This window comes from Manis javanica, chromosome 4, assembly GCF_040802235.1.
Source record: "Manis javanica isolate MJ-LG chromosome 4, MJ_LKY, whole genome shotgun sequence".
Taxonomy (NCBI): domain Eukaryota; kingdom Metazoa; phylum Chordata; class Mammalia; order Pholidota; family Manidae; genus Manis; species Manis javanica.
This window is the reverse complement of record NC_133159.1, coordinates 173,229,023-173,517,380: the sequence shown is the minus strand read 5'-3', so window position 1 is coordinate 173,517,380 and position 288,358 is coordinate 173,229,023. Positions and strand designations below refer to the sequence as shown.

The 288,358-nt window shown below is 40.8% G+C and overlaps 1 protein-coding gene and 1 long non-coding RNA gene across 17 annotated transcripts; one reads left to right on the top strand and one right to left on the bottom strand.

Moving 5' to 3' along the window:
- Positions 1 to 42,745: 42,745 nt before the first annotated feature.
- LOC140848776 (uncharacterized) lies at positions 42,746 to 45,368 on the top strand. The gene is made up of 3 exons (XR_012129893.1): positions 42,746 to 42,879; positions 44,746 to 44,863; positions 45,120 to 45,368. It is a non-coding gene; the product is annotated as an uncharacterized lncRNA (long non-coding RNA).
- Positions 45,369 to 135,043: 89,675 nt separating this feature from the next.
- On the bottom strand, positions 135,044 to 279,869 carry MAP2K6 (mitogen-activated protein kinase kinase 6). Of its 16 annotated transcripts, none has more exons than XM_073235843.1 (16): positions 211,594 to 211,727; positions 211,439 to 211,505; positions 202,591 to 202,639; positions 201,898 to 202,011; positions 200,422 to 200,541; positions 199,472 to 199,588; positions 198,755 to 198,806; positions 196,712 to 196,839; positions 195,759 to 195,836; positions 194,443 to 194,582; positions 186,989 to 187,034; positions 170,617 to 170,935; positions 166,163 to 166,297; positions 165,463 to 165,787; positions 156,621 to 156,757; positions 154,247 to 155,532 (listed from the first exon to the last, which is right to left on the bottom strand). In XM_073235843.1, the coding sequence occupies exons 1-12, from the start codon at positions 211,610 to 211,612 to the stop codon at positions 170,858 to 170,860; spliced, it is 1,008 nt and encodes a 335-aa protein (XP_073091944.1). In that variant the 5' UTR covers positions 211,613 to 211,727; the 3' UTR covers positions 154,247 to 155,532; positions 156,621 to 156,757; positions 165,463 to 165,787; positions 166,163 to 166,297; positions 170,617 to 170,857. The 16 variants fall into 16 exon arrangements, with proteins under 16 accessions (XP_073091951.1, XP_073091944.1, XP_073091946.1 ...); XM_073235845.1 differs by having other exon boundaries at positions 156,621 to 156,718; XM_073235851.1 differs by lacking the exons at positions 154,247 to 155,532; positions 156,621 to 156,757 and adding exons at positions 159,374 to 159,702; positions 171,110 to 171,167 and having other exon boundaries at positions 211,594 to 211,742.
- Positions 279,870 to 288,358: the final 8,489 nt, after the last annotated feature.

Here is a 288,358-nt window from a genome sequence, read left to right as displayed (position 1 = left end):
TCACCCTTCCACCCTTCATTCCATCCATACCAGCGCGTGCTTTTCTCTCTGCTTAACATCTTTTGGACTTAACACTTGGACTAAAAGGACCAAAGACATAGCGGAGTTTTCAGAAAGAGGGGTTTTGAGTCCTGAATATTATGTGCAGGTAACAGGCTAAGAATGCCACTCAGTTGCAAACACAGGACAATTTTTCTTGAAAAAGAAAGGTTACTACTCAGACGCAGAGCCAAGAGCCACAAAGAACCATTTCTAGGGTGGAAGACTAAACCTCAGTGAAGGAAACTGTAAATGGGCCCAAATGGATTTCACAACTGATATGGACCAGGGATTGAAGAGTGACTTCCTTTTTCTCCTGTTTTCAATGGGAGTATCTATAGCACTTTTCCTATGCTTAGCCTCCCATTGTAGGCTAGAGGTGTGGGGAGCCGATCACTTGAACCCTTTATTCACAGGTCTTCAAATTAAGGAAAACTGTATGAGAGGATTGCAGTCAAGGGACCACAACTGAAGAGCCTCATGCACTTGGGCCTGATTAGACTATAAGATCCTGGACCGTGACCCCGAGCCTAATGCCCTAATGGGATGAGATGTGAGGAGCCCTGTGGGGCTTACTTTGCAATGTGAGAGGGGTATAAACTGAGTGGAGAGAGAACAGCCTTTATTTTTTTTTACATGTCCACACCAATACAGCCAGTCCAGAACCTTGTCATTCCACCAGCAAGAAGTGGAGTATATTTCCCCTCCCCTTTAAATCAAAGGGTCTTTGGACAGCCTCAAAGAATAGAATTTAACGAGAGGAATGCTGCATGGGGCCCAAAGCTAGGTCACAAAAGGTGAACAATTTCTGCCTGATTCTCCCTTTGTCAGGACATTTGCCTTCAACCCAGCCACCATGTGGTGAGGAAGCCCAGACCACATGGAGAGATGTTCCACTCAAGAGCTCCACCTAAGTTCTCAGGTGATAACCAGCCTCAACTTCCAGATATATGAATAAGCAAGCCTCCATCCAGCAACTTCTAATTGCCTTTAAAGACTCATCATTACAACGTTTGGAAAGCTCTCTGATCACCAGGATCAAAGATGGCTTCCCCTCCGCTGGGCCCCTAGCATCCTGGGCCATTCTAATTGTATGAATCACGTTGTACCTTGACTGCTAGTTTATCATCCATCTCCTCCATCAGAAGTAAAGATCTTGATAACATTATCTGCCTTACTTATCTTCTTGCCTAAGAACTTAGCATTATGTGAAATGTGCAGTTGAATGAAAGTAAGGAAATGTGTTGAATAAATGAGATAATCAATAAAAAAACAAAAATAAAAAATAAGAAAGTATAACTGATTAAGTATGATAGTTGAGGCGATTGAGAGACTGAAAGCTCTCTGCAAATAGACATCTCATGCCCAAGTCTGAGATATGGACAAAGAAGGGATGCCAAAATGACTAACTCAGTTCAGAGGCAGGATGACAAATAATCAGGACCCATCAAAGAACCAAAGAACCAAGACTGAAGCCACAGAAGAGACATTAAACTATATCAGGGATTCTTAAACTTTTGGCCTCAAGGTATTTGAAACTCCTTACGGGTTCCAGGAAGGTTTTGTTTAGGTGGGTTAAATTAATCAAGATTTACCACATTGCTGACACGCTTTCTTTAAAATTTCTGATTCGGTAGGTTGGAGGTGGAACTCAGCAATTCATCTGTTTGATAAAAAGCCCTAGGGGACTCTTCTCACCGGCAAATGTAGAAAAGCACATGCTCAGAACAAGTGGGGACAGTGGAGGCTGAGAAGATAGCAGATTCTGGGAAGGTACTTTGAAGGTCAAATGGACAGGAATAGCTGGATGTGTGACAAGGAGAAAAGCCAAAGTTGATCCCAAGAACTGGGCATATCACATCTCAGAGCAGGATGCCAAGGTGGGTCTTCCCCTGGTGGAGAAACAATTTGGGAAACCCGCAGCAAGGACAGGCTGGCTAAATATCTCACATAGGATTGGCCTAGGCGCCCTTCCAATCCACTGGACCCAGTAATTCACATAGACTCCTTTCCCACCACACCTCATGCCTACCCAGCGGATGGGTCCTGCTAGGAGCGGTGGGGATTGGGAAAGGCTGAGGACCTTACAGCAGGGAATAGAAATCAGAAGTTCAGTCATTGACAAGGATCAGAATACATTCTTCAGACAAAGCAAAAATGATCCATTTAAGAAATGTGATCAGAAAAAGTGAGGTTCATAAAGGTTGAAGCTCCTCTTTGATTGTGAATCAGTACGTGTTTAAGCAACACTTGGTACCACTCGCTTCCCTGTTTACCTTTGAGTAACCTCCTTTATATAACAAAAGCCTGACCGGACAAACTAACAGAGTGGTTAAACTAATAATTCTTTTTCTCATAGGAAATGTCTAAAATTCTTCTTCTAGCCCAAAAGAAAGAAATCTAAAATTTGATATGATTTAAATAGCAGATTTTGTGAAGTGATTCATGTTTTTCTAGTGAAGAAAAGTAAACTTCTCCACTGTAACTTTGGTGTGTCTTCTTTACAGAGAGGCATTTCTCATCTTGTTCCTCTGTATCTTTTGGTACAAAAGCCAAGGCATTTTTTTTTACCATGAAGAGCTGACTCTGAATATAAGTCACATTAATGGTATCACTCATACCTAGAACACTTTCTATTCTCTTTGACTTACAGAAAATAAGAAAGGAAAACACCCACTTCATTTCCCAGAAGTCATGATGAAATTTCAGATGACTTTTTGCACTCTGTAATAAGGAAATGCCAAATTTACACCACAGAACCTCCTGAAATGCTCAGTGATATTAGGTTGTAAGGGATCATAGTTTTGTATTGCTACATGCAGACATCCAAGCTTACACTGATCACAAGAGTAGCTAAGGACGGCTATACAACACTGAACTCACCAGAAGCAATTGTTTTTCCACTGTGTTAGCAATCTCCTCAGGATTTTTTAACAAATGCTATAAATTGTGATTGGTATCACAGTTAGCATTTGAGCCTACCATTGATGGGTAGAATCCAGGAATCCAGAATTTACTAGACCATTCCCATCCTTTATCACCGGTTGCTAAATGGTTGGGGGAAATAAAAGCATTCAATATCACGGAGAAGCAAGCAACTTCTAACAAAGGCAGAAAAATTATCCTGGCTAGCATGACTCCCTTTGCAAATCCACGGGCAAAATGTATGAAGCCACAAAACTACATACAGGCCATATCAGCTCTGCCTTCCAGAATCATTTAAGCATTTCTTTGTTCAACAAATATTTGGCACCTTCCACACGCTAGGCAATGTCCTAAACATTGAGGACCTAGTGACAAACAAGATACAAATCCATTACCCTAACAGAGCATACATCCTGGTGGGAAGATGGAAAACAAACAAATCAAAATGACCAAATAATGTAATTTCAGATGGCCCTAAGAGCCATGACCCCAAAAAAGCAGGATCCTGGAACAACAAAGGGACTTGAGTGAAAAACTGATGAAATTAGCATAAGAGCTGCAGTTAAGTTAATAATATTGTCACAATGTTAATTTGTCCACTCATGATCATTGTACTAGGACTATGTAAAATGTCAACCTTAGGGAAATTGGGATAAGGGATTTGGGGAGCTCTGCATGGTTTTTGCAACTTTTCTCTCAGTCTAAAAAAATTAGTTCAAAATGAAAAGTTTAGGTGACAATAAGTAAAGCAGGGTAAAAGGGAAGTGTGTAGCTGTTGGGGCTGGAAGGGACAATTTTATATAGGATGGCCAGAGGTCACTGCTTTGAGGAGATGCCATTGGAATAGGCTCTTACACAAAAGATTGAGGAGAAAAGTCTTCCAGACTGAGGGAACAGCAAACGAAACGCCAGAAGGTAGGTTTGAGCTTCATGAATCTAAGAAAGAGAAAGAAGGCCAGTGTGGAGGGAGTAAAGGGAACAAGCAGGGAATTGGGGACAAACTAGCAGAGAATCAGGTCTGGCCAGATTACACTAGACGGCATAGGCCTCTGGGACTGAGAAGCTATTGGAAGTTCTCAGGAGAGAGAAAAATGTGATCTGATTTAAGTATTTCAAATATTTTAACTTAACTGGAGACAGAACGGAGGGAGACAAGAACACAAGCCCAGAGATTAGCTGGGAGATAATCGTAAAACTCTACAAATCACTAAAATTTTACAAGGGGCCAGGGCAGCAGATTGAGGGAATTCTCAAGGTCAGTTTTCAAAGTAGAGCCAACAGGATTTACAGACTAATTGGATCCTGGGTCTGAGAAAAAGGAAGGAGGTATGACCCCTAATGTTCAGCCTGACTTACATGGTATGGCGACATGGCACCCAGGTGGTGCTTTCAGAGCACAGCCTAAAGTGTGAATGAGATTATGTTGAATATTTTAGAATGTCTTAGAGAGGAGAAAGACCATGATACATTGATTTAGCTGTAAATATGTTTCTCTTTTCTTCCTGTGGTGTTTATATACTCAAATTTCATTACATTAGAAAAGTTACGTAGTTCACATATTGGCTTTCCCAATGGACAATCTGATTTCAGCTCACTCCTACCTTGAAGCAGGATGTGGTACTCCTTCATATTCACCATAAAAATTAATTCATGCTAAACATTACCAAGTAATACAGAGTTGAATTACTGTTTTAAAGGGAAAGTGGAGAGGACGGTTCATGCCATACGTTGTACCTTAGCAAAAATCCCCTATATTGTTGTGAAACAGGTTCTCTCCTCCAGGTCTCCTGTAGTCCAGTATCTATTATTCCTCCCTTTTCCCCTACAAAGTATTGTGTCTCCCCAGTTTTGAAAAAAAGTCAGTTCTATCCCTAAATGTGCCTACTGCATTCAGAGAAGCATGCATCCTGCAGTTAACCAGACCAGCCTTCTTAGAGGACAAGTGGGGCCGCTACTGTTACTTGAGCTTGTTTGTGAAGCATCTCACTCCCTCCCCAAGCCATTTATCAAAATATCCCTTCCTACTACATAGAATATTCTTCCCTAGGGAAGTTCTGATAGACACAGTTTTTTTTTCCAGGTAATTATAGTCACAGAATGGTGACCAGAAAATCTGTTGGGACATGAAGGAGGGTAGAATATCATGGCCTGAACTAAGGAGAGCCCTGCTTTCTATAAGGAGACTGGAGACACATTTCCATCTGTGACTTTCAGGAATAACGGTATCCTAGGAGAGATTTCCTCTATTAGTTCATCTTTGTTTTCTATCATTGCAGGCCTCGCACTGGGTATTGTGGTGTATTCTGCATTTCTTACATGTGTACAAAGTGGGACAGCAGGAATCACAAAGCGAGCCCTGGCAACTTGGAAATGCATGAGCTACCGTGAACGATAAAGGAGGCGGCACCCTAAAGTAAAAACAGTGCTAGACACAGAATTTTCTCCTCAATTTCTGCATCTACCCAATGGAGATAAAATCAACAGGACCACTAAGAGCTATTGCCCTTACTATATGTCAGATACTGTAGCACACGTCACACACACTGGCTTGTTTAACTCTCCCATAATTCTATGAGGCAGAGGTTATTTGTAGGAATTCTATTACAATCCTTGGAGGGGATGAGGGAAGGCAGGTTAAGACTGTTTATGTGTGTCATTGGGTAGGGGTGGGAGAAGGGCAGAGAAGATATTATTGAAAGAAACAAAGAACAAATACAAACAAGCTTCCATGACCTATGGGACTATGGTAGTGCTGGTAGCTGAAGAAGTAAGATATAGAGTTATAGTTGCATGGTATTAGATGTAGATAGATAAATAGCTATAGCTATAATCTGTCCCATAAAAGGTGACACTATTGAGCCTGCATGGCATTTTCACTGGTATACATTCAATTGTAAGGTGCTTATCAAATCTGGGACAGAGAACAAAGCTGGTGCCTTTAGGTTTCTTCCAATTAAAAAAGCAAAAGTGAAAAGAATGCCACTAAGGAATCCATTACAAGACCGGACGAGGCTCTATGTGCTGCCAAAAAAAGCTAGCTGGAAATGCTATAGATGCTGCAAAGAGAAGACACTAAGGCAGCCTGAGTGATTATGAATATGAAATTCATCCGTCTTGGTACTTGACATAGACAAGCTTCACATACAGGGAAGTATAATATCATCATAATTGCTGATTATTCTGGGGAGGGGTTATCACATTTTTTTTTCTTGTTTAACTCAACATCTGGAAAAAGCAAGCCACTGATAGTGTTTGAAAAAGAAAAATATTTTTAAATGCTTAAAAAATAAAAAATATTACAAAATAATCATTTAATGTTATATACTAACAATTTATTATTAATTATATATTAATGTTAATCATTATAAAATAATTATGATTTTAAAATACTATAAAATAAGTAAGATGGGTATATAACATACAGCATAGGGAATATAGTCAGTAATATTAGAAAACTTTGTATGGTAACAAATACTAACTAGATATATCATGGTGATTGTTTCATATGCATAGAAATATTGAATCACTGAAGATGTTGTACACCTGAACCTAACATAATATTGTATGTCAATTATATTTCAATTAAAAAGTTCTTGTAAATAAAAGAGAAACAGATGTCAAGATTTAGAAGCACAATGTAGGCCATGCAACCAGAAAGGTGAGTGTAAAGGACACGAGTTCTAGACTCAGTGGCCTCACTTCTAATCACAACTCTGTTATTGACTTGCCCTGGACAAGGTTTTTTAAATGATCTGAGCCATGGCTCCCAACTGTGAAATGATCATAATAATTATATCTATTTCCTAGGACAGTTGTGATGAACACACGAAAAGATTTAGGGATTGCACCTACATAGTACCTAGACTATTCCAGACCATCAGTAAATGAATGTATCCGTCTGCCTCATATCCCTCTCTTTACCAACCACACCTGTATGACTTCCCGCCCAACCCCACAATTTACCCCAAATGTTCAGAGCGCAACGCATGCCATAGAGTAAAAATGTCATCATTGCAGGGACTCTGCATAGTAGACCAAGAAAAGCAACAGCACACACCTCACAGATTCTCATAGAAACATTCCTCCCTTCCAGCTGCCAAAATTGCCCCAGACTTAGGGTCGCGTCTTAGGAGGCACTGCAAAGCGTTTGTCTCTTACAACATCTCTGTTGCAACGTATAGTGTTTGTGGGCTTTTGCTTTCCTTAGTGAAGTCTCCTTTCTCCTATACCAAATTAAGAATGCAAGAAAATTATAATTACTAGTGTGTCCAGGAATATACTACCTGGGAAATGCTGGTTTTCCAGATGTTGAGTCAAACAAGCAAAGAAAAATGTGATAATTAGCAGTTATGATGATATTATACTTCCATGTACAGAAAGATGGTTTATGTTAAGTATCAAAGGATGAATATCACACTAGAAAGATGGAATTTTATAGGCAGATTCTCACTTATTCGTCTTCTTTCTAATTCAGAGTACAAATTTCAAATATCAGCTGATACGATAATAAATTACTTTAACAATGCTCATAAAGGGAGCACATCACCTCATCCCTTTCCTCCAAAAATGTATTTACCTTAGTCCCCTCCAAAAAAATATTATTTGTTGCTTATAAAAATAATGAATGAAGTAGGGAGTTGGTCCAGTTAACCTGATTAATTTGGACTTTAGGCTGATAGAACAGACATACCCATGTATGATTCCCATGCAAGGGGCCAAGAAAACCAGGGCTGTTGAAAGTGATGGCTTTCCTTTCCCTGCAACAGGCACCATGTTTGCTATCCTCTTCCTCCCCAGATTTCCTCCCCTAATTCTACTTTTTGGGGCAAGGAGTATAAATGAAAATGAGTGTTTAAGAATGGGAATAACCCCAGGAGTCTATTTGTGTCATTGAACATATTAGAGCTTTCATTCTCCGGCTATGCTAAGAAGAAGTTCAGATGGCACAGAAGGAAAGGGGGCTAGTTTGGAAAGAGTACGTTTGGAGCTGCCGGCTAACGAAGTATTCCATGAGACCCTCGGGAGACTGTGGGAGATGAAGATGTGGGAGAAAGAATCACCAATCACTGTGGTTTTCTTTTTCTTGACAACTCACCCAAACGGAGGTGCTGAGGGAAGGCACAGGAGCAGGGTTGGTGTCCTGGAGAGGAAATTTACAACAGAGCAAGTAAAGATGTGACCATGTTTATTTTGTGAGAGTTGTGCTGCTTCCCGCCATCTATACCCCCTCTGGCGGCAGGAGCACCCCGTGTATGCTTCGAGGGGAATATGCTCCCCTACTTTCAGCCCTTGTGCTTGTGGGGGAGCTAATACCAGACCTCAGCTCTGAAAAGGAAACATGCACCAGGCTCAGGTAGTCAGCACCCTCCACGTCACAGGCCACAGTTCAGATGTGAGCACCTGCCACAAATGTGACCCACCTATACGCCATCAGGGCTCCATTTGGGGGATTCTGTTTGAACTATGGGGAGGAAACACTCTCCTTTCACTATTTCTCTGAGTATCGTGTTGTAAAAGTGGCAACCACAAAGGCTTGGCAAAGGAAACATCTAGAGAAACCAGAGGCAAGAAATGGGTCCTGACATCCTTTGAGCCTAATTCAAGTGATGCAAAAAGCGAGTCCTAGCCCTGTACAAATACTCCCTTTTGGTTTAAGCTAATTTGTGTTTTCTATTATGTGTTAAGGAAAGAAAAACACATTCCCAGAATTCCCAGCATGATACCAATTTCAACCATTCACTTTTACTGACCTAATGAATGGCCATGTTTCTCTATGGTTATCGTGAGAACAGGCACCTCCTACGGAGGCCTGAGCTGGTTGGAGGGGCAGCCGCTGTTAGGGACTCAGGAAAGCCGAAAGGTAGTATGTCTTGCGAAATGAAAAATCCTTAAAGGGAAATAGAAAAGCTCCAAAGACCAATTCTGACTGATTCAAAAGCTTCCCTGCAGCCAAACTCAGTGTGATAATTTAATTCAAATTGCCAAGGGAAGTGATCATGAATGACAGGCACATCCTTAATATCAAGCTGGGGCTACGTGACATTATAAGATCTGTTCGTGTCTGTTCTATGAGTTTAAAGTCCAAACGAGTCAGATAATTGGATCAGCTCCCTACTTTAGCTGAACACCACTGAATTGAAATACCCTAGCATAAACACTATTAATTGCTGAAGGGGATCATTAAGAACAAAGGCATAACTGAAGAAGTTCAGAGATTAAGAATACTTGAGAGAATCAATCAAGAGTATTGCTTTCTACTTATGGATTTGAACCTGAGGTAAGTAACTGAAAGTAGCACACCTTGGTATCAAAATGGAAAACTAAAATTGACAATAAAATATTGATCCCATGATGTTTGATACTTTGAAAATATAGCACATATAGGAATGCTGGAACTTCGAACACAGAGTGTTTTAAAAATAACATCTCAGAATGAGCACAAGTGTCTGTTATAGAAATTCAGTTCATAAAATAAAGGGAGAGTAGTAGATTCTCTTCAAGATAGCTGCCATCAACTCTTTCCCTTCCTGTATACATGCCAAACAACATCAAGTCTACTCCACTCCTTCCAACCCCTTGAACCTGTTCTGGCCTCAGCAACTTGAATGACCAATAGGACAAGGTAGAAGTGACATCCCAGGACTTCTGGGGCTAGGTCATAAGAAGTCTCTTCATTTCCACTTGGGTCTTTGGTACTTTCTCCATTGCAAAGTTCCTTCTTGGGGAAGGCAGGTACTTCCATGTGTCAGATCTGACTATCCTGATGTCACCATGCTCTGAGGGAACCGGAACCCAGGGAGTCATGTGAAAAAGTCACATTAAAGGCAGGGGTGAAGGGAGTGGCAGAGAGAAAGAGAAGAAAGAAGGGAAATAATGCTTGTCTGGCCCTACCTCATTCCAGCCTTCGCAGTCCAAGTTCCATACAGGTGAGTGAAGAAGGCACCTTAAGCATCCAGCCCAATGGGTGTGTTACAGGGACAAACTAAGGAAGTGAACCCAGTCAGGAGCCCACATAAGGCCCCAGTCTAACTGTCCTGGCTGACTGCACCCATTTAGAGCCACCCCCACCTAAGGGCCCAGTCATCACGGAGCCTAGATCAGCAACCCTAGCCCTGCCCTGTTCGAACTCCTGACCTGCAAAATCATGAGCAGGATAAAGTGAATGCTGTTTTCTGTTACTAAGTGTTAGTTTGTCACACAGTACCAGGTAAAATGGCAACTATCATTTAAAGTTAAGTTTTTTGGTCTGGATTAGGACTTTCAAAACAAATAGCTCACTATGATCTAAAATCTGCATGAAGACGCAAGATATTCACATGCTCCACAGAAGCAATTCCACAGCAAAGCTGAGATACCAAGTTTTTTTTAATTGCCAGACTGTGTTATAACAGGAGGGCAAGGAATTCATATTTCACAGGACATTTTAAGGAACAAAGAAATGAAAGCGATGCTTCTGAACCTGAGCTCTGAGACCTACTCTTGAAGCAGTAAAGACCATTAAAAGCATGAAATCAGCAATTGATCATTTAAGGAACAAAAGCCTCTCTCATCATCTGTTTTAGTTAATTTGGCCAACTTTACACACATGAGATGAAATGGTGTGCCAACACAGTCTGCATTTCTGATTTTCTAAACTTACACTACCTCTGACCTTTATGATTAAAATCTAATTAAAAATGTGGTTATTTTTAAAAGGTAGAGATGGCGTAATTGTCTCATCTATTAAAGTTATGACTAATTGTTAACCTTCTTAACTTGCTGATTCATTGCCATGCATTTCATTTCAACCATTTTTAAAGAAGGTCCAAAAAAATTCAGATTGCAAAACAAATTTTGCTGGGAAAAAAAAATATGCAATTCACTTTCATTGCACGATCAAAACATTTTGAAAGACTTTTTGCAAGTGTACAAGTCTAACCTTCTGGAATTGGGAATTAGCTGAGTCTTTGATTCTGTCACTCAACTTTCCAATTTAAATCAGTTAACCAAAATATTTATTTAACAACTATTATGTGCCTACCCCTACTCTAGGTGCTATGAAGGAATATTAATGACTCACATGGCTTTACTTATGCTCCAGGAGTTTGAAATCTAGTTGAGAAAATAAAACTTTTGAACACAAACAAATTCCGTAATAATAGAAAAGAGATCTACTTTCTTCCAGGAATATAACTCACCTATAAATAGAAGAAGAAACTCATATATGCAAATAATAATCCTCTAATCTACTGAATGCAAAAAGAATTTTCCTAGTGTTCTCCTTGAATGGTATCTGACCTTCCCTGCAAGGCTTAGAAGAGTCCTTACCTATTGTTAAGTAAGTGCCTCTCCGCTGTTAGCCTCTATCACAGAGTTGCACATATGACAAACAGCCATCACACACATTCCAACATTTAGACATGATTCTTTTTTTTTTTTTTACTCATTTTTCTTATTTTTAGCCTTCATTCTTGAGACTTGATTTGGGGCTTCTGTGGGCACCCGCTGTGTTCTCTGTCCATGGTCCTCAGCATAAACTTCACGTCTGTTCTGAGCAGTCATTAGGGCCTCATGTCTATCTGGTTTCATCTTTTAAAGAGGATGACTCAGTATCTCTGACATGTTTCCCAGGGAGTCCCCGAAGTTAATCATCTGTATGCCACACAACTGTTTCAGAAGTTAGACTATCACAAATATGCTATGCAAGTCTGGTAAAATACTTCACAGCCATCTTCGTACAAAACATCAATAAGCACAATTTTACCTCTTAATTTTACTTATTAAGATATAGGAAGCATTGAGGAAGGGCTGAGCCTAATTTGAATAGTGCTGGCTTCCCAAAAGAATTAGGAAAATCTGTGTGTTATCTCCTGCAATAATGTTTCCTTTTTTTTAAGCGCCACTGCTTCTAGAAAAATATCTTAGGCAGGTCAAAATAAAACAGACAAAGTAGCATAGCTTTGGTGCTCTTCAAACTATTATCTGCCTGGTTTCCAGCTCTGGGCTTGGAAGCCACACACACAGCCCCCGTAGTTCCAGTGCACTTCCTACAACTGCCTGGAGTTTGGTGAACTCTCTCCCTATGGCCACCCCGCCCCCCAACCCTCAGACACACACACACACACACACACACACCTTCCAGTACTGAATTAATTTTTTTCATTTCAAAGAACCACCATTATGTCAGATTCTTTTATCCAGAGACAGATGATAGACAAATGAGAAATGTCAACATACTTCGCCGATTTTTTTCTTCATTTTTAATGCAACTCCTTATAAAAGATACCAGAATTAAATGTTTCAAGGCCAAAATCACTTAACAACAGCAGAAAGAATGAAAAGCGGAATAAAGAAGGTCACCAACCCTTTGAGAGCATCTGTAAACTGACAGAGGATCAGAGAATTTGTTTTTCTCATCTGTCAAATCCAAAATTTTCAATGCGGATTTTACGTTTGTGAAAGAAAGCTCATCTTTGAGGCGGGACGCCCAAACGGACACACAGGTAACCCTCCCAAGCAGATACTTTGCACGATGAAAACATTTTACTTGAAGCACAGAAATTGGTTCCAGGACTGGCTCTGAGGGTACCAGCAGCTTTTCCTGTCCATGTTTTGGCCACCGTCTAGCTAAGACTGAACTGTCCGACCTTTATTCCTGTGTAACACTCTCAGGTTGTGCCCACCCATCAACCCACCCCTTTTCCAAATGCAACTGTCTCTGCATCCTTTCGGGTAAGATTTGAATGAAGGCAGGGGTTTTAGCTCGTCAAGCATCCTCTGCTGCTTCTTTAAGGGCTATTTTTGGATGTCCTGTGCACCTCGCCCTAGTTAGGCTACGATATCTGAGACTTTTTCCCTTTCAAACCCAAACTAATAGAGAGTCCTTTTTAAAGGAATGGGTCAACATTCCAGAGAGGTTTTTTGGTTTTCCCCAAACAGGTCTGCCCATCCCTACAAATTGCATTCTTATAAGCATAGTCCCAAAGTGAGTCACAACAACAAAGGAAATAGAGTTTCTCAATGTGACACGGGAAGAATTTTTTTTTACTTGAATTTGCACGTTGTTTACATTTTCAAACAGGAACTGGGAGAAAGGGGTTTCACTCTCACTGAGTGCATCCAGTCACGGGCTCTTTTTAAGCGGTGCCGTCTGTTCAGTTCCCGGCGCATGAATATTTGGAAAGGGGGACCTATGACTCAATCGGTCTTCCTTTCATCTCGCTCGGTCTTTCATCCATCTTGCCCAACATGCCATGAGTAGATCCTTTGCCAGTGTTGATTCCAAACTTCAGTTCTGACCGCGTTTCCCCTCCAGTCCCTCCCTATCTTGCAAAGTCCAAGTTTCCACCCTTTCAAGGTTCTTCATGCCCCTGCCTTGTTCTCTCCTCGTATCATATCCTCTCACTCCCCTTGCATGTTACTGTCTTAGCTAACCTTCTCTGTGTGCCCTTTCTTCTTTCCTAGAAAAACATTTTTCTGAAATGCCTCATTCCCCTCGCCTGCAGTATTGGGTCTCAGAGTCCCTAAATAGTTACTCTGAACTTCACCTAGACTCATTCTTAGAGGAATGCCTTTGCCTTCAGTTATTATATTTTTTGCACATTATTCATCATTTTTTGCCCAGTGCTTAAAACGCTGCCTGCTATGTATAGTCTTGCCATAGTTCTTGATTTAATATATGAATAAATCGTGTTTGTCCTCATTGCAACCAAGTTTATTCACAATTATCTTTCCTTGGATTAAGGGTAATAAGAACTTTGACGGTGTCTTCTGGTTTGGTCTTTCTGCCCAGATCAATGCACGATGAACACACTCGATATATTCGAGTGAGGCCTGGCTGCGCAGCAACCCAGAAGGGGATAAGAAAGGAGTCTTAGAGCTGGACAGGTGTCGGTGGATGGGAAGGAAAGGGAGGTGGTGGATTGAGAAGCAGGGGGACAGGAGGACAGCAACTTGGTGGGGAAGCGACTAAATCCAAAACTATCACAGTTTTTCAGTCTCATTTTAGGCAAGGGGCCTGTACCAGTGTCCCAAGATGACGGAGGAGGATATTCTAACATGTAAGAGATCCTGGGCTGGTATCAGGACAGACAGCTTGCTAATGGAACGGAAGAACAGCGGTCAGGAGAAGACTAATTTGGGGGAAATTCCAGGTCACCCAAAATGGAAAATGGGATAAGGAAGCCTCGTAGGTTATGTTGGAGTGGGCGGAATTGGAACTGACATTTATTTAAATACTTTTTGGGTCAGGATTAGTCAGGGAAATAGACTGAGGTTGGCTTTGCTTATAAGGAAATAAGTAAGTCCAGCTTTGGAACTCAGGCGCCCAGAGAAAGGAGAGTGAGACTTGGAGTCACTCGAATGAATGGGCTGCTTCGTTTCCTTGTGCTTCTGTTTCTTGATCTGTAAAATGGAGACAGAAGTGGTGGCCCCTTGGCCCAGCTGGACTGTTCTGAAGCTCAAAGGAGGAGGATGGGACGAGCCACTAAACACAGAAGACAAATTATCTCTGCTATTATTTTCTCTGTTTGCAATTGAAAGTTTCCATTAGCTCAGTTTAACACACTACTAAACACAAACTTTTAAAACTGAAACAGACTATCAAGTTGATGGGGGTGGTTTGTAAAGCTACTGTTTGGAGACTAATATGCTTATCATTTCTGTGATATTCAGGGAAGAATTACAGCTACCATTGTAAAAATAATAATCATAATATCTCCCATGTGCCTGGCATAGTGCTAAGCGACTTACCTCTCAAATTTTTTCAGTCCTCACAAAAGCCCCACTATGTAGCTATTAGTATACACACTTTCCAAAGGTAGAGAGGTTATTCAGCTTGGCCAAGGTCACACTGATTATTTGAATGCAGGAGTGACAGATTTCAAAGATAAATGCTGTTCTTACCTATTCAGTTCATTTCAGAACTTTATTACTTTAACTGAAAACTTTGTTTTTCAAGAAATGCTACTCGGATATCCAGTACAAAACAGTGGCGCTGTTCTTTAGAAGTAAGGATGAGAAGAAGGGAGAGAGCCCACCTACCTGGCCTCTCCCACGCACTCACCACCCCCCAAAATAGCATCCCCATAGACCTTTCCAATATTCGCTTGGAGCTCCTGGAATACACTCTGGAAGCCTCTATTTCACTATGCCTCCCTGCCCACTTTGCAGTGTAGTCCACTGAACTAAGAGTGAATCTATAAGGGTCATCTATTTGGGAGGAGGAGAGAAACATGCCTTCAAGAGCAAGGCTCTTCAGCCAGCGCTGACGCAGTTTGTTTAAAGAAATGTGATTCTTTGCACAACAGCTCGGATAGCATTCCTTGTAGGTCATTTAAGAGACACTCACTCCGTACCTGTCATGGGCAAGATGTAATGAGGCTGATCACTGCTGTTAGGCATTTCACAGGAAATGGGTGAAACACAAGAAAAATTGCTGTGTGGTACAGCGAGAGTCCTGGGCTGGTCCTGCAAGCCCTCACTCGCTGTGTCATCTTGGGGAAATCAGCACCACATGGAGCCTCCACTCTCTCACTGGCAAAAATGAGAAATGAGGTGGTTGGCTCAGGTATTGTCTGAAGATTCTCTCATTTCTAGAGCCTTCTACATCTGTGTCAAACCTCTCCCACCCTGTTTGTCTCTACTCCCCAGTCAGAGTCTCTGCCCAGTCCAAGAACCTAAGGCTGGACACATTTCTCTCTTCCTTTTGGCTGTTCTTTGGTTCACACGGGCCTGCTTTAAGCTGGTTTTGTCACCATCATCTCCATTATTATTTAATACAAGTCTATTGAGTAACTACACACACACACAGTCCTCCTGGGCCTATGTGGGCATCATGGGAGAAGCGAGGTAGAATGCCAAGAGCCGCCCTCCTTCTTTGCCTGGATTATTCATGTCTCCACTCAGCCCGTGCCCCCTCTGGAAAATCTTTCCACATCATAACTTCTGAGGTGGGTTCCCAAGGTTCTCAACCATTACTGAGCACTGGAATCACCTGGGGAGCTTTCTATTACTATTTTAAGAACATGTAACATGAGATCTAACCTCTTAACAGATTTTTAAGCGCACAACACCATGTCATTAACTACGGGCACCATGTTGTACAACAGATGCTAGACCTTATTCATCTTGTACAACTGAAACTTGATACCGGCTGAGCAGCAACTGACCGTGTCTCCCTCTCCACCCCCGGCTTCTAGCAACCCCTGTTCTACTCTCTCTTTCTATGAGTTTGATTATTTTAGAGATCTCATATACATGGAGTCATGCAGTATTTGTCCTATGACTGGCTAATTTTCTTAGCATATGTCCTCCAGGTTCAACCAGGTTTTCAGGTATGGCAGCATCTCCTCCTTTTCAGGCTGAAGAATCTTCCATTGTAGGTATATACTGAGTTTTAAATCATGTCCCAATCTCCAGAGTGTAAACAGTCCCCCCATGGCCAATGTCTACCCAGCAACGTGATGTCACCAAATGCCAACTTCAGAAGAGAAGCTGGTAGCGCACAACTCCCCCTCTACAGTGCATCCAACACACAAACACAACAGACCAGCCTCAAGGGCACAGAGCACAGTAAAATGCAATAAAACCACTAGGAAGTGACAAGTTTTGAGTGCCTCTTACCATTGCTTGTACTATAATCCATTTAATGTAATTATATGTAGTTTAAATTTTAATAATGACTCATTCACAGCATTTTCTCTCTCTCTCTCTCTCTCTCTCCTCTCTCTCTCTCTCTCTCTCTCTCTCTCTCTCTCTCTCTCTGTCTCTCTCTCTCTCTCTCTCTCTCTCTTTCTCTCCTGAGCTTAGTTGGATAATTTACTACAACAAGTCTGAATGGATGTCTAGGTCTCCTCCATAAAACAATAATATAAAATCAGGAATATTAGAAAAGTCACCCATTGTAGTAGAAAGAAATCAGTCCATTAATTCAAAGAGACTGAAGACTTGCAGTTCCATCCATTTGGTTTTAAAGCTTCACAATGCCCAGTTTGAAGAGAAAATTAATACCTCTATAGGTTCTATTCCATTAAAATGAAATTAAGACCACAAAGAAGGGTATTAGGGGCATTCTGCACTTCTGGACATTTCCTAATGATTTCTGCAGCTGCTCAGCTTGAATAAGACAAATACATTTGAGAAAGTAAATGTTACAATTTAAGGAAAAAAGAAATCTGGAGGGGGTGATAGGAGCAGTAGTTTTGAGATCCTGTTCACTTTTTTAACTCTCTGCTGTTACTGGACTCAGTTTTGGTACCAGCTTACTCAGTTCAGTAAATGCATAGCAAGTGAACCTACAGGATGAAAATCAAAATTCATATGGATGAATTTGACATTCGAAGTGATATCTTTATTTTTGTTAAAGTAAAATACATGCAGAATACAAATCATCCTAAGAAAGAAATAGCCATTACCTCGCACTTAGCCACTCTACTTGATTGAAGGTCACAGTGAAATTTCACTGGGGAAAACTTATAATTGTCTACTATATCTGTGTCTGTTATTACCTACATGGGCAGTAGGTTATCAATGAATTGCAGTACACTTTGAACAAAAGCAAAGCCTTTTTATAGCCCCTCCTTGGCCACATTTGCAACAGAATAGGTCCCAGCAGATGAACAACCCGCTCACGACCAAACCAAATGCTACAATGTGTATGTGATAAAGAACCATCAATCTAGAGATACATGGTAAATAGGTAACATTCTATGAAGGCCTCAAATAGTAAAAGAGCTCCATAGGAAACACTCCGGCTATATTAACACACATCCTCTATTTGAGCTAAGGGGTCAAAACCTTTCTGCTGGATCTTGGAAAAAGCATACTTGTTTATTTTCATGAACATCCTAAGATTTCTGCAACCACCGTGTTTTCAGTAATATTTTGGTTGCCCTGATTCTAAGGACACGGGCTACAGTGCATGGCTACCACACCTTCCTCGTGTGCGCACTTCCCCAGGGGCAGGATGGAGGCACACAGGGTGGACACACAGCCCCGGGGCTTGCTTCTCTTAAGTAAGATGGAAACCTGACCATAGGAAGAATGCCAATGAAAACACTAAAATTGTATTTAGACTGTTAAATAGAAACTGGTATAGGCAGGATGACTTTGCTTAGGAGTTCCACAGTTTTATCAGCCTAGAAGCTCAATGAGGAGTTTTTGAGTTTTTGAGTTTTATTAGCACACAGAAGTTCAATGAGGAGTCAGGTCATTCTCGGGCCACCGGAGCAGATGGGGTCCTTCTTAGGCACATCCTTTGGGAACACTGAGTGTGAGGTTTCTGCTGCCACACTTGGAAGGTTAGTCCCTGACTCCCCTCATTTCTGCTGATAGGCTTCCTGGGCCAGGTCCTATGTAGGTCTCACCTTCCGAATTTCAATTTGTTACGCCTGTCACCGCAGTAGGTATAACGAAGTGAAGTTCCTCTCCAGGACCAAAAATAAAGAGTAATGTGAGGCAGGTGAACAACAGGCAAAGATGGGTTTTGGAGTTGGTCAGACTTGGATTCAAGTCACTAACACCATCGATCATTCATTGGATGACCTGGGCTGTCTTGCCCTCCACTACCCCAACGACCATGTGGGAGTTCTATGGCACCTACACCACAAGACTGTTAGAAGAAATCAGCGCAATAATGACTGTGAGTTCCCTCGAACTGGGTCCCTAGGAGGATAAAAAGAAGTTCCGTAACAGCCTCCTACTTGCCATTCTTGTCGCATCCATGGGTGTGATGCAGCCACCCTGGAATTAGATCGAAAAAGTACTTGAGCTAGATTGTAGACGGTACTGTGTCAGTCTGTAAAGAATGGGAGAGTTGAAAGTGGTTCAAAGCAACAGTCTGGAACTAAAAATGGAAAGATTGGGCAAGATATTAAAAACAAACCAGCCATAACAACCTCCCAAGTTGTAATAAGAATTGGGCAATAGAGGGGTGGGCTGAGTCCCCGTCAGGGAGAGGACTCAGCCATAGGTTAGAAAGTGAGTGAAATGGAGCTGGAATGACTACAGATGAAGACTGCTTGAGGTTGATGATAGGAAATGGTTTTTCCAATCCCAATCTAGTTTATTTTTATCTTCCTCATGAAATGTACAATAATTCACATGACAATTTGATTGAGACCTTATGGCTACCATTTCCATTGTGCAAGACAAGAACATTTAGGGCAGAAAACTTTTGCCAAATGGTAACAGAAGATGGCCAGTGTGAGCTAGAGTACAATTGAGGGTTGAGCAACAACTTAGTGAATCTGGGTAGAGGAGGCCACCAGTGTGGATAACCCAAATCAGTGTTTACTGTCATCATTAGTCTCCTTTGGTTTGTGCCATTCATGGACTTAACGAGAAAGGAAATCACAAAAGCCCAAAAGTCAGGACAGGACCTTTAGTTCACGCTTTCTGGTCTGTACTGTGGGGTTGCCGTACAGGGGGTGTTTGTACGTGGCTAAAGAAAACCCTAGGCAGCTCTCAGACATTTTAAAAAGCTTAACTATTTCTAGAGCAGTGCCTGAAATCTATGCGAACTCACAGAGTTTACACATTTGGCTCATAAGTAACTAGCTGTGTGTGTCCTTCAGGATTACTATTTGGTATCTGCAGCAATCTAAATGAGAGCTTAAAAACCTCTAAAAACTCTCAAGGCCAGCACAGACCCCGTTTTAGACAATCTGTTCTGAATTTTACTTTGTCCTTGGAAGGCTATTAAGGGTTTTTGTCAAAGGATTGCCATTTTAATGCTAGCCAACTCAAGCAGTTTAAGTTCTCAGATATATGGTGGAGAGTGAGAATAATCAGAGTTATGAAAAATCTGTCCCTTCCATCAATTCCCAGGTACAGGCTGTCCTGTTGTCAGGCAATTTCATAATCTCATTTGTGCATCTGTGTTTGCTTAATGTTTGAGTGCACTTGGATGTGTGCTTACAAATGGTTATCTATAAATCCCCAGCCATTAGGTAGACTGGGACTTTCATAAAGAGATCCAAGGAACTAATGAAAAGAACATTTTGGTAACAATTCTGTGTTTATAGAGAAAATCCATTTTTTTTTCCCAGAGAGCTCAAAGGTCTTTTCATTAAAACATTACAGCATGTCTATGAGGTAGGTAGTAGGTTGGAATCAGTAGCTCTATATTTTATAGATGAGCAGTGAAGCCTCCAGCCAGCATGCCAGAGGGCTTTGGGGACGGAACCAAAAACTCCAAGCCAGCTAAACTGTATGCTCTCCACAGAGTTCCTTGGTAGTGCATAAGCCAAAGGCAATTTGAGTTTAGATCAACTGCAGGGAAATTAGTACTTAATCAATCAACCTGTGAACTGTATTTCCAATATATTTCTTGTAAATGCTCTTCCCAGATATATAGATTTCCAATGATATTCTAAAAACAACATCAAGGAGTCCATATTTGCCTGTCAAAGACAGAAAAATACCTTTGCAGGTGGTAGAGAGGTAAGACCTGGGAAACTAATTACACAAATGTGAGAACATCAGCATTATTCTCAAATTTGCCTTTTTAAGAAGGATTGTAAGATTCATTTTATAAAATATATCTAGTAATGCTCACCATATGTATGTAAATGAGTGTGTCTGTATGTGTGTGTGTGTGTGTGTATTCTTCAGTAGAAGAAGAAATATCTTAAGATAAAATAGGAAAGATTTGTTTGACATACATTTTTTTGGATAACATAATGAAAAACCTCTAGAGTAAGTTACCAAGAAAGATTATTTTAATATCTTATCCTACAACTTTGAAAAATAAACCTTCCCAGTGACAAAATAAGAAATGTAAAAAGTTGTGTTTATCATAAGATTGTGGATTGACCAAATATCTAAGAGGACTGAGCTTCCTATCATGTCTAAGTGTTCTGTTGATAAGTTGGCAATATTTGGATGAGTACAAAATATTGTTATGAGGTTATCCTGTAACTCATAACTTGCAATACAATTACCCTATAAAATTTATTTTTCTTACTTTTATTTTCAGCAAATTCATTTGTTATGTTGTGATAATAATGATTTTCATATAATTTATGACAAACACTGAGAGTAGTAACTAAAGGGTTAAAACAAAATGTAATTGTATTCAAAATGTACGGATTTGGGTGTATTTTTATTTTAAAAGAAAATGAAATGCAAAATATAAAAATGTTTCATAAAAAGTTATTTTTCTTCTAAGGATTCAAAATTATTTATTAAAATGTGAAAACAAATTTAAAATTTTTAAGTATTTTTGTAAAAATAAAATCATTTGAAGTTCTACCATTTGGGATCTATCCAGCTGGTGTTGTGAAAAAAATAACTTTCACACATCGTGCATGTTACTCACCTACATGTAAATGTAGGAGTGACGTGGATTATTTAATATTGCAAAATATTCCTCAGCTTGTGAATCCTACACTGATGCATGAGTTCCTCTGGAATCACAAATTAAATCATCAAGAGAAGAAAGAACGTGCGTGTTTGGCACTATTGGGAAATAACTTTGTTATGCAAGAATCTATTGCATTCACACTATGCAATTGTATGTCATATTATTTGACAAGTTAATATGTCTTCCTTCTAATTAAGCCCTTCATGTGCCCCAAGTTTCCTGCACTCTGAAACAGTGTCCATCTCTGTTGTCAGCAGGGGTACAAACCACAAACCCTCATGGCATCTAGTTATAGTTTCTTTAGTTTTGAGGACATATGGTAAGAAATATGGAGTAGCTTTGCTCTGGGGTTTAAACAATATTGGCCACAAGAACAAATGTTTAGGGTGATTGATAACACTGTGCCAACACCAAGTGCTAGACCCCATGTGACAAAGAAGCCTGTGTGTGCTCTAATAACTTCGGGGGGTCGGGGGGTGTGTGTGTGTCTCTGTGTTATGTATAGCCCTCTACAGTACAGAGCCCACAGGAGAGCTTTTGCCAACGTCTAAGGACATTATTGGTTATAAGATCTTGGAACTCTACCTTTCAAAATGTTCTTTAGAGAACGACAAGTGATTCAACTGAGGGTCTTTTGGGGGGCTGAGAGAAAGAAAAATGTCCACATCTTAAGGATCAATTTGTTTTTCTACTTTTAATTGAATGTATGGACAAACCATCTCAGATCTCTATCAACCAGAACTAAAATCTTTGAATACAGTTCAGATAAGGATCCTTTGTAAGATTTATAAAAGGGCAGAGTGAAGTGTTCTAGTTTAACAGTAGCCAAAGAGAGACTCTGTTTTATTTTCATCAATAAAACATCACTCCAGGGTAACAGTGGACACTTTGATCCAAATCTGTCCACACATCCACCAAACACCATGCAGATCAAGTGAAACAGGCCATAGCCCATATGCCTCTTCCAAAACTGGCAAACAGAAATACTACGGACTCTGATTTTCACAGAAGGAGGTCAACACCCACTGAAACCAGCAGGGCAAGACCCAAAGTCCACAACAGAGCAAAGAATCAGGAGAAGACCCGTGACAAAGAGAGTATGATGGGATCCAGGTAGTGGGAGAAACCAGGTGACATCACCCACTGAAAGAGAGGGGACCCATCCTGAGCAGGCAAATACAGAGACAAGGCCTGACCCCTGAGGGACCAGAATTCTGGCCCTGAAGCTTGAAAAGGGAGAGAGTGTGAAAGTGTTCAGGGTCAGAGAAGGTCCTGCTGAGAAGGCAGCCCTTCTGGGAGAGAGGAAGGTGATGCAGGAGCATTTCTTGGAGGCTTGGTATTTTTGCCAGGGGGCAGGAGAAGGGAGAAAGCAGTGGGCAGTCAAGGTGCTGGGCAAATGGAAGTCGTTCAGATGGAATGATATACAACTTTGGTAGGATGGATTACCAAGTACATTCTAAGCAAATGAAAAGAAGATGTTCTAGATGAAATGAGATCAGATAAATGCCCAGAGTTACACCCACGGCTTATACATACAACATACCCAGCATTGTGATATTGAAGAGCAATCCTATTTAATTTCCTCTCTTTTACCCACACCCTTTGGGATATTAGACATTCAACAGATGTTCTTAAATATTGATATGAAGCTGAAGTATTCATGAAATAACTGTTGTCATTTCAAATCAAAGGGAAAGCAGGTATAAGGGGATCCATTTATAATTCTCCTGGGTTGTTTATTTGATTCTTTGTTTATGAGAAGATGTGATACTTTGAAGAAAGGATAAGCAACATCCCTAAGATCATAGGGCTAATGAGACTAAAAGTTAGATCTTGGAACAAAATGATCTACCGCATTATGAACTGAGTCACCGTTTTCTGCCATGATAACTTCAGAATTCTGCTGATGAAAAGAGTAAAATACTTTGGACTGGGGTTCTTTCCCCCTTAGAAAAAAACCCTGCTTCTTAATCCTGCCAAAGATGTTGATCCAGAATCAAAGAGAAGAAGAAAACCCAATGTACTTGGAGTGTTTTATAAAGGCATTTCTGCTTATTTCTACCCACCCAACTACCTCCAAAAGCAAATCCACTTGAAAAATCGTAAGAACAAAAAACATTGGCAGGTTATACAAATTGCTCCTGGATATACACTGCCTAGAATTCTGCATGCTTTCAACAGATGTTTGACTTCTACAAAGTTTTATTTTGCAAAAACTTGGATTAGAGCTCGCTTTTATACACGTATCACCTTTGAGCCAGTGGTTAGATAAGCATGGAACTTATTAGTGGTTTCATCACCTGCCATTCCTCAGGTCAAGGTGGAGATGATTGCCTGCAGACTCAGCTGCGAGAAAGATGGAGAAATTTTCTTTTAACCTTCTCCCCCATCCACCACTTCAAGAGGAAAATAGCAAGGTGCCCACCAGCAACCAGGCTTCCTCCCTGCTGGCTGTAATGAGAAACCGTTAAATTCCCCAGAGGTCAGAAGAAAATGATTGTAGCGACTTGCTGTTCTGCAATGTCTGAGGCATGAGAAAATGGCAGTGATTGGTGGTGGGAACAAGTTGATAGAGACCGAAAAATGCCAAGTTATTAACTACATGAAATTTAGAGGCATCGAATGGATTAAAGGTAAAATGCAAAATCTACTACCTCACTACCTTTCTGTTTAGGAAAAGAAAAAACCGTACAAGAGGAGATAATGACAATGATATGAATATCTAATATGTATCACTTATTTGTGAGATATGAGACATGATAGTTCTTTACACGCATTACCTCATTTAATGATCTTTGTGAAATAGATATTATTATCATTTTCCAAATTTACAGACAGGAAAGTTAAGGCTTAGGAAGGTAAGACAGCTTGACCAAAATCAGTGCTAAAACTCAAGTCTAGAACTTTCTGGCACTACAGTCTAGGATCTTCACCACTGTATGCTAGGGAAAAAAAAAAAACTAACTAAAAGCAAAATTGTAACACAAATACTTGAAGAAAATATTGACAATACATGTAATTGAAGAACAGTTAATATCCTTAATATAAAAAGTCTTTAAAAACTAGCAAATATAAATAAAATCATTAAATGAAAAATAAGCTAAAGGCCAAGGGAAAATAAAACACAAAAATCATAAAAAAAACATGAAAAAAAGTAGTCATTGTATGAGTCTCTTATTGCTGCTATAACAAGTTACCACAGACTCAGAGGCTTAAAACAGCATGAATTTATTGTCTTATGCCTAAGTTCCAGAAATCAGAAACCAAAAGGGTCCACAGGAATATGTTCCTTCTGGTACTATCTTTTAGGGTGTCCTTTAGTTCCTTCTGGAGGCTCTGTGGGATCCTGCTCCCCGCCCCCTTTACCAGCTCAGAGAATCTACCCACTTTCCTGAGCTCATGGCCTCTTCCTCCCTCTTCAAAGCCAGGAGCAGAGCTTCTTCTCTCCTTTTGAATCTCTGTTCCTATCATCCATTTTCTTCCATAAAATTAGAGTTTAGACTCCCACCTCTCTCTTATAGGGACTTTTGAATTATACTAGGCCCACCCAGAAAATCCATGATAATCCCATTTTAGAATCCTTCATTGACTGACATCTGCAAAGTCTCTTTTATGACATATTCACAGGTTTTGGGGTGATTAGGACACAGACACCAGATACATGGACAACTGGGAGAGAGGGCGTCAATCAGCCTACCACAGTCATCACCAAAAATTTCATGTAAAACAGCAAAGAGATGGCATTTTTCATCCATTAAATTGGCAAGAGTACAGAAAATGGATACAACTTACACTGTTGGTAGGAGCACCAAATGGCATAGGTTTCCTGAAAGGATGTGTATATGTATTACTATATGTCAGTATATATTACTATATATCAAAAAACATAAAAGGTTATTAGCCTTGCCTAGAAATTCAGTTTGTTGGGTTTGGTCATAAGGAAATCATCACAGACATAACCAAGGACATTAACATTAACCACAGACATCAATGACAACAACCTAAATTGTTTCAATAAATCACGGTATTGTCCTCTATTAGTTCTCAATGGTATGAGTGCACTACCCAAAATGTGGGAAAAAAACATTTAAAGATATGGGAAATGTCATCTTATATGAGAAAGGCTACAAATAAATAGGCATCTATTTCCTTTTAATAAAGACCATTTGGGATATTTTTCATTTTTTCTCTGTTTTCCAGCTTTTCTTCAATAAACAGGTAATACTGTGATGAGGCTACCGATGGTTTTTCTAAAAACACCTTCTCCTTCAGCTTGAGACCAAAAAGGAGGAGCTCCATTCTTGCCAGGCACCAGGGAGAGGAATGAGATCATCTCCTGGGTCCTGGCCGGTCCTGGAGTTCTCTGATTTTCCTCTCTATCAGTAAAATGTGTGACAGTTCACAAAGCCAGAAACCAGGAAAACACATCGGAAAGAGAAAGGGCCTTGAATCAATGACCTAAATTGAAAAGCCAACTCAACTATTAATGGGCTGTGTGATCTCGGACAATTTATTTAACTTAGAGCCTTGCCTCACGATCTGCAAAGTGGTGCTGATGAAACTTACCTTCCAGGATACTGTGAAGAATAATGAGATCATTTAGAACATAGAGGTCACACTCCCAGGTGCTTTGAGGTCAGGCAGCTGGGATCCAGAGTCTAGATTTTCCCTTTATTGAATATCTGAGTAAGATCGGGATGTTTTCACCCTTTATGCCTCTGCTTCCTCCATATGTGATGGAGTCAGGAGTAACTAAAAATTAAGTGCTATACAGCACTTCAGATGTTAGCACAGTGCCTGACCTCCTATACATGATGAACAAAATGACAGCTAATAGGAGAGGTACTCAGCAAATTGTAATGTTTTTGTTATTTCTAGTGATTATAATATTACACAAGCATGTTCTGACAGGCCTTGATAATCTCTTGAGAACAAAATCAGGTTACTTACCTCTTTACCACTACGATTCAGAATAGCCAAATGGCCAAAACTTCTTATTGGCCTGACACAAGGTCTGAGAACAGAGATCTTCAAACTACCTACAACTCCTTTTTCTGTGTCACTGAGGACTGGGTGTTGGGCATCAATGTTCCTAAATTGATCACCCATGGTAAGAGACCCCAGAAAATGGTGTGTGGAGATCTTTGAAGGAATTTCTTAGATATTTTTAAAACAACAGTCTTAAATCTTCTTATCTAGAGCTAATATGTGAAATCTTTTTACTCAATGTTGGAATCGCTTTTTAAAATATATGTATATAAAATGCATAGCTGCAGCCCTTAAGAAACATCAAGTGTATTGAAGGAGAACGAATCCACACAAATGCAAAATACTTAGGGACATATATATTCCAAAAACTGAAGATTTAGAGTATGGACACAGTATATTAATGCTTGAGGAATAAGAAAATTGATGTTTTATTTACATTGGATTTAAGGACACTTTCACTATCCCAGGTTAAAGGTGCAACCTAAAGTTCTGGGCATTTGACCTCAGTCTCTGAAACCTTGGAGTTCGGTCAGTGAAATCCTCCTCACTAAATTTCTCTGTGGCATCTTCCATGGCTAGCCACTCCCTTCCTCTACAAATTCCCTAATTCTATGAATTCTTTAACACCACTGACACACGTATAAGTGTCACTTTGCTGGCATGTCTTCTCAATATCTCCTTCACCATTCTCTCCTTAACTCCTAAATGTCGGTGTTCCTCAAGGTCCCATACTTGACAATTATCCCTTCTCAAGCAACACGCTTTCTCAGGGAGCGCATCTTTCAACCAATACCAATGCTTAGGACTCCAAGCTTACATTACGGAGCTGATTCGACCACCAAAGCTCTAGATGCGGTATTTCTGTCTACTGGACATGTCCCCTGGGAAGTCCCCACATCTAAGTCGGACCTGCCCAAGACAGAACGCATCACTCATTGCTTGTTCCCAAGCCTATCATCCTGTTTTAGGATCTCGGCTATTGACTTCATCCTCTACCTGTCGTAGATTTCTCCCTCCTCCTCATTGTCCATAAACTAATAGCCAGCACTTCCTAAACATCATTGCTATGGCCTCTCTCCTCTCCAAAGTCGTTGCCAATGCTTTAGTTCAGGAACTTAACTGTTCTTCCTAAAATGCAGTGACTTAAGAAATATGCCTTCTTCTCTGTTCTCTCTCATACTATCCTCTTTCCTCTTCTCTTTCACACATTAGCAAGAATAATCTTTCCACATCCAAATTTGATCAGGCCATCCCCAATTTGTCCCTACAGAGAATTCTTTAATGGTTCCCCTTCATGACCAAGATAAAAATCCAAGCTCCTTGTAATAATAGGCAAGGCCCTTCATCCTCTCTGCAGCTCGTCTGTTCCGTCAGACCCCCAACATGCTCCCTCCCACAACCTGCCCTCAGAACTACAGAGCTTTTGCTCACATTTCACAAAGCCCATTTTGATTTCTCAGTCTGGACTGTCTCTCCCAGCGTCTTCCTGCTGCCCAATTCACCCCTGACATCTACTTGGCTGATTTTGAATGGTTTTCTTAAGAGTCATTTCAACTGTCATTTCCTCTATGAAGTTTTTCCTAATGGTTCCAGGTTGAATTAAAGGTTTCTTCTTTGAATAAAGAACAAAGGTCCACCTCTAAACCATGAACATTTGCAATTCTAGAGCAGCAGTGTCCAATAGAATTCTGCAAAGACAAAGATGTTCTACAGCTGCTCTATCTAAAACAACAGCCACTAACCACATGTGGTCATTCAGCACTTGAAATATGACTGGTGCAACTAAATCAGAATTTTAATTTAATTGACATTTACCATTACATTTAAAATAACACCTTGTCTTAGTACTGGTCTAGAAGTTAATTAGATACTTGTAGTATATACATAGCCCCAGATACTTTCATAAAAGCTGCAGCCACATATCTTGGATCAACTTTTCTTATTGTTTGGGTGTCTGGGTGAAAAGACTTTGCAGAGGAACAGATAAAACCTTTATCCTCTGAGGAGAACTTCTATCATGCAGAGTCTCATTGTTCTGATCACAACTGTAGGCTCTTCCTGACAAGTGTGCTCACTTAGCCAGATTTGCAGACTCATAGACGTTCAGTCAGGAAAGGACTTCAGTTTAATATTTAGTTCAACACTCTTACCTTACTGCCAAGAAGTCATGCCTTGAATTCCTGTCTTTTAAGTGCAATGAGATTTTCTGAAATTCCGTGCAAAACTGGGGAGTCCTTAGTTGTGCCACTGAGCAGCGGGGGCAGGCTACGTGGGGATCGTAAGTTGCTGGAGGAGATTATGTCTAGGCCAGTTGCAGACTGGCAGACAAGAGTCATTCTTTCCCAATTCCTGGAGGCAGTAGACCACATATGCAAGTCCCTGTCTCTGGGCCTCAGTTTCATCACTTAAAAAACAAGGCCATAATGGGAACCCTCCTACACTTTTGGTGGGAAGGTAAATTGGTGCAACTGCTGTGGAAAGCAGTATGGAGGTTCCTCAAAAAACTAAAAATAGAAATCCCATTTGACCCAGTAACTCCACTCCTAAGAATTTACCTGAAGAAAACAAAATCCCTGATTTGAAAAGACTTATGCACCCCCATGTTTATTACTGCACAATTTGCCATAGCCAAGTGTCCTAAGTGTCCATCAATAGATGAATGGATAAAAAAGATGTGGTACATATGTGGATAATATTACACAGTGGAATATTATTCAGCCATAAAAAGAAAAGAAACCCTCCCATTTGCAACAACATGGATGGATCTAGAGGGTATTATGATCAGTGAAATAACTCAGTCTGAGAAAGCCAAATACCACATCACTTCACTTATTTGTGGAGTACAAAAACAAAGCCAGACAGAAGGAACAAAATAACAGTAGACTCATAGACACCGAGAAGGGACTAGTGGTTACCAAGGGAGAGGGGTTGGTGTGGGTGTAGGGTTGGGAGGGGAAAAGGGGGGAAAGGAGCACAATAATTCATAACCACAACATAAGTTGGTCACAGGGATGGCAGTATAGCATGGAGAATATAGTCAATGATTCTGTAACATCTTACTACATTGATAGATAGTAACTGTACTAGAAGGGGTGAAGATTTAATGATATGGGTTAACTGTTGAACCACTATGTTGTATATTTGAAACCAACATAAGATTATACATTGATGATACTTAGATAAAGAAAAATGAGGCCATAGAATCGTATCATTTTTGAAGTGCCTTCTAGCTCTAAAGTTTCACCAATAGCCAGTCTCCATCAGCATTTTCATTTTGAGTCTCATTTCCTACAAAGTGAACCTCTTTTCCAGACGTGTTATGAATTAGAAAGAACAGATCTGGAAACAGGAAGATCTAAGTTGGACTCCTGCTGTCCAGTGTATGGTATTTGCAAAACCCCTAGTTTCGTTTGCTTTGTTTACAAAATGAGACAATAATTTTATTGTAGGAGACAAATGACGTATCGCCCATAATATCGTTAGTGCCGTTTGAGACACATCATAAACACTAACTAAATATAGTTCGTTATAATTAATGTTGTACACAAACCATCTATGCTTCCTCTCCTGCTATGCTAAGTCCTATTTTTTTTCTGGGATACTTTTAATATCCAAAAAAATAATCTGACAACTCATTCTAAGTTATCACTTTATCTCCAAGTTTAAGAGATCCTACTTTTACCCAAAGGAGAAATGAACTGACCTTTGCCTATTAATTGCAATCCACCAGGCACCTGAAGTATGCAACTGACACCCTAGTCTTTATCTTTAGTTACCCACTCATCATCAGGTCACGTCATTCAGAACAGCCCCTTCTAGGGTGATCTTCAATTCCATGCATCCTGCTGCCAGCATTTGTCATTCTAGGGCCTACCTGTGCAGTCCAGACCAACTTGCAAATTGTCCTTCAAGGGAATAAGGGTATTTACAAAACAAAGACAGACCTTGCAGAAAGGATGGAAACTGACTGTGTACCTTACTCTTCTAAGAAGAGTAGTCCTTTGCTTCCTGTATCCTAAAATTATAAATCATGATGAGCATCAACATTTAATTCTTATTCTGAACTAGATGTGGTATTACACTGATGCATGAGACCTGGATCATATCAGCAAAGCACAAGAGTGTGATGTCTGTCTCACTCCAGAGGCCAGAGTATGGCAGAAATAGTTACGATTCCCTACACGGCACAGGGTACATTCATTCACAGGAGTTCTCTCACTGCCACTCCATCAAGGTGAAGAGCAGGATACTATCAAAATCCAAGGTGGAGATCTCTCTATTTACCTGTCACAACTCTTCCAGACTTTTGTGGTGCCCCAGAGAAGGAAGATTCCAATAAACAGAAGCCTGAGCTCTGAGCCTCACTTATGGAACAGGCCACATGAGAGCCCAGGGTAACTAACTCCACCCGGAGAACAAGCAGTCAGGGCCCCTGGATGGAATGATCGCAAGACTGAGAGTGAAACAGGCGATCCTTGCACCCAGAACAGAATTAGCCATGGAAATCTGGGCTATGTCTGGATTAAAGATGCTAACTTGTCCCTACCCAACATCTGAGCAACACATTCCCTGTGTTGCAAATTTCTGCCAAAGGCTTTCAGGCAGGAAAACCATCCTACCTTCATCCACAGCCTCCCTGGGCCAACAGTAGAATACCTGGTTCCCTCCTGTCCCAGTTGTCACCCAGACCTGTACTGACTGCATTACCCACCCAACTCCTGCTAGTAAACCTAACTCACTTTGATTCCTACCTTCCCTACCAGTCCAGCAGTAGGCTCATGCCTCCAAAATCCCAGTTGGCTGTTCTGGTAGCACCGCACAGCCCACGAGATAACATTTCAAAGCCAGGATTTCTTCTGCCATTGAATTCAGATAAACCACAATGCATTAATTAGCTCATATTCCAAACACCAGTCTTAATACTTCATGATAGATTTAGTACTCCTGGAAATGAGAAGCTAACAACAACAGCGGGTCAGGCCAAGGAGGACCATCCCTGAGAGTGGACTCCTGCCCACGGGTGCTGCCAAGAGTGCTAGCACACAACACCCCTGACCCCTCAACCTCGGCTCCCAAGATATCCATCTCAGTCTTGACCCTCAACACATCTGGCTGGGATCTCATCGCCCTGGGCTTTCTGAGAATAGTGATCAGGAAAAGGGAACAACTTGTCCAATAGTTCCATGGCAGACAAGGGGTTTTTTGTCTTTGGCAACTTTCTTAGAGGGTTGAAAGATTAAAATATTTTTTCTTTACCCAAGTACACTGCTCTGACTTTCCCGTTTTCCCGGAACCCCCTTCTGAAATGCCTGGCCTCTGGCTTCCATCCCCCAGCTCTCCAACAGCCCTGCTCTGTCCAAGGTTATCAACAACCTCATTCTGAATAAATCTCAGAGCAACCGCTCTGTTCTCATTCTCCTTCACCACACCCTTGTTCTGACGTCTCTCCTGACCTCCCTTGAGAATTGGGAGCACCAATTCCTCGATTTGCCATCCTTCTGGAACACTTCTCACCCCTTCCTTTTTCTCTGAGATTTTTGTGCTGTGGTTGACCCACTAAGTATTGACCACCTTCTTCTTCTTTTTCTGTCTATTCACAACCTCACCCATCATTTCTGCTGCAAGGCCACTTAAAGCTCCCAGAAGGACGTTTCTGGCCAAACATCCAAAGTTCTGGGCACTGGTGGAGCCCTGTCTGCTTTGACCTCAGGGCTACCAATCCTGGTCTGCCCACACTTAGGACAGAGCAAACCCTGACAAAGAGAAAAGGCCTTTAGTTTGGACATCAGTGGTTGTAACTTTATAATGCTGGCTCTTGCAACCCAAAAGTCAATGCACTGGCTTCAACATGAAGTTCAGAGCCTGGTTCACTTGAAATTCACTTCCTGTGTTTCACCCCCTGCAGACTAAAATTGGTGCTGACCTTGACTTGTTTCCTTCAAAATCCCTTCCAAATTGTTTACCTCAGTCCCTTTTCCTTCTCCCTCTTTTCTATTTTAAATTGGGCCCCTCCCTCTTGACTTGCCGTCACTTTAGGCCCTCCTCCCACAGTTAACCACTTCGTGCACTCATCCACCAGGGGCAAAAAGGTTCCTGAAACAGTCCTTGATCTCCTTCAGGTGGCAAGGTGGACACCAGTCAATGGGCCACAAATTGTGTACATTACAGATTTTGATCAGAGTTATGAAGGAGGTTTGTGGATGCTATGTGAGGGAATAACAGGGCAACTGGACAATGTCTGGAGATTCAGGGAAGAGGGTATTCAGGGAAGCTGAAATCTGAAAGAGGAGAAGCAGCTAACTATTAAGCATCCAGTGGGGAGGGCATTCCAGGAAGTGAACATGGAATGCGTCCTGGTCCTACACCGATAGGACTCACGATGCATTTAAGGATCTGGATGGCAAGGAATGGGTTTGTCAGGGCCTGAGAGATGACGCTGAACCCGAATCAAGTAGGCCTTATAGACCATGCCAAAAATATTGATCTTTATCCCCAAAAGAATAGGATGTTATGAAATTACTTTAATCTTGACAGGACGAACTGCCATGTATGCGGAACAGATTGAGGGTGGAGGGAGACACAGGTAAATCAGTCAGAAGATCAGAGATGCCAGAAAGCACAACGGCCACTTCTGAGGAGGTCAGAGTTAGTGGGAGAAATTATTACCAATCAAGCAAGACCCTGCACAGGGAGAGATCAAATGACCTCTAACACTAGAACTCAAAGATTAAACGACCTCTAACACTAAGACTCAAGATCTCCAGCTTTAGCTCTTGTGTGTAATTCCCCAGTACTTTTTCCCATCTATACTGCAGAAAGAGCTCCTTCACTAACATGCATACATAACTATTAAAACTTAATTACACAACAATCATAAAAGGAAAGACTGCAGCAATATGTGATATAGCGGCAGCCTGAGCTGACATTTCAAATTGTAAGCTGCACTGGAGAGAGTCCCATATTTAGGGAAACTGTTTTAAAAACACAGGCTGGAAACTTCTGTGCCTGTAATCTCATAAAATGCAAACACAACAACAGTAATAGTCTCAGCAGTGACACACCTGAAAAAGAAATGTGGAGAAATAGCCAAACTGGCTGTGAAACAGAATGCACAGGGTGGTACAGTCAGTTCACCCAAGGCCACGGGAGATGGGCTTCTGGCTGCTGGCAGTCTGAGCCCCAGGCTGCTTCAAGCTCCCACAGGCTGAGTACAGTCACAGGGAGCAAAGAGCGAAGTAAGAGGGACTAAGTGACTCTACTGCCTGCATGTGTGTTGGCCCTATAGCAGGGTCTAGAAGATGCCAACTGGCACTCACACTGAAACTCCCATCTTACAGAGAAACAAGCTCTCCCTTTACAGACACCAGAATTTCTCCTTCCGTTAAACCCCTCCAGGGAAACCACCCTTGGTTGTGCACCTACATGTAAAAACACAGCCCCCCAACTTTGCGGCCCTCTCCAAAGTGCAGCTGCAAATCCCTACTAGGCACAAATGCAAAACAGTTGCCAATCGCCCTTTTGGGGATTTGTAGGGCAACCAGCCAATTGGCTGCCCACAGGTTATTCACACTGCCATAGGAAACAAATTTCTTGCTGCAATTATCCTTAAATTTCTACTGTGTACCCCAGGAATAAACTAATTGATGCTGTAAAACACCCTTTCCCACACTGTCCAGCACACATCTGTAAATTCCAAGAGGGATGGGGATAAGCTGCTTGCCAGTTGGCTTCTGGAAAGGAATGGCAACTGGCCAACTGGAAGCCAGTTTATTATTCATGGTGAAATAGAACTTGAGCTTCTTATTGCAAATACCCTTGCATGCTTCAGTGCTCACCTTTTAAGTACTCAACTTGGACCTTGATCTGTAATAAACCCATGCTTAGTACTGGCTACGGACTGGTGGGAGAGGGAATTGGAAAGGGAAGACAGTATCACACCTCGGATATTTACTGAAGACCTCTTAAACACCAGGGGTTGTACTGGATGTTAATAATGATAAACGGGAGTTTTATACTATCAGAGGAATTCACAGAAGTAGGATAAAATACACTTTTTCCCATCCTCACCAACTATTTCACCCATAAGTGGAGATCTAGGCCCAAACAGCCTCTCAACTTCTCTTCATTGTGCTTCCATTATCAAGAGTGGAGGTCTTCCAAGGTTTCCTACAGTGTTGGTCAAGGGCACACCCTCAGAATCTTTCTGTTTTTGTGCCTTTGAGCAAACTACTGCTTCTGAGTGAAGCCTCTTCATCCTGCTTCTCTGACTGGGAAAAGCATACACATTTTTGAACACCCAACCCAAGTGAAGGCAAAGTATCCCCTAAGGATACAGCAGACAACCTCACACGCAAGGGACGTCAACAAGACTGGAGCTGTTCAACATGTCTTTCAAATACTCTAAGCTATTTCTCATCCTTCTTTTAGATGACCAGCTTCTCTTAATTGCAGTCTAACACAAACAGGTGTCTGATGACGATATCACTGTCAAGGCTCACTATCAGTGATATTATGCTCTCTGTGTGGTTTACATATGGGAGGATCTAATATACTTCTGGTCTATAGTGGACTAGCTCTCCTCAAGTCAGGTGTCCACCTGCATGAATCAGCGATGGCCAGCAACTGGGTTCCATGGTATCAACCACCTTGGCCTATGATTTCAGTAAGGCCATAGATAGGTACATGAAGGTTTTGTAAGTCATTAGCTCGCAGTTGTCTATTATGTAACTTATCATACTGTATGATTAATTATCATCCATTAATGGATGTGTCTGCCTCCCCCAATGCACACTCCAATTCATTATGCTATTTATGCCCTTCCAGGTCAATATGTTTATTTTTTGCCTGGTTAATACTTGACATAGTCCCTGGCAAAGAAACAGACTTTCAATCAATGTTTGTTGAGTAAGCCTTTTAAAAATATAAATCGGATGATGTCACTCCCTTGCTTAAATACTTCAGTGGCTTCTCATCATATCTAGAATAAAATCCAAATTTCTTTTCATGACCTAAAAGGCCCAGAGGGAACTGGCCACTCCTGCCTCTCCAAGTTTATCAGATGCTTCTCAGCCTCTCCTTCTCAGTGCCCAGCCACACAGATTTTTTTCTCTTATTTTCTCCAACACATCAAAATGTTTCCAGGCTCAGGACCTTGACAAACACTGTTCCCTCTCTCTGGATTGTTCTCTTCCTCGCACAGCTGGCTCCTCCTCATTCCTGCTTCAGGATACAGTTTGAATTTCAGCCTCATCAGAGAAACCATTCCTGACACAACCTCTTTCCAGAAATATTCTCAATCTCTCTACTCTGTTGGGCTTGTTCATAGTGTGATCACAATTTTGGATTCTTAGTTGGCTTATTTATTTATTTGCTGGCTTTATCCCAGGTTAGATGGCAAATGCCACAACATCAAGGACATCTCTCTCAATCTCTTTCACATATTTGGAGCCTAATAGGGTGCTTGGCACTCAAATATTTGCTAATGGAATGATTCAAATTCTGGTTTGGTCAAAAACAGTGATTCTGGGCAGATTGCTTCTCCTTTCTAAGATTCAGTTTCCTCTTCTGCAAAATCAAGAGATTCCAGGGTTGATATAATTCTTCCTGTTCATCTAACAACTACTCAAGGATACCTTTCCCTGACTAACCTATCTCACACTGGGTCCATTATTTTTTTGCAGTAGTTTTCTTATTGCAAGGTCTCTGGAGACAGGAAGTGGTGGCTCTTGCAGAAGAAGAAAAGTGGGGGGTCACATGGCATTTTTAAGAATCCTGAAATATTTTTTAAGAATAAATCCTAAATACAAAAAGTATGATACAATATTAATGCTTATAGTAAATACATTCACATGTTTTAAACACAGAAACATACAATGCAATATAGCTATGCTATATGTAGAAAACTGTCAACACTTCCCTCACAAAAATTTCATTCAGGTTTCTTTACTAACTGTCAGTTGTATGCATTAAAGACCATTATCCATCTCCTATCTCATTTAATGTTATAAAATGTTCACAATAGACTGCTATTTCAGGGGTCACAGTGACCCACGCCTCCCAGTACTCACCCCTTACGAGTCTCCACCCATACTGAGGCTGAGGTTGTCCACCTGAATGGCTTTGACCAACAGGACATTAGGAAGACCAAGCAGTGAAGGCTTAATGTGTGCTTAGACACACTAAGGCTTGTGCTCTTAAACTGCTCCTGCATGACTCCAGCCACCATCCTTCAAGAAAACGTGAGCCGCCACATAGAAAGGCCCACATGGAGAAGAGCCTCGGGCTGTAGTCCCAGCAAAGCCCCAGGCAACAGCCAGCACCAATTGCCATTGATGTGAGTGAAGATATTTTGGACCTTCCATGCATCCCACAGTGACACCCAGGGAAGCAGAACTGCCCAGTCAACTGACAGATCATGAAAAAAATAATTAATTGTCATTTTAAGCCACTAAATTTTGGGATGGTTTGTTACTCAGTAACAAGTAACAAAAACGCCCAGAAGAGTAGCTATCATCTAATCTACACAAAGGATAAATTTAAAGGCTTAGAAATGGAAAATGATCAGATTCATATTATTATGGTAATTCTGACTTGCGCTTACTCCCCTTCCTAGGAGAACAGCGCAGTAAACCTCCAAAGAGCCAATATGGCTACAGCTCCAACTGCAGAGGGGGCTGTGTGCATAACACGACCCTGTTCCCTCCACCCCAAAGCCGTAGATGATTGGAAAGCAGTTGGCAGTTGACTCAAAAACAGCCAAGCCATCCAATGATCTGCAGCCTACAGCACGGTTTGTAATAAGATTCAAATGTCATAGTATACCCATCAGATTCCCTTTCTCAACAATTTTAACTAAAAACATTGAATGACTATGGCAGCTAAGCGGTAGAAACGGAAGCCAAAATAATGGCATAAGAAACCAGAGGTTGAGACAGATCACAACAGACAAAAGCCATGAGAAAGCATAAAATAATATGAACAAGCCGAAGCTATAAGGCAGAAAAGATAATATAAAGAGTTCATCTAAACAAGGTATGGGTTGATACCAGAAGCAAAAGGGGCCAGAGGGAACAGTACACAAAAGCAGAAAGGGGGACAGGTGCCATGTACTGGAGGTTCCACATGGCGCCCCTAGCTGTCTGGTTTCTCAAATGCTTTTCCAGTTGTGAATTTAAGAGGTTATGATCTTTTAATAAACTGATCTTTTCTTAAAGTAATTTGTGTACTGTTTTATTCCTTGCAGCCTTGACAGGCACACTAAAACAGATTTCAAACAGGGAATAATTCCCACTATGGAAAATTCACCTAGGAATGATCCTGACTATTCTAGTTCCTTTCAATGAGTGTTAAATTTCCAATAAGCAGGTTCCCAGGATTATTAAGTGGAAACAATAAAGGGGGAAAAGCCTGCAAAAATTTTGTTTCCCATGACAGCTTTCTATCCAGTATGACTGTCCTGGATCAGATAATTTGAGTTTATCCTCATTATCAGATTGTCAAAATGCTGGGTTTAGAGTTTAAGGGTCCAGTGCCCTCTTCAGACACTTGTTTCCAATAACCTCCCATTTGGCCCAATTTTCCTTATGCATGAGTGTGCATGCATGCGTGGAAACTCACCACCAAAAACCTGCACGACCCGTGAGTAGCTATAGCAAACCTTACAAGACTAGAAGGAAATTTAAAAAGTAGTCCAGGGGTGGGGGAGGGGAGAGATCAATTTTGCAGGAGAGGTTAATCCTACAAATAAATTTCTATTTTAAACCTGACTTTGATTAGAAGACTTGAACCCTTATGATAATTTACTTTGGTTTTTCTCTGTCAGATTTATGAAGTTCTCCCCTTAAAAGAAAAGTGTATATTGCTGAAAGATTGTAAAATTTAATAGCAAACAGATTACACACTTAGGAATAGACTAAGCACAATTAGCCGTTCACATTCCTCCCGCTCCTATAAATAACTCGGTTTCCTTTCCATGTCTGCAAATTTCATTAGAGTGGTGGAAAAAAAAGGGGGAGAAGAGGAAGGAAAAAAGAAAAGCCTTCTGACTCTCTTTCATTTCAAAGTATGGATCCAATCACTCAACCAGGGGCTTTGTGCTGCCCAGGAAGGGGCGTGGGGGTATAATGGGAGGCAGAGTTAAAATAACACTCCCCATATCCCTCATCATATACCCCTAGCTTTGGAAAGAAACTTTTCTGCGTGTGCATTTGTTATTCACCTGCTAAAAATATGCTATTCTAGCAAGCAACCTGTGTCCCGGACTCTTCCTCCGTGAGCGTCGGTGATCTGAGAACAAAGGTTTTGTCCCTTCCATAATTTTAAGCTTATATACTTTAGAGATGCTACCTAATTTAGCAATTCTTGTTAATCGTGTCTATGAAAAGAAAAGCGACTCTATCTTCTCATTTATTAGGAGCCAAAACCAATGTCAGTAAGAGGAGGATTCTTAGAAAGAGTCAGAGTCCCAAGTATGGGACACACACATCCTTTCAGTCTCTTGAGTCCTCCCCCCCTCCCCCCAATCCTCTCTAGGGAACGGTCTATGCCTAAACATATTTGGTAGCCCTTGGGTTTATGATCAGTTCCTGGATGGGGTCTGTTTGAATAAAGGGAGGTGGAGAATTTGGTTCATTTTTTTGTACCGTGTGAGGGCAAAAAACATTCTTTTATCATTATCTAGATATTTCAAAACACATATAGGTAAAAGCTTTTGATGCAAAATTGTGCGTGAGCCTGGCCTGAACCTTAAAATTCTAAGCTAGTTAATAAGGGCATGCAAAGAACCAACCTGCTCCCTTATATAATCCTCAGAGGTCAATGTCATGGACTGAGCATTCCCCCTCTTCTTTCAGCAAATGAGATACAATACACTAAGAAAAGTTGAGATAAAAAGCAAGAATTACCTGATGCTTTCATGTCTTAAATCAGGGATATTTTGGTTACAAAGAAGATAAATCTGCTTAAATAAGCTCAAGTAAAAAAGTCATGGCAAACGTATATCTGGTAAGTGGTTAATACAGAGAATATATAGAGAACTCCTATGACTCAAAAACAATAAAACAACAAGATTAATAAAAATGGGCAAAGGACTCAAATACATGTTTCTCCAAAGAAAATATACAGATGGCCAACCAGCACATGAAAGGATGTTCAATATCACTGATCATCAGAGAGATGCAAACCAAAACTACAGCAAGATACTACTTCACACCCATTACTATGACTTGTATAAAAAATGTTAATTAAAAAAAAAAATGACAAGTGTTGCCAAGGATGCAGAGAAGCCAGAACTCTGGTGCATTGTGGGTGAGAATGTAAAATTGTGCAGCATTGTAGAAAACTGAATGGTAGTTCCTCAAAAAACTAAAATCATAATTACCATATGAGTCAATAATTCCACTTCTGGATATATTCCCCCCAAAAATTGAAAGTAAGATCTCGAAGAGCTTTAGCACACCCAGATTCAGAGGAGCATTATTCCAAAAAGTGGAATGGCCAAAAGGTGGAAGCAATCCTGTGCCATCGATGGATGAATGGATCGAGAAAATGTAGTATGCAGTATGTACATGCAGTGGAATATTATTCAGCCTTAAAAAAGAAATCTTATCACATGGGACAACTTAGATGAATCTTGAGGACATTATACTAAGTGAAATAAGTTAGTTACAAAGAGACAAATAGTATGTGATTCTGCTTCTATGAGGTACCTTGAGTAATCAAATTCACAAATACAAAAAGTAGAAGGGTAGCTGCAAGGGCTGAGGGAAGGAGAGAAGCCAGCTGTCGTTTAGTGTGTGTGGAGCTTCAGTTTTACAAGATAAAGAGTTCTGGAGATGGATGGTGGTGATGGTGCAATGTGAGCTCACTTACCACTGAACAATACACTTAAAAATGATCAGAATGGCAGATGCATATGACCATAATGGAAATTTTAATTTTTTAAAAGAGGTCATGATTTTAATGCTAATGGAAGAATTTCACACGACCCAGTTTCTGACAAGTAGAACCAGACTCCTCATGGGCATAGGAAAATCCCTAGGTAGCTCCTCCTTCTTCTCTTCTTCCCTCCTTTTTTTTTCTCTCTCTCAGTCTCTTGCACTGTTCTCTTGGATTTTCCATTTCTGTTCAGCGTGGACAGACCCCAAGAGGACCCCAGCAATCCCTGTGTTCCGGTACACACACTCTTGTGTAAGCGCCTTCCCTTGAGTGTGGGCAGAACCCACAACTGACTTCTAACCAGCAGAATACTACAAAGCTGCATGCATGTCCCTTCCATGATTACATTCTATTGCAACGTCTGTCTTGCCAGCCGGCTCTCTCCCTTGCTGGCTCGGATGAAGCAAGCTGCTGTGTTGTAAGCTGCCCTAGGGAGAGACCCACGTGGCAAGGAGGTGAGGCCCAGAGGCCACAGCAAGCTCGGGAATGAATGATGCCAACCATTGTGTAAGTAAGCTTGGGAGTGGATCTTTCCCAGAGGGGTCTTCAGATAAGGCGTCAGTGCCAACTGACTCAAAAACGGCCTTGTGAAAGACCCTGAAGCAAAGCAACCAGCTGAACCATGCCCAGATTCCTGACCCATAGGACATATAAAGTAATACATGTGCATTATTTTAAGCCACTAAGTGTACAGTAATTTGTTAGAATTCAGTATTTAACTCATACATACTCTGTTCTCCTCTACAGAGCAGCCTCCTCTGTGAGGATTCCAGCTCTCAGGTATACCTGGAATGGGATTTGCACCTGGCCATGGCATTGACTCTGACCCCAGTATTGCTCCTCACAGGCAACCTAGCTGGTTCCCAAGACCATCCAACTGGCCCAGTGAGGCTCAATTCCATTCACTGGGGCAGATGGGCACCTACCACCAATAGGCCTTCCCACCAGGTACCAGAACTGCAGCTGAAGGCAGACTTGTTTCAAAAGGGAGTGTGGCCAGGAAGCCATGGCCAGTGTCTTGAGCACATTACACCTGTCTTCTGCCTGTTTTCACTTTTCTTTCTTTCATAATGAAGTTGAGGGTTGGATTATTATTAGAGACTTCAGAATTTTTCTACATGTTGGAGGAAATAAGATAAATCATAACAATAATATTCACATTATCTAAGCTTTGCAACTAAGTAAAACTAAATACACTGTATAAATATTATCTACATTGGCTAATCTTGCAATTAAAGTCCCACATTGCTGACCCTTCCAAAGTGTAGTGGGCTGTACAGTTGCTCTAAATTAAATAAGCTCCCAGAGTTTTCTTATTTTAAAAAATTATCAAATGGTGAAGTAGTTCCAATATGGTCAACTCACCTTCGTGTAGAATGATTGTTTGTAACATTGACCCAAACCCTTCTTTTCCTAGGCATAAATACTAAAAAAATCATCCAATAACCCCCCATGTCACTAACTGTTTTCTTTTTTGCATATGTTTTGGCTAGTTGCCTAAAATACTTTTTGGAAACAAGGTTAGATTTATAAGTAAAGGGAGAAAAGTTCTCTGTCTTTAAAGGCCGGTTTCTTTTGCAATGAACAGAAGATGAGGGAGACATTTTGGAAACACCACCAGTGGAAAGGCAAAATTGAAATGCTTATTACGGTTGGCTTGCCTAAATGCTCTTAAACTACTCCTGAATAGAACTAGGGGACATACATTAGCATCTGGCTGTCTTGCTTAAACCAGAAGGTAAATTGTTAAAATCTTCCGTGCTTCCAAACACAGAGCAGACTTCTACCTCGTCTCCAAAAAAGTTGCATAATTAGAAAAATTCATATCACTGAACCAATTCTTTGCTCTTTTTGCTTGCAAAAGTCAAAGTTTATTTTCCTATTCTCCCTTTGAAGAAAGACACTTGTGATAGATGGTGGATGACAGTCCAGGAATTTGACCAAAATGACAGAACACGCCCTATAAGCAGCTGTGGGTTGGCTACGGTTCTGTCTTTCGTGCACATCTAGTGCAATGCAGCCAATGGAAAGAAACAGTCATGTCGGAGAGTGCCATTAATCCAAAGGGCATTTGCATTGGGTGTCAAATACACACAAATCCAGTTGCTACAGGTCACTCCAACTTCAAGAAACCAGTAAACAGGTGGGACACCTTCAATAAACTACAGTTTAAAACTTTTCTGCAAATGCACTATGTCTGATTTCAGCTCTTCAGATGCCGTACATCAAGACTGGCCCTGGAGAGGAGTCATAGAAGGGTGGGGCCAGAGAGTGCATGGGATTCAGGTCAAAACCCATATAAGAAGGTATTCGACAGTCACCGCTCTCCCCACCTCCTGCATTCCAGTGTCTTGGCCGGCCTAATGGCCCCAGTTAGCCCAGCATTCTCATTTGTCTACATGTGGCACCACAAGGGGCGGTCACTTACAAGTGACAGCAGAGTTGGAAACAAAGACACTGTGCTTTTTCCTCCCCACAATGAGGAGTTTCTTACAGTCTGAGAAGAGAGGGAATCTCAGATCTGAAGGTCGCCACCTCTGATCCCATTATCAGTAATTTAGATAGAGTACAGCGATGTGATGCACCCATGCCCACGATCTCAAGCGTCTTCTGGCGATAGGCTATAGCTCCATGGCTGCAATGATCAGGTAAGTCCCAAGATTTTGTGGCTTTCCCCTGCAGAACTGATAGACTTTAAAAACCAATGCAACATAAAAACAGGGGCTCTGTTAGAGAAGAGATGAAAGACCACCTTGTTATATTCCTAAAACAGTTACTTTAGCACCATATCAGTATCATTTTGGGATGCTTCCTTTAAAATGCAGACTCCCTGGCCCCATCTCAGGATTCTGATCCAGTTGATCTGGAGCCAGTGCCCTGAAATCTGTATGTAATAGAAAACTCTCCTGTGATCAAATACAGCCAATCCATGGCCTCGTGTGATGGAATCAGCTTTTAGAACCACTCCCAACCCATTGCATTATTACAGAAATATAATATTCTGGACACCTCAAAGTCTGTGGTTTGGGGAGAGGCCCCCTATTAATTATGTCCTGATTCTACTTCAGCGATCTGTTGCCCCTGGAAAAGTCATTGACGTGTATCTCTCCTTCCCCTCTCTTTGCTTTCCCTGTGGCCTTTCCATTTCCTCTCCTTTCTGCTTGTGTTCCTCTTCTCCTGCTCCTCCTTTGCTCATACTTTTAAAAACTTATTTCTGATCTGCCTCCCAGGCTTCAGCTGGGAATCATTAAGTATGATTCTCCCAGGGTCACATGTTCACCTGGGGTTTTCTGATATTGTCACCCAGTCAAGAGTCAGCTGACTGCTGAGAAAGTACATTCTCAGGGCGCAGAGATCCCTGGACCCAGAAAGCTATTGTGAGGCATTGAAATGGACTGCGGTGGTTGCTGTTGTGTTTTCCAAAGGGTCACTCCTTCAGCTGAATTCAGCTGTAAGTTAGGAAGTGATTCCAACTGCTGACCCACAGGATTGTGCTGCCAGTGGTCCCAGCAGAATTTCCCAGCAGCAAAGATACCCAGGACAAGAATTCAATCTAAAAAAAAAAGCCCAGCTTTCATCAAAAGCAGAATTCCAAAGCAGGCAATCATTGGGTGGCAGCAGGACACCTACTGGGGATTGTAGGCAGTTGGACTGTAAGGGGCAACTTTGACTAAGATCGTAATAGTAAACTCAGCCAGCCATGGTCAGGAGGAGAAGAGGGGTAGAGGAGGGGAGACAGTCCATGGACCCCCTGCAGTGTGTCAGGCACTGGGCCATGGTTTTACATGCCAATCATTGCATGTGATCTTCATGAGGGACCTGTGAGGGTGAATGGTTTTGCCCTGTTTTCCAGATGAGGAAACTGAGATGCCAATAAATTAAGTATGATTCTCCCAAGTGGAGCCAACTGACTTGAATTGCAGAGTTCTTTTTGTTTCATGGCATTCTCACTTACATGTCTCAAAGAATCTGGCTCTGTGCCCATCAGGTAGTATAAGAGAGGTCTGAGAGTTGTCTTGTTCAAATCCACTCCTCTGAGAAGTTATTTTGGAGTCTTGTCACATCACAAACCTATGGAGCTGGAAGGGATGTCAGAGGTCATCAAGTTAATATCCTCAGGTTTCAGGTGAAGACGCAGAGCCCCAGAGAGGCAAAGGGCCTCTCATCACACGATTAGGGATGCAGCCAGGACTAGAACCTGGTGCTTCTAATGGGCACTAATTTCTTACTTCTAACACTAAAAATACTTCTAATTATTAGGATACTTTTGCTGTAGGGTTTTCCAAAAAACTGTCATATTTATTTATTTTAAAAATATACCAAAACTTAGTATGTGGCCATGTAAACTCTTACCCCAAGCTGGGATCCTAGGGGCCCAGCATGAAACCAGCTTGGGAGCTCCTGAAACACGTAGTCCTGAAGTCTTTGACGTGAAGCTGTGTGGCTCTGTCTCTATGGATCTGTTCTGGGTGGAATCACCTAGAATGGCTACAAATTCTGTTACTCCCTTCAAGGTTCTTGCCACACAGCTGCTCCCACCAAAGCTTGGCCTGCAGAATCATCAAGAAAGGACTCCTGGGAACCTCTGACATTAGGGAAACCCTATGCCCACTGCCTGGGACCATTGCTGAGGTCAGTAAAATGGGGATCCTACAGAATGATACCTGCACCTTACAGCTATCAAACTCCAAGGCAAAAGGTGAGCGAGAGAGGGAGTGTGTGAGAGGAAGAGAGGCGATAAGTGATTCTCAGCATTTACCTTGCTCCACTCAGTCCATGACCCTGGCAGGGTGTCTGCCTTTATAGATGCACGTGCACATAAATTAATGCCTCCTCTTTCTATATCAGGCAACTCCTAAAGTGAAGCTTTTCTTGCCCTTTTTCCTAGATCATCGCAGCAGGAGGATGGTCTCTAAGTTCACAGAGCTGTGATCCCGGAGAGCATAGAAGTTTGTGTAGATGTCCAGATCCTTGGAATGTAGGCATAAGCTCCTGCACAACAATGATGGCATTTACAGCTGGCTTATAGCCCAGTAGGCGCATTTCCCCTTCCTACCTGTCCTCCCAGGTAATGATTTCCTTGATGCACATATTCCTTAAGAGTTTGATGGACCCCATGAAGACAGAAACCAACTTGTCTGACCTTTGGATAACCATGTCCCCATTACCTAGAACAGTGTCTGGACACAGGAGGGACTGAACAAACACTTCTTGAATGAATGAATAAATGACATGGCATGACATGATACGACAGTGCAGGGCAAGAATCATTTAATTATTTGCATACATAACTGGGGTCTCAAAACACGAGATTCAGTTTTCCCAATTCAGTCCAAAATCAATGACTAAAAATAAGTAAAATTAGTAAAAAATTAGTAAAATTAGTGAGTAAAAGTAGGTTGACACCACTGTTCATTGCTAACTAGTTCAAAATTTAAGAGAACTTCATAAAAACCTTGTAGAAAATCAGTTAACCCTCTCTAAGGTTAGAGATCAGGCACTTTATAAACAAATTAGAAACAAGGAGGAAATTTCCAACAAATAGTTGAAGTTCAGTAAGCTGGCTGTAGGAAAGAAAAAGGACTATTGTTTTAAACAAGTTGGAAACAATGTCTGTGTATGCCATACGATTATAATGACATTCGTTTTTTTCTTCTCTCTCAATTTTGTATTGCATATTTTCTATATTGACCATTTGTTACCTGTGATGGAAGGAGAAAGAGTGTTTCAAAAATATAAGAGGAAGGGAAAGGAGAGAGGGAGGGAGAGAGGAGAGGTGGGGGGCAAGAGAAAAGAGATGGAGGGGAGGAAAGACACCTCAGAGAGCAAAAAAAAGCAGGCTATTTCTCCATGACTCTCAAACCACTGATTAAACATGGATAAAAGCCAAATCAACCAGTTGTTTTGTCTCCATGACACTAAACACTACTGGTTTTACTTTTTCAAAGAATATCTTGAACCGATTAGTTACTTTGGCATCATGGAGGCACACTATCATGTGAACAAGGACAACAGCATATGAGCAATGGGGAGGGCCACGGGCCACGCGGGATGATGCTGAATGAGTTAAGAAAACCAAGACATAGAGTTCTTGGTATAGCAGCTTGAGAAATCAGCATCTTTTAAAGATTTCTCCAGAGAATCAATATGCTGCAGTCAATGGAAAATATCTGAGACTTAGGAATCTGAATCCCTGGTTTCTATTACCTACCCTTTCAACAAATAGATCTGTGAACTAAAGCAGGTCTTTCAAAAACTCATTCTTCTGTAAAAGTTGGCATAGTACTTTGTGCCCTATTCATTCGTAGTATTATTGAAGGTAGGGAAGTGTTCAGAAAATTGCATTTTCTACATCAGTAAAAAGTGGTATTATTCATATCTCCAGTTAAAATTTCCCATCAAGAGAAGGCAGAGTGGTCAAGTGTGAAGACAGTACCTCAAGAATTTGAAAAGCCTGAGTTTTAGGGGTGCTATGGTCTAGTGCATGTCAGAGCTTAAACCAATACCCGAGGACTGTGCTCATCTGAAACCTCTAAACTGGATCTCCTGACTACCCTGAGCAGATTCTCTGCCAACAACACAGATATTCAATTATTAATTGCATGTCCGATGACCAGCCTCTATACTGTCAATTACTGTCCCTTACCGTTTCAGGAGTTTACATCATGTGTGAATAGGGCAACATAAAAGAATTACCAAATTACGACATAATCATGTGCAATCAATTGAACACTTGAACATGCTGTTTTAAGCTTCATAAGATGATAGTGCAAGAGCCTTTATAATTACATGTTAAGATTTGTTTCACAGGAAATGGCAACATGGTTGAGTACGGTAGCTTTATGGTGTGCCTTACACACTAAATGTAGCATACTGCAGGCAAACACGAGTGAAGCCATAACCCTCCATGATCGACCACAGATTGTTTTGTGTATGCTGCATGCTTACACTTGCTTGTATACCTTACACACAGTAGGTCTTCAGTATAGTAGTTACTGAATTGTTTTTGCCACTTTAGTGACATTTAAAAATCTCTCAATAAAGTATGGGAGTTAAAATAACCAGTCTCTACTCTACATGAGAACTTTCATCTGAGGACTACAGTAATAAAACAGATAGCAAGCCAGGGAGCTATGTCCAATGTTAAGTAAGGACAGGCTTACTCTACCACACCTACTCCAACAGTACCTCTTTAAAGCCAGTCCTAAAACCCCATGATTACTCATGGCCCCAGCAGTTCTTGACATTGTCTCAGGACAGTCTTCACAAACGTGTTTGTTCTCCAGGCATTTCCATTATCCGAAAGAAACTGATGCCTTGAATAACCAGATGCAGCAGCAAGCACCCCTACTTTCCACAGGATTCTGTAAAACGCTGATGGAGCAGGAAATAGCTATAAAAATTCCCCTGAAATCCTCTGGAGATGTCCTGTAACATTTTCCATGGAAATGTCATAAAATATTCCATGCAATTAGCTTCATTTAAAGAAACATTTGTCAACTTGCTTTACCTTCTTAAAGGTGACATTTTTTTCGTTAGAGATATGTCATTTATAAGAATATTTTTGTTGTTTCAACTAAATATGTAGACATTATTATCTCCGTGGGATTCTGATTGACAGAAAGCTCACAGTGGTAAGATTAAATTCAACTAAAGCCCGCAGTCATATATGTAAATGAGGAGCAGAGTCAGGGGTGGTGAAGCATAGAAGGTGGATGAAAAATTTTTGTAGGATTTTTAAAATTTTTTTAGAAAATCAAGACCCCCTACATTTTCATAGGTCCACTTTCCAACTTCAGAAAATATGACATTTCCTAAGACTAGAAAGACTCCCTGTTATCCCATGTAACCCCAGAGTGTTCACATGAATTGAAATTAACTCCCAGGCTCCTAAACTGACGCCAAGAAAATAGGCTGCAAATCAACGTATGTTTCCCAAAGCAGGGAAAAATGTTACCACAGTCACCACATGCTGAGGATGGAAAACAGGTGTGTGGGTGAGGCTTCCTGACGGCAGCAACCCCTGTTCAATCCCCAGGGGGCTTATCTACACCCTGCTCCAGACATAGGTCACTCCCAAGTTGCTCTGCGGTGATTTTCCACTGGGAACCCAAGGGCTTGCATGGTGACTGTTGAAATGCAGGATTATCACCTAACACTTTCCCTCCCTGAAGTCCTGACACCTTTGCGTTCCTTCCATTTTTTTTTCCAAAAGTGTCTGCCATCTGCAGAGCCTCACAACCTTGCCTGGTCCTGCCCAACAGTCACCTGGAACTGAAAATTGCCTCGTCTGGGTTTATTGGGCTGTTCATATCAGGTTTCTGCTGAAATCCCTTCATTTCATGGGTTTCTCAAAATCCTATGCGCTTTTCTTTGTTTGGACTCCACAGGACAAGGGGGTGAGATGACTGAGAAGATTTATCCAGCTCTGAAAGGCATATTTTAAAATGTGGGGAGACTGGAGCTCTAGGAGCAGGGGGCAGGAGGGGTAGACTAGGGAAGGAGCACCAAGGGTGGGGATCTTAGACTCAGTGCACAAGGTCACCAGAGGGAGTCACTGTTGAGACAGGTGCAGAAAAGCTGAAAATACAGAATGGAACCGAGATCAGCAGTCAGAAGACATAGGCAAAGGATACACATCAAAACCTAGTTTGTGAAGTCAAAGCAGCCTTGAGAACGTGACCAACTTGCAGATACGCGAGACACACAAAGACAGCATCAATGAGGTAAAGAGAAAGGCAAAATGTACTAAAAGAACAAGCTCAAAAGTCATGATAGGTACATGGCGCTTCGTAGACATATTATATGAATGTGAGTTAACTGCCTGCAACATGAAACACCTGGGGCCTGTGTCACTCTTCCCACTGTAGCCCTTGGAGTACTGTTTTAGGACAAGATGTAAATTAGGGAGAAGGAATGAAAAAATACATATACAGATAGATAGACAGATACAAGGACTGAAAGGTGGAAGAGAACAAACAAAACACCCGAAGTTCCCCAGAATGCTCAGGTCCCAAGATTGGTTAAGAAGACATGCAGAGTGACATGTCATCTGTGATGGCACCTGGGCCTGAAATCAGCCCCCTGGTGCAGATCTTTCTCTGAGGGCTGACACTTCATCCAACCACCCATCTTTTGGGTAAGATCAGAATTTCAGTTTGTTAATTTACATTGAAAAAAGACACAGCCTCAGACTAAATTATGTGCTTGTGAATGAAAAGTATGAACTATCCTTATTCAAAGCTGATCAACAAAGTCAGCCAACAATATTCATGAGGCTGATGGACTACCATAGACTATTAACAAGGGTACTTAATAAATGGTCTGGATGTCTAAGAAAAGACAACATAGCCATCTCCACCCCAGGGATGGACTTGTCAGTAAGTCAAGAGTGCTTGAAGTCCATCTGCTAAAGCTTCATCTCCCCAGGATAGCATTGTAAAGGAGACTGCCAACATTTATTTCTGTGAATTTTCTGTTTGCATTGCTCATTTATCCAACTGACATATGAGTTTCTAACACATTTCACCAGGCCACAGTCCCATTTTCTAAGCTAGAGAGTCCTTCCTGCTCGTTAGCTTGTCTTTATACAACTCTGTCATGATCTGTGTAATAATGTACTGATGTAAAAAGCTCAGCTCCCGGAAATCATTCTCACATCTCTGTTTTCCTGCTCTTAGGGGAAAGGAGGATGGGAAGGTACTTCGCTGTAGTCCTCAGGTACTGGAACAGAAGTGAATGGTCTTCCCTCTCATTTTAAAAATGTAATGGGATTTTTTTTTTTAAAGACCTATTATTTCACTTTCTCATTTATATGTTCCTATCAACAGGCCCTGAACCATTTTAGTCCTCCCAGAATGCAGGACACAGAAAGTTCATTTTATCAAGGTCATTAATGAATTCACACTAACAAAGGAGCTTTATCTATGCTACATTCAATATTTGCAGAGGAAAAATTGGGAGCTTCACTAGAGAAAACCTGGCGAGTGCTAATCAAAAGTATCGAGGAAACAAATGAGAAAAGAAGATAAGTTGTGCAAATCACACGCATATTTTAGAAAGCCGAAGTTAAAAGCTTAAGATAGATTTAAGGCGAACTCAGAATTATACAATGGAAAAATACTGCACTGAAGATTAAAGTCCCGCCTGCTAAACAGATAATGCCAAATTTGATGAGAAAATACATTACATTTCCTTTCCTTTGAAACTTTAGTTGATATTTTCCACTTTTACTGGAAAGAAATAAGCTCTAAGATATCACTCAACACTTGAAGAGAGGGGCCTCCTTTTCCAGATGCAGAAACACGGGAGGAAGTGCCTCAACGTTTTTTCTGTGAAGCACAGAGGTCCCTGGAAAGTTCAAGATCAGCTCACGGACTGTGAAAAATCTGCTTCGGGTCTTTTGTTGTTTGGCTGTGAACAGTTTTCCCTCTAAGGGAAACCTGTCAAGGGGCTGGAAGCGGGAGAGAGATGTGGGTAAAAAGAATGGGCTTCCCCATCCCTTCCAGACAGGTCTCTTTCCTCAGGGCCTTTGCACCACGCTGTTCGTCCCCAGCTCCCTCGTATTTTTCTCCAACTTAGAAACACCACAGAGATAAACCTGTCCGTTTCTGACTGGATGCTCTGCAGTCCGGATCCAGGTCAGCTTCACATGCAGGCTACCTTATACAGCCTGTCTCATTTGCGACCTACCTTTCCCCTCCTGAACGCTAAAAGCACAATTGCCTTCCTGTCCTGACCGGACAAACCTCTGTCTATGGGGCAAAACTCACACTGTTGGTGGAGAAAACACTCAGGCTAAAAAGCTAAGCACAGCCAGCTGCAGCCCCGGCTGCACACGCTTGCCACATTTGTCAAATATTCAAGAGCATGCATTCACTTGCTTGGTCTCTGGTCTAAGCAAAATAAAGGCCTCCAGCCATATCACATGCTAACACCGAGGCGAAACCAGAGACCGTGATTTGCATTAATTGAAAAGTCATGTCCAGACCTCCGCCCTTGCTCCCAGAAAGTTCAGGGCAAAACTCATGAATTCCAGGAATGCACGGAAAGAGAACCAAAGAGCAAGTTCTACCTAAGTTTAGAAATCAAAGGCTACTGATCTAATGCTTTAGCTGAAATCCTTTATTAGAAATGGCAATAAAACTTGGTTAATCGACTAGAGCACAGAACATGTTTTATTCCTTTACATAATCATGTCTTAGCTTCATGTTGACAAGAACAAAGTGATCATGAATAGTATTGTTTCCTGGCTTGGAATAAAAATGTCTACTTTATTTCTGCTGGGGGAAGATCTGCACCCCCCCCTTCTCTGCTTTCCTCTCCATCTTACTGCCTTCCCCTTTCTCCCTTTACCCATTTATATCCTTTACCTTTTCTATCTATAAAGCATGTTAAATGTAGACTAGATCTATAGTAGTTGCTTACTTGTGCGGGATCCCAGAGAGCTGTAGCTTATACTTAAGTATATTTCTTTTTTAAAGAATTTAAGGACAGAAGGATCTTGTAGGACATACTTTTCAGAGTGGACCACCTCTACCCACCAACCTTACCGCCACACCTGCACCTCACACTTTCAGTATACTTCCATGTTAAAATTCTAGCCCCATAGTCAGGAAAACCCAGATACCGACTAAACATTCAGTGGTATTAGCTTGTTATTATTTTAATTTAGGAATAATGTGATTCCTAATAAATAAAAGATAGATATTTATTAAAAATAGTAGGAGGTGGATGTCTTCAAGTTACAATCCTTTCTACCTACTTCCTTGAAAGAACGTAGTATTTATTTACACTGGTTTATGTTTCTTAAGGAAATTCAGCATAATAGAAGGCCCACTAGATAAATACTTTTAGGGCATTATTCCCTTTTGTTTATGTCATGAACATTCAGGTGCTTCTGCCCCACCTGCAAAAGATAGATAAATATCTATCTTTTGGAGATACATACTGAAATCTAATATTTAGGATTTGCTCCAAAGAGAAAAAACCTATTGGGGAGGGGACTCAAGTAGGGATGGTAGAAATGAATAGGATTGGCTCTGAAATGGTATTTGTTGAAACTTGGGGATGGGTTCAGGACATCCCTTTTTTTTTTTATGCTCTCAGCTCTTCTACATAAATGACATTTTCCATAATGAAGGCTTTTTAAAATGTGTTTTTAAATACTATGCATTTACTTTGGTCCCGACCCTACCATTTCTTACTGTGTAATGTTAGGCAAATTGCTCTCTGAGCCTATTTACTTGTGTAGTTTTTCTAGTATTAGCTCTCTCTTGGGGTGGTGAGAAATGAATGAGGTGGTTCATTGGAAGTTACCAGTAAACAGAAGAAGACAGGAAAGTGAGTGACCCTCCACCATGGCTCAATTAGTTCCTCCATCTCAGGGCATCCTTCAGGGAGACTCGACTACGGGCCCTCAGCTGAATGGAGTCCTTTCTTTTATCTTCATGTCAGCTAGAGTCTAGACTGAGCTCAAACTTCTGCTTACTTTATGAAATTAGATAGGGCTTTCAGAATTCAGCTTGCTGAGTGGAAAGCTAGCATCCTAATCTGCTGGGTGACCTCCCATCCAACTCCCACCCCTTCCAAAAGAACAAAAATATACATTTGGATTTTCCATAAACAAGAATGCATGCCAAGCAGGTTTGTGCAGAATGTAGAAAAATGTGCCTCTGATTCAGACCCTGAAAATGCATCACTGAATAACTGTACTTAAGAAACAGCATCAAGGGCTCTCTTACCAAGCCAGTTCGAAGTTGTGGCAGCCTACAAAGAACTAAAGAAAGTTATAGAGGGAATCAACGAAGAGTTTAATAGTACTGACCTTCTGAACATTTTTAAATGAATATGCTTTTTCACCCAACGTGGGGCAGAAGCACCTGAATGTTCATGACATAAACAAAAGGGAATAATGCCCTAAAAGTATTTATCTAGTGGGCCTTCTATTATGCTGAATTTCCTTAAGAAACATAAACCAGTGTAAATAAATACTACGTTCTTTCAAGGAAGTAGGTAGAAAGGATTGTAACTTGAAGACATCCACCTCCTACTATTTTTGTGGACCTGTATTCTTCCCAGAAGTTGGTATCTGGGAGGAATGCAGCCTCCTGTTGGGAATTCTTATCAGCACAAAGAGGCATTCCTTAAAAATAGCCTTTACAAATTAGAAATGTTTTCCTTTGTGCCAGAAAGAGTAGGTTGACGAATTGCAGCCCTGTCTACAGTAGCCAATAATTGAAAACACAGGGAATGTTCGTCAACAATGGCTGAATAATTCACGTTGCAGAATATTGGGGCAGTCATAGAGAATGACTTGGAGAATTTTCCTGAGGTATCACTGAGTAAAAAAAGCAATACAGGAAAAGAGTTATCTTATGAACCCATTTTGTAAAACGTCTAGTGACAAAAAAAAATAGCCTAGACTGGTGGTGGAAGGAGTGTCTAAGGTCACCTGAGTACATAAAAAAAGATTGAACAAAACAGAGTGGGTGTCACCGTGGCTTCCCAGCTAGGGTGTGTTGGCAGAATAGTGATGCAGGGCACGGATGTCAGGAAGGCCGAAGAAGTGTCTGTGATAAAAAAGCAAACTGCCATGTAGGGTGTAGTGCCACATAGGTAAAACTGTGTGTGTGTGTGTGTGTGTGTGTGTGTGTGTGTGTGTGTGTGTGTGTGTGCACGTGTGCATGCACATATATATGTGCACATATAAAGAAATTCATGAACAGATGAACACCCAGATGCCCACAGTGGCTGTCATAGGGTAGCAGGATTCTACATGACCTTTACTTTCTTTATTAAGTTTTAACATATTGTTAGATTTCTTTACACTACCCAAGTGTATAGCATTTATAGAATGAGGGAAAGATAAAGCCTAATTGATCATGGGGATAAAAAGTTACCCATTCAGGCTCAGTTCAACAAATATGTATTGAGCATGCTATCAAGTTTCCATCGCTGTCCACACTGCTTGCCTCGTCATCCCCTGGCTCCATCTTCAAGGTCGGCAAGGTAGCATCTCTCTGACCCTACTTGCATTGTCACATCTCTGACTCTCTTCTGCCTCCCTCTTCAACGTTAAAGGATCCTTTTAATTATATTGGATCCAATCTTCCTCTTCTAAGGTTAAGTGATCACTACTCTCATTCGAGACCTTAATTCCCCTTTGCCATGTTACCTAACCTATTCACAGGTTCAGGGATTGGGACATGGACATCTTTGGGGAAGGGGATCATTATTCGCCCGCTAGAAGCATCTTCTTTCAATGTGCGAGTATTGTACTGGTCATCAAAATATGAAAGCAAACAAGCAAAGTTCTCATTTTAAAGAAAAATTACACCAACAACCAATATTTACTAAGGATCTCCTGTGTTCCAGGTATTGTTCGAAACACTACATTTATCTATTCATTCAGCAAACACCAAGTATTTCCTATGTGTTAGACATGCCACAGTAAATAAAACACACAGAAATCCCAGCTCTCATGGAACAGAGAGTAAACCAAATAAAATTACTTTACTCATCAAAAGAATTATAGGAGGTGGATCCTTTATAATTCCCATTTACAGGTGAGGAAACTGAGACACAGAAAGGCTAAATCCTTTCCTTAGTACTCTCACCAACAGTTAAGCTGGGCTTTGAATCTAGGCAGTCTCTCCCCAAAGCCCAATACCTTAACCATTCTATTGCAATGCCTCCTCTAGTTCTATTTTGCTACCCAAAAGTGGACCCAATTAGAGACACACTGCAACCAGAGAACTCTGCTGCACAGAGACACATTTGGACAAACTGCTAAACTGATGAACTGGAAAGGAGATTTAGAAGGTAAGATATGGTCTATTCAGTGACTGCATTGGGGTATGGGTGGGGACTTGATAATATGAGTAAATGTAGTAACCACATTGTTTGTTTTTCATGTGAAACCTTCATAAGAGTGTATATTAATCATACCTTAATAAAAAATTTTTTTAAAAAAAGATATGGTCTGTTAAAACCCACGCTGGCCACCCCACTCATCAACCAAGCCAACCTCACAAACTTGACCTTCCTTCCACCACTGCTCTTTGACTTTCACTAGTCATTATTACAGAACAGTAAACCCTTAGAGCTGGAAGGAACTTGAGATAATTTTCAATCCCCTTTAAACTAAGAATAAGCCGGAGCCTGTGGCTGGCATCTCTTCTCCCAGATCTAAACTTAAATCTGTAAAATCACATATCCCATGTCTAATTCTCTTTCTCCCCCAACCTTTAGGTCACTCTAATTTCTTAACTCAAAATCACAATTGGCACAAGAGATCTGGGCTTAGAAATTTCAATCAAATCCCCACAGGATGTAGGCTTTTGCAAAACCAAGGTTTCAAGGACAATTAACTTTGGCAAAATAAGGGTCATTCCTAATTTCCTGAGAAACCCATAAACTTCATGTAATCCAAAATAATTGGACATCTATCAAAGGGGTTCATATTGTCATTCCCTGGAGAGATCATTATAATCCACCAGTTTGATTAATTCCCCAGAAATATAAAGCTCAAGTTGATCAGGTCAGTCTTCACCCTGCTGCGTAAACAGCTTGAGCTGCTGGCAGCCTTTCAAGACACTCTTCAGGCCCTACTTCCCATGGGAAATGGTTTTCACACCTTTATGGTCTTTTCCATTGACTTTTGCCCAGGAAGCATCTGAGTCCGTGTAGACCCAGAAGCTCTATCTTTACCTCCCTCTTTGAGGGACCTCAGCCCCCACCTTCAGTTCATACCTACCTATTTGGTAGCTCCAATGCTGTGAAAGAATGGGTGTTCCTATAAGTGTTTTTCCTCATGTGTCTTATTAAAGTCATGGAAAATCATCCATATTGTGGAAAAAGACCATTCATGCCAGTTGAGAGCTCTGCTGTCAGAAAGAGGAATGAAGACACAGGTCCAAGATCAACAAAAATACACAGATACATACGGATGCTTTAGCTTGATGCTTGGATGTCCTAGATGACCCCCTCTTTGCCCAGCCTTCAAGGTGGCTTGGAAACCAAGGCTTCTGTGACAACTGTAGACAGTTCGAATATTTTGCCATGTTCTCCATTAGCCTCCGACCTTCCTGGCAGATTAAGGACAAGAACTGACCATATTCCAGGTCTTCACCAAATAGTCTCAGCATAGGTTCAAGCAATTAGAAATGTCCCTCCTGTTTTACAATGTGTTTTTGTTTGATTATTTTGGTGGTTTGGGGAGGTGCTGTATTATATCAATTCCTTTCAGCTCTTAGATCAACCCCACTACAATATATTTCTTCATCAAAGAATTTGAACCAAATATTAGGAAACTCCATGGAATATTTCTGGCATCAACTCTTTCTATCAGGACGGATCCGTAAAGTCAAAAGCAAAAGCTGTCTTATTGCTTTGTCTTGCTTGTTTCCCAGTCTGTCCAATTACCTGTTTGCTGTTATCAGACTCTTAAGGATTCTCTTCAGTTTGCACACACAGAACCTTCTCAAAAAGCAATGATGCTAGTCTCCTGGATACCAGATCTGACATTTGCAAAAGGACATGGGTTTTCCACACTATATTTTAAAGAAATCATTCTATCATTGCCCAAAATTTATTCCACTCAGAGGGGCCTCCCAGGCATTGTTAAGTGAAACTTGCCTGAGCCAACTTCTCAAAGTCATAACACCCGTCTCGTATTTACTCAGGGACATTTTATCTATTCTTTCCCTGAAAAGAGATCACATTGCTTTCCTTTCATGCTTTATAGCCCAACACAAATCACTAATGAGTGCTAAGGCTAACAAATCCAGCAAAGGTCACCCACTCCCCAGCCAGGCTCAGCAAAGGTGCCTCTGCCATGGCAAACAAAGAGCCTAAATTGAAAACATCTGCTGGCTGCTCTGGTCCCAACCTGTTCACATCTTGAAATGAATGATTCAAACCACTTCATTAACTCTAGGTACCAGGGATGCTATTTATAGCTGTAGTATTATTTATAGGGTTTCATTTAGCTTCTCGATTCCCCTGGGAAAATGCCTAAATCCATAGAGTACCAACAATTTATCACTCTCACTAGGTATTTTTAGCATTGCTGACATGCAAACCAAAGTTAAACCATCCTTTTTGCATGATGCTTAAAAGGACATGGCATGTAGCTGGTTAGTGGAGAAGAAAAGAGAAAGTAGGATAGAAAATGACTCGGTATTGATGTTTGGCTTACAAACATGTAAGGGCTTTTCTCATTCTTTGTAAAGTTTCGCAATGTGCAGATCTGCTGCTTTGGGCAGAACTTAGGATACTTTGAACAAGTTAATATCCTGCCTTTGCTTTGATTCACCTTTCAATTGATTTCTGGATCCAAGTGCAGGAAACAACAAGCTAGGAGAACACCAAGGCTGGCAGCACTTAGATAAATTAACTGAAGACTCTCGATTGCTGCCCCCAGGACTTTGAGCAAAACTGCAAAGCAGAGGAAGTTTTTGTTTCTCAGTTCAGTTCGTGTCTTTTGCCAGTTTCTCCCCAACAACACCTTCACATTTGGAGCAACACAGTTCTTTGTACAGTCCTGTCCACTGCAACTGTACGAGGCTTAGCATCATCCACTGCTCCCGGCACCAGAGGACGGGACTACCCCGCCCTCCGCACATGTGCACAGATGCACTCAGTCACACCACACACTTCCCAGCTCATAAATACCTTCATCTTTCTGCTGTCTGGTAGCTGTCCAAGGGACGCACCCCAAGCACTCCATTCTCCTAGATTTTTCCTCCCTTGTCCTTGCCCCTTCCCCACAAAAAAATGCCTAAGTCCTGGCAAAAGTGCCTCAGGCCAAATAGTTCAATACAATCTTCATGGAATTAAGGATTAATAAGTATTCTGATCCCTGCCATTTGGTAAGATAAAAGCGACTTAATGATCCAATTAAAGTAATTAATAATAAAGTGCCAATGACTAACAGGCTTATTAATCTTTTAAGGGGTGATTGCACATGAAGGAGAAATATCCCCACCCATTTCTGCCCACCCCCTCCCTCACACAGGATAGACAGTCATGCACTCACAACTGCATTTATCAGAGGCTGGGGACTCCCCATACACTAGGAAATGGAAGGAATTCTCTATGGAAATCAAATAACCATAACAATCCTGTCCCTTCCATGTCGCTACAAAAACCAGAATCAGAATGGTGACATTATTTTCCCATTCTCAAAGAGCAAGACAAGGTCAAAACCAAGGGAGAAAAAGAAAAAGCCCTGATTTCCAGGTTGTACTTAAAATGTCTGGGTCTTTCTCACTTTCTTTGTGACAACTTCACCAGAAATCCAGGACCTAGCTTTTCTGCAAATGTCCTGAGGTTGAATTTTACTTGGAAGCTAAAGAAAACTACCATTTTATTCAAGTCTTATTAAATGCAATGCCTCCTCCCATAAAAATTATGATAAAATTCAAAGTCCAAGGAAATAGCGAATAATACTGCCCTTGGGACCTACTGCACACAATTTTGGAATTAAAAAAAAAGACTTTTATTTTATAAAAAGCGACGGCCAGGGCTTTGTCTTTGTGAAATTGCCTCGCTGTCTCCAGAATTACTTCACAAATACTCCGAGAAAATATCGGTGCTCCAGAAATGATTTGAGTATTTCTTTTCTTGGAAGGTCTCGGTACTACCATTAAGTTGAATGTTTTAGCTTCAAGTGAAGAAACCCAGAATGTTTGAGTTCTTTTCCATTTGTCCCTCAACATGGGCGTTTTGCTTTGATGTTACTAACAGTCAGTGAGAGCAAAGAGACATTAGTGTCAAATGAATCCACAGCTAGCGGAAAATGCACCGATACTGTTTCCCTTGTCGATGCCACTCACTGGTGGGGTCACCATGCACTCTTGTGTAAGTAGCCGCCTACAGACAAAAGTCCTACTATGAGAACAAAAGGTAGATTCCACTAGTATTCCTGGAAAACCTGTATCCAGAAGTATCACAGCAACCCCTTGGAGCTGTGAAAATCCATTCACAATATCTAATCACAACTCTATGACTTGCTTCTTTGAGGAAAGCCCTTCTTAAAGCATCGTGTTATTCTTGAAAACACTTCTATAAAAATTGCCTCATCAGTTATCCTTCAAAACTCAGTAATTTGTCTTATAATCGGGAGATTTCTATAAATGATCCTTTGCAAATGGACATTACAGTTCACCAGCGAACTGAAATGCTACTTTTCAGGGCTACAGTATAGACAGCGAGTAATGTAATGCATTTTGTAGACATTAGAATTGTTTACATCATGTAATACAAAATGTAAGACATTAGAATTATTTTCTCATTACTGTTTTAATGTGAATGTGAGTATATATGTACATGTGTGAGTGTGTGTGAAAAGAATTTCCTCTTTTTATCATACCATGAAAAGTCATAGAAAGAAGGCATGAAATCCACATAGCTTATTCTCATTCTCCTGTTTCTATCCTAAGCCATCAAACCCTATGCTTTAAAATATATGGTGCAACAATTTAGAAATACCAAAAAGTATGTTAATAGTTACATAGTGAGCACCAATATAGCCACCACCCAGTTTAAGAAATAAATACCAGCACAGCTGACGCGTGAAGGAACCTCTTCCCAATTGTATTTCCTCTCCATCCACAAGTTAACCATGGTCCTGAATTTGGTGTTTATTGTTCCAATGCATTTCTTTGATCTTTCACTACTTATGTCACTCAGATACATGTCGCTAAAGTACGCGCAAGTGGCGTGTTTCCATCTTTCTGCGGCATTGTGTGTTTCTCTTTCTACTTGATTCTCATCGGATGCTCTGTGCTGTATTTCTGAGCTGCATCCCGGCATAGTCCCACCACGGAGTAACACATAATAGTGAAAGAGAAAAGGAGAACCCGCCTTCGGTTGCCTTTATTCTTCCTGTGCACGCTCATTACCACGATGGGGCCTTACTTTAGCCTCTACACGTCACACTTGGATCGTGATCAGTTTTCTCACTGGCCTCCCTGCCTCTAGCCTCTTCCTACACTAATACAGTTTTCATGACACCACCAGACATCTGCCTAAGAATCCCAAGCTAAAATGTGCAAAAATATGCAGTGAATCCCTGTCCTTTCCCTCATCCAAGCTCCCTTGTCTATCTTTCAAAATGGCAGGGTCACGCCCACGTCCTTCAGCCACCAGGGAGGTCACAGCAGCTTCAAGGAGCAGTTCTCACACACATTAATGCTTTGGTTTCCTGCCTCAACCGTCTGCAACTCTGCCCTGAAGGCTCTGGTCTCAGATGCACGCTCAGCCCTTGGTGCGTCAGGCCAGGAGTGCTGAGCAGTTGTCGCTTCAGGCAGTAAGGATGGACAGAAGAGGGTGGATAAACATCCAACTTTTTCACCTACAGGGGGATAACTCTGAGATACGGTCTACACAGTCAAAGAGCCTACACAGGGCCTTTAGCAGGATCAAGCGCACTGGTGCACAGTAATCCACTCATTACCCTACCCTTTATTGGCTTGACCCTTCCTGTCTCACCTGTCCGCTCTCTACGTGTGCCTGCTGGGGTTACCCCAGCATAAGCTATTTGTACTTGAGCCCTTGTCTCAGAATCTGCTCTATAGGCAACTGCATTGAGAATTGGCCCTAGATAGTGACCCTCAGGATGACAGTCTGGAACTAGATCACTCACCAGTCAAATGACAAGAGGCATCCTATTGCCGATGATAAGAGGGGTAGTGATAATCCTGGCCAGCTCCAGCCTCGTAATTACTGAAATGCTCACCTCTGGTGGACTGGGTCCAGGCAGAGGGGAAAGCACTGGCTTGTGCATTTTCTCTAGTGCTGGAAAGATAAAAGAGCAATAATAATTATAAAGAGTGTAGAGTTGGGTCATTTCTGTTCAGTGTCCTGGCAGCCTTCAAGGAAGAGAATGACGTGCTGGGACAGCCAACCATCAACCCATGGCAAGCTACAGAAGCCAGAAAGCCTTAAGGCAGCTTTAGAAAATCCTGCACATTCAGCAGCCAGCAGGCTAACTGTGCTTTGATCTTAAGAGTGGTGGAGTTACAAAGGACCTGCATTCACACTTCAAAATGTTTCATGTGCAAAACGCCCAGCCCTGAAAAGTTACCAGTACGACCCAGAGACCTTTGATGGGGATCATTTTTAGTGGTGAATGCCCTTAGAAACTGGGAACTTCCAGGGTCTCGTGCACCATCCAGGTGTTCAGAAGCAGCCTCTTGTCCTTGCAGCCTGCAGCCTGGAGACTATCACCGAAGAAAGGTGCCAGACAAGATGATGTTTGGCCCCTCAAGATGTTCCCTAAGCCCCTCTCATTGTTTCTAAACCAAAAACTAGGGTCAGGTCTCAGCACAGCCTAAGTGGGGAAGTACATTTGCTATTATGGGAGAAAATGGATTGTCACCAAAATAATTGAAGGATAAGGCTTCTCTGTGCCTGTAGTAACCAGGAGGAAATGTCAGAAATAGATATTGAGATACAGGATGGGGGCAGGAGTACATAGCCAGAATGTAAGCCTGGATAGGGGAGAATTTACCACTTGAGTGGAACTCTCCCAAGGCTCAAGATTTAACCTCCCGGCAGATACCTGGAACCTGTCTGAATACATTTCTGGAATGGTGCTCTGAAGCTTGCAGAGGACGAATGTCTAGAGGAAATAACATTGGGGAGGCCAGGCTTGGCAAAGTATTTAAGAAAGGGATCAAAAAGCTTTTGATCAGTTTCACATCAGCTTGAAGTTGATACCTGAGTGTTGGGGCATTAGCCTTCAAAATATGGCACAAATACTGATCAAACAGCCCACTATAATATGGTGCTATGTCCCCAATAGCTGGAATTCAGAGTATGGTCTTGGAACCAAAGCTTTTGCTTACCTATATCAGAAATGAAAACTGAGAAATTTATAAAATATTTCTTGATTTGTTAAAATAGAAACCTATTCTGTATTAACATAAACAACATATTTTATTAATAACTTTTATTAATATTTTAAAAGAACTTTTAATGTTTTTAATAGAACTTTAATATTAAAGTTTTTTAAAGACTTTTATTAATATTTTCCAAAAAAAAAATTAGTGAGTGGAATGTTTTACATTCTGTAAATCTCTTTCTTATATTACCTAATAGAAGACATTAAGATTCTCACATCTACTTCTGCTTTTATATCTCTGCTTTGATATGTTTGCACTGAAATACTTTAAAAAATGGAGCCTCACACATACATGTAGTTGGAAAAGGTAGGAGTGTTTCAATGGCCTTTGTATATAATTGTGGAAATTCATCAACGCTACACCAAAAAATGACAAGAGGTAATTTCTTAATGTTAGTCAAAATGTGATACCTGAAACCATACTGATGAACTTTATGTATTTTGCTTCATTAAAATTCTTTGGTCTACCTTTCAATTTGAATGGATCCTTTACCCACATATAATTTTGTGCCATCAAGCAGCTGTCATTTGGAAAATTCTATTTTGCTAAGTTTTGCAGGTTTTCCAAATGTTGACCCTTGCGCATTAGGCAACATCAAACATGACATTTGTTAATATCATCTCCAATCTCATCAAAAGTCCTGGGAAAATTAATTGGGTTTGTGAAAGCACATCCTTGTTTTCTGAAAGTTTCAAATTTTTGCTGGAGGCTCCAATTTTATCACTGGCAAAAAAAAAAAAGTGCTGACAGTTGTTTTCCTTAACATTTACAGGTTCACTTCATTTATTTTCCAAAAAGTACCTGTCAAAAACCCAAATACAAATACCCATAGTTTGTCTGCTAGTTGTTTTTTTAAATCTGAAAACACCCCAGGAAAAAAGCAACTAGTTCAATTTGCAACTCGGTCGCTCCTCACGACCATCCCAGGCTTTGGCTGACAGCAGCGTGCTTCGGCTGCTCATTTTGTCACACAGTATCTTCAACAGACTTTTCTCACGGCCTTGACATGTGCTAAGTCCCTAGCAGTTTTCCACCACTGCTTCTGTGCCATCAGTGTAAATGTCAACCCAGCGAAAAAGACAGACAATGCTTTAGTATTATCATGTAAATAGCTTTGACCTCTTTGACCTAAGATCCTGAAAAGGTCTTAGGGGCCTCAAGAGTTCACAGACCACATTTTGAAAACTGCTTCCCTATTAAAAGGAAACAAATAACAAGAAGGAGGGAAGATTCTGTGGAGAAAAGACATAGGGGAAGGCTTTTCAGAACTCTGGTCACTAAACACTGGCCTGGGCTCATCTGGGGTCCAGTGCTGCCCACAATTACTAGCTGAAGAACCTTGGGACTTAACATCTCTACTCTTCGGTGGAGACCACCATGCCTCTGCTATGAATGGCAAAACTATGCCATAGTACAGCCCTGGTCATAGCAGGAAAAAGAGAATTACAGCAGACCCCAGAATGTCGAAGGATACCAGGCTGCAGAACTGAGATTCCAGTACAGCTCAGGCCACTGCTGTCTTCCTCCATCCAAGCAAAGGAGAATGATTCAGATTCTCACACAGACTCCACTTAGAAGAGCCATAAGGTTGTCTGAAGTTGGCCATTACCATGAGAGGGGACAGGCTCGGAGAAGTGCCACAGAATGAAAAAAACAAAAACTCAATTCTTTTGGCCACACCATACACAGTAACCACATCGTTAGTGCCACTGTCAACCACAGCACACCGCTCTCTGCCCCACAACACGGTCCCTTATTTTAACTAACTTTTCACAGATGCAGACCAGTGTATTAGCAATTATTGGTAATATAATTGCCTTACTTTATAAGTTTCTGATGATTGAGTAAAGGATCCCTAAAAGTGTTTCTTGGATTTCTGAGGCCAAATAAAAACACTGCAATTTAAATACATGTTATACAAAAATACTGGAAACAAGAGTATTCATTTTCCTATCATTTCTAGTGAAATAATGTAAGAAGTAAAAATATTCTCCCTTTCTATACTAGCCCAGCAAAAAATAAAAACACCTGTTAGTAGTTTGAGATGACCTCCTCACTATTATTCAATATTATAATACCTATGTGGATAGATCTATCCATGCACATAGGCCACTTTTAAAAAAGAAAGAACACAAGGGCTATTTTATACCTCGAGTTACATTCCATCCCACCCCTCCTTTTTCCATTTCATGGATATATATCCAGATTTGTATCCATAAACCTCTTCACACTAAGACTCAACCATTTCCCTATTGAAAATAATTTCTTTGATATAAAAAAAGAAAAGAGAAGGAAGAAAGATTTAAAATTAATAATGCTTAACTAACATTTATTATGTACCATATATTATCTTATTCATAGGTAAATATACCCATTAGCGTCTCAATTTTACCAGTGAGGAAACTGAGGCATCAAAGAACTAGATATTAAATGGTAGCATGGGGATTCATCTTAAGCAGTCTGTTACTAGAATTCTGATGCTGGTGATTTTCGTTCCTCTCTTTTACTGGTCAGGAAGGCCTGATTTGTTCAGGTACTTAGCTGTTCCCACCCCCATCTCATTCCGTATATATGATTATATATATGAGGTCTGCCATGGAGCTTCTGCAAAAGGCGCCTACTTTTAAGGAAACACAGAATGAGATGGCCCCTTTTCTGCCTCTGGCTGTTGTCACATCTGGAGCTGATGGTTGGGGCCGCTGCTGCCATTCTCCGACCACAAAAAACACAAGCTTTAGAACGCAGCCTCCACTGACAGAGGCAGGGAGAGATGGAAGGACACTGGGTTCTAAAATTAGTCATCTTTTCCTTTGGCAATAAACAACTCCAATGTGTTGGTGGCTGAAGGCAACACACATTTATTTCCCTTTGTCCTATGAGGACTGTGGGACTTCTGGCCATCCCCAAGTGTCTTGTGATTCCGGACCAGGCTAAGGGTCAGCAGCTACTGAGACCCCGCTATTCTCCTGGCAAGAAGGCAGCAACCTGCAAAGAAAACAGGAGTCAAGCCACTCCTTTCGAGTTTCCCCATGGACGTGCCATGCTTGCTGTCTCTCACTGGTCACGCTGTGGGTCAAGCCCAGAGTCAAAAGGGAGGGGTGGGGCTGGGGGTCGGTGGGCAGGGAGGGGGGATGTAGCGTTCTCCTTCCATAGGGGAAGGGCGAGTCCTGTGCCCAGAGCAGGGACATTTAATCCTGTCACAGGTGAGGAAGGGCTACCTAGGAATAAAAATCCCAGTCAGCTGAAGTCCTTGACATTATTGAACCACTAATGCAAAGCGCTTCCCGGAAGCTCTTTCTGGATGTGCATTTCTCTGATCTGTGAGAGAACATGCCTCTCCACTGCCTGAGTCTCAGTCTTCTCTGCCTTCTCCATTTTAGGGAAGAGCATCTCTTAACCAGTAGAGGGAAATCTCCCAATGACTTGCTCCTATTCAAAAGCAGAGGAAGAAAACTGAAATGCAGCAGGCCAGATAAAAACAACCCCCATCCCTCCAGACAGTGAATCTCCTTCCCAAACAAACTAAAGCATTTCTCTCCGTCTGTGAAAAGTAGGACACAGCTTCCTATAAATTTGGGGTAGCGCTGAGCCTAGATGGTGAAGGACTAAGTACCAGGATCCTAGGACACTACCAGGATTCAAGCTGCGTGATGAATGTATGCATGGGTTTCTACAGGTTTTGTTCTCATTTCCTGAAATACATGTATGTGCATCACTGAGTTTGAGAAAGAAAGGAACTCAACCAATACTATCTTTCTTTACCAGCTCCATCAGGTGAATCTTACAAGAAGAAAAATAAAATCTACCTATTTATGTCTTCCACGTAGTGATTCTTTCATTCCAATTCCAGTATGATCCAATATGATCTGTCTGCTCGGTTGGAAAAATTAAAAATTAAAAAAAAAAATACATATAGTACTAAGTATATAGTTGTATATATATACATATAGATGTGCGATTTACATCAAAGATGATAGACTTTAGAGTCTGTGGAGCTAATAAAATACAATTTCCTAATAGAAAATTTGGGAAGAGAAATAGACCAAGGAGATTTGCATAAGCCACTGCTACAACCCAGGATGACCTGGTAAGAATGTTTACTGAACCCAGTAAGAGAAAAAAATTAATGAAAACCTTCAAACGGTACAGGAGGACAGCGTGGAGGGAGCCACAGCAACCATCTTTTGTTTTATTAGTTTCTCTTTTTCTTCCCTCTTTGAAGAACGTTGGCTCTGGAAGCACAAGGTGCTGGAGAATGACAGCCCTCCTGAACTGATCACCTAACAGAGAATTTTCCAATACACACCCTAAAATCACTGAGCATGTAATTCCACATCAACCCCAGGAAGGCAGCATCTCTGCATAGGGTATGGAAATTTGGAAGCTCATTGCTATAATCTGTGGTTATGATTTCAAGCTCCCCCAGTGATGCCGGGAATCAAACCACAGACTCCTCGCACTAGGAGCCTTTATTGTAATCCAATAAAACCTTAACAACCAGTCTTCTTTTTTATGATAAATTAAGGGCCTCATTTGCTTTGAAGCAGCCCCTCTGCCCTAGAGTTTACCTCGCCGTGGAAACAGTCCTAAAGAAGAAACCCTGAATTTGGATGAGATGAAGATGGCAGGGAGGGGCAAGAAGCCGTGTTCCCCACCTTGGTTTCATGGATTCAGAAACTTCAAAACAAATTAAAAGGTCCATCTCTCAGAAGAACTTTCAGAATGAGCTTCCACTTGGGATTTTTGACAATATTTAACCATGACCTCTGAACCTTGAATCTCAGTCACCTCGAAGTCATAAATGTGACATCTGGGACTTGGGTTATGTGTCCTGTTCACCCACATATAATTTAACTTAATTTTATATTTGCTAATTTGGAATTTTATTCAGAAGCTCAAATTCTGTGCAAGTTGCCAGGATTTACTTCGCGGCTGTGTCATCTCCGTGAACTCATTTGTTATGGAATGACCTCCAAATTCAAAACAAACTTAAAACGAAGGTCGTATTTATTTCAGGGCCATAATTCCTTGTTAAGTTCCTATGCACTGAGATAGCAAACCACCACAAATACCTCCAAGTGTGTTTTTAAAAGATGCCTCAGGCTCAATGAGATATCACCTCACACCAGTTAGGATGGCCAACATCCAAAAGACAAACAACAACAAATGCTGGCAAGGATGTGGAGAAAGGGGAACCCTCCTACACTGCTGGTGGGAATGTACACTAGTTCAACCGTTGTGGAAAGCAGTATGGAGGTTCCTCAAAAAACTCAAAATAGAAATACCATTTGACCCAGGAATTCCACTTCTAGGAATTTACCCTAAAAATGCAGGAGCCCAGTTTGAAAAAGACAGATGCACCCCTATGTTTATCGCAGCACTATTTACAATAGCCAAGAAATGGAAGCAACCTAAGTGTCCATCAGTAGATGAATGGATAAAGAAGATGTGGTACATATACACAATGGAATATTATTCAGCCATAAGAAGTAAACAAATCCTACCATTTGCAACAACATGGATGGAGCTAGAGGGTATTATGCTCAGTGAAATAAGCCAGGTGGAGAAAGACAAGTATCAAATGATTTCACTCATCTGTGGAGTATAAGAACGAAGAAAAAAACTGAAGGAACAAAACAGCAGCAGAATTACAGAACCCAAGATTGGACTAACAGTTACCAAAGGGAAAGGGACTGGAGAGGGTGGGTGGGAAGGGAGGGATAAGGGGGGAAAAGGGGCATCACGTTTAGCATGTATAATGTAGGAGGAGGGACACGGGGAAGGCAGTATAACACAGAGAAGACAAGTAGTGATTCTATAGCATCTTACTATACTGATGGACAGTGACTGTAATGGGGTATGTGGGGGGGACTTGATAACATGGGGAGTCTAGTAACCATAATGTTGTTCATGTAATGTACATTAATGATAGCAAAATAAAAATTAAAAAAAAATAAGATGCCAGAGGCCAGTCCAGAAAGTAAAGGGTCAAACCTAGCCATGACCCTAAAAATAAACATGCATTCAGAGCATTCATTTTAATATCCCAATGATATGGAGAGTGAAACCCAAAGGCTACAGGAGAAAGAGCCAAGGAGTTTGAAAGAGGGAAGGGATACAAAAAGGACACTCTGTTGTCCTCAGAACTCAATGTTCAGCTCTACCTTCTGTGGTCAAATATCAGGAAAGGTCAGTGATAGCTTTAGCTCTTAGGAACTGTTAGAAAAAGAAAAAGAAAAAGACAATAGGCCCAAAATGAAGTTGCTTATGCTGAGGCCCACGTCACTAACCTGAGACTTAACTTTGTTGCGGCTCCCCCAGAAATGGAATCTTAGACCAATCAATCAGGCATCACCGGGTCAGCGCTGCTTAGGTGATCTGTCTGAGGGACCATTGCCACCCCCTAAACTTTGTAAGGAACAACCTACTTTTTTGCCTGTAACAACTACATAGTTCCTGCCCCCTCTTACTCATACAAGCCTTCCATTTTGTACAGCTAGATGTTCTATCTAGATTGGACATTGCCTGACTCAAATCAAATATTGCTTAAATAAACTCTTAAATTTTTTCTTATGCCTCAGTTTATCTTTTAACAGATCTCATCCCAGTCCCTATGCACGTTAGTAGGTAGAAACTTGACATACACACTTAAAAACCCAGAAACTTCTTTATGCATGTACATCCATTCCATGACAAGTTTATTCTCAGTTTTTATCATAATTTTCAATAAATGAGAAAAGGAGAATTTATCCAAGCTGTCAAATTTTAGATATAAAATGCTTAAAAACTAGTAGTTTGAATGAGGTTTATATTGGTTTATACTTTTTTCCTCCCCACTATCCCCACCACCACCTCTGCCACAATATCCCAAAGATAATAACAACATTGTATATTCCAAGGAGGATAGCATTTGAAGGTAATTGATGACTTCAGCCAATGTGTTCCCCTCTCTCCAAAAGAAACAATGGGTTTTGTAATTCCAGATGCTCTCTTTACACACTTCAGCAGTCATATGATTTCTCAGTGAGTAATAAATTGGCCATTATAACTGATTCTTTGGCAAATTGAAGGTGTTAATGTATTAACCCAGAGCATTATTTTCACTTTTAAGATATATTTACAATTGAGAGCATTTCGTGCTCTCCTTGGGGTTCTAATATAATTAGCAGTTGACACATCAAGGTCATTTCATTTTAATAGGAATGCATTTGGAAATAGCATATAGTTTCTGAGTTTTATCAATCCACGAGTATTTGCTCAACTGAGACACCATTTGACTTCCAGTAAAATCTATGATTATCATGCTAACCATTCTACTCCAAACCTTTTTTTTTTAATGCTTCTTAATGGAGTTGACATTGATAATGAATTATGGTGCTGGAAATGGCCATCTCATCGCGTTGCCCCTCCCACATCTGCTAACCGTCCTGCCTTCTCTTTCAGAACCATAACTTACCAGTGCCATACAATTTATGGAGTTTAAGAAGTCAAGTGGTTCTACGGAACTGATTTTAAAACTTAGCAGTCCTTTTCCTCTTCCATACGCCCTACTTCAATTCCCCCATAGGCAACTCCTTTCTGCACTCTTTCCTGTTTACTATTTCCTTTCTACCTTGTTGTTTAGACGACAAATACTACTATATCCTAATTCTTCAATTTCAGAATTCTGCCTATTGACCTCCCGCTGTAGAACCTGGGCATTTAACCACCCCTCCCCCTGCAACCATTTTCGAAACATTCTTGCCCTCTTTGCAGCTTCTCAAAACATTTATATCAAAATGTATTACATTAGTACTTCATAATACTATTGTCACTACACAAATATTATTCAGAACTGAGTCATGCCTTATAGTTGAGACCCATCTTCTTGTACAACTTCGCTTATCTTGCTTGCTTCTGTTTGTTTTGTTCTGAGTGTCGGTGCTTATTTTTCTATCTGTCCATCACCATTTCATACCCAAATCCTCCATCAGAAGTGGTTCTTCCCTCAAAAACATTTCAGGTACTCTACCATTTTCAACTTCTTAGAGACTTTCCCCCTGGAATTCTTTTCAGGTGCCATTTAGACAAGTTCCTGTCTAGGCTAAATGCTTTGCTCTTATCCATGGCTCTTCCTTCGTCATCTTTCTGGAGAGGAGCCCTTTCACCTCCCTTGTGTCGCATGCCCTGTATTCTCCTCTGCCTTCTTTTACCCCTTTATTTTCTTGGGGCACATTCATCAGTAGCTCCAAGGGATAAATACTATCCATTGCACTAAACTTAGGCTTCACTTTACCTACTTTACCTTAGACTTTAAGAGCAGGAATTTTAAACATGTTTTTATTGAACTATAGTTAACATACAATATCATAGTATATCAGTGTCAGATGTGCAACATTGTGATTCAACACTTAAAATGTTTTTGTTTTTGTTTTTTAATCTACACACAGTGACAGAGAGGAAAAAGAAATGTGGTGGATGGACCAAGGAGAGAAGTTCGCCTCACTTGAATTGACCTCATTCTGACTATTTACCTTTCAAACTATATAAATGTCTTAGTACCAGTAATTTTAATACAAATACAGAAATAAAAAATATAGTTGTTACTTTTAAAATGCAGAGCCAAAATTTAAAGTAAATTATCCTAAATGTATACCTTAATTGGTGTCAAGGTCACTCACAGAGGAACTAAACTATTCTGAGACTTTAAGACAATAATTAGTCTACACATTTCTGAAGGGTCCCAAAAAATACTCTAAACGCTCTAATATGCTAAGGATAAAGAAAACTACCCCCAAAGAAGTCATGGACTGTTTCTGTAATCATATAGTTGCCAGTAAAATTGGCGTTGTTATTCCCAGACTCTTGGGGGTACATTAAAGGATAAGAGAGTTGAGTATTGATGTGATACTCAAATTCTACAATTCCTACCATTACTGAGAATTCCAATTCCTGGAGTACAAGAAAGACAGAAATGTCATATCAAAGATGGTTAAGTAAAAACCTTAAATAGTCTGGAATTTGAATTAAACATCAAAAAATCTCATAAATCTTTATCTTTAAAATACATCTATATCTTTCCTAGTATTGTCCACTGGAGAAGGCCATCTCGGTAGCAATTATGACTCCACAGAGTAGACCATGGTATCCAAATATTTTTCCCCACTAAAAAGGGTTTCTTGTAAAAATGCCTGTTTACACATAGGGAATAGGAAAAGTACAGGTAAGGCTGGAATCCTATCCTAGGACAAAGACCCTACAAAGAGCACAGATATCTTAAAAAAAGAACTCAGGAGCCAACCTGAACGAGCTCCTACTGGTCAGAGTGAGATCATTTGGAAATTAATAAGGAGCATAACTGAAACATACTAAGGGAATATGATTCATGTATGTATGTATATGTATGTGTAATCTTAGATCACAGCAACCTCTCCAAAATAAATAATCACACTAATTAATCACTGTTGGAGGATACTTATAGCCCTTTATTTTAAAAACTAGTAAATACGGCAGGGGAAGGGGGCGGAAATCAAGCATTTATCCTGATTTTCTCATACCACTTGGGAGAAAAGTGATAAATGAGGAGGCATTTCTTTTTCTAGAAGTTACTAACTAATTCAAGAAAAAAGTTACTAGAATTAGACCCTAGCACTTTGAGAAACCCTAGTTAATGGATCTAGGTTGCTCATGACAGCAACTGCCAACATCACAAAGAGAACAAGCTTCGCCATGGAAGAACCTCAAGCATCCACAAGGCTCTTTGACCTTCCCATAATTAATTATCAGATTTATCTTGTCAAGCCTCCAGATAGAGCTACTGCTGTATAGGTAACTCAAAGGACGGAGCTGCCAGGGATACAGTGAGCAAAATCCGGACTCCGGACAAATGACCCAAGGTATTCAATGAATAAATTGCAGAGAAAGAGAGCAAAAAAGAGAGTGCTAATCTATAAATTAAAAATTATTTGTAATATGTGACAGCTATTTCGATCCCAGTTCAAATAAATAATTTGTAAAAAAAAATTAGAAGTACACAAAAACACACATTGCTAACTTTCATGAGATAAGAACGTTGAACACTGAATGGATATTTTATGATACTAACAAATTTTTGTATTTATTTTTAAGTGTAATAATGGCATTGTGCCTTTATTTTCTTAAGAGCCCTTATCTTTTACAGATGCATACAGAAACATTATGGCTAAAATAATAGGATGTCTAGAATTTCTTTCATAATAAGCTAACAAGGACAGAGGAGATACAGATAAAACAAGTTTGGCCATGAACTGTTAATTGTTGAAGCTGGGAAATGGGTACTGGGCAGGTCATTCTACCGGTCTGTTTCCTTTTACATACGTTTGGAATGTTCTGTGATCAAAACTGGGAGGGGGGGATTGAATATAAAACATCTGGACAGCACCCAACACATAGGAAGCATTCAATTAGTTATTAGTAATTAAATATTAATATTATTTTGTTACTTTATAGATTAGACTTCACAAGCTGTGTTTTCTCAAAGACATTTATTTTCTTTTTAAATAATGTGAATATATATATATATATATCACAAACTATCATTAGTATCATTATTATCTCATGTTCCATGCAACTGGGTGTTCCAGGGGTATGACTTATTGAATTCAAGACTAGCAAACTACTTTATACCATTGCCTTTGTGAAAATATATTTTAGAATTTATGTATTAAAACATCATAAATTTTTGGAAACACTATAATGAAAAGTAACTAACCAACTTCATCATCTCTTTGTAGCAGCAAATCATCTCTATGGTTTCAAAAATCATAAATCATAAGGAAACAGACATGCTTTCATTTGTTATTCAGTTACATAACCACTTCTCTACTTAGCTTTCATTTGTCCCCATCCAGCTGAAGATAAACAAGGTCAGCTCCACACAAAAGCCGTAATGTATCATTTCCCTTTTATGGGACCAAAGTCCCCTTTCTGTGCATATTTTCCCATTGTCATAGGTGATCATCCTTTCCTCAAATTCAGCCATCCAGGAACTCCTCCAATCTTCAGCCCTGACACTATCAAAACAGATAAGATCTAAGTGTTTTTTATTTCTTGGTTAGATTTACCTTGATTCACACTACATCATACCAAAAATCGTGCTTCCATATGGCATTTACCTTTTAACTTTCTAGTTTTGTAACAGAATAAATTGAAGCACTTTTCTCCTTTCATAAGGAGGGGATTGAATGAGCAGGAAAGAACATTAACTGGACCCTTAATTTCAACATGTTGTCATCACTGAGTGTTTTCTTCTTGTTTCCACTTTGCCACTTTAATGGGTTCAAAAATAATACTGTTATATTATTTTGATTTAAAATTCTTTGCTTGTCAGAGTGAACATGTTTCTCATGTTATCTAATAGCAAGTTGACATTCATTTCTGAACATCTGTATTCTTTACCTATTTCTTCCATTGAGCTTTTAAATTGATGCTTTAGAACTCTTCATATATTACATTTAACCTTTAGCAACAGGATGGGTATGTTTTAAATAAGGTCTGTGTAAGAAAGGTCAGCCAAGGTCTTCTGGAAGGGAGAGCCTTGATAGGACGTTATAGTGAATTTGAGGTCTGCTTGTGAGAGACCCATTCAGTGAGTTCATATCTGTGAATGACACTGATACAAAATGACCATCTGTAAAGTTAGAATACTGTTATCAATGCATGCATTCGTCTCTTTGACTCATTTTCTTTTGAGCTGGCACACTAAGGAACTATTCTGTTCCTGTTTCTCATTCTACTGTTTGTTCATTTGCCTGTTTGTTTGTTTTCCCTTTGGACACAAACTTTGTTTCAAAAAATCCCAGGCCAGTAGCATCGCCACCTTCTGCCCATATCTTGTCTACCATTAACCATCGGTCTGGGCCAATTTGGATGCTGTGAACAAGCTCAATGCCTTAGTCATCAGGAGCACGTTATCCTGTTCTGGCATTGATAAGTCATTAGTATTGCCATTTACTGGAGACCTCTGCAGGTTACTTCTGTAGAGATTTCCCCATGTTCAATATCTGAAGAAAGCCACTTTACTCAAAGACAGTGAGATTGGTGCATGGCCGCAGAAGCACTTGGCTAAAACAAAATGTAAATCTACAAAACCATCCAGTCACAGTTAAAGATTTTGTTCTGTATTACTCCAAACCTGCAATTTCTATTTTTAGACTTCTTGGTTTTCTTTTTTCTGCCAAAGGACTTAAAAAAAAATGAAGAATAGAATGGTGGGGAGGTGGAAGGATGTGGAAGGCTTTTCTTTGAACAATTCTCCAATGAAAACTGTGAATAAATTTATGAAAGCTTTTATATCTACTAAAGAGACTGCAGTGTGACATCCCATTTCAGACTGCTTCTAATCTTCAATCCCTTTTATCCCCAACATTCAGTTTGCATTAGAGAAGAACAATTCCAAAATCCAAAATTCTTTAAAATGAATGTGCACTTTTAAATTACTAGGTAATAGGAAACTTGAATATCGATTCTTTTCTCATTAAATTCTCTCAGCTTTTATACTCCTTTTCATGGTGCATACTTTGAATTTATAATTTCTATGGAAAAGCTAATATTCTACTGAGATAAAAACTCACCTAATTTTTGCAGCCAAGGACATGAAGGCAAGTGCTCACACTCAGTAAAAGAGAAATACAACTTTTACAATAGTCACTAGAGGGAGCACAGAACAAAACCAGCTGCAGGAAACTAATCCCACTGACTCTAGAAAGATCAAGGACAACTAGAGTTTGGAAATAGTCATGAGGAAGCAAGGTCAAGTCAAATTTACTGCAGCAACAATTTTTAAGGGAATTCTCAAAATCTGCTGGGTGTATTAGAAGAGTATTGCTTACATGGTCTTCTCTGTCCAGGAGGGAAATTCAAACCCAGATTACCAACAGTCTCTACACTGACACAACACTCTGTCCTGTGCCCATCCCCACCCCAACATCCATACATACAGTGTTTCTAGGCTTCCAACCAATCAGACTCCTTGGTGGGATGTGTCATTCCAGCCCCTCAGTTATTCAGCAAAAGTGGGAAATCTCTCTCAATGCTTGTTCTCTCATTGCCCTAGACTAAAGCTTTGCTTCCTTTTCTCTTCCATAACATCATAATGCTTGAGCAGTTGGAAGACAGAGACCTGCCTCTGATGTCCCTTCAGTGCCCTGGCGGCCACAGGTCAGTCCGCAGTGGTTGTGAATCAGTACTACTTTCTCATGGTTTCTGGAGGCAGCGCCTGCTCGTTCCCTGCCGAGATCTCTACTGGCAGGGCCCTACCCCACATGCTTATTCAAAGTCTGGTAAATTGCATGATCTTGTACTAGACGTCCAACTGCACTTTCTGTCCCCATCCACTGTTCCTTGACATAAGGAACATTTTCATTAATGTTCTGTTGAGCTCTCACACTTCCTGGTGGGGCTTCCCCCAGAGCTGCAATATAAACTTCATCACTAGGCGTGACATCATCAAGATACTGACATAGGTTGTTCCAAAATCAGTCCCACTCACAAGATAACAAACTACCAGGCAGCCAGAGATAAGACACCACTGAAAATTCCAGAACCTGGGGGATGAGGCAGAAGCACCCCCCTGGACCATAGAGACCGAGGACCACATTTGAAGAGTAAAAGGCACAGCTACACTTTCACCGCATGACTCCCTCTTCCAAGCTGGCAGAGCACAGCCCCAAGAGGGTCTCCCCCACCATGTCCAGCCTGAAGTTTCTCCAGTGGGAAAAAGAGGACCCAAGGTAGACTTCCAGCTCCCCTAGCATTGTAGTCTTCCCAGGAGGCCCATTCAGGTCTTATCTCACCTGGAGATCTGCCCAGTTTAACCAGCGGAGGTCAGCAAAATGGAGAAATAGGGCACGGCTTATAGCAACCAGTGCTCAGATCCTGGCAGACTGCACTGCTGCTTGCTGCAGCACAGGAGCAGCCCTTTAATTACTATTAATTTGATAGTAAATGTTCGAATTACTCAAAGCCATCTGTAGATTAAACAATCTCTATCAAAATTCCAAAGGCATTTTTCACATAAACAGAAAACACACTCCTAAAATTCATAGGGATCCACCAAAGACCCCAAATAGCCAAAGCCATCCTAAGAAAGAACAAAGCCAGAGGTGTCCCACTTCCTGGTTTCAAACTATACTACAAGGCTATAGTGATCAAAATGGTATGGTACTGGCTTAAAGCCAGACACATGAACCAATGGAACAGAAGAGAGAGCCCAGAAATAAATCCATGGACATATCATCAATTAATTTATAACTAAGGAGTCAAGACTATATGATGGAGAAAGGGTAGTTTCTTCAATAAATGGTGTTAGGATAACTGGGTAGCCACATGTAAAAGTATGATGTACTCTCTTACACCATGTACAGAAGTCAACTCAAAATAGATTAAAGATTCAAGCATAAGACCTGAACCATAAAACTCCTAGAAGAAAATATGGTGGGTAAGCTCCTTGACATTGGTCCTGGCAATGATTTTTTTTGGATTTGACAAGAAAAGCAAAGACAACAAAACCAAAAATCAACACTAAAAAGCTTCTCTATAAAGAAGAAATGATGATCACCAAAATGGAAAATAGAATGCTGAAAATATTTGCAAAGCAAATATCTGATAAGCGATTAATATCCAAAACATGTAAGGAACTCATGCAATTCAATAGCAAAAAGAAAAAAACAAAAATAAAAAATGAGCAAAGGATCTAAATACACATCTTTACAAAAGAGATGCACAAATGGCCAACAAGCACAAGAAAAAGTTCTCATCACCACTAGTTATCAGGAAAATATAAACTGAAACCACAATTAGATATCACCTCACACCTATTAAGATTTCTATTATAAAAAATAAAAGAGATAAAAAGTTCTGGTTAGGATGTAGAGAAAAAGGAACCCTTGTACACTGTTGGTATGGAGAACAGTATGGAGGTTACTTTAAAAATTAGAAATAGAACTACCTTATGATCCAGTAATTCCACTTCTGGATATATATCCAAAGGAAATGAAATTATTGTCTTGGAAGAGCTATCTGCACCCCCATGTTCCTTGCAGCATTATTTAAAATAGCCATGATATGAAAACAACCTAAGTGTCTATTTGTGGGTAAAACTGCAGTACTTCCAGAATCTCTTGCCTGGCCTTAGTGCATCTCCATATCAGCAGGGGTTTCCAAGGGGTGGAGAGAAGTAGTCCCTCTCCAGTTCAATAGGTGATTACAAGGGGCGTGGGGAGAGAGCTTGCACCTGCACTGGAGAGGTTTGGGGGGTCTTTTTGCAGCTGGGTCATGAGAGACACAGGCGAGCAGCAGTAGTTGACTGCTTATAAGCAATAAACAGGTTTCTCCCACTTTATTTCTCCGTTTGACCAATTTTGACTTCAAAAGTTTATTTGCTCCAGGCTGGGAACATATCTTTTCCTCAGAGTTACACCATTAATAGATGGACGGATAAAGAAAATGTGTGAGATCTATCTATCTATCTATCTATCTATCTATCTATCTATCTATTTATCTATCGATATATATATATATATATATATATATATCTCAAAAAAGGAAATCCTGCCATTTGCAGCATCAAGGATGAATGGATGAAGCTTCAGGCATTATGCTAAGTGAAATAAATCAGGCAAAGAAAGTCAAATACTTGTATGATCTCACTTATATATGGAATCTAAAAAACTGAACTCATAGAAATTGCATGTAGATTGCTGTTTGCTGGGGTGGAGGAAATGGGTGATGGTGGTCAAAGGGTGCAACCTTCCAAGTATGAGATGAGTAAGTTCTGAGGATGTAACATACAGCATAGTAACTACAGTGAACAGTACTGTATTGTATACCTGGAAGTTGCTAAGAGAGCAGGTATTAAAAGTTCTAACTGCAAAAATAAAAAAGGTAACTATGTGAGGTGATGAGTGTGTTAACTAACCTTACTATGGTAATCATTTCAAAATATATACTTATAGCAGATTATCACTTTGTACACCTAAAGTTATACAACACTGTAAGTCAGTTCTATGTCAGTAATGCTGGAGAAATAAAAGGTCATGGCTCCCGCCTCCAAGCATCGTGCCGTATTCTAGCCTCTTGCTATCTACACTGTGGTCAGAAGACCAGATGCACTGACATCACCTGGGGGCTGATTAGAAATTCAAATCTCACTCTTAACTCCAGACCTTCCAGATCAGAATCTGCACTTATTCAGATCCCCAGATTATTCAAATGCACATTAAAGTTTGCTAAGCACTGGTAGAGGTGCTTCAGCAAATGAACTGTGTTTCTATGTGTCTCATGCACTCAACTCTGAGACAAAGGAGCATGTATCCAAATCTCCTTTTGGGAATAGCTGTGCTTTTTTCCAGGAAGTTTCCAATCAGTAAAAAAAAAAATGTTAATATCTATGAGTTACACTTAAATGAAGCATCCCTTTAGGTTAATAAACAGTTATCTGGGCAAATGGGGAAAAGCAATGACATCAATGTCAGCTGATTTATTTTGAAAATCATGTTATATTTATGCAAGTAATGACAAATTGGGCTTTTTGTCTTCTCCATCAAAATCAACATTTCATGTCATACATGATTTCTGTCCCAATCTCATACAATTCTTCATAATGAAACTGTTCCTCATGAGAGACAGAAAATCCAAAAAGGACTTCTTAAATATTCTTTGGGAGTTTCCTGTAACATTATAATAGTTCTTCAATAATGGCCAGATTTTATGAATACTTGACTCTTATCTCAATATCTTCCACAACTATTATCTATGATTAGAAGAACCCAGCATATAAATACACCAGCTTCCTCTCAACCAGGCATTTTTAGGGAACGGGCCTGAAAAGCTGAATGTTTAACAAGCACCATGAGTGATTTTTTTGCAACAAGGAATTTTGAGAGACTTGGCAAGTTATTCTGAAACTTTAGAGGGTAGCAGATTTGCTAGGATGCACTTTTGTTAAAAAGTACAGGTTTCTGGATTCTAGCCTGAGATCCTGATTCAGAAAACTGGTGCAGGAACACAGGACCCACATTTCAAACAAACTGTCTAGGTGACACAGTGAAATGATCCAAGACATTACATGGGGACATTACCCCACTGCGGAGCTGGCCCCATCCCAGACCCTGGGACCAAAGCTATTCCCAGGCCATAGTTTACTGGATCATATTTCTGATGGTTAATGTTCTAACCTTTACAGCCCAATTTAACACAAGATGTGTTCTTGCCTCAGTGACGTCGCTGACTGATTCCCTGTAATTTTCCTATCAACAGCTGAACTCCTTACCAGGCCTTCAGTTTCTCGGTAGTTAAGGTTCCTGTCCTCAAAGCCCACACTATCCTTGAAAGGTAATGGAAAAACTCTTCATTTTCTATCCAATGCCAGCTTCTGGAGCAGCCCCATGCGATCTGCTGCCTGTCTTGGGGATCTCTTTCAATCTCATTGTTTTTTTCTGTATCTAATTGATCAGTGGTTTTCCTAATTATTTTGAGCCATGAAGCTCTTTTTTACAAACACACTCTTATATGGAGCTCCAATAAAATACAAATAAAAAAAAAACTGGTGGGACTAGAGGGAACAGGGGAGGCAAGGGCAAGCAGAACCTAATTAGACAGCCTTCTCACTCTCCAACACACACACACACACACACACACACACGCGCGCGCGCGCGCTCGCGCACGCACACACGAGCATACCGTCGACTGCAAGGCAGTTCTACAAAACCGAGTGGCTCCATGGAAAACACTCTGAAAATCTGTACCCTAGCTCATGGATTTGACTTTTTGTCTGTAGTATTGGCCTTCCTTCCTAGGCTTAAATGGCTGACTAAATCTGCCTTCCAAAGAACAGAATTACTTTTTTTGTAAAAAAAAAAAAAAAAAAGCAAATAATGAAATGCATGTGAACTCCCATGTTCATGTCTCCAGTTCTGACTTAACCTATGGTTTTGGTTAAAATTCCTACCCAAACATTCTTTAGTCATGGCCATTCAACTATTTATCAAGCTTGAGTTGTTACATGCTCATATATATTCTCATAAAAAAATTAACAAATTCGAGTTAGAAATTTTTATGTGCAACTGAAATGCCTAAGGATGTCATGTCTTAGTACTATTGTAAATGATACTGTTTTGAAGTTACAATTTTCCATTGCTAATATATTGAAATACCAACCAGTTTTTGCATACTGGCTTCATATTCTGCAAACTTGCTAAGTTCATTCACTACTTTCAGTGACTTTTTGGAGATTCTTTTGAGTTTTCTACATGGGCAATCATGGTATCTTCCAATATTCAGGCTTTTATTTCTTTCTTTGCAATGTACATGCCTTTTATCTCTTGTGCGTGCATAACTGCACTGGCTAAGACCTCCAGTTTGACCTGGAATGGGAGTGGTGAGGATAGATATCCTTGCCTGGTTCCCAGTCTTAGAGAGAAAGCATTCTTCATCATTAAGTATGATGTAAGCTATAGGCCTCTTTGCAGATGCTTATTATCCACTCTATCCCTAATTTGTGAGTTTTTATCATGAGATGTTGATTATCAAAAAGTTCATTTTTTTTCCTTCCATCTATTGGTATGGTGAATTTCATTGATTGATTTTTGAATATAGTTTAAACTTTAGTTCGGTTCTCAAAGCTTTGTTATGTTTCCTTGGGTATGTCTCATAAATGTGCTGCTCAGAGTTGAGCCTCGGACTCCTGCGGGTTCAGACCCAGAACTGGGACTCTCTTCTCCTGCCGTCTTCTCTCTGGGATGCCTGCACACTCTCACACATTGACAGGTCTCCTTTTGCGGTTGCTCTGGCCAGAAACACAGCTCCTCTCCGAGTTCTAGCTGCCTGCACGGAAGGCGTCATTCTTCTCTGTGGCTGGGGCCTGCTCTTAGAACAGGTCAAGAGAGAAAAAGAAAGACCAGGACGATTCCCTTTTGCAGTCCCCCTGGGAGACAGATGGGGTCGCTATGGAGTTCTCACCGCCCGTGCCACTGCTGGGCAGTTCAGGGCCATGAGAGAAATAATACAAACCAAGAAAACACATCCCCTGTGGGCAGCTCCTGCAGGTTTCACTGTAGTCCACACCCCGGCTCTTATGCTGTGAGCAGTGGGAAAGGTAGATTTGCATTATTCCATCTTAGAACCAGAAACCAGAAGAAATATGTATATAAAACTTAACATACCTGGTAATATATGAAGTACCAGATAATTACCTGCCTTTATCAGCTTATTGCTAAAGCTAAAGAATGATGACCCTGGACCACAATTTTATTGAATACTTTTAACACTATGGGTATTAATATAAGTTTCAGAGGACAATATAAGGATTTATCTAGTAAATCCTTATATTGATGCTCTCAGTGAGTATTTCATAACAAAAATAACACTTGTTGATTCATTAATTGAGCATTATTATATGCCAGAAATATGGCAGGACATTGCCCCACATGATTTTAATAATGCTCAAATATCTCAAACTGTTTTTCAAAAGTTTCAAGAGGAGACCGGGAACAACTTAAAGTGGGTTCCAGGCTTGCATCCTCTCTTATGACTTAAACTCACAACTGGTGTACATTTGGGAGGAAATCAAATCCATCATATCTAATCCCTTAAACTTCTATCAACCAAATCTTGCTTTTAGAACCATTTGATAGTTCATACCTTAAGAGAGATTTTTTTTTCCTCCCATAAAAGCAGGAAGTGGTCATCTGCCAAATGTAAACTAAATTGAACATCTTAAAAGGGTCATGTTGAGTTCACAACATCAATGCGGAAGTTCACGGCGCATTCTAAACTTGGCAACACTTGTTATTTGCTTTCCTCAGTCCTAAAAATCATCTGGCATTAAGTGTGTTTACAAAAATTAGAATTCTTCAAATGTAAAGGAATTTCTACATAACAATTTTCATAAAAGAAAGAGACAGTGGGTGGGCACTGGGTAAAAAGCATAGGAAATCTCCTTAAATACAAAAACTGGAATCATTTGAGCAAACTAACTTAGTATTGGATTATAACCCAACATGTAAAATAAATAACCGTGAGTCCATACAGACATAAATACATTGATGACTAAATAGATAATAAAAATAAATAAATAGGAATAATGGGCAAAGTCTCCTATGTAGAAAAATTACAGATATTTTATGTCGATACTTGCCCCTCAAGAAGATGGAACATGACTTTCCACCCTACAAGTGTGAGCTGCACCTAGTGACTTCTTTGCAAAGAGTATAGGACGGAACCTGGAGAAAAAAGAAATAGTAACTTTATAGCAGAGGACCTGACAAACAGCACCTCAGCCCAGGATCAAGGTCAGCAAAAACAGGGACAAGTCATGTTGACAGCATGTACCCTCACTATATGATGAGAATGGTCTTCCTCTCCAGAACCTATAATCCCAGTATGACTTTGAGAAAAATATCAGAAAATAATGCAAAAGAGTGGATGCTGTACTACAGCTGACCAGATCTTCTCAAAACTGTTCAAAGATCATCAAAAACAAGAAAAGCCTGAACATAGTCACTGCCAAGAGGAACCCAAGTTGACAGGATGATGGGATCCTAACAAAGACATTAGCTTAAAACAAGAGAAATCTGAATTAATAGACTTTAATGAATAATAACAGATTTTTATTGATTGATTATCTGTGCAAATATACTATACTAATATAAGCTATCAATGGGAAGGGAAATTAGGCACGGGGTGCACCCTCCGATCTACACGATTTTTCTGAAAATCCAAACCCATTCAAAAATAAAACATTTACTTCACAAAACTAAATTCCAGGCTGAGTTCTCTTCTCCAACCACCCACTCCTCATCCCCAAGTCAGGAATATCTCTACCCATTATTTATTTGTAAAAAGCAAATTGTAAACAACACTTCCAGAAATGTCCCATTTAACCATCATCAAAACTGGCATATGGCAAGGTAGTTTGTTATGATAAACACAGTCTTTGTTTATTCTGTATTCCTCCCTACAAGAAAAGGGAGAGACCTTCAGGTTCCTCTATCTGATAGTGTTTGTGCTGCACAGCCCAGTCTGAAGATGACTTCACTTCCTGGCTTATGTTTTCAAAATTCTGAATTCTTTGAGTGGACTGCAGGAGGTAATCCTCCTGTGGGGTGAGAGAACCGAGGGGGATACTGGAGAAGATGGAATTTAGAACAGAGAGAATAAAGGTAAGGTGTGGCTCCCCAAATTCAGATATGATTCAGAGATCTTAGAACCCTGTAAAGAGCAGGCACCCCGAATCTGTTTCCTTGAAGCCTCCTGGAAAATGGCCAGACCTCAGCAGACAAAATGGATCAACTACGGGTCCTGCACTCAAAAGGTGAGAGGTCCAGGTCCTGCCAAAGCAGATGCACAAGTAGACAGGAAGCTTTAGAATGCCCAGTGCCAGTATATATCATTCAAGCCTCCAAGGAACCCCAATTTTGATTAAGAATCCATTTTCTGCTGAGCCAGGGAGTTAGAAAATGAGGGTCAAATTTCACTACACTTTGTACAAATAGTTTTCTGCTGAGCTTGTAGAGTAAAAATTGCATCCACTTCAAGAACAAAGCATAATTGAGCTGCTACTTAAGAGCATCTATCTGCCTTCTGCGTTGGTAAAGGAAAAATTGCTTGTAAACATCACACCAGGCAGAAGAAAGAGGAAGGGTCCTTGAAAGATGCTCTCAGCGAGTATTTCATAACAAAAATAACACTTGTTGATTCATTAATTGAGCATTATTATATGCCAGAAATATGGCAGGACGTTGCATGCATGATCTTAATTAGTCCTACTGTATGAAGAAAGCAGGTATGGTTAGTCTCACTCTAAGGCGGGGGAAATGAGTCCCCCAAAGGGTAAGTAAAGTGCCTGTAATGACACATAATAACTGGCAGAACTAGAAGTCACCCATGGCTACAGAGATGGGGCGCACTCCCCGCCCGTCCTCTCTGGAAATTTAAGCTTCATCACTGTTTCTGACTTTCCCTGCATCTGCCATTTCATCACAGACTTGTCTTTCCTCGTAAGATATGCCAAACTAGGCAAGGGTATCTTCATTTTTATCAGCTGTGCCTCCCTTGAATGAAGACAAGATGTGCGCCAAGAGAAATCCCCTTTCATTGCGGAGCCAGAGTCATTTTACGAAAAACAACGTCACTACGCAACTACTCAACACACCCCCACGTGTTCACTCGTAAGTGATCACCGAGGCCCCCAGAACACCCTTGCGTGTCTTTAGGCTGCACCCCTTTCATTGGCTGCAGAGCATTTGGCCTGGAGATGACATTACAGAAGTGGGGCATTCTGATTCAGACAAAATAGCACAGACACTGTCGTGTGCCATAGACGCCTCATCCTTACAACCCAGAGGAAGGCGACCACTAGCACCTGCACCGAGCTCCAAACCAAGCCCCCGGCGAGACACACAGAAACGTCACCACTGTCCTTGCCTGGCCTACACTCTCCCAAATCCACACCAACACGCTCTCCACTGAAACGTTTTTGAATATATTATGGAAGCTTCTTAGAGAGTATGACTTTATAGAAGTGGCATTATTAGAGTTACTGCAGCTGTTTAGCAAAAGTGGTTTTTTTCCCCCTATTTCTTTCTGTTGAATTTTTTTTACCCTTTTTTTGCCAAGAACATGGACTACATTTTTTTTTTTTCATCATTTCCCTTCTGTCAAGTGGAACTTTTTCATGCACATTTCACTGCTCAGGCCCGCTTTCTCTTTTCGTGTGTGTGTTTTTTTTTTTAAGATACCACATAACAAAAATGTTTCTCTTATATTAATTTTGTTATTCAGGCAAAGTAAACCATCACTCCTCGGTATGTCATATAAAAGCCAGAAGAGTAGTGACTCACTCATGCAGAGATTTTATTTAAAACATTTGCTCTGTGGTCAGAGTAGATTAAAGACAGATCAGATCGCCCTCCGAGTGGTGCTGGGACAGTGAGAGTGAGAGATGCTGAGATGCTGCCGCTTGGTAGATAAACCACATGCAGCTTGTTAAGGCGGGACCTCGCCCAGGTCCCCTGCCTCCTTGGAGACTGGAGCACCTGCATTCAGCAGACCCAGCTTTACTGACCTACTAAATGCAAAGGATTCTTGGGAGGACCTGATGTTTTCGTTTGGTGACCAAAGATAAGACGGTGAAAGAAGATTCGAGTTTCCCTAAGGGACCCGTGGGGCATGTGCAGAAGAGGAGGACACTGGTGAGGATGAAGAGGGAAAAGAAAAAGAATAGCAAAAGGAAAGAAACAAGATAAACAGAGAACACTATGATGAGTTTCCATTGTTCTTTTTCTGTGCCAGAGTGAGTCTGGAATTTTAAATGATTGCAAATTGAGCGGCTCATGGGTAATCGATTTGGGTCTCCCCCAGTAGGGGTCAGAAACCCATGACATGCAGATAATATTTGTACAGTTGAAACAAGGAACAGATGAGGTCTATGGAAGAGAGCGACTCTCTGCTTTTTGATTTTTATAGAAAAGCACAGATGCCCACATCTGAGACAGACAACACAGTGAAAAAATTGTACATGTTAGAAGCTTTACGTGTGGATGGATATCCATAACTCTCAGTGCTTATACGTCTATATGATATTTATCTCGGGCCTATCAACTAATTAAATTCATGAAAATCAACTCATTAACTGATGTTGTGTGTGTCAGTGCATCCATTTTCAAACTTATATTTGTCTAGAGACACTTTTGTCTTCTCTCTTTCCATTCTTCCTCCCCCTTTAATTCCTTTATGTAAAAATATGCCAAGCACATCCCTGATTTCTTCACACGTAGAACAACTTTAAAGCTGCTGGCAATGGACATTGTCAGTAAGATCATAGAATCTGCATAGCAGAATAAATCCCAGTGGTCAAGCTGGGCCTCTGACTCACAGCAGGAATCTTTTCCTTAATATCTGTTGATACATAGTCACCAAAGAAAGCATGCTTATATATTTTCATTGATAAGGGACTCACTGTTTCATGAAGCATTTAGCTCCATTGTCCACGATTCTTGTATTAAATACATACTTTTAAGTACTTCCACAGGTGTTGGGAATAAAGTAATGAACAGGAAAATCGTAAGATTCAAAGCATTAAGACAGAACCACATGAGAGTCTCCCAAAGATCGGGTGGTCAAGGATGGCCTCTTGTGGAAGTTAACATCCAATTTCGGAGAGGCAAGGAACAGCTGGGATGAAGGGCCTAAGATGGGAATCAGCTTGGCTTAGCAGAAGAACTGGGGAAATAAGCAAACAGGACATTGGTGGGCTAGAACGAGGGTACTAGAAAACATTGCTGGAATGGCGGGCAGAAGCCATTTAATATTGGCTAAGACCTTATATATCCTAATTATAGGATTGGGCTTTGCAGGCTATGATAAGGCTTGTGAGATCTTTTCCTAGTGCCATGGGAAGCTGGTGCTTAAAATTGTAAATTGAACCATTTTAAACAGGGGACTTTAAAATCATGTTCATGCGTAGGGAATGGAACCCAAAGCAGCAAGAGTAGAAGCAAGAATCCAGTTACAAGGCTATTGTGGTAAATGAGATGAAAATATTTGAATAGCTTGGATTGCAGTAGTGATGCCCGAGACAGACAGAAGTGGATGGATTTGGAGTATAATTTGGGATTAGGGTTAACAACTCCAGCTGGACTGACTGTGTGGCTTGGGGTGATGGGGAGGGGAAGTCAGAGAATGAAGACTCACATACGATTCCAAGATAGTTGATTTGAACAGCTGAGTAGGCAGTGGTACTGTTTGCTGTAAGTGTGAAACACGGAGGGTTGGCCAGGTTCTCAGGCAATGCAGGTAACCCAAGAATTCTGTCTGCACCACATTAGGTTTGAAATGCTTGCCATATAAAACACTGGTATCTGGAGTTCCAGGCAGAGGTCAAATTTTTGAGGCATCTGCATTTTGTAAGACAACTGAATTATCAGTAGGCTGCTCCTAATAATGAAGGGAAATTTTCTTCCCTGGAGCTCTACCAACTGGGAGGTTGTGGGGAGGGGAGCTGATGACTTGCATGACAATCTTCCAAATATGCGAAAGAACGAAACCCAGTCTTCACTCTCCGTCTGGTATATGCCAAGTATTTTGTTTATAATTTCTTATTTGGGCATTATAGGATATATAAGGGCATGTATTACTGCCCTAACTTTAAAGAAAAGGGAAATGGGGGTGCAGAGAGCATCTTGTTCAATGTCACAAAGCTACAACCCAGAGGAGATGACTTCCAGTTCAGGTCAGTCTGATTCCAAAGCTCATGATTATACTATACCTCCTGATAAATAAAGACTAGTGCCCTCAAGTGTTCCTCACATAGCAGGCCTTCCAGAACATCTTACCATTCTGAACACCCTCTGGAGGCTTCCTACTTCAGCAAGGTCTCATTAAATTTTGGTCCTTCCAATGAACACATTTGATCTGACCAAGGAGGAGTACACCCATATTCTGGTCAGATGCCTTCTTAGAATGATGCTGGACATCGCTTTCATGAAACCACATCACACTGCTGGCTCATATAAAATTTGTGGTCAACTACTGTCTAGCCAGGGCTCCCACATCCTATACTTGCGCTGTAATTTTTTTTGCGTAAGTTAAAAATGCCGAGGATTTGAAACCTGAGTCCTTTAACTCGCCTATTAGTTATTCCTTCCACTTTTGTTGCAAATGCAAATCTAAGAAGTGAGCTTTTGTCTATGTCCCACTCATTGCTTGAAAAACTTACGGAATCAACATTTTTAATGTAACAAACAGAAGAGCTACAATTTATTGTTTCAAATATTAGTCCCAGTCTCAGTTTTCTCATCTGTAAGGTGGAAATCATAACAGCAACCAGGAATAAATGACAAACTGCCTGTGAAATTCCTAGCCATGAGGTCATAGTTTTCTATTGCTCAAAATTCTGGAAGAGTATCTCATTTTAAGATGATGTCCACCCTTTGATATCAAGCCACTCTCTGATCTAACCATGGGACATTGTATTTTAAAAGTGTACAGAAACCAAAATTAATATGCCAAAAGAAGTTTTTCCACAGAAAAAAAAGCAAAGGACTTGAATATCTCATGGAGGGTTGCAACTGCTGCTTAATGGTCTACTGACAGTCGGAACTAAATCGCTGCTAATGTGCACCCAGGCTACCACACCAAGGAGAGAAGCTGTCTTAGGAGCCTCCAGGGAGAAGATCCTGGGGAAGGACAGTAACTTAAGGAAGGCTCTAAAACTCCCCACTCCATTCAATCCCATACCAGCTCTCTGGTGCCCTGTGCTTCCGTGTTAGCTAGGATTCCCCCAGATGATGAGGCAAGGATTCAAGTACAAGCTGTTTGTTTGGGAGGAGATGATAGGCAACATCAGGAAAACAGGGAGGTGAGCCAGAAAAAGAAAAGAAAAGAAAACAGGGTTATTAAATTAGTTACCACTGAGAGTAAATGCCTAGTTCCTGCTGGGAACACTGGGATCCAGGGTGAAATTTGTGCTTCCATATTCACCCCAGTTAGTTAGTTACACACTAATTCCCATCAGTCATTGGATGAAAATTGCTATTTGGGTGGAGGCACAGGGGAGGGGTGAAGTTCTAGAGTGCCTTGTACACCAGACAAAGCTGTCAGATAGTTGGGAGGCAACTGTGTTCCAGTACATGGTCAGGCCTGGTGGGGATGCTGAGAAGCACACCCGGGTATGCACAGCCAGAAGATGCCTCAAGGACCCCATGCTCTCTAATAATCTAGATAATCAGCTGCACACTTTCCTGATGGGATGTATGGCCAACTAGAAGTAGGTAACGTGAAAAACATTAACTCTGGACAACTCAACAGCAAGAAGAAAAACAGTTTGAACAGGGCTTGAACAGACATTTCTCCAAAGTTATACAAATGGCCAGTAAGCACATGAAAATATGTTCATCATCATTAGTCATTTGGGAAATGCAAATCAAAGGTGATATACCACTTCACCCCCATTAGGACACCTATTATAAAGAAACGGGGCTGTGGCAGGGACATAACAAGTATTTGTAAGGATGTAGAGAAATTCTGGAGCCCTCATGCATTGCTGGTTGGAATGTAAAAAGGCAACCACTGTGGTAAGCAGGAGGTATCTCAAAAGGTTAAACTTAGAATTGCCATATGGTCCAGCAATTCCACTCCTACGTACAGACCCAAAAGAACCGAAACCATGTATGCCAATGATGGAAACAACCCAAGTTCAACAGATGAATACATTCTTTAAATATGCTTTATACATACAATGGAGTACTACTCAACTACAAAATGGAATGAAATTCCGACACATACTACAACATGGATGCATCTTGAAAACATTATGCTAAATGAAATAAACCAGACACAAGAGAACAGTATGGTTAGGATTTTACTCACTTGAGGCCCTAGAATGGGCAAATTCATAGAGGCAAAAAAGTAGAAAAGAAATTACCAGAGTTTAGGGAAGGAGGGAATGGAGAGTTATTGTTTAGTGGGCACAGAGTTTCTATTTGGGATGATGAAAATATCCTGGAAATGGATAGTGGTAATGTGGACCCAATATTGTAAATGTACTTAATGCCACTGAATTAGTTATATGCTTAAAAATGATTAACAGGGTAACTTCTGTTATGTATGTTTTACCACAATAAAAAAAGATCAAAACAAGATTATATTTTATGAAAATTAAAAGTTGAAGAATAATTTTTAAAAAGAGAACTCTGGGACGAATAAATGCAGCACATTACAACTAGGACCTATATGCCCTCCACAGGCCATGCCATCCAAACACCAGACGCTCAAATGAACAAAGGCCTGAGTTTGCAAAGTATAACATGTCAAATGTGTGAACACATAAATTTTAAAAAACCAACGACTGTAACTATAGCCAGATTTTGCTTTCCTTATTGCTATGAATTTTATAATAATATGACCATTTACCCCACCATTCTATTGCTATTACTTCACTAGAGCCTTCAAAATTAACATAGAATCAAGTCCAGAGTAACCTTCGATTTTCATTTCTTGCTACACCATTTTTCATGTGAGCCTACGTCCAATATTTCATAGGGCAATCATTTACCTGCAGCTCAACTTTCTATTTTGCCTCCTTTCTCTCTCTTACCCCCTTTTAAAATTGGCAAACATGTCACGTCCCTTTTTTCCTTAGTTGAATGTATCTTACAATGAGTGTAGGCTTCTCCCAAAAAAGAGGCCCCAATGGCAGACCCTCTTCCCCTCTTTCTTCTCGATGGCATGGTTTCCCACTTGCCAACCCCCTGGCATGAGCCTTGGTATTCCCCTCAGGCAGTGTAGACATTTTCATTGATAACAAATATAAGTAAACCTATATTTGAAAGCCATCTTATATTTGAAAAACATCACTAAGAGGGTAGACACTCACCCTACCAAATGCTTTCAGACTTAAAAAAGGAAGTTATGTAGGAAATTAAGTAAATCTATTTATGCTGATTTGAAAAGATACAGCTAGTGACAGATAAGAAAGGAACCCAGTTTGATTTGCTTGCCTATTTATAAATACATTGTTTTTGTTATAAAGACAATACACATTTATGCCAGAGGTTCAAACAGTTTATACAGAGGTATATGGGGAAAGGTAATTTTCCCCTCCATCTCGGACTCACATTTTCACTCCCCAGGGCCAACTGCATATAATATTTATTATGCATCCTTTCAGACATTTTATATATAAACATTAAAATTTGCATAAATCCTATCTATCATGCATAAATGCTGATGTGAAAGACTTTAAGTGAAAAAAAAACAACAAATAATATGAGTATGTATGCCACAATCTCATTTGGATAAAACATGGTGTACATATGCACATGAAAACTTTTATATTTATGTATAAAATGCCTGACAGGATACACAGTAAATATAATTTGTGATTAGCTCTGGGAAGTATAAACATGTAGTCTTTATAACAGAAATAATGTACTTATAAAAAGGAATGTAAATCAAATGAGGGTCACTTTCTTATCTCTGTCACTAGCTCTTTACAAAGTCACTTACCTTTTCTAAACTCATGTTTTCTTCCACAAATTGAAATTATTAATCTATATCAGTGGGTCTTTAACTGGAAATCCTGGGGAGTTCTGCAAATACAGATTCCTGGGGCCCACTCCTGTTACCCAAGTCTTGTTAAATTGGCACCCCCAGGTAAGAAGTCCCAGAAGGGGAATCTCTAGAAGCTCCCCAGGTGGTTGTTGGCAAATGAGAGTCACATTTCTAAATTATTTTTTATACCTGTATTTGTTTTTCTCCTGCATTCAATCTTTCAATGGTATCTTTGATATTGAAATATGATGATGTTTATAAAGTGCAATGGTCTGAATGTTTGTATCTTCCCAAATTCACATGTTGGAATCCTAACACCCAAGGTGATGATGGCATTAGGGGGTGGGGCCTTCAGGAGGAGATCAGGTCAGGAGCATGGAGCCCTCTTAAACCCTTTAGCACTCTTATAAAAGAGACCCCAGAGAGATCCTGAACCCCTTTCTTCATGTGAAAACACAAGATGTCTGAGGTCCGGAAGAGGGTCTTGCACCTAACCATGCTGGTACCCTGACCTCAGAGTTCCAGCCTCCAGAACAGTGAGAAATAAAATTTTGGTTGTTTATAAGCTACTTGGTCTGTGGTATATTTTGTTATAGCAGCTTGAAAGACTAACATACAGCGAGGTGAGAAACACAGACCTGAAGGAGTTTTCCATCTAGCAGGGGAAACAAACTAGAAATAACCATGCACCCCTATGTTTATCGCAGCACTATTTACAATAGCCAAGACATGGAAGCAACCTAAGTGTCCATCAGTAGATGAATGGATAAAGAAGATGTGGTACGTATACACAATGGAGTATTATTCAACCATAAGAAGAAAACAAATCCTACCATTTGCAACAACATGGATGGAGCTAGAGGGTGTTATGCTCAGTGAAATAAGCCAGGCAGAGAAAGACAAGTACTCAATGATTTCACTCATATGTGGAGTATAAGAACAAAGCAAAAAACTGAAGGAACAAAACAGCAGCAGACTTGCAGAACCCAAGAATGAACTAACAGTTACCAAAGGGAAAGGGACTGAGGAGGGTGGGTGGGAAGGGAGGGACAAGGGGGAAAAAGGGGCATTACGGTTAGCACACATAATGTAGTGGGGGACACAGGAAGGGCTGTACAACACAGATAAGACAAGGAGTGATTCTATAGCATCTTACTATGCTGATGGACAGTGACTGTAATGGGATATGTGGGGGGGACTTGATAACAGAGGGAGTCTAGTAACCATAATGTTGCTCATGTAATTGTAGATTAATGATACCAAAATAAAGAAATTAAAAAAAGAAATAACCAGAAAGCACCAGAGTGTGTATCTTGTACCAGAAGACATACTGCTTTCATATTAGCCCTCTCTGTACTTAATTCTTCATGCTGGCAGGGTGGCTTGGCCCATTTGGGCCAAGCAGATATTTCCTGCCTGGTTCTTCCTTTTCTAGAGACTGAAATCCTTGGTGAGATTATGTTAGAGGTTCTTCATCTGGTAGAAATAAAGAGAGAAGTCTGTGTGATTTAGCAGAGAAAAAGGAATTTTGCTTAACTGAGCAAAGGTTTTACTCTTGTCAGTCCCATGAGTGGCTGGGCTTGGCCACTGCCGGTCAGATGTCAGGATACTGAGGGTGACTGAGTACAAGTGTCTTAGGAACATTAGACCCGAGGCAGAGAGTCTCTCAGTCTTGGCAAAGAGGCGAGTGCCCCAAAGTGACAGAGAAATAGCAGAGGATGAGCTCTGAAGGGACTAAAGAGGCTGAGACAAGGGTATCTTGGGATTAACTAGCACTGACTGGTGGTGGGAAGAAACTGTCCACTTCATTTCTCCACCTGGGTGCTGTAACCGTAGAATCTCTACACACCAGGGAATATGGGCAATGGAGGTAGGAAAGGAAGGAAATAACAGGAAGCACAAGGAAGGAATCCCGGTAATTACTGAGATGGAATTGGCCTTGGGCAAGGGGTAAGATGAGGTTCAGTCATAGTTAAGTTGGTTTAAGGAAAATACACAAACATGAAATACACATAGATTTTTTACTAGATTCATGCAAAGTGGTTAAGTATTAAAGAGCCTGAAGATAAGAGAATATACAAATATATTAAAAGCTTGGAAAAGGGAGAAGTCTTAAATATATGAAACACTTCTGTTCGTATTATCTGTGTACAGTGATGGTATCAGTCCTCAGAGGACCAGTCCTATTTTAATATGCATATTACTAGAGTAAAACTGTTGTCTATCTTATATTTGAATTAAGATATTCCCTTCCTTAAGTTACAATTTAATAAACAAATCTTCATTTTACCTAAGTTTATAAATAATTTTACATAGACAACTTTAACTAATTATTTTAATTGTACCATCTGACTTAAATGGAAATTTCTTCTTCTCAAATCTCATTCAGTACAAGTGTCCCCTCCTCTGATCCCCTTAAACAAATGGCCAACTTTTCAGAACATGAATTGTGCAAACCAAGACATATCTTTAATGGATGTGGTAACTTAATTTTCACTAACAAGTACCCTCTTCATTTCATGGACTGTATGAAAAGGTAAATGATAGACCCTGTATAGGAAATTATGAATTAAATTAGGAAAACATGACTATTGGAAATGACTTAAGATTATCAGAATGGATGAAGAAGGAAAGAGAATGGAAGTAGATAATAGAGCTGGTAAAGGTATTCTTAAAAATGCACTTTTGGAGGAGGTAAAGAATAAGGCAAATGGCTATCTTGAATCTTTCAGGGCTAAGAAGGATTTTTGTAAGAAAGCATTTGGAGCTGAGATAAGATCTATTACACGTTAGTGCAAGGTGATCCTAGCTAAACTTACACTCTCCTTCCCTGGAAGTGGCTTCAGCCAGTGCTGGGTACCTAATTCCCAACTTTCTGCCTAAGTGTCAGGAATCTTGGATTAAAGCTGTATGTCTGTTAATGTTATGTGTCAACTTGTCTAGGCTTCGGTACCCAGTTCCATACCAAACACAAGCCTGGGTGTGGCTATGAAGACACTTTTTAGGTGGGATTGACATTTAAATCAGTCGATTTTGAGAAAGGAGTTAACCCTCCATAATGTGGATGGGCTGCATCCAATCAGAAGCCCCAAGGGGAAAGACTGAGGTTCTGGAAAGGGAGGCTCTTCTGCCTCCAGACAGCCTTCAGACTCAAGACTGCTACACCAAGGGCTCCCTGTGTCTCCAGCCAGCTGACCTACAGGTTTTGAACCTGCCAGCTCCCACAGTTGTGTGAGCCAATTCCTTAAGATGCATATTTCTATCTATCATCAATCAATCAATTGATTGTATTGGCTCTGTTCCTTTGGGGGACCCCAATACAAACTGCTTCCGGGTTAAGCAATACTGCAAATGTTTATGGGCATTTTCTTCCTTATCAAAGACAGCCACCCCAGGATTACTTTAATTCCCTCTGTGTTAAACTGATCCTCTTACCAATGGTGGCTATGTCCAATCTATGTGATTTTAAGTATCTGAACACTGACCAACTGATGCCAGACTTAGAGGCAATTTCCTCAAACTAAAATAAAAAGCTGGATGTTATTATACACTGAAAGCTCACAGGAGAATGTGGAAAGGCCCCTCCCAAGTACACATTTCCAAGTTAAGAATGAGGGTAGCAGAAATGGCCTACATCTTTCAAAAACCCTCTTCTTTTGTGCTGAGTGTTGGAAGCAGCTACAGTATAAAACATTGTAGTAGGAAAAGGCTTTTCTCTTTCTTTCATGGGCTTTTTTCATCTATTTCATTTTGAGAGAAACTTCCGTGCTCAGCCAAATAGCATGCAATCAATTAAATCTCCAAAGATTATATGAGCAGAATCACACTTTGACTGCTCTATTTCAATTACCCAGGACTCTAAATGCCCGTGACTAATGAAAAAGGGGATCCTGTTACCAAAGTTCCTATCTTAAGGAAATGAAAATGATTACTGGCTTGCATGCCTGTGGGTACTGCCCTCTAGTAAGGCCAAGAATTTCAATTCCAAGTGGTCAAGTTTTTCTGTATGCTTCAAAGTTATGGTTTCTACATGGGATAAAAAAGGGGCAATCCATCCAAGATTGCAATTGCTAATCCCTAAATAAACATTATGAGGAGACGCTATGGTGCAGACCCAAAGACTGAATGCATGGAAGGGTATCTTAGGCTTTAGGTTGGGTTTTGGAAGAAGGGTCTGACTTATCTCAGTGGGTGAATTTAATCAACAAAACACAGGGATATGATCACAACTAGATCTTGAATGATCAGAGATAAGAATACATCAGTTCATTTCAATAAGGAAGCCTGGAAGAAAAGAATAGAAAAGAAGGAAAAAGTAAGAATGTAGAGTCGCAAATGCCCAATTTAGGACCCTAGGTTTTTAATCTGTAGAAGAGGTAGAGCTACGGCAGGTTGTGATCTCGCTTTCTCTTCGTAATGAAATAGTGTGTCTCCATCTCCTTGCACATGACCTTGCTGGGCCTCCACGTAGAGAAGGCAGCATACTCTTGCTTACCACTTTTACTTTGGGTTTGGTCACGTGACTTGGTTGGCCAATGAAATTTTAACTAACATGACACCTATAGAGATAGTAAATGTACCTGCATGAATCAATTTGCTTGCATATCTTTCCTTAGCCAAGAAAACAATATATGCCAGGTAGCGGCTGATCCCAAAATAAAGAGCAACATGGAACATGGACATACGTGTGTGAAGTCACGTGGAGGCGATCCTAATAAAGCCCAGCAAAACTACCACTTGCCCACAGATCTATAAACAAGAAACACTTGTTGGTTATTATAAACCACTAAGGTTTGGGGCTCTTTGTTACATAGCAATACTGCAGCAGGAGCTGTCTAATAAAGGTAAAAAGGGCAAATTTGGAGAAGTCAGCCTATCAGTGAAGATGAGGAATAAACTGGGAACAAGAAGACAATTTAGAGAATGATTACAGACCCTCTGGAGATATTCTTGCTCCTCTGATACAATCATCTATAATGCTTAGAATGCAATTGTTCCACATGCCTGGCCTCCAGAGTAAAGACTTGGAGCAAATCCCCACCTAGTCCACACTGCACACACAGTGTGAGCAAAAAATAAATCTAGTGTGATAAGCCACTAAGGTGTAGGGCTTGCTTTTTTCCTCAGCATAACTCAGACAATCCTAATATAGGAAGGAAGCTCCAAGAGGAATTCAGCGACTCTCCAAAGTCTCCAAAGTCACGGACATTTGTGTTTTTCCTCTTCCCACTTTTCCTTCTGCAGGTCCAGGCCAGGACTGGGTCACATGCCCATGTCCAGGCTCTAAGAGAAGCTAGGAAAACAAGAACATTTATCTTTTCAGTAGCTACAGTAGAAGACAAGTTCTGCCAGCCAGGAAGAAGGTGGGAAGAAAGGCTATTGAGTAGGCAGCCAATAATATCTTCTGGATTTGGACAAAAACCACCTACATTTCAGACCTCATCCTATTATTTATTGAGCACTTATTCTATAATGGAGGTTTTTTCCATAGCAGTTGACATTATCCTCCCTTGTCATCCCATTACTCCCATCTTACAGATGAGAAACTAGGATTCAGGGAAGCTAATTGAGGATCAAGAAAGAAAAACCATTTCTAACATCACCCAAATAGCAGTTTGAACCCAGTCCACCTATCTAAATATGAGCCCTTCCTTTTCTCCAAATGCCCTTTGTGTTAATATTTCTGCTCCACCCACCCCATCCCACCTCCATTCTTCAGTACTTCCAGACAGCCACTGATTCAGCTGCGTGATTCCTCTGTGATACAAAAGATGGGCAGAATGCAGACACAACAACAAAGTTCCCCTGGGGGTCTGAGCTGGCCAAAAAAAAGGCAGATGATGATTTTATTTAATGCCAAAGCCAGTTCCAGGGAAGTGAGTGCCTGTTGTCACATGCGATGCTCATATTCTGCTGGGCTCCTGAGTAAGCTTGCCAGGTCTGTTTGTAATTTTGCAGCTCATAGCATGCTTGTCAGAGGCCTTCCATTCATTTTTACTGACGCGTCTCTGGCCTTCTGAAGGCTTTGCAACTCTGCCAGCCAAGAGTCCAAGCCCCAGATTCTCAGAGGCTGGCAGACCTTAGAATTGCATTTCCCATATCCCTGTCTCTCCCTCTGCTTTCTGCAAAGAAAGGGCATTTTGCTACAACTCTAAAAGCAGCAGGCTGAATCTTGATGGGAGGCTGGGCAGTAAATCCTGGTATTGCTCATCCCCAGAGCATTATTTCCCCCTTAATCATCAGCATGCTGGACTCTCTCGCTCATGGGACAGAGGTCTGCCTTGATCTCTCTGGGAGAAGCCAACGCAGCTGTGGTAGAATCTGATGCTGTGCTCATGGCCTTGACTACTTCTTCAGATTCCCATATGGATGTTCTCTCTCCTGGGTGGCCTTCCATGCAGACCAGAGTAGTCTCTCTTCCCAGAAAGGCAGCTGAGCTTCCCATCTGTGGTGAAGTGAAACACATCCCTTTTGCTGCAGAATCATCTTATATTTTTCCACTTTGGAAGCTGATTCTCAGAGAAAAAGACCAGGCTTTTTTCGGGCAATGCTGATGCGATTACAATCAAGTAATGGCCTGGTCACCCATATGCATTCATCTCTCTGAGACAGTGAAATTTTTTAGAAGTAAGTACCAAGGGCTTATGCCTGTATGGAGGCAGGATGCTAAGTTACACCCTCAGTAATCCTCACGCTTGTGAAATCCCCTCCTGTCTGGGTGTGGATGAGCCTGTGAATATGATGAGCTCTTATGATTTTGTTAGGTTATATGACCAGAGGGAGATTGAGGTGGGCCTAAACCGATCATCCCATGAGCCCATGTTAAAGAGCAGAGCGGTTTCTCTTGCTGACAGCAGAAGAGAAGCCAGAGAGATGCAAAGCTTGAGGGGAATTCTGCACGAGGGATCCCACCACCAGCCTTGAAGGAGTAAGCTGTGATGCTGTGAAAACATCTGTTCAAAAGCCCATGGCAAAGATGTGCAAATGACCGCCAGGAGCTGAGAACGCTGTGGCTGACAGCCAGCAAGGACACAGAGACCTCAGTCCTACCACGATAAAGTGGATTCTGCCCACAACCTGAATGAGGCTGGAAATGGATTCTCCCCCAGTCTCCAGATAAGAGCACAGGCCTGCCTTGAACTTGGCCTTGTGTGACTCTGAGCCCAGTACCCAATCAGGCCCACCCAACCTCCTGACCTATGGAACTATAAGATGAGAAATGGGTATTTCATGCCATGAGGTTGTAGTAATTTGCTATGCAGCCACAGAAAGCTAATACAGCCTGGTTTACCCATTCCCTACAAATTGCACCTTTCAATTTCACCAAATTGCAGTTCCATGAGTATGAGCTCTAAAACACGCAAATTTTGTCCATTGCATTGTCTCTGGCATTCATTATGCATAGTAGGTACAAAATAAATATTTGTACGCTAAATGAATAGGCAAGAGACTTCAGAATCAGAGAGACATGAGCCCAAACTCCAGCTTCATTGCCTAATAGTGTCATGATCTTGGATGAGTCATTTAAGCTCTCGGATCCTTAATAGGTATGTCATTTGCAAAAAAGGGGTTAAGAAGGACACCTGCCCTATCTTACTATCATCACCACATGACATAGTTGACCACCTGATCCTCTTTGAAACCCTCCAGTGCATTTGACAATGCTACATTCTTCTGATTTCCCCTCCTATATCTCAAGCCATTTTCTTCTGAGTCTCTTGTTGGAGATCTTCCCCATCCATTCTTTAAATGTTGGGAGTTTGGTTCAAATGCCTTTTATCAACTCCCTCTTTGCCTTCTTAAAAAGTTACTGCATAAATTCCCATGGCTTCAAAGACCATCCACTTGCCACCTTTGTCAAGATTGTATCCCTAGATCAGCTCACTCTTCAGTGCCCCAAACTCATAGGTCTACCTACTCAAGAGTTCCATCTGTGTCTTTTTTGGTTTCTCAAATGAAAACAAACCCATATTGAACTCACAACATTTCCTCCCCAAAATTACTCCTCTTCTAATGTCTTCAATCTCCATGAATGGCTCTACCACTCACTCCCACTGGAACCCTGGGAGGCATCCTTGACATTTTCCCCTCTCTAACCATTCACATCCAAGCCAATGTAATTGACGAGGGCTTCTCAATTGTACCCCTTCAAAATCTTCCGCACCCGTTCTCTTCTCTCCACCTCCACTGCTGTTGAGTTCCAGTCCAGCTCACCATATTCTGCTTAGACTATAATAATAGCAAATAAATTGTATCCCACATTCACTCGAATTTCTCTAAAACTGACTCTCCCTGTCACATCAATGTGATCTTTTTAAAAGGCAAATCTAAGCATATCATTGATCAAATCAAAAATTAAGTGCTGTGTTACCCTTAAGATAAATTACTACTAAAATAGATTAAATATATTGAGCTATATAAAGTATATAAAGAGCAATGGCCAGTGATTCCTCTTCAATTTCGACATGAAAATAAGTATTTGGGGAGCCAGCACAGCCCATTCCCTTTTATTGGAAAGTGCCTCTATAACTTTTGCTTTACTTTTCTGGAATTTCTGTCACTCTGGCCAAAGCTGAATAGATGAGACAAGGAAAGGGAGGAGAAAAGGGAGGCGAGAGCGAGAAAAAGACAAGAGGGGGAGATGTGTAACATCCTAACAGTGCCCATGAGGCCAGTAGTGCTTCCCACAGTTGGCTTTCCTGAATTTCTCTTGGTTCCTTATAATAAACATCCTTTTGGTTAACGTGGATTTGTTTTTCTTGTAACCAAATAGCCCCTAAACAGAAATAAAGTCAGCCCTTTGCCTTTCCTTCTCGACACGATCCCAAACTTGCATCCAAGTTTTAATTTGCAAAGTCATCGTATTTGAAACGCCCTCAGAGCTTTCCCAAGTCAAGGGATCCGTTTCTGGGTTCTTCACAAGCAAGCAATCTCTTGCCAAGAGAAACAAAAAGTCCCCAGATCAGGGATATATTTTTAACTTTTTATTTGGAAATAATTTCAAATTTACAGATCAATCGTGGAAACAAAAATAATATGGAAAACATCCATATACCCTTTACTCTTATTCATCTATTTTTAATGTTTTACCCCATCTGCTCTGTCTTTGGTACTCTTTCTCTACGTATGTAGCTGTATCTAATTTTTTTTTTTAATGATTTGATGGTAAATTAAATATATCATGGCCTTGACCCATAAATAATTCAATGTGTATTTCCCAAGAAGGAGAATATTGTTCCATAAGTACAGTTGTCAACGCCAGCAAATTGAACATCAGCAAATGTTTTTATCTAATCTACAACTTGAATTCCAATTTTGTCACTTGACCTAAGTGTTATGCATAGCATTGCTCCCCCGCCACCCCCCGCCACCACCACCACCACCACCACCACCTCTCCCATACAGGATCCAGTCCAGCATCAACCACCACCACCACCTCTCCCATACAGGATCCAGTCCAGCATCAACTATTGCATTTACTGGGCATGTCTCTGACCTCTTTTAATCTGAAACATTTCCATAGCCTTTATCCTTCATGCTGTTGACTCTTTGGAAAAATACAGTCCCTCTCTTGTTTAACAGAAAGTTCCTCCATTGAATGTGTCTGATGGTTCCTCATGATTACATTAAGCTTATGCATTCTCAGCCAGAATACTGCATAGGTGATGTGCCCTTCTGGGAACGTCACGCCTGCAGCTACACCACAGTCATCTGTTCTTCCAGAGTGATGGTTCCGTTGATCACCGGTCAAGGTGGAAAGCGAGATCTGCCTCTTCATTGCATATCCTGAAACTTTCTGTCTCCCTTACAACAGATAAGTAGTCTGCAGAGAAATACTTGGAATGCACACAAATATTGTGTTCCTCATCAAAATTTCTTCCTGTATTTAGAATCCATTGATTATTCTTGTCTGAACCAACGTGTCCCACTGTGGTTGCAAAGTAATCCATTTCCGAGACCAGGGCTCCCACACATTTATCCATTGGCCCTTGTTATTCAACTGTTAGCAATACCTCTCCCTTCTCGCCTAATTATTGATCTACTTTTAATATGAACTCATAATTTCTCCAACAGTTTATAGTTCATTTTTATACACAGTTATTTTGAAGTTCTAATTGTCCTAGAGTTGGCACTAATAGTAGCCCCTACAAGCTAAATCTTGCTCCTTGTGACGAGTCACTATATACCTAATGCTACCTTATTTTATGATTCAAGCTCATCTGGTACCTGTCCTGCCCCAGGCCTGGGATTAGCCATTTCTCTCACTTATATTTTAAAATTGAAGTATTGAATATTGGAGTTTCTTTAAATGAGGCACATTTATGTTCATCCCACCATTCGTTACCAGAAAATTTTAAGCATACATAAGAGCAAAACAAAGAAGTTTCCGTGGAAAATTCTTCTAATGGCTTATTTCCCCTCCGTTCCTTGGATATGCAGATAGACGACAATATGAGTTGAATTCTACTCATTGAAAATCAATGTATTATTATCCTAACCTCTGAGAGCCAATGCTTGGCAGACTTCCTGACATGTTATTGTGAGTTACAATGCTGGTAATCAACTAATCCAATAAATTGCTCAGTTCTTGCAATTCACTAAGACCAAATATGACTGCTCTTTCAAAATGCAAACTTGCTGGAATCCATTTCTTCATCTACAAGTATAATGATTTTGACTAATTTTACACAAAAATATTGCCGTATGTGGGCTCCATAACTCTGTCTTATTTTGTTACTGGCTACTCTCTCCAGCTGCTCTGAATTTGGCAGAAAATTACCAAATCAAAAAATAAGCTGTCATGTGTGGTAATATCCTCTTTGCGGGCATTTTTTGTTTTTGTCATTATCTATCTTGTGCTTAGAAATACACTGTTTTAAAATAAATACGTCTGATTTTGTGCTCAAGCAACAATCATTTCTACTTTTAAACACAAAATTGAGAATTCAGGGGATGAGATGTTGGAACTTGAACTTTTCCTTAGGAGATTTGACGTGACAAGTGTTAGCATCTTGTCTAATTACATTTGTTAAACTACTCATCTTTAGGAAGAAACTGCTAATAAAAACTCAAAACACTGAAATGACAAAGAATGAATTTTTTTTTCCTGGCCTTGATATTCATGCTGACAGGAACTCTACAATTCCTTGAGCGATATTCAGTGAGGTGGTTGTGACAGGTTTTTGTGGCAGAATCAGCTTCATTCTACAGGATGCAACATACTTTACCTAAGAAACTTGTTAATGGAATGCCAGTGGCTGAAGTTCACATGGTCACAGCTGGCTCTCAGGCACCTGCAATATAGTCCAGATAGTTGTTCACTAAATTTCAAGACTTACAAAAGGTGAAATGAGAAGGTTTTTTCCTAATAACAGCTTTTTTGAAATATAATTCACATACCATAAGGTTCACCCTTTTAGTGTATATAATTCTGTGGGGTTTTTTCAGATATTCACAAAGTTGTACATTGTTCACCACCATCTAATTGCAGAAAATTTTCTTCATGCCTCCCCCCTCAAAAAAAATGCCCATAAGCATTAACAGTCACTCCCCAGTCCTCCCTCCCATCAGCCTCCACCACCACTTATCTCCTTTCTTTCTGTGTGGATTTGCCCATTCTAGACAATCTGTGTAAGTGGAATTATGCAATCTGTGTTGTTTGGTTTCTGGATCCCTTCACTTAGTATAATGTTTTCAAGGTTCATTGATGTGGTAGCATGCATTGATGCTTCATGTCTTCTTATGGCCAGATAATATTCCAATACTTACCAACATTATAAACATTTTGTTTATCCATTCATCAGAGAGATGGTGTGTCTTCACATTTTGGCTACTTTTGTATGAATAATGTTGCTATGAATATTTGTGTGCAGGATTTTCGACCCTCTTGGCTAAAAACCTAGGAGTGGAATTGCCCAGTCATATGCTAACTCTATGCTTAATTTTTTGAAGAACTGCCATATTGCCAAAGCAGCCGTACCATTTTATATTGCCACCATCAAGGTATAAGCATCCAATTTCTCCACATACTCACCAACACTTTTTATTGTCTTTTTCATTGTAACAAGCCCAGTGGGTGTGAAGCGGTGTGCCTGTTGTGGTTCTGATTAGCATTTCCCCAATGACTAAACACCAAGGATCTTTTCATGCATGTATTGACCTCTCCTATATCTTCTTTATTACCTAGTCAAATCATTTACCCACTTTTTAAATGGGTTTATCTGTCTGTCTTGTTATTGAGTTGTTTTAAGAGCTCTTTATGTATTTTTATGCAAGGCCCTTCATTGGTGGTGCCCTTTAAAGCATAAAAGTTTGCAGTTTTGATGAAGCAAAATTCATCCTGTTACTTGTACTTTTGATGCCATAGTTAAGAAATCATGATCTAATCCAAGGTCACAAAGTTTTACTCCTCTGTTTTCGCCTAGGAGTTGTGTAGTTACAGCTCTTATATTCAGGTTTTGATCCATTTTTGAGTTAAGTTTTGTAAATGGTATAAACTAGGGATCCAACTTCATTCATTTGCAAGTAACTCTCCAATTGTCTGAGTACAATTTGCTGAAAAGACTGCTCTTTTGTCATTAAGTTGCCTTGGCACCTGTGTGAGAAGATAATCTTGACCAAGTGTGCTTCCCACAAATGCAGAAGACCCTCAAAAATTCCCTTTAGGTCCACAGCAATAAGGTCCTAGGTTTCAGAGGATAAAAACAGTGTCTTTCTCAATTAACAAGAATGGATCCTCCTTTACTGAATATCCGCAACAGTCATCAATGCATACAGCCCCTTATCTCAGCCACTGCTCTTTTTTGACCACTGAAGACCATGAAAAAAATTCATAGAATGTATGAATCATACAGTCAGAGAATATATGTTTCAAAACTCAACTGCGGTTCATGTAATATGCCTTTATTACTGAAGCCTTTGAAACAGTTTCGGAAAAATGGAGCTGTCATTCAAAAACTGTAACACTTCAAATCCGTGACCCAATGTTCAAATGAGGATGATACACCGAAAGGTTTCTACCTTAACTAACAACTCCAGTTGAGAGTCAGGGGAGTTTGCAGGTAACTTCTTTCCAGAAAGCCCGTTGCAGAAGGTGGGTCAGGAAGGTACATCTGAGTCTGAGTAGATCACTGGATTTCCCTATAGATCCAAGCGATTCATAACCCGTACCTCTTTTATCTCATGTTAAGCTCCACACCAGCAACTTCACCTCTAATTTATTTATTAGGAAGAGAGCTTCTTATCCCTAGCAAATCATTTTGTAGGAGGCTGTTTGTAAAATAGCCACCTGTGATTCTCACTTTCTGGTATTCATTCTACGGTATAATTCCACCCCCACATTTTGACTTGATTCCACCTAACAGAAGTGATGGGCTATTACTTTTGAAATTAGGTTATAAAGACCATGACTTCATTTTGCTCACATTCTCCTACTCTTTTCTCACTTGTTCATTGTGATAAAGCTAGCTACTATGCTGTGAGTTTTTATGGAGAGGCTAAGAGGTCAGGAATGAGACCCTAAGTCCTGCAGCCTGCTGGGAACTGAATTCCACCAACAGCATGAGCAGTGAACTTGGAAGCAGCCTATAGCCTGAGCTGATACCTTGATTGAAGGCTTGTGAGAACCCAGGAGCTGAAGGAGCCAGCTTAGTCATTCCCAGCTTCGATAGAAACCATGAGATAATGCATGTTCTTGTTTAAGCCACTAAGTTTTGAACCGATCTGTTATGCAGCAATATGTAACTAATACATAGCATAACTTAGTTTTCTATTGTTTTATAGGCTGTGCTATGTTTCCTCAACATACTGAAAGTAATACCGAAGAAATGGTCCCTAAATCCTGGGTTTCAGATCCATTCACCCGGCTGCATCTTTCCATTCTCTCATCTCCATTTGAGAACTGACCTTCCCGCCCTCCTCACTACTCCACAGTCTCATTTTCACTGCATCATCTGGAAGGTCATTGTCTTCCCACTAAACTGTACCTTTTTATTCACAAATTCCTTCCACTTCCTAGTGTTAATCAAAAGCAGACCTTCTCAAAACCACATCAAAGCCTTCTCCAAAGGAGGAAACTCCCGCTTACATCCCACAACCCACTCCAGCATCCTGCTCTGTTTCTGCCATTTACTAGCGATGGGAAACTGGGCAGGTTATATAACCCCTCAAAGCCTCCATCTACTCATTTCTTAAATGGGAATAGTACCTATACTTAATAGAATTGTTGGAAAAATTAGTGAAATGACATGGGCAAAATACTTGACAGTGCTTATCACGCAGAGTGTAACCCACAGATAACGGTTTTCATGACCTGATTTCCATTCCTCATTCATTTATTTGATAGTTCCTTATTGAATATTTATATGGTCCTGTTTTTGAACCATGTCCTGGCAATGCAAAGATGAATGAGTCATCAAAGCACTCCCCATCTTCTAGGAGAGATAGTGTTTACCACACACTGAACTGTAATTGTTGTTGGACCACGATAAACGCTCATACCCTGGGAACACACAGGGGGGTACTTCATTATACTGACATCTTACCTTGGTAATTCACACCACTGAGTCTACAGAATTCTAGGCAACTTCTGAGCAGAGCTTTTCTTTCCACTCTTCCCTGACCATCACTCCCTAATACAATCAGCAACTGTACTAATGGCAATTTTAATACCTTGGTCTCATAATTCCTGCATGCTTTTCAAATCATCTTGATTTTACAACCTTTGACTTTCAGAACTGTAAGATACTAAATATGTATTGCTTTATGTCACTAAGTTGGTGGCAATTTGTTACAGCAAGAAACAATACTATAGGAAACCAAAACAGTGCCACCCTCCAGACCTGTCCGCCCATACAACCCTAGTTTCTAGGCTCATAACTAGGGCTGAATCCCAGTGCAACCTGCTGGGGACATTCTGGGTCTGATAAGAGTGGATAGAGGCTGGGTTCTCCTGGGGTATAATTTTAAGGGTAGTCAATCAAAGCGGGCTGGGATATAAGCAAGATTTCATTGAATTAAGGGAGTTTTATTTAATGGTATTTAACATTCTAGCAAAGAATCCAGGGAATTCAACAAACCTGTTGCTAGCATGGCCCTTAGGAGTCTGGGGAAAAAAAGAACAAAAAACCAATGGTCAACTCTCAGCAATGTAGAAATGTCTTATTGCCCTGGCAGGTGGCAGAGGGATAAACAAAAAAGCTGAATGGCATGAACACACTGGAAGGCATAAATTATGTAAGCCTAGAAGACCCACCAGAGACGCATGTTCTGTGGGAGGCCAGAGAGCAAAGACAGCTTCCACCAAGGCCATCAGGGATGCACTGGTAAGAAAGGACCACACCCTGAAACATTCAGAGGGGTTCCCTCTGCAGGCCAGGGGTGACGGGAGGAGAGGTTGTCACAGAGAGAGGACCCGTAGCATCCAGAGGTGGACAGCACTAGGTAGATAACTACCTAAGCACACCCCATAGCAAGGGTGAGGGCCCGATCCGTGCTTTCAAGGAGGGGGCTTTAATGAAGGTAACTTTATCTACACATAAGAAACATAATGAGAAAAACTCTATATTACCAGTTCTTAAGTAGCACATCCCTTCAGTTCACTTCAGTAAAGTCTCCATTAAGTATTCCAGAGCCACAATGAGGTTCAGAAATGTTTGTGAAACAAAAGTCTGGAACCACAAATAAAATTTTAAATGGTCTCTTTAAAAAGAAATTAATGTGTCTGGAAAGATCTTGTGTAACTATATACTTTAATCAGCCTTTCTTCACTAGGCATTACGTGTTTAAGTAGCAAACAGCAGACACATACTTTAATTAATCTTTGGCAGTCAAATATTATGCTCTGCAGCCAGACTGTAATCAATACATACAAATTTCTTGGCAGTGACACAGCAAGCAATCATAATCATAACGCAGTGGCTTGACATTTCATACCTCATCAAAGAGGACGCCTGCCTACAATGTTCTCCTCCAGAAGAGGCTGACATCACAGACACTTCATCTTGTCTGGGGGCATCAGAGGAAAAAGAATGGGCTTGAAAGTTCTACCACAGAAGCCTGTGACTTCCTAGTAGTCTCACCCTGGATAGGTTTTACTTCCCTCACTCAATTCACTCATCCATAAATAGGAAATCAACACAGGTTTCTTGTGACCAATGGATGAGGTATTATCCACTGACAACTGGTCAAAAAATGCTGACTCTTTTCCATCCCCCATTCTTCCTCCTTGAGTTTTCTTGCCTTATCTTCATGTCCCTTGGTCTTCCAGGCTGACAAGGATGGACTAGCGGGGACTAGACAGACCAGCACAGGCTAAAAGAAACCCCTCCATCCTCTCCCCCCGAGCAATCTTTCAAAGTTGTTTCCATTTACTTGGATCAGAGAAGCTTGCAAAAAAATACAACAAACAAAAAACTGACATCTCTCCCATCTTACCTACAGTTTCATTTCACGAGAGGGACACACTATACCTCTGAAAAGGGTCCAAGATCATCTTTTGAGAAAACAGAGAAAAATGCTTGGAAATTGCATATGAAAATCACAAACATTTATTTCAGAGGACTTCAAATAAGTCAAAAAGCAGTTGATAGAGCTTTATTCCTGCTTTGCCAACTGCACTTGATGATCTAGCCATGTGCACCTGCCTCAGCCTTCCTCTTTGCAACCTGTAATGTCATTTCCTTACCATCTATACCTCTCCTTACACACAGCAGTAGATAGTAGTGAAGAAAAAAATCCATTTATAGTAGTTTCTTGCTGCTTATCAGGCAATAGCTAAGCAACCTCAGGGGCAAGCAGAGGAAGCAGAATCAAATTCTAGTCAGGAAGATGCCGCTAAAATTTCAGTCACTCACACAAATCTATGGCAAGCTCAGTAAGAGAGCTCTGCCCAGAGAATTCTCTGACAGCTCTGGAGCTAATCTCTGTCGACAAATGAGCCTTAGATTGCTAAACACAACCATGCATGAGCACCGGACAGAGTGAATGGTGGTGGTAGTAAATAGCCACAAGGCATTTTCTTGCTCAAGGATTAGCTTGTAAGGATCTACAGTTGTTTTCTTTTCTTTTCTTTTGCTTCCTCACTAACATTTTTCTCACATGGATTTTTGGTTAAATACAGCACAAAAAAAAATCACCTAGCCAACTTGTGGCTATTAAGAACCATAATATTGGTATTATGGTTCTAGGCAGAAAAATAATGTTGGTGAAACCAGTGGATCTCAACAGGCACACCCCACTGGACACCTGAAGATACATGACAATATCTGGAGACATTTTTCACAGGAAGGGGGGTATTCCAGTGGCATTTAGTGGCACAGGCCAGAGGTGCTACTCAGTATCTTACAATGGCTGGAAAAATATAAAAGCAGTTAGATGAGGTAAAGGAGATGATAAAGGACATAGAAATTAGAGAACAGGAATACAAAGAAGCTGAGGCACAGAGAGAAAAAATAATCTCTAGGAATAAAAGAATAATAACAGAACTGTGTGAATAATCCAAACAAAACAATATTCACATTATAGGGTTACCAGAAGAAGAACAGAAAAAGTGATAGACGGTCTCTTTGAGGAAATAATTGCTGAAAATTTCCCCAGTCTGGGGAAGGAAATAGTCTCTCAGGCCATGGAAGTGCACAGATTACCCAACACAAGGGACCCAAGGAGGACAATACCAAGACATACAATAATTGAAATGGCAAAAATCAAGGACAAGGACAGAGTATTAAAAGCAGCCAGAGAGAGAAAAAATATCACCTACAAAGGAAAATCCAACAGGCTATCATCAGACTTCTCAGCAGAAAACTTAAAGGCCAGAAGGGAATGGCATGATATATTTAATGCAATGAAACAGAAGGGCCTTGAACCAAGGATACTCTATCCAGCACGATTATTATTTGAATTTGAAGGAGGGATTAAACAATTTTCAGATAAGCAAAAGTTGAGAGAATTTACCTCCCACAAACTGTCTCTACAGTGTATTTTGGAGGGACAGCTACAGATGGAAATGCTTCTAAGGCTAAATAGCTATCATCAGAGAAAATAAAACCACAATAAAGGAAGTAGATCAATTAATTACCAAGCAAATGCAAAATTTAATCAGCTACCAACAAAGTCAGTCAAGGGATACACAAAGAGTACAGAACATGACACCTAATACATAAAAAGCAGAGGAGGAAGAAAAAGAAGGGAGAAAAAACAAGAACCTTTAGATTGTATATGAAATAGCATAAAAAGTGCGTTAAGTTAGACTATTAGATAGTAAAGAAGCTGCCCATGAACCTTTGGTAATCACAAATCTACAGCCTGCAATGTCAGTAAGTGTATATCTATTGATAATCACCCTAAATGTAAATGGACTGAATGCACCAATCAAAGACATAGAGTCACTGAATGAATAAAAAAACAAGACCCATTTATATGGTGCCTACAAGAGACTCACTTTAAACCCAAAGACATGCATAGACTAAAGTAAACGGATAGAAAAAGATATTTCATGCAAGTAACAGAGAGAAAAACACAGGAGTTGCAGCACTTGTATCAGACAAAATAGACTTCAAAAAAAGAAATTAGCAAGAGACAAAGAAGAACATTACATAATGATAAAAGGTAAGACCAACAAGGGGATATAATCATTATAAATATCTATGCACCCAACAAAGGATCACCTACATAGGTGAAACAAATACTAACAGAATTAAAGGGGAAATAGAATGCAATGCATTAATTTTAGGAGACTTCAACACACCACTAACTCCAAAGGACATATCAACCAAATATAAAGTAAGTAAGGAGACAGAGGCACTGAACAACACATTGGAGAAGATGAACCTAACAGACATCTACAGAACACTCCACTCAAAAGCAGCAGAATACACAATCTTCTCAAGTGCACACAGAACATTTTCCAGAACAGATCACATACTAGGCCACAAAAAGCCTCAGTAAATTCAGGATTGAAATTGTACCAACCAGCTTCTCAGACCACAAAGGTATGAAACTATAAATAAATTATGCAAAGAAAACAAAAAAGCTCACAAACACATGGAGGCTTAACAACACACTCCTAAATAGTCAATGGATCAATGATCAAATAAAAACAGAGATAAAGCAATATATGGAGACAAATGAAAACAACTCAACACCCCAAAGTCTGTGAGAGGCAGCAAAGGCCATTTGAAGAGGGAAGTATGTAGCAATACAGGCCTACCTCAAGAAAGAATAATAATCCCAAATGAACAGTCTAAACTCACAATTAATGAATTGGAAAAAGAAGAACAAATGAGGCCCAAAGTCAGTAGAAGGAGGGACATAATAAAGATCAGAGCAGAAATAAATAAAACTGAGAAGAATAAAACAACAGAAAGAATCAATGAAACCAGGAGCTGGTTCTTTGAGAAAATAAACAAAATAGATAAACCCCTAACCAGACTTACCAAGAAAAAAAGAGAGTGTACACACATAAGCAGAATCAGAAATGAGAAAGGAAAATTCATGAGAGACTCCACAGAAATACAAAGAATTATTACAGAATACTATGAAACATTATATGCTAACAAACCAGATAACCTAGAAGAAATGGACAACTTTCTAGAAAAATACTACCTTCCAAGACTGGCCCAGGAAGAAACAGAAAATCTGAAAAAACCAATCACCAGCAATGAAACTGAACTGGTAATCAAAAAACTACCTAAAAACAAAATACCTGGTCCAGATGGCTTCAGTGCTAAATTTTATCAAACATTTAGAGAAAACCTAGTACCCATTCTCCTTAAAAACTAGAAGAGGAGGGAGTACTTTCAAACTCATTCTATGAGGCCAGCATCATTCTAATACCAAAACCAGGCAAAGACACCGCAAAAAAAGAAAATTACAGACCAATATCCCTGATGAACATAGATACAAAAATACTCAACAAAATATTAGCAAACTGAATTCAAAAATGCATCAAAAAGTTCATACATAATGATTGGATTTATTCTAGGGATGCAAGGATGGTACAACATTTGAAAATCCATCAAGATCATACAGCACATAAACAAAAAGGACAAAAATCACATGATCATCTCCATAGATGCTGAAAAAGCATTTGACAAAATGCAACATTCATTCATGATAAAAACTGTCAACATAATGGGTATAGAAGGCAAGTACTTCAACATAATAAAGGCCTTATATGACAGACCCACAGCCAACATCATACTGAACAGGGAAAAGTGAAAGCTTTTCCTCTAAGATTGGGAATATGACAAGGATGCCCCCTCTCCCCACTCCTATTCAACATAGTACTGGAGGTCCTAGCCACAGCAATCAAAGAGCACAAAGAAATAAAAGGCATCCAGATTGGTAAGGAATAAATTAAACTATCACTGTTTGCAGATGACATAATACTGTACATAAAAAAACCCTAAAGAATCCACCCCTAAACTACTAGAACTAATCACTGAATTCAGCAAAGTTGCATGACACAAAATTAATACACAGAAATCTGTTGCATTCTTATATACTAATGATGAACTGGTGGAAAGAGAAATCAGGAAAACAATTCCATTTATGATTGCATCAAAAAGAATAAAATACCTAGGAATAAATATAACCAAGGAGGTGAAAGACCTATACCCTGAAAACTACAAGACACTCATGAGAGAAATTAAAGAATATACCAATAAATGGAAATGCATCCCGTGCTCATGGATAGGAAGAAATAATATTGTCAAAATGGCCATCCTGCCTAAAGTACTCTAAAGATTCAATGCAATTCCTATCAAAATATCAACAGCATTCTCCAATGAACCAGAACAAATAGTTCTAAAATTCATTTGGAATCACAAAATACCCTGAATAGCCAAAACAACCCTGAGAATGAAGAATAAAACTGGGGGGATTATGCTCCCCAACATCAAGCTCTACTACAAAGCCACAGTAATCAAAACAATTTGGTACTGGCACAAGAACAGACCCATAGATCAATGAAACAGAATAGAGAGCCCAGATAGGCAAAACTGGATAGCTACATATAAGAGAATGAAACTGGATTACTGCCTAATTTCAAACACAAAAGTAAAATCAAAATGGATCAAAGACTTCAATGTAAGTCATGAAGCCATAAAACTCTTAGAAGAAAACATAGGCAAAAATCTCTTGAATATAAACATGAGCAACTTTTTCCTGAACACATCTTCTTGGGCAAGGGAAACAAAAGCAAAAATGAACAAATGGGACTACATCAAACTAAAAAGCTTCTTTACAGCAAAGGACACCGTCAGCAGAACAAAAAGGCATCCTATAGTATGGGAGAAAATATTCGTAAACAATATATCTGATAAGGGGTTAACATCCAAAATATATAAAGAACTCACATGCCTAACACCCAAAAAGCAAATAACCCAATTAAAAAATGGGCAGAGAATCTGAACAGACACTTCTCCAGAGAAGAAATTTAGATGGCCAACAGACACATGAAAAGATGCTCCACATTGCTAATCATCAGAGAAATGCAAATTAAAACCACAACGACATATCACCTCACACCAGTAAGGATGGCCAACATCCAAAAGACAAGGAACAATGAATGCTGGCAGGGAATTGGAGAAACAGGAACCTCCTACACTGCTGGTAGGAATGTAAATCAGTTCAACCATTGTGGAAAGCAGTATGGAGGTTCCTCAAAAAACTAAAAATAGAAATATGATTTGACCCAGGAATCCCACTCCTAGGAATTTACCCAAAGGAAACAAGATCCCAGTTTGAAAAAGACATATGCACCCCTATGTTTATTGCAGCACTATTTACAATAGCCAAGAAATGGAAGCAACCTAAGTGTCATCAGTAGATGAATGGATAAAGAAGATGTGGTACATATACACAATGGAGTATTATTCAGACATTAGAAAGAAACAAATCCTACCATTTGCAACAACATGGATGGAGCTAGAGGGTATATTATGCTCAGTGAAATAAGTCAGATGGAGAAACACAAGTACCAAATCATTTCACTTATCTGTGGAGTATAACAACGAAGCAAAACTGAAGGAACAAAATAGCAGCAGACTCACAGACTCCAAGAAGGGACTAGCAGTTACCAAAAAGAAGCAGGTGGGGATCATGGATGGAGAGGGAGGGAGAAGAGGATTAAAGGGCGTTATGATTAATATACATAATGCCAGGGGGTCATAAGGAAGGCAATATAGCACAGAGGAGACAAGTAGTGACCCTGTAGCATCTTGCTATGCTGATGGGCAGTGACTACAACGGAGGGTGGCAGCGGGGGGGCGATTGATAATAGGGGCAAATGTAGCAACCACAGTATTCCTCAGTTTAAACCTTCATAAGATTGTATATCAATGATACCTGAATAAAAAAAAAATCTTACAATGGCCAAGAAGGCCCCATGAAAGAAAATGATCTGGTCCAAAATGCCAATACTACTGAGGTTGAGACTCTGATCACTCCATGATTTAGTTGTGAATGCATTTATGCCAAAAAGGAGGAAAAAAAAGGAGATCAAAAAGGAAGTTAACATGGGCTTGACCTTTAGAGCACTTGCTTTAATATCACATACATTTCAAGTAAGTCAGTAAAACTAAGTCGACAAGGTAGCGTCACAGTGCCCTGAACTTGGCAAAGGTGCCACTGTGACTGTGACCTCATGGGCTCACAGACGCTGCTCTAGGAACCCAGAGCTACGGTTATTTAACCCCTGACTTCCTTTGAGCTCTGGCAACACATGAGTTCTATAAGCTAAATCCTGCCCCTAGGAAGCCAATGGGTACTGTGCACAGTTATCCAAGAACACAAATTGGCTTTGTGGTTTCTTGTGCAGCAGTTGGCTAGCAGCTTAACTAAATTAGAGATGGAAACAGCTATATTCTGAGGCAGATGGTTGAGAGGCAACATACTATAGCGTCTCCTTCCAACGATGTAGTTAAGTGCTTATAGGTAACCTATTAGGGAGCATGCATGCATTGACATATCATCCTTTGCTATCCCCATAGATTCCAATACTGTCCTGCGTTTAGTGGGTGCTCAGTACCACTGTTTTACTATTTGATAAATGATGTCATATTCAGTCTAAGGTGACAGAGATTCTCATGTCCTTAGGATGTGGAAACAGACGCTGAAAAACTAACATAGCTAAGGCACACTTACTATATGCCAAATACCACACCAGCTGCCAGAAATACAGTGAGAAACAAGATGAATGAATATTCTACCACTGTTGAGCCTATTTTTGTGAATTTATTGTGGCCATTTCTATCGAGATGAAGCTGAAATCCATTTCTATTGCTGGAGTGAAGTGGAAACTGTCAATTTCATTTCCCCACAATGTCCCCCATCACTACCATGCCCGCTTGGTTGGAACGAGAGTTTATGAATGTATGCATTGGTTAGGTGGGCAAGAAGAAATGACAGAACAGGGGCCCAGGGCAATGTGTACTTTTTCAGGAAAAGAAATTCTCTTCCAGAGGCTCCTTTCATGGAGGTGTAAGAGAGCCGTAGAAATACTGACGTGCACCAGAGCTACTTGCATGGAAACAGTGATGCGAGCAGCTCTGAGAACAATGAAAACCAAGTTAATGAACCCCTCTACCAGCCTGTAAGCCTGTGTCCAGTTGGGGATTAATTAGTACCGACATTTTACCTGCCAATATGTTATAAAAAAGAAAGAGAGGAAAAAAAGTCAATAGCATGCTCTGCTTTTTCTTGTGCATTAAACCCTCCCAATCACAGGTCTGTACTGTGTGCCCTGTATCTTCCAGGACAGCTGGAAATACTAACAAAAACCATATTCTTGGTGACTTTTTCATTTCAATGCAGTTGTGTCATTTTCAATAAATGGAATTCATTAAACATCTATCTCAAATGTGATTTGATATTTCTATCTGTAAAACACTTTCCATAAGCATTTACAAAGCAGAACGTTTTATCAGATCGGTTAGCGCTCCTGTGCCTAGGCTAAGGGACTCTGTAGAACATGATCTGATTAGCAGATGTGACCAGAAATTCATAAAAGGTCTACTTTTATTAAACCAGCCTCTTTTCTTCGCTTCCATTCTGTAGGACTTCGAAGGCGGGTGCGACATTCTTGTGTTCTCAGCTATAATTCTGGTCTTTCCTCCAAAGCAGTTTTGTTTCCTGACAGGCACCACAGCTTATGAAAGCCAGGGGTACTGGGAAAATACTCCAAACACACACATTATGTGGTTGGTGGAAAAAAGGTATTAATGGAAAAAGGACTTCAACCAAGTTCTCTTCCGATTGCTATTTCAGAAGTTCTGGTTTTCCTGTGGAACTCCTAGTCAGTGGTGATCGCAAAATCAAGATGACCAAACCATATTGGAAATGCAAATGACCAGGGGGAGTCTACTTAGAAAATAGATCAATGTGAAATGTGCAGAGAAATAGATAAATACAAAGAAGGAATGAGGAGTGCTCAGGAGTGGGTAAGGTTGCAGTTTCTAAGAGCAATGCAATGGAATTTCTATATTTCTCTTTTGTTTCAAATCGGTTCCCTGCATCTAGTACCAGGCAGGCTCCTTAGAAAGGTTTCACAGCTGTGTCCTGTGCACACAGGGCATGCTCTGACCCGGAGTTCATCTTGTGCAGACTGCGGCAGCCAGCGCCACCTAGCTTCTCTATTTCTTCACCTCAACAATGTTCCAGACTTACATGAGAAAGTCTTCCATGAGGACATGGAATCAAGTCTCACAGGTTTTGAATGATGGAAGTCAGGACGGGATCTATAGCAGACAAACTGCTTCAAATAATTGTCAGGTGGAAAGCATGTTCTCTAAGTCCGTGGAGCTTTAAGTAGGATTTACAGGCTTTCTCACGGCACTGACTGGTCAGGGCCTGCCTGTCTTTCATTTCACAAATCTCTGTGTGCCAAAAGGTAAAATGTGCACAGAGACTTGGCGTCTGAATTTTAACTATTGTGTCCTGAATTAGGGAGAATTTCTAAGAAGAGAGTGTTTGCTAGGCTCACACCCAGGAACTACTTCCTTAGATCCAGTGAACAGTTGATTACTAAATGTGAGAAAAGTTAGAAAATCTAGAGAAAATCACAAGAGGTAATCTGCCTCACCTCAGAATATACTAAAGCCTGTCTAATGTCACTGCATGGAGGTGGTGAGTCTCACCTTTTTAGAAGATAACAAAGATCTCCTTCTTCTGCCTTCATGACAGCTAACTATTATAATGTGAGAAATGCAAGGACACAAAATTAAGCGCCAGGCTGGATCTGTGTTGTTGAGATCGGTTGCTTGGGATCCTGATTTGATATGCATTAGAGTAAGTGGATGTTTTGAAGCTGTAAGCGAAATCAACAGAGAAAAAAGAAACAAGCAGAACAAATAGCCTCCTTGGGTTTTCTGGACAGCATTTCTTTTTGCTTTGTTCTGGAAGCCAGGATAATATGATTTCCAACCATTCTGAGGAAATTTTCCAGAGGGTATTATTGGGGGGTGATGATGAAGCTAATGTTGATGGTGGTGATGAGGTGGATGAAGATGATGAGAATGAGAATGATGATGAAACTGGAAATTGTTCGATACTCACAGGAAGATTTTAATGGGACAGACGTAGATGTAGAATTTTTTAAGGGAACACCTAAAATTACTACAATTCCCAGTGGTAGCAACCGCAGAAGACCAAAGAATGAACAAGCCTAAAAGCTCTCTCCCGCCCAAAGAGAAAGCAGCTTAAACTTGCCCAATCCTTGTACGTTGCCTCGGCAGGTAAAATTCTATCATTCTATGGACTGAGAGAGTTCAAACCCGACCCCCAGCACAGGCTTTAGGAGCAGAAACTTGAGTTACAAGCAGGAGTCAAGCAACAATCTCAAGTTCAAGGAACAGCCCTTTACTGACAGAAGAAACAAAGATAAACGTCCAATGTGACGTCCACGGAATTTCCATTCATGTTTCTTTGAACTGAATTTGTAATCTTTGGAATCCCCAAAATAACCCACACCAAGATCTCACATGTTGCATTTTTCGACTCCTCTCCTACAAGGAATGACAATGGGTTTCACACCCACATTTGGTCACAGTAAAATATAATTAAAAGCATTTATTTCGAATAACGTAGACCACATTCAAACTGCCATTTAATATAACTGTGCTCTATTTCTTAAGATTTTGATTTAGCATAACTAATCAGAGGATCAATTATGCAGTGATAGAGACTTTTTGAGTCCTGAGAGAATTTGCTAAGTTGTTGCTTAAGAGAGAAACCCAATCAAAGTACAATCAAAGAAACTATAGGAAGTACATTCACTCACTGTTCCCTGGGCACATCTTGTTCTGTTACACTACCATGCCTTTGCAAATGCTGTCCTCTCAGCGTAGAATGTCCTTTTCTACCTAAGAAACCCTACTAACTTTCCAGATGCAGGCCACGTATTGTCACCTTCTCTAATCTTCTCCACTCCATATCTTGCCTCCAAAACACACACACACACACACACACACACGGAAAATCATTCTTTTTCTTGCTTCAACAGCACTTTCAACTTGTCTCTATTTCAACACAGATTACAATGCTTTGTGGTTTGGGGTTTACAGAACTCCCTCCCCCAGTTGACTCTGAGATTTATAATTACAGTGATAAGACCTATTTTTTCCCAACCTCTCTACATATGGCCTCCAACCCTTCGGTGGTCTAGCCTGGACTTCTTTACAGCGTAGTGGCTGAGTTCCAAGTTGTAGGCAGCAGAAACTGCCAGTTAGTTCTCTGAAGGCCTCAACTCCCAAGTCCTAGGACATCATTTCTATTTCATTCTGTTGTTCAAAGCATGTCATAAAGCCATCCCCAATCCAAGGAGTAGGGAAATAGATCCCACCTCTTGATCTAAGGAATACAAGCATATGCAGAGATGGGAGGAACTGTTGGTGGCCATCCTCAGAGATCCCCTCCTCTGCCTGAGTTTATTCCTGTCTCTTACTAGTATTATGACCTTGGCCACAGATATATAACCTATATGATTCAGCATCCTCTTCTATAAAACTGGAATATAACACTGCCTACTTGATAAGACTGTTAAGAAAGAATAAAGGACATGTTACAATTTACTTAGTGTGGTTCTTTGCACATAATAACCTTCTGACAAGTGATAACTATTTTCCTCTTATGATAAAAAAGGGAGAAAACAGGAGGTCACTAGGTGGCTAAAGGAGGAAATACAGAGGGAAAACTTCCCAGGGAAAAAAGAAAGCAAAAGGTTAACAAACTTTACCAACTTTAATCAGTTTTCCCAAGGGTGACTCTTATTACTATTAGGCAACAATAGCTGAAACAACCAAAACTCTGAAAAAAAAGTATTTTGAGTGTTGAGCAGCTAAGTACACTCATTTCTAGGAAACCTCACAGTTATGCTTCAAGGTATATACTGTAGCTTTATAGGGTTTGTGAAAACTTACAGCCTTTTAAAGCAATCTTTATTTCTGACTATTGAGGCAATACCACCAAGAAAAAGGTAGGTAATATAGAAACGTAGTAAGAAGAAAAAAACATCCATAATGCCAATATCACAAAAATAACTGCTAGAAGTATCTGAATGTGTTTTCTTGCCATTATCTTGTTATCAAAATATACACAGGGGACTGGCTTCACTAGTCCCGGTGTACGACCTGTGCAGTCAGACAGAACCCCACGCTCCGAAAGACCCCATTTTAGGTTTAATTCTCTGCTATCATCACCTTGAAATTCTTTTTTTTTTAATTAAGGTATCATTGATACACAATCTTATAAAGATTTCACATGAACATTACCACCTTGGAACTCTTAAAACTTCTGTATAATTTTTGTTCAGATTTTGATTTTGCTTGGAGCCCTACAATCATGTAGACAGCCCTGCATACATGTGTGTATGTTTGCAGGGATGCATCTCTGTATAAATGGATGAAGCTCTCTCCTACACACACACACACACACACATACACACACACACACACATGCACTAGTACTTCAAGCATGTTTAGAATTAGATTGTTTATCAGGTATTAATGTGACATATTAAAAGTATTTGCCCACATTATTGAACATATTCTGTAAACATTATTTTAATGGTTATATATATTTTTCATCCAGGGACCTGTCACATTTCAATAAACTAATCCATTCCTATTAAGTTTTCAGGTTATTTACATTTCTACTTATGTAAATTATTTTGCAGCATCTATCTTTGTGCCTAAATTTTTTCTTCATCTTTTACTTATGCCTGAAAAACAGATCTCTGGAAGTGGAGTTACTGACTCAAAGAGTATAAATATTTTTAGGTTTGGAAATATATTTTCAAACTGACATTTTCTTACCAAAACTATTCAGATTGATGGTCCAAAGAGCTGTTAATAAGAGTGCTTTAGGTCTGAGTTATGAAAGGCCGCTAACAAAAAGAACACATTTATACAGGGAAGCTGCACAGTGGTTAAGACCATAGGTTTGAGTTCATTTTTATTATTATTCCTGCCATTTAATACTAGCAATGTGATTTTGCAGAGCCTCTATGTGCCTCCGTTTCCTCATGTAAAAACCTAAGGACAGTAAGACCACCCCATAAAGGTGCTATGAGGATGAATTTGCATCATTCAACAAGTGTGAATCCCACACAGCTGTGTGTCAGGAATTCCGTTAGGGCCATGGGGTACAGCAATCAGAGGGCAGACAAGTCCCTGCCTTCCTGGAGTTTACAGTTAGGCAAGGAAATCAGCCACTAAGCAGGAAATGTAATAAAAGTGTAATGGCTATAATGAGAAAAGAAACCAAGCTTTTTAAGACTACGTAGTTGTGTCCAGAGAAGCCCTCTCTGAGGACTGCTATGGCTCAAGACCTGGAAGATAAGCGTGGAGGTGACCCAAGTCAAAGCTGAGTGAATAGGATTCTAAAGGGTCTTATGTATCATGTTAAGAACTTCTGTATTTATCTTAAAGATTTGAGATTCATTAAAAGATTTTCATCAGGACAGTTATGTAATCTGATTTGCCTTTTATCGTAGATAGAGCTGCATCAGAATGAGACATTCGACTGAGGGAATAAGCAGTCACCAAGAATTTAGAGAGGCTTGCAATGTCTAAAAATGACCAGAAATTACTACCTAAGTGTGTCAAAAAATTCTTAGAAATCAGCAATGAAAAAAATAAGAAATTTGATAGGCAAAAGACTTGAACAGGCACTTCCTGGAGGAGGAAATCCAAACAGTAGTATATGGAGAGATGGCTTGTCCCCTGAAAGTTAGTTATCTGAATGATGCAAATTAAAATTATGAGCTACAACCTTACACCCATCAGGCAAAAATAAAAAACTCAGTGATACCAGTTGCTGGGGAATCTTCATTCATACGTGCAACAAATACTTGCTGAGGATCTATCACGTGCCAAGCACTGTGGAAGGCACTAAGAATACAGCAATCAAAACAAAACATGCAAAATCTCTGCTGTGACAGTCAGGAGGGAGGCAGGCAATACGCCAGAGGAGCAAAAGGGTAGCCGCTGGCATGTTAGATGGCAATGAGTCCCAATGTGGTGGAAAAGGGAGAAGTTGGGGTGCAGTGCTACAACTTTAAGGAGTGGCACTCAGAGAAGCCTCACTACAGAGGTGACACGTGACTAAAGACCTACAGAAAGTGAAAGAGGAGGCTCTCCAGGTGTCTGGAGGCAGGTATGCTGAGTAGAGAAAACAGCAAACACAATGGCTCAGTTGTATAGGAAGTTGAGTATACTCAAGTCAAAATAAATCTGTGGATGTTCGATGGGCAGGAGATACCTTCATAGGGTAGTGTGGGTGCCTATGCCAAGAAGGTATGAGGTTAGGGATGGAGAAAAATGGGGAGATAATTAAATAATGTAAGTAACATTAAAGAAAGGAGGAGCCTTGCCTACAAAGGAGACTAACTAAAAATTTACTAATAACTCAGCTCTGTGGACTTGAGGTCAAGCAATAAGGCAGGACAACAGGATCAAAGGTACCTAGGGCACTGGCGAAAGAAGTATGGAATCAAAGCTAGGTAGGAAGGGAAACAAAGACCAGAGAGAGCTCGTAGAAATCAGGAACGTGAAAGGAGTAGAGGTCATAGTGAAACCAAAGGGCAGATGAAACAAGAGCTCCTGGAGGAGTCAGCCAGAGAATAATTATGGAGAGTCAGACATAAGGAACTCCGAATCTGTAAGGTGGAGCAACACTGAGTGACAACACAACACGGGCCAAGGGGTAGTCGTTGGAAGTAGTGTAGACAGGGTCATTGTGTGAGGTCAAAATTCACAAGCAAAGGGCAGGTCAGCCACACGTGGGTGACATTAAACTTGGCCTGGATAATAGCACATTATTCCAGGCAGCTAACACTAGAAGTCAACAACTGAGAGTATTATTATGATCACTATTCTTATACATCATTAAGCATTCTTAAGATCTCAAAGAAACACATAAAGCTTTATGTACAGGGTCCAGGATCTTAGGAAGCAACTAAATACTATCTTACAAAAATGGTACCATAACGTGCTACCCCCAAATGCGGGTTTATGTTCGAAAGAATAGAGAGCATGAATGTCAGACATAGTAATAATTAAATATGTTTCTTATCTTCACCGAATTATATGGCAGAGGCCTCTTTTCCCTTACCTACATGTTTGTGGCTGATTTTTTTAATCAGAAAATTTCAGAAAAGAAAATACGGCTTCCCAAAAGAAAGAGAGAAAGAGAGAGAGAGAGAGAGAGAATGATTATGAGACCACCTTAATTTAGGGGGTGGAAAGGAAAGGATGAAGGGCCTCATCCCCTTAGATGGAAGATGGATAAACAGCCCATGTATGATCCATCGTGTACATACACTGGGAAATCTAGACAGCTAACATCAATGAAAAGGACTTAGCTTTCCATTCTTTCCCATTTTAAGCATTTCTACTTTATTTCATATAAAACAATCTCATCAGATAAGTTTTTAAAAAAACTACTAAGAAGGACTTTATTCAGAATAACTTCCCATCACAACAAAGAACACAGAACACCTAGCATAAAGCACATAACACAATGTACTATCATTTGGAATGTGGCCAAATATCTGCAATTTGCTTAAATGCTTAAACTTTCAATAGAGGAATTTAGAACCCTAATTTTTCTCCATGAATTTGATCTTATTCTTCCATTTGAAAGCACTTGAGAATGAAAAGGAGAAGTAGTCCCTTGTTTAGCCATCAGTGTTTTTTGCTCTTTGCCGTGGGCCGCACAGCCTGCCCCTGATGGAGGCGGGATAATTTGAACCAAAACACTTACAGTGCATTCTCTGAACCCACCGCACAGAGTGTTTAATACAAGCTAAAGAAAGTGCCTGCCAGGGGGAAAATTCCACCTAGGATGTAGTTCTGGCTCAGGACAGTCAAGGATTTGTGTGGCCGTCAAAACAAGGAAGATGGGTGGCTGCGTATGACTCAGTAACTAAACCTCCCCCTTGGGAAACTATGAGTTCTTGTGAGTAAGCCCTGCCCAACGTAATGAAAGTTTAGAAGATATATTTACACAATAGTCATTGAAGTTGAGTGTCTTCATGTTGTTTTCTAGCCTACTGGCTAAACAGGAAGTTTTCTGCAGGATGCTCCAATATCCTCTGTTCAGAGTAACAGCTTTAGCACTTTGCTTTCCTTTTCTCCCACGATACACTCCTTGTTTCCGCTGTAGGTCCTGGATGCAGGCACAGATTTCCTGTAGGAAGCTGAGGCTTCTTAACTCTTTGCAGGGATCAGTCACACCCGACCCATGTAAAAAGTCACAAGGACCCTTTTGTAAACAGATACAGTTTACTGATGTGCCTCAGGGAAGGTCAAAGTTGGGGAGTTAATGAAACCTTGCAAAATACAACTAGCTGTCTATGTCCATCCCACGCATTCCCTGGAAGCCTGGTACTTAAAAACAAGTCCTGATCATAGGGAGAAGGACAAATGATTCACTGGGGCAACTATGAAAGGCAGCTCTTCCTCCAGGCCTTATCTTGGCACCTAAAAATAATTATAAGGGCTAAATGCTACTGTCATCTAAAAACGATGGTGAGAATAAAATTAAGCCTATGGGAGCTAGCCATTATTGTATTGACATCCCGAGTGATTCTATCAACAGCTGCCAATCTTCTTTTAAACCAATCTACTATTCATCTGGTCATTTTAAGTTCTACCTTTCTGGGTCAGTACAGCATGCTGATTGAGAGAGTGGCCTCGGAGTAGGGGGCCCTGGGTTTGAACTCCACCTCCAACACTTTTATCTGTATAATGTCAAGGAAACTTGTCAATTTCTTTAGGCTTCCCTTTTCCTCTGTCTTTAAAATGGGAACAATAGCATTTTGTTGAATCATAAAAACAATCATTTTTGTAGGTGAAAGCCTACATAAGGTATTCTTGTAAGAATTAAGGAGTTAATACATACAAAGTGCCTGGCACACTGCTAATGCCTATTAACATTTAACAAAGCAATTACAGGCGTACCTCGGTGATTTGCAGGTCTGGTTCCAAATGAGTATTTCGGTTTCCCAGTGCATATTACATGACACTGTAGCCTATTAAGTGTGCAATAGCAAATGCCTAAAAAAAATGTGGATACTTTAATTTTAAAATATTTTATTGCTAAGAATTGCTAGCCCTCCTGTAAGCTTTCAGCCAGTCATAATCTTCTTGCTGGTGGAGGGTCTCGCCTCCAGGCTGATGACTACTCATTGATCAGGGTGGTGGTTGCTAAAGGTTGGGTGGCTGAGGCAATGTCTTAAAATAAGACAGCAGTGAAGTTTGCTACATTGACCGAATCTTCCCTTTACAAATGATTTCTCTGTCGCATGCACTGCTGTTTGAAAGCATTTTACTCACAGAACTCCTTCAAAATTAGAGTCAGTTCTCTCAAACCTGGCTGCTGCTTTATCAATTAAGTTTGTGTAATATTCTAAATCCTTTGTTATCATTTCAACAATCTTCACAGGAATAGATTCCATCTCACGAAACCCTCTTCTTTGCTCATCCATAAGAAGCAAGTCCTCATCCATTCAAGTTTGATGAGATTTCAGCAATTCAGTCACATCCTCAGACTCCACTTCTAATTCTAGTTCTTTTGCTATTTTCGCCATATCTGCAGTTGCTTCCTCCACTGAGGTCTTGAACTCAAAGGCAACACCAGGGGTGGAATCAACGTCTTCCAAATTCCTCTCACTGTTGATATTTTGACTTCTCCCCATGAATCACAAATGTCCTTTATGGCATCTAGAATGGTGAATCCTTTCCAGTAGGTTTTCAATTTACTTTGCCCAGATCCATCAGAAAAATTGCTGTCAATGGCGACTATGGCCTCATTCAAAGTATTTCTTAAATAAGACTTGAAAGTCAAAATTATTTCTTGATCCACGGGCTGCAGAATACACGTGACGTTACAAGTCATGAAAGCAACATTCATCTCTTTGTCCATCTCCATCAGAGCTTCTGGGTGACCAGGTATACTGTCAATGAGCAGCAATGTTTTGAAAGGAATATTTTTCCCAAGCAGTAGGTCTCAACAGTGAGCTTACAATATTCAGTAAACCAAGCTATAAACAGATGTGCTGTCACCCAGGCTACCCAGGCTTTATTGTTCCATTTATAGAGCACAGGCAGACTAGATTTAGCATAATTCTTAAGGGCCTCAGATTTTTGGAATAGTCCATGAGCATTAGCTTCAACTTAAAGTCACCAGCTATGGTAGCCCCTAACAAGAGTCAGCCTGTCCTTTGAGCCTCAAAGCCAAAGGCACTGACTTCCCTCTAGCTCTGGAAGTCCTAGAAGGCACCGTCTTGGAATAGAATGAATATCTGTTGTTTGGTGTAGTCACCTTCATTCACTCTCTTACTTGGATCTTCTGGATAACCTGCTATAGCTTCTATCTCAGCACCTGCTGTTTCCTCTTGCACTTAGATGTTACGGAGACAGCTTCTTTCCTTAAACCTCATGAGCCAACCTCTGATACCTTCAACCTTTTCTTCTGCAGCTTTCTTATATCTCTCAGCTTTCACAGAATTGAAGAGAGCTGGGGCGTCACTCTGGATTAGGTTCTGGCTTAAGCGAATGTTCTAACTGGATCTTCAGACCACTAAAACTTTCTTTATATCACTTTCTTATCATTCATGTGTTCGCTGGAGTAGCACTTCTAATTCCCTTCAAGAACTTCTCCTTCGCATTTCACAATTTAGCTAATTGTTTGGCACAAGGCTAGGTTCCAGCCTATCTCAGCTTTCAACACGTCTTCCTCACTAAGCTTAATGATTTCTAAGCTTTTGATTTAAATTCCTCTCACTTAAACACTTAGAGGCCATTGTAGGGTTATTAACTGACCTAATTTCAGGATCGTTGTGCCTCAGGGAAGAGGGAGGCCCAAGGAGAGGGAAGAGATGGGAGGAACCACTGATGAGGGAAGCACTCAGCATGCACATTTATCGATTAAGTCGGCCATCCTACGTGAGTGTGTTTCTTGCAACTCCAGAACAATTACAGTAGTACCATCAAAGATCACTGATCACCAGCCACCAAAACAAATACAGTAATAATGAAAATGTTTGAAATATTGCAAGAATTACCAAAATGTGACACAGAGGCACAAAGCAAGCAAACGCTGTTAGAAAAAAATGACAGACTTGCTCAATGTAGAGTTGCCCCAAACCTTCAATTTGTAAAAAAAAAATGCAATATATGCAAAGTGCAATAAAATGAGGTGTGCCTGTATATTTTTATTATCAGTTTGCATCTCTATTGTCTCAAACCACCATTACTGAGCATTTATAACATAGACATTACTTAATAACACAGTGGAGTGTAAGACTTGGAAGACAGTCACTGCTCGTCCAACCGTGGAACAATGCTTTGTACACGGTATGTGCTCAGTATCTGCTGAATGAATGAATAAATTAATAACATAGAGAGAACTATGACAAGATAGGGTTTGCCACCAGCCTGAAAGATCTTGAGCAATTTCCTCCAAATTCTTTTTAGTGAAACCAACTCTTTACTAAAACAGCAGCTTTTCTACAAAGAGCCCAGGCAGGTGGATGCATTCTCAAGATGACAGAGCAGATCCACCTCTACAAGCCTTAATGTTTAGAGATTTCAGACATCTTCTCAGAATGTCAGTGGCAATTCAAGGGAGACAACAGCTGAAGCTCTAAGGCGGGCACTGCTTTGCAGGACAGGAACCAGCAGGAATGTCCACCATGGTGGTTCTCATAAAATGAATGACACTTGTGCCAATGCAAAGGCAAGAATGGTGTACTTGATTTTGACCTTTTCCTTCTCAACTTATCCTCCTAGTTGCTTTCCTTTGCAATAAACAAGGGGAGTGTTGAGAAATGCTAAGGCAGAGATGTTTTGTTTTCTTGATACTTTATAGAAGAAAGATCTTAGGCTTGACCCATAAACAACCCCGTAAGGACATCAACTGAATGCCATCCGAACAGCTGCACTGCTGGAAGAAAGTGGCTTTTGGCATGAAGTTTCATTGGCACTTTGAATCCACAACTGAAGAAAGCTTGATAACTTTAATAAGTGAACATAGTGATCCTGAGTTTTTGTTTACCAGTTGTACAGTCTTTACAGAAGAGTACAGATTTAATACAATGCCCATCGAAACGTAAGGATGGTGTGGATAGGCAAAGAATGGAAGGCACGAGGGAGCCGGATTGCCAGGGATCCAGTCCTGGACCCGTCACTCACTAGCTGTGAGACACTGGGGGAGCGACCTCACCCCTCTGCGCATAAGGCTGCCCAGGTCCAAACTGAGGTGATACACACGGAGCACCTTGCACAATGCCTGCAATGGTGAACACCTAATAAATGTCAACGCTTGCTGTTAATACGGTGTTTAAAGATAACATCTGCTTCAGACAAGATGCTTTTGGAAAGATAAGATCATCAAAACCCTTTCTTCTTTTTGTTTTGTTCCAATTTACATCATTTCCCTTAACAGATCCCCGAGGTATTTAAATTATTATTCAGCTAAAAACAAATTTCAACATTGTAGACATGGTATGGTTGGTCACATTCCTGTACTTAAAAATAAAAAAGCAATAATAAAGCTTTTTTATGATGTCCGCCGGAAATCTTGAAACTCTGCTTCGTCTCTTGACCATCTTCCTGTTTCAATAAAGATTCTCATGACAGCCTTGAAGAAACAGAGTCCAACAAACCCAGGGTGTGAGCTGTCCACTCACTGTGTGGTGAGGATGTTGTTTGTATTTTAGATCCTGTTTTCTTCCCGGATAGAGTTGTTGCTAGCAGGTGCTTCTCAGGGCCCAGCCTGCCTGCTGGGGGTGGCTTCCTGCAGCGCCTGTGGGCTTCTGATGCCTAAAGAATAGGAGAGCGCCTGTCAAAGGTTATCTCCCACCTGGGTTCCAATTGCCAAGGTTCATCTCAATCGGGTGTAGTACATGAGGTGTCACAGACCCCAGAGGGAAGACAGAGTTCTTGCTGAAGGAGAGTTCAGAAGGAATAAAACAAAAACACAGATGGACAGCTGAGCTGCTAAAGGGAAATCTAAGTTAGATGCTGTGGACCAGTAAGATACAATACCTGACCCTTCTGGGAAAGGCAACAAATGCATGACACTCTATAAATGTCAGATTGCTTTGCACGAATAGGATGGTCATGTTGCTCCCAAGGACGACTTGGATTTAGCTATGCAAACAGAGCGAACAGCTTTTTGAACCCTCCTTCAAAGGAAGAAGTATTGTATCTTCATATATCTTCATATAATTAGTATAACAAGTATATATCTTCACATAATTTAATCTTCAAAACTGAGACACAGTGGACCAATTTCACTCCCCGTAGCAAAATGTGAGCTGCTCAGGAAGCAAGGATGCTTAATTATGGGCATAAACTTACTTATTCTGCTCTGCCATGCCTTAGAACCAGAGGGAAGATCAACCTCTGCTCAATTCTACCTCCCAGACAGGGGAGGGTGGCAGGTAAACAAGGCTCACAAAGGCACAAACACGGGCCTTCTGGAAGTCTCACTGAAGCCCAGCCCGACACGTCAATGCCTGCCGACAAATGAGCAGCATGCCTGTGGAAGCCACTGACTTAAGGAAATGGATTACTAAGGTTGTATCCTCTGAGCATCAAGTTACTGACGGTAAAGGCAAAGACTTGACTTGGGAACAGGGAAAATATCACCCATGACACTTCCTCTAAGTTAGTCTCAGCTATTTCCCCTTCACTACTCATGGCTTCCTTCCAGACACAGACTATTTTTTTTTAATTTTTTATTAAGGTATTATTGATATACACTCTCAGGAAGGTTTTTGCAACAACAGTCTTATAATTCCTAGACAGGCCCATTCCACCATGACCCATTCACTGGTTTCAAGGGCAAATCACAAATGGTAACCACAACAGCAAAATTCAGAGCATGATCCGTACTTTTTCTCCTTGTTGGTAAATTAGGAAAGAAAATGGGGCAGAAGAGGGATGGTATGGATAAGGGGATATGATTTCTTAGAAGGATTGTTGTGATTCATTTTTACAGATGGCAGAAAACAGATGTGTAAATACACAGAACTGTTTTTACTTTGAATCAGTTTTTCTAGATGCATGGAAAAACCTTTCCTGAATCCCTAGGGATAATCACTTCCTGTGCTGGGATAAAACGAAGCAGTTTCTAGACCACGTGGGAACTCTCCCCACTGAGTTAGAACTAGAACGTGTCTAGGGAAAGCCACTTCTCTGATAAGGAGATTTTTAGAGTCTCAAAAGTGAGAAATACTTAGTTTTAAAAAGTATATAAGCCTCACTACTCTTAAAATATTGGAAAAGAAAGATTATCATGGCTTCCACTCAAGCTGGCTATAATATTTCAAAGGTACTGAAGTGCTACTGCAAAATATGTCTTGCAAAGTATATCACAATGTCTAACACATTCAGGGATTTACTCATTTGAATTAGGACCTGCATTCAACAAATATTTATTGAGGGCCCAATATTTCCAGGCACTATGGAATGGCTGTACAGACATAGTATCTACCCCCCTAGGATTTCAAGTTACTCCCTAATGAATTATTGTTTAAAGCAAGAAAAAAAAAAGTCCTGAAATAGTTTAGCATCAAGAAAAACAATTATATTAACAGATTATAAAACACAAAATAAAATTTAAAAGCCCTAAGTCCATACTGATAAATTAATGGATGGATAGATGATTGATGGATGATAGAATGAAAGCTAGAAAGGAAAGCTCTTTCTATTAATAGAATTCAAATTAATAAATATAGAGGAGTAAAGGAACTTCTTAATTCACTTTTGGAAACCACCACAGTAATAATTTAGAGATGAATTATAGTGGCTGCTAAAACTACCAAGTGAAAGTTTGATTTAAAACGGGATACTTACATAGAATCAAAGTACCTTCTCATAAGATTGCTATCAAATATAAAGAGAAAGACAGTAGTTTTACAGTGGAGAAAAGCTAACAGATACCACCTAAAGGATCAGAACTAACATCACCAGTTATGAGAAAAATAAATATCACGTGTTTCCTGGTAGGTTACACTGAGAAAGATGAGCATCATAGCTGAAATGCATAATATGAGTCTAATCAACAGAAAACTTCAGACAAATGTAAATTGAGGTATAGTTAACAAAATAAATGACCTTTATCAAAATATCAAAATATTTTGATATTTATCAAAAATATCAAAGTCATGAACAATAAAGACCAAAGAAATGTTTTATAGTGAAGAACTATAAAAAGACATAACTACTAAATATAACATGTGATCATGTACAGGTTACCAAACCAGAAAAAAATTATCTTTTTTCTTTTAAAATAAAAGACATTGTGGACAAATGGTAAAACTTGATAAGAACTATCATTTAAATTAGAAGTCAAAGGCTCTTTCCCAAGAAGGTCAGCCAATAAATATCTCCAGTTCTGCATGCTATATCGTCTCTGAAACAACTATTTAATTCTACCATTGTAGGAAGAAAGCAGACTTTGACAATCCATAAAGAAATGAGTATGGCTGTTTTCCAATAAAACTTTATTTACAAACATAAACAACAGGCCATACTTACCAACTGTTGGACTACATAATAGTATTAGATCAGTTAATTTAATTTTGATAATTGCACTGCAGTTACCTAAGAAAATCCCTAATTTTAGGAAACATACACCGAAGCACTTCAGGGTAAAAGGCATCATGTTTGTTTGCAACTTACTCCCAAAAAGACCAGAGAAAGAAAGAGAAAAAGAGTGATAAATAAATATGGTAAAATGTTAATATTTGGAGAACCTAGTGAAGGGTATATGGGAACTCTTTGTATTATTTTTGCATATTTTCTCTAAGTTTGAAATAATTTTCAAGTAAACAGTTAAAAAATAAATATCTGAAAGACAGAGTGGTTGCTTGGGACATAACTCCCCTTTGGCACTACTACCAGGTACACAGAAGGTGCTCAGTTAATGTCTGATAAATAAATGAATAAATTAATTCACTAATTTATTTATTAGGTATTTACTGAAGGAACGATGCATGGGACGATTATGTTTTAAGAAGGAGAGAAAATGAATTATGAGGATAATGCCATGTACCTAGAGAAGAGGGGAAAAAGTGTAACATACAGTAGGAACCAGACTTAAAAAATAGCAACTGGAATAGATCATGGGGACAAAATTTCCTACAGGGCTGACTTCCAAAGACCAGCCTGAACTAAACTGATTTTCACTTTCTTACCAGCCATAATTTCAAATGATGCCCCTCAGGCACAATATTCATAAATGTTCCTCCTACCCTGGATTGTGAGCAAAATGCGTAACACTAAAGGGTAATTGCTTCTGTGTTTTCTCCGTCTCAGCTCTCATTGTTGAGATTGTCTGGGCATTTCAAAAGCCACAGGAATATTTGGCATAACACAAAGAGCTGCCAAATATTGCAGCCAAAGCTTTTGCAAATATGTGTCTCAATTACTGTGATAAGAATTATAAGATTGTGGAAATAAAATCCTTACATCTCGGATAGTTTCCAAGCCAACATTTGGAACCACAATGAAAATCTGAATAATCCTTCTGATATTAAAAAAATCTGAAAAATGTCTAATAGGTTAACTTATGCTATGATGAAGTCACAAGGAAAATCAAAACACTGGGTGGTTGGATATGTAAAGGTTCACTCCTTGCTCAGAAGCCCAGGGCAGAATTTTCAATGCAGGAAATGGCCCGCTAGGCTCTTTCCATCTTGCAATGTCCCGATCTTAGCTCCCAGGGTCTCTACAGCATGGGAGGAGAGAAGTGAATATTCACAGAACTTATTTGGCCAGACATGGGAGCAACAGAGATCACTTCTCCTCCATCCCATTTGCTCAGACTAGTCAATGGCTGCAATTTAAATGCAAATAAGGCTGAGCCATGGAGGCAGAAGAGCAGTGATACTCCCTCAGCCCTGAATATCTCTGCCACTAATTCTCTTACAGCTTTTGTTTAGTAAAATCCTATAACCTTCGAAACAAGATTGCTATTTAAATAGATAATGGAATTTAAGAGATAGTGGAATGGAATAGCTAGTAGATATTGGATCATATCAAGTTTACTCCACAATACAATGACTAAACCCAATTTTTGGTGAATTGACTTCCCTGTTCTGTTCTTCAAGCAAACTCTACAAATGTCACAGGGCGCTTTGGTCTTAAATCTCTAGCCTTTGAAAAGATACACATGCAATTTCTTCGTGCCAGAAATGATTGCAAGAGTGGATTTTGTTGGTGGGGGTGGGGGGGCTGTGATTTGTTGGTTTTTTCACTTCCATTGTAACTGAGTTTGGAAAACTACTCAGCAGCACGTAAACAGAATACCGCTGTCACCATAATAATCCTGCAAGAGGAAAACATCTCAGAGAGAAAGAAATTAATAAATTTCTGGCATTCCTAGGTGCGAAAGGAAGCAATCTGACGTCTGAAAGCCGGAAAAAAACAATTTCTTGGCCCCTGCTGGTCATGTACACTGAGGTCACCTCGAAAGTTATCAGGACTCAAAAATAAATGTAAAGCCCATCTAACAGACATGGCCTGTCTGCAAGCCACGAATTTACATGAAGAGACTTAAACATTTTGTCTCCCTTGTTTGAAAGTCCCCAGTAATACTCGATCTTGCCAAGGTGGTTGAGAAATTCAGGTAACACCAGAAGTACAGAATGATTCCCAAACACATCGCCCACTATATATAATGGAAACCATAGGCGGGAACTCCTGAGAGTGTTTACTCAAAGATGCAAAAATGATGGGAAGTCATTACTCAAAAATATTAGATTAACTGAGAAGAAAACCCTTCCTAGGTCTAAGGGCACAAACCGAAACAAAGGAAGTAAAACATGCTTTGCTCTACTTCCAACTCCTCCTGTGGTATAAAAAAAAAAAATCACATTTCTAAGAAAGATGGTAATTTTAAGATGTCAAACCTTTATAAATAAAAGTCCCTTACCTTATGATTCAAAGAGTCCCAAGAAGGTTTCTGTACATAAACCAAGAACCCGTTCCCTGAACCTCCACCATTAGGCTTTTTGTTTTTAATTGAGCTTCAACTTCATAAACTGGTAATCTCTTCCGCTCACTTTCTGACCTACACATTTATTGAAATAATATATTATGTATCAGTGAATTATTAATTGGAATATGTTTTTAATATATATTTAGTGTAGCAAATGGAAATGGCTGTAATATGAAACAACCTAAAAGGGAGAGATACCAGGAAAAAAATAGAAAGAAGAAAAAAAAAACACTGATAGCATGAAATTTATGTTGAAATGTGTCCTGGGAGTATCTTCTGTTTGCAGCCTGCTTTTGCCATTTGTTAGTATTGAGGTCTGAGCTCAACTACAGAAATTCACCAAGCCTCTGGGTGATCTGTAACATGAGAGGGATCGCATGGATTCTGTAATATATGGGGAATGACTAAAGAACATAGTATGTGTAAAATGACAGAGCTGACCAAAGATTTTCTTACTTTCCTTCCCGCAATACCACTGTGAAAACCTACTCACCAGCCGCAAGCATGTTCAACAATAGACTGAAAATGTGTAACACCTAAAATACGTAGAACGAAGTGAAGAGTCATTGGCTAATCAAGAGGTAAAGAAAGAGTGAGAAAAAAAAGATGACAAGATTATGTTGGCATTTTGTAGGACAAACTGATGTATATAGGGACAGTAGGATATTAAAATACTGCAATAAGCCATTCTTTTCCCTAGCCCCAACTTCAGGTCATGAAATACAAACCCGTTGAAAAGTATTGGGTTACCCTGTGGTTTCAAACAGTCTTTGGAAAATATTACAAATGTAGCCACTTAATAGACTCCTGACGTTGGAAGGCACTTAACTCTTCCGAGTCGTGTTTTCCTAGCATATAAAGTGGAAATGATTATTGTGAAAATGAGAGGTAATATATAGAGACCCTGACACAGTAACCAGCAGAAGAATTTCCCGCAACTCTACCCTTTTTACTTTTATAAACCCGATTCAAGAGTCCTGTGACGGTACCTTCGGCACATACCAAAGCCATCCATTTCTTCCCATCTTCACGTTGGCCACGTTAGTCTTGCCTTACAATCTGATATTCACATTGTACATTAGGGCCACAGTACACAGAGAAACAGCACCAATAGGGTGTGTGTGTGTGCAGAGGAGGGGAGAGATTTATTTTAAGGAACTGGTTCACAAAACGGGGAGGGTGGCAAATCCATAATCTACAGAGTCCCGCAGGCTGCAGACCCAGAAAAAAGTTGTTGTTGTCACTCAAGTCCAAAGACATTCCAGAGGCAGCATTACACCTTCCTGGAGGGAGATTGTCTTTTTTTCTTTTCCTTCCCCTTAAGGCCTTCCACTGATTGGATGAGGCCCACCCACCTGGCAGAAAGTAATCTGCTTTATCAGTCTATTGGTTTAAATGTAACCCTATCTAAAAAATAACCTTCACAACAACATCTAGACTAGTGTTCGACCAACTGTCTGGGTACTGCGGCCTAGCCAAGTTGACACATAAAATTAAGCACCACATACAGAGCAGTCAAGCTCTTTCCTGCCCAAGGGCCTGAGCACCAGTGGGTGCCTCTGTTCGGGGAAACTTCCCCAGCTCCTCCCTCACACGCTTCACCACTCAGATCCCAGCATAAACGTCACTGCTCCAGATCCCTCCGCGGCCCGAGCTGTGTGTTGTGGCTCCCCCACCACGTGCTTACCGCATCACAATCTCTTACCTATAGCTGTTTTGGTTTATTTACACACTTAGCACTATCCAAAGTCGCCCTGTCTCTGCAAACTCCTATTCTCTGTTAACCGCCCCTCCCCCGGGCTCTGGGCTCCAGGTGTGCAGGGATCCGGTCTGCCTCACACACCATCCTCAGTATCTAAAAGCATGTCTAATACTTGGCACGCAGTAAGTATGTGTGGCGTGAATGAATCAACCAATCAAATAATTTCACCATTATTTTTATTAATAATTAATACATATACTTTATTATGATAACTTGTCCTCTCGTCTTGTCCATGCTGTCTCTGGGTGACCTCTGAGTGACAGATGCTGTATTTATCCCGAATCTTATTGTAGTCATGGTTTCAAATAAGTCTGTAAAATTTAAATTCTATGTTATGAGGAGAAGATGGGTTATTAAGGAATTGGAAAGAAGAGCTATCTTGCAAAGATTAATATTTTATACATTAGCTTGTCTAATTGGGGATCTAAAGAATAGAGCCCTAAGACGGAGTGTGCCTATACACAAAAATGTCGCCTGTATGATTCAGGCTGAAATAATCACATTGATTTTAGACGTTCTGGTAAGTGATGCAAAGGCAGGCTTCTATTTCTTGGATTACCTTGTTAACTGGCCTCATTCCTTCCATCATTCTGTGCACCCAGACATAATTGAAGAGTGCTTCAAAATTTACCTGTGGCAGAGAAAATGGACCTCTTTGGAAATTCACTTTCTTTGTAAAGAGATGAAAGTTTCTATTTCATTACTTATTGGGAAAAATGAAAACATGAAGGTAGATGTTGATGGTGAAATGAAGTAAATCTCTAATGCACTATCTCTTCATATTTTACTCTAATATTCATAATTACTCTAAAAAAATATTCATATTTACTCTAATATGGAATATGCTAATAAACATGACTATCGTTGCAGAGGTGTTTTTTTTTTGGGAATGAAGGAATCTACTTTTCATTAGCATGAAGGTAATCCTAGAAATGATAAACTGGTAGCAAATCCTCAGAGGGTTTTTCTGCAGGGAATCCAGTGAACCCTTCTTGACAGGAATCTCCTTAGCATTTTGGCTTCCTCCTTTCTCTGTTTTGCCTGAAACATTCACATATGCGTAGATATATTCAACCACTTTAGTCTGTAATCGATGATAGTTTTGCCATGAAAAGCCATCCAATGGAAAACACAAAAAGGAAAAATCATGAAAGAAAATACTGGAAAAAAATGTGTATGGCAACAAAAAGACATCATAACATTAAAAGACAAATGACAACCCAGGATGATATTTGTATATATAAGTGGAAAAAAATTAATATTCATTAGACAAATAATGCTGATGAACCAATTAGTAAAACATAACAAACTCCTGAGGGGGGAAAATGGAAAAAGATAAAAATGACTCATGGTTAGGCAAAATACAAATAGCTAATAAATAAATGTAAAGCTATTAAATATAGGTAAGGATACGCAATAACAAAGATGTCAGAGTGACACAGATTAAAACAAACAAAACCCTCTATTGGCAAGAGTCTGAGGAAATGGAAATTTTCATATGCTTTTCAAGAAATTGTGAGTACCATCCTCTGGAGAATGGTCTGTCCATGTATATCAAAACTCTGCATTCCTTTGAGAATTTAAATTCCTTTGTATTCCTTTGAGTCAGTAATTTTACATTTATAATTTAATCAAAAGGATAATAGAAAAATCCCACTAAATAAGAGAACAAAAAAATTAGTTGCAGTAATATTGTTAAGAGCCAGAAAAAGGAGTTCATTAAGAAGTGATTAGCTCAGTTATAACAGCCCTATAATTCCAGTATTGAAATGGATGCTTGGTACTCATACATTTTTTTTACCTTTCATCTTTATACCTTCCTGTTCTATTTGAATTGCCCATACATATATATTCACTTCGAAATCAGGGGTACCAAACTATAATTTTCAAGCCCTTTAATACTTCTAGCACTTTACAATGTACAAAGCACTTTCCCATATTTTATTCCATAGTAAAAACTAGGTCTCCAGCCCAATGAAGCTACAGTTTCACATGGTTTCATGCCAAAAGCAATAATTTTTCTTTGCCTGTGAATTTCTTTTAATTACTTCAAAAAAAAGGGGGTGGGGGAAGTAGATAGGCTACCCAAATCCACCCAGATGTCTGAGTTCAGCAACCAGGATCCAAAGGAGAGGCAAAATGTGGTTTTCTTTTATTTCATTCCCCATGAGTAGCTTCCAAGGACCTCTGAAAGGATAGCAGCCTATTCCAGGCAGCCCCTCTGCTCGGTGTACGAGGGGGAGATGAGATGTGGCCCTCAAGTGCGGCTGTTTTCAGGACACGGGGAACCGAGTTGCTCAGCATCTTCCCTGGGTTCTGCTGGGCTGGCCTTTCATGTGGGCAGGAAGGAAATGGCTGACAACTTTCTCGTCTTTATGGAAGGCGGACTTTATTTCCAGCTCTTGGGTCAAAAGGTGGCGGAAAGAAAACAAAACCTCTAAGAGATAAAGGCTAAAAATAATGTCCTGTGGGGTGAATCAACACACGTTGGGACCCTGAAGACAGCAACAAGGCAAGGATGTGCGTAAGGCTAAATCTGCGTCATCCTTAACAGGTGGTCGTGACCGGAATCAAAATGCCTGGACACGAGAGGAAGGGCTCTGCACACAGGTGTGCCTGGGGGGAAGGAGTGGGGAGGGGAGAGGAAGAAGCCTTTTAAACAAGCCTGGGCTTGGAGCCCAGACGCTTTCCCAGCAGTCCACCTCTGGGAGAGCCCAAGGGTTGGGCATGGGCTGGGAGGGAGCTAAATTTGATTTGGGCTTTTGTGGTTTGGGTGATGCACTTTGAGTTTAAAATAGAAATCCATGTGTTTATGCAGTTGGGCTTTCTTTCTCTTTGCTTTTAATTGTCACTTAGAAGAAATAAATCCAGGATTCACAGACAAATGCCAAAAAAAAAGAAGAAAAAAAAAGGAATTCTCATTGGGTGATTTCCTATTTTATAGGAAGCAATGAGAGAATGTGTTTAAAAATCACACTAAAGAACACCTGTTAGGGACTTCAGATGAGGAGGATAAGGATCCCTTGTTTTATTTATATAGCACTTTAATTATGCTTTTAGCAATATTCTAATTTGGACACGCAACCATCTTGGGAGATAGATAGGCTGGTTATTATTAAACCATATTTTACAGATTAGGAATCTGAGGTCAGGTAGATAAAAGAATTGTATGTGTCCTCAGAGACTGTAATCGTCACACACACAGGCCAGTCGGGATCATTATTTCTCTAACTGTATCACTGGGAAGACTTCCAAATGAGGAAGCTGGTATTAGATGCTAAGGAACATAATGCAAAAACTAATATGAATACAAGAAGCAGGAGAAATAATCCGGTTACATGGATTGAGGAAGAAGCTAGACCCCACAGCGACCTCAGCAGCACCACTTTACCAGGACTTTTCAGCTGTCTACTAGGTCTCCCCACCCGGGCGTCCCGAGGTACTAGACATCATGTACAAAACAGGGCTGATCAGATTTCTTCATCCCCCCCTTTCCCACTTCTCCACCTTCCCACCTTCCTAGATTAATGGTATCACCATTTTCCCAGACTCCCAGAAATGAATGAGTTTCCAGTTTCTCCACCTTCCTCACCTATATTCCATCAGCCCTCTGGCATCACCATAGGTGCCCTCTGATATCTTAATTTAGTCTCTCTCCCAAATGCAGTCATTTCTTCTCTCTTCTTGCTATCACCAGCCGTGTTCTCGCTCCAGTCTATGTCATGCACTCTGCCAGTCAATCTTCCCTTAAATGTGACCTCAACATCACCCTGCTCAACATCTTTCATTTGCCATAAAATAAAATCAGGACTCATGAGCCATGACACTGGAGGCCATCCATGGTCTCCAATTGTGCTGCTAAGTTAAATCACACTGAAAGGCCATCTTTCCCTACATATACTCTCTTACCTCAGTGTCTATCACACAAGTTCCTGCACCTCCCTTATTTGTCTACAGAAATGCTAGCACCCTTGAATGCCCAGTTCAGATGTCCGCCCCTTAATGAAGCCTTCCCCAGTCCTCTAAACCGACAGACATCTTTTCCTCCGTCTCCTCTGGCCTTGGCACCTATCTTGCACCATTAGCATGTTTGGCCTTTTAAGAACAGGGCTTTGTATGTTTCTTAACAGACTGTAAAGCCCGTTCACATCCTCTTACCCAGCCTCCCCCTGAACACGGCTGGATTATTCCATGATGGCTGTAAACCATGGTTGGGGATGAGGCTGTGGACTGAAATGAGGACAGAACCCAGAGCAAAAAAAACTAGAATTTGGCTCATCAAAGTGAGGCCAAGACCAGGGGCAGATTCAGGAGTTGGCAGGAATTGAACCTGCTCGACTATGAGGCTGGGACCCTGAGTTGGAACAGATGGGAGCCGACCCCTGAACAAGCACAGTCTGGAAAGGCCAGCAGCCGACTCAGAAACAAAATGAGAAGCTGGCCGGCAAGAGGTCCACAACATGGACAAGCAGAATGGGCAAGGAGTCAAGTTCAAACTGCCCTGAGGCTGGAGCTCCAGAATGTACCAGCCTCTGCTTTCCCTCCTGATGTGTTAGATGGTTCTGAGAAGGCAGGATGCAATTCCAAATGTTATCTGACTTGGGACTTTTAGGTAGAGATAAGTGGAAGATCCTGTCTGGAGAGGACGATGGTGGGGGAGGTGGTTCAGAAACTGCTGGTAATTTATTTTACAGTAAATGCGCTATAAACCTTTGGTGATCACCTGATAGATGATAGATGATGGAGTTGTGTATTTGTGTGTTGCTCTCTTATGAATAAAAAATAAACCCAATCTATTCACGTGCCCTTGGCTCAAACCAGCACAACAAATCAAAAAGGACCCCAGAGGGGCCGATTTCTTTGCATAGTAAAGAGTTGAGTCCCAAGGGAAAAAGAGCGCTCTGTTTCCCAAGCCTGGGTAACTGGCAACGCCATACCTCTTTGCCAAAGGAATAAGCAAAGATTCCCTGCCTATTTTAGGTGCAACACAAAAATTCTTCAAGATGTTCTGGTTTCAAGCAGCAGCTGGGAAGCTAGCATCAGTGTAGTTAAAACTCGATGCTCCCAGAAAGCGTTCCTGCACGCCCTAAAAACACTTCAACAACACACCTTCTTTCCCACGTAAGAAAACTCATCATACGCCCTCATCAAATTTCCCAAAAAAGTCCAAGCTATCTCTGTTATGAGTGTCAAAATTCAAAGCCAACTGTTCACTCCAATCAGATATCTGAAATCCCCAAACGAGTTAGACTTGACAGGATGCACTCTGCCCTTAGGGATTTCAGGAGAGGGGGGCTTATCTTCAGCCACTTTCCCTTGTACCCTTTGCTCTCAGATACCCTGAACTGAATTCACTCTTCTATTTCAAATGGTAGCCAATAACCAAAGTCATCAGGGCAAAGCCTATTTTTCATTATTTTTGAAAGACCCAATATTTATTTTATCACAGAGAAGAAACTTAGACAAAAGATGAAGAACCATAGAACCTTACAGGAGAATCTTAAGATACTAAGTATCTCCCTACATGGGTCACTCTGTAACAATACCATCTCTAACCCCTTCCGCATAGGGTTAGATAAATATTCCCATCTGCTAAATAAGAACATAAACCTTTAAAACCCATGAACAAATACATATTTTTAAGTAGGTCATCTTGATTAGTTCTCTATTTGTCACTGACGTGATCAAATCATTATAGTCCATAATAAGATGTGTTCTTTTAGGGATTTTAGACATAAAATAAACCCCCCTTTTATGATTGTTTGAATTAAGTGCATGTATTGTAACCAGATACTGGTCAGGGCTTAGCCACAGAACAAGAAGGTAACACAGACATCAAAATCTGCAATCAGTACCATTACCTCAGGCTGTAAAGAATATGCTCTAAGCTTTGCCACAAACTAATGCCAAAAATGTTAAGTTTGCATAGTTGTTTCTATTAATCTATTGAATGCTTAGAAATATCAAAAGGTGGGTATAAGAGAAGGTTCTCACTAAAGCCTAAAATGTAGGTTAAAAATTATTTTTTCCTTCACTCTTACGGAGAGGAACAACAGAAAAGTGTTAATATAATCCAGCTGTCCTAATGGAATAAATACAAGTGTCCCCTGATTGATCACATGCACAGCCTTCAATACTCTAGTGGAGTCATTTGCCTCTCAGGAGGCATGTATAAGGAATAACATGGATCTGCCCACATACATGCACATGCCAAAAGTGTCTTGGACAGTCCTAACTCTGCTGGCCAGCCAACCAGTCTTTGATATTCCTGGAATATCATTTCTTCTCTCCCCGTGTCGGCAGCAAATAACTGACAACAAATACCTGGAATCCACAAAATTGTTCTTGCCAGACAAGCAGCATCAGAAAAACCTAAATATCCATTCAGAGGACAATGGCTAATAGAGAGAGCATGCCACGGAATGCAACGCAGCAGTTTAAAACAAAGTATACTGCATACATAACATTTAAACAATAAAAACAAATAGTCCATTTAAAACAAAGTATATTAAGTATATACTGATGTGGAAAGAGTGTCAGGAGACACCTGACAGGCTACCAGCAAGTTTTAGTTCATGCGTGCAGGACACTACCATTTACAGAAAGCAGACATCGCAAAAAAGCACAGAGCAGACCCACAAGAAGGATAAGCGGATCAGGGGAGAGGGCTGGGATTGAGGGCAGCCATCAATAACAGCTTTAGGCTTATTCCTAAGTTTTTACAATGAGAAAGTACAGGTACATTTCTTATGTAAATGTCTCTGCTCCCCTTCTCTCCCCCCAAGAAGGGTTTCTGCGCAGTCACAGCAGACATGTTTAATTATGAGCAATGCGGCCTCTCACGATGGCACCCACCAAACACCCAAGACAGGCTGTGCAGTCCATGTGGGACAGACCATACGTATCCATTGTCTTGGGAGATTTCTGAGCACTTATCTCTGACTTTTTAAAAGCTATTCTGAACCTCCAGAGTCAAATGGTTCTTGGTTTTACCTTCTCAACCCATTGCCTCCCCCGCTTTTTCAATCTCCTGTATCTCAATCATTTTGGTGCTCTTGCTACTATTTTGCTGCTCAAAGACCCTCTGGGACCCCGCTGCTTTCCAGAGCTTCCTCAGCTGGTCCTCTGCACCAGCATCTCTTTTTAGAATGAACACATCTTTTTGTAGATTTCCCAAGCACTTAGAACGCTGCTGCTCATAAACCAGGATTTTAAAAAGGCAACAAAAATCTATGCCTTTTTATTTCCTCCCGTTTACTAGGCTTCCCCAGGGTGGAATGACAGCATCAATAATTCATAATGATGCTCCGAGTAAACTAATAATGCAAACCACACTAATAAAACATTGTAGGTCTAAACTATGCTAATGACCACACAGCGGTTACAAAATTAACGTTCTCCCTGAACTCTTCATCCAAAAACATCCCGCAGCACTTTACGGTTTTAAGATATCAAGAAGCCTTTGCCCCCGTCCCAGCCGATTTGCTGGCTGCTCCTGGAGAGTACAAATGGCCCAGATAGGAAGTGTGTGCTTCAAACTGGAAAATTACAAATATGTGAACCAGCTCTTGAAATTCCCCTTTGCACTGGACTAGAGCCAGGACAGCAAGTCTTACACTTCCAGCCATGCATGAAAGATGTTCGGGGATTTTTCTAATCCAAGATCCACAGGACTTTTTCATGTTGACTTACAGGCAACAAGGCATTGAGTGAAAGCATATCTTTTTTTGCCACAGTCAGACTTTTAGGTCTTTTTTTATTAACTTAAATGTGCCGTAACAGCTAATCACATCTGCTATTTTATTGCATCCCAGTCAGAAATAAGATAGAAGATTTGAACCCATCCTTGTTGTTGTTTTTTTTTAAGGATTTAAATTGTAAGTCTGAAACAGAGGGGATCTACAGGCCTGAAACTGAGCACTATTTAAAGATAGGTGAAGACATGGAGTACCGCCGAATCTGATAGCTCCCCATACTCGAGTTCATCGATATGAAAACACCTTCACAACTCGAGAGAGCTTTGCAAATGCAGGACCTTATTTTCAAGGTTATTTTTAAAGGTCTAACAAGGACTTGGACCTAAGCATCTTGTATAGCACTAAACGTAGTTTTGGCAAGCAGTGTGATTTTTCTTTTAATTATTACTCATTGTTATTAATGTGAATAATTCATGTAACAGCTGTTCATGGGCCAAACAGTAATATTTGATATGGACTTACCAGAAAGGACTTCCAGTTTTCTCAGCCTGTTTCCTCTTCCCCACCCCTTGGGCCCTTGAGCCACACAGGATGACTAAAGTAGATCACGTGTCCAATGCACCATATGCGTGCGTGTGTGTGTGTGTGTGTGTGTAAACCAGCAGGTGTACACATCACGCTCTTTAAGGAACTTACACCAACAAGACGGTAAGGAAGGAGCAAAGCTGTTGGACTTGACTTCCAATCAGGATATCCCAACTGGAAGCTGGCCAGCTTCCGCTCCTTTGAATTGAACAAGAAAACGTGACCTTTCTTATAAATCAGTGTACAATCCCAGGGCTTCTGCCTTGAATATGACCCTAAGTCATTTGGTAACAAGTGAATTCCTAAAAAGGTTTTGGTTCGGCAATAAAGTCTGAATATTCAAAATGCCAGAATAAAACCCCCTAGTCATTCTCCTTAAGAAGTTCACTTGTAAATATTTTTTTGACTTTCATGATTACACAGAGGAACAGTGAGAACCTGGGCAAATCTCATACACTGAGGATGAGAGAATATATAGGTAAGACTTTTCTGAAAAGGAGCTTGGGGTTACTTAACCACAAAGGTTAGATTTTTAAATGCTGTTTAAAAATGTTCTTAACCTTTAACACAGAAATCCTACTTCTAGGAATGTATCCTTGCAGGTATTTGTAATGTCACAAAGATATGTTATTAGAACTTTTATAAAATAATTATTAAGAAGGAAAATGGAAAAATACCTTACAGACCCATTAATAATGGAAAGTACTTAACAAGAGTATATTCATGGCATCATATACTTTGCAGTTATTAAAGGATAGATATAAAGAGGAATAAGAGCAAAAAACATTTCTATTTCTGTAAATTTATACATTTTGTAAATTTTATACATTATGTAAATTTATAATTAATTATGTGTATTGAATGTGTATATGAAGGAAAGACACACCCTTTCACTAAACATATACTGAAAGTTTATACTCATATTAATAATATATGTTGTCTCTGAACGCTAGGATGGTAGGTGATTTTCATTTTCTTCTTGCTTACTTACATTTTCTACATGAAAATCTCCTATTTGTATCATTAATTTTTTTTAATTATGCTAAAATATAGCAACCCAAAGAGGCAGAGGACAGTTTGGTTTGGTTATTGACATATTGATTTTTTTCTTTATTTCTGGTTCTTGTTTGTTTGCTTGTTATTTTACTGGTCAGGCTATTAAGATATGTGTCACTTCATAGACAAAAGGGGTTTCTCCTGAACAGATTTCCAGATTATCCTGTTGTGCATGTTTTCCTGCTGACCTGATGAAGCAGTTCTCACCTACACTGGGGTAGGAAAACACGCCCAAGTTGGAGCATGAAAATAACACAGACGAGGTCCCCAGCCTGGGCAAGGAAGAAGGGTGGCAAATGGACCGTTGTGAAAACAACGGAAGTTCCAGACTGGCCGGCGGTCACCCCACATGCCCCAGGTTCCATGTTTGTACTTCCTTATGCCATTGGGATGAGCTCCTTACTCTGCCACTCCCGTGGGGTCCTGGGGGTGATTCTGTTACAACACACACACACACACACACACACACACGTTTGAATCATCTTTTCATTTTTCCAAACAAGCACAAAACATCACCCTGACAATGAGCAGAAAGTCTGTAGCTACCATCGAACTCTGCTGCTAGAGACCAGTCTTTCTACCCCCAAAAATTCATCTCACAAAGAGAAGGACGAACTATTCTAAACTGTCGTTTTCTTCCTTTACATCATTTTTTCCTTTTAGGTCATTTCCAAAATAGGAGGGTAAATACATGTTTTAAATGATCTGCGGCAGCGTCTTAAATTATGTCATTTCTTAAAGAAGAAGAGGAAGGGGGAGGACGCGGAGGAGGGAAGAGAGGGAAGGGTAGGGAATAGGAGAGGAAAAGAAAAGACAAGGGAAAGAACATCCACGTCCATCTTCCTGGTTCCTTTTCTACTGTGGCTGCACCTGTGAGGGGGCCTTCTTGGTGTGGGCCATGCTACGGAGCAATTCTGGCTGTTCCGGGGAAAGAGCTCCGCAGACTCACTTCTGATCAAAGAAACACATGCCCGTTCCGAGGCATTCATCCCACAAGACCATGTTCCCGGGCTGAATGCTGACCTAAGTCTCCTTTATAAAGACTTAGAAAGTGCATCCTTGCATATTTAAAATTAAAGGTCCGATGTGAGAAGAGAAGCAGTTTTCCTACAGTGTATCAAGAACAGGTAGAAAAGAACCTTTGTTCCTAGTTCATACATTTTCCTGTATCTGAACAGACATGTATATATTTTGTAGACTTCTTTCCAATGTGCTTAAGTGATCACAAGTGATATAAAGTCTACCCAACATAATACGACGTTTCATAAGGGATTCATTTGTGGGTATCTGATACCGAAAGAAACATTACAGAACTATTCTTCAGAGTATATGACAGGCTCTAGAATAAGTCAGAGAAGGGAGGGAAAAGCAAAAAAACAACAAGCAAAACACCCAGAGGTTTTTAACCCCCATTCCACCTCCCTATCCACCCCCACCACATTCCAGCACGGTCACCAAGACCCCCTGTTGCACAGAGAGACCAATGTGCAGAAAGCCAGTATGCTTCTGAAGGCCATCCTCAATAAGAAAAACATACAGTCTACTGAGAACTCCCCTCAAACCACCACAGATCAATGTTAAAGGCACAGAAGCACAAAACAAATGAATTTACATTTACAATATAAATGAACAGTACTTTTAAATGCGATTTTTTAAGTCAACAGATCAAAATTCAGAAGATATTTTGAGGGCATTCTCCATTGAACCCAAAACCTTTTGAAACTGAGGTCATGGCAGCTAAGTGCCATCTGGGCACCCTTCTCAATTCACTGTTCCCAGGCTAGATGTTGATCAGGGCCTGTTTGCGTCCATGACGCCCCTGGGGGGGTCCCTTGGTGAAATCTGAAAGTGGCCCTCAGCACCAATATGCAGGGAGAGATGGAGGAGGAGGCGGGCCACTCCGGACAGACAGGGGGCAGGGTTAAGAAGCAAGAGCGACTTACTCACCAGGCTTGCTTTAGGCGCTGCAAGACATCTCTGCATCCACCCGCCAGAATCTTCAAAGTTCGCATAGAAGCCGTAATGGGGTTCAGTCACGAATCAGATGGTCTCAACACCACATTGCTCTCTCAAAGCTGCGTCCTAGGACGATGGCCCCCACTGTGGGGACAGCGAGTGGTGCTTGAGTCCCAAGGACAGGGTGGGGAGCCTCTGACCGCCCAGGGCCAGCTCACAGGTCAACGGATGGTCTCAGTAGCTCAAGGACCTCCTGCAACAGACGTTTATATTATTACATAAAGAAGTTAGGCTCTGAGGACAGCTTTTATTCATTTGGGAGCGCAACAAAGTTTTTGTCAAATGATTTTTAAAAATCCATAGGTACTAAAGGATATCTTGTCATTTCCATAATACTGTTCTCAGGAGATGAGAGTATATAGGTTAGCGGCCTTTCTGTTTGTTCTTTCGTGCTGTTCATCTCTCATCTGCAGGAAACTGCTGGTCTGAACTAACAAAGAATTTGTGGATTTATCAAGCTTTAGCCAGAGAAGATTTCTTTTGTTTTGTTTTCCTTTGTTATGTTTGTATTTTTAATTTAGAATGTATACACTCAGTGCGCTTCTCCAAGGCACACGGCAAGAGATATGCTTTTGTAAGCCTGTAAGTGAGGGTGGCACCTCCAGTTAAAAATGGAAAGAGAGGTCCTGCCTCATTTAGTGAGTAGAGATTATACCACACTGAGAGAGACCAGGTGGAGCAAATTTCATTAACTTACTTATTATTTCTTACAAAGACCTAAATACCTCAGAAACATACTCTAATCTCAGATATCCGTATTTCTTTTTCCTGAAGATGAGCCAACTCTTTTCAGTAATCACTTGTTTCTATAGACAAGGATTGTGCTGCTTAATGTGGGATGTGCACAAATGTATGGGATCATGAGTTTAAGGGACATTGCCTTAAGCTGATTTCCCAGGTGCCACTGGTCTCAGTTTCAGACATTTGGGGTAGCAATTTCTTCCTCTGTGATTCTCCCTCCCCACACCCTCTCTTGGTCTGATTAGTGCATATGAACAGTCATATGATTCTGTCCTCTGCCGGCCTAGCCAAACTGCTGAGTCATTTCCAAGAAGAGTCAGGCGACTTCTGGTGATTGTAGGAGTTACTGAGAGCAGAGGAAAAAATGACGGTCGTCTACCTACCCAAGTGTGGTGGACAGTACATGGGCTTGGCATCATAAACCTGTGGGTTCAAATCCCAGCTCTGTGATTTAATTTATGAGGTTAGCCAAGTGATCAGCTTCTTAAAAACCTCAACTAACTTCTCATCTACTAAAAAAATGGAGGGAAATAAAACCTAGGTCTCACATGAGCTGTGCAAATTAAATGAGATATATAATCACTTAGTTATCAAGAAATAATTATTGAGCACAACCATGTGCCACTCTTCTGTTATAATAATTTCATAACTGTTAACTGAATTCTTACCGTATATAAAGCACTGAGCTAAGTGGGTAACATGCATCCTTTCCCTGGATTTTTGAAACAACCTCTAGTATTATCGTCATGTTATGGTGAAGAAACTAACACACCTAGAGGTTAAGAAATCTTCCCAAGAGTAACAAATCCACGCCCAGGAATTCTGACAACAGGCTTTCCTGGTACCCTGAACTGTCCTGCATTTGTGAGGCTCCCTGCTGAACAGTGTCTAATAACTAGCAAATGATTCGCAGGTATGTACCACTTCCTTGGATGAGAAGCTGTTTCCCAATTAAAAAAAAAAATTTAAACTGTCCTGACCCTTTACCCTCAAATATAGAAATCTTATTAGGGGAGAGAGAATTCACAACCTGCTCCACTGGGAAGAACAGGGGGCAATTGCCAGGTTTTACCCTCTCTGTGGGTAAAACACCAGCAGCCTTTCCTAAGAAATACTTGAAAGCTGGTGTCTCATATATTCAGGTATCCGAGGAAGCAGAGGCCCCCAGTCTCACTGCATTTGTCCTAGAAATGCCAGTGCTTGAGAATGACTCAAAGCCTGGGTACTTCACTCGCCTTTCCTATGGTGGGAACAGTATGCTGTGACCGCAGCACTTCGGGGCCATCCAGTGTATTTTGCTGTCCCCTTCTGGCCATCTTAAATTTCTCTCTTTCAAGTAATACAGAACATTGATTAAAATATTCCAGTTACAACTCCTCCCTCAAAGGATTAAGGATGCATCCTTTGTACCCTTGACATCATTAATAAAAAAAAGTAGACACACTAGCACACTGAATCTTAATTGAGCTACGATTGATACTGGGAGGACTGAGTTCTCCACCACATTTGAAAGGTATCTTTTGATGGACATGTCCACAGTGTAAAGTTAATTTCACTTTTCTCCAGATTTTAGGACCGGAACTGAATCATTCACCCTAATTATTAGCAACATACTTAATATCACCATTATCAACATACAGAGCACCTTATATTGAAAAGGACAGGAGGAGAGCTGTAAACTTATCATTGCATTATCTGCCTTCTATGAGCACGTTAAACAATTTCAGCATTTTAAGTTGAGAGAGCAGAAGAGAGAAGGCACAAAAGAGAAGCCGTGAGTCATTTCAAAATAATTTGTTCATCACTGCTGCGGATCTGTGGGAGACCCAACCATAGCTGAGAGGCTTCAGAGAAAGGAGAAAATGGAACAGAAAAACACTACTAAATATGTAAATTGATCAAAATGTGCCTGGAAACTTGAAGAGGGATTTTTTATTGACGAGTTTCAAATCAACTCAGTTAATTAAAACATTTATGAACCTCTCCTCTAAAACTTTTTCATGCCGATTGATGTTCATGCCATCCCCAAAATATACCCTAACATGAACAGGCTTTTTTCCAGAAACACCAAATGCATTAAAAATAAATATTTTCAGAACTACAATCGTGTACTATGAAATATCAATCAGCAAACCTTGGAAGTGATTTTTTGTTCTTTGGTGGATGTCTCTTTTGACAAAAATCTACTCTCTCCCACTCTCACTTATATTAAAAGTGAGTAACTCGTAACTTTGGGAATGAATTGCTTTGGACCAGCAAAAATAATATAAGGTATATTTAATACAAGCCCTGTACACAGTGCATAAAGAAACCTTGTTTCACTTTCTGGGGAAGCTGACCTGGCTATTTGGGTGCTAATGGGTTAAAATCATTTAGTTATCTGGTCTGGATATGAGACTGGGCACATCATTTAAATATGTAATAAATACTGCACTCTATGAAAATAGCACTTCTGATTTTATCCTTTTTATATTATTTTTGGCTGGGAAGTTTCTCTCAGGAAAATGTGCATCCATTCATACAGGTACAATTTTGCACTTAATTTGGTGAAGGAAGTTCACAGCCCCTTTGAGACCGCCTGTGGCTCCCAAAGCACCCCTGACAGCTTGATCTGACCATATCCAGAGCTGTCCGTTCAGCACCCAGGTACCTCATGCTGATGAAAGAGCACAAGCCCACCCAGGCTGAGGAAAAGAGTACATTTCAAGTCCCGGTAAGTGATGCAGGGATGCACAAAGCTGAGTATCTGGAATGTGAGCCATTGGATAATATATTGAATTTCATTCAACATTTTTTTGGTGTTAAGGCAGTCTTATTGCCATACTGATAGATCCACGAAAATTCTGCATATAGATTTTATTAAAGAAATTGTAGTGCCAGCGATGCTGTTGGTGAGCCAATACAAACTCCTTTTTTTTTTTTTAAGAATATGCTACACCTTCAGTAAATTATTGAAATCAGGACATTTTACCAAAGATAATTTTACAATCTGAGATGGATGCAGTTCCCTGATGAAGAATACATTGAGATGGCTAGAAATTTCCTATGAGAATTTCTTGCCTCAACAGACCTAATCTTGTTAGGGGGTGGGGAGAGAGAAATTTGCTGAGTTTGCTGAACTGTTACCAAAGGTTAAGATTATCAACTACCTGATATAAAGCTGACCATTCACCTTTGAAATATACTGGGGACAATTAAAGCAATGTTTTTGTGCTGTTCATTGTTTGCAAATCTGACAGTTATTTCTAAACTACCTAGAAGCCACTGCATAAAATAAAATTTTCCCCTTGAATTTTTGCTAACATCCAAAGGATAATGCAGCATTTCCCTGTGTTCACTCCTGTAAGGAAAATGGAAATTCATGTTGCAGGCCCATGTGTATTATACATCTTAAAATATTTCCATCTGTGTCTGAAGTTTCCATAAGAGAATGCCAAAAAGTCTTTTACAATTAACAAGAAGGTAAATGGAGAGTTTCAGTGGAGCTTCTCCTGACCACATCTTCCCACCTCTCCCTGTCTGCCGCCCCACACACACCTAGTAAATGTTTGGTATCATTTAGCTCTGAATGGGCTCTCTATTCACATGCAAAAGATATTAACTTTACATTTTCCATAACTCACTCTGACCACAAGAGATATTCATTCGCTAAATGTCAGCCTGTATATGACACAGGAGATTCTTCCCATGTTCATCAGGACAGGACTGTGTATTTGGGGAGACTGAACCCCACCCCCCACCCTCTCCTGTACCAAATTTTCCGATGTGATGTTAGAAAGTGTTGCCATTTCTTAGCAATCGCTTTAACAGTTTAAAGGTGCTAAGGGGGTATTTTTCTAGTGGTGAAGCATGATTGCCTTTCTGAATTATGGTAGAATTTATTTTTGACGTGGCTCTTAAAGAATGAATTTCTTTCTTTTCCTCCTTTGAATTGGGGTATCAAGGTACTTCACATGCTCTACAGCCACTGTTACAGCTAGCAGGCCTGGTTTCTGTCATTCCCTCTGAACATGGGAAGAGCTGCCTACTAACAAACCCCAAGTTCTAAAGAGTAAAGCCACCTTGTAAGGTGACTGCCCCTCTTAGACATTTCTGAAGGGGTTCCTGAAGGTGCAGAACCCACCTGAGATCTCTTGCTCCCAACCCCCTTGGCCCACACTACGCCTGTGCTGGGTATGGGAGCACCCAGACCCTCCAGGTGGGAAACGGGAATTTCTGCCTTTGCTTCAGGCCCACGATTACAAGTGCCAGTCCCAGTCGTCATTCCCTTACTTCCCCTTAGTTAGATGCACCATTCCCTTTTGCCTCGAGGTTCAGTCCCAGCCTGCCAATTCTAAGAGCAGATAACCATGTGGGTGTAGCATCTGATCCCTCTGCACCCCTTCACGATAGGAAACTGGGCGGTAGCCCTGCCCCCAGACCGGGTGGTCCTGCCATCGTGACTGCTGAGTTACTGGGTTGCCTCTCCCTGCCCCTCGGCTCCACTTTACTGCAATCCTTATATGAGCTCAAGCACACAGGGACATATTCAGTTTACCTACTATTCTGTCTTTCTTCGATTGGCCCACCAGCCTAGTTTCTTGCAACATTCCTTTTCCTCAGCCCTGACAGAGACCCAAAGCTCTATTCTGCCTGATGCCACTCTAACAAAGCCACCTTAAAGCCCGCCCAGCTGCTAAAGTCCTGGGATAACATCTGTCCAACCGACAACCTGCTTTGCCCTCCTTTGCAGAGTCCTGCAGTCTGACCAGCCCGGCCAGTCCTGGACCTTCTCTGGTCTGATCTGCTAGACCAAGCCTTCCTCATCTCTAGACCACACAGGGTACCAAGATCCTGGTTTCCCTAGCTCCCCAAATTGGCCCATTTAAAATATGTGTTTCCTTGGCAGATGGAAAGACTGAAAAATTATTCTCAGGTTCAAGAAAGTTGGAAATCATTTTCTTCATTTTAGTGCAAATCGAAAAGATACACCCAGTAACTCCATTCCTAGGAATTTACCAGAAGAAAACAAAACCTCTGATTCGAAAAGATACATGAGCCCCTATGTTTATTGCCTCTTTATTTCCAATAGCCAAGATATGGAGGCAGCCAAAGTGTCCATCAGTAGATGAATGGATAAAGAAGATGTGGCACAGACACACAGTGGAGTATTACTCAGTCATTAAAAAAAAAAGAAAGAAAGAAATCCTGCCATTTGTGAAAACACAGATGGACCTAGAGGGTATTATGCTAAATGAAATAAGCCAGGCAGAGAAAGACAAATACCATATGATTTCACTTATTTGTGGAATCTGAAAACAAAATAGAACAGAACAAAATGAACAAGATAGCAGTAGACTCAGAGACACTGAGAAGTGACTGGTGGCTACCATGGGGGAGGGGAGGGGGGATAAAGGGGCCCAAAATCTCAGTCATAAAATAAGTTGGTCATGGGCATGGAAGCGCAGCATGGAGAGTATAGCCAGTGATTCTGTAACATCTTACACTGACAGATTGTAACCCACACTAGTGGGGTCGAGGATTTAATAATGTACCTGCTGAATCACTATGTTGTATCCTTGAAACCAATATAACATCATATATCACCTGTACTTCAATTTAAAAAACACAGTAGCAAGGCACCTTGTGTAGGGAGTCGGGGGTCCAACACCTCCTCGTGAGCTGTGTAAACGTGGTCGAGCTGTGAACTTTCGGGTCGCCACTTGCTGATTCAAAATTTCAGCTTCCCGTGGAATCTGAATCCGGCCCCATACACACGGGGCAGGGAGAGACGGGGGAGGGGAGGCCGCCCCTGGCTGAGGGGCAGGGTTAGGAAGCAAAGACACTTACTCCCCGGGCTCATCTCGGACGCCGCAGGTTGAGATTCCGAAGCCGCGGTTTGTGCAGAAGCTGGCGCGGGGTTCCGGGTGTCAGGTGGTCACGGCACCGCGGTGCTCTCTGCGGGCAGAGCCAGAGAAAGGCCCCCCTTCGGGAGCGCGGGTGAAGCCAAGTCCCGGGGGCCCGGGAGCGGGGGAGGGGGGTCGCCCCCCACCGCCCCACCAGCTCGCAGGTCACCCGCCGGTCAGGTCCTGTCCACGGCCTCCCCCGCGCGCCGCTTCTCCAGCTGTGCGAGCACCAACGGGGCGCACCTGCTGGACGGTTTGCAAGGACTGAATGAAAAAAAGGCTACATCATTCGTGTTATTGTTGCTTCACATGTTTCCTTTTAAAGCAGAATGTTACTTTCTTCTTGACATTTTTAATACACCAAAAGCACACTGAACTGTGGTATATTTTGAAAACTTGCTGCAGACCATCCTCACGTGGCATGGTACTGAGTTAATGAAGTGCGTGCACGTGGGACCCGTGCCGCGCTTGTCCGTGGCTCTGCCATAATTGAAATTACTACGTGCAGCACGAGCGCTGCCTAGATAGGCCACACACAGTGCTAGGTTCTTTGTTTCATAACCTTACCATTCCTGCTTCCACACTGCTCTTAACTATTTTCTCCTTTTCAGGTAGTAAACTAAGTCTTAGAATGTTTAAAAAATTTTTCCTAGATCCCCAAAGCCAGCAGTCAGGAAGGCTGGGAGTCCAGCTCAGGTGTGGATGGCATCAAAGACCACCTGCTTTCCACTGACATATGAACGGTGCTTTCTCTAAGAATAAAGTCAAATAACAAAGTATATGTGTTTTTTAAGGTCTCAGTCCACATGGAATACTTTCTCAAAAGAAATTTTTATTTAAAATTGTTTGTATGTTTTCAATAAGGTATATTCCAGCCACCTATAGGATCTATGGCCTAATCTTTGTCAAAAAAAAAAAAATCAGCAAGTACTGAGTCACCCTTTTATTCTGATGTTTATTTCAATCTAATGAGTATCTTGATGATTTCTTTCAATATACGTTGAATTCACCATTTCAAAAGTGGGTAAGTCACTCTTTCAATCTTATAAAGCAGGGTTTGTAGAAGAGTGTTGTTTTTCTTGGTTTTACTACTTATGTGAGATGAACATTTTTAATCTGATATGCAAACTGAAAAATACGAACATTTTGTTTGTGACACTGAGATTTGCCTCCAGTGCATATTCCTGTGTGTTCAGCCCACAAAAGCCCAGTATTATTATGACACATTGAGTTAGATGGTCTAAAATACCTTCATACTTGAAATCGCTTATCTTTCCTTTTTCTTTAGTTGTTGAATTATATTTGTTGGAAAGGATTAGATCACAGGACCATATTAGGAAAAACTTACTGAGTTAAAAACATTGTGGCAGACCCTGGGTTAAGTGCTGTGCAGACACTATTTCATTGAATTCTAACAAATGCCCACTAAAATAGGTCCTATTCTCATTTCCATTTGAAGATGGAGAAATTGAAGGATAGAGGACTTAAGACATGACTCCAAGGTCACACAACTAGTATGTAGTGGAACCAGGGTTTTAAACAGCTTATGTGGCTCTAGACTTGAGCTATCCTCCTTGTTTCAATACCAGCTCAGCTCCGTCTCTTGCTCAGTTACACTGCAACCATCTTCACTATTTTAAAATAATTCTTTACCCATTTTATTAGCAGTATCAAGTGCCTTGCCAATGGGTTTCAGCCCCAGACAAGTTCACTATGGATTCAATGTGACCAAAGAAATGACAGTAGAACATTCCTGGGATGAGAGGGTTATACCCAACTTTATTTCCGTGGTGGCAGGTCAGTCACTAGAACCCCGTCAACTCAGAGCAAGTCTGTACGCAGCAAGCCCGTCTTTGCCTCTGAGCCTCTCTGCCTCCGCAGCCGTCTCAGTCTCTCTCCTCAGTGCTGCCACCACTCCAGTCTCGTCTCTGCTCTCCTGCAGCCTTGCAGCCATGCCACCATGTCGCCCAAAGCACCGGGCGGAGCTCTTTATATAGAGTCAATAACAATGTATTGCCCACACACATGTAGTGAGCTGGCCAACCAGGGCTAGGTGAGAATCCTGGCCACAGGAACCTTCACTTTATCCACATCAAGTCATAGGTTAACTCTCATTACCCTGCAAAATACATCATGAATTGTGGATATTTTTGCACACAATTTTCAGATAACCCAAATTAAAACTGACTCATTTATTTCTCAAGAAATTGCTTACATAAATGAACAGAATTCATGTTGTTGCTACTGGCAAACAGATATTGCCACTTGCCCTAAGTTTGTGGCTCAAAACAGACCTGATCTATTCCTCCAAAGTAACTATAGTTTAGGAAATCGGACGCTCTGGCAAATCAGTATTTATATTTATCATGAGCAATGACTCATTTGCTTGCAGTGAATGAGTCTCAAAAGCTAACCAGCTCAAGGAGAGGATGGTCCATGCAAAAAGAGATCACATGACTAGCGAGACCAATTTAGCCACTTTATAGTAGAAGTTGTTGTGAATTGCTCAGAGGTTTTCTAAAGCACACAATGTCACTGGCTCGACTTCCCTGGCTGCCAAATTGGAGGAGCCAAGAGAGATGGCATGCTCTTGATAAACAGTTCTGCAGCTGTTGAAAAAAGTCAAGTGGTTTAGCAAGTTCGTCTAGGAACAACTTTTCGCCTCCCAGTCCGCAGGATCACTCTAGATCACAGAAAAACCGATTGCTCTGAGTAGGCCGACTATGTTAGGCAAACAGCTTTCAGTTCTGAGTCTGCCTGTCATCCTTCCTTGGAGCACAGAGAGCCACCACTTGCAGAGGAAGTTTCTGACTAGCCTAGCAGTGCAAGGAAACTCAGTGAGAGGTGCATTAAGACCCAGATAAGTCAGGAAGTCACTGAACTTGGAAATAGAGGAACAGCATTCTTTCAGATCATTCTCTAAGCTCCATAGTTACCACCTCCTAGATTTCCTTCATTATAAAGCCTACACAATGTTCTGCATCCCTACGGCAGTTTTGTTTGCCTAACTGACATAAACGTGTTCAAGCACAAGGGTCATTTTTTTTTCCTTCATGTTGCTTCAAAATTCCTGCAATAAAAAAAAAAAAAAGGAAACTGCATTTAACCAAACATCAGAGTGCCAATATATTTAAACACATATTAGCACATATATTCCAATATAGAACTATCCAATATAGATGTTTCTACTTTATAAATCTGATTATCCCTTTCAGAGTCATCTTTTGTTGGTAACATAGGGTACATGTCAAAAGAATTGCAACAACATTTGAGATCTGACACTTGAAGTTTCAAAATTGGATGACATGGCTAGACCACTGCTTCTCAAATTCTGATGTGAATGTGAATCCCTGGGGATCATGCTGCACTCAGGTTCTTTTCTTCATTGCTGGCAGGTTCCCAGGTGATGGCCCTGCTGCTACCGTATTGAAGAGCAAGGATGGAGGTGAATTCCAGTGTAGTACAGAGCTTATCAAAACTAGTATAGCTACCGCACATCTGAAAGGGGTTTCTAGAGCTAATGCCCACTGGAAGAGTGATGAGTAGTTTTGCATGCAAAGCTCTACCTCTGAAGTCATTAAGACTTGTGTTCTAAAATGGGCAGAAGCAAACGGATAATCATATCTAACTTGATTGTTTATAGTTCATGATGCGTGATCAAAACTGAAAGTTTCTGTGATATGACTGACTGCCCTTGCACTGTTCACCATGTAAGAATTTGTTCACTATGTAAGAATTCGTTCACCATGTAAGAACTTGTTCGTTATGCTTCAGAAGATTGGAGACTGTTGAGAATTAGGCTTGGGGTTGATTAATGATTGTGCATTGAGTCCCCTATACAGAATTTTATTGTTGTTAACAACCATTTGATCAATAAATATGAGAGACGCCCTCTCAAAAAAAATTAAAAAATAAAATAAAAAGGGCAGAGGGCCCACTGGAATTCTGCTCTTGCCCATTATTGGCATTGCTTAATCATTATTCCCCAGGCTGCAAGAAGTTTTTCTTTCTAGGAATCTTTTGCTTTTTACAGGCATATTCCATGTCCCTGTTCCTGTGCTCTGTACTTTTTTTCAAGTACTTCTTTCTACTCATCTTTTCCTCTATTGGATATTCCTGAAGACATTCCTTATGCTCCATTTTACTCAAGAAATATACCTTTAGGATTATCAGGATACCATTGAGTGGGCAGGTCCCAGCACTGCAAATTCCAAATTTGGGCCAGACAAGTCTGATCTCCTCATTTAAGGCAGGACCTGGAGGGGCGTGAGCCACACAATAATGGAAGGAGAGAGCTACGTTGAGACAAGAAAGTGGAATCATTATTGACGCTCAGCCCTGGGGAAAAAGTTTGAGATTCATCAGCTCTGTAAAATTTCTGCAAGACAATCAGACTAATTCATAAAGACATAGGAATAAAGATATTTATCAAAGCAATTAAAAGGAAATAATCAAAATATCCATCAGTAGGGGAAGCAGTTAAATACATGTGTACATATTAGAATATTAGGCAGCCATTAGAAATGATGATGACATCTACATTAATTGACAAGATAAAATGTCTGTGATACAATTTGGAAAGCAAGGCAGGTAACAATTGCATAATCCCATTAAGGTCTTGTATCTGTGTTGGGTGTGTGTATAAAAAAAGATGAAATGATACATTCTAAACTACACTTGAACAGTTAACTCAGAAGTGTGCATAATGTTTGTTATCCTGCATGTATTCTTCAAATATTTTTCATAATGCATCATTTTAAAAATAACAAACAAAGCTATTTCCATTTGAGGGGGAAACACCTACTCAGCAAGTATTTATGAACCATGACCATCTGGGGTGGTTGGGAAGTACCAGCAGTTCTGTGAGTCATTAGTGTCAATGTTTAATTCTCTTCTGTGTCATTTTAATTTCAACTATAACTTCAGACTTTCAGGCAGAGATTGATCATCCTCCACAGGACATCACTTTGACCAAAGGGCTTTCCTTGACAAAATTGCGGATGATAAGCAAATAAAAACCAACATCATCATTAACTAATGCATTCTGTCAATGACCTCTTCACCACCCAATTAGGAAGAAGGAAGAAGGTCCATTTTTGAAGTTCACAAGTATATTCTAACTGCATTGGACTGACCAAGCATGGCAGCTAGTCTTCAAAGATGCCTCCACCATGAAACACATGTCCCAGCATTCATGGTGGAAATGACACTGTGTAATATTGCTGCAGCGTCTGCCTGGGCCTTCCGGATTGTTAATTCTGGGGAAGTCCAATGGTGATGGAAGAATTCCAACTACTGTGAGATGGCCAGGCTGTGGAGAGCCCAAGGCAGCTTCCGAGAGAGGCCACATGAGCAAAGAGATGCCTTATCGGCCCCCAGATCCATCCCAGTCCCGCCGCCACAGCCCAGGCACCAGACACGCAAGTGAAGCAGCTCTCCCTGACTCTTGCTGCAGCTGCATGAGACGACAAGTAGGAACCATCCAGCGAGGCCCAGTCAACACACAGGATTGGGAGAAATAGTGGTAATAAACTGCTGTTTTAAGCTACTGAGTTTTGGGGTTTGCTATGTTCCAACAGATAACCAAAACACCAAGAAAAAAACCCACAAAGACCTTTTGTCATTAACCCAATTGCTTTTCTCCATTTTTCCACTTTAATTCAGAGTTTCCTACAAAATCTTGAGTAAACAGCGAGTCATTTGGATGGGGCACATTAGTGTCAGTTATCATGAAAGGTATGCAAAGAAAGAAGGCATTACACCCACTAAAAGAAAAACACATTAAACTCTGATGGTATTCTAAAATATGAAAATAAGAAATGGCTAAGGATTCCCTTCCTGTGAAAAACAAAGCATGGCGATGGAGCAGTGGAAAAAATAGACTCCACACAAAATCCCCCGTGAATCTTGTGTTTGTTTGTTTTCCCCCACCACATACTTTGACCCCTCATAGAACGTAAACAAAATTCCCAAGGCCAAGGAAGGCTTATCACTTAAGATGAAGGATTACAGCATCTTAGTGCAGTGTAAGAGGGGAAAGATATCAAAATCAGTATAATAGAGTCCACCATCGTTGGAAAGTCATTTGAATGATGTATGCAGAAGTAAGATTAGCCCTCCACTTTAGATTCTAATCCTGAAACGCTGTCTACCTCAAGTGAAATACAAGGGCTTTTAAAGGAGTCCACTCCTGATTCAGCAACATCAGCCTGCTTCATCAGTGATCAAGATCAAAGTAAATGTGCACCTCCAGGTGTAACTGGTGCTCCACTCCAACTGCTAACATTAAAGTCTAGCAATTCTCTAAACTGGATTGAGGTGGATAAAAGTCAAATAGGTCTAGTCACTCAGTTTATAAGAGGCATCAGAGGATTCTGCAGCCCCAGGGTATTTACTTGTACTAACACTTTCTCTCTTTCCCAGAACATCTCCATCAGGGTCCTGCCCGGTGGCATAAAGCAAATTCTCTAATACTACGTACATCACGTGTAGGAGCAGGAAACATTGGAATGACTAGGTGGCCTGTTTAGTGTCAGGAACACAGGGGAGACAAAAAGTCTTGGTCTTCATCTTTTCATTTAGGCCCTCTGGACTCATCCCCACTACAAGCCATCTGATTTTAATAATGAAATATTGGCCTTCATTTCTAACCTAGGAATACTGACTATAAGAATATTAAGTCTGATGTTCATTAGAGATCAAACAACTTTCTAATGAGTCTTCAAGACTCTGATGCAGTTGTTTTGTTATGTTTTGTCCCATTATGTTGTGGAAGTAGGGTAGGAGAGGTGGGGAATGGAAAGGTGAGCAAACAGTTCAAGGACAGCCTTTTCCTGTAGAGCTTTGACACCTAAAAGCAGCATTTGTGGAACCGAGGATTTCCATGAACAATTCATATACAGACTAGCTGCACTTTTTTAAATGTCCTTTATTGGTTGTACATTTTCTTATGAGATCAACACATCATTTCTTTCAAGGACACCTTGCTCCTGAATCCTTATTTGTCCTAGCTGTGAAAGTCACAGCAAGCACTTGGACACAAGGAGGTGGCAGGTATCTTTTGCCATTATGGGTCTTCTCTTTCAAATTGTTGCTTGGGTCAGTTCATAGATTGACACAACACTGAACACGACACACACAGTGTGAAGTTTTACACACACACACAAACACCTGGAGACCAGTTCCAGTGTCTGCAGCTTGTTCCTTCCCCCTCAGCAGCAGTTGGAGACTGAAGAATATCCTGAGATAGAAAATCAACGTGTAAGCTCCCCATTAACAGATGGGTCTAAGTTTGACTGAATCTCCCAATTTCATTTTCCTATTGAGGTCGTGGGAGGGACAAGGGGCCAGAGCAGTTGGCATATGAACCATGTAACAACCACTTAGTTCAACAGCTCAACCATTTCCTTGGTCAGAAACATGGGTTCCAAGAACTATTTTGTAGCACATCAGATCCTTACTCTCCTCTACATATGCTCGTAGATCAGAAAAGAGGAGGAGAATTATAAAATCGTAAAGTTACGCTTTTTACAAGATACTGTGACTGGAGATGTCACCACAGAATGACCAATAAAAGGCAAAATTACCCCCACCTTTGGCAATTATTATAATTCCTTGTTTATTGACCGAGAGAGGCCAATTATCCAAGCTATGAAGTATGCCTCACCAATGTTACTTGCATAAAAAGGTGAATTTCTCAAGAATAAGGACCTAGGACAGGTTGTTTCTCCAAATGTTAAAAACAAACATGATTTCTGTAAAGCCACGTTATCCTTCAATTCTGTATACTTGTGATCTATTAAAACTTAACCTACATGAACACCAGTCCTTGTACCCACCCCAACTCCAGTGCATCATCAGCTCTCTCCTTGGTTTCTGGGTTTTGAGGTAACATCGCGAGTTGCAATAAGCAGTAGTTCGAAGGAGAAAAAAAAAGGAACGATACACACAAGCTGGGTAACAGGAAAGCTAAGCTAAAATGAAAATGCACAGGGCCACCAAAGCCAGTAGGATAAAGACAACAAAAGGCATGCTTCCCCACAAAACAGGTGTTTTTAAATGCAATCCTAGTGCTTGACGGAACTTATCAACTGACAGTCATCATTTACCTTTCCCTATACAAGATGAGGCGTGTTTCATGCTGAGGAAGCTGCCCCCACACGTTCCCACATACGAAAACACAGAGTGAAGGATATGCCCCCAGCTCCTTCCTCCCTTCTGCAGCTCACAAGTGCTATGTTCCCAGGGCCAGAGCATAAATGTAGCATTCACCTCGAAGGCACGGAAACATTCCACTCACATCCTTTAGAGGTTTCTACTTTATGAACCTCTAATGAATTCCATGCTGCCTCACTCATAAAGAAAAGATCCATGAAGAAGAGATGATGCCTACCAGGGAAGGCTAGCAGCGTGCTGGACACAGCAGGAAAAGTGAGTCCACGAGGGAATCCACAAAACCATAGTCAAACTTCTACTTCGAACTCTCCAGAGACACAGTGCTGGAGAAGGGTTTCAAAGGATAGGGGTGTGGGACCTCTCCGATCTTTCAGAATATTTCAGGTACCAGGAAGAGCTAGCAAAGCCTCCCAACTAGCATATGGAATTACTTCATTCTAGCATCAAGGGATTGTAAAGACCAGGCATGTTTCCACTTGCCCAACGGCTGTCTTTCCGATAAACATGGATTAAAAACAAATTGGGGTGCCACATAGGAAAACAATCAATCATATATACAAATGAAAAGAGAGCCATCATAAAATTCACACAATGTAAGAAAAAAGTGTGCGGTTTTTTTTCTTACAAAGACCAGATTAATAAACAGAAGGAGCATTTTCAACAGTGAAATCAAAACACAAAGGAAGTGAGGAAAACTCACCTATTTTACTAAAATTCTTGCCAAGTTCAATTCCATAGAGAAGACATATTAGCATCTCATCAAGATTTTCGCAAAATATATAGAAAAATATTCACATGTTTAAGATTTTGAACTACATCCCTAATACCTCTTTCAGCTTTAAATGACTCAATGTGATGATTCTGTGTAGTACGAAATATGTTCCAGTTGTGGAAGTTAATTACATAAAGACAGCATTTTTCCTCTAAAAATACCTGTTATTTTATTAAAACTGCAATTTCATCATTTCGGTTTGTACAGAAAATCACTCCACTCAGGAAATCAATTTAAGACTGAAGAATAAACCAGACATAGGGGTCCTACGACTGACAAATTGTCTGAATTTTCTTAATCAAACCTCCTCAGGTAGTTTTTACACAGAAATTGGCCAGGAACTCTAGACATCGCTGCCAAATACAACTTTTGACACATACAGAGTTTGAAAATGGCTGCTGGAAAACCCCAGCTGTTAAATTTGATTTAGTGGCTGAAGCAGCACTATCAGAATTCACCACAGACTTGTTATGTGTGCAGAGAAGGCACCTGATGTAATTCAGTTGACATCTAAGCATTCTCTTGTATTCAGTTCACGACAGATAACCATCACAATTTCCAGCGTTCACAGGTTGTACCAGTTTCCCATTACCGTTCTCTGCCTGTAACCTTTATAAAACTCAACAAGGTAAACTGTCAGATGGGTCCCTCCTTTGTGCCAAAAACGGTCCAAAGAGCTTTGCTGTTTCCTACCTGTCAAGAAAATTACAACTGCTCCTGCAAGAAATTTAGGAATCCCACTACCCACTGAGAGCCAGCCACACCGCTCCTTGTCACGGAGCTCAGGTGATTCTCAACCACTTTAGAAAAATAAGCAATTTAAGGACCTATAGGCACAGCTGTCACATCGATTTTTGCATACGTCTCTCAAATGATTCACACTTAAAAATGACAATAAATGGCCTTCTTTTCTTGTCCTTCCGCCTCTAAGCCCTGTTCACATACTCAGTACAGCAAAAGCCAGGGACTTACAGATATTGTTGGCTACAAAATTTCCGAGATTCTTGGGCTGTTCAGATTCCAGTTGTCATTTCATTGGAAGTTCCCAAGCCTTTAATAGCTGCAGAGACTTCCAGTTAAAGGGGATGATTTGGGAGGATGGGGGTTTCAGATTGGGCAAGGTTGACCTCCATTACACTCTTCTCCCCTTCCCTTCATGGTGAGAGGCCCACAGGGGCACCCCTGAATGTAGTCTGGAAACACTTCCGTGCCCTCAACTCCTACCGTCCCAAATACTAAACATACACTAGGAGAGAAAACTTGAAATCAGACAAAAAAATAAAATAAGATAGCTACTTTTTCTGCACAATTCACTGCTTCTGAAAACTCAAACTAGCTTTGAGTATTATGTCATAAAATGACCAATTCTAGATCTTGTAGTGAAGACCTGTAGTGTATTTCTAAGGATGTTCACAGCTCCCTGCATTGCGGAAGAAGTATATTCACCAGACAACCCTTGGTGTCCACTTTCCTTTAAAACGTCCACCACTGGAACCAAAGATTAAGGGGCTCTTTGTATTCATATTTCTTTACTCAGAAGGTAGCTGACAGGTGGGCTGGAAACTCAAAATGCTGTGCCACCCCTCCAATCCTTTACCTCTTTTCTGAGTGACATCAGCTTCAAACAGGGACTGTAGACTCAGTAACAGTAGGGAAACAAGAGAAACGTTTCTAATATCAGAAGCAATGCCATGCTCTGAATCGTCTCACCATTCAGTGCTCTTAAGAGGAAAAAAAAAAAAAGACTAGGTTTTTGATAGGTTTTCCCCTAGATCATCTCTGGAATAATACAGAAAATAAGGGCTCTCCCATGGGGTTCATAGTCCAGCACTGCTCTTTACATTTACCTTTTCTCACAGCCCCCAAACAGAATTTCCCATCACTGTTCCGTCTTAAACTCCGAAGTCCACAGCAGTCCCCTGAGGCGGTGGCCTGACATGCTTTGTTGAAATAGCCTACAGACTCCAATACAAATGCCGACTTTGACACAATGATGCTGACTGGCCACAGTACAATATTACTTAAAAGGAACAGATACCCAATCCAGATGCTCCCATTTACAGGCCAAAGAGAAGTTTTATTATAAGGTCTTATATCTTGTGTGAAAGTTTTACTAAAAGTTCTTTTAGATATCGCTCACAATTTGGGAACAACGGAACCTAATGTTGGCAGACCGATGCCAAATTGTTGAATTTGAGTGTGGAGGTATGAAAACGTGGGGTCAGTTCCTTTCCACAGAAGTGTTAAGTCAGTTAAGGACACATCTGTGTCCAGCAAGGAAGAACAAGAAAATGTAATCAAGGAAAACAGAAAAGACTGTGATGGCTTGGCCGAAGCCACTAACTCTGGGGGTCGCTTAGGAAGTTCTATTTCCTTTATTCAGATACAAGTAAGCGCCTAAATTTCCCATGATTTCCCTGAACTCAGTCTCCAAGTCACAACAGCATTTGCCTTATTCCTTGAAAGAAACCCTAAAATCCCAGAAATGCAAAAGGGTAAGCTGGGGAAAACCTCTGCATATCAGGATTAATTGCTCACTGCGAAATCTGTCCATACTGGCAACTGTAAGAAAGAAATACAACGCAAATCTCCCCAAATCCAAATGTAAACTCCCAAGAATAAATGGTTCATTGTCCTTGTCCAAATGACAATGAGAGTGATGTCAAGATACTGACAGTCCCAGGGAACTAGAAATGGATATTTCTAAATCCTATTAACACATGTTCATGTTATGAGGTGACATTTGTTTCTTTTTTTTAAAAAGAAAAAGCCCAGCCACAAAGTCCTGGACTTTCTTTTGTGTTTCTACTGAGGCCCAAGTCCTCTTCAACTCAGATTGGAAAGGTTTTTAGAGAAATTTTGTTTGAAAAAGGAGTTTGGGTCAGGAACCGAAAGATAAACCCCAGCTTATGGGTTGATTCCAAATGACTCTATCAGAAAGCCTGCGATGGTAGAATTATATTTGCATGGCTGTCATCAGTGACTCTCGAAACCTCAGAAAAATGACACCTCTTCATTGCAGACACCAGGAGCAGGTGGTGAGTGGTGTATGTGGTGGCTATGTGCTTCCCCCAGAAGGAGAATTTCACTTGGAAGGCTCTGGAATTCAGGTTGTTTCCCCAGGTGAAGAGAAAATGGTCTTTTAGGTAAGTTGCCCATACTTAAACAGGCTCTCTTGAGGAGTTCCTGAGTGTCATTCTAAGTATTATTTATGTTTGCCTGATGATACAGCAGGAAAACACAATGTTTCTGAATAACAAAGAAAACTCTAGCTATAAGTAAGATGTGCTGCACTGCTCTGAAAGAAGAAAACGGACAGAGCTTACTTAGGTGGCAGTTATTTGCATAGCATTCTGAGAGAAGGCAAAGCAAATTACACAGTTGTTCTCATCCCAAAGGAGCAGCAGATCTTTCACTAGAGGCCATGAGGCCAGAAATTCAACCAGGGCTGGCAACCCGAGATACTCCCATCAGAAAGGAGGCATTTTGCATAGGCTCCTTAAAATAGAACTTTACTGACGATTGAAAAAGGAGTAAGGTAAAGCAGCCTCATCTCTCCAAGCCCAAGGCAGGGTACTCAAGGGGTAGGGCTAAGTGTCTTGATACGGTGGCAGCCTAGAGCTCTATGTCCACCTCAGAACCAGTATTGTGACCCCCCCCCAAACCATTCTTTCTTACTTTCTGAAAAGATGGCCTGATAGACCAAGTGGATGAATTGGAAGATTTTAAGAATTCTACCTGCCTTCTACTTCTGAGGTAAGTCTGGCCTCCCAAGTTTTCAAATCCTAAGAGACTACAGTCCAGGGAAAAGGAAAATCAAATGATCAGTGTCTGGGGGTCTGCGATTCTCCTTGCATGAGAAGCGCCCCACAGAGAGAAACAGGATGCAAAACTAAGAAACAAGAAGGCAATTAATGTCCAAGAGAAGAGTGTGCCTTTTATTTCCAAGTTGCAGTAAGTTACGCTGGTCACTACAGAGAAAAGGGAAAAGTACATATTCAGCTTCATTGGAATAAAACTGTCCCACTAGCTTCCAAAGCAAGGAATACTTACCAAAGAAATGAAGAGTCACTGTCCCTGGGACTACACAGACTCCACCTTTTCTGAGTTCCTTCTCCTGTCTTTATCTTCCTAACAGCAGCTGAGCTAAAGACTCACCAAATGAAAGAATTCTATGCACACAGTTATCAGGTGGAGTTTTGTATTTGATGTCTAGGACGAGTATTGGCAAATCATGGCCTGCGGGCCACATTCAGCTGCTCGTAATCTGCTTTTGGAAATACAGCTTTATTGGAACTCAGCACATGCTCACGCACTTACATAGTGTTTATGGATGCTTTCAGACTGAAACAGCAGATCTCAGTAGCTGCAACAGGGACTGTAAGGAACACAAAGCCAAAAATATTTATTATCTGGCCCTTTACAAAAATTAAAAAGTTTGCCAATTCCTGGTCTAGAAGGTCACAGTCCACATTCTACACAGCAGAGGTTATTGATTATCTGGGGCCTACAAACTGTCCTACACTCCCTTCCCCTCAACGAAAAAAAAGCTTGCAAAACTATGTTTTCCACATACTATGTGCATTTTCCTAGGGAAAAGGTCTTAGCCTTCAACAGATTCCCAAAGGAATCCAGAGTAACCCCAACCAAAGCCAAAAAAAACCAGAGAGTACCTTTAGCTGCCAGCACATTTAACAGTGCTAACACACACACACACACACACACCACATACACACAGACAAGAAGAACATACCTTCTAGAATAAAATCTCTTTTTTTTCAGTTCTATCAGGTTTGGTAGCATCTTCTTTCTAGATTTTACTCTGGCATTTTTCCATCTGAATATGTGACTTTTCAGAGGTCCACTTAAAAACTGCTCCACCTACAAGCTAATTAAATAAAAATGGAAGATTCTTTTAAGCCAGCCAGTCTCCTTTAGTTCATAGATAGACGTGCAGAACACAAAATCCCTAACACAAGAAGGTCTAATGTATTTTACTAGATCTGACCAACAGCTCCAATGAATTTTATAAATACATGAATCCTACCTGTAAGGTCAGAGAGGAAAAACAAAGCCAAAACAAGCATTTGGGTGAGAAATCAGGACCCAGGCCAAAGGTGAAGTGTTAAAAAGACACCTTTAGAAGAAAGAGAATAGTTTCTCTGAGCAGAGGAGAAGCCTCTTGGTCAACAAAACAATTTTTAGTGTTAGACTAAGAAAACATTAGTCCCTCTCTGTCTCCTTTGTGATTTTATTCCAAAGATACCAGGTCAGGTGCATTTGGAGACACCAAGGGCCTCATGAGTCTCCGTGTTGGCCTCCTCTAATGCTATTTCATTTTCTAATATATGACGTCCAGCATTGCTGGACTGATGGACGCCAAAGGACAGCAGCACCTCAATTAAGAAGTTCATCAACCAAAGGCAAGCAAAACCAATAATACTGATGAAACACAAAGAGTCAAGAAACATCGAGAGTTGAGTGGCCAAGAATTCCATTTTGAGGGTCACCAACAGTAGGCAGTGCAGACATCAATATAACGTAATCTGTGGTCCCCAAACTGTGTGCTCAGGCACCCTGGGGCACCACAGTAAACTCCCAGAGACACCACACAAAATTGCAAAGTTTTGAGAAAAACACAGCAATATGTATCGGACATCATGCAAACCTCTACTATTAAGTTTTTTGGACCTAACTCTTTAATAAATGGAATTACTATTAAGTATTTATTTTGGTGTAGGGTACCATGTAACAAAAATTACTCCATCAATGGCACTATGAACAAAGAAAGTTTGAGAATCTTTAGCATGTGCATTTTTTTGGTTTTTTTTGTTCTTGTTTTGATTTTGTTTTTGGTTAGGCGTGGAGGATATACAAGAAGTGTAAAATACAAATACCTCTGAGTTATCCACATATATACTCATTTTCCATTTCAGATAGTTTAACCAAGATAGAAGCTGCTTATTTAACCAACTCATTCTGACTGTATAAGCGTGACCAAACACAGCCTTTAAAAAACTGGACTGTTCTTCCACATCAAGACCTTTAATCATGGCTATTAGATGAGAGCCAAGTGTGACACTGGGGACTGTCTTACTGCTATTGCATCATCAAATAACTTCATCTGTGTGAGTTCTTTCTTCTTTGGAATCACCATTTTGGGAGGCTCCACACTTAGTCCAGGAAGGTTGATTTTGCTTAAAAACCAATGTACACTTTTTAGGGAAATCCACATTTGAAATTATCTTCAGAGCCCATGATATAGTATTTTATAAAAGATTCAGTAATGGGGAAACTTCAGCTCTGAGGGCAGATTTGACGTCTAGAAACTGCCAACCACAACTTGGTTCTATGGGTCTAAGTCTGTTGAACAAGGGAGTTAAACCAAAGAAGAAAATACCTGGTAAGGGTTTTTGAACAAAATAAACAGCTGAGGAGTAATTTAAAAATGGTGATTACATGTTACACATGTGGGCGAAGGAAACTGATACTGAAGGCTTTTCTGAAAGAGAAGTGGCAAAAAATATTTTAGTAGCATTATTCACATAAATATGTAGTCTTTCAAGGAGGCTACTCTGAAAGGCAATACTGATCGATATGTACACATATATGGCAATTGTCTTAGAAGTCATTCACATTACTTTTTGGCACACCTCTGAAATCAACAGTATATATATATATATATATAGAGAGAGAGATTTTTTATAAACATAAAGACAATTGATAATATGGACAGGTTATATGGTACCAAATCAAATACAGCTGGAAAAAAGAGCATAATCTTTTTTGTAAAGATATATCCACTTTCTGATACACTGGTAGACATAGACAGGACTAATAATCAGATGGTCCATGCTGGTAGTGCATTAAATATTTTGAGAACCATCCCTGAATATATCTTTCCTCTCCCTTTCTCTCTATCTTTATCTCTTTATATATGTATGTGTATTATACATGTATGCATAAATATGTATGTATGTACAGGACACTCCCAATTTATATCAACTTAAACATAGTTTATGCATCTCCACCTTTATTTTAAATTAGTTATTTAGAACTTATAACACAGTTCTCAAAAAAAAAAAAAAAACTCACTTTCCAAAATTTAGATTCAACAGGCTACCAAGCCATTCCACCTTAGTACGTAAGATACCTAATGACATTGTTTCTGAAATGGGAAAAAGAGATCCCAAATTTCAAATCAGTACTTCAGGAACCCTACAATCATTACTCTCTGCAAATGTTCAAGAGAAACTTTTAGGTCAACATCTCTTGAGGAGGTACTAGACCAGTACTCTCCATCCTGCTGCCCATCAGAATCATCTAAGAGGCTTGCAAAAAATACCAATTCCCAGGCCCTACCGTGGACCGATGAAATCCAAAAATCTCTGGGCCCTTGGCACTGACGGTGCTCCCAAGTTCCCAGTGATTCCGATGTGCACCTGGGTTGAGGGCACTGACAAGCCCCTCTACCTCGACATATTTCACCAAGAGCTCTGATGGAATGACCTCAGATTTCTTTCTACCACTTTCTCTTTTCATAAGTTGGGTAAATAAAGCAAGGAATACAGCTGTGGTTTTTTTTTCCCTCCCCATCTCAAAGGGAGAAACTTCTAGATTTGGGAAAGTGGGTGGGAAAGTGAATGGCTAGAATCACCAGGATAATACCCCTTTCTGGCTGAAAAAAGATGAGGGCAGAGGTAGTTTCAAAGCAGATGAAACTGATGTTTAATCAAACAGGTTACCTCTTGTAACTGAACACCAAGAAGTATAAGGAGGTGCCATATGCTGGGCAACTGCTATGAGCTAGAGGTCATGGACAAGGAGAGAATACAGAGAAAAACAGATGATTGCACTTCAAACTTTGAAAAGGGAAGATGGGGAGGATTTGAGGGAGTAATAACCTCCATATCTGTGAATCTCAGGCAAGGAATAAAACAGCGAGTGCCCTCTTCTTTTTAATCAAAACTCTCTGTCCCTGTACTCCAAGAGTAGTCTTACATAAGCACAATGTCCAAAGCAATGTTCCCTGGGTCTTATTGGTCTACAGTTTCCCTGTATCACTTCAATCCTTGATCCTTGAGCAATCCAGAGAACCTACAGGTATATGTAGCCATGAGAGCCTTTACTGATTCATCAGCCTGCTAGGAATCCACAGTGGAGCTGGCCTGCTACCATGAACAAGCTACTGCACGCTGCTAAGAAAGATGTAGCCTCAGCTCCACCTGTGGAAATTTGGCAGTCCCCTCCTGGGGATTCATTCAACTCTCCCCATTGTCTCCTCATCTGATCAAAAAACTACTAACTACCTTTAATTTTTCTTTTATTGCAAGTCCTCCCATATAATAGTAAGGCTTCTTCACAGAATAAGAAAAAAGAGCGCAAAAGAGGATATTAACTACAAAGACAATCCATAGGGCCGAAAGTAAAGAAGGCACCAATTCTCTGTATGGTTTGACATGTCATTTCTTCTGGAGACTGACAAATGTCTCCCTTATTAAATATGGATGTTTACAGAAGCCAGCTGGCCAACTTGTGATTTATCAAATGCACGTGCATGCGCGCGCACACACACACACACACACACACACACACACACACACACACACAGGTAAAAGGCTACACAGGTGATATAAAATCTCATCATGAATCACATTCCATTAAAACTATACCACAAATGTCAAGAGAACCAAACTTGTGACTCTTTGAGCTGTGATAAAAGATGGTGTTTTCCAAAGCTGAGAAAAGAGTCTGACCAGGACACCTTGCCACTTCACCTAAAATACATGGTTATTAACCCAGGATTGAGCAGGAATCCGGGGACACAACAACAGCCACAACAGCTGGGACAGATATTTCACAAGAAGAGCTCCTTGTTGACATTTTCATAATACTCCTACAGATGCATATTAAATAATTTCTTCTGGACCACAGACACAACTGAACTTAAAAAACAAAAGCCCTATAAATATTGCCAACCCAACCCTGTCTTTCATGTCTCCCTCCTGGCATAAAATGGAATCTTTTCAAACCAAGCACTTAAACATAAATATTAAAATAATACTTGGGACAAACTACAAATCTACTGACAATGTCATCACTATGATAGCACCTTTTTACCAGGGCCAATGCATTCGCTTTATAAAAGACCAGAGAAGTCTGAGAAGCTTAAGGACTCATAAGACACATCATTAAATATTTAATCACCTTTTGAAGTCCTAAGCCTTTATCATATTCCATCCATCTAGACAGTTCATTCTATACTATAGATTCCAAGGCCCCCATTGGAGGGGAAAAAAACAAAGAAAGTGGGGAGGAAAAAAAAAACCTTCTGAGAGGCAGGGTTAAATTATCTCAAAGATGAGTTTCCATTGGCGCTTTAGTGAACTTGCTTCACCCCGTAAACCCACCAATCCACAGGAGGGTCAACTGATTAAGTCCATTGTTTTCAATCTCCAAGAATCAGTTTTACAAAAGATGCCACGTCTGTTGCTTTGGATTCGTGTAGGGTGAAAAATGGATGTTGCTGGGAAAGAAAAGAAAAAATACATGGTATTAATATTTGCCATTGACAACATATGAGATTAGCAAATTAAATGTTTGGTAAACAGACTGAATACCCCTATTAGGGCTGAGCTGTATCTTCCTCCCCCTGCCCAAATCAAATACACATCTAGGGATGCAAACATTTTAAAGATACCTCTTAGGTGCTATTTCCTCCCATTTTGATATCTGATTCCACTGCAGAGTACCTATTGCTTTAAAAAAATATGTATGTAATTAGGCTATATAAATCCCATCTATGATAAAGTACAAAGATTAGCTAATACAGCCCAAACTGTAACAAATAACCCTGTTCCCTACAAAGTAATTTTAAACTGATAAAGAGGTAAAATAACGAGATATTTATTTCATACATTTATACACATTCATTTCTTGGGAAGTGGGTGGTAGAATGAGAAACCAGTTTTGTGGAACAAGTAAATGGGCAAAGCATTGCTTTCCCCTTGGCATTCAAGAGGTGGTTTGGACCGAAACAGTTCACAAAGCCATTTTCTCAGCCACACCTAACGGCCATGAGTTCTACTTATCTCACTCTCGATGAAGAGTTGATCCATCTGCAAAATAACATAGACTGGCTAACTCTAGGCAGGGCCAAAGAAAATTCAACTTGGAGATTAAAGATTGATGAGCAAAAAAATGGTCTCTATGCATGCAGCTCAGATGCAGTAAACTTTACAAGAACATCAAGTCTAGAACTTTGCTGGGGGAATCGGCATTGTTCGACACAAGACGTGACACATGTCAAAGCATATAGAGAGAATATTTTGGAAGAAAAATGAAGCCACTTTCTCTGCATCAGACAAATCCTCCCCCAAATGCTCAATTTTGTTACAGTCAATGCCCACCTATCACACCAGAACATTACATCTCTAATAAGAAGGAGATACGTCAGCTCATGATCCCCTGTTCTCACAGTGAAAACAGAACCATTCAAACAAGTGGAAGAGTATAATTCCTTCAGGTAGAACCTAGTACCATGTACCCCAACCACCCTCTCCCACCTAAAAATGGTCCCTACCTGACTGTCTAGTGGTTATTATTTTCAATGACTAGCTCAGCAGCTAAATCTGAGCATTTTTGCATGCAGACGTCAGATGACTCACTCTGTTTCCCCTGACTTTGGTGATTTTAGTTTACAACCTTCATGTTGCCTAGCTGTAGGTTTTCTAATTATATTCGTTTTAAACCTGTCAGCAGAGGGCTGGATGAGTCAGCTCTGTGGGGAACTGAATGCCCACCCATGGAAGTTTTAGGAAACAATGCAAATGGGAAAGGAGCAAAGAAATAAAACCCAAAGGCAGGCAGGTAGTCACTGACTCAGAAAATAGAAAAGAGGCTTTCTGCTTTTGCCCATCTGAAGGTACAGGTTGGGTGTTGGCTCAGAGCCTGACACCCACGGTATTAACTGTGTATTCATTAGTTCTAAACGAGGGGCCCTTCATCCTGAGCTCCTTGGACAAATAAACAGCTTGATTTTTAATTACTAACCACTTACCCAGCACACTTACCAAGGGTTTGACCATCATGCTTATTAGCTTTCCCTCATCCTCTGGACATTTTGTGATTTTTTAAATGTACTCAAAAGTTTTTACTATCAAAACAGGATACTTCAAAGCTCAGACTGTCTCACTGGCTGTTTCCAATGCCCACCAGTCCCATCTTGTCTCTGGTTCTGCTGGCAACTCTTAGGTCAGGGGATACAGCCTGAGTCTGTGAATGAATTCAATATCCTGACCTGAAGTCTTACAAAACAGAAAAAAATCTTTGGGTATCTTTCAGTTTATTCTCAGGCTAGGGAAATGCTGCAAGAGCCAGAGGGCAGGGCCTGGGGAAAGCAGAAAAGCATGTCAAAATGGAAAATGTGACTTGCCTTCTTCTGTGGGTTTTGAGGCTATAAAAGTTGGGAGGAAACCCGGTCCCTTCTATAAGCAATGGACTAAGAATAGCAAGGGCAGCAAGCAGGAGTCGAGCAAATGAGGCACCCTGATTCGTTCCCCAGGGCGGGTTTCTCCAAAGAAAAGCCAGGTACAGAAAGAGGAAGAAGGCTGTGCCACTGGGTGTGCTCGGAGAAAACACGGAGATCTATGAACACACTGTCAGGAACATCGGAACAAGCTGCAGTCCCCAGTGGTCTCCATATTCCATACACAACACCTCAGGCCTCAAGGCTATGATGGTCTATGGGTTCAGTCATCCTTGCTTCACACTGTGACTCAGTCTAGAACTTGCCAGAATATTTGAAGAACATGGGCAAGCACTTGCATTGCCTGGTTCTCATTTCTGGTGGTTATCACCTGAGACAGGAGTCAACAACAGATGGGCCAGGTGCCAAATCTGGCCCACTGTCTATTTTTGAAATAAAGTTTTATTGGAACACAGCCATACCCATGTGTTTACACATTAAATATGGCTGTTCTTGTACAAGAACAACAGAGTTGAGTACTTATGACAGCCCACAAACTTAAAATACATACTATATAACCCTTCACAGAAAATGCTGGCTGGTCCCTATTCTAGAAGAACAAATCTTACTCAGTCATGCCCCACAGTAGGAGTTTGAGAGAATAGGGAAATGAGATGATCTTAGAGCATGTCTACCCCTCAATCCAAATTAGGGGGGAAAACATTTCAGATTTCCATAAGAGGTACATGTCTGGGTTGGGGCCTTAATTATAATGTTCTTCACCTGGAAAAGGGATTTTTTTTTCCTGCCTTCACCAACTTCTATAATCTAAACAATAGCCTTTCAGCATGTGTTTTTCCAATCCTAAAGTCAAAGAGTTTGGACTCAGACTTTCCATTTAAAAACCTCAATTCCACGGGAAAGCAGAGAGCAGCTAAGGCCTTAAAAGGCAAGTCCATTTCCAGTACCACAAAGACAGATGCTATAAAAAGTAGAGGAGGCTCACATGACCTTACAACATTAATATGAAGGCTATAAATGATTACACTGTTAGAGTATATTAAAAAGGTAGAATTCACAGCTGTCAATGTACATTAAGCTAGAATTCAGCATTTTTTCCCAAGTGTGTTCATCTGAGGTCTCTTGGAGGGAAAAAAGTTCTTCATTTTAAATAGCCAGAACTATATAGCAAATGTTCTTTTATCTGAAAATAGTGACAAATAAGACAACTTAGAAATAGGATAACACACTTCATAGGACCCCACAGTAATCTCTCTATGTCTATTGTCCTTTATGTGAAATTAATTTTAAAATGCTCTGGGGGTTACGTAAGTACAGCCAGGACTGAAAAGGCCCCTGACTGGCTATTAAAAACATAATCAGGGAGGAAATACTCGATCCAAACATGTAGAATGCTGTGATCTTCTCAAGGGTTACTCATCTTTTCTTCCTCAGCTGTGGGTCTGGGACTTACTTTAATAGAGCCAGGAGAATGCTGAGTCCCAGGGGCTCCTTTATTAAAGAAGAGAGTGGAGGCCCAAAGAGATGCCCTTGTCTATTCTCAAACTTTTCCCAGCATTCTTTTATGGTCACCCAATTAGAGAATAGTTCAGACTTAAATCAAAACTTAACCAACAAAGAAGAACAAAGCTGGGGGTATCATGCTCCCTGACTCCAAGCTATACTATAAAACTAAAGTAATCAAAACAGTATGGTACTGGCAGAAGATGAGACCCATAGATCAATGAAACAGAATAAAGAGCCCAGACATAAACCCATGCATGTATGTTCAATTAATATATGATAAAGGGCCATGAATATACAATGGGGAAAAGACAGCCCTTTCAATAACTGATGTTGGAAAAACTAGACAGATACATGTGAGAGAATGAAACTTGATTACTGTCTAACTCCATACACAAAAGGAAACTCAAAATGGATCAAAGACCTAAATGTAAGACATGAAACCATTAAACTCTTAGAAGAAAACACAGGCAAAAATCTCTTGAACGTAAGGATGAGCAATTTTTTTCTGGATACATCTCCCCATGCAAGGGTAAAAAAATAAAAAATGGGGCGGAGCCAAGATGGCGGCGTGAGTAGAGCAGTGGAAATCTCCTCCCAAAAACACATAGAGCTATGAAAATATAACAAAGAAAAATCTTCCTAAAATAGAGACCACAGGACACAGGACAACATCCAGACCACATCCACACCTGCAAGAACCCAGCGCCTTGTGAAGGGGGTAAGATACAAGCCCCAGCCCGGCGGGACCCGAGCGCCCCTCCCCCCAGCTCCCGGCGGGTGGAGAGAAACCGGAGCGGTTTTTTTTTTTTCTTTTTTTTTGGCGAGCGCTTTTTGGAAGCCTTAGAGGGACGGGCCCCCGTTGCTGGGGAGGCAGGGTGGCGGGACCGGTGAGGAGGTGCCTGGGAACGGCGCCGGAGGACAAAGAATATCCCGCGTTTCTCCCTGCGAGACCTGGGGGCGGGTGCCTGAGACCGGTGCCTGAGGACGGAGGAGGTCGCGCGTTTTTCCCCTTTTTTTTTTCTTCTCTTTTTGGCGAGCGCTTTTTGGAAGCCTTGAAGGGACGGGGACCCCAGTGCTAGGGAGGCACGGTGGCGGGACTGGTGAGCGGGTGGCTGGGACCAGCGCCTGAGGACAAAGAATATCCCCCATTTTTCCCTGCGGGACCGGTGGGCGGGTGCCTGAGACCGGCACTTGAGGACAGAGGAAATCGCGCATTTTTCCCCTTTTTTTTTTTCTCTTTTCTGCGAGTGCTTTTTGGAAGCCTAAAAGGGACAGGGACCCCGGTGCTAGGGAGGCAGGGCGGCGGGACTAGTGAGCGGGTGCCTGGGACCGGCACCTGAGGACAAAGAATATCCCGCATTTTTCCCTGTGGGACCGGTGGGTGGGTGCCTGAGACCAGCACCTGAGGACGGAAGAAATCGCGCGTTTTTCCCCTTTTTTTTCTCTCTTTTTGCCGAGTGCTTTTTGGAAGCCTTGAAGGGACAGGGACCCCGTGCTAGGGAGGCAGGGCGGCGGGACTGGTGAGCGGGTGCGTGGGACCAGTGCCTGAGGACAAAGAATATTCAGCGTTCCTTCCCTGCGGGACCGGTGGGTGGGTGCTTTTTGGAAGCCTTGAAAGGACAGGGACCCTGGTGCTAGGGAGACAGGGCAGCAGGACCAGTGAGCGGGTGCCTGGGACCGGCACCTGAGGAGAAAAAAAAAAAAAAAAAATCGCTTGTTTTTTCCTTTTTTTTTCCTTTTTTTTTTCTCTTTCTTTCTGTTCCCTCTCTCATTGTTGCTGCTGTTGTTTTGGTTTGGAGAGTGCTTTTTGGAAATCTTAAAGGGGCAGGACAGGTCACTTAGACCAGAAGCAGGGAATCTGGGGATCTCTGGGCACTCTAACCCCCTGGGCAGCAGGGAGCACAGAGGCCCCTTACGGAGATAAATAGTCTCCTGGCTGCTCCCCCTCCAACGGGGCTCCACCATTTTGGAGGAACAGCCCCAGCCAGGCCAAGCCCACAGCAACAGCGGAGATAAACCCCAAAGCAACTGGGCAGGAAGCAGAAGCCCTGTCTGCGCACAGCTGCCCAGCACAAGCCACTAGAGGTCGCTATTCTCCCAGGAAAAGGCTACAAACCAACAAGAAGGGAAGCTCTTCCAGCGGTCACTTGTACCAGCTCTGCACACTATCTCTATCACCATGAAAAGGCAAAACTACAGGCAGACAAAGATCACAGAGACAACACCTGAGAAGGAGACAGACCTAACTAGTCTTCCTGAAAAAGAATTCAAAATAAAAATCATGAACATGCTGACAGAGATGCAGAAAAAAATGCAAGAGCAATGGGATGAGATGCAGAGAAAAATGCAAGAGCAGTGGGATGAAGTCCGGAAGGAGATCACAGATGTCAGGAAAGAGATCACAGAAGTGAAACAATCCCTGGAAGGATTTATAAGCAGAATGGATAAGATGCAAGAGGCCATTGAAGGAATAGAAGCCAGAGAACAGGAACGTATAGAAGCTGACATAGAGAGAGATAAAAGGATCTCCAGGAATGAAACAACACTAAGAGAAATATGTGACCAATACAAAAGGAAAAACATTCGTATTATAGGGATACCAGAAGAGGAAGAAAGAGGAAAAGGGATAGAAAGTGTCTTTGAAGAAATAATTGCTGAAAACTTCCCCAAACTGGGGGAGGAAATAATCGAACAGACCATGGAATTATACAGAACCCCCAACAGAAAGGATCCAAGGAGGACAACACCAAGACACATAATAATTAAAATGGCAAGGATCAAGGACAAGGAAAGAGTTTTAAAGGCAGCTAGAGAGAAAAAGGTCACCTATAAAGGAAAACCAATCAGGCTAACATCAGACTTCTCAACAGAAACCCTACAGGCCAGAAGAGAATGGCATGATATACTTAATGCAATGAAACAGAAGGGCCTTGAACCAAGGATACTGTATCCAGCACGACTATCATTTAAATATGATGGTGGGATCAAACAATTCCCAGACAAGCAAAAGCTGAGGGAATTTGCTTCCCACAAACCACCTCTACAGGGCATCCTACAGGGACTGCTCTAGATGGGAGCACCCCTAAAAAGAGCACAGAACAAAACACACAACATATGAAGAATGGAGGAGGAGGAATAAGAAGGGAGAGAAGAAAAGACTCTCCAGACAGTGTATATAACAGCTCAATAAGCGAGCTAAGTTAGGCAGTAAGATACTAAAGAAGCTAACCTTGAACCTTTGGTAACCACGAATCTAAAGCCTGCAATGGCAATAAGTACATATCTTTCAATAGTCACCCTAAATGTAAATGGACTTAATGCACCAATCAAAAGACATAGAGTAATAGAATGGATAAAAAAGCAAGACCCATCTATATGCTGCTTACAAGAAACTCACCTTAAACCCAAAGATAAGCATAGACTAAAAGTCAAGGGATGGAAAAACATTTCAGGCAAACAACAGTGAGAAGAAAGCAGGGGTTGCAGTACTAATATCAGACAAAATAGACTTCAAAACAAAGAAAGTAACAAGAGATAAAGAAGGCCACTACATAATGATAAAGGGCTTAGTCCAACAAGAGGATATAACCATTCTAAATATATATGCACCCAATACAGGAGCACCAGCATATGTGAAGCAAATACTAACAGAACTAAAGAGGGAAATAGACTGCAATGCATTCATTGTAGGAGACTTCAACACACCACTCACCCCAAAGGATAGATCCACCGGGCAGAAAATAAGTAAAGACACACAGGCACTGAACAACACACTAGAACAGATGGACCTAATAGACATCTATAGAACTTTACATCCAAAAGCAACAGGATATACATTCTTCTCAAGTGCACATGGAACATTCTCCAGAATAGACCACATACTAGCTCACAAAAAGAGCCTCAGTAAATTCCACAATATTGAAATTCTACCAACCAATTTTTCAGACCACAAAGGTATGAAAGTAGAAATAAATTCTACAAAGAAAACAAAAAGGCTCACAAACACATGGAGGCTTAACAACATGCTACTAAATAATCAATGGATCAATGAACAAATCAAAATAGAGATCAAGGAATATATAGAAACAAATGACAACAACAACACTAAGCCCCAACTTCTGTGGGATGCAGCGAAAGCAGTCTTAAGAGGAAAGTATATAGCAATCCAGGCACACTTGAAGAAGGAAGAACAATCCCAAATGAATAGTCTAACATCACAATTATTAAAACTGGAAAAAGAAGAACAAATGAGGCCTAAAGTCAGCAGAAGGAGGGACATAATAAAGATCAGAGAAGAAATAAACAAAATTGAGAAGAATAAAACAATAGCAAAAATCAACGAAACCAAGAGCTGGTTCTTTGAGAAAATAAACAAAATAGATAAGCCTCTAGCCCAACTTATTAAGAGAAAAAGAGAGTCAACACAAATCAACATAATCAGAAATGAGAATGGAAAAATCACGACAGACTCCACAGAAATACAAAGAATTATTAAAGACTACTATGAAAACCTATATGCCAACAAGCTGGAAAACCTAGAAGAAATGGACAACTTCCTAGAAAAATACAACCTCCCAAGACTGACCAAGGAAGAAACACAAAAGTTAAACAAACCAATTACAAGCAAAGAAATTGAAACAGTAATCAAAAAACTACCCAAGAACAAAACCCCGGGGCCGGACGGATTTACCTCGGAATTTTATCAGACACACAGAGAAGACATAATACCCATTCTCCTTAAAGTGTTCCACAAAATAGAAGAAGAGGGAATACTCCCAAACTCATTCTATGAAGCCAACATCACCCTAATACCAAAACCAGGAAAAGACCCCACCAAAAAAGAAAATTACAGACCAATATCCCTGATGAATGTAGATGCAAAAATACTCAATAAAATATTAGCAAACAGAATTCAACAGTATATCAAAAGGATCATACACCATGACCAAGTGGGGTTCATCCCAGGGATGCAAGGATGGTACAACATTCGAAAATCCATCAACATCATCCACCACATCAACAAAAAGAAAGACAAAAACCACATGATCATCTCCATAGATGCTGAAAAAGCATTTGACAAAATTCAACATCCATTCATGATAAAAACTCTCAGCAAAATGGGAATAGAGGGCAAGTACCTCAACATAATAAAGGCCATATATGATAAACCCACAGCCAGCATTATACTGAACAGCGAGAAGCTGAAAGCATTTCCACTGAGATCGGGAACCAGACAGGGATGCCCACTCTCCCCACTGTTATTTAACATAGTACTGGAGGTCCTAGCCACGGCAATCAGACAAAACAAAGAAATACAAGGAATCCAGATTGGTAAAGAAGAAGTTAAACTGTCACTATTTGCAGATGATATGATACTGTACATAAAAAACCCTAAAGACTCCACTCCAAAACTACTAGAACTGATATCGGAATACAGCAAAGTTGCAGGATACAAAATCAACACACAGAAATCTGTAGCTTTCCTATACACTAACAACGAATCAATAGAAAGAGAAATCAGGAAAACAATTCCATTCACCATTGCATCAAAAAGAATAAAATACCTAGGAATAAACCTAACCAAAGAAGTGAAAGACTTATACTCTGAAAACTACAAGTCACTCTTAAGAGAAATTAAAGGGGACACTAATAAATGGAAACTCATCCCATGCTCATGGCTAGGAAGAATTAATATCGTCAAAATGGCCATCCTGCCGAAAGCAATATACAAATTTGATGCAATCCCTCTCAAATTACCAGCAACATTCTTCAATGAATTAGAACAAATAATTCAAAAATTCATATGGAAACACCAAAGACCCCGAATAGCCAAAGCAATCCTGAAAAAGAAGAATAAAGTAGGGGGGATCTCACTCCCCAACTTCAAGCTCTACTACAAAGCCATAGTAATCAAGACAATTTGGTACTGGCACAAGAACAGAGCCACAGACCAGTGGAACAGATTAGAGACCCCAGAAATTAACCCAAACATATATGGTCAATTAATATTTGATAAAGGAGCCATGGACATACAATGGCAAAATGACAGTCTCTTCAACAGATGGTGCTGGCAAAACTGGACAGCTACATGTAGGAGAATGAAACTGGACCATTGTCTAACCCCATATACAAAGGTAAACTCAAAATGGATCAAAGACCTGAATGTAAGTCACGAAACCATTAAACTCTTGGAAAAAAACATAGGCAAAAACCTCTTAGACATAAACATGAGTGATCTCTTCTTGAACATATCTCCCCGGGCAAGGAAAACAACAGCAAAAATGAGCAAGTGGGACTACATTAAGCTGAAAAGCTTCTGTACAGCGAAAGACACCATCAATAGAACAAAAAGGAACCCTACAGTATGGGAGAATATATTTGAAAATGACAGATCTGATAAAGGCTTGACGTCCAGAATATATAAAGAGCTCACATGCCTCAACAAACAAAAAACAAATAACCCAATTAAAAAATGGGCAGAGGAACTGAACAGACAGTTCTCCAAAAAAGAAATACAGATGGCCAAGAGACACATGAAAAGATGCTCCACATCGCTAATTATTAGAGAAATGCAAATTAAAACTACAATGAGGTATCACCTCACACCAGTAAGGATAGCTGCCATCCAAAAGACAAACAACAACAAATGTTGGCGAGGCTGTGGAGAAAGAGGAACCCTCCTACACTGCTGGTGGGAATGTAAATTAGTTCAACCATTGTGGAAAGCAGTATGGAGGTGCATCAAAATGCTCAAAACAGACCTACCATTTGACCCAGGAATTCCACTCCTAGGAATTTACCCTAAGAACGCAGCAACCAAGTTTGAGAAAGACAGATGCACTCCTATGTTTATCGCAGCACTATTTACAATAGCCAAGAATTGGAAGCAACCTAAATGTCCATCTGTAGATGAATGGATAAAGAAGATGTGGTACATATACACAATGGAATACTACTCAGCCATAAGAAGTGGAAAAATCCAACCATTTGCAGCAACATGGATGGAGCTGGAGAGTATTATGCTCAGTGAAATAAGCCAAGCGGAGAAAGAGAAATACCAAATGATTTCACTCATCTGAGGAGTATAGGAACAAAGGAAAAACTGAAGGAACAAAACAGCAGCAGAATTACAGAACCCAAAAATGGACTAACAGGTACCAAAGGGAAAGGAACTGGGGAGGATGGGTGGGCAGGGAGGGATAAGGGGGGGGAAGAAGAAGGGGGGTATTAAGATTAGCATGCATGGGGGGAGGGAGAAAGGGGAGGGTGGGCTGCACAACACAGAGAGGACAAGTAGTGACTCTACCACATTTTGCTAAGCTGATGGACAGTAACCGTAATGTGGTTGTTAGGGGGGGACCTGATATAGCGGAGAGCATAGTAAACATAGTATTCTTCAGGTAAGTGTAGATTAAAAATTAAAAAAAAAAAAAAAAAAAGAAAGAAAGAAAGAAAAGGGGGATTACTCCTTAACAGGATAAAACTATTGGTAAATCAAAGATCAACGCATGCTTTAAATATCCTTAATGTTGATCACTTAAAGGGTGTCAGATGATCAGCTATGGAGGTACTCTTTTCTGATAATATTCCTTTCTCTTAATTAAAAAAAAAAAAAAAAAAAAAAAGCAGTTACTGTGTGCTGACCTCCAATGAGTTCTGCACAGTGGTATAGAGGGCATGTCAAAGTGTGGGCAAAGGGTCTGTTTGTTTCTATGCAGAAGATCAAGGCCTAGCTTGGATACCCAGAAAATGAACTAAGATATGATATGAGGAGGAGCTTCCGGCATCAGCACTCTCTGGAGGACTCGTGCCGGGGGATGATCATCAAAAAGCCTCCACAGGGATCCGGACGATGCTGCGGTTGTGGCTGCATCCAGCCCACCGTCTCCTGGACTTGCCATAGGAATGAGGAGGGAGATGTCTAGGCTGGCATGTGCATACAGTGAGACAACGAATTTGACTGGATCTGTACTGTTGGAACTCAACCAGGAGTTGGGAGGGGTGCAAGTTGTAGCACCCCAAAATCTCATGACTATAGACTATCTATGGTTAAAAGAACATATGGGATGTGAACAGATCCCAGAAATGGGCTGCTTTAATTTGTCTGATGGTTCAAGTACAGTTGGAAAATATCCATCATATCATAGATAAATTTTCACAAATGCCTAGGGTGCCTAAATGGTTTTCTTGGCTTCACTGGAGATGGCTGGTAATTATAGATTTGCTTTGTTTATGTCACCGTATTCCTATTATGTTAATAGGTGTGTGCAAATTAGTTAGTAGTTTAAAACCTATACATACTTAAGGTACTATACAAGAAGATATGTCAAAGAAATAATCAATCCTCCCAAGTTTCCTTCATATGCTACATCTATAGCTTTTCTTCTTCCTTCCTAATTACAAACCTTAAATAGAATTCGTGCCTCATATAGAATTTACTGAGTATCATAATTCCTCCAGGTGGTAAAGATACCTCGAGACAAGTGCTGGGCATAGAAGCCACAGGGCATAAATCTGCAAAGAAGTAAAAAGCTAACCTTTGCAAACAATATGGCTTCTCTCTCACTTACCAACTTTACATTTCCCTGTATGGCCCCGGAAGATGACTGGTTAGCCAGAGACGGGTAAGATTCCTCAAGGGAGGAACAACCTAAGACAGGCACAGTCGCAGGGGGGCCATCAGGTGAGAATTTGGGGATCAACAGAGGTGAGGCTCAGAACCTCACCCCCCCTGCTTTGAGAGAAATCTTCTGCATCCGTGGATGTCTTGCTGCCCTTGTCTAGCCTGGATTAATACTTAGTCCATAGGCACACACCTGATCATCTGATCATCTACATTTGCCTTCTTACAGCACTAAACTATGTTTTCTACCTTTATCTTGCATCTACCTACCACTTCAGCATCTTATTAAAAATAAAAATAATAATAATAATAGGAGAAATGTGGGATCAACATATAAATCAAGTACAAAAATCAAATGAATATTCATATTTGACCTGATGGTTTATAGGTCATATTGCATGATCAAAACCGAAAGTTTCTGTGATGAATGCCCTTGTACTGTTCACCATGTAAGAATTTATTCACTCTGTAAGAATTCGTTCACCATGTAAGAACTTGTTCGTTATGCTTCAGAAGATTGGAGACTGACGAGAATTAGGCTTGAGATGGATTAATGATTGTACATTGAGCATTGACCCCCCTATACTGAATTTTATTGTTGTTAACAACCATTTGATCAATAAATATGAGAGATGCCCTCTCAAAAAAAATAAAAATAAAAAATGAACACATGGGACTACATCAAACTGAAAAGTTTCTGTATAGCAAGGGATACCATCAATAGAACAAAAAGGCAGCCTACAGTATGAGAGAATATATTCATAAATGATTTATCTGATAAGAGGTTAACATCCAAAATAATAAGGAACTCATATGACTGAACTCCAAAAAAATAGATAACCCAAATTAAAAATGGGCAGAGGACCTGAACAGACATTTTCCAAAGGAAGAGATATAGATGGTCAACACACAGGCACATGAAAAGATGCTCCACATCACTGATGACCAGGGAAGTGCAAATCAGAACCACAATGAGACACCACCTCACACGAGGTTGAATGGCCACTGTCCAAAAGACAAGAAATAACAAGTGTTGGTGAGGATGTGGAGAAAAGGGAACCCCTACACTGTTGGTAAGAAGGTAAACTGATGAAACCACTCTGGAAAGCAGTATGGAGTTTCCTTAAAAAACTAAAAATAGAAGTACCATATGACCCAGTAATTCCACTTCTAGGAATTTACCCAAAGAAAACAAAATACCTGATTTGAAAAGATAACATGCACCCTTATGTTTATTGCTATAGTATTTATAATAACCAAGATATGGAAGCAATCAAAGTGTCCATCAATAAATGAATAGCTAAAGAAGATGTGGTGCTTATACACAATGGTGTTATTCAGCCATAAAAAAGAAGAAATCCTGCCATTTGTGACAACATGGATGGACCTAGAGGGTATTATGCTTGGTGAAATAAGCCATGCAAAGAAAGACAAATACTGTATGATTTCACTTATTTGTGGAATCTAAAAACAGAATAAAACAAAATGAAAAAAAATAGTGGTAAACTCACAGACACTTAGAAGTGACTGATGGCTATCACGGGGGAGAGGCTGGGATGGATAGTGGAGAGGGAGAGAGGGATAAAGAGGCATAAAAACTCTCAATCATAATGTAGGCTGGTCACAGGGATGGTAGTACAGCATAGAGACTATAGCCAATGATTCTGTAACATCTTTCTATGTTGACAGACAGTAACTAGACTAGTTGGGGTGAGTATTTAAAATGTGGGTAACTGGTGAACCACTGTGTTAAATACTTGAAACTAATAAAAGATTATATATCTACTATACTTTAATTTTTTTAAAAAAGAAGAAAGCATTTAAAAAAAGAAAGCTTAACCAACAGAACTGAACATCCATGTGATTGGCTGTGACTATGACTTATCATCTGGATCAGCTTTCTGTAACTCTTCCCAGCTTGACATCTCCAAGCTAAATTTTTCTCAACTTTACTGAGATATAATTGACATACAACATTGTGTAAGCTTAAATGTACAACATGATGATTTGATACACTTATATATTATGCGTTGATTAACACAATGAGAGGTTAGTTAACACAGCCTCACATAGTTCCCATTTTTTTGTGTGTGTATGATGAGAACCTTTAAGATCTCTTAGCAACTTTCAAGAATACAGTGTTGTTGATATGGTCACCATGCTATACATATTTTATCCATGTTGTTGCAAATGGCAGCATTTCCTTCTTTTTATGGCTGGATAATATTCCATTCTGTGTATGTGACATAATCTTTATCCATTCATGCACTGATGGACACTTAGATTGTTTCCATTTCTTGGCTACTGTAAATAATGCTGCAGTGAGCATGGGGGTGCAGATATCTCCTTGAGATAGTGATTTCATTTCCTCCAGATACAATCCCAGAAGTGGGACTGCTAGATCATGTGGTAGTTCTATTTCAACTCAAATTTCTTGAGGAATCTCTATATTGTTTCCATAGTGGCTGAACCTATTTACATTCCTTCCAACAGTGCCCAAAGGGTTCTTTTTCTCCCCATCCTAACCAGCAATTGTTATCTCTTGTCTTTTTGACAGTAGCCATTCTAACAGGTATGCACAGGTGATATCATGGTTTTGATTTGTATTTCTCTGATGATTAGTGATGGACAGCAAATTTGCAGGTACTTGTTGGAAAAATCAACAAGTACACCGAACTAAAATACTTCAATACAGCAAAGGAAACCATAAACAAAATGAAATGGCAACCTAGGGATTGGGAGAAAGTATCTGCAAACCTCATATCTGATGAAGGGTTAACATCCAAAATAGATAAAGGATTCATACAACTCAATTGCAAAAAACAAATTTAAAAATGGGCACAGGGCTTGAAAAGGCATTTTTCCAAGGAAGACATACACATGGCCAACAAGCTTTACTTTTTCCGTGTTGGACCCACCTAACCACACTACACCATCTGTTAAAAGCTATCAGGGTCCTGTGCTTCTGTCTCCTGCCCTGAGTTGGTCTTGAAGACTGTTTGTGGTGGGACGGGATGAACGCCAGCATTCAATCCCCGCTGAGTAACTGTGCTCCAGCAAGAAACGGTGTCAATGCTGGCTCTTTTGTTTTTGAAATTCTGCATGAGCAAAACTTTTCCTGCTGAAAAAATTGTAACTTTGATAACTGAAACAAATCTAGGAAGATGTTAACATAAATGAGTAATCTGAATTTTGTAATATTTCCTCAAAAACTGTGCCTTATACTTAGAGCGGAATTGCCAAGTTTAGATCCCTGCTGTCTATATTAAAGAATCATCTGTGATTAGCTTAGAATTGGAATTACCATAGTTTAAGAGGAACTACATTAAAACAACAGCTCTGATGTCTTATTTTCACTCCTTTTTTGACAGACAGTGCAAATGATAAGCTGTGAATGCTGAGGGAGTGTGATTCAAATTAATAAGCTGTTGTTTTGTTTCTTCTCACTAAAGGGAAAATGGGGAGGAAACAGAGTGATTCTTTCCTCCCTAAATACGCACCAAGAAGAAGTTTGTCCAATAAATCCCAAGTATTTTATCAAACATTCATCAGTCACATAGCACTTGTTTTCCTCAGTACTGAAATCCTTGAAGTCATCTTTCCTTCATATTATATTAGTAACTAATGACTCTTAATATCTCAAAACCTTGAAATTATAAATGTGACAGACGCAGTTGGGTGTATACAATGGCAGGTTTATCAGCATGCAAAAACATAGCTAAAAATGGTGATATGCCCAGGTTATATTAAAGATTTAGAACAAGTGAAAGACTCAACTCTTGCTTTTTCTTGGTGAGTTCAATTCCAGTTACCAATGTCTCAATAAATCAGCTCTTCCAATACAGGTGTTTGATTACAATTTAGTTCTTAGTCACTCTATCTTTACTGGATGCCACATACACATACTTCACCCTCGCATACATACACAGCTTGGACCTGGTGCCCCTGTTAACAGTACATACCATGAGCTCTGGGTATGTCGGCCGTTCTTTGGAATTCTTCTTCAAGCTTAAAGAGAAAAAATTAATCATATTAGATTTTAGAAACCATCTGCACATTCCCTAGACTAGGATTTCAGAACCTATAGCAGACTAAACATAAGTAGCTTTAAAAACATACTGAACACATAAATCTCCTAACTTGACTTTCCTCTTTTGTTACACTTAACAAATTATGTTTAAATCACTCTAGGCATACTTTGATGGGAGGAATAGGTGTGTGTGTGTGTGTGTGTGTGCGTGTGTGACACGTACTTTCCTTAATATTTTACCAATGACACATAAAGTAATTATTCTAATGCGCATCCCTTCTGTTTCAAATTACATGCCTACTTTCCTTCAAAACAGCTTTTACTTCCTCCCGATTGGCAATGAAATTGGCAGGTGTTCCTTATGTTAATTTGTTATCTCTTCACTCTCTTCAATACCTGGTTCTCCTTGCTCTCATTCCCCGGGAAGCATAATTTGCTTTTCTATATTCCCAGTCAAACCTGCCTGAGACAGAAACAACGCACCTGTGAAATGGCTAAGGCTACACCACTTGTTTACGACCTCTTGGCTGATGAAAGACAAAACACTCCCCGTTGGTGACTTCACCATTATTCTTAGAAACACTCTGCAGTTATGCACTCCTGTCACCTGGCTTGCATTCTGTATACACAAGTATCTATACACACAAACATTTTAATAACATGTGATACCAGAGGCAGCAGGAATAAAACTGCAATACGAAGAGGCCAACCCCTCGTCCCTATCCTCCACCCACCCCCTTGGCCACCCCCGGCCTTAGAGTGTCAAAGAAAGCAAAGGAGCAGTTTATTTGGCGTGGGAACCCCATGTTACAGAATGGAGAAGAGGATGATTTTGAAAACTATGATTTGCAAGGCAGCCTCCAGCACTCCTCTGCCCGCTGGGCCACAAAATCACACATGAATTGAAAGGAACTCGGCCTGACATCGAAGAAACCAAAATGTGACTGATACTCGGTTGCTGGAATTTGTGCTGATGGATCATTTTGAGCAAATGAGACCTAATTATGTGTGACATGAGCTCTGCTCCACCCACACAGGCTAATAATAATGGGGGGAGGAGGGGGCAAGGTGCCCTTAGGGAGTGGAGTGGTTGAGACACTTTGAGGAACTGTGGTTTAAAACAACACGAAATGAAAAAAAAAAAAAAGAAAGAAAGAAAGAGAAAGAGAGAGAGGAAGTTTTTGAACCAAAACAACATAAAGCAGCCTACCAGTTTATTCCAGGCAATGCAGTGGGTAGAAGCCAGGGAACCTGAGACAGGGTACAGGTAGATGTGAGGAGAGAAGTTTCAATCTGGAACTGAGGGCAGATCTAGCACCTAGTGACCTCAGTGACCAGACATCCTATGAGAGAAAGTTTCATCTCAACTGAGGATAAAAATAAGAGTGAATTAGAAAGAGGAATTTATCAACTGTCAAAGCCGGATTGAATATGGGAAGGTGTGTCTGAGGGCAATGAACGAGAACTGTCACTCCTGCCTGGGACTCTGCGTGTGCCTGTCTCCTGAGATTCTACAGGGCTCCTCTGGTGGAGTCCACCTGCCAGGGGACGGATATTTGGCAACATCTGGAGGCATTTTTAGTTGACACAACCGATAAGGGCGAGTGTTACCAGCATCCTATAGGTAGAGGCCAGTGATGTCACTAAACATCTTATAATACACGGGACTGTTCCCCACAGCAAAGGATGATCCAGTCCCAAACACCATTGTGCTGAGCCTGAGAATCCCCGAGCATGTGTGCCGGGGCATTTCTCCTCATTGCTATCATCTGTCCCCTTCTGTGAAGTGAAATTCATTTAGAAGCATCTCCAGCTGGCTCAATCTGTCATTTGCACACATCCTCACCACTACCACCCTTCCCAACCTCCCAAACCCAGAAAATACAAGTTCTTCTTCCAAAATTGCCAGATCAAAATTCACCTAGAAACACAGAAGAAGAAATGTAATCCCAGGAGTGCTTCTCACTTGCACATGGACCCTAGTAAACAAACAGGCTAATGACCAAAAGCCCTGAATTTCCAGCTGTTGTTCAAAGCAAATCACACACCAGAAAGTTTTCTCCATAATCTCAGTGACTTAACTTGCTAAAATCAAGTGGAAAGCACAAATGCAACATTAAACCCACACTCAGTATTCAAGTAGTTGGTTTCAGGCACCTCTGTTTAGAGGGAAAGTTAGTCAGTCATCAGACCCTAACTTCACATTGACTCTGACATATTTCGCTCGAGGATCATGCCCTATCTACCCATTACCAGTTTTTATTGGTCCACAGCTGAACCGAGGGAATCATAGTTAGGAAGTGCTGGTTTCTCAAACGTTACAATAGCCTCTTTAACTAGCCAGAGACCTTTGCGATGTTGCTTACTTTTGAACTTCTGTTTAGTAGATAATCAAATAAGGCTCTCTCTTCTCAGGTAGAGGAATGTAAACACTTGCTTTTATTAAGAGAGGTCCTTTAAAGTCAGGATATCTTATCTTTTCATTTTGGAAGCTTATGCAAACTTCCCCCAGAAGTTTTGTTAAGATGCATAAAGAAAACATGGAGAAAGTACCCCACCTTAGAGCTGACCCCTCTTAAAGTGTTTAGGACTCCTAAGACCTGGCCAGAGACTGCTGGCCCATAGACTATGTCTTGACTTATGGCCTCTGATCTGAAAGACCCAGATTTACCACAAGCGCTACTGCAGAGAACTGATGGAAAATACTCACACAGCAAACCAAGACTGCTTATTGAATTAATATAACTGATATATAACCCATTCTCCCCATCTTTTAAATTGAGAACACTTCAAAACATGGGCTAAGAATAGAAAATACCCAAGATAAGGTTAGGGGGAAAAAGCAAATTTTCCATGTTTTAATAGGAAGTGCTTGAAATTCTGTAAAAAATAACAACTGTGGAGTTCAAAGCTACACCAATTTCTTTTTGGATTTGAGTCAGACTTTTGAATTTTCAAGTGGCTTGTCATTTTCAAGCGTGCAATTAGCTAACTGCCCTAATTCCTCTTCCAAATGCCACAACACACGCTCCTGACCGTAGCTGACACTAAAAAGCAGCTTCATGCTGTCTTGAGAATTGCTAGTTTGAAGTTTGTGCTGACCAGAGGATTTCTGCCTACTTGAATTCCCCTGACCGCTTCCAAGAAGGCCTATTTGGTGCATCCACAGAATAAAAACAGATTGCGCCTCTCGAGCCATACATTTGTCATCAGCTAAATAAATATCCAGTGCCTCTTTTTACTGTCCTTCCTGAACATGTTGGGAACTATATTTGATTGTCTCTGTTTTATACTAGTTCCTCTGAATCAGATAGTATCAACGTCTGGGTGGGCCTCCAACACACTCCAACATGCCACCAGACTGATCAGCTGGGCACCGAGCCTCTTAAATAGGCCTGAAGAACATGGCAGAAAGGCAGTCGAGCTGTTCTGGCACTTGGTAGTTGATTTCCAGTGATTTCCTCTAGTCTCCAAGCCTGTAAGCGTAGAGGTTATAGGAAGAGGTTATGGTGAAAAGAGTAAGCCTGCTAAGATTCCTTTTTTTGAGAAAAATCCTTGTTAACCTCCCTATAGGTAAGGCTTCTCTAGGGAACAAAAGAGGCAGAAAATGTCATTTAACAGTCCTACTTCAAAATAAGTACAGAAAGGAAGGGTTTCCAAGAAATCATTGGTTTTTTTCCTTCAAGTTCATGAGGAATTAATACCTTCACTTTTGCTTCTAACCCCCAGAACCCCCGCCGAGGGTAATGGTTTTTCTGATGTCGCTGCAAAAGAAATACATCAGCTGGATCTCTGGGCTCTAGATCTAACTTTGGATGTGACAGCCTGCAAATGCTTCCCACTTGACCCCACGAACCACAGTTTACTGTCAATGGACAAGCAGGGATCAGAGGACACTGGCTCCCAAGTTGATTCCTCGGATGAAGGTGTACAGCGTGTAGCAGCCTTCTGATGTCATCAAATGCTTAGGGGGGATGCATCCCACGAAAGGTCACAAACACTCTGAGAGTTACCTAGGTGATGAACTTTGTAAACCTTTTTCTTCTATTTCTTCATTGAACCCAAAGGCAAGATGTAGGAGGTCAACACACAGATGCATCTATTTTGAAATTTGAGATGAATTTTTTCACTTCCCAAATATGTAGCCCTTTCCTCATTTATCACAAAGAGTTGGGGCTTTTCAAGAAGTCTAGAAGGATTCTAGCCTATGTCATAAAAATACAAAAAACACATGGAAGTCAAAAAAGGGTCCTTTTTATGAAGCAGTGTCTCAAAAACGCCACTTTATACATAGGAAAATGGAGGAAGAGCTATAAAAGGGAGTCAAGCTCATATGCTCCATCCTTCTCTTCATGAAGAAAGAGAAGAGGTGTTCTTAGGTAATAATTTCTCCATTCTTTCTACCCACCTCCAGATCAGCCTCAAAACTGTCAGTAATAAAACAAGGGAAGTACCTAGACTGCTACTCAGGGCAGATAGGTATCTGTATGCTAGTACATATAAAAAATAAAATTCCTTCCACAAAGATCTAAGCCATTCATAAAGTCTGAAAACACCAGCACCATTTTTTTTTTGAAGCATGAGACAACTTTTCCAATTCAGTTGACTTCAAAATAATGTTCATACTAAGGGGCTATCAAAGAAAATGTATTGGTGATTTTTGTAGGCAAAGAACTACTGACCTGGCATCTGAAACAGGAGAGCCTGTACTCTTAAAACAATCAACTGGGGATAGGCAAGAATACTCATAAAATTCAGAATGCTCCCTTTCTACTTCCCAATTCTCAGATCAACAAAGACAATGCACTACTTTACACAGCTGATAAATTCTTAAGTATCAGATTCTGTAGAAGCTTCAGCACTGAACATTCGAAGAAGAATTTATCCTTTGAGTTCAAAGCTAAAGGGATTTTTGTTTGTTATTATTCTTTTTTTTTTTTTTTTTTTTTAGTAAACCCTATAAATGAGCCAGACTGACTGACTTAAGAGTGAATGAAAACGACAAAGAATTAACAGTATCAATAGAATGAACTGTTCCAGGAAAGCTGGAAAATGTGTAAGGCTCAACATTTTTTTAATTAATGAACTATAGTAGCTGGGAACACAATTAAGAGAAAACAAGAGGGACATAGAGGCGTCAGAGAGTGCCGGTGAAGACATTAGGAGTGTCCTGGGGGGAGGACAGAGGGCACAAGTTAGTCGCTATATAAAGAGCAATAATCCAAGCATCGGGAAATATCCACATCTACATGCATACATGAAAATTAAAAAGCATGTATTTTTCAAAGTCTTCATTTGCAAATATCTGAAAAATGCTTTAACACTCTGATTCTTTAGTGGAAATGCTAGGTAAGAGAAAAAAACTACTTTGGTGGAAGACAAAGTAATGGAATGGTTTTTTAAAATAAATTATCGAAGAAGAAGCGGCTTTTGAATAGGAAGTGGCTGATGGCAGGTCTACAAATCAAGAGTCTAAATTAAAAGTTCTCACCCCAGCCATTTGGTAGAACGATTTGAGGACATTTGAAAAAATACTGATATTCAGGACCCTCCCAAGACCAACCCAACCAGAACCTCTGAGGGTGAGGCCAGGGTGACGTACCTTTGAAAACCCTCCCAAGTTTTATAAATGAGCAGCCAGAGTTGAGAACTATAGGATTCAAGTGTCGCTTCCCAACAAGCAGCTTAGCTTTCTCAAACGTTTCACACCAGCCACATTCTTACCAAGGTTTTCTGAAGTACCCAGAACCGTGAGGAAAAGGGGACAGGTGGGAGAAAGATTATAAGGGGCCTAGTTTGGAAAGACTTCCCTAGATAAGATCCTTTTCCCTTACCACCCATCTTGAGAACGACTGGCCCGAGCTATCCAAGACAACTCATACCTTTTTTTCTGTGACCTTTACATGGTTGAAGATAAGGAAAAGAAATTCTTGAATCCAGAAGGCAAAATCATGAGCCCATCTCAGCCTGGCTGGTGAGTCACAACACCCAGCCCACTCCCTCAAGGGAAACAGACGGGGGGCCATGCCTCAATGACCCAGAGGAGTGTATAGCAATACGCATGAACAGACAAGGGCGCAAGAGCCCAGTGTCCCTCTCTGGCCATTCAGCCAAAACTAAAACAAAAACAGACAACAGTGGGACAGCCTCCTATACCGTTAGGTTAAAGTTCCATGGGTGACACGGGGACAAGCGCTAACAAGAAGTACAAGAGGCCTTAGTTCCACAAGCAACAGACAGTTGCTTTGTCTCATGATGTTCCCCAGGAAAAGCTGCCCTTGTAATATTTCTTCCAAAGAGCATGAAGGCCAAGGAGTGATAACCTTGAGGAAGCTGTAACTGTCAATCAGCCTTCAGAGGTCCAGCCCCTTCCTGAGCCGCAAGTGGCCAGAATGGCTCCTCTCCAAGGACCCCAGCTGGGGGTGTCACCATCTGCAATTCCTCTTAGTCCCATTTCTCCTCTCTTCTGCAGGATGCCCAGATAAATGAACATGGCCCCACTGTGTGCCCTCCTTGGGCATGCTCTTCCAGCAGCCCTTGCAATGGCCATTGGGCCAAGTCATGCTAGGCATGGCCGTAGGCAGACTGAAACCTCTTGATTTTCTGGGGAAAGCTCCCCTCTCCACTTCCCTCAACTCCACTGGCAATTTCCATGAACACAAGTTGGCATGACTAGTACAACCCCTTCCATCTTTCCACCCCCACTTCCTTTAGGTTCCCTTCTCAGACCCCCAGTGTTGTCCACGTTCCCTCGGGGGCAAGAGTGTCCACAGTTAGCAAGGCTGTGCAGGAGGCAGCCTAAGCAACGCCAGACCTGCTTTGCAAGACTTCCGGGTAACTAAGTTACAGTCTGAAACTACCTATTGTCTTCTCACCCAAGGTAATTCTTAAGTAGCCCCCAGTGGGTCCTACCATCTTTCTCTTTATGCTCAAATCAAGTACCAAACTGCTTGTAGCTCCCAAAAGGGAGTTTCTCACTTTTGTGATATGATGCACAATATTCCTTCTGTTTGGAATACCTTTCCCTCTCCTCTTTCCCTTTCCCTTGGAAAATACCTCGCATGTTCTCAGCTCAGGATGTATGTCCTCCAGACGCCCTCCCCTAATGCCTTTCCTCAGCATTCCCCAAACACCCTGTGTGCGTCTCCATCGATGGACCTGCTGTATCGCCCTATAATTACAGACTCGTGGGGCTCCCCATTTGTCTTTGAGCTCAGTGAGAGCAGGGGCTGCGGTAAAGGTACTTTGACTCTCAGCATCGAGCGCACACCCCATAAAGGCTTTTGGAAGGAATGTATGCCTAATGGATTCAAACCAGTGGAAGAAACCCGTGAGAACTCTTTTTCCTTAACTAGGGCACCTGGGGGGTGAGGCCGGTGCTCTTACCACTGGGAGGTAAAGTCAACAAACTCTTCGGAGAACTTGTCTGCAGGGAGTTGCGGCGATGGCTCCTCTACCACCTGTTTGAGCTGCTGGAAAGGAGTTCCCCACGAATCGTAGGGAAACCGAAGGATGGCCAATTCAATCTAGAGAGGAAAACACGGAGACAAGAGCAGAAAGAGGGCTACTTGAAGGAACTGCTGGGTTTTGTTCCAGAAAAATAGGGGGGAAATACAAAAGTGACGTGCAAGCAAAATCTGGGGGGAAAATACACTAATAATATGTTCTCTAGCAATTTTCCCCCAATTCCTAGTGCTAGGGATTTTCAAATATTATCCTACTAAAGACAACCATTAAGCCTATTTAAAACTGGGCGCTCACTAAAATCCACTATGACACCTAATAAAATCATACGCCGGCAGTATTAAACTTCAGGATGTAAAGCAACCAGCTTTTCAAAGGTTTCGTAGGAAAAGTAATTCTCACCCTAAGACTTTTACAGGGCTGTACATCTGCTGCCATCTGCAGGTCCCTGGCTGGAATGAAGGGAAACAAAACAAAACAAAACAAAACCCTAGGATCAAACGACTGATCTTTTTTTTGGAATTGAGTAAGGCCACTTTGCCATTACAAGATCACATGTATTCTGGGCGGGGACATGAAATAACTCACGGGATTTAATCAGCTGCTGACCCTAGGAAGGAGCCAGGACCTCAGTGGATAATTCCAGGCCTTGGTGATACACTGAAAATTGGTGATCACCACAATGATGAACCAGGCATTCATCGTATAACTTTAGGGCTGTTCCTAAGGAGATGATCCTATTCATTCTCATGTCTTTTGGCTCTACTTGACCTCAACAGCCAAGACTTCTCTCTTAAACATATTCTAGGAAGCAGAGTCTATGTCCTGAATAACAGTTCTATTCAGGTCCACATACATTAGCACCCCTTGAGGAGCTTAAGCTTCTTCATGCCTTGATTAGAATAATTTCGTTTTAAACTATAAGGGTAACTGTCAAGAACTATAGTTAGACCCTCTCATTTTATGGATGAGGACAGTGAGACATTCCATGTGACTCCATCAGTTACTCAAGCACATCACTAGTTCATGGTGGAATAAAGAGACAAGCTGGGGTTCCCCATCCAGCCCGCTATTTCAACTATACCACATTGCAAATCATTGTCACTCAAAAGCTCCTGTAATCTCAGGCAGGACAGGGTGCCAAGGCCAGCAGTTAGGGTGTCTGCCTTTTGGTCCCAATGCCCCATTTCAGCTGCATGCCCAGAAACCCCGTGCCCAGGATGAGTATCATATGTTACCATTGTGATGCCCAGACTCCAAATGTCAGACTTCACACTGTACCCCTTCTGGTTGAGCTCTGGGTTTATTCTTTCAGGCTGGAAAAAAGACAGAAAAAGACAACTGAGATAATATTCTTAGCTCGATAAAGTCTCTGGGGGTGGAGGTGGCCCAGCTGCCAAGTGACTTGTTTTAAGCTGATAACATGTCTCCCAGGCATAGAAGACTCACTAACTACAATAAATATTGATGTCTCCATGGGGTTTTCCTCATTCTACAGTAGTCTTTTCTTGGGGATAGTAATGAACCAAAGTCTACTCTCAATTCAAAACTCATTTCAATTTTGACCTAAGGAGAAATAGTATATGTGGTACAAAGCCACTCTGCCAGTCTAGAATCTTCCTGTTAAAAACAGTCCACAACTCAATTAAAAGGATCAACAAGAGTCACTGGGCTACTGTCTGGTGTTAATAGACCCAAACAATATTTTAGCTAAACACAGAGAAGCAATGTTTCAGTCCCAGACACAAATCCACTTCAGAAAAATACAGTAAATGTCCTTTAACGTCAAGGGGATCCCAAGGTCTCTGCTAACAGCAGTGAATCTTCCCAGCCATGTGTTTCTCTCAGGACTAACCTAACTGACCTGTTAGGGGAATTTAAATGCTATTTACTGTCCTGCCCTCAACAAACAAGGAAGCAGTCCCCGTAACTCACTGTGGACAACTGTGTGAGCTATGTATTTATTGTTTACAATGCTTTTTGTCCTTTACTTGATTTTTTAAAAATGACACACACAGAGCAAGTGACTAAGGATTTCAGATAGGAAATACTTAAGGAAAAAGAAGATGCAGAATACTTCTTGCATCTTAGGCCCGTATTAGTTTTCCCTCTGTGGCCATCCATTCCCTGTTCCCTGGCATGGCTGGCCGGCAATTGCGTTCTCAGTTGCCGCCCCAGCTGCTGTACTTACAGCCATGTACGGTTTGCATCCCGCGTCAATGGTTTTAGCGACAGAGTCTACAAGGTAGCCACTGATTCCAAAATCACACATCTTGACTTGGCCCAGAGTATTGATCAGCACGTTGGAAGGCTTGACGTCTGAAAGCAAGAACAGCCAGGTGTCCTTCATCCCGGCCTGCTTTGCAGATGCATGTCTCTGCCACCAGAGGGCCTGAAATCTCCATTTCTCCCTCACCTGCCTTTCCCTATGAGGCCCAACACAAAAGTAACTGACATGCCTGCCTCAGTTACATATGTGTTCATTGCTTTCAACGTGATTTTCTATTTCATGTTTTGTCCTGCTTGTACTATTGTGAATCTACCAATGGAAAGGCCTGTTTCCCCTATTTATTTTATCATCTTCATTGCCCCCATATATGTAGTAAAAATGTAACAAAGTATCACTGAATCAAATGCCCAGGTCCACAGTCTCCACTACTCAAAATGAGTAAGACCTAGAGATCTGCTGTGCCTCACTGACCTGCTAATGAACAACATCGTATTGTACACAAAGATTTGTTGTGAGGGTAGATCTCATGTCAAGTGTTCTTAGGACAATAAAGTGATTTTTCAAAAGCCCATAAGCCTCTACAAGAGGGGTGCCAGAGGTCACACAGTGTTAACTCACCAAAGTATTCCAGACCATAAGATGCACCCCCAGAGAGATAGAGATTGTTATCTCTGGATAACGGATGTAGAAATTACAGCTAATTTTTTCCCTTTGATGCTTTTCACGAAGGACGTGTCATCAGAAGAAACAAGTTATTCTAAAAACTTTAAAAATTATCCCTCATAATTTTCCCCTTAAGTCAAATGGCAGATAGACCAATTTCATTTTATTACTTTTCAGACCTTACATACATTTCCTAATATGAATGAAATACTTTACAATTTTGAAACAAATCCTTAAACATCAGTTGCACTTTAGTGGGTGATCCACATTCTTCTTGCTTTCGGATTCCTCCCCAACTTCTTCTCCCCTCCTTCCTTCCTATTTCTCCAATTTTTAATGATAACACTTAGTAATAATAATAACAGGTACACTGTGCAAGACATTACCTTACTGGCAGGCTCAGATAGTGTGAGAATTACCAAATCACTATGACCTACTAGCCATCAATCTTTCCATTGATTTTTCCTTAGACGTGGCTGAGTGTATCTCTTCCAAGAAACTTTCCTTGACTATAGTCACCTAGGGCTAAACATTTCTTTGTTTCATATTCTATCTATACGACTTCCATAATTGGTACTTTCATATTTCTAATGTGGTTTATTTGTGTCCAGGTGTTTACTGTACATTTGTCTTATTTCTCTATCAAGAATCCCCATGTGCAATTTTAATGAGAATATGCTTTCTTCCAAGACACCTCTCAAGGCATCTGTTTTAGTGCTGTATGTCAGAAAAATGATTATGAGATAAATGGATGGATGAATGGGTGGATGAAAGACGAAAGAATGGATATACAGGAGGATGGATGGATGGATGAAGCGATAACAGGCCAATAGGAAGGAAGAAAGAAAGGGAAAGAGGAAGAGACAAAACACAGATTTTTGCATCTTATCCTGCCTCCTACTGTCTGAAAGGGCCATGCTTTATACTAGAGCTTTTCACACTTTTATTGTACCTAAGAATTCTTCTTAATAATTCAGATTCTGATTCAGGTGGTCTTGGGTCCCATGATTCTCTTTTCTAACAAGCTCTTAGGTGACAGTCAATACTAAATGAATTTTTGTGCTAGTCTCTAAAATGTTCAGTGGGGTCATCCCACAGCTCTTCTCGGTAACAGGTATTTTATATTCAATTTAGGTGTAACGTAAAGCCCATGCTTTGTTATGTCCTCAGACAAGATAAAGAATAGCTACTTATATGATTTGTTGTCCAATCCCAAAGGAAAACCCCTCAGTTCTCTTGCCTGACTGAATTCTACTTCCATCCACTAGAGGGGGAAAAAATCCAGGTAAAGGAAATGAGTTTTACAAAAGGAACAGCCACGGCAGCTCCATGGATGCTTACCTCGATGAATGACAGAGAGCTTACTGTGTAAATGTTCTAACGCTTTTACAATCTGCAAGAGAAACACAAGACAGGTTTTCCCCATCACTGGAAAGAAATCAAATGTCAAGTATATCCAGATTTATTATCCCTGGCTGAAGGTCACAAGGAGAGGTCTTTTCTCCAGCAGCGGCGGTCCCATCCGGGAAAATGCACAGGAAGTGAAGCGGACGGGACTCCGCCCACCGGAAAGGGCGGTATCTTACAGCAGAGAGGACGCCTCGCTCCGCTATCCTGCTTCTCATTTGGCCTCCAGCATTTTTTTCCCACCTCCCTTCTGATCTCATCGCCATTAAGGGAGCAGCCCGTGGTGCCACTTCATTTTCTTCTGCCTTCTTCTATGCCTGTAAGTCCTAGGAAAACATTTAAAACTCTACACATGAACGACAAAATAAACTAATGTGAGAATATAGACACCAGGAATGCAGTCCTAGCAGATGAAGGCGCTGCTCAGAGGCATTATAACTGAGAGTTTACCAAACCGCGTCAGTGGTAGAATCCTCTACCCAGTGCTCAGGAAGAAAAGCATCCATTTACCCAGCCAGAGATGCACACATACACTCAACAGACAGGTACTAGATGGAAGCGATGGTGGTGTTTGAGATACTGGGGATACAAAGATACCTAAGGGATAGACCTCTCACATTCTCCGGGTGGTAGGGTTTGTGATGTACTCACAGAAACTGCTATTTTCCCTAAGATGTCCTCTGGTATTGTTTGGCCTTTATCAATGACTTGTTTGTAGAATTTATCTAGTGACGTATCCATGAGCTCCATGCAGATCCAAACATCACCCTGGAGACCAGGAGCCCGATTGGTTCAGAGATTAAGAGAGAGGATGAAAAGGAAAAAGAGGAAACAGTTACCACCTGTCAGGAAGAATGAACTATTTTTTACTTGACTTTTTGGAGGAAATGCAGTTTTCCTTCAAGATCTCAAAGGATTTTATAAACAAGCAAGTTTATCTACCAAGAGCGAAGTAGCAGACAGCCCATCAGAACTTGCACGGGATCACGTAAGAATTATTGTTGAAAACTAGGATCTAAATACTAATAGACACAAGCAATAGAATCCCAGAAGCCCGAGTCTTTGTTGTTACTGCCCTCTAGGAGTTAGGTCTAGATGCCTACTCCGCCTCTGACCTCCCACATGGAGCACTGGCAATTATAAATCAGAAGGCTAGTTTTAAAAGTGAGGTGATGCATCATAATTCATATCATGGTAAAGTGAAAAGCAGACGTAGAGCAAAGAGACAAACATAAGCTTGTATGGTACATAAACAGCCTACAGGAAGGTTATCAGGTGGCCAAAAGACCAGAATATAGCAGATTTTAAGGAATCTCTCCAAATCAGTTTAGAGACGATTGAATCATGGACAGTTCTGTCAAAAAGGACAAACCAAAACAAAAAGAAAAAAGGGAGCCTTAGCATCTTCAAAAGGGCTTAACACATTTGAAAATACCATAGCTTCAAGCCAGCCTTGCCCTGGGGCATGTCATCATTGTATAAGCATAAAACTCCCTATAGAAGACACATCAAAAAGGACAGGTACATGGCATTTATGTGATCAGAGAAACATTTTTTTAAGTTATTGTCCCCCTCAGACTTAGAATGGAAGGATCACCCACCTCCCGGAAGAGAGCGCCGTAAAAGGTCACCGTGAAAGGACAGTCCACTGTCCTCATGGAAATATCCAAATCCATCAGTAGCCTTTTCTGCTCCTGGCTATTTACTGTGGCTCGGATCCGCTAAATGGGAATGCATGGAAAAATGTATGGTTACTGCTCTGAGGATGAATCAGTCAGTAAGCCAGGGGCCCTAAATAGTACAATAATTCAGCCCACAACTTCTAGCAAGCACCTTTCAAATATCTACTGTTAAGTGATTAGCTATGTATAACAAATGAAAAAAAAGGAAGACTTACTCATTTGATTTCCCAAACAATCCCTGTTATGAAGCAAACTCACAATACATTCTGGAAAGTGTGCAAAAGTCTGGGAATGTATTTTCAAGTTACAAAAACATTCTGGTTTACTATATTATGTCTGTTTAGTACAAAGAGGCCACAGTATTAATGACTTTGTGGCTGATTCGAGCCCTACAAAAAAAAATCCAAAAGCCCCTCTTTGGGAACAAATAAGACTATTTGGACAAAATAGCAAGTGTTAGAGAATTGATACAACTATGGGAAATGATTGGAATCAGACAGAAATGGAGAAGCTGTTCATTCCTATCCCAGTGCTGTCACATCAGCAGATGTAGCCTTCATAGACATGATTATGTTTTAAATTACAGTAAAGATATCCTATCATTAGGTTTTCACATTTTTTGCCTACTTAACAAGAGTCTGCAAAGAACAAAATGAAAAATCTGTAAGGTAAAGGAAAGATACCCATTCTCCAAAACAAAGGGCTCCAAATCATCTGACCATCCACACCCCTAACAACGGCGCAAATCTATTACTCATCTAGATGCTAATTCTCCAAGGTCCTTCCAAGTATCTCCTTAAGAAATATGCAATGATCCTAAATTTCTTTTATTACCTGAAACACTACTCAACTTCATTCAAGATACATCTTACCCTCCTTTTTTCTACAAATGGAGACAATTTTCTCCCTCAGTTCTGGTTTCCTGATTTTCAGGGACAACTCTTTAAAAGCAACAGAATATAGAATAAAACACACTTTTCAGACATAACAACCAAATGCAACATATGAACCTTTATGTGGATTCTGACTCGAACAACCAATGGGGGTAAAAACAAACAACTTCTGAGATGATTAAAGTAATTTTAGTTTGGAACTGGTATTAGATGACATTAAAGAAATAATTGCTAATTATTTTGTGTAATGATAACATCATGGTTGCATAAAAAAATTAATACAAGGGAGTCGGATTTATCAGTTTAAAAAAAATCAGTGGATGCAACTCATGCTAAGGAAGCATCTTCCACACATTTGGAGGGAAATACTGTTCTCTACAAATTACCTTTTCTGTTTCACCCCACTGAAGATTGTTTTACTTCTAGGAAAAGAGCTGATTTGCAATTGAGATGGACAGACATACAGCACAGATAGAAAACGTTTGGAGAGTATCAACGCTACCTTCACTGCCATGATCTGCCCGCTGGGCACGTGTCGCATCTTCTCCACCACCCCGTACGCACCTCGGCCCAGTTCCATTATAGGCTCCAGGTCATCCGCCTTCACCTCAAAGTTCTGCAAGACAGACAAGTAATAATGCAATAGGAAAAAGAAAAAATAAACTGACCACAGACTGTCTTGTCCTTTCTCAGGTTTCTGCTAATGTTCTAAGGATCATTTCTGATCCAGAAGCTTTTCCTAGCAGTTCCTGAAGGCAAGAAGTGCCAGGAGATGGAGACTCTCACAGCATGCCACCTGCTCATCACAGGCAATGCAGAGACCCAACTCCAATTCAGCTTCCAAATCGCTCATCCAAAGCTGTCTACACTGTGGACCCTGAGCCATGCCCCCTGAATTAATGCATAATCCCTTTGCTAACGGATGGCAACTAGACTGATGCACGGCCTTCGAGGAAATGCACCTCAAAGAGAATCATGTACTCTCCCCAAATACATTCTGTCAGGACCACGAGAGCCTGATTTCAGTTCGGCATTCAAAGCAGCAAGAGCTCCACATTCCACTTCAGTTTAAATTCAAACTTTTTGGACTCAGCCCTTCACAGCATGTTATGAAAGATAAATTTTTCAATGGCTACTCAGAAAACATATATGTAAAATGGTCAAGATATTAACTGGCAAACATGATGGTTCTTACCTGGTTTCCAATAGAAATGCAAGCTTTGGAGTCTAAATCTCGAGGTGGCCTAAGAAAGAAAACAGGGCAAAGAAATAATATGAGTTAGTCAAATATGCCCTTCCCAAATTATATGCAACTGGACTGGACAGATTTATTTTCTTAGGAATAAGGGGAAATTTCATGAGTAAAATCAAGCAGCATTAAAGTGTCAATAATGTGAGTTTTGGAATAAAATATACTGGGGTTTAAATGACTTAATCTCTTCAAGCTTCCATTTCTTCTTTAACATGAGGATAGTTGTACACCTACCTCACAGAGTAGGAGCATTAAATAAGACATTCCAAGTAAAATGTTTAGCAGAATGTCTGGCATGCAGCAAATATCAAATAAATATGCCCTACACCTAAATAATTATACTATACTATTCTTGTGTATCTTATACTATTCTAATAAGTCCCCAATTTTTTTCATCCAAAAACATTAATGTGCCCAGTGACCTCACTTTTTCCACACTTGCTTTAAAAAAGAAACAGTAATAACTAACCTAGCCTAATGCTATGTAACTCACAAAATTAACAGACCATAAGAATTCCAAATCTATCTAGTCCCTGCCATCTTCTAGGTGGGAAAAAGGTCCACAGAGGTGAAATGACTTGCCCAAAGACACAACTAACCCAGGTCTTCTGATTTTTAGGTCAAAATACTTTCTTTTCTGCCAGGCTTTCTAATCCACTTATGATATTTCTCCTACACATTCTGTACACACTACCCAGGGGTCATCTCAGCAGCCAGAGGTTTACCGATTCTGGACTCCATAGAGAAAGCACGTAGTCCCCTCCCATGTATTTAATTCTACCCCTTCAAGGCTACCTGGGTTGCTATCAATCCACTTAAGAGAAAGATTGGCTGTGGCTATGCACCTGACTAGGAGCCTAGAAAAGCATTTTCTTGAAATAAATGCACCGAAAGTATCACAGCCAAAGTAGTAAATGCCAAGAAGCACACTGTGAATATGAGCAAACGAAGCAACTAGAGGCTAAAGACAGGAGAATCCTGGTGTAGCCAGAACAAACGGGGACCGGAGAGGTGGAAACTCAAGTCTCCCTGGGGACATTCCGTGCCAGAACTGTCTCGAGAAAAATACAAGGGAAAATGGGAAGAAGGGACGATGAAAGGAAGAAGGAAAAAAAACTTTGCCAATGACAATTTTTCCCAACCCTAATGTGTTACATAATTCCACCCCTTTTGCTGAAACAAAATAAATAAATAAAAAGGAAAAAGCAGGAATAGAAACACAGATATAAACATGAACCCAGGGTTTTCGTGGCAAGAATTCCCTTACCTCAAAATCACTTTGAAATGCCTTGAAAACATAAAATAAAGTTTCTCTATACTAACTTGAAAACCAGGGACGGGATGGGGGGAGAGAAAGGAACACCACACACAAATGGCGGCAATGTTTTTATATGTGTTTTTGAGCAGGGACTTTTTCTTCAAACATGCTTTGCAGAGTTTTACATTTCTAAAATTCCAATTTTTCATTCTTAAAATTTCCAAAGCTGTGTTTCTTTAGTTGTCGTAATGTGTACGGACTGCAAAGGAACTTTGAAATAAAGATGAAAATTACTTGAAACATATGGCTAACACAAGCAATAAAAAATCCTTTGGAATTGTTTAGACCCTTCCTTTTCAAAAGCATGAAGCAATGTGGCAACGGAAAGGCCACCGGTTATCTGGAACTACCTCTGCTTTCTTGTGGTCCAATGAGGGTTTGGGGCTTTCTTGTCGTCCAATGAGGGTTTGGGGCAAGGCCTCTTCCAGCTCTGATAGTCTAGCATATACGCCAGGGCTCAGCACATTTCAGTGTTGGCCCATCTAAGAATGATTTTTACAAGTTTAAAAGGCTGTCAAAAACAAACAACAAAGAATATGCAAAGAGGCCCTGGCCAAATATTTACTCTCTGGCTTTTTGCAAAAATAAAAATAAAAAAGTTCGCTGACTCCAGCTTTATACAAATCCTGCATTATACCTCTACCTAATAATAGGAGGCTGTTATGCCGTTTTCCAGGTTCAGAAAAATGAAACCCAGAAAATCTCAGTGGTTTGCTGAAGCCGCACTGCCTCCACAGAGCTGAAAACAAAACCCTCATCACCTGAATCGGTTTTGACCTATAGAGAAAAGGAAACACGCTGAAAAATAGGGCTCGGTGCTTTACCTGAATCACACACACACACACACACACACACACACACACGCACGCACGCACGCACACGCACACGCACACGCACACACACACCCCACCCCCACCCCCCATGAGTAGTATTATTCCTATATTCTAGATAAGAAACTAGCTTGGAGTTTCACAACCTTGCTCCTCAGTAGTGAAGCCATGATTCCAAGCCAAGTCTAATTAAATCCTGCTCCCAACACCCAGGCCTCCCCTAATGAAAATGATCAATCCACCCAAGCCCGAGGCCTTTGGGCTCATCAAGTCCGCCAAAAGCATCAAATGATGGGGCCAAGCCCGACAGTTCCTATTGGATTAGTTGACACCGTGTTCTGGCCAGACAGCATATTAGTTTGCCCAGGGCATTGAGTCTCCGCAGGAGTTGAAACTGTGGGTGGATGTTTTCGCTTGCTTATTCAGTATTTTAGTCCTCTGGGGGAAGAACTAAACTTATTACAAAATTCCTTCCCTGGAAGACCAAAGGTATTCCAAAGGTCACCTAGTATTACTTTTTTGTGTGAACAACTAGCTTTGGTTTATTATAGCAAGTATTTATTTATAATGCTACATGAGTAATCAGTCTCCTGGTTATTATGCAACTATTATTCATCTATTCAATAATATTTATTAAGCATCTACTTGGGCCACAGACTGTGCTGGGTCCCTTACATAAAATATCTTCTACAATGTTCACAACTCTTAGAGGCATTATTGTCTTTATTCTAATGTGATGACTTGGCATGGAAACAGATTAAATAATTTGAATTCCCTGATTTGAAAAGACATACACACCCCTATATTTATCACTGCTTTATTTACAATAGCCAAGATATGGAAGCAACCTAAGTGTCCATTAATAGATGAAAGGATAAAGAAGATGTGTACATATATATAATAGAATATTATTCAGCCATGAAAAGAAAAGAAATCCTGCCACTTGCAACAACATGGATGGAGCTAGAGGGTACTATGCTCAGTGAAATAAGCCAGGTGGAGAAAGACAAATACCAAAAGACTTCACTCATTTGTGGGGTATAACTGCAAAGCAAAACTGAAGGAACAAAACAGCAGCAGACTCACAGAACCCAAGAATGGACTAGCAGTTACCAAAGGGAAAGGGTTTGGGGAGGGTGGGTGAGAAGGGGGAAGGGGATGAAGGGACATGATAATTCACAATCACAATATAGGCAGGTCACAGGGAAGGCAGTACAGCACAGAGAAGACCATTAATGACTCTACAGCATCTTACTACGCTGACAGACAGTGACTGCAATAGAGGGGGTGAGGACTTGATAATATGGGTGACCAATGACACCACAGTGCTGACTAGGTGAAACCATCATAAGATTCTATATCAATGATATTTTAATAAAAATAACAACAATAATAATAAATTGAAGTCATTCAAAGGCCTGTGAGATTAGAACCCAGAGCCACACAGTGAAGTCTTCTCAACTGCAGAAGTAAAGGTCCTTGTCTCTCATTCCACTAGCCATGAACTGTTTGGCCACAGTCTCTACCAGTCTAATGGGTAGCTAAGAGCCCATACTTGACAGTCAGAGGGCCCTGAGTTTGTACAACAGGGCTCTACTTTATTATTATTATTATTCAATCACAATTATTCCAATAATATATTATTGTGACTATTATAATTATACTAAATATTCTTATTCTTATACATTATATTTATGTGTTATATATATTATAAATTATAATATATTATATAAATATATAATTATAATATTATCTGCTATTATAATGTTACAATAATATAAGAATTAATAATAACAATGCTTGGAGCAACCTTCATTGAGAAATTACAATGGAACAGGCACTAGGCTAGACACTTAATGTGGGTTGACAGCTATTCCTCATACAACCACATTGTTTATTCCATTTTCCAGAAGGGAAAACTAAGGCTTAATAGGGTTAGGTTATTTGCCTAAGGTATTCAGCTAGTGAAGTTTAGATCCCAACTACGAATGTAGATCTAGATCCAGCTAGATCCCGAAGTATTATCCACGACGGTATGCTCGACTGCTTTGAGCAATGCACCCGACCACAGTGCAGGTCTATTTTCCCATTTATAAAATGAGTCACAGTAACTGCCTCCTGAGTTTCTTGGGAGGGTGAAGTGAAATAATACTGAACAGCATTAAATAGATTTAGAATTAGCTGCTGCCAATCAAGTAAGTAACAGTGCAGAAACCTGAATCAAAGACACACTGGCATTAGTCACCAAAAGAAAGCTCAAGCAGAGCGACCACACACAAGGAGCTAAGGAAAATGGGGCTCTGTCCCAGGAGATTTATTTTCGTGCAGTACCGCAGGAGGAGGCAGGGTGTAAATGGTAAGAGTCACCAAGCCACCCTCAAAAAATTGCACAGAAAAACACAAAATGGGGAAGCTACTTCTTCAGGAGTACAGATTTAAGTGTCAGTATTAAAATAATAAATAATAATAAGCCTCTCTATGAGCTGTAGTGGTGGAGTCTATAATAATGAAGTGACGATGCCCTCAGCTTCACCCACTGAAAAAAAAAGTATACTCAATGCTTATTCTACCCCAAGAGGGACAGACCACACAGACGCTATGTGTGTCCATGCATAGGTTTTTATTCATTTGTTTATACCAACGAAGGATTTATGGTGGTTTTCAAAAACTCATAAAATAGAGAAAATTAATAAAATCAGAAGAAAGTGAAGAATAAAAATGTAAGACAGCTAGGAGGTATACATAAAAATGTATCCCAAAGGAACAAATAAAGAGCAGAAATTAATAAAATTGAAGATAGGGGAAAAAAAGAAAAGTTTTTTCTTTTTTTTATGTAAAATTTATAAACTTCTTACAAGATTGATACGGAGAGAACAAGAGAAAAGACACAAATCACCAATATCAGGAGGAAAAATACTGGGGTTATCACAACATATCCTGCAGCCATTAAAAGCATGATCAGGAAATAGTATAAACAACTTTACTCTCATAAATTCAACAACTTATATGAAGTGAACCAATTCCTTGAAAACCACAAAGTACCCAAACTTACTTTGATAAAATAGACTGCCTGAATAGTCCATACTTATTAGAAAAATTGAACTCTAACTTAAAAGCTCCAGAAAAAGAAATACCTAGGCTAAGTTGGTTTCACTGGAGAATTTTAGCTAACAGTTAAAAAAAAGGGGAAAAAGAGGAATTAATGTCAATTTTATACAATGTCTACAGGGGGAATAAAAGTAACTCAGTCTAATTCACTTACAAAGCCAGTATTACCTTAATACCAAAACCAGAAAATAACAGCACACATCACAAAAACCCACTATAGACCAACATCTCTCATGAACTTAGACACAAAAATCATCAACAAAATTTTAGCAGATTGAACCCAAGGATATATAAAAAAACAGCATACCTCAACAAAATGGCATTTATTTTGGGTAGGTAAGTTTAGTTCAATATTTAAAAATCAACCAGTGTAAATTCATACCAACAGCACAAAGAAGAAAAATCTATAAATTGATGCACAAAAAAAGCATTTAACAAAATTCAACACACGTTCATGATAAAAACTCTTGGTACACTAAGACTAAAAAGGAACTTTTCAACCTCATAAGCAGTATCTACAAAAACCTAACATCATGCTTACTGGTGAAAGACTGATGCTTTCCCTCTAAGAACAAAGCAAATTGCCTACTCTCACCAATCTTATTTAACACAGTACTGGACATTCTTGCCACTGAAATAAAACAAGAAGATAAAAGTCAAAAAAACAATACAGTTTTCAAAGGAATAAATAAAACTCTATTTGCAGAAGACATACCATCTACATAAAAAACCCTGAGGAATCTACCAAAAAGGTCCTATAACTTTTAAGTGAATCTCTTAAGGTTACAGGATACAAGATCAACACAGAAAAACAGATGTTCATTTCTATATATGGATAATGAGCAAGTGAAAACCCAAGTCAAAAATGGAATTTATAATTACTCCAAAAAATGAAAATACTTAGGTATAAATATTAGCAAAACTTAATGTAAAGAATCTATATGATGAAAACTATAAAATACTAATGAAAGGAATCAAAGGAAATCTAAATACTTGGAGAAATCTACCAGGTTTATCTTGTATTGGAAGACTCGGTGTAGTAAAGATACCCATTGTCCCTAAACTGATCTATGGGTTATACACAATTCCTACCCACATCTCAGCAAGTTTATTTGTAGAGATAGATAAGTTTACTCTAAAACTTATAAGAAAAGAGAAAAGCCCTAGAATTAGCCAAAATCATTTTGAAAATTAAGAACATATTAGTGTGGAGAAGGGACATAGTGGATCTGTGGCATCTTGCTACACTGATGGACAGTGACTGCAGTGGGGTATGGGTGGGGACTTGATAATATGGGTAAATGTAGTAGCCACATTGTTTTTTCATGTGAAACCTTCATAAGCATGTATATCAATCATACCCTAATAAAAAATTTAAAAAAAAAAGAACAGAGTGTGAAGAATCACCTTTCTTAATGTTAAAGCTTACCATATAGCTGTAGCAATTAGAGGGGTTGGCATATAAATCAATAGGCAGAGAGATAGACACACAGATCAACGGAACAGAAAAGAAAACCCAGGGATAGACCCAACCAAATATGCACAGCTCATGTCTGACAAATTAATATTTGGCACAATTAAATATTGACACAGGAGCAAAAGCAATTCAATGGAAGAGGAATAGACTTTCCAACAAATGGCACTGGAGTAATTGGAAATTCACTGGCAACAAAATAAAACTCAAACTAAACCTCACACCTTATACAAGAGTTAAATTCAAAAGGTATCACAGGCTTAAATCTAAAATGTAAACTATAAAACTTCTAGAAAAGAACATAAGAGAACACCTTCAGAGCCAAGGACTAAGCAAAGAGTTCTTAAAACTGTCACCAGAAACATGATCTGTAAGAGGAAAACTGGGTAAATTAGATTTTATTGAAATAAAAGGATGAAAAGACAAAATACAGACTAGGAGAAAACATTTTTGTCACATATCTAACAAACTCCTTGTGTCTAGTATATATAAAGAATTCTCAAAACTTAACTTTAAAAAAATAATTACTAATTGCGGTACTGGACGTATATCCCGGGAAAACAAAGACTTATTTTCAAGTTTTCAAGAACTTGTACATGAATAGTCAAAGCAGCTTTACTCATAATAGCCCAAAACTGGAAACTACCTATATCCTCTTCAAAGGCTACAGTGTTAAACCAACTGTGGTATATCCATACCACGGGATGTAATTCAGCAACCTGAATGAACCTCAAGGAAATTATGCTGAATGAATAATGCCAGTCTCAAAAAGGAGATGCATGATTCCATTTATGTAACAATCATGAAATGACAAAATTTACTTCAAATTACAAAGTTTTAAAAGTAGATCCCATAAAGACCTACACAGTACAGGGCAGCCACATATTTGATTCTAAGTTCTGGAGAAACCAATCAAAGAGGAGAAGTTATTAGTTACACAGTCCCTTATGCGGGGGAAAAAAACAACCAGAGAGACTGAAAAACCCAATGTTGACAGCAGATCCGGAAGGAACTTCCTCCTTCAGATCCTCACGAAAGGGACAGTCTAACCTTAGTTTGGCCCTCGGGCTACAGTCCAGAACCCTGAAGAGCAGCCCTCCACCTCTGCTCTGTGCCTAGAGGTTGTGCAGTGTCAAGTTTCTATTCCTCATGGAAGCCAATGACCGGTGGCCTCAACCAGGTCTTACAAAAGATAGGCTCTTTCTTCACCAACACACTCCAACATCAGGGGGTGCACTTTCCGATAGGATGGATCACAGCTAAGCCCAAAAGCCTTTACAAAGGCAGGCACTTTCGCACAGACGAGCGAAAGCCTTGAAAAAAATTCCAGCTGCCACTGGGAATGGCCTGTCTGTACTGGCTCAGCCTCTCTAGGGCTCCTGCTGTTACGGTTTTCCTTGAAGTTTCCATCCTTCTCACGCCCAGGCTTTGACAGGTGGTCATACCTCCAGCTGGACAGGTGGTCTCTTCGCCACCCCCCAGAGAGACGAAGAAGCAAGGGAGGGGCTCAGGAAGAGGCTGTCCTGCTTCGGTGGGACTTGAGCTCATTTAGGAACCCGGGCCAAAGCCTCAGCTAATGAAAAAGCGTTCCTTCCGCTCACTTTGCCTCTGTTTATGTGAGACAGGATTGAGGTGTCAGGATGCTGCGTCCTTACCAAATGCCATCTTTCCAGCTCAACACAAGTTTTATAGTAGTGGCTCTCACAGGGATTGGCTTATTTGCTCAAATCCATATGGAAAAGGCAAAAAGCCCACATCCAGGGACCTTTCTGGACTCACACAGGACTCCATCTGCCAAATGCATTTGTGACACTCAATTTTCCGCCAGCCCGTAATGTGAGACACTCAGTCCAAAGCCATCCCTTCAGTACAGACCGACCCCACGTGGGTCATGTAGGTGTCAGAACAGCAAGCACATGGCTTCCCCCTCTAAAGGGCTCTCTTTCTAAAAACTATTTCCACAGGCAAGCTATCGTTCACCAGTCCAGAAACGAACCCCCATTCCCAGGCACTCTGCCAAGTGCAAGTGTTCAGGTTAAGACGATGATCTTGCCAACTTACGTGGAACTGGTCTGAGGTTGTTCAAAAGCTTCTTTCGGAATTTTCAGGCCAGGGTTTCGCTTCTTGCCTATGGGGAAAGACACAAGGATAGGGTTAAGGTCTAACTCACAGTGGGAGAACAGGGGCACTGACCGCTGCAAAGGAAAAGGGCTGACCTGGGCATGGAGCTCTCATTTGGCCATTCCGAGCGCCACAGCAAGTCTGTGAGGGACAGGCCCCTGGTCCCAGGAAAAGCTTCCCAAATACAGAAAGCGGCCACGGAGGGTTTAAATGGTGTAGGATGAAAATGGCAGGATAAGAATGCCTACTGTCTTGACGTAAAGACCTGCCCTTTCCTTCCTGCTGAGGGATTGTCATTCCACTGTCTTTGTTCTTTCTTGTTCTCAACAATATGAACGGTAGGTGGTGTTGGTTTTAAATTTTTTTTTCTTTTTAATGTCAAATGTTGTCACCCTTTATCTCAATATTCCCACAATTTTCTAAATTGATCTGTAAACAACTGATAAAAATTAACCAAGGAGGCAGAGATAAAATACTTCCCCAGCGCTCTGCCCTGCCCCTTCTCAACCACCTGCCCCAAGGTGAGACTCGTAGAGAGGGGCAGAGAATTATTTGTTTACATTTACCCTGATCCAAAATGGATTAAGGTAACAGATGAGCTCGTGCAAGGTGATGCTCCTTCAGGGCCAGATGGCAGTGTAACCAATGTGTTATCCCTGGGCTGAAACTACAAGAGAGCTTGGCTCCAATACTTCTGTTTGATGAATAAAAAGAACAGACTGAGAAATGCCAACTCAGGAAGCTGATCAGAGAAAATAGTCTTTTAAGGGCCCAGGGTTTTCCTCATCTAAGGAGATCCTGTGCCTCTTTGTGCTCGACAGGGGAAACCAAAGCAGAGCTGGATAGAAGGCCCACAGTTCTATTCTCTTTCCCCCTCTTCGCATGGCAGGTGAGCACAACTGAGCTGACACAAGCCTGGACAAGGCCCTGCTTAGAGATTCTGAGCCTGCCAAGAAATTAAAAAATCAAATACTGTAACCTCCTTGCAGGAAAAAGACATCCAAAGATTCTGGTGATTGCTCAGCATCGTGCAGCCAGCAATGACCCACCCGGTCAGAATCTGAATCCAGGTCTCTAACCACCCAGGTCAGAACTCTTTCCCCTATTCTGTGATGGAAGAACTTAGAGGTGACCAGAGAGAATGGGGGTGAGGGGATATGGGATTTTGAGTTTTTAAAAAAACAGCTTATATCTGGTTCCTTTCCTCGCCAAGTGACTTTCAGAGTCACATTTTTTTGACTTTCAGTGTCCTCAACTGTAAAATGGGGAAATACCATCACTACCTGTCTTACTGGACCTATAGGAGGCCCACAAGGTAAGACATACAGAAGGGCACTGAGATAGGTTAAGTAACTGTTCATTACCATCAAGAGGAAGGAGCTGTATAATCGTTTTAAAAATAAAAAGTTAGTCATCTGAGAAACTCATGAACAGAATCGTTCATATATTCCACAGCACAATATAATGTATAATCGAATCCTTTTTTTTCTATGCTTTCAAAATCCAAAATCTAGTTCAATTTAGCCAAGTTGTATACAGCCAAGAAAAAAAAATATGCTTGGCAGTAATCAACACAGAGAGAGCCTTTCAGGACCACCTTCCCTCTAACAGGCCTTATCTCTCTCCTCATTTGGGCTTATCAATGTGTTTCATAACATTCAAAACTCACCATTTGCTTTCTTCCTGATGCAGTTCAAATGGTCATTTAGCACACATCGCTAAGTGAGTCAGTTAGGACACTACCCAGAGCTGCACTGTGTACCCGCAGCAATGCTAAGTGCTGGATCCGGTGGTCAGAACCCAAATACATTGATGGCCTAATTCCAACAATTCCCATCCACGGGCCTCAATCAGACAGAGAGGGAATTCTACTTTAAAGAGATTTTCTAGTGAGGAATGAATGGCAAACCCGACTTGTCCAGATAACTACATACATATACCAAACCCATGACAGGTAAGCCGGCTAATCCCCAGGAGATACCACCCTGTAGTCATCTCAGCTAAAACAAAACAAAACAAAACAGAACTAAAATATATTTTGCCTGTGAAAAAAGACTCCCCAGTTGCCGCTGAAGTGAGCCAGAGGTGGAAGTTATTCTCAAATTCCTACCTCTCTCTCTTCTTCATGTCTAACTCAGCGGTTATAAGATGTCAAGAGAAAGAGCTACTTATGGAGAAAACTGCCTTTTAAAAACTTTCAATGAATCATTGCACCATAGTAGAATATTAGCAATTCATTAATAGCAATTATTACTATGCCTCAACAAATCATCAAAATGTCTATGCAAAGAAAGAGTAAACGAGAGAGAAACCTTTCAACAAAGAGACTAAAGGATTAAAAATGACCAAAACTATAATAAGGTCTTGGAGATATGAGAAGAAGAACCCTGCTTCTCTTCTGACAGCAACAGGAAAAACAGTTCCAGGAGACACACAAAATCTAGTTGAATTACACGGTTAAAAAATACCCTGCCTTCATTTTTAAACGACAAACAAATAAAGCAAAAATCACACACACCCCAACATTCCATAATTCACTTACTCGCCCATCCCTGAAAAAGTAGCCGGGGAAGAGGCCAGCAGTGACTCTGAGGAAGTTTTCAAGGCTGCAAGGAAGACTAGCAGAAGAAAACATCACAAAAGACATTCTCTGCTTTGCTCCCAAGAAGATCACACTTCAGCAGAGAGAAACAGAACTGAACTGAACAGACTCCGCCCCCTCCTCACGGGCGGACTGTAGCAAACCTCTGCTAGTTTATTGTTCCCGGGAAATGGCAACTCCCGAAAGGGGGAAGGGAAGCGGGTCCATCTGGACACCAAGGCATGAATACATCTGTCAAGAAATTCTGGACAGTACCACACACCAGCCTTTCTACAAATGCATCTTTCCTTTCTTAAAAGACAGAAAACAATCAGTTTCCAGCTGTGTTTATTTCAAAGCAATCTGTTCCACCAGCAAGGCTGCCCATACCTGACCCGCACGTTGAACACATGTTAAAAAAAAATTAATTAATGTGAGGAAGACACAGGAAGGATAAAATTAAATGGCCAACTATGTTAAACAGCCTTTGGCCTTGGAATTCAAAAGCAAAAATGAAAAATATATCAGCAAAAGCAAGAGCTCTGACATATCTCTAGTGTGTCAGAGGCTCGTAACAAGCCTTCTCAGAGAGAGAGAATTCTATGTATTTCCAGCTTTGACCCTCTGCTGGGCACAATCTGCAGACAGTAAGAAAGCCTCACTGGCCCGATGGAGTATATAGGCAGTACTATATTACATGGGCCTGTGTCACACCCATGCCTGTTTTCTCTGAAAATATTGTAGCCTCACCACACACATGTATTTGCGAAATTCGTCTCAAACCAAAGCTGGGTCATTATGATCCTGGCCTGGAGCAAAATGGCACTGGAAAATTAAAACCCTGCCAATAGTTAGAAAACATTTACCAGGCCACAGCAATGTTCACTCAATTTGTACCAGAAATGATGGGGTACACGAGACCTCTTGCTCAGTACCCACTTGGGAAGGCTGCACAAAGAGCTTCTCTCATGTGCGTTATTACATAAAACAGAAGATTGTGCTCCAGCACCAATCCAACAGCAAGAGGGTCCCACCGGGTCAACAGAAGACGGCCTCCGGAGGCTGGGCTGACGCCTATATATTGGCAGCTAGGCTGAGGGTTGGGGAGCATGGTTTTGAGGGCTTACGGTTATTGACACAGCTTTACAAAAGAGGGGGATTGCTTCCAGGGCCACGTTTATTTTCAAAACCTGTTTCCCAATGTGAATGGGATTTCTAGCCAAGTGTCGGGCAACCTGGAGGTCTTGGCTGCCCTCTCTTTAATACTTGCATCTGGGCTTAAGGTCCAAGGGTAGCTGGCACTCAAATGGGCAGAGAAGTGTCATTTAATGTTATTAAACTGCAACGATCAGCTGTGAAACAGCTAAGGGAGCAGCACAGAGGGAAGGGAGCACAGGGAGAAAGCTGGCCTTACGACGGCAATATGAAAGGGGACACACACGCTTCCATGCCCCCAAACCACTGGATTTTGCCCCCTGCTCAGGTGGCAGCCAGAATGCCAAATTTCTTTTGAAATTACATAAAATTTAGAGAAAGTTGAAAAGCTCATTTCAAAATACACAGCCATTTAGATTTCAAGGAAGGAAATGAATCTCCTGGTACCTCGGTCCTCCCCTTCTTTGTGTTCCCTCTGCCCAGAGGGCTCTAGCTGGCTTGTGGACTGGAACTCAAAGTTGCAAATTCAGCTCGTTTATCACATGTCCCACAGAACCTTCCTGACTTTCCGGAGCACTGCTAAGGACCACTGTCCACAGGTCTCAGCTTTCACATTCCAGCATCTCGCAAACAAGATGACCTAAATGCACTTTACCGCACCTCTGATGTTTTCCTTGAAAATATCCACTCTGTCTAAAATATATGCCCACGACTGTCTTCCATTGATATTCCTCATACCTACTGTCACAATCTCAAATTACTTTATTTTTGCATTTAAGGACTTACTTTTGTATTTATTTATGACTTATTTTTTATCTATCTTTCCAATATAAGTTTCATTATGGCAGCGATTTGCCCAATGCCTGCACATCATAAATATTTGTTGTCTGAATATTTGTTGTTCTTTTTCCAACTGTTTTGAAAATTAGCATAGAGCCCTACAAAAACAAACACACAACAAATGGAACAGAGTAGAAATAGCACAAACTTAAATATCAATAAGCCCTCATGTTAAATCCCATCTGTGCCACTAACACTATGACTTTGAAAATATTTCTTAAACTCAGTTTCCACGGAGATGACAGTGACTCGGATCATTGAGAGAATTAGTTAATGGCACAATATTTGTAAAGACTAGCAGCATCTAATATGTGAGAGGTGCTCAATAAATGCTAGTTTCTTTTCTCCCTTCCATGTCTATGTTTTAAAAATGAGCTAAATAACATGTTCCCTGTATGGGCAACTTATTTCTTCATATGTCATCCTCTGTTCTTCCCTTCTTGTGTTACTTATGTTTAAATTACATTTTTCAAACATTTCATCAAACTTGAACCATATTCTCTTGGTTCCTACTGAGTATGGGCATATTTCAGCTCTGTAGACTCCAGGTCTCTGGGAGTGAGGCCTCGGAACCCCTATCTCTTATAAAGGACTATTTTTTTAGAGCAGTTTTAGGTTCACAGCAAACCTGAAGGGAAGGTACACCAATTTCCCAGACGCCCCCTGCCTCCCGACATTCCCCCCCTCCAGAGTGGGACATTTGCTATAACTAATGACCCTACACAGACACATCATAATCACCCGAAGTCCATAGTTTACATTAGGGTTCAGGCTCACTGCTGTACATTCTATGGGTTTACACAAATGTATACTGGCATGTACCCATCGCTACAGTATCATACATAACATTTTCACTGTCCTAAACATCCTCCTGCGCCCCACCTATTTATCCCTCCTTCCCTGCAACCCCTGGCAACCACTAATCTTTTCACTTTCTCCATAATTTCATCTTTCCCAGAATGTCATATAGTTGGAATCATACAGTATGTAGCCTTTTCTGATGGGCTTCATTCTCTGAGTGATAAACCTTTAAGGGCCCTCCATATCTTTTCATGGCTGGATAGTTAATTTCTTTTTAGCACTGAATAATATTCCATTGTCAGGACGGACCACGGTTCATTAATCCATTCACCTACTGAAGGGCATCTTGGTTGTTTCCAACTATGTGCATATTATGAGTAAAGTTGCTATAAAGATCTGTGCCCAGGTGTCTGCGTGGACTTAAGTTTTCAGCTCCTTTGGGTAAATGCCAAGGAATATGATTACTGGATCATGTGGTAGAAGGATGTTAGCTGTGTAAGAAACTGTCAAACTGTCCTTCAAAGTGGCTGTATCATTTATTCTTTTTAAATCCAAAGTGGCTGTATCATTTATTCTTTTTAAATCTCCACAAGTGATTGAAGATCCCAGACAAGGATAAGAACCCTTGTCAAGTGAATGTCTAAGTAGAGTGTGTCCTTTTTTCATCATTTCTCTCTTTATAATGGTAAGGTCACCTTCTCCCGGTTTCCTGTCACTTCCCCAATCACCAATCAGTTCTTTCTGGCTACTAAAGAATTCCAAATGAAGTGCCACGCTGGGCTATCTGTAGCTTTGAGCCAAAACACTCCATAATTCACCAAATGCAGATGTTACAAGAAACAAAAAGTTCATCACACTACAAATACTGCTTTGGAAGGGTCATGAGATTTAAAACCCAGTTCCTGTAATACCATAAAGTGTGTGTGGTATGCAATATAAGCATCACACTGTGAATACACAACAGGTTCAAAGCAGGAGAGAGGAAATTAAGCAAGGGAAATGAAAAAATAGAAATGGTCTCACAGACGAAGTAGTCATTTCAGTGGTCCTTTGAAAATTGGTAGGAGTTGAGGGTACACAAGGGTTCATTATGTCTTCTTTTTATACACTTAAATGTTTTCATTTTTAAGAAGTTTTAAAAAAATACTGAGTAGGATTTTGGCAACCTGAACTTGGAAAAGCAACAGGGAGCTGGGGAGTAGAATGCGGGTGAGCTCCCAATGATAGTGCAAAGGCACTGTGGTATATTCAGAGAATTATGAGTTGTCCACTCTGGACAAAATGAAGGGTAGTAACAGAAGGCAGGAAGGGCTGGTTGGAGCCAAAGACTGAAAGAATGTTAAGTAATCATTTTTTGATTTCAGATTTAAGAGAAGCCATCTACGGTTTTCAGCAGAGGAGGTCATGCCATATTACATATGCTTCAAAAAAAATAATGCAACAAGATTAATCTAGCATCTGCAGAATATTTTGCAACTGTGATACATGCACACACACAGTCATACACACAGGTATAAACCATGTATATGCACCTCGGTGCTTGAAGCTTCCAGGACTTTGCTTGTGTTTTCCCTGGAATGTTTCTTATCACCTGTCTCCACTGGTCACCTCAACACTCAGTCAAGCATGTTTTCCTCCAGGAAGCCTTCCACAAAACACATAGAATAAATGCCCCTCACCTGTGTGGTTACCGTACTCTGGCCATATCTTTAATGTTCCCCTTCCTACGCTGATTGATCGGACTGATCCGCTCACCCGTCTCTGGCACTAGAGTGCAAGCTCTTCAAAGCCATCCCCCTGTGTCTTATTCATGTATAGAGTAAGGACTAGACCCAAGAAATAAGAGGCAGAGACCACAGCAATCTAATAAATATGCTGCCTAAACTTCACAGAGGTAAAATCTATAGGCTCTAGTAATTGACTGGATAAGAGTTGTAGATCAGAAAGTTAGTAATAGTTCTGGTGGTAGTAGCAGTAATCTGGCTTTTCTACACCTAAATGAAATTAAGTAAAAGAGGAAAGTCAGACCAGGTGGTGTGGACAGTGGGGAGAAGGCAAAGAATGAATTTAAATCAGATATGTTCAGTCTAAGACGCTGGAGGGACATGTTGCAGATTTCAAGCAGACAAACGGAGCTTAGGAGAGGGGTGGGGGGAAAATCATGTAGATTGGGGAGTGACAAAGAAGTAAAAAGCTGAGAGAGTAAGGGAAACAAGAAGAGCAGGAGAATGGAAGACAGTCAAGCAAGTGCATTCCGAGACAATGAGATGTGAATCAGTGATGGACACACATTCAGAAATGGTCCTATTGTCAAAGAAGGAAAGCATATGGAAGGCATTTCCTACAGCCTCCTGTGATGGAAGCTCCTTTTTTAGACCTGGTAGAGCTGAAGATGTTTTGTCATGTTGACAATTTGGTGCTGACTACGTGCTCTTGAAAGAATCTAAGAGCACGTCACAGCCCATGCCCTCTAGTTGTGGTCTGGGCCCGGGGAGAAGGTAGGAGCCCTGGTGGTTAGACAGGGAATCCCCACTGCCTGGGCTCATCTTCCCTGGCTGGTTACGTGCTACTTCATTCATGAGTCTTCATCAAAAGCAAACATGCTTGTTAGAGAGTTAAAAATACCACTTTAACATAAAACTATGACAACAGGTTGCAACGATTATTTTAGTGATGTGTTTTTCACAATGTACATTGAGTTCAGGTTAGGTTTAAAGATAGCATTCATATTTCAGAGATAAGTACTGAAATGTCTCAAAGTGAAATCATCTAATTCTACGATGTCCTTCAAAATAGTATCAGGCTGGGGTGGGAGGGTGTGGAGATGGAGCTAAAGATGAAGCAAGATTAGCTTAGCCACAAACTGGTAATTGTCAACACTGAGTGATGGATACACGGCAGTTCATTATACTGTCTACCTTGGAATATATTTCAAATTTTCCAAGACATACAGATTTTCTTACACAGCTACTGAGTCACAGAAAACTTTCTTTTGACAGTTAAAATGGAAGGATAGTAAGAATACTGAAGTTTTTTGACAGTGGGGAGAGGTGCATTCTTTTTTCCCTCTGGTCCAAAGGTACAATTTTAATAGCACTGTGATCACCTTCCTCCTAGGCAAGGAAAACTACAGGGTAGTAACTGATGCAGCCTGCTGGGAGACTGAGATGCAAAGAAAGAAACTGGGAAGTTGTTCATCTGTATCTCTTCTTAGACTGTTTTCAGTGTGAAGCCTCATCTGCCTGTCTCCCAGGTTCATCCCACTTCCTGTAGGGAGCTGCATTCTATCATGATGCCTTTGACTCATGTTGAAGTACATTTAAGAGGCCTTTAAATTATTTTTTTAAAACATAACCACAATACCATTATCACATGTAAACAAATAAGTAGCCTCTTAGTATTATTCAATGTTCAAAATGCTAATGGTCTCATAAATATCTCAAATATTTTTCAATTAGAGTCTGTCAGATCAAAATTAGGGCCATTTCCTATGATTGCTTGATAAAGTTTCTTAGGTCTCTTTTAATCTATAAGCTCTCTTTCCATTTCTTGTTGCTGACCCCTGACCTCCCTGAAATTGTTTTGTGGAAGAAATCTAGTCATTTGTCCTAGCAGGTTTCCCACTGGACTCTGCTAATTATATGTCCCTTGTTGATTCACACACTCCTGTTAGCTAGACCTTGATCAGATTCAAACCTGACTTTTATATTTGCAAAACTCCCTCACATGTGGTCTCCCTTGCTTTTAATTCTTGTTAAACAGCTGAATTTTATACATCCCAGTAAACCATCTTAAAATCCTAATGAAAAAAAGGAAGAAATGAATAAAAATAGTCTCTCAATGATATTTGGTATACAACAAACTTTTTAATCTCTGTTAACTTGATAAGTGAATAAGGGCAGCTCATTTTTCTTAATCACATTTTAAAAATATTTAATAAAGCTGAGTACTTTTTGTATGTCTATTGACATCTGCATTTAGTTTTCTATGAGTTGCCTATTCAAGCCCTTTACTCATTTTCATATTAGGTTATTATTATTATTATTTATAACAGAAAACATTGCCCGTTTGTAGTTCATGTTTCACACACACACACAAGTACATCCACATGCTTCAGATATTTTTTTCCTATTTTGATTATACAAAATTAAACATTTTTTACATTCCTTTATGGCTTCTCCATTTTCTTAAGGCACATTCTTTCCCTCTGCCCCATATGGCTGGATAGTTGTCCCAATACCACCTGTTAGTCTGTCCTTTTGTTTCCCCATTAATTTTACATACCTTTTTACTATTTATATTAAATATTGGCTACAATGGACAACGATAATTACGTATTCATGGTTACTGCAGACGCTTTGCTTGATCCTGACTTTATGAGAATTCTTTCCAGCTTTTTCACCTTAAAAAATTATGCTGGTTTTAGATTCAGTTTGGGAGAAGTATATAGCTATTCATAGTTTGCTAAGTGAAGTAGGCAGATAACAGTTCCCAAAGACTTGCCTTCACCCTAATTCTTGGAAGCTGTGAATGTTACTGTAGTAAAGATTTTCCAGTTTAAATTGAGGATAATAAAGATTATCCTGGATAATCCAGTTAGGCCCTAAATGCCATCACAAATGCAATAATAGGCAAAGGGAGATTAGGTTCACTCAGAGGAGAAGGTGATATAAAGATAGGGGCAGAAAGCAGAGAAATGTACCATCTGAGGGATGTCCAGGAATGCTGGCGGGGCCCATAAACCAGACGAGGCAAGGAGAGGATTCTCTCCCAGAACCTCTAGGGGAAGCCTTGATTTCAAACTTCTGGCCTCCAGAAATGTGAGAGAATAAATTTGTTTTAAGCATCCTGTTTGTGGTAATTTGTTATAGCAGCTATCAGAAACTAATACGCTCAAATTACTAGAAATGGACACTGAATTTTATCAAATTCTCTTCCAAAATGTATCCAGTGTCCTTCCGACCCCATCCAAGCTACCACACTCTCTAACAAACTTTTCCCTATCTTTTTCTATTTACTTTTCCCTACCTGTTTTCTTTCTTTCATGCTTCATTTTCTCTCTATTTCCTTCTCAATTGCTCCTACTACGGGCCTTTCACAGCATCCCGTGATCTGGCACAGCCCGTGGTGACAGAAACATCTAAAAAGTCTAAATTTGACAAGAAAAGGGGGCAACACAAGCAACATGGAGAAATTAACTGCAGACTAGAAGGAATGGGTGTCGGTAAAGGGCCCAGCCTTCTCCTCAGTTGATGCCCTTCAGAACAGGGAAGGAAGAGATGCTGACTTCCTTGCAGGTCTTTCTAGCTTTATGCCATCTCAGAGGAAATACTACAAGGAAGAAATGCAGCCCTTTCTCCAGGCCTGTGGCACATTCTGCAATTTCTCATGTTCCCTGCCAACAAGACACAAGGAGGTAAAGAAACCGTGGCCAAAGCAATATCAGAAAATATGACAAAATTCTTTAGCTTGAAACTCAGATCCCCCAGCCTGTAAAGACTCAGTATAATCCTCTGCACCACAGTTGCTTCTGCAACATCTAGTCAGTCACCTTTCGCTCCAGGGAGGCAGGACATTTTTGAGAGTCACGTCTGCCAACCCCCAGCCTGGCCAAAAGCATGTGACCTTTGCCTTTCATTCCACCACACACTTTCCCGGGGTAGGGCATCTCCCACCAGTGGCACTTCTGATCACAGGGTCCTGACGGTCGATTAAAGAACAAAGACTATGAAATAGCTTTGAGAAAACCACAAAATTTAAATGTGAGATTTTCTGAAAAGAGACTAATTTACAAAAGCAAACAACTTATTTTCAAAGCAGTTTTTTTTGTGCAAGCTGACTCATATTTCCATGCTATTTCAGACCCTCACAGAACCTTCAGGGAAAATTACACAGTCCTATAGAAAGACTAAGGGCTTCAGCTTATACCAAATAAACCATCATCACTGTAATTGATAAATACTGCTTCAGCCAGTGCCATAAGTCAGTGCGTCAAAAGAAGTGGAGTCCTCTAGTCTTCAGTAGTAAGTCCAGAAATTGTTGCAGGCAGTTACCTGGGAACATATAAATTAGTTAATCTCCAAGACTGAGCACACAAAAAAAGTATGTAAATGCCTTATTGCCCTAGTAGAATGTTCCACTTACCTATGTGATCAGAAATGCGAGTGAAGGGTATAAATTTAAATACACGCTGTGATGTCTCATATACACTATGACCTGCACAATTTCTGCAAAACCAGTTTTAATGGCTAACCAAAAATACTTGGAGATAATTTGTAATGATCCTTGGATACACTAATTTTATAGAATTGTCTTTAAGTTACAGGTTTTCATGGGATTGATTTTAATTGAATATTATTAATGGCAATTCTCACAAGTCCTTACTACTGGGGAGCAGTGTGCATGGCTGAACGAAGTACCCAGTCACATCTATATACAATCTGATGATTTCAAAGTACCCATCCAAGTTTTATACGGTTAAATTGGAAAACAACTCAACATTACCTTGTAAAACAGAGGCCCGGTGGGAAGAGATCAAGCCATAGCACTCATTAGCTATAAAACACTGGGAAGTCATTAATCTAAGCCTCATCCTTAAAATGGGAATATCCGTATGTCCCTGGTGAATTAAAGTTGCTAAGCAATGTATGCAGTGCCACCAGATAAATGTGTGTTGGGTAAATGCTGCTGAAAGTTGCCAGGTCAGCTACATACCAATTTTTGGCAGGTGCTTTCTTATCAGCAAGCAGCTGCTCATGAGAATAATAAAAGCAACTAATATTTATTGAGAATTTATTATATGTAAGACACAGTGCTCAGCATTGCACATAAATTCTTAATATAATGATCATTACAACTGCATGAGTATTACTTCCTCCGTTTCAAAGGTCTTGTCTGGAAACATAAAGCTTGCACAGGTGCAAGCAGTCAGCCTCCCATGTAAGTGTATTCGGGTCTTCAGCTGCAATCAGTCTTCATCACACTCACCACGAGCTTGCAGAAGGATTTCTGCTGACCTGTGTCAGGGCTATGCATAAAACCTGGACAATCTGCTTTCCTTCCTGTAACCTCACTTCACTTTCATATTGAGACTTTTTCTAGTTACGATACACTTTCAACTTCATTTTAGCACAGGGCTCTTCACTGTAACCTCAGCCTCTTCCTTAAAATACTCATCAGTGAACGTAGGAAAATACGCAGACTTTTCAGAAAAGGTAACTGGAAAAAAAAAAACAGTACATTGAAGAAGAAAGAGGATTTAAGGAAAGTTTTGGTGTTTGTGTTATTCGTACCCTTACTACTATTTTCTAAAAAATGATGTGACATTTGAGCAGCAGTCAGTCTGAGAAAGGCAGCATCTGGGGAAAGAGAAGTGAAAGAAGTGCAGAGGACCAATCGACTTTGTGGGATCAATAGCAAGGGGAGAGAGATTAGACTCAGAGAAAAGAGTGGAGGGTCTCTCTTTAAGACAAATAGAAGGACATAAAAAGTGATAGCAAGGAGAAAATTCAATGTGAAGGGAAACCGGGAGAGGCACTCAGTATTGACTTTTAACAGGGTGTTCTGCCAAGATTTCCCATGAGGTCCTAGAAAACACGAAGCCAACAAACATTAGAAACAGCCAGTATAGGTCAGCAAAGGAGTTTCTGTAGTTTCAAAGAACATTTTACCAAGTATCTCCTGAGGAGGCAGCTAATGAGAAATGGAGGAGAAAATTCCCACAGGCAACTCAACTATGTAAGGCTGGAAGGTAGATGTGATCTAACACTTCCTCATTTATTCTAAGAACCTCCACCATTCCAAAGTTGCTCATCATAAAACCTAGAAACAAATGAGTCAGAAGTGGTTCCCAGCTCAAGAACTATCCATGAGTCTCAAAGGGCCTATGTGAGTATGTAATGCTTTTCACTCTTCTGAAAAGTCTTAGCAAGTTTGCTACCCAGGAGTTTGAATTCTTTACCTCCGGAGTTGCAAACTGCAATGTCTAAACTATGACCTATGACATTACCCTTCCCGTCCAGTTTTTATTGCAACAGCTTTTTGGAGATATAATTCATATAACATACAATTCACCTACTCAGACTGTACGATTCAATGGTTTTCAGCACATTCAGAGTTGCGGAACCATTACCACCATCAGTTTATAAGGTGTTCATCACCCACAAAAGCAGCACCGTGCCCCTGGGCCATCATTTCCCATTTCCCTCCAATACTGACCCTCCCTCTGGTCCTAGGCAACCACTTGTCTACATTCTGTCACTGAAGATTGACCTCTTCTTGACACTTCACATAAAAGAAAACCCTACAATACAGTGGGCTTTTGTGGTTGGCTACTTCATTAACAAGATGTTTTAAAGGTTCATTCATGATGTAACCTGTACCAGCAGTTCTTCCTTTCTATTGCCAAATATTTCATTGTATTGATATATGCATTGTTTGTCCAGTCATCAGTTCATGGACATTGAGACTGTCTCCACTTTTTGGCTGTTATGAATAATGCTGCAGTGGACATTTTTGTGTGGAAATGAAGTTTTCAATTCTCTTGTTTATACACCTAGGAATGAAACCGCTGGGTCAGATTGTTATGCTAAACTTTTTTAAACTACCAAACCTTCAAACTTTGAAACTGTCAAAGCAGCCACACAATTATACATTCCTATAGTGTATGAAGATTTTAATTTCTCCACATCCTTGCCAACAATTGTTATTTTCTAGGGTTTTAAGTAACAATCATCCTAGTGAATGTGGAACAGTATCTCATTGCAGTTTGATTTGCATTTCTCTGATAACTAATGACGTTGAGCATAATTTGTTCATTACCCATTTGTATATCTTTTTGGAGAAATGTCTGTTCAGATCCTTCAGCCATTTTGTAATTTGGTTTTTTTATTATTAAGTTGTAAATGTTCTTGATATATTCTGTTCACAAGTCCCTTATCAGACATACGACTTACAGATATTTTCTCTCATTCTGTGGGTTGCCATTTTACTTTCTTGATGGTGTCTTTTGCCACATAAAAGTTTTACAGTCTACAGTTGTACAATCTAAACAGGTGAATTGTATGTGATGTACATTATATCTCAAAGGTCATGAGGCTTTACATCTACATTTTCTCTAAGGACTTTCTAGTTTTAGCACTTAGACTTAGGTCTTTGATTCATTTTGAGGTAGTTTTTGTATACGGTGTGAGGTGGGGGATTGTAATTCATTCTTTTGCATAATTATAGCCAGTTGTCCAAGCACCAATTATTGGAGAGATTGCTCTTTCCCTATTGAACTGCCTTGGTACCCTTGTTCAAAGTGAGGATTTATTTCTTAACTCTCAGTCCGACACCACCATTTACAGCGGTATCACATATCCTGATTATTGTAGCTTTTTTGAAATCAGGAAGTGTGATTCCTCAAAGTTTGTTCTTTTTCAAGGTTGTTTTGGCTATTCTGAGTCCTTTGAACTACCATGTGGATTTTAGAATCAGCTGTCAGTTTCTATGAAGTCAGCAGGATTCTGATGGTGGTTGTATTGAATCTGTAGATCAATTTGGGAGCCCTGCCATCTTGACAATTTAATCTTCTACCCATGAACACAGTATATCTTTTCATTTATTTAGGCCTTCTTTAATTTCTTTCGACAATGTACATTTCAGAGTATGAGATTTGCCCTTATTTTGTTCCATTTATTCACGAGTATTTTATTATTTTTGATGCTATTTTAAACAGAATATTTTTTCCTCATTTCATTTTCAGACTGTTCGGTATAAAAAATAGAACTGATTTTTGTATATTTAATTTGTATCCTGAAACTTTGCCTAAACCTGCTGATTAGCCTTAATAGTTTTTTTAGTGTATTCCCTAGGATTTTCTACATATAAGATCATGTCATCTACAGATAGTTATTTTTATTTCTTCTTTTCCCATTCAGATGGGTTTCATTTCATTTTTTTGCCTACTTGCCCTGGCAGCACACTGTTGAATACAAGCAGAATGATTAAATGTCCTTGGCTTGTTCCGGAGTTGAAGGGTATGTCCTCTGATTTTGCTCCAGCTCCTGCCAACCCCTCATATTTATAAGCCATCACTAGAAAAGTAGGGCCTGGTCTTGTATACTAATTTCTCTTCATTATTTAAAATTCCCTAAGATGATGAAGAAATTACAAATTGGCACAAGCTCTACGAAGGGCAGTTTGATGAACATCTGTCTTACAAATGCACATTCCCTTTGTCCCACTGACTCCACCACTAGGATGATATCAAACAGCTGACTTCCTATTTACGCAAAATACTGTACATACCAGTTTATTCAATACAGCATGGTCCATCTCAGCTGTACAAAAACAGGGGATGGGCTAAATGAAATAGAAGGCCTTCAAACAATGAAATTCTATGTTGTTGAAAAACAATGTGCTATTTTTTAATATATTGATATAGAAGTATCTCCAAAATACATTCAGTGAAAAAATGAAAATGCAGGGGACTATGTGCTAGATTGCATTTTAAAATGGCAAGAAAAGGCATACACAGATTTGCTTGTACACACATAAAATCTTTAGCAGAAAATATTAGGAATTAGTAACATTTGCTGAAGAGGGAGAGGGCAGCCAGGATACAGGAGGACAAAAGTAGGAAAATGACATTGTACTTAAACGTTTTTATACTTTTTCAATTTGAACCATATAAATATGTTACCTATTCAGAAGACTAAGTTTTAACAATGAAGAATAAAATCAAATGTCATAAAAAACAGCAAATAGTTAATAGCCAATAACACAACCATCTACATAGGACTGGAAAGAAGTGGTGTGTGGTGGAATTAAGCTTCCTGACATTGTCAGAACTTAGGTTCTTAGAATTTCTGAATATGCTGCTAACTAGGAACTTGGAGATACAAGTTGCTTGACTTTTCTGGACTCAGTTTCTTGGCCTAAAAATTCTGGGTTCAAACTAGTTCAGTCTACACAATTAATGAAGTCAGCATTTTTCTGAGGCCAACCCTATTCTAAGTCCTTTACATATATTTGAATGTCATAACCATTCAAGAAAAATTAACTTTTCCACAAAAAATTAGAAAAGAATTACAATATGCTCCAGCAATTCTACTTCTGGGTATATACCCAAAACAACTGAAAGCAGGGTATTACAGGCTGAATGATATCAAATATCAAACACAAAATTCTTATGTTGAAGTCTTAACCCCCAATATCTCAGATGGTATTTGGAGATAGGGTCTTTATGGAGGTATCAATTTAAAATATAGGGTGGGGCCTAATCCTATAGGATTATATAGACTAGTGCCCATATAAGAAAAGGAAAGGAATCTGGACACATCTACACAGAGAAAGACCATGTGAAAACAACAGGGAGAAGACAGCCATCTATAAGCCCAAGAGGAGAGGCTTCACAAGAAACCAGTACCATGAGTTCAGACGTAGCCTCTAAAACCGTGAGAAAATAAATTTCTGTTGTTTAAGCCCCTCAGGCTGGCGTGCTTTGCCTGGCAGCCCTAATGCGCTGATATCCAGGTCTTACATTCATAGCACCATCATTCACAATCGCCAAAAGGTGGAAGCAACCCAAATGTCCATTGACAAATAAACGGATACATGAATTGTGATCTATAACATACACTGGAATATTGTTCAGTCTTAAAAAGGGAATTCTGTAACATGCAGCAGTATGGATGAAACTTGAGAACATAATGCTAAGTGAAATAATCCAGTCACAAAAAGACAAATACTGTGTGACTCCACTTACATGAGGGGCCTAGAGTAGTCAAATTCATAGAAACAGAAAAGAGAACAGTACCTCCAGGGGAGTTATCATCGCATGGGTGTATTCAGTTTGGCAAAATGAAGAGTTCTAGAGACGGATGGTGGTGATGGCTGGGCACAGTGTGAATGCACTTAATGCCGCTGAACTGCACACTGAAAAATGGTTCCGATGGCTTTTGTATTATGTGTATTTTACCACAACTAAAAAAAACTTTGATTTAAAGGAAAACAATAAACTATTATTCTCATTTATGGGTGCAGAAAATAACATTTTTTTCTCAAGTTCTAACAGTCAGCTTTCCCATCCAAGTCCGAATCCGAAGCCCAAGCTAGAGGTGCTACTTTGCCATCCTAGCACTAAATCATTTTTTATTTTTAGTCAAAAGAAGCACTATTTTTTATTCTATTTTCCTCTTGCTTCCAAATTCAGATTGTTTTCAGATGACTTTGCTTCCCCAACAAACACTGTGCTGTCGAGCTGCTTTGGAGGCATGAGCTTCCTTCATGAAGGTGACCCGAGTTGTTCTCATACCTCCAAAAAGAGACAGAATCAAATGTAATTTTTCCCAAATACCCAGTGCCTCTCTAGCGACAGATGCCGAGGTAGCTTCCTCCTTCTCTGCCAAACACCACGTTCTCTGAAGTTAATGCCTTACGACGTCTCCAATTCATCTCGATATCCAAAAGCTGTGGGGCCAGGAACTTTGGTCTCTGAAAAGCTGAAACTAGTGCCGTCCCAGGGGGTGAGACGGTGCAAAGAATCCCTTTCCCCCTGTGTGGCAAGCTGCAAACAGGCTGGAGCTGGCGGGAGGAACGGAATACTATACAGCAAAGAGCGAGTGTTCCGAGGGAACCACAGCCAGGAGAGGGGCTGCCGTGGGGTTTCACGAACTGTGGGATGAAAGTGAAAGAAGCTGCAGGGGCGGAGAAGAGAAATGCACAATTTCAGGAAATGTTCCTAAGTTCTTTCGAATGCTTAGCTCTCAAGGATATAAACCCTATACATGGCTGAATGATTTTTTTTTTTAAGCGAATATTTTTCTGGAGTTTTATAAACAAATAAGAAAACATTCAGCCTGGGGATAGCAGGTTAATTCTCCAAATCCTTCTGTATTGGAGAAGGACACACAGCCAAGTAATTGTGCAGCCAAAGAAGTATTACAGAACATAAAAGCACATTTTCCTTAGTACCTTTGGGATTAGCTGCCCAAGTATTCTCACGGTAAGTCAAAATCTACTAAGCAAGGTGCCAAGAAATTGTTCAACTGCTATAGTGATACTGAAATTCTGTTATATTTAATACTGCCTTGAATAAGTAGGCCAAGACGTTTTTTTTAATTAAAAAAATAGCTATGGCTATTGTAGCTTTCCTTGCAGAATGCAACCTGTTCTACATATTCTGACAGTGGCCATACCATGCTTCCTTCTGAGAATCTACAGGACGATATTTTTTTTCAGTGAACTGAATACTTGTGCAAGCACAAGCTGAACACAGCTTGTTATGATTTAGGAAGAAAAATGGATCTCATGTATGTGTCTAAGCACAAAACCCTTCCCAGAGACTTTATCCTCAGGGGTTAAGAGAACTCGCCTCCATGGCACCCAGAAAGTGGGCCAACTGGTGCCTCACAGCTGCTGCTGGCAATAAGAGGCGTGCTACCCAAGGGGCCACGTAACCTAACCACCATGAAGGGAACTGAAGGGATAAACACACGGAGCTTTCATTCATTCATCCTGTCCCCAAATATTTACTCAATACCTACTATGTGTCCGCACTGAGCTACACCCAGAAAGTAAGGTATTAATTAGAGCTGGCTCCCTACCCCTGCCCATCCCTGCTCCCCACCCCCAGTATGTCTCTTCTGAAATGATTGGGTTAAATTATGATATTCTTGGGGGCTAAAGGACAAAGGCAATAGTTACTTCATCCATGACCTCAATGAGCGGGAAGGAGGGAGAGGACACAGCCAGGTGTTCCCTTTGGTTTAATTCCCAATTTTTGAAGAAGTTTGTGTATGTTTCCTTCCTAACAGCCAAGTCTTATTCAAATTACTCAACTGGGATTCATGAGCCTACCCAAGTTGCAGTATCTTCTACTTCCACCTCTAAGAAGTAACTAAGCAACAGCCAAACAGAAGTCCTCTCTGCTTCCTTGAACACACCTAACCTCGGCATGCACTCTCCTCCTCTGGCATGCTGCTCCTGCCGCCTGGACGTTGTCCCTGTCCCCACGCTGTGCAGTGTGCACACAGTCCTCTGCCTCCAAGGAGCTCTTTTCCTGCAGCTTCGTCCATGGCTTCTTCCTGAGAATGTCCCTTACCTTCCGTCTCCTTCTCTTCCCCTTCACCTACAAGACTAGAAAGTCATCTGTGCATCTCCTGCTTTGCATGGTCAGGTGGTAGATCACTAACATTTACTCCAGGGCCAAAGTAAGGAATGTAAACCAGTATCACCTCTGCTAATCCTCCCAAATGTGGGAGTTGTTCTCCTCACCGTGCAGATGAGAAACTGCACTTTAAAATGGCCAGGTAAATACTCCAAGGTATCACAGCTGGATAAGAGTGGAGCAAGATATGCTTTGCTGAAATCCTGAATTCTCCTCACTCAACCCTCTGGAATGTAGTGTGCGCATGAGACAATTCTTAACACCACTCACTGTGTCTCTCCACCCACCCCCTACTTCCTTCCCCGAGGTAGCTTTCCAATGCAGCCCAGGTTTCACCAGCTTCCAAACAGATGCAACCTGACTATGCCTCATCTTTGGCTGCACCAGATGCCCTCTTTTCCCTCTGGATTCCTGCTCTAAGAGTTCTCTGGCACCTGATGGAACCGATGGGGACAGCTGGCATGCAGTACCTGGGGGTTAAAACATGTGGAGCCACCTGCGATCAGTCAACAGTAATGAAAGGAGTGGACAGATAACCCCTGGGTACTGAGTTGAGGTCCATTCCATAAGGCTCTTAGAAGATCTGATGGTCATCCCTAGCAGTGACCCTGGAGGGAAGGAAGAGACAGCAATTCACGCTTACTGGAACTCAGGCTTACCTACTGCAAACACAGCTTGCCTTCTCTGCATGCGATGCCTCTGCAAGCATGCTATCCAAGGACGTAAGAATGCCTAACCCACCAGCATGGCATCCCACACGACGTTGGGGCAGACCAAGGGACTGATTTATATCTAACGAGGGGCAACAATGAGCATATGACCAAGGAATCCATGAGGTTGATCACAAAGCTCATTGTTCAAAAGCAGCCAGCTGAGCACACTGAATGGGTGAACAGCCTGGTAAATGCTCAACACCGCACCAGCATGCCTGCAATTCCAGTGCCACCTGGAAATCCTGCAAGGACCCTTTTCCCTTTCAGTGGGCAGTGGTGTGGAGAGCTCAGTACAGGTGTGCCCATTGTTCCTTGGGTGTCCTTTCTTCTTGGCCCTTTCACCAGTCAGAGGTGGGAAATACATAAACATATGAGCACATACACATACACCCATACATAAAAACATACAATGTATATACTGGCATATGAACATATGTATACACGTCTATATGCATATTTTAGAAATCACGAATTCACATCAATATGGCCCATGCTAATCCAACCCTAGGGGTTCTTTTTGCCTTCTCTCATTTGTTCAGTCCTGTAACACATCTGCAAGAGTCAAGATTGCCTTCTCCATGCTACTGTCAGTTTCCCATTTTAAGAGTGAAGAAATTTTGCCCCAAAGCTCCCTCGCAGAATTATGCTCCTGTCTTACTTGCCAGCAAGTATCACAAATACATGCCAGAACCAAAGTCTGGCAAAGGACATGGGACCGTTGTGAATCAGTCATCCTGCCCACCTCCTCCACCCCTGGGGCTGAAGTCAGGGCCTCCCCTTAAGTTCACGGTCACATGGAGGAAGGTAAAATACCCAGAGTACAGGTTTCTAATAGAAAGAAAGAAGCGGGACTTTGGAGCAGAGCTATCAGGCAGGCACCCAGCTCTATCTGCCACATTAACCTACAGTCCATAGAGTGGACCGGAAAACATAAATCCTATGAAATTATCTGTAAAATTTGCTTTGTGTGCACACATGCATAATTTTCTGGGGAGATCCTCCTTAGTTACCATTTCTCAGGAGGGCCCCAGGGCTCCAGTTGAGTCTTAGAACCATTTTCATTTTAAACTAGCACAGTCAATCTTAAATTTACAAAGCACAAGAGGTTTCCGGGTACATAAACCCTAATTGAGAAAACACAAACGTTTCCCCAATCTCACTTACTACACTTCTGCTCCTAGGGTAGGGGTCAGAAAACCACACAGCCTTTGTCAAAATCCAAGTGTTTGTCTCAGTTTGTGTCCTCCTTGAGCTTGTTCCTAGAGACTGACATCTCAGGCTTCCAGGGCAATTACAGTGCACTAAATCCTCAGAAATTAGACATGCTGCCTCTAAACTCTCATTCTTCCCAAGAAAAAGGGAATCTCCGGGGAGTCCCTGAAAGAATAAAGGAAACAAGTGCAAACTGCCGTAAAGAAGAAGAAAATCCATGGCTTAGGAGCCAAAGAGCAAATGTCAAGACAGCCTGCCAGTTTCAACGTGTTCTCAGTATCTTATCCCATTGGCCGGCCGCAAAGGCAGCATTCAGAGCTCTAGAAGTGTTACCACCATCCGGGACAGCTGCGGTCATAGGAAAAGATCAACTTGTCCAGAGCTTTAATCCTCGAGGGTTCCTTCAACAGTTCTATTTATCTATTTGAAAAGGCTGAATACAAAGGCATCCACCACAGCGGCAGGGAACAGGGAGGGGAGGGCCCGTGGGCCCTTGGGCGTGGCTCTGACGTTTTTGGCCAGGCAGACAGTTGCTGTGCAGAGATGCAATCACGGAATCTAGATTTTACTTACTAGCCACCTTGGTCACAGGGTGACCCTATAAAAAGATCATCCCAAATGGCACACTTTTGAGAAGGAAAGAAGTCAGTGTGAACGATGAAACCCAGACAGGAGGTGCGAAGAGCAGTCCCAGCAACAGATGTGGGGCAGCCTGCTTGGCCAGTACTTTGAAACACTCTCCCCTAATCCGGTCTCTGTCATTCATCCAGCATTGTGCATGTGCCCTACATTGCGTTAAGCGTCCCAGAGAATAAAAATAAAACAAAAACAGAAGAGCATACCTAACATATCCTGCCACCCCATTCTTGCAGCCCTGGCTCACCAGGAGCCGTCTCGCTTCACACTAACGTTACGCTGGCTGACCTGAACGACAGCCACTCTGGTAGCCTTGAAATCAAAATTAACTGACGTTGACTCTGAGCTAAGGCATTAGAGCCATTTGCATGCTTTGGTTTTTAAATCTTTGATTCAGAATATAACCAAGTGACTCACTGGACTATTTTGGTCTTGGGAATTAAGCTGCATCAGAAAGTCCTGCTGCAGTCACGCATGCCAGGGTAAACAGAAGCCCTCCTGAGAAGCCTCTGGGACATTCGTGAGGTTGGGGAATCCAGCAGGTCAGATCCAGTACTCCTTGAAAATCTCCCGACCCCTGATTGTATTTGTACATTGCCAGTCATTTACGAATCCTCTTCCTGGATCAAAAACCACTTAGGTTCATTAGCCTCTGTTCTCCAGTTCTCTTGACTAAAACTCACTTCAAACGGAGGACTCTTGTATTCTTGGCCCTCTTCATCATTGGCCAAAATAAAAAAATAAAAATAAATGTAAAAAGCTCTCTTGCCACTGATGCTTAAAGGTTAGCAAGTTACTTTTTTTTTTTTTAGCAAGTTACTTTTTAAAACAAATACCACAGATTGCCAGAGTTCAAAAGTAGAAAATATTTATTAGAGAATTCAGAAAATAAAGATAGGTATACAGAAGATGGAAATTATGTAAATTCCACCACCCAGGCTAAACCATTGTTGGTATTGTGGTGCAGTACTTTGCAGTCATTTTTGTAAACATATCCACAACTATATATACTTACACAGATACAGAATTTTGTCATAAAATAAAGACCAGACAATGTACACAATTTTTAACATTGCCTTCCTTCCTTGGTATTTTATTGCAACTATTACCTCGGATGTTAATCCTATTTTTTGCAAACTTTTTTTTTTTCAGTTGCACAATATGCCATTCAAAGCACTACAAATACTGGTTATCAAGATGTGTATTTATATGTAATTGTTGAGTGGCCAGTTGCATAGCTAGCATGCCTCAGGAGCATGTGTGAAATATGTTTGGCTCTTTAAAAAGAACAAGTTGAAAAACAATTTGTTAAGTCACTCAGCTGCATAGAACTTGAAAGAGACCCACTGAGCACCATCGAAGGCCTCTGAAATCGATAGAGATCTAAATCAGAGCTGCACTAGACCACTGTTCTCTAAAGGCTGATCGGAACTAGAAGGGCATGCTCTGGAAGGGAAGAGTTGCTAGATAGCATAGCTTCCAGAGAAACAGGTCATTTTAAAATCACACAAAATAATTTTTCTATACATTTTTACATTTTCCATAGGCCATTTGCATTGTACCACAAAATGGTGATATAAAGATGACTAAGCCATAATCTTTTCTCTGAAGGACTTTAGAGCCTGCAGGGTAATACAGATTTAAAGAGGACACTTGGAATGCTGGAGCCTGCTGAGATCTGGCAAAATGAAATGGTAACAAGTCAATAAAGAGTATAAACACGAAACAGATTTATTTTTTCAATCCTTTGATATTGTTTTACTTATGTTGAATCAATCTACCTGCCATAATACTGGTAAAGTCAACAAATAATCATGGAGCTTTTATTATGTGCAGGCACTGTGCGAAGTTCTATGGATACAAAGATGAGTCATACATCTGCTCTCAATGAACCCATATTTTAGCAGAGGTTACATATATACAACAAATCATGATATCAGGGGTAATGGAAGCGTAAGCAAGAAGCTCTGAGAGCACCAGGGCAGCTAAGCGACCTGGGTGAGGGTGTGTCTCAAGGCTGGTTCCTGGAGCACTGGAGGTGGGGGTGGGGGAGGGTAAGGAAGAGGCGGTTAAGCTAAAGTTAGAAGAGGCAAGGCATTCCAGTAAAGGAAGTGAGCGAACGGGAAGTCAAAAGCAGAGAGGTGTGGCATGTCCAGAGGGCTGTAAGGAATGTGTGAGGCTACAGTATAAAATCCTAGGCAGAGTGCTAGGAAATGAAAACAGAGGCAAGCAGGGAGAGCCACTGAAGAGGTTAAAGCAGCACATCGGTATGGTCAGAGTTCAGTTGTAGACAATGGCGCTGCTTCATACTTCCCTGAAGAAATGGAAGGCACCCAACTGGACCTCACAGGTCTCTCATCGCAGCGTCACACAGCATGCATCTTCCCCATCTTCCCTTCTACACAGGGGTAGGCAGCTCCTGCCCGTCCAAGGGGAACTCCTCCACTGGACTGTGGATCCATCCTAGTAAGGTTTCTGGTGCGTCAGATACTCCCTCCCTGATGATATTCCCCAGTATCACCATCTTGCTACCCCTGCCTGGTTGGAGCCTATCAATAAACAACGATGCTCTTGGATTGGCCATAAAAAACGCTTCCCTTCACTCCACATTCCCCTCCAGTCATAATTCCACTTCTCTAAAGAGTTGTCTACACACCACACTGTTTCTACTTCCTAGCTCCACCTTTCATTGCCCGATCCACCATGATATGGCCCTTTTCCCCGTCACACTCCTGAAAACACTCTGGTCAACGTCACCAACCATCTCAGTGGATACTTTTCTCATTTTCCTCAACCTCTCTGGTAGGCAGAATAATACCCTCTCTGCAAAGACATCCAGAACCTAATCCCTAGAATTTATGAATATGTTACCCTACATGGCAAAAGAAACTTTGCAGATGCATTTAAAGTTAAAGACCTTGAAATGGAGAGATGAGCTAGATTGTTTGGGTGGACCCCATCTAATCAAAAATGAGGCCTGAAAAGTAGAAGAGGTAGAAAAAAGGATCAAAATCTTCTTCCTCTCAACAGACCCCTTCCATCCAGTTGTTCTACCCAGCCATGCTTAATCTCCTCCTGTTCTTTTGTCCCTACTGGATTTTTATCTCTGAAGTTATTCTAAATCTGCCCAACTCTTTCCATCTCTCTCCCTAACACCTTAGTCCACGCTAACATCGTCGCTTGCCTGGACTTCTGCAACAGCCTCCAACTGGGTGTCCACGCTTTCTCCTTCCTCCTCCTCTGACCCGTGTTGCACGAAAGTGAGTGATAATGAAGCATATACTGGATAAAACGGCTCCTCTGCTTAGAATTCCTGAATGGCTCCCCATAGAACTTAGAGTAAAACTCACTCCTTCCTACAGCCTGCAAGGCCCTGCGTGATAATCGTTCTTTCCCATCTCTCTGATCCTATCTTCATTACTTTCCTTTGATGGCTCCGTGCATTAATCATTCTTGGTTTTTTATTCTTTGAGCCCACCACACTCTTACACATGTCAGGGCCTTTACATAAACTGTCTTTTCTGCCTAGAACATTTATTTCCCTACCTCTTTCCCCTCTAGTTCCTTCTTATTCCTCAAACCTCAGCTTAAATGTCAAGGACAGCCTTGCTCATCTACACTGTGTAAAGTAAGTCTTTTTATCCTCCATCTGAAATCCTCGTTTGTTTCCTTTTGTGATACAATATAGTTTATAAACATGTTAGTTATTTGTCTGCATACATAGCTTTATTGGTCTTCAGCACTATAAGATAAGCTCTGAGAGCAGAAATAGTACATAGTTCACTGTTTTATTCTCAGCGCTGAAAAGACAGTGACTGGCCCATAAATGATTGCTAAATTGCTTAGTTCTTTAGTCATTCTGATGACAGATGGAGAGCAGATCAAGACAGGGAACAAGACTGGAGGCAGGAAAGTGACTGAGAGATTAGTGCAGAGGTCCACGTGAGAGGAGAAGGAGCCTGGATCTGCTCAGTACCAGCAAAGACGGAGAGGAGGAAACTGAATTATAGAACTAAGAACAAGAACAGAGGAGAAGCAAATCTGACTAACAGGCAGGAATGAGCCTGGGCTAGAATAGAGTGACGTGGAAGGGCCATCCAGGTACAGAAATCCGGCAAACAACTGTCTGTTTAAACTTAAAACTTCATGGAAAGGATTGGCCAAGCAACCAAAATTTGAACTATTATTCCATACAGAGATGTTCATATTAATATTTTTATAGTATAGTATTACCAGGGCTTTCCCTGTTGTCTCATGAAAAAGTCCAAGTCTAAGATCATCATTTAACAGTCCATCCTAGCAGCAGTGAAAATGGAAAGGGACTGAGTCCAGAGCCTTCCTCTGGAAGGGCCAATCAATACACAATGACAGGAAGCTCACGACAATGTCATTTCAGAGCTCCATACAAACCCCTTTCCTCTCGATCATCTTACCCTTCCTGGCTACAGATAGCCCACTTCCTAACAAACATCAGCCCATGAGCACCACACGGCTGTGATGCCTGAAGAGCAGACCAAATGGATATTTTTAAGGATTCAATACAACACCAGCTCAAAATTTCTCCCTGAGAAGTATTAAGACACAGATTCCAACATTTTCTAGCCCCTTCCTCCTAGCTATGTTCATCATATACCATAATTCTTCCTTTACTTCATCCTATATTCGTTGCCTTATTGAGAACCCTTCATCCCTGCCAGGTGCACAGGTATGTAGAAATAATTGGCTAAGTTAACACTCAGCTTCAAGTAAAGGACTGACCAGAAGGACAGAATGGGGTCCAGGAAGATGACCATTCCATGAGTCATTACTGATTCATACAATGATGCATGTAATTATTAGAACAGAATTTTCTGCTTTGTTTGTCACAGATTCCAGGGTAGAAGCTACCTGAACAGATGGGGTATCAAAAGTTTACTTGTCAATCTGATTACTTAAAACTCTGAATACACTTCTATAGATACACAATAATCTAGGAGGGAGTTTACTGCACCTACCCATGAAATAAACAGCCTTTTAACTGATGACATAAGTGAATCGCAGATCTTCAAAGCTGGAGAAAGGCCTTCATGAGCGGAAGTCACCTTATTGTTTAAAGATGAGGAAACTGAGGCTGTTGCAGGTCATCATGTTGGTGCTGTGAATAGCATTTTATTTAACTCCATGTACTAAGTAGAAACTGTTTCTATGTGGGAAGCACGAAGAGTACCTGATTTCTGCTTTTGCTCTGATGTTGGATACAAGATCTTTTCCATTTTAAACCAATGGAGACTATGTGGAACCCATCCACTTGAGGAATAAATTCAAGAAAGAAATCAGACAAGGAATAAAAGTGAGGAATAAGAAGGATCTAGACATTTGCAGGGAAAGCTAAAATCACAATAGAAGCAACAATATAGAACATCCTCTTACATTTGTTATTTCTTTTGTTTATAAAATGCCTTCAACATGAGAGGGAGAGACTTATTGGAAGGAAGGGGTGGGAGAGGAGGTCCTGAATGAGAAACACGAAGCATTGCCCCATGGGCAGATCCTCCCTCTCAGTACCGTCAACACCTCTGCAATTAGCAAAATCAGCAAGGAGACAGTATTAGGAGGTGGCCTTCCAACCTGCTGCCAGGTACACACAGTAGGTTGTTTAATAAATGACTGCTGAATGAATGCACATATACCGGAAACCTTAAAGCAAAATGAACAAATATTTGCCTTTAAAGGTCAAGTGAGGTTGCTTTTGCTAGAAAATGCAAGACAGTAAAAATTTAAAGATGAGAAATAAGTGGGCAGGCTGTGACTTATAGATTGATAATATGTAGTAACATCACTTTATTTAAAACTTTGAGTCTGAGGTGGCCAATTCAGTTAGTCCAATGGGGTCCCAGCAAGGACAGAATGAATCTGGCCTTTCTGCCTGGATATTGCTCAATCTCATATACACAGACTGCAACTCGAACCAGTCTAGCTGGCTCCAGTCACTTAGAACAGCTTTAATTCATTCATTCAACAAATATTATCAAGGAGCTATTACATGTCAGGCTCTGTGGAGGTCTATGAAAATAAACATTTCCTCTCCTAAATGAGCATACAATCTAGTAAAGATAAAAAAGGTACCAAATAAAAATAACAGTAAGCTTGTAAGTGTTTACAATATGGAAAGCATTATATTAAACATTATGTATGTAATAACTCACTTAATCATCATGAAAATTATATCATCAACTATTTCCAACCCCATTTTACAGATGAGGAAACTGAGACCTCAGGGAAACTAGTCCACATGCCTCAGAGTTGGCGATTGAAGCCAAAAGTCAAATTTCAGAGTCCATATTCTTGACTATTAAGGTAATTTATTAAGGTAATTTAGAATTTGAACAAGGACACTTTTATGAGTGAAAGGTGGCATAATAAAAATTATATAATATTATAAATATCTACTGATTGATCAATAGGTTGGCTTCATTATGGTGGTAAAGCTATACAAGTCAAGCCTATTCCAAGCTATTTTCAAAATGAGTTTTTCTAAATATGTTAAAAAATGAATGTATATACATACCTATGTGCATCACAGCAAAAAGTAAAAAAGTACTTCACATCAATTATCTGAACATTGTGAAAGGACTTAAGCAGAGTGATCCTTCTCGGCACGTGTTCTCACCCTTTAAGTCGGCTTCTGAGCCATCAAGCCCCGGACATACACTACAGCTTGGGCCACACAGGTGTCAGATACTTCTACAACCACCTACAACTAGAAAGCATGAGCCAACTCTGGCCACTTAGATTTATCTGAAAGAAAGCACCCTGTGTGCTGTCCATGAAGCGCAAGGAAAAAAGACAGAAGCCATTGCTGGTGGTCGACTGGATGTGTCTGTGCATAACGTCAAATCCTCCTGGCCACCTTGACAACTCACACGCTAATAGAGATGGTGGCAGAAGCCAGAACTAAAAGGTAGTAGTCTCTAAAACCCATCCTGACCTGTTTTAATGCAATTATTGAACAATGATATTTTGTTTTAAAAAAATAAAAATAAAAATCTGGGGTAAATGCTAAACTAGATGGAAATGCAGGACAAAAGATGATTCCAAGACCACGCTTGGCACATCAGGACACATGGTCTTCTAACAACTGAGTTATCCTATCTCTGCAGCCTCCATAACAGAAAGCAGATGTCAGGAGGAACTACCACAAGTAAGCTTCGAACATGTGGGGAGAAATCACCTCCGGTTTGGGCAATTAAGAAACCTTTTTCTTTTTGCCTTTTATTATAAGACATTTAAACATATACGAAAAAAAACAATATAATGAACCCCCCTATGTAACTATCACTTCAATATACTAGTATTAATTCTTGGCCAGTCTTGATTCACTATGTTCCCACCCCTACTAAACCTCTTTAAAATGAATTCCAGACAATATATAATTATATCTGGACATTGTGAGCATATATTCCTGAGTGGTAAGGAGGCTGGGAAAACCCTATACAGGAGATAATCATTTGAGCTAATTCTTAAAGACACAGCCTCTTAAAGGCAAACATGGAGAAGGGCAGGGTGAAGGAAAGCAGTTAGCACGAGGGCATGGAGGCGGGGCACAGCGAGGGACATGAGGAAAGTCAAATTGTCAGTCCAGAGTGCACAAAGGATGTAGTTCAGGATTGGCCCAGAAATTGGGCAGGGACGCAGTCAAGCAGGGTCACATCTGCGGGGCAAAAATAGCCATGGCATAAAGACATAAAGAAGATGAATCTATAGCTCAGAGTGGTTAAGAACTTTACCCCAGGTCATGAAACTAATGTGGGGTAGAATTGGTACTCAAACCTAAAGGTCTTTAGATGGCTGGTCTAGACTTCATTTGAAAAAACCACCTTTGTCATGACCCTCCAGGAAGAGGCAGACGGCTTCATACAAATCCAGCAGCACTCAATAGCACACTGTGTTCTGCTGTCATTCTGTGGAAGGACTGCATGTTCTGGGATCCATAAAGACCAGCCAAGCATCTCTTCACTGCTGGAATATGCTTGTCACCCCAATCAGCTGACCAGAGTTCATGCCCCGGATCAGAGATTCACCTGCTCCATGCTGGCTAAAGAGGAAGCTCTCACATTCTCTCTTGCCTGCGTTACCCCTGCTATATTCAAAGCCTGACTGTAAAACATTCTACAGTGTGCCCAGGAGTACGCAAGACAGGAGTGCCTGAGAAGGAAAATTCAGCATTATGCTTGCATGTTACAATCCCAAATGTGTGGCTGTCCTGCCCAGAGCAATTTACAGATTCAATGCAGTCCTTATCAAAATACCAATGGCATTTTTCAATGAATGAGAGCAAATAATCCTGAAGTTTATATGGAAGCACAAAAGACCCCAACTAACCAAAGCAGAGAAAAAACTGAGAAAGAACAAAACTGAGGGTATCATGCTCCCTGACTTCAAGCTAAACTACAAAGCTGAAGTATTCAAAACAGTATGGTACTGGCATAAGAACAGATCCGTAGAGCAATGGAACAGAGAGCCCAGAAATAAATCCATGCACATATGGTCAATTAATACATGATGAGGGAGGCAAAAATATACAATGGGGAAAAGACAGTCTCTTCACAAAATGGTGTTGGGAAAATTGGACAGACATCTATAAGAGAATAAAACTGGATTACTGTCTAACTCCATATACAAAAATAAACTCGAAATGTATTAAGGACCCAAATATAAGACATAAAACCATGAAACTCTCAGAAGAAAACATAGGAAAAAAATCTCGAACATAAGCATGAGTAATTTTTTTTTGGACACATCTCCCCAGGCAAGGGAAACCAAAGCAAAAATAAATAAGTGGGGCTACATCAAACTAAAAAGCTTCTGTACAGCAAAGGACACCATCAACAGAACAAAAAAGGCAGCCTACAGTATGGGAGAATATATTCATAAATGATTTATCCGGTAAGGGGTTAACATCCAAAATACATAAAGAACGCATATGACTCAACACCAAAAAACAAATAACCCAATTAAAAAATGGGCAGAAGACCTGAAGAGACATTTTTCCAAAGAAGACAGATGGCCAACAGGCACATGAAAAGATGCTCCACATTGGTAATCATAAGGGAAATGCAAATCAAAACCACAATGAGCTATCACCTCACACAAGTCAGAATGTCCACTATCCAAAAGACAAGAAATAACACATCTCAGTGAGGATGTGGAGAAAAGGGAACCCTCCTACACTATTGGTGGGAATGTAAACTGGTATAGCCACTATGGAAAGCAGTATGAAGGTTCCTCAAAAAACTAAAAATAGAAATAAGACCCAGTAATGCCACTCTTAAGAATTTACCCCAAGAAAACAAAATCCCTAATTTGAAAAGATATAGGCACCCCTATGTTTATCACAGCACTATTTACAATAGCCAAGATATGGAAGCAACCAAAGTGCCCACCAATAGACAAATGGATAAAGAAGATTGACATATATATGCCATGGAATATTATTCAGCCATAAAAAAGAAAGAAATCCTGCCATTTGCAACAACATGGATGGACCTAAAGGGTATTATGCTCAGTGATAAATACCATGTGATTTCAGTTATTTGTGGAAACAAAACAAAATGAATGAATAAAACAGCAATAACCTCATAGACCCTGAGAAATGACTGGTGGTTCTCATAGTAGAGGGGTTGGGGTGGGGGTTGAAATAGGTGAAACGGATAAAGGGGAACAAAATCTCAATCATACTATAAATCAGTTATGCGGATGAAAGTACAGCACAGAGAATAGAGTCAGTAGTTCTGTAACACCTATGTTGATACAGTAACTACACAAGTTGGAGTGAACGTGTAGAAACATAGATAACTGTTGCATCACTATGTTGTACACTGGAAACCTATGTAATAATGTATATCAGCTATACCTCACCGGAAAAAAAGTCCCAAGTGTGTGTGATTCATTCCAGATGCAAACTGTGACAACCTCGCCAATATACCTTCCTTTCCAAATTTCATCCTTTCAAATTTCTACACATAAATTGAGCAAAACTGACATGTTTTCTACAAAAGCAATCTGACTGCCAACCATGGAGGAAAAGTAATGAAAGGTAGTAGTACCCAGTTGCTTTTTTTTTTTTCTTGGTGATAATGTGTGATTAATGATTAAAATGGAATCCTGTTGGCCTGGGGCTCCTTCCCGATTGCTGTTAAAGCTGGTGGGGCTGACAACAGCTTCCCTCACCCTCGCTATCAGAGTTAGACTCGGGACACGGATACAGAGGCCTCGGATGACCTCCGCGGGGCAGCGGGCCACGTGGCGAGACTGAATCGCAGCTCTCTGGGAGGGCCTTGGGAAAGGCTTGGGGGGGACGCGGGGTCCCGCAGCTTTCTCAGCAGCCTTCTTTCTCAAACCGGCTTTCCTCCGAACAAAAACGACCCTGTTGGGCACCATAAACAGTCAGAAAAACATGCCTCTAGACAAAGCGAGACGATTCAGCGGTGCCAGGACGTTCTCTTCCAGCCCCTCCGGCTCCTTGACCCAAGAACCCAGGCAGAGTCGGCTGTAAAAACTGGAAGAAACAAATGTCTGCGGAAAGAGGAAGGAATGAAGGCCAGGGGAAGTCACTTCCCTCAGTCTTTCTGTTTCACGGTGACCACATGCCACCGGCCCTGTCAGCAGTGCAGGTAAGTGGTTTAAAAACCACATCACACACGGAGCAGTGGGGACAGCAGGGCATGTGCGACCCGAGGAAAAGCTCAAGGGAAACTACGAGAACTTTCTTGCAATCGTGTCAAGAGCTGATGCGTTGATAGGGGGGCAGGTTTGCTCAGACTTACTCCAGGGAGCCAGGGGCAAAGGGGCCGCGTGACCATGTCACTCTAACAAGAACTTCCTTAGGACCCGTGGGAAAGGGGAGCGAGCATCGTAAATCTGTAGCTCGTGGGTTTTCCTCCTCCGTCTCTGAGCATCTTCTGCTTTCCCCTCCCCATCAAGAGCCTCAGTGGTACTGTCACGGTTCCTAGGACTCCAAGCGACTTCTTCATACAGAAACCAAATCCACCAAGTCTTAGCCAGACTTTGCACTGAACTTCTTGCTGATCTGCCACCTTTCAGGCCTGCCCTTCTCCATTCTCTGTCCTCTAGGCTGGCGCAGATGTGTGATCGGGCCACTTCCCCCAGTCAGACCCAGACTCAAGTCCCCTTGGTCCTCCCCTTGCCCAGCCTCTGGTGCCAGCACTCCCTAAGGACACCTCAGCTGTGCCAGGGAATCACGAGCCGGGGAATCACAAGCCGGGGTCCTGCTCAAACGGCTGCAGCACCTGAGACCCCTCTGCCTCCACCGTCCTAATTCACAAGCAGGGGACCCCCGCGCACCTGCCAGGATTCAGCTCAAGCATGATCCCACCTCTTAGAAGCCTCCACCTGCTCCCCCTGACTCATCTGCATGGCTCCCTCCCAGGCCCTTGGACCCTCACCTTCCCAGTACCTTTAGCAAATTGTTTTCTTTATTTAATGCAAGACAGCCCTTGCTAAAACTCAGCTTCTGACAGGCAAGGGGCGGTGTTTGTTCGATCCCCAGGGCCTAATGTACTGCCTGCAGTGTGTTTGCAAAATGTGTTTTTAAAAAAAAGAAGGAAAAAAGGAAGGGAAAGAAGGAGGGGGAGGGAAGGAAGGAGGAAGATATATTTTTTTTTGGAAGGACACCTTCCATTTGGTGCATTCTTACACTATTTCCTTTCTACTTGAGTACATACCCTTCCACTGAATTTTAAAAATTTAGCTTATAGATTCTCAACGGGGAGATTACTTATTCAGCTACTCCAAATATGGGTGTATTCTGTAAAGGGAAGATTCTAGTTAGAATCTACAGAAACTACAGAATGCTAACACAAGAAAAATATAGGCAATTACTTACCTGAAGAAATGTGGTAATTCAATGAATTAGTAATTAAAATCACTAGCTTACTGGTAAAAAGAAAAATTTTTTTTGCAGTAAACCTGAATTTGTAAAACATATTTTTAAATACGAAAACCTTCAGTGAGTGGAGGTTGGCAAGTAAAGACAGAGTCAGGTCCAATTTCTTCTTGGCTTAGAGGCTGACATTCATGCTCAGTTTTGCACACCAGCAAAGCAGGTTAGAACCATAATACATGATTTTTTATAAGGTTGCCAACCTCTAAGAGGTTTGCTTTAAAGCACTCAAAAAGGTCAGTGAATATGAAAATAATGAAATCCCTGGTGACTTTTGCAAGAAGAGTTTCGGTAGAGAAGTGAGGAGACAAGGCAGGCTGCGGGAAGGAAGAGGTGAGTGGGTGCAGAGGACAGGGAGAAAACGGAGCCGTGATGACATGCTATGGGCTAGAAAGGCATGGTGCCCACAGAGAAGTGGGACAACTGAGAAAAGGCAGCACATGTAAAGCAAACCCTCTCTTCCCTTTTCAGAAACTCAGAGACACTGCATTTTTAATGCAAGGTAAAGGAGTATTCCAACCGGATGAAAGCCAGGTGGCAGCCTGGAGGCAGCAGGAGCACAGCGCTATTGACAGCCACAGGGAAACCGGAAAGGTCCAGGCGCGTCGACCTCAACACAGTTAAAACTGCTCCTGAGGATGTGCCTTCTTGGTCCAAAGGTTTTGGAGGAAATCGGAGACATCTAAACAATTAAGAAATGCCCTGGGATGTGGTTCTCAGACATCAGGGTGATATAAATCTGCTGGGGTATTTGTCAAAAGGCAGTGTCCTACCCTTTGGATTCAATACGTCCAGGGCAGGTCCAATGAATGTGCCCTATAAGAGAGAAGGAAGGAAGGGAATGAAGGAAGGGAGGGAGAGGGGAGGGAGCTGTAATGTGTTTAGCAGGACCTCCTCCATTGGAGGTTAACTGTTTTATGGATAGTAATGGGACCATAATTTGAGACCACCCTAGACCAGTACTTCTTGATTTTAATGTGCATACAAATCTTCTGAGGATGTTGGTAGAATACAGATTCTGAGACAGCAGGTCTGCGGTGAGATTGGAGGTCCTGCCACTTCTCACCTGCTCCCTAATGATGCCACAGTACTGGTCTGCAGGTCCAGGGACCACACTTGGCAAAAATGGGGAAAACATTATAGCAAAACCCTAGCAAAAGATGCACAGTTGCATAGAAAACAACCCATGTATAACATTTGACTCCCAAAAAAACTTTACTAATAGCCTGTTGACCAGAAGCCTTACCAATACTAGTCAATGAACATATACTTTGTATGTTTTATGTATTATATATTGTATTCTTAAAATAAAGTAAGCTAGAGCAAGGTGTTTTTAAAATTGTCACAAATCTCCAAAAACTTTTCTAGTATATTTGATTGACTTTGGGGATAGTTAATTTTGCATTTGCTTAGTAATTAGCTGTTCTTTCTTTACTGTGGTTTCCAGTAAGTATATTTGTTGAAAAAAATTTGCGTATAAGTGGACCCATGGTGTTCAAGGGTCAGTGGTACTCTATGAAGGAGAGGATCCGCTGTGAAAAGCAATCTGGGCTCCTTCATTCATTCAAGCATTCATGCAGAACACCTACTGTGAGCCAAACACTGAGGATTTCCAGATAAATGCCACTCAACACTGGAGACAAGTCAGTCAACAGGCATTGGAAAAGATGGAAAATACCTTAACTTAGCAATGGGAGTGCTCCCTTAAATGTTCATTGTTGGTGCACGAAGGTACCTAGAGCTGAGGAAGGAGTCATAACATCATCCTCTAAATCCTGGAGCTGTATCCTTCAACGGAAGAAGCCGCCACTGTAGAGAGGGGCTGAGGTCTCTGTGAGGTGGGAACCCTGGCTGGGGAAGTCCCCCAGGAAAGAGAGCACTTGACTGGATGCCAAAGGATGGTGCCCAAGGTCCAGGTGGGGAAGGAAAAGGAGGGAGGATGCCCCCCAAAAGGGGCAGCATGGGAAGGTGTGCATGGCTAAAGGTGAGGGATGCATAAAGCAATAGGTCAGACAGAATTTCCAAGCTAAGAAACTGGCTTTTAGTGTGGTGGCCAAAAGGAAATAGCAGGGGTGATTTTAAAGCAGGAGGATGATGGTCAATGTTTTGCAAGAAGATACTTGGTAGCAGTGTAGGGGATGGACTCGAAGAGACTGTGGGCAGGCGGTGGAAGACTACCTGAGAGAGATGCTCCGCTCCCAAAACAAAGCAGCTGACTAGGATGAACAGAGAAGTCCGGGTGGGGGAATCCTCCCTGGCAGAAATAATGGGATTGAGTGGTAAGGAACCATGGGAAAATCACTCAGGAAAGGCATTGCCCAAGATTCCTAGACCTCCCTGAGGAGACTATTGGTCCAACCAAGCCCGTCTCTGTAAACACTGCCAGTGACTCCGCGCCCCAGCTGCATGAGGAAAGTCACAGATGTGAAGTGCTGGGCAGACCAAACTATAATGAATTTAAAGATCTGATTATTACACTGAAGAAAGGCAGTTCAAGACAATTGCTAGTATGAATGACTTTAAAGTTCCAAACGCATCGAATTGCCTTCCTTTAAAATATGACTCAACACAAATCTGGGGCCATTCCTAAGCAAGCTTCTTACCTGTGAAAGGATGGAAGATATCCCAAAGCCCAGATACTATTTTTTTCCCCCAAAGATATCCAAAGGATAGGCATTTCCCCAGGCTAGCCACAGCCAGGTTCCAAGAAGATCCACTAAATAGAGTGAGCAACTCATTCCAGTTTGCCCAGTTTTAAAACTGAAAGTCCAACATCCTGGGAACCCACTCAGCCCCAAGCAGATCTGCAGGACTGGTCATACTGGACACAGATCTCAGTAACAGCTTTTCTAGCCCATGCTAACAAGCATGAGGTAAAGAAGAACAAGGAACTGTTTGGCCAGGAATTTTGAGGAACTTTGTATTCATGTTCATTTAATTTTCACAATATTCCTGTGAAGTCCACTGTACAAATAAGTAAACTGAGAATCAGGAAGCTAAGTGAGTGACTCATGAGGCTAAATAACAGCTAGTCATAAAGGGAAAGCCTTTAAGAATCACTTAATTCACCTCTCCTTGAGTATGGTACATTGTAATCCTTAAGGAAATGTTTACAGAGCACAGAGGTTTAATACCCCCAACAAGGAATTTGAGGCAGGGCAGAAGTTAGAACCCCACCCTGCAAATTCCAAACCCCCAGCTTTCTGCATCCCAAGATCAAAGAGTTTACCATCATACTAAGAAACGTTGTGCAGTGGGGGGTTGTCCTGTACATTGCATAATGTTTGGTGGCCTCCCTCATGCCTACCCACTAGATGCTGGTAGCAACCCCCACCCCATTGTGACAACTAAAAGATGTCCTTAGCCATTGCCTGATGTACTCTGGGAGCAACAGCCTCCCCGTTGAGCATCACTGGGTGAGAGACTGCTCTTATTCAAAAGGTCCTTTGGATACCTCAATAATAAATCCTGTTGACTTTTCATATTGTAGTAAGCCAATTATAATATACCTTTTCACATCCATCATTTTCTAATTTATTCATTCTACCTTTTAGAAAATATTAGCAAGACTCTAAGCTGTATAAGAAAAGGCAGGCACAGGAAAGGAGCAGAATGTAATCTAAAAATGTGAGAAAAAAAAAGAATAGGATAAACAAAGAGTTTAAAAGAGATAGACAGTAATGAAATAGGAACTACTGGTGTTATAGCGGTACAACTTCATGATTTCTGTGCTTCTGGAAGAATGAATAAAGCAGTGGGATTGTAGAACAGATAGTAATACTTGCCCTAGTATTCCATGTACTTCCCCATATTTCCCAGCCTTCCTTGCAAGTAGGGTCAACCTCTAGGGTCAGTTCTGACCAGGGAAATAGGTCACTTCCAGGCTGAAGCGGCAAGAAGCTTGCGAGCTGTTCTCCAATCCCCTTCTTTCCCTTGTCACAGAGACTGAGAAGGCCATGTTCCGGGTGCAAATACACGGTGGCAGATTCCCCAGGAGGCAGGGTCCCTGAGTCACTGAGCCACATAGGGTTCCTGCCCGTTGGCTTGGGATAAGCAGTACGAGCAATGAAAAATATTTCTCTTGTGTTAAGCCAGTGAGATGTGGGGGTTGTTACCTAGTTTAACCTCCTCACATAGCAACAATAACAACCCCATGCCAATTAAAATACTACTAAAGTCCTCAGAATTCATATCCCAATTATTCTTCATCAAATTGCCCAGTGTCAAATTACTTTAAAATGTGCATAAATGAACAAGTTATGGAATGTAGAGAACACACTTCCCCATAACAGAGGAAAACAGATCCAGCTAAAAATTACAAATTCATGTTTTATCACAAACTAATCAGAACTCCATGCAAACATGTAAAAGGAGTTTGAATGACAGAATTCCCCAACAATGATACAGAAATACTTAAAAACAAAACAACAATAGTTGTAAATAAGTTGTAAGTAATAAATAGCTACTATTTGTTGAAGGCCTTTGATATGCCCAGAACTACATTAGTTGCTTTACTTAGCTGTATCTCATTTAATAATCAGCACAACAACTTTACAAGCTAGATACCAAGGCAAACACAGGTGGCTGCCCACCCAATTTACTAATAAAATCACAGCTTTGTTCAGCAAGTGGGTGGAACTGTGGGCAGACAGGGTGGACCCCTCCTCCAGCCTCAGGAGATGAAATGCATGATTAGTTCATGCCAGAGGGCCATGGCCTGGCACACACCCTTACACCCAAAAATGGCTTTGTATTTTTATAAGGCTAAGGGAAAAAAGGAAGACTATGGAACAGAGACCATATGTGGCCCATGAGGCTCAAAATATTAACAATCAGACTCTTTAAAGAAGTTTGCTAACCCCTAGTTGACGCCAACCACAGTTACCCCTTTTGCCAGGATGGGTTTGAGTGTAAACAAGTAACATAACTTTCGGCTCCAGGTTTGAAACCTGAGAGGAAGTCTGCTGGGAGCTCCTGAAAAGTTTTTCCTTCCTGATCAAAATAATAATAAGACGACCCAGGGGAGCAATGCCCCCGTCTCTTCCTGCCTTTTGATGTTGCCGCGTACACGATATGTAGGATTATCATAGCCATCCTGTGACCAGAAAGAAAAAATCAAAGGAATCAGGAACAAGACGAACACCCTCCCAATCCCAAGCCAGGGCATGGCTACAGTACTGAATGACCCCACCTTGCACCAGTCGGCGGGTGTCCTTGGAGAGGGGGTAATAAACTCCTATTGTTGTGACCACGTTTGCTGGCTATTCAGTTACTTGCAGTGGACAGAATCCTAATCTCTTTCCATCGCCCCTGTATCTTCATACATGAAATCTGAGAGGGTGTAGTCATCAATGAGACCCTTTGCGCCCAGACAGAACACTCTTCAGAACATTGTAGGCTACCCCCCAACCCTCCAGCCCCTCAAACAAATCATGATTCTCTAACTCATGCTTAGGAAAGAAAACACTAAATCTTTTAAATTTAGCCTTAAATATTAAATGCTTGAATGATCCCATTAGCCCATTAGGTATCTTCTATTTGTAAAATGAGAGGAAAAGAAAACGTCTTTGTGCATAAAAAGGGCTGTCGGAGCCCTTAAAAACATAGTTTTTCCCATATCTATATTTTTTATGTTATTCCCATATCTATATTTTTTAACTAATTCGGACATATCTTTGTAAAAGTTCCTTGAAGTTATCTTTTAAATTGCCCTAGGTGTCCCTACATCAAACAAAAATCACCTTTAGGTTGGTCAACTAGGTTCTCTTTAAGAAACAGCATCAAGTATGTATGTGCCTATGATGATGGGAGGAGGTTATTCCCTCTGGACGTGAGAACACCTGTCCTGATCATCGACTCTGGTAAGAGTGGCTTCTGTGGATAATGACTTAATCACTGGAACCTGGAAGCTTTCCCCACACTCATGAAGAGCGAGCTTCTGGCTAGAAATACAGACATCAGCCAAGTCACCATAGCTTCCTGATATATCTTTTATTGTCTCCACCAAACCACAACAAAGAGTTTCTACTGCATCCCTAGGAAATAAGTTGGTCTGAATACAGCCCTTAAAATCTGAAGAATCCTATTTTCATAGTTATAACCTGTGGGCTGTAAACGGTTACCTACATGTTAAATTCCCCCCTTTATTTCAGCATCACAAGCAAGTGCTGAGGACTTCTTTTCCCTTTAAAGAGAAGGCAGTGTTGCTTACCCTTGGCTACACGTTGGAGTGTCCAGGGAGCTTTAAAATATAATGATGTCTGGGCCTATCCCTGGAGCTCTGATTAATTGTACCAAATGCAGACTGGGCACTGGGAAGTCTAAAAGATCCCCAGGGAATTCTAACACACAGTCAAGGTGGAGAACCACTGACCCAAGGTCAATGGCAAATAGTAGAACATGTAATTAAAGAGTACAGCCAAGAGAAAAATAACTAAATTGTATTGATGAAGGGCCAAGAGAGGACTAGAAAAGGTTCCTCCCACTAATTTAACACTTCTAAACCACAAACCTGCCACCTGTTTTGGTAAAGTTTTACTGGAGTACATTCATTGATGAATACACCTTCATGTGTGTCTTATCTGCCTGCTTTCATACAACTGCAGCAGAGTAGTAAGAGAGACCTATGGCCCACCAAACCTAGTATCTGGCCCTTTAGAGAAAAAGTTTTTAGACCACAGCTTTTGTCTGTCCTCTAGTATCCGGCACTAACACATCCCCCTTTTAAACTTTTCCCACTGGTGCCCATCTGAGAAATCCGTGCCTCTGCTCTGCCTGGTCGGTCCCACCAAAGGACACTTGCAGTGACTGCAGGAGTCACTGTGAGCCAGCCAGCTTGCTGTTGGTTCCTGGGCTCTGACCAGGACATCTCACAGCACCTGGCTGACCATCACTGTGCACTAACCAGCTTGCATCCAGAAAAAAAAAAAAAAACGGTACCAAAAGCTCTTACCAGCCTGCTATACCTGAATATGCTCGTGTTGAGAAGCAGACTAAAGTATTTTACGTAGGGCTTCTCTCCAACGGAAGTTCAGACCTCCCTAATCAACTTCTGGTGTTGCCTAATTAAATTTAATTTTCTTTGTTTGCTTTACTACTTTGTGAAAACCTAAGCAATGAGTTTTAAAATTATTCTCAGAGTCCTACTATTTCTTTGCAAAACTTTTACCAGGGTAGCAAAAAAGAGAGGTGGTTCTAAGAACTCCCTCATTATTTGCTTGCCTTCCCCTCTGTATTTTTAAATACAGAATGAAGCTCTAATTTACTTTAATCTCTTGGGAAGGAGATGGCAGGGAAAGACATAAGAATCTATTGCTACCTAGAATTAAAATTTTCATAGGAGACAGGCAGGACTTCAGAGACAATATATCTATTTGCTTTTAAGATAAAAGTTCTTCTCTCCTCTGCCCATCAGTTATGTATTATCTCCCCTGTAGCTTGTCTGGGACTGAACTGTGGACTCAATACCCAGACATCCCAGGCAGGGACAGAGAAAGGAGAACCTCACGCTCCCTTTCCCTTTCTTGTATCTCATATCACACCAACTTCCAAGCTACTGATATTTTGGGACTGATTATTCTTTGTTGGGAAGGCAAGGGGAGCTGTGCATGGTAAGATGCTTGGCAGCATCTGTGACTTCTACCCACTAACGGCAGGTAGCTCACACACAGACACATGACCCCTCCAGGTTATAACAACCAAAAATGTTTCCAGACACTGCCAAACCTACCCTGAGAGGCAGCCCGGCCCCCAATGGGAAGCCATTGCATTACAACGAGTGCCAGAGAGCACACCTCCTCCATTCCTCCGGCTGCTACTCTAGCGTAGGCCTTCACCGTCTTTAACCTGGGCTTCCGTACTACTCCCCACCAGTCTCTGGGCCAGCCATCTCCGGGGAGCTCACACGCCCTCTAACCTGCCATGGGCGTGAATGCATGCTGGTGGGCAGCACTCAAGTGCCTTCAGACCTGAGGCACAGCCTCCCCTAGTTGCTGGGTCCCCTCCAGGGGGTGCTCTCAGTTGCAGAGAGCCGCTTCACCATGGTTATGTACCCCTCCACAGGGGCAGCCTCCACCCATGGACTGCAGGGCTATAACGACCTGACCGGTACCTCTGGGTGGGGCCACTCTGATGGCCATTTCCAACTTCAAAGCATCCCTATGGGACAGGCCTTGCAGCAGCTTTGTCATTTAACACTTCCTTCTGGCCAATCCTGTTTCTTTTGCTCCCCTTCAAATATGAGTCCCAAGAACAATCCCTATGAAACCTGCTACATGTCTCCCTCTCCTGAGGACAGGAACAAAGACACAGAGCTTGCTTTCTAAATTACAAATCTGATCATGTCGCCCCCCTGGCAGCCATCTCGTGCTGGCTCCACATCACTGACACTAATAGGCCCTGAAGAATCATTACGGAAGTGGCACCACAATCATCTCCTCCGGGGGAAAGGGAAAAAGCCCCGAAATGCAGCATTTGCTGATTTCCATGGTGTAAATATTTCCACCACTGTCAATTTCAAGCTACCCACAGTTCAACAACCAGCTTGCAAAAGTACTGGCTGTTTAATAAATGGCTCTCATGAACCAGCACAAGTGAACCCCAGCACGCCACGGATAACCCCTGACCGTTCACTATTGTGAATTCTCATTGTTCTCTGCTCACAGCCCATTTCAGCCATGACAGATTCTTGCAATTCTCAGACCACCAGGCTGCACCGAGGTTCTGTGCTCTCAGTTCAGGTGGTTTTCTCTGTCTAGAATATGCGTCCTTTCCTTGTCTGACTCATGTAAACCTTCTCAATGTTCTGGATTCAGCTCCAATAAGATCTTTTCCGTAAATATTCTCAAGAGTCACCCCTGCCCATCCCATTTCCCTCAAAGGTTAAATAGAACCCTCTTGCTTTTGTGTCAAGTACCAAAATACTTTCCTATCGTAGTGATCCTATTATATTTTATTGTGTATGTGTTTTCAAAACCATACTGTCTAGACCATAACTACTCTGAGGGTAGGGTCTTGTATTTTTTCTGGTACTGAATAAACTAAAAACTGGCCTCACTTGTTAGCTCAGTTTTATCATAAAATACAGGTCTTTAAGGAAAAACCTCACAAGGAAAAAATACTCTATTACCCCAAATTTGAGCCGTGAGTTTGACCCCTTAGAATGTTGTGGAGGCAAAGAAAGCACGAGAGAAGGCTGGGGCACAGCATGCCCTCTTAGGCTTCATCCCAAACGCAAGAGTCTCTGAATGGAGCAGAAAAGTACCAGGAAAGAGCACCATGTGCAGGCCCACGGCGACGGGCTGGTGGACCAACTGGTTACCTCCTGACCAACAGCCTCTCAAACACTGCCGCCTCAGGCTCGGACACAAACCGGGTGCCTCCTGTGCTGCAGATTTAAATCTAGCTACACATGCTCACTCAGTGCCTACTACTTGCAAAAATACAGAGTCTATAAAATAAGGACAGAAACGACAGCCAAGCGGTCAAGGGAGTCTGAGGAAAAATCATCCGTCTTGCTTCTAAGTCAAAAACAGAAATGCACTCCCACCTCTACCAGAAACAAAGAACAATAATAGTAAACTCTTATATAGCACCTGTTTGCTGTATAGCAGCTCTGCTCCAAGGCTTTACATATATTAGCTATATGTGTCGTTATATACTATATATCATACATACAAAGTTATGTTATATATAACATTTAATTGTATTTATATAACCTGTTTATATAATACATATAATATGATACAATACACATATGGTGTTATTCATGTTAAATACATGCTATATAAGATGTATAATATATACAGTGCAATGTTATATATGATATACATTGTCTAACAGAACCTTCATATTAGGTACTAGTACATACATCCTAGGTATTAGTATCATCCCTATTTTACAGATTAAGAAACAAAGATGTTAAGTAATTTGTCTATCCAGATAATAATGGGAAGAGCCGGCATTGGAACCCAGGCAGCCTGGCTCCAAAATCCATACTATTCATTATGTTAAGAGGAGAAAAACAGTGTCTTTTATAACGTTTCACCACTGCCGCCGAAGGACTGGTGCTGAGCCTTTCAAAGCCTATGACCCCGGAGTGCCCTCCTCTGCCCACCTGGGCTGACCACCCGCAGCGGCCTCCTCCACCTCAGCTGTCAAGGGGCCCTTCCTTTTAGCAACTTCCCCATGTGGAAAAGCCATGAACTCCAGTGAGAGAAGAAATAAGATGCAGAAAAGGAAAGCACCTCACCACCAGCAATAAAAACAAAGGCTCGAAGAGCGCCAAGATGAGGACATCGGCCCTGGGAACGGTCCGAGCACGGCCGGCGGGGAGGAGCCTCCCTACCTGAGAATGGCTCAAAAAACAAACCACAGGGGCCGAGAGTGGAGATGGGCAGAGACGAAAAGCAGAAGGAAACACGAGGGAGAGCGCATGGCGCCCCTGGCCAGCGGGGGTTGCTGCTGGGAGTAAGGTCAGGACACTGAGTGCTGCGGCGGCAGGACAGCAGTGCGGGCACCCCACACCCGAGTCGCCACGCACCGTAGCGGCCTCTCGGGGCCTCTCCCTGCACTGCAGCCCGGCGAGATGGTCAAGTTTCTTCAATAAAAAGGTAGACTGCCTTTACGTGACAAGCGTCTTCTAGAAAGAGACCCATGAAAAACAAGGTTCAATTAGGCCTCTGGGCTCAGAGGTCTAAACTTTAAAAAAAAAACAAAAAACGCTGAGAGTATTTTCCTAGAGAGCAAGATAATTGAGCCTTTGCTTGATTTTATGGTGGGGTAAGGAGTCCTGGGGATATAAATTATGAACAGCAAGACAAATCAGAGATACGCTGTAACAATATTGGGTAAGTTTGTCTGGCTGAGGAGCTGGCTTGCAAAAGGGTCTCCCCGTCTCAGTCCTAGGCTGACGCAGTGGCTTCCTGTCGTCCCTACCCTAAGAGTCACTCTTTCTGTTGGGTTCCAGATGCAGTCTCTCAATTTCAGGCTGAAAGGGCCCCGTCTGCCAACTGACCTTAACACTCTGGCAGGGCTGCCTTTTCCTGCACTCAGCCCAGTTCTTCCAAGTCTCGCTGGCCTCGGAGCCCTGCTAGGGATATACACCCCTCGCCTCCTGCTCTCTCCTGTTCTGCTTTTATTTACTGACCCCTCTCTGGTCAGCCAGGGCAGCCTCTTCTAAATTCCCTAATGCCCCCAAGTGAAACCATCGCTTAATCAGCTCCTTTCTTCATCTCCCTCTTCCAATTTGACCTGTTTGCTAAACTGCCTTCCATGCCATTATCAAAATCCACTTCCCTAAACTACCTTCACATATGACTCCTTTGCAGGTAGGAAACAAAGATTACACTGAAATATGAAGTTATATAAATCACCCACATCACCCAACCTGCTAACCAAATTCAGTGACTATGTCTTACCAATGGGTTTCAGCCCCGGGCAAGTTCCCTATGGACTCAATGTGACCAAAGAAATTGACAGCAAAACATTCTTGGGATGAAAGGGTCATACCCAACTTATCTCCAGGTGGCAGGTCAGTCACTAAAATCCTGTTCACTCAGAGCGAGTCTGCATGCAGCAAGCTGGTCTCTCCCCTTGCCTCTGGGCCCCTCTGTCCACACAGCCGTCCTCTGGGCCTTTGTCCTCTACTCTCCTGCAACCTTGCAGCTGTGCCACCATGTCACGCCGGGAGCAGTAGGCGGAACTCTTTATATAGAGTCAACAGCCATGTATTGCCCACAGGTGTGCAGTGAGCAAGTCAACCAGGGCCAGGTGAGAATCCTGGCCACAGGAACTCTCATTGTATCTACAGACTACTTCGCAGAATTGCATGATTCAGTATCTTAAAAAAAAAAAAATCTTTGGGAAGTCTAGCAACTATGTTTTCAAGCCTCCATTCTCCCAATGAGCTTGAAACACTGCCATTGTAAAAGGGTGGGGGAAGCACTGACATGTGTTTCTCAGTGTCTGTGTGAAATGACCCCCGAAAGGCAGTCGGTGAGAAGAGGCAATTCAGCTGAGTGGTTCTAGAGTGGCCCCATCTAAATCTGCACCTCCACTCTGCTATTAACTAGCTCATGACCTCAAAGAAAATTATTCAACCTCCCTGAGCTTGGTGTCCTCACCTGTGAAAGAGAGAAACACCGACCTACAAGGATGGCAGGGAAGGAAGCATGAGCTGACACACAGGAGACATCTGACATGGAGTCAATACCTATAAACACTGGAGGAGAAACTGAGGTACAGAAAGTCACTTGGCTCAGCCAGTCCTGCTGCTACAGATTTAGCCTGTGTAACACAATTCTTACTCCGGTAATTCAATCTCTCAGTGCTTAGTGTAGTTTAGGCTTCCTGTGAGTCACTCAAAACACTTGTTGACTAACGTAATTCCAAGCTGTATCCTTGTCCTGAGTTCTCATCCCCTCGGAGAGAATGCTAGAGTTCTGCCGCTTAACAGTAAACTGTCAATTACTGGCTCGATTATATAAACTTCATATTCTTGGACCAAGTGATAGATCCACCCTCCCCCTCCCCCAGAGCAGTTTCTATTAATCACCAGAAGACACTGAAGCAAAAGCTAATCTAACACTAATGAGGCAGCAGCTGGTAAGACAACATGCTACATACCCAAAATACCTTTGTTGCAGGGTGAAAAAGAAACAGTTTTTTTCCTGCTTAAACCCTTAACTCCTTAGGTGTGTGTATACCTGTTTGATGTGTGATGCAACGCATTAAACTGAAGTTGATAGTATAATCATCTCAAACGAAGGAAGAGAGACCTCTGTAAGGTTTCCTTTTTCGAGCCAGAGTAGAAATGCAATATACCTGTCTTGCAAATACCACCCAGAAGAAATAAAGCTACAGTGAAGGTCTCCCAACCCAATCGTTACACAAAAAGTCGAGAGTTCTTTTAATATTCTTCATAGTACTCAGGCATTACAGACAATTCATTTGTTCCCCAAAGAAAAGGGAGTTCCTGGAGGGAAATACCAAAATACCCTGGTAGGAAGAACCCTGAAAGAGAAATGGAAAAACTAGGTCCTAGCCTCAGGTCTACCACCTGGTAGTTACATAAACCAGCCCAGCTGCTTCATTTAAACATGCAAAACTTCTCCCTTCTGTGAAACAAGAAAAAATACTTGTTCCACTACATCAGATTTTTACTTAAGAATAAAACAAATTTTTTCTGTGATTTTATCTACGATTTCTGAAAATTGTTCACCATTCAAAGCAATGCCATTTACATTTAAAATTACACTTTTGTTAAGTGAGCTAGAATTAGCTCCCTGACAGACCTAGCTAAGGCTGAGCCAGCCCTTTTGCTTTTGAGGTCAGTAAGTAATCTAAGACTCAAGTTTTCTCTCCACTGCCTAACTTCCCTGAATTGCATTTCCTTCATCTATCTCAGGGCTGGTAAAATCTTCTTTTCCTGATGCAAATGCACTTTGGATTTCTCATAAATCTCTAGCTAAAGAAACTTGGAGGCATGCATACAACGGCCAGCTTAGAGACTGCAACGAACACCTGTCATGCATTTGGCATCTGACCCCTTTCCTATGTCGGGAGAGTCATGCACCTAATGAGGCAGAGCCAGCCACCCATTATAGAAGCTAACAGGGCTGGATACTCACTCCTCCAGCATCCTTTGCACTAGAAATCTAGACTAAGAAATCAACCAAGACCAGCAGAGAGCCCTGCTCTCCTTCCAGAAACTTCCAAATGAGGTGCTGGCCAAACCTCATGACCCTTTCAACCTTTCCATGCACGGTGTACATCACACAACAAGCAAGCACAGGGATAGAAAAGAAGCCTGAAAGAAACCAATTTGTAGTTCAATGGCACAGAAAGACAAATCTAGAAGGTTAGATTACCTAAAAAATGTGTTAGGGCCAACTTTATTCAGACCTTCTATATGGAAGTAGAATGAAGTATTAGAAGAAGAGCATGGACTTTGGAGTCAAAAATTTTTGAGTTTTGGTTACTCCCTCCAAAACCTCCTCTCCCCCAATGCCTGAAAGACAGTGTACCCCAGACAATCCCAGTTGTGTCTTACATACCACACAGGGCATGCATGTTCACACTTCCTTTGCTTTTGCTATACACTTCATTTTGATTACAATATGTTCCCTTTGCTGGTGAACTCTTATTCATCTGTCAAAACCCAGCTCATATATCACTTCCACTGTGAAGCTTTCCTAATGCCCCTAAATTAATCACTACTTCCTCTGTGTTGTGGGAACCTCTACTGTGACTATTGTACTGCCCTTTTTTTTTTTTTGGGTGTCAATCTTTCCCTTCCCACCCCTCCCCAACTGTGAGCTCCTAGGACAAATGAAGATCCTTATCAGGATAAGGATTAACTTAAAGCAAGCAAGTTTCCTAAAGGGGCTCTCACTCTCATGTACAAGTGCATAAAGCTGGTCCTTACCATCTTTCCTTCTTCAGTTCAGAGCCTAGCACAGAAAAATCATTCAGTCTCTTGACAACTGAATGGTGAGTAATAAAAGAAAAGTATATATGATTCAGAGAATATTTATGTGCTCTAGAGGAGGCAGTGTCTGACACTGCCACAAACAGGCTGAAGAACCTTCTGGAAGCCACTTAACCAAGCCAAGTGGGAAAAACAACATGGTGCCTTTCATTACCACAGTGCCTGGCTCTGCGACTCCATGTGCCAAGCAAGTTCGTAAAGGACAAGATCAGGACAGGAGGGGTCAGTGATCAGACTCTAGCACTCAAGCTGAGTCAGTCCTGACAGATACACAGGATTTGAAGGGAAGGAGAGGAGAATGGTCAGTCTAAGAACTGACACCAAGTATGGGAAGAGTAAGATGTGGTGATGGGAAATAAAGATACAGGGCTGATGAGAGGAGACAACACATGTTAGGGGGTGAAAAGTAAGCTGAAAATAAATTGGACAGTTTGGGTGGAAAGAGATGAAAACCCTAGAAAACAGAGCAGGGTAATTCTGGGGCTTGGGACTGAGTGAAAGGACAGAAAATACTATGGACACCCTCTTCATTGCCTCCCTTTTCCTAATGGTCTTTCTTTTAGTGTGTTAGGCTGGTATCCAGAGAACAATATTGCCTTGGTCCAGCTTTTCTTCTGACATATCTGCTCAGAAGTTATAATAATAGTAGCAATTCTTAGTATCTATTAGATGCCAAGCATGTTTAGATATAACGTGTAGTTGATCTCATTGAATTCTCTAATAAAGCCTCATCAGCTGCTATTATCATTATTGCATTTTACAGATGCGGACACTCAGACTTGCTAAATCAGGTATGCAAGGTCACACAGCTGCAAGTGGCAGAACCAGATTAAATTCATGATTTTTTTTACCCTAAACACATGCAAGAGGACAGGAATCTCATTGGGGTGGGGCCTGGGGTAGGATGAGCAGCAGATATGGCAGAAGAAAAGCTGGCCCAAGGCAATGTTGTTCTCAGAGTCAAACATAAACATAAAAAAGAGAAGACCATTAGAAAAATGCGCGGATAATGAAGAGGGTGTACATAGAGGAATGGGGGTTAAAGTGGGGTGGGGGAGATAGCTTTAGGTAGACAGAGGGCAAAGATAACATCAGTCCAGAGAAGTAATGGCCCAGGGATCAGAAACACAGGGATTCAAATTCCAGCACCACAGCTTACAAACTGATGGGTCCTGAAGAAGTTACTTGACCTCCCCAAACTTCAGTTCTCACATCTGTAAACGAAAATAATAAATCTGACCTTAAGTCCTTACAATGAATCTTCTTTGCAACCCCACTGAGTGCTTGAGGACCACAAGCATCTAATAAATGTTAATCTCGTTATTACTCAAACAAAGGTTAGGGCATGGATATACGGTCGGGCCGGGGGAGGTGCTCAGTCATTTTTAGCCAAGAGACAAACTCATCTGCTGAGAGAGAGGAAGGCACGGAGCTGGAACCTCACAGGAGGGCAGAAGAGGTCAACACGTTTCTGTGCAATTCTCAGAACAAAAAAAGCTGAAAGTTCAATTAGCCACACTTACAGGTAATTTATTAAATATAAACAGGGAAAAAAATGTGATAAATTCATACAATGGAAGGCTATTCAGCCACAAAGAGGAATGAACAACTGATAACATGCTACAGCATGGATGAACCTTGAAGACATGCTGAGTGAAAAAAGCCAGATACAAAAAGCCGCATATTGTATGATTCTATTCACAGGAACTATCTAGAATTGGCAAATCCATAGAGACAGAAAGTAGCTTAGTAGTTGCCAGGGATTTGGGGGTAAGGCCTGCATGTAATGGCAGTGGCTGCTCTTCATCTGTGGTGATAAAAATGTTCTGGAACTAGGTAGCGATTATGGTTACCCAGCCTTGTGAATACACTAAAAACCACTGAACCGTACCCTTTAAAATCACTTACATGGTAAGTTTTATGTTATGTCTATATTATCCCATAAAAAAAATGTACATACATAAAGAACACACAGGAAGATTCTGAATGTGTGATAAGAAGGTTTCATTGAAGAGAGGAAAAGTTCAGAAAGGCAGACAATTTACCAAAGACAATCTTAGTCCCCTTTACAAAGTCTGTATGAGACTAACCTAAATACTGCTAATACATCATATATTCAAACAGTACTCACTCAATGAGCACCTATTATGTGCCTGGCTCTGAGGATAAAATAGTAAACAAGACAGGAAAGTGTTTCTTAATATTTTTTCCAATCTATAATTAACCTGAGTAAAAACTCCCATTCAGTCATTTTTATAAAAATATATGCAGAATATTTACTGTATAGTCATTATTATGAAACTACAAAAAGACAGCACTTCTGCATTAATCCTCATTTTAAGACTGCCTGATAACTAGCATATCCAACAGTGAGAAAAAGGAAGCAAATGCTCTTTGGATCAAGAGAACCAGACCTGCTCTTGGAGGGGGTGGGGTTGCATGACAGAAGCTCCAGGGGAAAAGGACGGAATTTAGATGAGATCTGTTAATTTGCAAACTTGTTATCTGTCCAAAGCTAAATCTCTGCAAAGGACAGAGAAGTGTGACAGCTGTTCACTTTTTTTAAAGGGTTGTTTGCAGTCTAACAATTAAACAATCTAACACAGCAACATACCTATTTTTTTCTTTTAAATCAATTCCAACTGATTGGAATGTATTTTGGAATTTTTTTTTTTTTATTTTTAGGAACATCAGATCCAAACCAACCCATAAAGTAGATTTGCTCCTGTTTCTGAAGACTTCATAACCTTTTTTAATCATATATACATATATGTGAATGTAATATATCAAATGTATATATATGTAAACATACATCTACACATTTACAACTCCTATACAAAGAACAAAGTTCTTCTTTGATCTCCATTATTTACGTTTTATTCTTAGCAGAATGAAAATGGAAAAAGTCATTTTGGAAAACAAACAAGAGTGCGGTTATATATATAAGTTCTGGTTACTATTAGAGTTACTAGAGTATGGTTTAAGTAGTTAATGTCTTTCAAACATTTATCGAAAATAATAAAAGCATGGGTGATTTTTTTTTGAGCCCAACTGGAGGGGAGGAAAGGTGAAATATTTAAAACATTTCATCTGCTAGCGTTCACCCATCTTCATTTTATGCTTCTGTATTTGCACCATATCCCTATATTCTCCACGTTTTAGCCTTAATGGATCTTCCATCAGGCATTTCTTTGGAACAGGAGAAGGTAGTGACCAGCCAGTTACAAGAAGAGGAACCTGAGGACCAAGGAGGTTAGAGGAAGTAGATAAAATCATAAATCCAATTAAAACACAGATAGCTTGGTTAATTTTTTTTTCTCTGCTTTGTTGCTAAGTTTGTTGCTAAGATTTATGCAGGGTTGTGGATACAGACTTTGGAAATTTCAAGTTAAGAAAAAACATTGGAAAATAACACGAAAATAATATTAACTGCTTGTGAAAGGTGGAAGAGACCACCTTCTGTTTTGGTTTTGCCAATCACCTTCACTTGGGTGCTTCTGCTCGACTCTGGAACCAGAGAGCATTCTCCTTTGGAGATCAAGACCAGCCTCCAAAGGTCCGGGGCAGAGCCTGGGATTTCCGCTCTGGGCTTGAACTGCCACAAGGCGGGCACTCAAATGTGAGAAGGCCTCACATGACCTCACGGAGGAAGCAAACAGGGTGAGCAGACAAGCTCCCCGGGTCTTGGCAGGCAGGAATGTCAAGTTAGCGAAAAAACAAAAAAGCGGGGTAGGCGAGATGCCCGTATGAATGAAAACCGTATAATCAGACCTCAAGGCATGCCCTATGGAACGGGGGCAGGAGCAGGTTGGTGGAACGCCAACAAAATGTCACTGTGAGTTGAGTCATCAAAGGGTAGTTAAAGAAAACTACGCTCAATAGTAATCAACTATGCTCAGTGTTAATCAAGTTTAACATCAAGACGCAAACGCTCTGCCCTATAAAGGTTAATATCTTTTTTTTTTGTCCTGACAGAGAAAGTTAGTCCTAGACTCGCCAAAGGAAACTTCTTCAATGCTAATTTAGCTCTCCATTTCATACCGAGCTCAGAATATTAACAAAACCTGTTGCTAAGGGACAGTGGATGCATAGTTGAGTCAAAAACACAAAATTATAATAGTCTAGCTACTGAAAGAAATCCTTTTTCAGCAGCACTCCACACTCTGTATTTGAGTCAGGCAGTGAATCCTCCATACCTCGGCCCCTGCCTATTTTTCCTACGTCATTTCCCACTGCTCTGCTAGAAGACCCCTCCATTCCAACCACACAGAGCATTAGGATTTCCTGGACCCTCAGACCATTACACACCGCCCCAGAGACCGGAGCTGAGCTGCTGGCTCCCCACCCCAGTCTCTGACTCTGCCATTCACTTTCCAAAATCCAAGCCATTAATCATTTTTCCTTTGAGCCATCATTAAATCACAAATATTGGTACACATGTCTGTCCCCCATTAGAATGTGAGCTTCCTGCAGGTAGGAATCATCTCTCTGCACACTCCTTGGTGCCTAGCCATGAACTGCATAGAGGAGCATCTAATAAATGTTCAGAGAAAGAATAAATGGATGAATGGCACCATAAGCATGACTGGATAGGCCCATTCAATTACCTGATGACTAAATGAATACAGAGAGGTCTGGTTTCCACTGTGCCTGGCTCCCCAGAGGGTCAAAGTTTGGTTTAACATCAAGATGCATCTGGGATGCTAACAATAGCCCAGGTGTGAATGCCAAATCTGTCTTCCAGACCTGGGTCACCATTACCTTGCCCTTTCCAGTTACTTGATCTCTTTTGGTCATAACTGCTCCATCTATAAAATGAGGTGTTTGGCTTCGATGATATCTAGGGTCCCTGCTAGATGTAACATCCCATTATTCTAAATTCTTGACATCTTGCCAGGTATCTATTGCCCAAACTTTCTATATCCCATACTTGGGCAACCGTCACATCGTGGGAAAACTAATCTTGTATTTATCACTCAGCCATTAGAGAGCACCTGCGCACCTTTTCTCTGGTGCTCTTTCGTTTCAACGGCTTTGACTCAGTGTGTTCACAGATGGACTCATTGCCCTTTCTACTGCTCAGGTGGCTTCCTTAGGAAGGCAGCCAGCAACGGAACACAGGATGGCACACACGGTCTGAGCCGCTTCCACAGCCAGAGAATACAAGAGGTCTGAGAGATGCTACTCCTTCTTTAATAACCAAGCTCTTCCTTATTTAGAGCATGCAAATTTATAATGAGTTCTTATTAAAAGAATGATTCGAAACACCACAGGTCACAATACTGTCAAAGCTTCATTCTAGCTAAAGTCTAGGCAGCCATATTCATATTTTTCATTTTTTTCATCATTTCCTTCCTACGTATTTATGATGTCAATCCAGTTGTCTGTTTCACTTATGCCCCCTCCTCAGATAACCTGTTTCTATGGCACCGTGGCAGCGGGCCACGGGCTCACCCCTCCTGCATACAGGGGGGAACACCTGACTCAGGTCCAGCCAATGCAGAAGCTGCTCATTGTCAGAGTTTTTCTTCTTTTACCAAACAGAGAATGTGAGTCTCAAACCAGAGATTGTAACTAGCCAAAGAATGGTGGGGACTGAAAGTACAAAGTCCTATAGATGCCGGGCTAATTGCTCTTTTAAACTATATGTATATTGATGAGTCTCAGTGGTACCTCTTATGATGGGATTCAATGAAATTCTCCCTCATAAAAACTCCTTTACTTGAGGTAAAACAAAGCACACACAAATACACAAACACATATACACATTTGTTATTGATCTACATATTTATATCCATTCTTCCTGGGTCATAAGCATCTTTCCATTAATATTATCTTCCTCTTCAAAATCTATTGCATCAGGTAGATATCTGTAACTTAAGCTAGTCCCTTATTATTATGCAATAGGGTGTTTCTATTTTCACTATTCTGCCATGGCAGTTCCATAGTAAAAAGCATGAACTTTAGAATATAAGTGAACTAGATTCAAATCCCAGCTCTGCCACCACTGACTGTATGATCTTGGGCAAGTTATGAATCCTGAGTTCCAGTTCTCTCCTTTGTAAAATGGGGATAATTTCACCAACCTCTCGGTCTTTATGAAGATTAGAACTCATAAGTGCCTAAGCACAAAGCCTTGAGTTTAGTAGGCACTCAGAAACCACCAGCTATTATAGGATAGATTCTCATAAATGGAAGCGCTGGATCAAAGAGAACGAAACTGTACAGATTCTTGATATCGCCCAATTGCTTTTGCAAAGATTGAGTCTCTGCATTGCTCCCAACCTCCCCCGTACGTTTAGTACAGAAGAGCACACCAGCTTTCCCCCAGAACTGGCACTTGTGGCTTTGCCCAGGACTCAGGGCTGCTTTTTCACAGTAGACTGTGTTCATCTCCTAACCCAGGAGAGAAAACCAGAAGCTGGTTTCAGTCTTAAACTAAGTGGCCTGACGATCCAGCTGACTCACTATTTCCTGTTTCCCTCTGACTCTGTGGGTCCCACTTAGAGCTCACGCAGGTGCTCAGCATGGAGATCAGTCTGGGCTCGTTTTAAACAAGCCCCAAACTAGTTTCTGTTGCTCCCTTTCTGTGTAGCCTCTGCACCCTACCTCCCCAGGCTTCCTAGGAGCACCTCCTCACACAGTGGCCAGATGAACAAGGACAGCTTCGGAAGCAGAAAGAAACAGGTGGGTACTCATTTCCTAGATGGGGGGCTAACATGAAGAGAATTTACAACGTGCCTGGATTCTGCACCCCGCTTTCTTGGACCCTCTCGCTCTCTGATCCCTATTTTTCAATTGATCTCCCTTGTTAAGGATTTATTTCTTCCCATTCCAGGTTGACTCATCCAATTCTTCACTTTCTGCCTCACTTCTGCTGCCTACCTGTTCTTTTGCTGTTTGGATCACAGGTCCCAGGACCACCTAACCAGCTCTGAGGAATTTCTTTCCTTGCTGTGGCTTTTTCTGGGTTGCGTACCTGGCCCCCCAGGCTTGAAGCATGCCGCCATCAACCCCCCCGGCCGGGCAGTATGACAGATGATGGTCACCTGTTCTAAGCTGGGAAAGTTTCTTCCCGCTGACCTTACCCCTGACCGCCTCACACAACACACGCCGACAGTCTCATCCCTTATTGTCCCCTCTTACTCAAGCTCAAAGTATTTTTATACATAATGTTAGGCTAAACATACTGAGACTGCATGGAGAAAATAAAGCTGCCAATTAGCTCTAGTAAGTATGCACACAGTTGAAAAGACCTTTTGTTAATAATCAATATTGTAAGAGCTTGGTAACATCAAACAGGGCTTTTTTTTAAAAAAAAGTTTACAGGCCTTTTTGAGAAATAAGCTTTGCCTGGCTCCAGATCCTTGGTTTTTACTCATTCCCATTCCTTCTTAAGCTCTGCTCCATTACAATTAGGACCATTTGCTATGAAGGGAAGGATGCCGTCTTCCCCCAACCTCCAAGGGTCACCTCTGAATCTGTTCATGAAAGTCGCCTCTGAGAGCATTCTGGGAATCAGTACAGCAACGGGGCATGTGTGTGTGTTTTCTAATACAACACTCCCCAGATCAGAAGTATCCAGTCTGTCATGAACAACAGAAAATTAGAAGGAAGAGCAGGAAATCTGCTCAAGAACCAGATGGCAGGTCTCTTGTTTCATGCGCTGCTCCCGAGAGGAAGCACTCTTAGAGTTCCATGACATCGAGGTAACGGCCCCCTCTACGGATGGTTTTCCTGACCTTCCCAGGTTCCGTTATGCCTTTCACCACGCTCAGTATCCAAAGCTGAATCTTCTACCAGAACTTACATGCACATCACACAGAGTAGCACTGGTCTGCAGACATGTTTATCTTCCCATGTTATGGGTTAAATTGTGTCCCCCGCCCCCACAAGAATTCCTATGTTGAAATCCAAGGTACCCTCGGTATCTCAGAAGGTGATCTCACTTGGAAATATGGTCACTACATATATCATTAGTTAAGAGGAGGCCATAAGTTGCACGTATCATTAGTTAAAATGCAATTCGAATGGTGTCCTCATAAAAAGGGGAAATTTGCACACAGGCACACACGCAGGGAGAATACCATGTGCACATGAAGGCAGACATCCAGGCAATGCATCTACAAGTCAAGGAGGGCCAAAGATTGTCAGCAATCGACCAGAGGCTGGGAGAAAAGCATGGAACAGCTTCTCCCTCCCAGATTGCAGAAGGAACCCACCTGCTGCCACGTTGAATGCAGAGTTCTGGCCTCCAGGACTGTGAGATAATAAATTTCTAGCGTGTAAGCTGCTCAGTTGTAGTACTCTGTTATGGCAGCCCTAGTGAACAATATATCCTACTAGCCTGTGAGTTTTTTGAGGGTAGAGATAGAATTCTATTCCTCTTTGCCTTTACCCAGCACAGTATAAGGTGCAGATTATTTATTTCACTGTTCAAAAGGTCTTAAATTCGACCAAGAAATATATGGTCCTCTGTCCCCTGACCCTTTCACCCAACTACCCTACCTCCGAGCCCACCAACAGTGACTCTCTTGTCCTTCATAGGTCACATTGGAAGAAAAATGATTGAATTTGGGATGGCAGAAGTCATTCTAAGCCTAATGTATTACAAGTTCTCAATCTTCATCTTAAATCAATTCCAGAATTAAATCTCCATTTCCCCCCTACTTTACCTATAAAAATAGAAGCTCATTCAGGAACAAAGTCCCAAGCAAGAAGACTTGGCAAGCCAGTTGAATGAGATGACACAGCTGGCAGGGCCTATCTACCTGGCTGGGTCACATGTTCTTTTTAATTGCCCAGGAAGGTGAGACAAAAACTGCCCTGTGGCTTTCCAGACTCTGATGAGCTGACTCAGCCCATCCACCTGACCCACTCAACTGACCCTGAGTGGAATGAAGTCACTGAGGAGGAAGAAGGTGACTGCATGCACGTTACTCTGAGAAACAGCCTAGTGTGAGCACCAGCGCTCTAGGTCACTGTTCTTTTTAAAACAAAACTGTGAAAGAAAAATTAATTCAACCTATCAATTGTATTAAATATATTTACCTTGTAAATGGAATTTTTCTGAAATTAAAAATACCCACAAAGAAATGGTATGAACTCCCTTGCCAGCATCTGATATCATACTTGAGAAAGTAAATTTCGTAAAACAAAGAACCTTCTGGAACACTTCCCTTAAGGTAAATAATATGAGAATTCAGAAGTACTTTAAACACTTTTCCTCCTCTTTGACTTCAGATGATTCTAGAAAGGGGAAAAGCACCAAGAAATGGAAAAGGCAGGTTGGCAGGTTATAAAAAATGAAAATTACAGCTGTGGCCATTCTCTGGAAAACATTCTGACCTAGCTAGACGTTGATTATTGAACCAACAGCTTGCTTACATAATTACAGTGTGCCTATAAACCTTGTTGATATGATATACTTGTTTAACTATTAACCTCTAGATTTCCTGGAGTTTCCACAATCCAAAAAACCCCTAGAAGTATAAGATGTGATATATTCCACCTATTAACCTATTGTGATCATAAGCAATAACTATAGTACATATCTTGGGAAGAAAAAGGAAGTTCTTAGAAAACTCAAGTAACAGCTTTTAAGCTCCAGATATTTTGCTAGGGCATCTTCTCTTTTTTATGGTTGTAAGGAATTGTTCTGCCCATATTAACATTCTATTGGTGCCCCTAGATACTTGATGTCAAGATTCCTTCTCCAGACCCAGTGGGTCTAGGACATAATTTCCTCAACTCTGAAAATCATATTGGTACTTGCCCACTCAATGTAAAAATTTTTCTGAAATCCCTCTTATCCATAGGACTTCCCAACTTGTAGTATCTCTTCTAGGCATATCTAGAATTCTAACTTATATTCTGCACATCTCTGTGCTTTTCTCACTTTTTGCTAAACTATAAGCTCCTTAAGGGCTATAGAACAATGCCTCTAACTCAGAGGTGTACTCAATAAATATTACTGAATAAATAAATAACAAGCATGACCAAACTACATTGCATACATAACTTGCTTAATTGGCGTAACAATCCTGTGATTGAGAGTCATTCTCTCCGTTTAGCAGGTGAGAAAAACTGAAGTAGAGGTCGAGTAAATGTTTCAAGGTTCGTAGCAGTAAATGGAAGAGTAGAATGGAATGCATTTCTGTCTAGTTCTGCCTAGCACTATGTCTTAAACATAACAACAGATCAAAAATGTATTTGTTGTACTGATCTGGACAAACCTCTTATCCAAGTTCTCTCTTTAGATATGTCAGGGTCTTAGGATTATTATTTTTTTTTCAAATGGCAAAGGTGTTTGGCACACAAGAAGCAGTAAATAGAGTGGGGAGAAAAACCTTATAAAGATTTCAAATCACACAGAAAGGCTGTTTCTGTACATTCCCTGAAAAATAATTCCCATCCCCATCACCATTCAGTTCCCACTTCTTCAGACTCTAGCCACACCCTTATCTCTACCTCATTCTTCCCAGGTAGGATTGGAGGAAGGAGAAGAAAGGAAGGGAATACATAACTTGTCACTCAAGATCCAGACCATCTATTCCCATGGCTTCAGCATGGGCTCATGGGAAACGGCTGAGCATAGGTGGGACTTCTCTGCTTTGGCTGGAGAGAATGCCAAGAGAGAATTCATTGGTTTAAAAGGAAATTCACTCCCAAACCCCTCTCCACCTCTACCACAAAGAGAAGTAATTCTATTTTCTTCCACACCGTCCAGTACAAGAGGACAACAGAGTGGGTGCGTTCACAGTTTCAAGGAAATGACATTTCCAACATTTACACAGAAAAAACCAGGAAGAGCAGAATCACTGAACCAAATAGGTGCCACAGAATTCCTCTGCTTAGGTCGGGTGCCAAACTGACCATATTCTTAGAACTGTTTTAACACAATTTAACTTAGATGTGCAGGGACACACGTAAAATTTGGATCCGCTGAGTTACAGCCCAAGACACCTAATGGAATCAATATTCACGACTGATATTTAATATAAACTCTCTGTCTCTACAGAACAGCGTCTATCGGTAAGACCAACCGTAATTACCCTCCTTCAACCAATAGGCAGCTTGTACTTGGAATTCAACCTTAACACTCAGAAAGAGACAGATTCGGTATTCTATGATCAACAGAGACTTAAAGGAACATGTTAGAAGGAACTTCTTATGGTAGACACAGCTCAGCCCCTCCTAATTATCATACCTGGCCCTGGTATGTACAAATTCCCATGGAATCCAGTCATATTTTCTATCTCCAACCATGTCTTTTGGGTAATGGCTCCACACATTGACTATGGAGGGACAATTCAAGTGCCAGAGCCGAGGGCTCAGATTATGGGGTCAGACAGACCTGGATTAAAGCTGTTGTTCTGCCATGATCAACCTTGACATCTAAGGCAAGTTCCTGATGCTCTCTGACCTCAGTTTGCTGCTCTGAAAAATGGGGCATCACCTCACCTGGCCCGAGTGAGGGAAGAATGAGATCATTCAAATCCATCCCTAAGCACAGTATCTGGAATACAGAAAAAACCTGCAGCATTCCTACCATGTAGGATGGTAGCAATTACAGCACTTCCTCATTCTGGATATGGTGAATAAATGTGGGCTCATCCCACCAAAGCTACTCTGTCTTCAAGTAGCTTCCATCCCTACCCCCTCCTGCCTTCATTTTCAGAATATTTACCCTGACTTTTCCTCCTAAATACACACAAGACTCATAACATAAGTGACTCTGTGAGCAAAAAGCCACACACACCCAGAAGAAAATTGGCCACCCAGAGTCGGGGGAATTACTGGGAGGATGAAACAGCTCTAGCCACTGTAAGAGATGATAACTGGGCATCTCTCTGGTGAGGCGAGGCTGTCTTGCTATGGGGGGTGAGGGTGGGTGAGAGTCTTCCATCTTCTTTCCATACAAAAGAAATGCATGAGACTCTGACCTGGGTCCTGATAATAATCAAGCATGCCAGACGATGAATAGTGGTGAGCGCTGTTTTCACTTTATCTGCTTTTTCATCAAAATGTGGAAACAAAAGGGGAGAAAGAAGGGTCTAGGGGAAGAACTAATGAACAGCTTCTCAATGGGAGGGGTAACAAGGAAGACAAGAAATACAAAGCAAACAGGAAGAGTGCAGCTGAGGGGAAAGGACCCCAGGATGGGCAGGAGGAGGCTGGTAGCTCAGTTCAGCGGAAATGAGCGATGGCCTACAAATCTCAATGAGGAGAAACACCACTCAGACATTTCCTGTGGGCTGGGCCCCAGAGGTCGCTGTCTGGGTAACAAGTGAGTAGTTATCATCCACGTTAACAACTTCCAAATAAAGCCAAAGAGGAATGTAATATGGAAGCCCCAGCATGCAAAGAGTTTGGTACTTGATTAATGCGTAAGGTCAGCAAGCTTTTTTTTTTTAAAAGGATAAGTGTTTTTGGTTTTGTGGGACATACAGTCTCCGTCACAGCTATCCATCTCTACCACTGTGGGGGAAAATGCAGCCATGGCCAACACATAAACAAATGGGCATAGCTGTGTTCTTATAAAACTTTATTTGTAGACACTGACTTTGAATTTCATCCACTTTTCACGAATCATGAAATGCTATTCTTTTGATTTTCTTTCCCCCAATCATTTAAAAATGTGCAGATCATTTTAGATCATGGGCTGTTCTTAAAACTTAGCAGGGCATGTGGCCCACGGACTGTAGTTTGCTAAATGCTGGTTATGAGCATGGGCTCCTGTGCTCAGGCAAGCCTGGCTTTGCATCCTGCCTCTCCCACTTACAGGCTATCCATGGGCACTCTAGTTAACTCCCCTGACCTCGGTTTCATCACTCCTATATTAATGATAATAGTATTTGTTCCCTTAGTGTGTATGCGAAGTTCAAAGGTGTAAGACCTGAAGAGCGTCTGACACAAAGTAAGTGGTGGTGATGATGACGTAGCATTGGGTGCAGGGCAAGTGGTTCTCATAGGCATCTATATCTGTAGCTAATGGTCTGTGTAAAAACAGAAAGAAAAAAAAGGCTGATCCCAACCCAATTTAAGGAGCAATGTACAGACTAGAAACAAACAAACAAACTAAACAGGTGACTGGTCATCCAGTGAGTGCCTATTTAATGCTCAACTTAGAATTGAGTTGACTTAATTACGATGATTTGTGACAGACTTAGGCATGTAGGTTCCAACCTGAATATCCTTTCACTGTAGAAAGAGGGGGTTGGGGGACTTCATTCCAAACCGTATGGACCAGCTCAGGAAAGGAATACTGTCTCAGGAGGTAAGTGGGGCACAAAACCCACAGCAGCAGAGGGCCAGCAGTGAGGGTGGTGGTGGTCGAGGTGGAAGTAGAGAATTGGTTCATTTGGGGATAATCCATGCAGGGTTTCCTGTTTTGTCATAGGGCAGGCAGCTGCTAAAAACTTTCAGATTATCTCTGACAACCCCTCAGAGGCTCAAGTTCAGAAGGAACTTAACACACTAGCTCCTGAAACCAGCGCAAGATGGAAGAATTCACTTCAGTCCTATCCCACTGGATTCTTTAGACAACTCATCTTAGTTCCGCATACTTTAAAAAAAAAAATTAGACAAAGATCCTGCAACCTTTAAATCTGTTTACAGGGCAAAGTAGGAGATATGATACTTCTTCAGCCATTTTAAGTTGTTTTTTATGCTATCCCTGCAACTTCCGAATAATCAAACAAAGGTAAAACGGAAATTAATGATATTAATGCAAACAGCGAATCACAGGAAGAAAAGTTGCATGATAATCTAATTACCCCAAACTTTTTAAGAAACGTGGGAGAAACGGCAGAGATCTCCACTGATGTGTATTCAGACATTTACTGAGCACCTATTATTTATACACACAATGCTTAAAGGGGGAGATATAAAGATGTATAAGAAGAAATGTTAGCTACCCAGCAGGGGCTTTCAGAGACTGTCCATTAAAGGCAAACAACAATTACAGTGGTTAAATCTTGCAGCTGTATGGTGTAAGCTTTTGGAATTAAAATGAGGGTATTTGCAGAATATCCTTTGGCAGAGTACTGATAAGAAACCCCCCACCATGATTCACGTATTACCACTTCCTGGGTGCAGAAAAAGGACCCCAGCTGATTGTACTGTCAGCTCCCCTTTGCCTTCCTGCTCCCCACAAAAACAAACAAAACCAAAAGATGTGAAAAAATAAACAAAAGATTCTGAAGAAAAAAGTCTTTTATCAAGGTGGACTGCTAGTGTTTGTGTGTGGTTTAGCAATAAGAACTTTGGGACAGAAAATCAGGAGACACCAGTTCTACCTACGGCTCTGCTTCAGGCAAATTACTTTTCCAAAGCTTCAGTTTGCTTATTTGTAAAATGAGATGACTGGACTTGCAAAACTCCTTTCATCGCTCTCAATTCTATCAATTAACATGAGGACGCACATCTACTGCAGAAGGCTATGATAAGAACACATTAAGCGTGATCGACTTCTGTAATTTCTGAGTTCATTGAAGTTGATTCTAGCCTTAATTCTAACAAATCTAGTAAACTAAACCACCTTTTAGGTATTGCACACAAAGGTTTAAAAAAAGGAAAGAATAATTCTGCAACATTGTACATAGATGTAAGAATTATTTATGAAACTAAAGAAAAACTACTTTTGCCTGTAGAGATAATTGAAAATGAAGAAATGTCCAGAAGTAAGTTATTCCCCAGACTGGAATTTTAATCAGATTGCTAACATTTTTCTTATTATCTTCATACTGGTCTGGATAGCTATAGAAGGGTAACACAATGAATTTACAAAATATGTGATGTTTACTTCAGACACTTTGGTTGAAATTAAAATCAGAACTCACCAGGGAATTAAATGCTTAGATGCATGGAGCCCAGCCTTCAACCCATGATTACCTAAACTTTGCAATTTGGTAAAGCTCTGGCCTAACTGTGAAAATAATCTGACCCCCCCAAGTTAAAATCTTAAAGATACATTTTATGGGAAAAAAGGAATTCAAACACATGAAACACAAATGTCGAAAAAAAAAAGGGATATTCAGCTACCTTACTACTAAAAAATGCAAGTAAGAATAAAATAGTAATACCTTTTATAAAACTGGCAATGATTTTTTTCAAATTATTACGCCCAAGATGAAGGAAAGTAAGTATAACCTTTCTGGAGAGCAATTTATTTGGCAATATTTACCGTGATGCTAACAAGGAGAGACTGGCCCTTCCAAACGTTGTTGGTGGGAATAGGAATTTGTGTTGGGTCTCTGGAGGGCAATTTGGCAATATAGCCACACGTGCCCTTCGACCTAGAGCTTCCACTTCTAGGAATTCATCTTAAAGAGATAATTGGGCAAATGTGCTAAGATGTATGGTCAAGGCATTCCTCACAGTTCACAGCTGTAAAAAAATGGAACTATGTGAAAGTCCAACTGGGGGTTGATTAAATAGCTGTATACTTAAATTAAAATAAGCAATTGTGAAGAAGAATGAGGTAACTACGTGTGTATGAATATGGAAAGATGTCCAAAGTACATGGTCAAGTACAGAGCAAGACACAAATATTACATATAGTATATACAGTTGCTCTATGCATATGTATATGTAGGTACCAATGCAAAGAGATAGTCATCAAAAGTTAGCATAATTAGCTCTGAGTGGTGTGAATTTGAGTGATTTTTATTTTCTTATTATGGATTTCTCTTTGGCTTGAATTGTTTTTCAATGAGTATATACCCTTTTAATAATTTTTTAAAAAGCTATTTTTAAACTGTAAAGAAGAAATGGGAAGTGGAGAAGAACTAGATATTCATAACCTGGAATTTAGTCTAAGGCCATAGCATACAGAATAATTTATGAATTAGGATGATCATTACGGCAGTATTCCCGATATTGGAAGTTAATAAACATTAAGGTTCTATTTAAGTAAATGCAATACAATTGAACAGTATGAATGTAGAAATATATTAACTTGGAAATATTTCATAGTATACTGGCAAGTAAAACAGAAGGAACTAAACAGACATTGGATTTATATACATTGGATTTATTTACATACATGTACAGAGAGCAGGAAAAAAGTCCAAAAGGAAATATGCCAAAATGTATATACTGCAGTCACTAGTGACTCTTCTTCTCCCATTCTCTATTTTCAAATGTTTCTCTAATGAACAAGTATGATTTATACACTTTTTTTTCTTTAAGATTTGAAAATATGCCTTGCAGTTCTTTCAGATGTTAAAATACTGGAAAGGAGTTCCAGTAATGCTAATCTGTGAAAAGCAAAGTGATGAAAATCTCAATGCTTTTCTCCAGCATTAAACTTACCACCAAGAGAACCCCCCCGAACACCCCTACAGTTGGCACAGCGCACTGTCAAGTGCTGCGGGTCACCCCAATACAAAACAAGCTCAGGAAACCCTAGGTACCTATTCTCATTCTGTGTTCGGAGATGTTCGAGGTTACAAAACATACTGGCTCCGTTTACAGGCTAAGCATGACAAGTCTGTCTGGTACAACCTCACAAAGGAATTTACACAGAATGGGAAATTTACTCATTTTACTTCCCAGGGCGGAACGAATTACAGAAGCAAAGAAGCCACAGTAGCGCCTACCACTCTCCTACGTGCTTCTGAATTATGCATTAGACAGATTTCTCAAGACATGACTTACCTATTACTATCTTAAAGTAAGATAAAGTAGTATTTTTAAAAGGTGACTAGAGGGAAAAGTGAGAAAGAATGCCTTTTCACAGGACCAAATTTTTTGTACGTGTTCAGGTGAACTGGGAGATGCCAGACCTCCCTCCCTCTCTCCCTCCCTCCCTTCAGGTCATTATGGCTAATAACAATAGTTTTTCTCTCCCGGGTAATGTAGATGACACATTTTTCCTGTAGCCTGTCTTCCTGTAAAGTGCAGGAATTCCTGCACTTTCTGGGTGCCCTTCCTGTTAACTTACATTTCAGATTTCCTCAAAAGGCATCTACCACTTTAATATTTGAAAAATGTCAGCTCAACCCAGACAGCTAATATAAACAAGCTGAAAAGCATACCACCTAAAGTTACGACTGTGGAAAACAAAATTTCTTTTTAAGAAATTCTTTCTCAGAATCTCACTGTTGGTAAGGCTGGAAAGAAGTAACACAGTCCTTCCAGCTCCCAGAGAATCTGTAATTCTTTGGCCTCTGCTGTGCCTGAAATTAGGGGTCTGGAAAACCAAATTACAGTGAGCTAGAAAATTTGTAAAGGTCCTTGAATTGAACATGTTGTTAAATTCTTCTATACTATGAGAGTGTATCCACCTTTCGCTTTTTCTTCCATTTCATTTGGTTGTATTACAAAGCAGCAAAGCAGTTTGGTACTAAAAAAAAAAAAAAATGTCTTGGCCATTTGAGAATGCCGTCACTGAATTAGGCCCATTCCACATTTAAAGTCCAGGCCAAGGCCCCTTTGGCATTTCTGAAAGGGTCACCCAATTCTTTCTATTAATAATTTTCCTTTTGGACAGGAGCCCCATGTTCACACCAAGTGCACCTTCCAAACAGAACACAATTAAGAAACCTATTTGGTTAAATGGGAACCACCCAATATCTGATCTATCACTGGTGTACTCACAATGAAAGAATCCCAAACTAATATCTCTCTTAGTTTCCCAACTCAAAAACTTGCTCTCCTGGGAGGAAGCTACCTCAGAAGTGAGCCCCCCAAAATGCAAAAAGGAACCTGATTTAGTTTGGACTCTAAGGTCCAAAGATAAGATTCACTATACCACCTCCTTGATGAAACCTACCTATCTTCCAGGGAGATAACATCCATCTCTAAACTCCTTTTCTCTTTATTATCTATGCAATTAATTTGCATGATTTGCATACATGCTTTCCTTCACCAACCACAAGGTAATTCCTTGAAGGAAACAACTGTACTTTAAATATTTTTGTATGCCCCCAAGTCCTGTGCACTACACATATATATATACACACACACACACATATACCCAGATCATACATGTATACATAAATATGCATACACATACATATATTTATACATATATTAATCCGAAATGAAGGAGTAATCACTTATCAATACAAAGTAACCAGACACCATCCACTTTATACATGAAAGCATGGAATGCCCCTTCTAAGCTGCTACTTCACTGCTCAGTTAGGAGGTGGTAGGTTTTCCCCTATGTTTAGCAACCTCTGCACCTCCTAATGCTAATTCCTAGGTTCTTCAGCACTCTTAAGCTTTGCAGATTTCCATTCCCCCAACACTCAAAAGAAAAGCAGAGCCCTACTTGGAACTCCTGAGAATACATACTACTTCCTTCTTGGACTAAGATGTACGATTCCCATGGGATAGAATAAAACAGTGGTATAACAACTCCAAAAAAAGTAGCAGAAAGCTTAGGAGAGCTTTCCATTCACCAGTTGTAACCGCTTATAGATGTTCCAGGTACTCTAACTCACCTAGTGCCTAATCACATCCTCATTCGATACATTCTCATGTGGCACGTGCTTTCTCTATGGTAAAGGATTGTTCTGAAAGAAGTGACTTAGGGTTCTGGGGGCATCTGACAGCACCCCCTCAGCTCTCTGAGGCCATGTCAGCAATTTTATTTTTTTAATCTCCTCTCCAGCATGACATTAAGCCTGCAAAATACTGTGTAAGAAAATTTTTTTTCAGAAAAAGAAAAAAAAACGTAAAGAAAATAACCATAAGCCTGAACTTCTGACCTATTATAGTGACTAAATGTAGGCAATTACACACTTAAAAGATTTCATTACGGTTGTCAATGAAACAGTACAGTTCCCCCACATTGTTGTAAAGCTTTAAACGTACAGTTTTTCTCCCAATATTTCCCCCGAGATGCAAAGCATCTCCCAAATGAGAAGACATAAAACATCTATATATCCTCGTTGCTGATTCTAAATACTATAAGGCAATAAGCAATTGGTGTAAAGCGAAAAATCTCGGAAGAGAGACTTTTTGTCTGCTTTTTTGTAATATGCTATTAGTCACGCTTCACCTTTACTTCCTTTAAAAATCAAAAGTTGCTTAATGTTCAAAGCGGTATCAATGGAAATTTAGCTAAATACTGGCATCGCAAAGGTTCAATTCTAAAGGAATATAAGATTACATTAATTTCCTACTAGTTTAACTCAAGTTTTACCTTTCATCTTCACCTCCACACTTTCAATAAAAGTTTGTATTCCTGTTGCACATAAAATTACTTATAATATGCGTGCATACTGAATAATTTTACAATTATATAAAGCATTGCACATTTAGACGCTACCAACCTGCTCTATCTCTCCTGACTGTGCAAAAGGCAAAAAGAGCTCAGTAATCCTAGCAGAAGAATGCAAATAACGTCAATGCACAGCTGAACTGCAAGCCCTGCCTTACAGGAACTCTCTGTGTCTGCAAAAAAAGGACACATACTAAACAGGAAATGCAACTGAGCTGTGGAAAACCTCAAACTTAAAAATGCAATCGCCAGGCGAAAATTGCATCCATGCATTCATAAATGCATGCACAACCCTTTGCATTTTTGCAAGTAATGCAAATAGGCTCTTACCTTTCGACTGAGACATTTTCCCCTTTCCTTTGATGGGGGAGGGGAGCACAAAAGACTTTGCCTTGCTTCTCTTCTGTAGCTAGTTTTGCAACAAAGATGCAAGCTGCAGGCGTGCAATCTTCATGCAAGTGGAGTTTCTGTTGACCGATGCAGCAGATGGACTTTCAGGGAATCAAGATGGAAATGCACACCTTGCAAAACAGACTGGAAAGTGATTTTTCCCCCAGTTGCAACGTTAGGGAAGGCTGTGCTGCAGCTACATGATGGGCCAGGGCTGGCAGCTAAAAGCTCCAAACTTGGAACTGAGTATCTTAGTGCGCAGACGTCCTTCCTGCGAAGGGCGCGGGGCCCGCTGGGTAATGTAGTTCGTGAGCAGAGTCCCCGTGGCTCTGATTGAAGGAAGCGTGGTCGCCGCGTCGCTGAGCGAGATGAGTGGGTGCGACCGATATCGCGCCTAGATAAACAAGTCAGACACGCAGTAGGTAGTAGTAAGTGATGGGTGAAAAGCGGCCAGGCCAAGGGGAGGGAGCATTTTTGCTACCGAAAAGCCCTGAAAACAACAACTAGAGAATATTAGGTTAGCTAAAAAACCTCTGGCTCTCTTGGAAGGTCTGTTTGCGTTTAGGGCTTGCAGCGCAGCACCTGTACTGTCCCTACCTGTAGACATTTTAAAAAACATTTTTCTCGCCTGGAGAACTTGTTGGTGATTTGGCTAAGAGGCAAGGTTATCTTTGCAACTACAGAGAACATGGAGACCTTTATTTAGAACGAAATGATTAGGTTATTTTCAAGGAACCTGAAATTAAATCTAGCGGGTGGGGATAGGGATGGGGATTGTGGAGTTCTCATTTCTTGAAGGGTTTAAGAGGAAGTTCCGCTTTTTTATTTGTCTTAGCTGAATTTATCAAAATTGTAGTATTTAGATGCTTTTTCTCACCTGGAGGAAGGAAAGGCCCTGGCCTAAGGGAGAAAGTGGAGTGAGTGGTAATCTTAAATTAACACCGTCAGATACCTTGATTTTATTCCACAAAATTAACAGTCCTTTGTTGAGCTCCTAAGATGTGACAGGAAACTATTGTAGGGTCTTGGGTCCATTATTTCCCCAGTTGCTCACAGCAAGGGGATGGCCAGCAACTTGGTGAAGGATAGAACCACCCCCTTCACAAGGAGGTCAGGAGATGCAGAGAATAATTCCATGCAAGGGGTGGAGGGGAGTGAGCCCTGGGCTGAAAGGAGATCAGACTTGTGTTTCACTGAGTAGACTGGACTCAGACTTCTATGCTTTTAAGGTCAAGAGCGAGGAATTGAAGATTTCAGGCCACTGAGGTGTGAACCAAGCGCTGTGGAGGAATGAGGACAGCGGTTAGGGGACACTAAGGGTTCCATCCTGCAGGTTGTTTTGTTTGCAGACGTCGGGGGTGGGTGGGATTTGCAGGTAACCAGACCCCACAGGGTCTTAAAGACAGGCTTGAGGTTTGGACTTTATTCCTCAGGTACTTGGGAGGTGGTGGTAAAAGGCTTTGGAAAAGGGATGTAACTGAATAATTGTTTTAAGGGAAATTTGCCCTCAGTGATCAAGGTGAGTTGAAGCTGGGAGAGGCTAGGTAGGTCTGTCGGTTCGGAGTGAAAAGCAGAAAGAGGCAGTTTGGAAGTTTTGGCTAGATTTGATGACTGCTAATGAACACTACTGGAATTTTATTAAGAATTCTAGGAAGCTGGGGCCTTCTGAGTAGTGGATGAATCAGAGGGACGAAGGCCACCATGTTTCAGCTACAAATCAGCTCTTAAACATGCAATAATAGGTCATAGAACTAACATTACTCAAGTTGATCCCCTCTACTGACATTAATGAGAGTTAATCAAGGTCACCTTGTGTTCATACTAACTTCTGCCCCTAAGAGGTAGAGGTCTCTGTCCCATGAACACAGACGCAGCGACTGACCAGTTCATGTTCTTTCACTGTCCTTCTGGGTTCATGTGTTCTGTCCCTTCCTCCCTCTCTAGCACACACAATCTCAGCACCTCACTGAACCAGCATTTTTTCTAAGTCTCACTTAACCAAGAGGCATGTGGCCCTGGAGAGCTATTTCAATGCATCCAGTCCATTTTTCCAAACATTAATGGAGCCCCTGCTGTGTGCCAGGCGCTGGGATAGCTCCTGAGGGCCACGTACACTGGCTTAGCAGGGCCTGAAGAGCCTCGTAGAACTTACTTCAATTTGCATTTTCTGTGGTCAGCAAATTGCCCCAGACTCCCTTTTTATGGAAGAATTCTAATCACAACTTGTCTGCGGCAGTTTGCTACTGTCATCTGTGCCTGTGCTTTCTCTGTATAGGCATGCACAGTTCACAGCTGGCAAAGGGGCTGTGTTGTGAGTCGATCTGTAATTCATATTCCCATAGAAACAATGATACGTGCAACAGCCCGTGCACGTAAGCATTCATACACTCGTGCAAAAACGTCTTGGACTCTTTAACTGGCAGACCATATATTTAAAAACAGGCGTATTTATCTCTTTTTTTTTTCCTTGGAAAAATCTGTTTTAAATTTCCATAGGGAATTCAACCTCTCTGTGAAGTCTTAGATTCCAGAAGAAAAAGTTCTTCTTCCGACGGTGATGGTATAAAAGGGTTCCTCTGCCCACAGTCCGGGGTGGAGAAAGAAGCTGTATCTCTGTACAGTCAGGCGTCTTTCCTCTTCTTGCCAACCGGTGACGGTGCACCTGGAAGAGGAGTGCCTCTCACAGCCCTTTAAGAAAGTAAGAGCCAAATCTGTAGCTCTCTGTTCAGGCAGTGCCTCAGGGTTTATCTTGAGATGCCCTGTGCTGCCTCGCGGAATCCCCCATCTTTGAAATTTTCTGTACTTTCGAAAGCGCCAGCTCGATGCTTCCTCCCTCCAGCTTCTAGTCAATTCCGTCCTCCTGGGCGTGGTTCAGTTGGCTTCTCAAGGCCTGTCCCTGCTCACTCTTCAACTTCGTTTCTCGCCCTGTGTCGACACTACAGCCAGACGCCTGGGGGGTCTCCCTTCTTGCTTTTAGATACGCTGCTCCCTGCGCCTGGAAAGCTTTTTCTATTCTCTTCGTAGCACATTCTGATTTGTCTTTGAAGTCTTGGCTTAGCAGGCACTTCCCTTCGGCCACCTTCTGCGGCATGTGACCCTATGACCGCCCTTCAGTGTGACTTAGCTGTATTCCCTAATTCTCTAGCACGCTGCACACACCTCTCTCTCCAACGTGATCACAGGGCTGACAGGTGTTCATTTACATTTTTGCCGCCTCCAGGAGGCTGAACTACTGGAGATTAGAGACTTATTTCTGTATTCCCAGTGCCCAGTATCCAGCATATAATAAGCATGCACATACACACTGAAACAATGAGTGGACTGGATGGGGACAGGACCTGTGACCACAGCCAGCCTGGAATAACTAGATTCCAACCATGGAACACCTGCAGGGGAAACTAGAACACCTGGGGAGAGCTGTACGCTTTCAGATTCTGGGAAGGAGGCCCTTAGGGTAGGTCAGACTGGCTCTGGAGGAATTATTCTAGAGGTAAATGTGGGGCAGAGGAGTGGGGGTAGGGTCTCAACAAGGGGTGATTTTGCCCCCGAGGGAACATTTGGCAACGTCTGCCGACATTTTTGGTTGTCACAACGGGTGGTGGTGGGGGGCGATTAGGGCCACTGATAGGCACACTTCAGTGCGCAGGAAGCCCCCCAGGACCAAGAATGATCTGGTCCCAATGTCAGTAGTGCTGCATCTGAGAAACCCTACTGCACTGAGAAGTCACTGGCAGTCTATTTTTAAGTTAATTTAAAGCTAATAAGATTTGATAACATGTAACTTTTGATGTCACAAGAACACTAGCATCTAGGAGATGTGGGTTCATGTCCTGACTGTAGAGAAAGTTAGCTGTTTCTCCTCAGCAAATCACTTCACCTTTCTGGACCTCTTTTTGTTCCACTAAGATAAAGAGGGTCAGACTAAGTAAGGCCCCTCCAGTTCTGGCATTCCACAACTCTAAACCCAGCTCAGTGTGTGATGAAAACCATCAGTGACTTAAAGAGAGAAAGAGTTATGATTGGACATTCCGTTTTTTCCATCAGCTAGATACCTTTCTGCTCAAGGATTAGAAGGGTTCCTTATCCTCTGCTCTTGGCAGGACAACTGATGACCATCATAACAGTATCACTTAAGAGATGAGACAAGAAATACTCATATTATAGTTTGAAATATTGCCTCCCAGGTCACAATACTCACCTGCACACCACATTTATGAATGTTTTTCCAACAGTGTCTACTAGATGTCAGGAACATGGGAAAAGAAGGTGCCAAAGTTAAAGCTAAGAGTTCATTTTTACTATTCTAGATTCTAGAAAATGATGGTATAAAAAGGTACGTAATATATAACGAAGTATATTGGGGACACGTATGTGGGCGGTTAGTTTAAGGGATGATGAGTTGCAGTTACAAGATACTTTTGAGTACGTATTTTCTTTTTGCAGCGTGATGATATCACAGTGAATTGTGATTGTTGGCAGTAATTTTACAAATCCCAAAGTACATTCAGCTAAGCTTCCAGTGCCCCCCCCAATATGGAATGATGTCTAATCTAACATACACGTACACTTTTTCTCCTCCTTCCACCATAATCAAATCAATCGATCTTTTTCCATATATATACACATCTGTATATATACACACATATATGCATGTGTGTTTGTGCATATACATAATTTTTTCTCCCATACAACACTCAGTCATTTTCTTCTCTGGTCCTGCCACATCTAACTTCTAAAAGTCTGAAAAAGTCAGAGCTCTCCAGAAAGCCAAATTAGTGCTTGTGCTCTATATGTGAAATTCAGGATACAGTTAGATTTGGAACTAATTTGTAAAACTCTTAATCAATTCCATATTTATTACTGATTTGTATTATATAAGGCGATTCAAAAAAAATTACACCTGGTCCCCCAGAACTCCAGACATCTCCCTTTGCAACTTCTTCCAGAAAGGAACCTCATGTTTTTACTGCACTTTTGTTTTCAACCTTAAAGAAATGAAGGGTCTTGCCATGACTGCCATTTCAGTTGTCTAAGGTCATAGGTTGGTCACAAAGGTGTCAACGGGGATTAATGCATACCCTAGTGACATGAAGGGTGCATATTGGACATTTATTAAATTACAGAGAGACGTGGGAGAACTTCTTTACCATAGGCGTTTTCAATTTATAGCCCATGCTCCAAATCAGTTGTGCCTGCTGTTTTTGTAAATAAAGTTTTATTGGAACACAGCTATACCCACTCACTTATGTCCAGTCAATGGCTGCTTTTGACCTATATCAGAGTTGTATATTCCAACAGAGATTGTCTGGCCTGCAAAAGACTAAAATATTGACCATCCAGCCCTTTACAGAAGTGTGCAGACTGCTTTATAAGTTAGTGTTGATGACGTGTTCCTATAAACTCCAGTGACTGACTAATATATTTCCAAAGGTATTGAAGTCTTTTGAAATCGCCTTGCACTTGAGCTGTTTCTAATGCAAAAGTCTTAACTCTACAATTATACTGTAAAATCCTTGAGAATACTCTTAAATTCTCTCTTGAATTCATAGGATCTTGGAGATCCTACATAGCACGGCATAGCAAGCCCATCAAACGTATTTCTAACAGGTTGATTACATTGAGCAGTTATAAGAATCATGAATCTTGTAACATACAAAAAAATAATCTCAGTTTTCCTTAAGTATATCTAACTTGCCATCTATTTTGCTCTTCCTACATGTCTCTCAGGATGTTCAAGCCCTAGTATGTTTAAATATTAGGTCTGTTTGCTAGAAAAAGATTAAGAAAAGTCAAAGTATAAGCTACAGGTAAGGCCATATAAAACACACATCTCACAAATCTTTTTGTCATCCCAAGGCCAAAGAGAGCAAAGAGGGGCCCCCCAGTTTATTATATCCCGTTTTCAGAAGTAATAGACTTTTGTAAAAATCTGCAGGTTATGACAGGAATGGTACAGGTTAAGAAAAGGGACAAAATATGGTACTTTGCCTGAGCAGCTCAAAGTCTCACATGTAATGTCAATAACATTTTTGTAGTATTTTAAGGTTTACAAGCTCTTTCTACATACACCATACCATTTTATGCCTATGGTGACACTGTGGAATGAGTTATCCCAACACCCAGTAAACCACCTGATGTTGCTTTACTTGGAGAAAAAAGAAAAAAACATGTGATTTAAAACTGTCTTGACTATTGATGTAAAAACTTTCCTGATTCCTAGTTCCTTTGAGCTATCCATTGCAGTCTTAAGCTAGGTAACCTTTAATAAATGCCCTAGAAATGGTGTCTTTGTCAGGCTGAGAGTAATCTCGTAACATTTAACCTCGTTTTATATTAGTTATGGGGCAAGCTCACTTCAGGACTTATAAAGTCCACAATTAATCTGTCTATCTCCTTGACACTCTGTACTTTAGCCAATACACTGTGAAATTCAGTAAATGCTGTACTATCAGAGTTAGAAACACTGATATAGGACATGTTGTGCCCTTCAAGACTCCTTGATCTGTTTACATTGATATTAATAGATGGTTCTGGGCTTCAGTCACAGACCTGAATAATTCAGGTCACACCGACCTGCTGCACTTTTTTAGATATTTAGATATTTTAGAAAGCTGACATATCTAAGTTATAGAAAAAGTTCAAAAGTCCACAGAAAATAAAGAAACTGAAATACAGTGGTGTAGAAAGTGATTATAGGTAGTCAGCATCATAAATTGACTTTTTCTTTAATTGTTCCATTTGGATTAGTGTCCAAAGGGGATTTTTTTTTTATTAACAGCATGTGGCAGATAAGTAGAAAATACTACTGACTTTCCATATTCACTCTCTTTGGAGATGGGTAGACTAATAATTTTATTGGGTCAAAACTCATAAAAACAATGGGTTGTATATATTTTTTAAATTAATGTATCATATAACCAAATAGTATTTTGTAAGTGTTCGGTAATTGTGCAGTATTAGAAAGTAGCTATTGAGAATGACTATCTGATGGTATTATTGTGTGGATTGGGCTGCCCTAACGATGTAGCATGAGCTGCATGTTCCATGTCTGTTCAGGACTCTGTATCCTACAGTGTAACGAGTGAACAGTAGAAAGATGTTAGATTGTACTCTACTGCCTCTGGAATTCTCTATAAACCTCTTTTAGAGCCCCTTTCCAACAGCCTTTCCTTACTGACACTTAGATGGGCAATGAAGAGAACCTAAAAATCTCCACTTTTGCTAAAGACAACCAGAGATTTCTCTTTTATGGGGCCTTATTTATCTTTTAGTATCTGAATATTTTTTACCCCAATATGAAAATGAATTTATTAGACATTTTTTGGGTATATTGCCACCTGGCTCTGAATGCATTTTGGAATGCCCATGAAAATTTCAAAGAAAAATGTAGGAAATTTTGTGCAGAATTTTCTTACACTTATTTCCATGGGATCTATGATTTAGGAAGCTTGTTCTACACATTTTCAATAGACATTGAGATTTTTTTTTTTTAATTCCCAGATAGTGCTTTCTGATAAACGCATAATGCTTGGCTTTTAACTTATAATGACCCATTCATTTTGTGTAAAATAGAACTTTTAATGGTAGTTATTTCAAATAGGCCATGTAAAAAAATCTTCAAAGGATTTATGAACTTCGAAATATTAATTCTTACCCCACCTTATGAGATGGCTAAACCCAAAAGCATCCCAGTTTAAAGTTAGGGAAACCTACATACATTCACAATATATGTTTGTGGCATTATAGGTTGAATCAAGAAGGGAAGTGGAGTATGTTTATGACATCTAACTGTCTACTAAGTTAGAGTAAAAAACTATTAGAACTCATAGGATGTGAGCAAAATGGCACCCCTCATGTAAAATGCATTGGTCTGTTTATCCTTATATCTTAAAACCTTTGTTCATCAACATTGGAAGAGTTAAGCTGATTCAGATTTTAACTTCGGCTGAAGGTATTTTTAGTTTGCAAACTGAGACTCCTCATTGTCACAATTTTAAGTGCCCTACTTTATGTGATGTTGACTAGGAGCAAATATCAAGGTGAAACTACAATCATACCAGCAATTCTCTGTTGTATTTAAAATTCAGTATCAATGAAACAAAGGTTTCCAAAATATGATGAAAACAAGAGTATGCCTATTTGGTATATCTATTAAGGTATGCCATATGAATACCCCTCCCGACACAGAGGCATAAAGCCTGTGCCCTAAAGATGTTTAATTATTTCAAGTTCAAGTCTTTAACCGGTCATCACAGACTAGTTTTCAAGGGCAATGGTGACTCTAAAATATGCAACTTAATGGCTGATGTTGTTCAAGAGTCCCTCTGCCTAATAAGGTTCATATGTTCGGTTTCAAACCTATTTTTGATAATGAATCAACAGATGTTACATGAAAAAAATATTCTGAGGAGTCCTACTAGTTTTTTTCTTGACCATTCACAGTTAATTTGGGAAGGGAATTTGAGCAAGTAAATTAAACTTATCCTACCTGTTTTTAAAAGTTTCTGCTAATAGAAGAGTCAAATAGGGTGTCTTAAAAGCAGCTCAGGGTGAAAGAGGTAAAACAATTCAGAATGATAGTATGTTATAAGCAAATATTTCATTAAAATTGATGGATATAGTCAGATGTGGATAAAGAAGAAAAAAAAGATCAGATAATTTCGAATGTACTTGATCTGCTTATAATGTATACCTCAAACATTAAATTAATACTC

Bases quoted from the DNA above. Each gene is read 5' to 3' on its own strand.
- MAP2K6 (XM_073235850.1), bottom strand. The intron at 202,640-211,438 runs GTAAGTTGGCAA...TTTCTTTCTTAG, and splicing joins CAACCTCAGACCAGTTCCAC to GCCACCTCGAGATTTAGACT. The intron at 202,012-202,590 runs GTAAGAACCATC...TCTGTCTTGCAG, and splicing joins GCATTTCTATTGGAAACCAG to AACTTTGAGGTGAAGGCGGA.